Below are 285,412 nucleotides of genomic sequence, written 5' to 3'. Positions count from 1 at the left end.
GCAGGAGCGAGACCTACCCACGGTCAGGTCAGTTTCTGGGGCTGTGGGGTCAGCCTGAATCAGGGGAGGGCCTGGTTGGGCGGCGTGTCCACTAGGTAGGGCTCGGTACTGAGATGCCATGGCCCTGACCAGGTGTGAGGCAGGCGGGTGGCCAGATTGGGTGCAAGGCTGGAGCACCTGGCCAGGGACAGGCAGGCTCACCAGCTGCTTCTACCTCCTGGCCTTAACCCCAGGCCCGGGGTGAGGCTGCCGTCACCCAGAGAGAGGCCCCGAGAGAGCCTGAAAGGGACCGGGGGAACAGAGATGTGGGAGGGCATGAGAAAGCCACAGCCAAACAATGAGGCCGGGGCTGGGACAGACGGTCAGAGAAAGTCCTTCAGACAAGGGGTGTCCCTGTTCCCCTCCCCACAACGCTGCTCCCACCATGATTCTCCGATTCTCCTGACAGCCCCAGAACCAAGAATGGAGGCCTGAGCCTGCAGCCCCCCTCCCCCTCCCACCCCCACCCCCACCCCGCCTCCCCCAGCCCAGGCCCCGGGGCGAGTGGCAAGCATAAAGGTCAATTGGAATATAAAGTAGAATGTGCCTTCTTTTCATTTCCAACATGTCTGAGCCATAAAATGCTAGTTTAATAAACTGGGAGGACGCTGAAAAGCACAGGGCCCTCAGGGCTGGGCAGGGGAGGCCGGGGAGCTGAACCCTTCAGAGGGTGAGCCCACCACTGCGGCAGCACCGCGCCCGCACACTCCCTGGCTTGTCTGTCTGTCTGTCTGTCTGTTGGGCTGGGCACTGGTGGGGGGGGGATGACAAGAGAGGCCCAACCCAATCCTGCCCTCGACATGGTCACGGACTTCGGGGAGATCCGGGAGCGCCCCACATACCCCAGGATCACTTCAGCCTTCGGAGGGCAGGAAGGTCTTGGATGTTGAATCAGAGCTGAAGGAGGGATTAACTGGCCATCAGACGTCAAGAAAGGCATTCCAGCCCCACTGGTGTGGCTCAAGGGTTGAGCGTCGACCCATGAACCAGGAGGTCACGGTTTGATTCCCAGTCAGGGCACCTGCCCGGTTTGCGGGCTCAGTCCGCGGTGTGGGGCGTGCAGGAGGCAGCCGATCAATGATCCTCTCTCATCAGGGATGTTCCTATCTCCCTCCTTCTCCCTTCCTCTCTGAAATCAATAAAATATATACATATATTCTTTAAAAAGGCCCTCCAGGCGCAGGCATGGACACGGGTCTGGGACAGCAGGGAACACAGGCGTGGAGATGGCCGCTGGGAGGCCGCTGCTGGCCCCGGGAGTGAGCCGGGGCCCCTCTGCAGGCAGCACTGGCATGGACCAGAGCCGCCCTAACCCGATGCCCTCACCGACAGGGAGGACAGCGATCCAGCCGGGGCCACGAGAGTTGGCAGCGGAGCCGGGCCCAGAAAGCAGGTCCCTGGGCTCTGGGAGGCTTCTGGTAAGGGGCCCACAGTCCTCCCCGAAGTGGGGAGCCAGAGATGGCACCACACCTGACAGTGCGAGGGTCAGGAGGACGCAGGGCCATCACACAGGGAGGTGCGGGGAAATTCACCAGAGTCACCCTCTGCCAACCGCCAGCGAGCTGCCCTCCAACTGCAGAGTCCCCCCCCCCCGCCCCCCGCACGCTCTGCCTGGCAGCCCCGTGGGTGCTCCGGCAGCAGGAGACGAGGGCTAACGCTGCTGAGCCCTACTGTGCGCCCCCGCACTGCTAGCTCCCATGGTGCACTTCCGTTTCCACACCTGAAAGGCACATGTGACTCTGCCCATCTTACAAGTGAGATGAGAACTGTCCAGAGGCCGAGTGATCCGGGGCTGGGATGTGAGCAACCTACTGCGCGCTGCCTCCGAAGCCGGTGCTCTGGGCTGCCCACCACAAGCAGGCACTCGGCAGGTATCCACAGGCTCCGTGCCAGGCGGTGCCCTGAGCCCTCTCTACGTATCCCTCATCTGGTCCTCACAAGCCCCACGAGGTGAGCTACAGGCTCCCCACTTTACAGACAAGGCAGCCAGGGCACAGAGAGGCACCGCCAGGTAATAAATGGCAGAGCAGGGGTGAAGCCCGGCCCTCTGGTCCCAGGGCCCACACTCCACCCACCGCCTCGGACTCGTAGCTGGCTCCGCCTCCCTCCGGTCTCCAGCACCCAACTCTGTTCGCCTCAGCCGGGAAATAAAAGGGAGGAGTTGGAAGAGGCTCAGGGGGGCCTGGGTGGGTGGGGGTGGGGGGCAGGGGAAGAACGTGTCTCTCACACAGGCTCTTCCCCTCTGTCTCCTCCCCATCACCTCTGTGGCTTCACAGCCCATCCAGCCCACTTGCCTCTCTTACAGACGAGGAATCTAAAGCCCTGACAGGCCCAGTGACTTGTCCAGGTCAGAACCCTGGTGACCCTCCTCCCACCACTCCCTTTGCAGTAAGAAGGAGCAGGATGAGGGTTTCTGAGCCGCCTCGATCCTCCTCTCCCTGCTCCCAGAGCCTCTGGTCCCCTCTAGTAAGCTCCCGGGTCAAGTCAACAACCAAGCACAGTCCCGCCCCGGGGCCTTTGCACGTGCTCCATCTGGAACACTCTGCCTCCAGACATCCATAGGGCAACCCCTGCACTCTATTTGGTTTGATCAACAAATGCCCCCTCTTCTTCTTGTCCCCACCCCTAGCCATCCCGTCTAAAGGGCCCCCCGGCCCCCACGGCTCTCTAGCCACTTCCTGCTTTGTTCTGCAGGGACCTGCTCCCCTTGACATTGTATATGTGTGTCTTGCCTGTTCACTGCCTGCCTTCTCCTTCACACATAGAACCCCACCAGGGCAAGGCCTCCGTTTGTCTCCCGCCTTATAAAGTTGCTCAGAGTGGTGGTTCTCCGTCTGGTTTGCACATGAGCCTCACCTGGGAGCCAGGCCCCATCTCAAACCAATTACCTGGGGTGGGGCTCTCGGTGACCCCCCTGTGCAGCCACTTGGAGAACCACTGCTCTAGTGGTGAAACGCTCAGGGGTGTTCAATTCAGATTTGGTGAATGAATGAATGGATGGATGGATGGATGAATGGATGGATGGATGATTTTCACAGATGGGCAAACGGAGGTCCAGATGGGAGAGTGAGAGTCAGAAGCCAGCCATTGTGAACTTAAGCCTCCCCAGCCTCAGCCCCACGTCAGCCCCTCCACAATGTCACACACCTCACCGAGGGGCCTGCTGCAACCTGGTCTCTAGGAGCCCACCAGCCCTCCCTCCACGGCAGCTACAAGAAATGGCCCAAAGGCCGCTGCTGCCTTCTTTTAATTCCACAATAATGAGCCTATTTGCCAGTCTGTTGCCAGAGCCGCACCCCTCCTGCTCCCACGCCCACACCTCCTGTATTCAGAGAGGTTCTGCCACCCCAGGGTGCACCTCGAAGGAAGGGGGCTGGAGAGGCTTGCACAGCGAGTGGGGGCACTCCCTGGAGAAGCCGTGTGGGCAGGACAGGGACACTGGGATACGGAGGACTCGGAGCATCCAGTGGAGCAGCCACAGAGCCTCCCAGCAGGTGTCCACACACAGACCCAGCCCCAGTCTCATGGCCGCAGGTGGCTGTGGTGAGCCCCAGGCTCCAGAGCCACGGGAGTGATGCCACTTCTACCCCAGCGGCCCGTCCACAGGGAGGGTCCTGCCAAGACCACAGGAGAACCGGCAGGGAGCTGTCTGGGGGCTCCAGACCCCCAGGGCCGCTCCCCAATGCCACATTCCCTCCTCCCAGCTCCCTCTCCTCTCTGTTCAGGCCTTGCCTGACCCTGGGTCTTGAGGTCACCTTCCCAGACCCCCTACCACGCAGGAACATCTGGGCTTAGGGGAAAGAGAGTCCCCGTAAAATCAGAGGGAGAGCTGTGTGGTCCTCACCCTGAGAGCCACCTCCATCCACTCCCTCCCACTCCCTGGGTGCCCAGCACTTCACAGCACTAGGGCCGATCAAACCTGCTCAGGTAACTCCGGCATCCCCGGGCACCTACTCAAGGCTTTGCGCACATTGCTGTTCTACCAGGTGAACCATTTTACAGATGAGTAAACTGAGGCTCAGAAAGGCCACACAGTACGAGGCCAGATCTCAAACCCAAGCCAATCTGATGGCCAAGAGATGGGAGAGCAGAGTGGTGAAAGGGTATGTTTAGGGCCAAACAGTCTGGATTCAAATACAGTTCCACCACTTACCTGCTGTGCAACCTTGGGCATGTTGCTTAAGCTCTCTCTGCCTGAATTCTCCATATGTAAAATGGGGATGACAACTGTACACCTTGCCCTGTTGCGAGGACTCAACCTAAGGGCACTGGTGGGCACCGGTTTGAGCCAGTGGTAAGGTGGGACCTGCTGCACCCACCCGCACAGCCAGAGCGGGCACAGCCAGCCATGCAGCCTGCTGTGGCTGCAGTTTTGAGGGATGTGCTGGCTGCAGACGCCTTATTCCCCATGAGTCCATTCGTCCAAGATTTCCTGAGGGCCCCGCTGGGCCTGGCATGGGCTGGGGTCCTAGAGGTGCAACTGGAGTCTAGAGGGGGTCAGCTGATGGTCTGCCTCACCGGCTCAGTGCTCACACCCTGAGAGCAGCCTAGGCCATACGTACATGAAATCTGAATTTGTAAACTTTCCTATTTCGTTTTATGATGATTTTGATTTTTTTTTTCAATCATTCGTTAAAAACACAAAGACCATCCTTAGCTCACGGGCCATACAAAGACTGGAGGAAAAGCTGACAGCAAACAGAAAGACAAATACGGACATGCCCACAAACTGGGCAGGGCGGGTGGGGCTCTGAATAAAGTCCAGTTAAGCTTAAGGTTACAGAAGAAGGATCCAGCCTCAAAGAATGGGAGAGAACATTCCAGACAGAGGGACAGCAGGGACAGAGGCCCTGGGGGAATAGCATGGTGTCTCCGAGTGACAGGAAGACACAGCACCAACACGGGTGACATGCACCCAAAAGAGACAGAGCGTGTGGCCAGGGTCTCCAGGTGGCTTGGAGCTTGGGAGTTTGCATTTTAATCTAAGAGCAGCAGGAAGTCAACGAAAAGTTTAAGGGGGTGGGGGGGGGGGGCGATGTGCGGGGACTTTCAGAAAGATCCCCGGGCCTCAGGGCGCTGAGCAAAGATCTGCTGCCCCATTTGGAGGCCCAGGGAGAGGCAGGAGGAGCTCCCACACGGCCTGGGCGAGACCCAGGGTGGGAGCGGGGGAGTGCTCATCTCCAGGACACACTCTGCAAGGAGAGGCTGTGGACAGTAGGAAGAGGTGGTCAAGTGCCGCCGGGTTTGCTGGCCCGGGCGCTGGGGGTGGAGCTGCCTTCCAGGAAGATGGCCAGGCTGCGGAAGAGTGCTGGGCTCTCTCGAAAGTTTCTCTCAGTTGTGCAGTGGAAATACTTGGAAGACACAAAACCCACATCCTCAACAGAATAGCTGGCGTTAGCTGAGCCGCAAAGTACCCCCAGGAGCCCTGGGCTGGGCGCAGAGGAGCAGACAAGCCAAGCACCGGACAGGCAACTTTCTCTAGCGCAGCCGCGAACCTTTCCGGCACTTCCGGTCCCCGGTGGGACAGGAGGACTCGCATGGCCAGGGGAGGCGGGGAGGGGCGGTGCACAGAGGGCTAATGTCAGTCACCAGCATCCTGGCCAGGCCGCTCCTGGGAAGCGGGGCACCTGCCCACCCACCCGCTGGCTGGCGCTCCTCCACCCTCTCTGCTGCCTGTCCCTCATGCCCTCCCTCCCTCCACTCCACCCCACTGTTGTGACAGCAAGAACTCTCATTACCCAAAAGTTACGTTGGCCGCTCGGTCTCAACACTCTGCAGGGAGGCACAAGAGGCCCAGCAGATGGTGGGCCCTCCCCAGGATCAGCCTCAAAGGTCACCGTCTGTCACTGCCCACCCGCTCCGGCCTCTTCCGCACGGACGAGTCTCCCATGCTGACTTCAGGCCCAGCTACAAGCTGTGCAGTGACATTTCCTGTGGGCTGACTGTGTGCCAGGCACTGCACTAGCCCTTTTGTGGACATGAACTCTTAATTCCCACACCTGGTCTAAGAGACCATTATCATCCCCATTTTACAAATGAAGAAACTGAGGCACAAACAGACTAAACAATTGGCCAAGGTGGCAACGGCTGTCTGGCTCCAGCGTCCAGATTCTTAGCCAGCACCCTGTGCAATCTCCCCTTCTTCGAGCCTCTGCTTTTTTCTCCACTGTGAAATGAGTATGGGACTCAATGAAACGATTTCTGGATCCTTCAGTGCTCTTACAGGTCCAAGATTTGACAAGTGCTTCCTTCCAAGGCACTTAGTGTATGTTCTTCTCCCCACAACAATGTTTGCTCTCGGGGAAAAGATCTTACTGGCTCGTTCACACTATGGTGTAAATGACTGATATAGTGAGTGGATATGGTGAGGTAACTCTGGCAGAACAGAGATTCAAACCCAGGCCTCGCCCTAGCCAGTTTGGCTCAGTGGATAGAGTGTCAGCCTGCATACTGAGGAGTCCCAGGTTCGATTCTGGTCAAGGGCACATGCCCAGGCTGAGGGCTCGATCTCCAGTAGGGGGCATGCAGGAGGCAGCCAATCAATGATTCTCTCTCATCATTGATGTTTCTATCTCTCTCTCCCTCTCCCTCTCCCTTCCTCTCTGAAATCAATAAAATATATCTATAATAATAAAAGCATAATATGTTAATTAGACCGGATGTTCTTCCAGATGAAGCCATGGCGGTGGGGGCCGAGGCAGAGGCGGCAGCTGGGGCCGAGTCCTCTGCACGAATTTCGTGCATCGGGCTTCTAGCATATATATAAAAACCCAGGCCTCACTGGCTCCAGAACCTGGGCTGTCCCCACAACATAGCATTGTACAGGCCACATCCTCTGGGCTTAGGATCTCCTCCAAAAGGTGTTCTTCACACCCATCCATATCCCCTCTCCTAGGAGAACAGAGCCAAAATGAGGATAAGGGAGAGGGTGGGAGCAGGGAGGTAAGGGAGATAAGCTGTCAGGTTCATGACCTTCCAACATCAGGTCTTCTGATCCCCAAAGAAGGCCTGGGATTGAGTCCTACTCCAGCCCGGCTCATTTGGGGGGGCAGTCTGCAAGGAGTCAGGCCTGGGAGCTGGGGACCTGACTTCCCGCCTTGCCTGCCACCTAAGAGGGCTGTTTCCACATCTGCAGGATGGGGAGTTGGCCCCTTCCAGCTCTGCCAGTTATGAGTTTTGTTCACACCATGACTGCACCCCATTAGCTTCCTCTAGGCAGGAAACCACCCCCAATGCCCCCAAAGCCAGAGCTCCGCTTTGAGCCGTGCACAGGAAATCCACCTCTCGGAGGAAGAAGAGCCGTCATCACAGCCTTTGGAGACGTTCCCAGCAGGCCCCGTAATGGCCTTGGTGGGAGCAGGAGCCGCGCTGGGACCGCTATGGTGCTCTTCGAAATAGACACCTGACACGGCAGCTCCCCGGGGGCCCCCTCCCTCATCCTCTCCTGCCTGAGGCTCCAGCTCCTGACCTCCCTCCCCAAAGTTCAACCTTTTTCCTCGGTAAATGGCTTTTAAGTTTCTCGCCCAGCCTCTCATGTCTGTCCGTTTAATTATTGAGGAGCCTTCGTGTCGCCAGCCTGGAACATTAACACTGTTAAAAGGGACCCATTGAATGCAGACCACAGCCATCAGTCTCCCTCCGGCTCTCGCCACCGCTCCCCACCTCCTCCCTTTCCTGTCTCACCTGTCCCCTCCTCGCAGCCTATGGGACTCGCACCCAACCCACTCATCTCTCCGTAACCTGAGGAGGCACAAACTGAGGCCCCGGCCCGGCCACGCTCTCTGTGACCAGATGAGCAGAGGAGAGGGCTGGTGAGCTACCTTGGCTCCAGGCTCCCTCATTGCACCTAGACCTTCCCCATCCTGGGAACAGTTTTCACAGAAGTCACAGCCCACCGTATGGGACGCCAGGCACCTCATCCCAAAGCACCCATGTTCCCAAGAACACGCTTCAAGGTCTAATGCTGACAGTGACCTTCCTTAGAGCTCGGCCAGGTCATGTGACCCCTCTCAACTCCTCTGATCTTCCCACCTCCCTCCATTGTGGGCGCTGCCTCCCCTCTGGGAGATGGTGGGAGGGACCCTCACCCATGTCCCAGTCCCAAGGGCCCAAACAGGCTGGCTGCCATCTTCCTGCAATGGCGTGTGATAAAAAGCTCAGACATGGAAGCTGCCATAGCCCCACCCAAGCCCTGGCCTTCTGGGAGGCTGGGGGCCGGTGCCCCACCCAGACAGGCTGACAAGGAGTCCGGGCACTGCCCCCTCTGCTACATGACCCAGTTCTCACCTCCTCAGCAGGCAGGCTGATGTGACCACTCAGGTAGCCCTGGCCCCACCCACTCTGGGTCTCCCAGCCCTGCAGCTAAGGTGGGCAGGTGGAAGGGCTGGACCGAACTACCACTCCCAACCATCCCACCAAGGAACGGGCCAAGCAGCACCCCTCCCAGTGTCGCTCAGACTGTCCTGGGCAAGGGCAGCGTTTCCTTCAAGTCTCCTACTTCCTTCCTCTTCGTTCTGCATTCTTCATAATGCACCCACTTGTTCTCAGAGTAGAATAATGTTTTCATCTGGATCATCGAGTAAAACCAAGAAGGTGCAAAGGCAAGAACCACATGGCACAGGGGCTCACACCAGCCATGCAAAGTTCCGACCCTACCCATGTGGTGACAGGGCTGCTCCAGCCTCCTTTCTTTCCCACCAGCCCCCAGCCCCAGCACAGGGATCTTCAGCACTATTCACCCCCACTTCGACCCAGCCCCCACAACACAAAGGACTGATGCATGCTGGGATTGGGCAAATGGGTTCCAGAAAGGGTACAGGAAAGAGGGCTCTAGGCTCAGCACTCCCCACCCTGCTTGGAGCCAACAGCCTCTCTCCATCCGATCCCGAACTCTGGAGACTGAGGAGAGAAGGGGCCACATCCTTCCAGAGGCTGAGAATCTGACACCAGAGTGAAGGAGGGACCCAGTGGCTTCCTCTCTGCATCCCTTCCTCCTCACCCTCCCCTCTCTCTCTCTCTCTCACACACACACACACGCGCACACACATGCACATGTACACACACACACAAACACAGAGCAAACAAGGAGGCTCGGAGAGAGGAGCAGGCACATAATTATGGGTAAAATGCTTGTAATGTTTTTCTCTCTACCCGGTAGCTTTCAGTTGCTTTACCAGCTTAGCGAAGCACTTGGCTCCAATTGAATTGCAAATCAGCAGCTCCTGCCCCAGGAAGAGAGGAAGGGAGTTGGCAGGGAGGGGGCAGGGAGGGATTCCAGAAGGAAAGGAAGAAAGGTGTGCAAGGAGGAAGGGCAAAGGGAGGAAATGAGTGAGGGAAGCTTGGTTCAGGGCCAAGGGCACCAGAAACAGGGACCGCCTGCTCGCCCCAGGCCTTTTTCCATCTTCATCTCCATTCTCTGCGGCTCAGTGGCCCCACGCCAGATCGGCACACATTTCCTAACCGTGATCTCGGGGTGGAGCGGGAGGGCCACGCGGGGCTTCCGCAGTGACCCAGAAGAAAAGCACCTCTTTCTTGGGAATTGCAATTATTTGAAAACAATGTCAAAACAACAGCCTTCCTTTCCTCCCTGGAAGCATCCCTATTTCCATCTGTCTACCTTTCTATCTGTCTGTCTCCTTCTATATCGGTCTGCACATCTCCTCCTCCCTTCCGTGGCTCACAGGCACTTCCTTTTCCCTTCTTAGTTCAGAATTCCCCGCTGAGGGGAATTGATCAAGGAGCTGCCCGCGGCCGGTGCTGTTTCAGCACCACGGTCAGCACCACCGCGCTGGGTCCCGCCCCCGACACCTTCACTCTGCGGGGTCTGTTCTCTGCATGGGACAGGCCCCAAGTGTTCCGCTACTGCCCCAAGGAAAGAACTCTTCCCTCTGGGAGTCAGGCAGGAAGAGGAGAAAGGAGCCGGCCAGGCCTGGCACCGTGTTTACGGAAGAAACCTCTGGACGAAGCGGCAGCCACTAACCTTGAACAGACGAAGGATGTTGGCCACCATGATGGAGACTGAGCTCCCGGAAGCACCAATGACACCCACCACCCGTTCGGGTTTGGTGATGATGGGCGGGCCGCCGCTGCCACAGCGGACCTCCGTACCGTCCTTCTCGATGAGCGCCTGCACGAAGGTCAGCGACTGCTCCAGGGCGTGGGTGTCCCTCGAGCAGGTGTCCAGGATGCGGGCGCCCAGCGTGATGTTGGGCAGCAGGTCCGGGTCATTGTTGATGCGGTCCAGGGCAAAGAGCATGGCCTCCAGCCGGTGGATGCCCTTCTCCTTCTTCAGTTCCCCACAGGCCCTGCCCTCCAAGCCCCGGCCGTGCACGGGAAACAGGCCCCCCAGTGTGATGTCCCCATCGATGCGGATGGAATTCATGTGAGGGTGGCCCTTGGGCTTCCCCAGGGAGGAAGGCACCCAGGGGCCATACAGGCTGAGGAGCAGGCAAAAGGGCAGCCGGGCCCACCACCAGCCCCAGCCTCTCTTCCCAGGCATCTTGGAAATCTCTAGAGATCCATGGGCGGCAGCCCCACTCCTAGCCCTGGCAGGCCCCGGGCCCCCCAGTCTGGGTGAGCATGGGCAGAGCAGCCCCCACACGTCTCTCCGGGGTGGCTTCAGCAGCGGGGTGGCCGAGGGCTGCCAACGGGGTAAGCCATGCCGGTGCTCCTTGCCGTCCAGCAGTGCTCAGTTGCCCCCACAGGCCCTGCCCACAGACGGGGCCACGGGGCAGCAGAGCCCGGGTCTCGGTCCCCGTCCTGCAGGCCTGTTCTTGCTGGATGACTGAACAGAGGCGCGTGCTCCTAGCTTGGCATGTCTTGGCATCAAAGAGAAAACAGCTCCAATGCTCTCCTCCTACCAACCTTAGAAGGGAGAGAGAAAGAGAGAATCAAACAGAAGCCCAGAGAAGACATCAGCTGTTCTGATCTCTCGTCAGGAGCCTGTGAGGAGACGCGGGAGGTTATCGCCAAAGACTCCACAAATCTCATCCGGTTTCCTCCTGGCTGCTGCTCAACTTGAGTCAAATGGGAGAGCTTAAGGCAGAAACTGGGTCATGTTTGAACATTTCTCGAGGCCTGTACCCACTGCCATCAGGAGCCTGGGCATCAGTGAGCATGCGCCCCAGGGACAGCCTGGGCTGGCCTGGGAGGAACAAGGGCCTCCCTCAATGCTCTCCTACACGACAGAGAAGCAAGAAACCAGTCCCACTGGGCACAACCCCGTTTTAGGGATGAGGAGACTGAGGCCCAGGGCAGGAGAGCATTTTGCCCAAGTCACACAGGCCGTGACCCACAGAACATCGCCTAGCACCCGGCTTCCCAGCCCCCAGCTCTGGGACCAGACACTCAGGCTCCTGGGACTCAGAGACAAGGAAGGCCGACAGGGCTTCCTGGAGAAGGAATCAGCTGGGAGCTGCTCCTCTGAGGGCTGCAGAGAAGCTGGGGGGCTGCTGGGGGTCAGGATTCTCCTCCGGATTCAGGGGTGGACCCTCCTGTTTCCTGTTTCCACCCCAGCTGCCCAGCAACGCCAGGCAGAGAGCAAACCCTGGGCCTCCTGAGTGAGCAGCCAGCCTCCCTCTCCTGGTGGCCTCCCTCCCCCTCCCTCTCTCTGCCCATCTTATCTCTCAATTCTCCATTGCTCGTCTCTCTCCCCCACTTCCTTCCTCTGAGAGTGGGGCTCCAGTTACGGCCTGCGCTACTGCACACTATTAGGATCGTCGTCATTATTATTGTTGTTGTGATTAAATATTTATCTGCAAGGGGAGAGGAGAGAACACCAGCTCTTCCTCATCTCTCTGCTAATTTGGGCTAATTTCCCCTGGGGTTCCTTCCCTCCCCCAACCTCCCTGCTGAGAGCCAGCAACCTCCCTCCCCTCAATTTAGGAGGCCATGGGGAGAATGCTGGGAGCTGAGTCAGGGCTGGGCTGGAGCGCCAAGCCCAGGCCCCCTTCCTCGTGAGGTTGTCAAATGAAGACCAGGAAGCCACATGCCCGTGTGTGCCTCAGTTTCCCTAGCCGTTTGGAAGAAGGGCTTGTGTTTGGATTAGGAGGTTTCCCAGGAGAATGTGGTCTCAGAGCCACCCACCCCCCACCTGTCAGCCCCCCACAGAGGCCCAGGCTGCTCCAGTTCTGGGACAGGGGAGGATAGGAGAGGGTACAGAACCTAGGAGTCCAGCCTCACCTCCCGGGCCTCTCTGGCAAGCGCCTCCGGACCCTCCCATCTCACCCCCTCATCAAAATGCTCCCTCCCATTAGCTCCTCAGAGGCCAAGGACACACTGTGGATCATCCTTAGCCCCACTCTGCAGGTGAACCCGGAGCCAGTGGCATCCCAAAGGCACACAACGAGTCAGGGTGGGTCCGGGATTCAAAGCCAGCACCAGTCACACAGAGCCCCGGGGGCACCCGCAGGAACGCTCCCTGATACCACCCTCACCCTGAAGCCAGGACCCTGTGACCTAGGGCTGGCGTCTGTGCTTTGGTCTGTGCTTTGGGGAGGCGTAAGGGCTGCTAAAATACAGGAGAGGGGGTGGCTACGGCTGAATGGAGCTGTCATCATCACTCACACCTCCGTGTGAGCTCATCAGAGCTCTCTCCCAGGTGGCTGTGGGGACCAAAAGGATGTGGGGACCTAGTTGCTGACGCCAATACTAGGCAATTCAGATAGAGAAACTGGAGAAGGCTTAGACAGATACCACAGTCCTGCCACTGCCTGCTGGGGGCCAGGCATGTCCCCTGGAGAGTCCTCAGTTTCAATATCTGTAAAATGGGTGGGTTGGAGGAAAATCCAGTTGGGGGACACCCTGTCCCTGCAGGGGCATTTCCAACTGTCACCATGATGGGTGGGAGTCACCTACTAGCCTGCATCCAGACAGCGGTCAGAGATGCCCTGGGCACAGCCGCACAATGAAACACGGTCTTGTTCAAATGCCAATAGTGCCCCGAGGAGAAATAACAGCAAATGACAACTTACTGCTCTGTGCCAGGCACTGTCCTAAGTGCTCTGCTTACACTTCCTCAGGCGATGCTCGCCTCCCTGTGAGCCAGGGGATACTTTTGTCCCCATCACCCAGCGGAGGAGGCTGAGGCACCCAACCTCAGCTGGTGACAAGAGCCGGGGACACAGAGCCTGTGCAGGCTGCCCAGGCCCCTGCCACGCCACCACACAGGCCACTCCCAGCTCTGACAGCCTGGGAGCTCAGGCCTGGTCTTCCTGAATTTCCAGCACAGGGATTTGGAGCATCATGGCAGACCGTGTGCACTCAGGCCGGGAGGCCCTCACACAGCAGCTGGCAGGCCCTGCTGAGGCTCAGGTCCTCCCTGAGGGCGCACGTGGCTTCTCCTCGCAGCCGGAGCACCTGTGGGCGGGCAGTGTGCACACACAGGCACCCCATGCACACCATATACCACACACACACACACACACACACACACACACACACACGGAAAGGACACATCCACATGGGGAAGGAGACCTCAGTGAGGCGAAAGGCAAATACCTGCAGGAGTAGAATCAGGAGCCCAAGGACAGGGTCCTGCCCAAGCTGATGGGGCTGCCCCCAGCCTCCCTCCCCAGGGATGGGCCCCACCCTTCCCTCGGGCCCACAGGCCTGCCTTTTCTGAGCTTCTCCACAGAGCTGAGCAAACCGCTGCCTCTTTCAGCCTCCCCTCCTTCCTTTGATCATGTAACAGGAACCAGGGACAAGGGAAAAGTAAAAATACCCTGTGAGTGAAAGGAGTCGCGGAGAGCAGGGGCGGCTGCCTCCATCAGCAGGGGGAGGGGCGCCGGGTGGGGAGGCTGGAGCCCTCAGACCACCACCCTCCAAGCTGGAAACAGCCAGGAAAGCTCACACCTGGGACAGCTAGGGGACCCTCTCCCGGGGAGCCCCAGGGCGGCTGTGGCTGCAGCTCCACCCAGGCGGTCTCTTCTCCCTGGCCTTCCCTCTCCCTCCCGCGCTCTCCCAACCCCGTCTTCACTCCCTCTCTAGCCCTTGCTCCAGGGGAGGGCAGACCAGGCAGGAAGGGATGCAGAGAGGGAAGAGCACACATCATCTCCACATGGCAACAGTGCCAGGGCATTTCCCAGAACATTCTCTCCTGTGAAAGGGAATGAGGGGAGCTGGGGGGATGGGTGAGGCCCACTTGCCCTCCCCGGCCACCTCCACCACCCAGGGCCACACAGAGGGCTCCGGACCTGCCTCGGGCCCTTCCCAGTCCTGACAAGCAGGCGCCCACGCTTCCCCCAGGTCTAACCTAATCCTCCCTCGGCAACCAGGGCCTGAGCCAGGAAGAACCACAACCACAAAACAACCAGATCCAAACATCGCTGCTGTGACTTACTAAACTCCGATCCGGTTCTCACTGAGCTGCGTTTTATTCTCCCAAACCTAAGGGAACGGAATTTTCCCAAACTCCAAAACAAAGGGCAGCAGCAGAGGGACTGACCCTGCATGGGGATGGGGCGGGGGCTGGGGCTGGGGGGACCCGCAGGCCCCTGGCTCCCCAGCAGGCCAGCCCCTCAGGGCTCAGTGAGGACAGCCAGGCCCAGGGAGGGCTCCAGGGCCACCCCAGGCCCGTCCTCTGCCTTCCTTGGGCCAAGCCTCCCGACCTGCTGGGACCTCATGGTCCCGGTGTCTCCATGTTCCCTTCAGCACTTATTTCAGTCCTGTCCCCTCTGCTTCTGGGCGTCCCAGCCCAGCCCAGGTGCTCGGCAGAGCTGGGGAGTGTGAGTCTCTTCGGGTCTGTCTAGATGCCTCCACCTCCCAAGGGGAAGGTGAGGGAGAACCTGAGGTCTCTCCCTCCTTCCTATATGCCCCCCACTCACGGGAGCCACCCCTGGGCCCCGCGCTGGCGGGCAGAAGCAGGGCTGGCTGCACCGTGTGAACTCAGGGAGCAGGTCATCAGGAGCCATGCTCCACCCCAGCGGCCAGTGACTGACTGGTTTCCACCTGCATGACTCCCGTCCTCGGGGAAAGGGGTTGACCAATTAGCTCCCACAAACCCTAGCAAACCCTCTCCCCACGCGGACCACAACTTGAGGGGAATCCTGTCCTACTCCTCTTGATATTGCTACATCCCCGCCTGCGGTGCCTGCAACCCCTGCCCGGTTCACGGAATAAATGATGTGATGTGAGTGAATGGTTCCTGGGCTCTGCCCACCCTTCTCTCCCAGGGAATCTATTTTTCTATTAACAGAAAGAGCATCCCTGCTCCCAGTCCCTCACCCAGCCTGAGCCCTGTTCTAAGGGCAAGGAGGAGTGCACCCCGGCGTGGGGTCCAGGCCACAGGCCCCCTTCCTGCACTTCCTGGAGCTGCTCCAGCTCACCACCCTGGGTCCTGAACCCTCCACGTTCATAAACACCACGCCTCCCTGTTCCACCAGAACAAAAGAGGGCCTGATTCAGAAGCGACTGGTTTTGTGCTGGGCACTGAGAAATCTGTGTGAAAGGAAAGAAGGAAAGAGAGGGGAAGGGGGAGAGGGAGAAAGCAATTCTTTAGCTTAATGCCAATGGACAGGAGGGAAAACTCTAAGTCAACTGCCTGTGCTTCCCCCACCCTGGCTCCCTCCAGCTTCCTCCCTGCGACACTCAGCCCCTTGACAAGATCCTTCCTCCTCCAGGAAGCCTGCCCTGATTATTCCAGTTCCCATTGTCTCCTTCTTCCACACCTAGTGCCATACAGCAACTCTCTGTTGTTATTTGTCACTGAAAAGCCTGGGAGCACATTAGGGCCTGTCTGAATAGGACCCCCCCTTACCTCTGTCCCCAAGCCTCGCTCAAGGCTCAAAACACAGGAAATTCTCCATAAATAATAAGACAAAGCCAGGTCGCTGCCCAGAGCCAGCATGGCAGCCACCCCACCCAGGCCGAGCCACGAGCAGGGGGTCTGCAGCAGCATCGGGCCCACAGAGAGGAGTCCCACCTTCCACTGAGTTCTGACAGCCCTCCACGTGGTCGGGCATGGAAGACAGCCCTTCCTGCCACCCCATGACTCAATGAGCCACTCACATGCGCACTGAGCACCTGCTGTGTGCCAGCTCTGCTCTGGGCACTGGGCACTGCTGAGAGTGACACGGACATAAACGCCTGCCCAGGGGGCGGGGGCGGCACAGGAGAGACAATGAACACACCTACACACAGATGTGCGGCACTTCCGGGAGACAAGGGACTGTGAAGGAAAAAGGCTGGTAAGGGGGCAGGCAATGACCCAGAGGGGCATCCTCAGGGGGCAAGGGGCAAGGAAGGCTTCTCTATGGAGGGGGCTCTGAGTAAAGGTTAAAAGCAGGAAAAGGGCCCGCCGGGTGGCTCATTGGTTGGCGCATAGTTCTGTACAGCAAACAGGCTGGGGGTTTGATTCACGGTCAGGAAACATACCCAGGTTGCAGGTTCAATCCCAGTTGGGGAGCAAACGGGAGGCAACTGACAGATGTTTCTCTCTCACACCAATGTGTGTGTGTGTCTCCCCCACCCCCCCCACCCCCGCCCCTTTCTTGGGTGAGGATTTTTTTAAAAGCAAAACACTAAAAGCTTGGGGGAGAGTCAATTGGGGGGAAAGGAGACATATGTAAAACTTTAGACAATAAAATAAATACATACATACATACACACCACTAAAAGCATGAGCATGTATCTGGGAGAAAAGCATCCCAAGTAGCAGCAGCGAGATCAGCAAGTGCAAAGGCCCTGAGGCAGGGGGCAAAGCAGGAGAGGTCAGAGAGGCCACGGAGCACAAGCTCCATGGTGGACAGAGAAGCGAGGGCCCACTGGGGGGCTCAGAGCACAGCGACAGGCAGGGATTCCTGACAAGAAACGCCTGAGGCTACGGGGCAGCAGCCTGCTGAGGCCACAGCAGTTCACAGCAGTTGGCGGATAAAGCAAGCACCGCTCCTCCGCCCTTGATTCTACCAGTGCAGCCCAGAAACGCCCAGCCCTGACCGTCCCCTCACCCAGAGCAGGGGCCAGCCACCAAGCTCAAATTCGCCCAGATCTTCTCCTACCACCAGCGCCCCCTCTCGTGCAACCCCAGGCCTCTCCTTCCCCCAACTCGCCCCCCAACACGTGCTGCCACCATCCTGTTTCCCACACAAGACCCAAGTGGGCAGTGTCTTTGTTTGCAGCTGCTGCTGTTGTGGGCTTCCCTGCTAATGTTTTCTTCCTCTTCTCCTCCTTCCTGCTGCCCCCTCCTTCGTCAGAGCTCCCCCACACCAGCACTGCCTGGACAGCTGGGGCCCACAGGCTCAGCAAGTCAACACCCAACTCTACCGTCTCCCACAGCCGTGAACACAGAACCAGGGTGTGGGTGGGACTTCCATCCCAGGCCACACTGAGGCGAGGTACGGAGAAGGGACAGGGACACCTAAGAAGCCATCACTCACCAGAAACTTCAGAATCAGGCCAAGGCCCCAACGCTTACTTCAATATTCAGATCTAAAAACCACCCTGTAGCAATGACAGTATTTTCACTGGAAGTCATGGGCCCCGACCAGCAAACAGGTCCAGGGGTGGCACCTGTCCTGAGGAACGGAGGGGGGCCTGGGAGGGCAAGGGCGAGGGACAGAGCAGGACACACAGCTCCTGGGCCTGGTGCAGGTGGCCGAGCCCGGGAGGAGCAGCTGGCGGAGCTCTCCGGGGACTCGGGGTCCTCACAGCAACGGGCGGCCAGTGCTTCCTCCAGAGCCGGCTCGTCAGCGCGCTCGGCCCGGAATGGCCTGGGCTGTCATCGGGGCTACTTCCCAATGACTGCAGATAATCTCTCCTTAATTGAATGGGGTCCGGATAATGTCATTATGCCCCGCGTCCTCAATTTATTTAATATACGTGTGTGCACATATTTAAGCCTCACTGCTGCTGCGAGATTGCTAAACGGTGAGATTAATAATAAAACATTTTGACAGGCGTCATCGGCTTTAATTGAAGGGGTTGATCTTTACTATCCCCGTGGTGCTCGTTTTTCCAAGAAGCCGAGAGAGACGTGGACAAGCTGGAAGAGGCGCTCGCGGGCAGGGGGCTGGGCGCGGGGTGGGCAGGGCTGCAGGGCAGGCCTTATCTTTCCTAAGCAAGTTCTGTTATCCATCTCCCTTTTTGTTTTCATATATGTTTATTGATTTCAGAGAGGAAGGGAGAGGGAGAGAGAGACAGAAACATCAATGAGAGAGAATCATTGATTGGCTGCCTCCCACACCCCACCCCCCACTGGGGATCGAGCCCGAAACCCGGGCATGTGCCCTGACAGGGAATCCAACCGTGACCTCCTGGTTCATAGGTCGATGCTCAACCACTGAGCCAGGCCGGCCAGGCTCTACCTGCCTTTTAGGAGCAAGCTCAGGCAGTGAAACAGAAGCGGGGGGAACTGAGCCAGGAGCCCCAGAGTTTGACTGGGGGTGGAGCCTAGAAACAGAGCTACCAGCCTGGGGTGGGCTGGGAGGCCAGAGACTCAGCAGAGAGAGAACTCGGTGGAGAGAGAACCAGGGCTGCCAGGAGCGAGGGGAAAGGCAGCCTGCATTCTGTAAGGGCCAAAGGCAGTGAAAGCTCTAAATTAATTTTTGATGGTCCCCAGCTAGCGAGGGCAGAGTTAACATGAAAACAAGTCGTCCCTGCTCTTTGCAGGAGCTGGCACCAGGCTGGGTGGGAGCAACAGGAAGCTGGTGTCCGCTGCTCCAGGCCCACTGGCCACCTGGGGAGGCCCTCGGGTTGGCCTGGACAACCAGCAGCTCCTCTGCCAGCCCGTGAGCAGGGCAAAGCCCAGATGCCAGCTCCCCCACACCTTCTCCGGGCAGCAAAGGCTGCTACCATTCTGCAAAATGAGATAACCTTCCAGCCAACGGGCCCAGCTGCCCAGGCTGCCACCGGGCCTGCCCGCCGGAGAGCTGGGTTCTAGGCCGAGCAGAGGAGGACAGCAGGGTGGGCAGATGTCTTGGGGTGGGCGGTAATTAGGGGCTGCCAGCTCCACACTTGTCTAGGGGAGAGGATGTGTCTGCTGGCTGTAATTATAACCCGCATAAGCCCGTGGGTCTTGGTCCCATCTTTTCCTGCCAGCTGTCCCCATGTCGTAGGGCGGTTCTGATGTGGCCACGCATCCTGGAGTCTGAGCTGGGGACCTCCCAGGAAGGGGGTGGGGGCTGCAGAGCCCTTTGCCCTGGGTCCACCCTCTGACCCTTAGGCTAGCACAGTGCTCACTCACGCACCCTCACCTACCTCTGGCTGCCTGCCTGCCGCTGTGCGAGGCCTCCCTCCAGGAGACGTCACGCCTCCAACAGATATGAAGCCTGAAGCCGCCCAGAGGAAGGGAGTGGGGGGGGGAGGGGCCCATGCTAGGCCACTGAGGCCAAAAAAGCAGCTCGACTCCTGCCGCACTCCCACCTCCACTGCCTCCCCCACCTCCCCTTCTGCATGGCACGCTGCATGCTCCCCTACATCCCATACATCTCCCCGGAAAACCCGCCACCACCATCAGTAGAGCGTTCCTTTGGGTTAGGCATTGCCATCTTCCTCTCTGGGTCTCTCTTAAATGCAAAGGTCCGTGGCAGGGGTGGCCCTGAAGTGGCTAAGATCTCAGGAGGGGTAACTGTTTGCTGTCTTCATCTCTGAGGCGTGTGCCGGTGTTGACAGGTGGGGGAACGTTGATGGCAAAAAGGACAAAAGCTGGGGGGGGGGGGGGGATGAAGAGAATGGTCACCTAATTCACAAGTAGGCAGGCATGTCGTCCAGGGCTAAGCAGAGGCTCAGGGGCGCCATCCTCAAAGGCCCCCGCCCAGCCCAAGGGCAGAGGTCTGCCTAAGGCCCTCTAGAAGGTGGGGGGGTGGGGGGGAGGGCTCTGACCCACTCTCCACAGTCCCCAGGGCCTGCCCGGTGGGTGACCACACCCAGGAGCCTGCAGACCCTGGTGGGGACTGTCTGCCACCTCAGGGAAAGCACCTGAGGTCCTCACCGCTTCATGGAGTTCTCCCACCGCCGAGGCCCTGAGGCCGCTAAGAGCTGAGACTGCGTACACTGAGCCTGGGGCAGCCCAGCAGCCCGTGTGGATCCAGCGGGGGCGGGGCCGGCCTGGGCACAGCATGGGGAGGGGGAGATGGGAATTAGAACAGTGTTCACTTCCACAGTGAGGGCCCCGGGGCTGCGAGGCTGCGGGAACCGGATGCGCAGTGGGGAGACTCAGAGCGCTGGCCGGCTGCCTGCCTGAGCCCCACTCTCACCCTAGAAGGTAGCAGGGAGGGGCTATGATGGCGCGCACACGCCTCCCCCATCACAGAGGCCTTTTTGCCGGACTACAAGAGGGGTAGACGGACTCACCGCTCCATCAGACACGTGGCTCCGGGCACCCCACTAGGCAAACCCAGCTCAATCCTGCAAAGCAGCTTTCTCCCGCACGAGGGGCAGAGATGCTGACGAGAGAGGGGAAAGCAGAAGAGCCGCCTCCAAAAGGGACCTAAAGTCTAAAGGCGGGGGTGTCACTCGTGGCCTGGGAGCAGGGGGCGCTCGTACTTAACGTTCGGGCCTCAGGACTCCCTGCCGCCGCCACTGCCTCGCGTTTCAGCACAAACAGCCTCAGACCGCCCCGGTGCGGGGACGCCGCGCAGGCGGGTCCTCCACCTCCCGCTCCGCCCGTGCGTCCACCGAGGGGCGCTCCCAGCTCCCGAGGGCCGGGGAAGCCCGACCCCAGAGGGGACCCCAGCAACATATACACACACACACACACACACACAGCTCATCTGGGTCCCGGAGAGGTCAATCCAGACTGTCGGAGCACCTGACCCCGCATCCCGGGGTGGGGAGACCCCAGACCCTGAGCGCCATCCCAACCCGGCCGCGGCCAAGAGCGAGCGGGCGCCGGGCTCTGGCCGGGGTCGCAGGCGGTGCTGGCGGCCACGGAAGCGGGACGCGGTGCGGGAGCAGTAGCCGAAGCGCTCGAGGTTGGCGCTGCCCTCCCGCCGGGAGGCGGCAAGGAAGGGGTGCAGATAATGCCCCGCTCCCCGCCGGCCCTGCCTCCCCGCAAACGGGCGCGTTAATGCCGCCGCCCCCACCGGAGAGCTGGCACGACCCCGGCCCGGTAGAACCTGACATAACCCCGGGCACAGGGACACTCCCCCCGCCCCCGGCCCGCAGAGACGCCGCTGCCCGACCCTCCCCTGGGGGCCCCCGGAAAGCCGGGCCAGCCCCGAGGGGAGACCCTCCAGCCCCGAAAACTCCAGGCGGCCGGCCTTCCTCCGGGAGCCGGGAGCGCGGGAGCTCGTCAGAGGCCACCTCCCCCAGCCCGGGGTCCCCGCCGCAGCCCGTGCCCAGAGGCCGGCGGGTACCGTCCCCTCCGCCGGGTCCCCGCGGGCCACAACTCACCGCGCACCGGCGAGGTCTGCACCGCGCGGAGGGGTCGGGGGCGCGCCCGCCCGCCCCGGGGGCGCGGAGAGGCGGCAGCCGGAGGCCGGTTCTCGCGGTGCCCAGAACCAGGGCCGCGGCGGGCGGCGCTGACGCTGCGGACCGAGCCGGGCGCCGAGCCGCCGGGAGTCCCGGACGACGCGGGGAGGAGCTGGCGGCCGGGCTGCAGCGGCTGCTCCGGCGAGAGCGAGGGAGCGAGTTGGGGAGCGCCGGGCAGCCCTGCTCCGGCCGCCGCGGAGCGCGGGGTCCGAGCCGGAGGGAACGGGCGAGGCGGCTCCGGGAAGCGCGGTCCGACCGGGGGCTCCGGGCTGGGAAGCGATGGAGCGGGAGCCGACCACTGGCGCAGCCGACCGAGCTGCGGGCGCCGCGGCAGCGGCAGCAGGAAAATAATGAGAACGAGCGAGAGAGCGCGCCGGAGAGGGAGCGAGGCAGGGAGAGCCAGGCAGCGCGGAGGGGAGGCTGCGGGAGGGGCGGGAGCGCCCGGAGCACGAGGGGGCGAGGGGACCGCAGCCGCCCAGCCCCGCGCCCGCGGCCGCACGCGATTAGGCGCCAGCCCAGCCCGGCAAGTTCGCGCGGCGAGTGCGGGCCGAGCGCGTGGCGCTTCCGCCGGCCCTTTAAAGAGAGAGCACCTAGGCGCCCACCCGACCCGCGGCTGCTGCCCCGCCCGCCGCGCCCCACGGGCGCCCTCTCCTGGAAGCCCCTTTCTCCCCTCTTCCCGCCGTGCGGGTGTCAGCTCATCCACCCCTCCACCCAGGACGCGGCGGGGACCCCTCCTGACCCCAAAGGTCGGGGTCGTAGAACACAGAGTACAGCAAAACACAGCGATGCAAAGGGGTTGCGCTCCTCCCCCTCCTCCCACCTCCGTTTGCAGTAGAACCCCCACCCGCTGGGCCGCTCCTCACATCCGCTGAACTGTGGCTGTGCCCCCCTGTGGCATGTTCATTTGCACACCCCACTACTCCCGGTTTGAGCATATGACACGCAGGAAACTGAGGCCCAGTGAGGCGATTCTATTTGCCCCTGGTCACACAGCCTGTGGGCCCCTTTCCACTGAGACGCCACGCCACCCCCAGAGCCCCACCAGGTTAGGGAACCCCCACCCCAAGGCCCACAGCCCGCTGGCATCCCTCTGGTTTGCAACGTGTAACAGGTGGCCTGGCCAGCAGACTGGAGCAGACCTAGGAAAGAATCCCTGGGCAGGGAGAAGCCGGGGCCCTGGCTGCCTCCTTCCTGGAGGGCTGAGAAAAACCCCAGGACGGGCTGGTCTTAGAGGCAGGCGGGGAGAAGGGAGGAGGGCGCCATGGGGCCCTCTTAGGATTGCAGGAGCATCGCCTCCCAGACTGCAGAAGAGACTTCAATTAGAGCCGTGATGTGTGACTGTCCTTGTCCCAGGCAGAGTGCTCAAACACAATGCCTGGGGGGGGGGGGGAGGCGGGGGGGCTGGCACGTGGCCTCCTCCCCGTCAGCGCCCCTGGCTGACTTGCAGAGTGCCACCCTGTGCGCCACTGTGCCCAGGCCTGGGAGACTCAGCACCTTCTCACCACCCAGCCCCTGACCTCCATATTAGTCAGGGGAACCTCTGGGGTGCCTGAGGATAGCAGATGCTGACCTACTGGTCTGCCCTGTCTCCCTCCAGGCCCCTCTCCAACAACCCTGCCTCTTCCCACAGACCCACTCACATGCCCCCTCCTCCAGATTCCAGGCTATGGCAGCCAGAACCACATCTTGTTCACCATGGCCCATCTAGGGCCTGGCAGCTCGCCCAGCCCATAGTGGAGCTCAGTGAATGAAGAAATGTTGGCAAAGCACAAACTCTCTTTACTGTCACATGTAATGGCCCCAAATACATGTCTCATTTACCCAGTCAGATTGAAGTCTGACAGACGGGCCCAGGTCAGGCATCACTCACGTCTTTTTTCCATGCGACCAGCCTGACGGAGACCCTGCTCCATCCCCAGCCCTGGGAATACACAGGTAACTGAACAACTCCGTGACCTTGAGACGCGCACCCCGTGGCCAGGCACACGCAGCACCACGCACTTCAGAGAGACCTAAGCTACGACCACGGAAGTTCCTGGTCCACAGCTCTGCCCGGCCAAGTGTGCGCTGCTCTGGGCTTGCGGGGAACTCAAGTCGCTCCTGGAGGGGCCGTGTCCTTGGGAACTGCCTGCCTGGGTTCGATCCAATCCGAACCCCGCCTGAGCCTGAGTCATGCCCAGGGTCCCTGGTTCCTGCCTGTAGAACAGGACTGTAAAGCTGGCCTCCAAGCAGGGCTGCCAGGCTTGACAAGTGACATGTTCTGTCTTAAGGCTGTGCCTGCCCGAAAGATAAGGCCCTTTGTCCAATTCGTGCAAAGTTCCCGAAGGGCTAGTGAAAGGGAATGAGTAATGTGTGCGCAGAGCCCAGTCCTGTGCTTAGGTGCCCATATGTGGCAGCCACTGCAATTTTACACAGAATATAGTCCTCACTATCCTTTTGTTGGATGAATGAATGAAACTGAAAATAAATGGGCCATTGTTTATCGAGAGCCAAAACTAACCCAGGCACTGCCCCGCCCCCTGCACTCGGGCCATAATTACCCTGTCCCCCACCCCCCACCAGCTGTGTTGCAGGAGGCTGGGCAGGCTATATTTTTCAGGGGTTAAAAAAAGAAACACTGTTGGCTGGCAGATGGCTGTTCGTGGACTCGTCCAGTTTGAAGGTTCCCAGCCTGAGGCCTAGCTCTGCTGGGCAGCCTTCTGGGCCACCCAGGCCCCCAGCCCCAGAGCGGTCAGCCACCCGGCCCTCCCCATCTGAACCCAGTGGGGCACCGCTGGGACGCCCTCTTGCCGACTGTGGCTGACTCAATTTATCATGGAGACAAACACGTAGAGTCATACACACACATACATGGAGACACATTCAGATACACATACAGAGACACATTCATACACACAGACACAGACACAGAGAGACCCTCAGACAGACACAGACACAGACACATGTACCTCAAGGAATTTCGCTTGGAGGCCCTGCCCTGGGGGCTTGGGGTCATTGGGTGAACAGGGGGGCTCCAGAGCCACCTCTGTGGGAAGAATGATCAGAAGTGACCTCAAGGAGTCACGTAGCCAGGCCTGGGCTGGGCTGGGCCGGCTGGCACCAGGGCCTGAACCCCGGCTGCCCGCCTCAGCAAGCCGTCCCGTTCAGAGCCCTGCTCGGACTGTAAGCAGGAGGCAAGTCCTCCGCGCGAAGGTGCTAAGACGGGTGACCTGGGGGAGAACCTCAGCCTCTCTGAGCGTGGGTTTCCCCGCAGGAGAGATGGGCGCTGGACCCAGGTCTCTCTAAGGACCTGGGATTGGGGTTGGGTCTCATCCTGAAACCTAAAAGGAAGCTGGCCTGACCGACCCTGGTGGGTAAGCAGGAGACTCGCTCTCACACACCAGCCCGTGTGCAGACTCGCCCAGAGAAAAGGAGACCCGGCTCAGCACTGGGGAGAGAAAGAGGCAGGCAGTCCTGCGGGAAAGGATGCACCAAGTCCTGCACTTGTGCCTCATACCTCCGTGCCCTGGAAGTCCCTCCTGAGGTCTGCCCTCACTCCCTCCTGCTGCTGCAGGCTTCCTTCCCGCGCTTATTCTGCCTCCCGGGGAGGGAAAATAACTTGCCCGCCTCCCCACCCGCTGTATTGGCAACTCAAACTCACCAAGCTGCTTCTATGACTTCTCCATTTCAAAAGAATCCTCATAGGAACAGGCAATTGTCTTTGAACATCCCGAAGTTTAGAATGTGTTGAAATATATCAAGTGAGCCTGAAGGTGCAGGGCAAGAACACCTGATAAATGGTCCCATGCTGAGCCGACCCGGCAGCACCTCAGCCCTGTGTCTGATGGGTTTCGCTTCTGGCTTCCCCTGAACCAGGCCGTTAGAGGGGAATGTCTCTGATGGGGGAGTTTGTTTAAACAGTAACTGTCCCCCGGCCGGACATTTCCAGGATGAAGAGCCGGCAGGAGAGGACGTAACGGCCCAGGCTCTCCAGAGAGCCCTCTGTCCCCACAGCGTGGAGAGCTGAGGGGGGCTGGGTCAGAGCCCCCGATGAATCCTGGAGTCAGTCCTTCCGACTGGACTGTCGAGGAACGAGCATCCAGCCTAAGAAACGGTCTTAGGAGAGTTTATTTGAGCCAAACAGATGACCTTGCCAGGAAGTGAACTCTCAGCGATGGAGGAGAGGTCCGGAGAATGGGAGTCTGCCGCCTGTTATTCGTTACCGTGGAAGGAGGCGCTGCATGCGATTCACTGGTGTAGAATAAGGGGGTGTGAGAAAGCCAAGGGGGGACTCTCTGGAACCGGATAAAGTGAATCTGAGAGACACTTGCTGCTGGTACATCGGTGGGGGTGGCGTGGTTAGCACACAGAGATGGGGGGACTAGGTCACAGTGAGGGTGCTGTGCCCTGGGGGGGGGCGTGGTTAGCACACAGAGATGGGGGGACTAGGTCACAGTGAGGGTGCTGTGCCCTGGGCGGGCGTGGTTAACACACAGAGATGGGGGGACTAGGTCACAGTGAGGGTGCTGTGCCCTGGGGGGGCGTGGTTAGCACACAGAGATGGGGGGACTAGGTCACAGTGAGGGTGCTGTGCCCTGGGGGGGGGCGTGGTTAGCACACAGAGATGGGGGGACTAGGTCACAGTGAGGGTGCTGTGCCCTGGGCGGGCGTGGTTAACACACAGAGATGGGGGGACTAGGTCACAGTGAGGGTGCTGTGCCCTGGGGGGGGTGTGGTTAGCACACAGAGATGGGGGGACTAGCTCACAGTGAGAGTGCTGTGCCCTGGGGGGGCGTGGTTAGCACACAGAGATGGGGGGACTAGGTCACAGTGAGGGTGCTCTGCCTCTGCTGGGAGAGGCCGGAGGGGTCTGGAAGGGCAGGTCACTGGGCCTTTGATAGGTATGTTATCTTAGGTACAGAAAGACAGCAGACAGGCTCCCTTAGGGTAGAGACTGACCTTTGTCCAGGAAACTACAGGCTCCCCGAGCTTGTCAGGTTTAGGATGTGGCCCCGTTTGGGTCCACACTGCTCTGCCTCCCGGGGTCACCCCAGCCCCTCTCCTTTCACCCACTGAAACGAGACGTTGAGTCTTAAGGACATGGGACTCTGAACCCCCAGCCTGGGCTCCAGGCTGCCGTACCAGGTGAGTGACTCCACCGAACCCCTAGCAGACAGGGGCCTCGGAATCTGCCCCCCTTAATGCCTGTCCGGGTCTAATCTCCAGGGACCCTCCTGCACCCCTAGAGCTTTCTCAGGCCTTCGGCTTGAAGTAGTGACTTAGCTAAAGCCACATCCCCTTATCAAAGTTTCAAAAGCCAAATGCTCGGAAACACAACTTGGCTATAAATTTTCTGCAAACGCGTTTAGCAGCAAAAGCTGATGGGAAAGGGAGTCGCCGTCGCTCCCCGCTCCCGGGGTGGGAGCAGCGCCGGACGCTGCCCAGCTCCTGGGTGTGTTGCATGTTGTGTAATATTCGCCCCATATGTCCTGATAAGTTCCTAAATGGTCTGGCCCCAGGGGCCTCTGATAGGGTCCATACACCTGGAATCGTCCATTTGGACCACTGCTGCGGTCCAACCCCAGCAGGTCCAGGGGTCCCCAAAGGTGTGGACGGAGTCGGCGAAGAAGGAATGACACGGAGACAGCGTTCAGTTGATCAGCAGCCTAGCCAGGATCTCTAGCCAGGATCTCCAGCCAAGTTCTGGTCTGGATCTCCAGCGAAGTTCTGGTCAGGATCTCCAGTCAGGTTCTGTATCCATGTTCTCTTGCTAGGTTCTCCAGCCAGGTTCTGTAGCCATGTTCTAGTCAGGTTCTGTAGCCAGGTTCTGTCTCTAGGTTCTTCAGCCAGGTTCTCTCTAGGTTCTGTCTCTAGGTTCTGTTGCCAGTTTCTGTCCAGGATCTTTTGCCATGTTCTCTCCAGCGAAGTTCTTCTGTCTCTAGGTTCTGTGTGGGTTCTGTCTTCTAAGTTCTGTGTCTTGTTGTCTTGTTACATCTGTATTTATACCAGTTGATTCAATCCTATCAATCTCTATTCCAAAGGTTAGGGCGTTTCTTATCTCCATTCCAGGGAGTAAAGATTATGTAGCTTAAGCATGATTGTTCGTAGTTAAAGTGATTAATTACCTGCCTGGCACTTAGTTAAGAGGTTTTATTCCCTCCCTAACTTCAGGGGAAAATCCCTACCTGGGGAAACAACCTTTCTCAGAGAGGTGACCTTGGTTAAAACACATAGTGCCAAGAAGGTGAGCAAACATATTAAGAACAGTATGCCATATATGCCAGGTCCCTTGAAACAGCAAGGATGGACCGGCTCCCGGCAGACCACGCGCTTTCCAGGTGCCCAGCAAGCAGTCCAGATGCCCTCCCACCGCCCGGCAGAGCGGAGAGGCTGGCCAGCGTCCTGGGCAGACGCTGAACACACCTCCCTGAAGCCAGGCGCAGGAACAAGACGCAGAAGCCGGGTGAGGAACGAGGCACAGAAGGTTTAGGACAGAGGGGCGTTAACATGATGCCCCACAAGAATGGGGGTGCAGGACAGGGGGGGAGGCTAGGCTGGGGTCTCTGGCTCTTCCACCTTCCAGGGTGAGCAGGGAGGAGCTGTGGGTGGGGCAGGGGAAGGGAGCCGTCAGTAACTTTAGGTCAATGTTAGCTTCTTCCGTCTGCTCTGGAGCCTCCTGGCCTGAAAGATGATGCTGCCCCTTCCTTCCATCAGCCTCAGATTCCCCACCTGGAGGGCTGAAGAGGGAGGGGATACAGGGGAGGAAAAGAAGGGGAGACACCGGGGTTGGCCAGGAAGGGCGGGGCAATGAGGCTGGAGGTGGGCCGGAGGAGGTCTGTCACTTGGCCCTGACAGAGGAAGGATCTAGAAGAGCTGAGAGCACCCCAGGCGGAGACGGACTAGCATGCAGGAGGTGCCCCATAAACGTCCCCTAGTTAAACAAGTGAATGACGGGCCGCTGCCCGAGAGAAGGGGTGGCTTCCCCACCTCCTTCCCTTGCCTTCCCTTCCCTCCCCCCACCTGTTTTCTTAAGACTCAGGATCTCCCAGCCTCTGCACACTGCAATTTAAAGCGACTTCGCATCCCTCTCTCCACCTGTCCGCCCGCCGCCATCATTAGGATGGATGTCACACCCCAGGATGTCAAAATACAATTAACATTTGAAAGCCCCTCCTGCCCTGCCTGTGGCCTCCTGGCCGCCTGCCACTTCCCTGGGCTGAGTGGCAGGGCGCTGGGGCCAGGGGAGCACCCGGGAAGGGAGCAGTCCAGCCCCAGCTGGAGAGGCGTGCCTTCTCCACTCCCACCAGCCCTTCCCAGAGCGCCGCCCTCTGCCGTCTCACTCCCACATGCACGGCCGCCGGGCCCAGACACTGCCCACCGCAGCGCGGCCTAACGGGGGTGTCCCGGCCACTCCGCGCTGAGCCTCACGTCCTCCGCTGTCCTGTGTGGGTCCAGCGGCTGCCGCTCTCTCGGAGCTGCTTGGATGAAAGGAAAGGGTGGCAGTGAGAAAGGCTCCAAGCGTCAGGGATGCTGATGGCCAGGCCTTAGCGTGTGTCCGGTGGCTCTTGTCCTCCACACGGGTGCCAGGCCCTTGGGACAGACACAGGCCACACAGCCTGGCTGACTGGCTCATGGCCGGGCTGGGAAGCAGGGGATGAGGGGGCTCTTATAATCCCCCCACTGCACCCTGGGCCTCCGTAGGACCCTCCTGGACAGCGAGCGCTGGGAGGAAGCTCAGTGGCTGCTCACTGTAAGGGGGAATCTAGACGGCCGACAGGACAAAATGCTGGACGGGACCCTGGGCCTCCCGCTCCCAGAGCCTCAGGAGCCCGGGCCTCATGCTGCCTCCAGGCCGAGGCATCCGCAGTCCCCCCCCCCCCCCCCGCCCCCGGAGAGCCAGGGAGGCTGCCCTGACCCTGAAAGCTTCCCAGGGGAGTGTGGTGGTCAGTGCTGGGCTGGGTCGCCGCTGCCCCGCCCCCACCTCCTCAGGCACCTGGAAACCTGAGCGAACACAGGGACCCGCCCCCTCTGAGCAGCAGCACTGATGCAAACACCCCTCACCCTCCACCTGTGCCCACAAAAACCTTCCCACCACCCACACCCCCAGAAGACAAAGCAGAGCGGGGAAGGAAAGCCACACCGCCCGCTCCCCCTCGTGGGCTGCCTTTGATGGGATCGGATGCGTTTTTAATTCCCTCCTGGGACATCGGAAGGAGGTTAGGAAGAATCTTTAATTCATCAAACTGAAATATTAATAGAACTCCAGCCAGCTGGAGAGGGGTACGAGGCCCCCACAGCTGAAGAGGGGGCTGGGCAGGAGCAAGGTGGGTGAGCAGCAGGGGGGGCAGCAGAAGGGGCTTCAGAGGACAGAGCTGCCCAGCCCCTCGCCCAGGCACCTCCCCTGCAGCCCCTGGGCCTCCCTCTGGCTCCCCACCTCAGGACCTGCGCTGCCTCCAGAGCTCAGGAGGGGAGCCACGGGCCGGCCTGCACAGCGGCCTGGCCTCCGTCCCTGGCCCCACTCTGCAGCCCCAGCCTCCAGCCGACCCCTCTCCCCTGGGCGAGGACCTCTCTGGCCCAGCCCCCGGGATTGCAGGACTAGTGGGGACATGGAGGCACTGGCTTAGCCCCGAGTGCCCCCTGCCTTCTGGCAGCGCCCCAATCGCCCTCCCAGGGCACAGGCCCTTCCCACACGCGGTGGAGGGCGCAGGGCAGGAGGAACCTCGGGGCACAAAAGTAGAAGCCGGGGCAGGAAGCCCCTGTGTTCCTGGAGGCTGACCCTGGCCCTTCCCCCAGTTCATGTGCTCGTGGTGACAGGTTCCTCCTCCCCGTGAGCCTCCTGCACCGGCGGGCGGCCCCAGGGGTGGGCGGTGGGCGGTGGACACAGGCAGGTCACTTGACCTCCGCAGCCTGTTTCCTCCCTGATCAGGAGGGACAGGTGAGGGGAAGCCGCACCGGGCCCAGAGGAGTCCTGTCCTCTCTCCCTCCCCTGCACCCTCACCCCACCCCCACCCCCAGGCCCTGGCCCTCCCTCTCCCTCCCCCCCCCCCCCCCCCCGTGGGGAGTCGCCTTTTCTTCTCACTCGGAAAGCCCCTCGTGGGCCCCGCTTACCCACCACCCGGGCCCAGTTCACTGGTCACTCCCCGACGAGAGGGCTGCTCTCTCGCTACCCCGCTTCTCAGGTCCCGCTGGGGGGCAGGTGGGTGGACGCAGGTGAAGGTTAGATGGTCCTCACACACCCGGGGGTCCAGCTCCGAGGCACCTGGGAAATACGGGGCAAGAAGAAGCAGAGGAGTGGGATGGTGGCCGCTTCTCTCTCCGGGGCTCCTGCAGAAGGGTCCCAAGGTGTGTGCAAGAGTTAGGGCCCCTTGGGCCCCACCCCACCCCAAAATGCAGGGAGAAGGGGCGTGAGCAGAGCGCTCCCACCCCGCGAGCGGGCCTTGGGCGCCCATCGCGGAGCAGCAGCGCCGCCCCGTGGCCGGGTGCCCTCACTGCACGCGCTGGCCCGGCCTGGCAGGTGCGCGCGGGTCTGAGCGGACCCGGCCCGGGGCCCCGCGCTCCTCCCTGGGGACGGCTGCTTTCACCCGAGCAGATTCCGGGAGGGGCGGGAGGGGCGGGGGTTGGATGGTGGGGGGAGGGGCGGGGGTTGGATGGGGGGGAGGGCGGTGTCTATTTCAAGCCTGTTTCCCGGCTGGGCCACCGCCCCCTCGGCTTCCTGTGCTGCCAGCTCACCTGCACCGTCGGCAGGGGCAGGGGAACCTCTTCTGATGCCTCCCCCAAACCCAGAGACACCCCTGAGACCACAGCGCCAGGCACAGGCACGGTGTGCCAGGCCCTGCCATGGGGTCGCCCCTGCCAGCCTCGCCACAGCCCTGGGGGTACACAGGATGGTCCCCATCCTCAGAGGCTCAGAGCTTAACAGAGAGCTGGGATCGACCCAAACGGCCGCTCCGCGGGCGGGGAGGCTCTCGGGCGCGTTCCTCCTGTGATACCTTGGCTGATGGGACAGCCGCGTCCCCGGGCTGGGGGCTGCGGGGACAGAGCGGAGAGCAGGGGCCAGTGGGCACTCCGGAATTTTTCTAACTGTGGAAGCGCAGGTGGCAAGGGGTGTGGGGGTGGAGAGAGGGGCCTGTTCACGCACAGGGGCCTCACGTTCGCCAAGTGACAGCTACACGCCCAGGCGGAGGGCGGGCGGGCGGGCCGGGGCCTCTGCCCTATTCCAGGCCCTGGAAGAGCTCAGCGTGGGAGCCGCGCACCGACAGCTGGTAACAGCGCCCCCTTTTACAGATGAAGGATTGAGTCCCGAGAGGTGAAGGCTACCCAGGCCGCTGGATGAATCTCCAGTCCTGTCCGTTCCGGTCCAAAATACATCCCAGAGCCATGCAACAACCTGGGAGAAACTCGCAGACGTGGTATTGAACACAAGAAGCCCAACCCAAGCGTGCAACTGCGGGATTCTGTGTGAGTCCATTCAGACGAGCTATGAAAACAGGTCAGAGGGACCTGAAGTGAGAGAAGTCAGACACTGATTACTTTGAAGGGGGGCGTGGCCGAAGGGACGTGAGGGGTCCACTGGGGGCTTGTGTGCTTTGTCCTTCCACTGGATGCTAACGACACTCTGTGGGAGGGTCTTTTGCTCAGTAAAATCTCAATAAAGACAGAATCCTGGCTGCCCAGTTCCCACACCTGCCCTTGGGCCTCGGGCTGGCTTGAAACCAGGGCTGCAAAGCTCCTGCGCCTCTCCCGCAGCCCAGCTCCAGCCTGGACAGGAACCATGATGTCACGGCTAGGGTTCTTTGGTTGCAAGCAACAGGATGGCTCTGGCCAACTTACCAAAAATGAAATGAAACTACAGGACCTTCTTTGACATGTAACTTGCTGGTGGTCACTGCCGGTTCACCCCGTAGACCTGGGTTGGCTTCCAGGTCCCTTAGGATAATGGCAGCTGCCGAAGTCCAAACCCGCCACCCTCCCAAAGCCGTGCAGAATAGCAAGGAACGCAAATAGAGCGCCCCTGCCCTGCCTACAGGGCAACCAGGAAACAAGGCAGGAGAAACTTGAATGTACAGCTAAGTAGGGAAATATACATCTGAAAATGACAGCTCAAGGTCTAGACCCAGGAGTAAGAGGTCAGGGAAAGACTCCATGCAAAAGAGGGGAGGGTGCCAAAAGCCTGGATGAGACACAAATAAAATTAGAGAGGGAGGGAAGGAGGGAGGGAGGAGGGAGGAAGGGAGGGAGAGAGAGGAATTAGAGAGAGAGACCTGCCCTGGTGTGAAAATACTGAGAATTGCCCTAGCTGGTTTGGCTCGGTGGATAGAGCGTGAGCCTGCGGACTGAAGGGTCCCTGCTTGATTACAGTCGGGGGTGGATGCTGAGCTGCAGGCTTGATCCCCAGTAGGGAGCATGCAGGAGGCAGTCCATCAGTGATTCTCTCATCATTGATGTTTCTATCTCTCTCTTCCTCTCCCTTCCTCTCTAAAATCAATAAAAATATATTTTTTAAAAAAGAAAGAAAATGCTGAGAACAGGTCTGAGACCCCACGGACCAGAGCACTGGCTTCTGTGGGCACTCAGAGGATGGTGTCTGAGGATGTGCAGGGCCAGAGGGGCTGTCTTGAAAAAGCACCACTTCTGGGTAAGAGGGTGCCTGGAGGCGGAAGGTGTCCCTTGGCGAATGGAGAGAAAGGCGTAAGCTGTGCAGGTTACTGGTCTTAAGGAGACAAGAACCATCAGATCAAAAGACACACCAACCCCTCCTCACCCCCCCCCCAAAAAAAAGGCGTCATCAATGTTTTTAAAACTTCACTCCACCAACAGAAGAGGACTCTCTTGAACTAAGACACCTAGCAAGTCACTCAAACCTCACCCAGTCTGCAAATGCCTGTCATTGCTAGCCAAGGGACATCGAAGATATTTCAACACAAGTGGGGGCGGGGGGGGGGGGGTGGACAGACAACACCCATACAAACCTACTGTAAGAAATAGGATCAAAACATTTCAGCTGATGAAAATTCTCCAAATTCTCCTCCAGAGAAGCACCACCAAGCAGAGGAAAGCTCTAGCACAACCCTCTAACCTGGACTAAATATCCTTAAGCAAGCATTTGCAGATAGGAAAAGTACTTTAAGCCATAAATGTTAAAACATCAAACAAAAACAGACCAAAAAAATAGAAAGCAGAAAATGAGAGTTAACGAAAGTCAGGAAAGAAAAGGAACAAAAAGTCAAAGTCATCTCAGAAGTGAAGATTAAAATACAAGGTACTCAATGGAAATTAAATTCAGCTGAAAATATAACGAGGCATTTCTATCACTAAAGAATGAAGAGTCAAGAGAACAAAAATAAATCAATGAAGTTTAAAAGTATCACAGAGAAAGCTGGTTAAAGAAGATCTGTAAATATGATCCAACACACGCATAATCGGAGTGTTCGAAGAAGAAAAACAAAACAATGAAAAGAACCAGCCCTGACCGGTGTGGCTCAGTGGGTACAACGTCGGCCTGGGGACTGAAGGGTCCCAGGTTCCATTCCGGTCAAGGGCATGCACCTTGGCTGCGGGCACATCCCCAGTAGGGGGTGTGCGGGAGGCAGCTGATCGATGTTTCTCTCTCATCATTTCTCTCTCATCGATGTTTCTAACTCTCTATCCCTCTCCCTTCCTCTCTGTAAAAAAATCAATAAAATATATATTTTTTAAAAGAACTAATAGCAAACAATGGTAATCACAAGAGACAGAGAAGAAACTTTCTAGAAATAAACAGCATGATCTACATATTGAAGGGCCTATCAAGTGCTTAGGAATGCTGACCTGGAACGGTCAACTCTGAGACCTCAGTAAACCTGGAAAAGGGGGAAGGACCTTTACCGTGAAGAACCCGGTGGACCCCACCTTAACCAGGTGATCCGGCTCAGCATCACCAATGTGCTGCAGGGAGTATGTGACCACCTCGGTAACAAATACCCTTGTCAAAAGTGTTTTCACCTGAATCTAATCATGAGGAAACCATCAGACAAATATGGATTTTAGGATGTTCTAGAAGACACTTGGACTCTTCAAAAATGGTAATATCATAGAAGACAAAATACATGGGGAGTGTTCCAGGACACTAAAGAACCATGACAACCTAATGCAGTGCAAACCTTGATTGGATCCCAGACTTTTAAAAAAGTTGTTCCAAAGGACATTATTGGGACAAACTTAAATATAGACTGTGTTTTAGGTAATACTATTGGGTTCATATTTAATTTATGGTTTTGTGGGGTAGTTTTAAAACATAACTTCCAAATTCTTTGACACTCCTCCGGTCTGAAGATGCGGCTCTGACCTGTCCCTAAATCTGGGATCTGTAACAACTTGGCCAATAGAATATGTTAGAAGTGCTGCTGGCCAGTTTTAGACCAGGCCTAAAGAGCCTGGAAGCTCTCACTTCCTGCCTCTTGGGACCCACTTCCATGCAGTGAGGAAGCAACAGGCAGTCTCAGCCACCCGCCATGTAAATGAGGAAAACTTAGATGCCTCCAGCCCCCGCCACCATCTGTCTACAACCACAGTAGAGATCCCAAGCCACAGTCACCCAACTGGGCCGAGCCGACCCACCCACAGAACCAAGATAATAAAATAGTTGTTCTTGATTTTAGCCACTAAATTTCAAGGTGACTGTAATAAATGGTACAATGTCTTTATTCCCAGGAGAATTTGCTGAAGGACTTGCAAATGATTCAGAAAGGCAAAGAAGTTTGAATGTGTATAAAATGTGAGCAAATGTGGCAAAAGATTACCAGGTGGTGAATCGAAGTAAAGGAAATAAGAATATTCGTTGAACTATTCTTTCACTTTGCAACTTGTGAAATTTTTCATACTAAAAAGTGCATGTGATGGGGTGGAGCATTGGAGAACAGAGAGAGAGGCAGAATTTATTGGAAACTCCTGGCTTATAAGATGAGGGGGGCGGGCACAGTTGACTAAGGAAGGGCAGAACAGGAAACTGGAACTTCAGGGACCCCCATCTTTGGAGTTCTGCTGGAGGGGCTCGGGGGGCAACCCCCACTGGGTATTTCTGCGCAAGCGACAAACCTCCAGGAGAGAATCTGATTGGTCCGACTGGGTTGATGGGCCCATCCCTTTATCAGTTGGTCCTATCAGACTACAGGGAGCAGGGCACTTCCCTGGAGACTATCAGGAGGGCATCGCCTGAAGATAAGCAACCACCGTGCTCTACCTTCCTGGCCTCCGAGATCTTCTGAGTTTAAATTCTTGTTGCTTTCCACAGGAGAAAGAGAGTGGCCTCTAGTCTTTGGGTCCCAGTTTCAAAGGTCCCTCCTGACCCCCAGGTGAAGTACTCAGCCTGGGCCCAGTAGCCCTGGCCAAGGTCAAGGGGTCAAGGTAATATGATTCGGGCCACCTGCCTGGTGCCTTCTCTGGAACCTGAATGTGGCCAGGGGTCGAGGTAGCGTGAGGACGTGGCTTTCTATGTGATGGGGATTCAGAGACATTGTCGGTGCAGGGTGAGCCCAGGGTGAGTCCCAGGAACCCAGAGAAGCACCAGGCTCAGGCCCGGAGACTCTGGGGAAGCCGAGTGGGGGCTGCAGGGCCGACACCCAGGATGTGGCCCCAGACCTGGAGAAGCCCGATGTTTTCTTCCATGAATGTGAACAAGAGAAAAAGAGAGAGAGAGAAAGAGAGAGCCCTAGCTGGTTTGACTCAGTGGATAGAGCATCAGTCTGCAGACCCAAGGGTCCCAGGTTTGATTCCAGACAAGGCACATGCCCAGCTTGTGTGTTCGATCCCCAGTAGGAGGCATGCAGGAAGCAGCCAATCAATGATTCTCTCTCATCATTGATGTTTCTATCTCTCTCTCCCTCTCCCTTCCTCTCAGAAATCAAAATATATATACTAGAGGCCCAGTGCATGAAAATCCATGCACTTGTGGTGGTGGAGGGGGGTCCCTCAGCCCGGCCTGTGCCTTCTCACAGTCCAAGACCCCTTGGGGGGTGTCCACCTGCCAGCTTAGGCCCACTTCCATGGGATTGGGCTAAGCTGGCAGTCAGACATCCCTCTGGCAGCCCAGGAACCCTCAGGGGATGTCCACCTGCCAGCTTAAGCCACAGTGGGACAGCCTTAGTGCTGCGGAAGGGGCGGGAAAAGCTCCCACCATCGCCACTGCGCTGAAAGCCATCAGCCCAGCTTGTGGCTAAGTAGAGCTCCCCCTGTAGAAGTGCACTGACCACCTGGGGGCAGCTTTTGCATTGAGCGTCTGCCCCCTGGTGGTCAGTGTGCATCATAGCGACTGGTCATTCCCAGTCTTTCTGCCGTTAGTGTCAATTTGCATATTGCCCTTTTATTATATAGCATTTTATTTTTTTTATTTTTAAGAGAGAGAGAGACTGGCTCATGTGAACTTCAGTGTTTGCTATGCTGAGCCCCAGCGGGAAGGAAAATCTGCAGGCCACACAGGAGGCAATGGGAGCCCCCTCCCTGTGCCTGGGCCTGGCCCTCCTGCTCCCGAACCCTTTGCGCAGCAGCTGGAGGGGCTTCTGTTCTGCCAGCCCAAGTCCTCACAGCTGCAAAGCAAGGAGGGCGAGAGCCAGCCCAGCAGCTGAGAGGAGAGACTGGCGGGCCAAGCCCAGGCTGGGCGGGACAGACGAGGGGAGGCCCCGTGAGAGGTGAAGAACATGGGGCTCCAAGCCAGGACCCTAGCCCAACAGAACCACAGAGGTCAACCTGGGCCCAGTCACTCAACCTCTGGAAAGTAGCTGTCCGGCCGCAAAGAAAATCTCTTCCTGGGCTGCGAGGATGGAGCGGGAGGCAGAAGTTAACCGCTGAACACGGGCCACTGCAGACCCCTGGGGAGGAGGCACCTGGAGAGGGGAAGCCGCAGGACCAGTGACTTGGAGTTCCAGGGCTGTGTGGAACCTCCTCCCTCGCCTCCCATGTCTCCTCCCCCAGCCACGCCTGCAGCCAGGAGACCCTCACACGCTGGTGTCAGGTTTGGGGCTGGGGGTCCCAGCCATTGCAGTCGGACACAGGCGTCCTCTATCGGGCCGGGAGCTGCTCCTCGTCCCCACGAGGGATCTCTGTCCCCAGCGGGTCCCTGTGGGACCTGAGTTCCCGGGAGGTGGGTGCAGCCCCGCTTCTAGGCTTGGAATAGTTTCTGACTGGGCCTCTGGCACCACTGGCCAGCAGAGGGCGCTCCAACACTCCTCTTGGTCAACCCGGCATTTCTCCTTTCCACCTATTCCTTCTTTACAAAGGTGCTGGGGCTGGGGCTGGGGCAGGTGTGAGGGGAGGGGCAGAATAATGACCTGGCGTTTATTGAGCATCTCCTGTGCCCCGGGCACTATGCTGGGCCCCTTACGCTACTGCATTTATGTGCACAACCGCCCTTTCTGGTAAATATCATGACCCCATGTTCACTGAGGCTCAGAAAGGTGTAACAGCTCCTGAAACAGGTCCACCTTCAATCACTCAGCAAACGGCAGGAACCAGTGACCAGCACAGCCCCCCACCCTCCAGGCCTCACTCTGTGCCTGGGTGTCGGGCTCAGCTGGAAGCCTTACAAACCGCACCGGGGCCTCCTACCGGGGCCTCAGCCAGGCCCGGCTCGGAGCCGCCAGGGGAGCCGCCAGGGGAGCCCGTGGCCTCTCTCTGCCCTGGCCAGGCTGCCCGCCTCCGCTCCAAGTCCGGGGCTTTGCTGTCAGCTGAGCCTGGCTGATCCTGACCCCCCAGAGGGAGGGCAGAGGGAGGTGGGCACCTGACCCCACACCCAGCCGGTTCCGTCTATGGCTCACCCTCCTCAGCCCCTGGATAGGCCTTCAGTCCAGGGGAGCTCTCTCCTCAGCATTAGCGTCACCACATCCCGCCAAGCAAGGGCAGGGGCTCAGTGTCACTGCAGGGGCCACCACCCACCCCCTGTTCCTGGTGGCAGGCACCCACCGGAGGCCCCCAGCTGAGCCGGACGCCCAGGCACAGAGTGAGCGCTCGGGGAGGCTGTGCTGGTCACTGGTTCCTGAGTGGCCCCACTCAGAGGGGCTCAATCACAAAAAGCTTTGATTTCCCCCCAAATCCAGCTTCCAGCCTTGCCCTCCCACGCTTTCTCACCATCGCAGCACCCTCCAGACAAAAGCCCAGGCCCATCCAGGGCTCATCTCACTCCGCCTCCCGTGGGCCCCCCTCCTGCCACAGTCCCTGCCAGGGGCTCTCTGGCTCTGCTGTCATCGCCTCCCTGGGCCACCTCTTCCTCTGTGCAGCCAGTGCCCAGGGCTGGCCTCTGTGTGCATGACGGGCAGGCAGGGACCTGGCTGGGACCCCTGCCTACTGAGTGCCCTGTGCCAGCTGTGCCCCTCCTCCCTCAGTGCCCACCCCAGGCCCACCCCCTACTGCTGATCTGAGGGCCCCTTGCCCGTGGCCAGCCCTCCCTGGGGGAGAAACAAGCAAAATGGCCCTGAGCTTCCTGTGAAGTCCACTTGGCCACAGGAGACTCGCTTGCCCCAGGCTGCCCCGCCCCGCCACCCCTCCTCTCTTCCCTGCTCAGGTGGGCAAGCGGGAGGACCAGCCTGGCCGCTGAGAGAGCAAGTGTCCGGCCAGGGAATGAGATGCCGGCACCCCTGAGAGAGGTGCCCCTGGAGTTTCTCCCCACAGCGGGCCCTCCCCCGGGGCCCTGACTCAGGTGATTCCTCTGGGTGTCCTAGGCTCCTGCTCACACAGACCCAGGGGGGCGGGGGGGCGGTGGCTGGGGGACAAGTCGGGGTTTGGGTAGCAATAGTAATAGTAGAGCCATACATTCCCTCCCAGTCCTGGTCACTGCTCCCTTTTACCTGGATTGTCCCAGGTAACCCTCACTGCAACCCTAAGAGGGGCACCTTTTAGGGCAGGTGGGGTCCAGCTGAGGCACAGGGAAATCAGGTGGCTTCGCAGTGACGGGTTGGTGATGCACAGCCCTGCTGGGAGCCGGCAGGATGCGGGAGACGCAGAACTGGTCAGCCACCTTCCAACAGGCCCGGGACAGGAGTCGGCCGCCCAGCACGTCCACTTTCTCTAGAACAGTGATGGCGAACCCATGACACGCGTGTCAGAGGTGATACGCGAACTCATTTTTTTGGTTGATTTTTCTTTGTTAAATGGCATTTAAATATATAAAATAAATATCAAAAATATAAATCTTTGTTTTACTATGGTTGCAAATATCAAAAAATTTCTATATGTGACACGGCACCAGAGTTAAGTTAGGGTTTTTCAAAATGCTGACACGCCGAGCTCAAAAGGTTTGCCATCACTGCTCTAGAATGTGAACCCAAACACTTCTCTGTTCCAACTTTGATTCCTAAATGACAATAGGAAATGGTCCTTCCAGCAGCCTTTTTCATGGTCTGACCAATTAGTACGTCCATTTTACAGGACAGTGGGGAGTGTGCAGGAGGCAGCCAATCAATGATTCTCTCTCATCATTGATGTTTCTATCTCCCTCTCCCTCTCCCTTCCTCTCTGAAGTCAATAAAAATATACTTTTTTAACAAAGAATGTTTGCGGTTTGATTCCTGGTCAGGGCACATAACTAGGTTGCAGGTTCAGTTACAGGTTGGGCATGTACTGAAGGCAACCAATTGATGTTCTCTCTCACGTCAATGTTTCTCTGTCTTTCCATCTCTCTCCCACTCTCTCTAAAAGATCAATGGGGCCCTAACCGGTTTGGTTCAGTGGATAGAGCGTCAGCCTGCGGACTGAAGGGTCCCAGGTTCGATTCCGGTCAAGGGCATGTACCTTGGTTGCGGGCACATCCCCAGTGGGGAGTATGCAGGAGGCAGCTGAATCGATGTTTCTCTCTCAATGATGTTTCTAACTCTCTATACCTCTCCCTTTCTCTCTGTAAAAAATCAATGCAATATATATATTTTAAAAATAAAAATAAAAAATAAAAGATCAATGGGAAAATATCCTTGGGTAAGGATTAAAAGAAGAAGAAGAAGCATATCCTGGGGTCAGAATGAAAAACAAGGTCACCGATATATGAGAGAAGTTACTGAGTCTGTGAGTCAGCACAAACAATGAGCTGCAGGTGTGGGTCCCTAAGGCCTGAAGATTTGAAGATTTTCAGATACAAAACATAGATCATACATGTATGAAATACATAAACAAAAGATGCAGTTGCAAAGAAAGAACTCAAGAAAAGACAATTAGGAATGGACAGGTGGCCTTATTTTTTATATGTTTTTATTACCTTGAGAGAGAGAGAGGAAGGGAGAGAGAGGGAAAGAGAGAGAGAGAAAGAGCGAGAAAAACATTGATCAGCTGCCTCTTGTATGCACCCCGACTGGGGACCAAGCCCATAACTCGGGCATGTGCCCTGACAGGAAATTGAACCCATGGGCTTTTGGTGCACTGGATGATGCTCAACCAACTGAGCCACAGTGGCCATGGTGGAATGAACAGATGGCTTTTAAAATGGAACTTCAAGATTTGAAAATGGCGGCATAGGTAAACACCTGTACAGTATTCGCTGCCTCCCACAACCACATCAAAATTACAACTAAAATACAGAACCACCATCATCCAGAACCACCAGAAAGCTGGCTGAATGGAAGTCCTACAACCAGAGAAGTAAAGAAGAAAGCACGCTGAGACTGGCAGGAGGCGCGGAGGCGCGGAACGGGCTGGTACAGCACCCACATGGCCACTTTTTTAATTCGGAGGGAGATCCTCTCTGTGGAGGCCGCCCAGAGGAGCAAGGGGTTCCAGCCCCACACCAGACCCCCAGCCCAGAGTCCCAGAGCTGGGGAAAGAAGTCCCTACGGGCAGTAAGAACTACGGACTGTAAAAACTGCGGATTGGGGCTCAGTGATACAGAGGCTGCTAGAGACCCAGCTGTTCCTCTTAAAAGGCCAGCACCACAAACTGAACTTACAAGGTCCTGCTTCCTCTGAGCTCCAGCACCAGGGCAAGGCTGTGGGGGACACAGACACATATGAGGAGGAGGAACTGGATTGTCCGGCATTGGGGCAGAAACTCAGAGGCAGCTTTCTCCCAGACGGAGGTGCTCGCAGGGATCCTATGCTGTGACCCCCCAAGTGGCAGAGCTGGCTGGCAGCCATTTCTGTTTACTGCACCCCAGAGATTCCCTAAGACCCCACCTCATCCAATTTGCAATCCCACCCAAGCTGCTTGCAGCTGCTTTTGCATATGAATGGCCTGTCCTTGCTCAAGCTAAAATCTCTTCAGCAAGCTGCAGCTGGGTCAGGGAACCCCAAAATTATCAATAAAAGGCCCAAGACCTAGCACCAGCACCAGCCTGCCTTGCTTCACAGCTGGGCCTCATCCTCCCAGTGACACCAACAGCTATCAAGTCTCAACTACAACAAGACTGTGCTCACAGCCCACAAAGGGATGCACCTGGAGCTCCCAGCTCAGGTGACTGAAGAGGCTGAGCCACTGGGCCCTATAGACCACCTACTACACAAGGCCACTCTACCAACTCAAGGAGACATAGCAGCTCTACCCAATACATAGAAACAAACACAGGGAAGCAACCAAAATGTGGAAACAAAGAAACATGTCACAAATGAAAGAAAGGGAAGAATGCAAACTACTGGATATAAAGTTCAAAACCACAGTTATAAGGTTACTCAAGAATCTTCCAGAAACCTCCACAAAAATGGAAAAGGACCAGTTAGACATTACTGACCAAAATAAAGAATAACATACAGGGGTTCAACAGTAGAGTAGAGGATTCTGATAATCAAATCAACTATTTGAAATATGAGGAAGCAAAATACACCCAACCAGAAGAGCAAAAAGAAAAAAGAATCTACAAATATGAAGATAATGTAAGGAGCCTCTGGGACAACTTCAAGCGTACCAACATCCAAATTATGGGGGTGCCAGAAGGAGAGAGAGAGCAAGGTATTGAAAACCTATTTGAAGAAATAATGACAGAAAACTTCCCCTACCTGGTGAAAGAAATAGACTTACAAGTCCAGGAAGCACAGAGAGTCCCAAACTAGAGGAACCCAAAGAGGACCACACCAAGACACATCATAATTAAAATGCCAAGAGCAAAAGATAAAGAGAGAATCTTAAAAGCAGCAAGAGAAAGAAACTCAGTTACCTACAAGAGAGTGCACTGATTTCTTAACAGAAACTTTGCAGGCCAGAAGGGAGTGGCAAGAAATATTCAAAGTGATGAATAGCAAGGACCTACAACCAAGATTACTCTACCCAGCAAAGCTATCATTCAGAATTGAAGGTCAGATAAAGAGCTTCACAGATAAGAAAAAGCTAAAGGAGTTCATCACCACCAAACCAGGATTATATGAAATGCTGAAGGGTATTCTTTAAGAAGAGGAAGAAGAAGAAAAAGGAAAAGATCAAAAATATGAACAACAAAATGGCTACAAATACATACCTATCAACAACTGAATCTAAAAATCAAAATAAATGAATAAGAAATCTAATTAACAGAATAAACTGGTGAATAAAGTAGGAACAGAGTCATAGAAATGGAACAGACTGATGATTCTCAGAGGGAAGGGGGGTGAGCGGTGGGAAGAGATTAAACAAAGATCATATATGCATATATACATTACCTATGGACACAGATAATAAGGTGGCAAAGGCCTGGGGCAAGGCAGGAACTGGGTGGAGGGGGCCAACAATAAAGATTTTTTTAAATAAAAATAAAATGGAACTTCAAGCCCTGGCCTGCATTGCTCAGTGGTTAGAGCATTAGCCCATGCACCAAAGGGTGGTGGGTTCGATTCCTGGTCAAGGGCATGTACCTGGATTGCAGGTTCAATCCCCAGCCCTGATTGGGCATGTGGGGGAGGCAATTGATGTGTCTCTTGAATCAATGTTTCTCTTTCCTCTCTCTCTCCCCCTCCCCCTTTCCACTCTCCAAAAAAAAACAATGGAAAAAATATCCTCGGATGAGAATTAACAACAGATAATTAATTAATTAAAATGGAAATGAAAGAAATAAACAATATAATGGCTGAAATTAAAAACTTGTTGAAGGCATATTAGACACAGCTGAAGAGAGAAGCAGTGAGCTGAAGATATTACCTGGCAAACAGCACAGAGAGGCAAGGAAATGATGTTTTTAAGAGATGTGGAAGATAGAATAAGAAAATCTTACATATATTGAACAGAATCTCTGAAAAGAGAATGGACAAAAAGAAGGAAATGAAATGAGAGATGATGGCTGTGCAATCTGCAGAAGTGACAACATAAATCCACCAAGAACACACATGTTCCAAGGAGCCAAATGAAGACAAACCTCCGCCTAAATGCCTGGAGTGAAGCCGTAGGACACCAAAGCACAGGTCTTCGAGCAGCCCCAGGAAGGGACAGGCCGCCAGGCTCAGCAGATGCCGGGGCCCGCGGAATAATATCCTCAAAATGTTACGGAAAAATAAATAAATGTCAGGTTAGACTTATGTGCCCAGAACAACCATCTTCCAAGAACCAGGATGAAATGAAATCATTTACAAATAAGCAAAGACAGGGAGAGGCTGAGGCAGTGGTGGGAATGTAAATCGGTGCCTGGGTGTGAATGAGGGTAGCCTGGGGCATTAGCTAGTGACATTGAAAACATGCCTAACCCACGACCAGTAATTCCACCCCCGGCTGGATACGCTGGCCTGGAGAAGTGCAGGTGCGCCAGTGCGAGAGTGCGTGAGTGTGCTCGCACACGCTCATGCATACACACACGCAGGCACACATGTGCATGTGCGCACACAGGAGACCTGCTGAAAACACTCACAGATGTGTGCACACACACATTCACACATGCTCACGCACATAAAGGAAACCTGTTGAAAGCACTCATACACACGCTCATGCACAGGCACACATAGGCACACACATATGGACACGCATGCACATGTTCACACAGCACTTGCATGCACACATGCTGACACACGCTTACACACATACACATACACGAGACCTGCGGAAGCGCTCACGGCACCTTGGATATGATAGCCTCACGGGATACAAGTCATTCACCCATCAGCACGGGACTAGACAAATAAATGATGGCCTGTTGAGAGGATAAAACTCAATATGGCCATCAAAATGAGTGATCTGCAACTACATGAGCAACCTAGCTGAACAGGGCCAAGAACACAAGAACGCACGCAGTATGATTCCGCCGCACAGAGCTCAGAAACAGGCAGACTGACCTCTAGTACAGCAGGTGTCTGTATGGGTGGAACTACAAAGAAAAGCAAGATACGATTAGCACGAAAGGATAGGTACTGGGGCGTTATACTTTATAATTGTTTAAAATTATAAAGCAAGCCCTAGCTGGTTTGGCTCAGTGGATAGAGTGGCAGCCTGCGGACTGAAGGGTCCAGGGTTCGATTCCGCTCAAGGGCACATGCCCGAGTTGCAGGCTCAATCCCCAGTGTGGGACATGCAGGAGGCAGCCGATCAATGATTCTCTCTCATTACTGATGTTTCTATCTCTCTCTTCCTCTCCCTTCCTGCCTGAAATCAATAAAAATATATATTTTTTAAATGTTTTTAAAGCAAAACAAAAAGAGAGCCAGGTGAAGCAGGGGGAATGGCAGGGAGAGGTTATCATTTTCCGTCCCTGCCTGGAATCCCATTTTCTCTGACACCCCTCCCAATTGTGTCCCAAGGACTCAGCCGCCCCCAAAGGGCCACAGGCCTTGCTGGAGAGAGAGAGAGAGAGAGAGAGAGAGAGAGAGAGAGAGAGAGAGAGAGAGAGAGATCACCGGGGCTGGCACCTGCCCCTGGCTTCCTGCTGGGAAGCCTACGTCCTCGCTCCCTCACGTACTGGTACTGCGCGCACAGCCCAGACGCCGCCCATCGCTCCAGACACGAAGTCGGGCGAGAAGAGGGTTTAGAGCCAGGAAACCTGTTCAGAGGATGGCTCTGCCCTGTCCTGGCTGTGGGGCCTGAGCAGCTACTTCGCTTCGTGTTGAGGGTGAGAGAGCAGCAGGGAGGGAACCTGGGTCGGGGACCCCTCGCCTCTGGCCTCGTAACATCCGAGAGGAAGAAATGCCAGCTTGTGTAAGCCACGATTACTTCATAAATAATATTAATGGAGACAATATCTGCTCTTCCGGCCTGGCCGGCTCAGGGGGGAGTGTCATCCCTGCACCGAAAGGTTGAGGTTCTCTCCGCCGTAAGGGGAGCACAGGCGGTGGCAACCGATTCTCTCTCTCTTCCTCTCTCTCTAAATCATTTAAAAACAAAAAGCATGTCCTCAGGTGAGAATTAAAAACGATACATCTTCTCCTCCCAGAATGCCCTTCCCTTAAATATTGCTTCTCACAGTGAGGCCTTCACTCGGGTGGGAAGAGTCAGCCGCAGGCTCTCGGCAGCCCTCAGGGACTCAGTGCCTGGCCGGTGAGAAGCGCTGGGAGGTGAGACGCTCAGCTCCAGGCCTCGGGTATCAAGAGGGACCTTCCTGTGGCCCTGGCATTGGTAAAGCCAAGACGGGAAATCAGGGACTAGGTACCTGTTTGTTGCAACAGGCCCGCTGCCCTCCCCGGCCCGCTGCCCTCCCCAGCCCGCCGGAGCCTGTGTGCGAGGAGAGACTCACAAGCAAAGGGAAAATGCTGTGTCTTCTCCCTTCGGTGGCCCCACCCCCCACCCTGCCCCCTGCAGGTCAATCCAGGGGGCTCCACGGTGACCTGGGAGGCACCCCTGCAAGATGGGAGCCTAGCGAGGCCCATTCCCTGCATTATGGGGTGCCCCAGGGAGCATTACCTGCCCGGGGCGGTGAGCTTTCTCCAGGTGCCGCTGGGTCTCCGCTCCGCAGCGCTGACGGAGGAGCCGCCTGCCACCCCAGTTCCCGAGCCCCCAGGTCCCCGTGCCTGTGCAGGGCCCTGCGAGCTCCGTGTCCGCTGGTGCTAAACACGCGCTCCCCTTGCCCCCTGCCTGCCAGCCGGCTCCAGTTTCCCTCCTGCTCCAATGGAGGACCCTTCGGGGAGCCGCACCCAGGTGGTGGGACACGCACAGGAGAGAGCAGGCAGCGCGGGAACGGGGCAGGAATGACTCAGTCGTTATAGCCAGGAAGGGAAACAACTCGAGTGCCCACCAACTCGCATGGATAAATGTGAGTGGGAGACCCACACAGCGGAGCCGTCCTCGGCCATGAAAGGAGCGAGGCACTGGCGCAGCCTGCAGCGTGGGGGCCTTGAAGACACCGTGCGAAGCGAAAGAAGCCGACACAAGCCACATGCTATACGGACCCATCTCCAGGGATGTCCAGAGTAAGTGCATCGGTGCAAACAGAAGGTGGACTAGTGGCTGCCTAAGGCTGGTGGAGATGGAGGGGGTGGGGAGGGGTGACCGCCAAGAGGTGCAGGGTGTCTTTTTTGGAGTAATAAAAGTGTCCTAAAATTGACTGTGGTGATGGTTCCACAACTCTGTGAATATACGTAAAACCATTGAACTGTATGCTTTAAATGGGTGAGTTGTATGGTATGTGATTTATATCCCAATAAGGCTGTGTTGTTGTTTTAAAGCAAGAATCCAAGAACGTTTCTCTGAACTGAAGGACATGAGTTTCCAGGCTCACTGGCCAGTCAGGTGCCTGCTCAGTGGATAAAAATCCATCCCCGGAGCCCATCACGTGAAGTCGCAGACACAGATATTCCACCAGCTTCCGGGAGGAAAACTAGGTCATCTTCCTTAAAGGGTCAGGAGCTGGACTGGCCTCAGGCTGCTCTGCAGCGACAGCAGGAACAAGGCGACACGTCCTCACTTGGACATTCTGAAGACAAGTGCGCCCCCACCCCAAGTCCTATAGCAGCCACGCCACCAGGGCGAGGGGTCTGACGTGTGGGGACTGCCCCCAGCCCTTCCAGAAAGTTCGAGGCTGTGCTCCACCAGGAGGAAGGGGTAAACCAAGGACAACGTGGGGTACAGGGAGGGCGGGTCCCCACAGCAGAGGGGCAAGGACTCCCGGAAGGTGGACAAGGAGAGGCCGGGTCCCAGCGGGGCATCGGGCAGAGGGAACGGCCAGATCGCGGCCAGTCTCCTCTGCTTCTTAAACAAATGGAACCAGTGTGCCCTCCCCTAGATACAGTGCGCACTGGTCACAGAACATGTGACGGGCAAGGGGCAGCCTGGCCCACTCCCACCTGCCCTCCCTCTTTGCCTGCGGCCCCTCATGCCTGATCGCCTGGGTCAGCTGGGGACCTTATGCCTCCACCCACCCCTGCAAGCAGAGGTGATCCTGGGAGCTGAAATCGGAGGCCCCGCTCCCCACACTCTGCCAGCACCAGACACAGGCCTCCCATGGACCTGCAGGGAGCCCAGTTCTCAGGACTCATGCACCCGAACCACGGACTTCTCCCCGAGGGGCCTGTCCCCCTCGGGAGGCTGTGAGCCCCGAGCCCTGGTGACCAGCTCTGTTCAGGGCCCTCCAGTGGGAGCCTCCACCCCGGGGGAAAGGTCCCTCCCACTTTCTGTATTGAACGCTTTTCCAACCATTGATATGAAACCCTGCCTTTTTCAAAGGTTCTTTTGGTTGCGGAAGAAAATAGGAGTGGAGAGAAGAGTATGCCCAACAGCCTGCAGCCACGGTAGCCCGTGTGCAAAGGGGCGAGTGGGCGCTGCTAAGATGAAGGTCTGAGGCCCGCGGGCGGCCAGGCGGGCAGGAGCTGACACCTGGGACGGTGCCTCAGAGCAGTAGGTTCCCGAGCCCTCTCCTGAGTGTCACTCCCACCGCCCTCCACCTCCAGGGGACAGGACAGCCCTGGGCTGTTGGCAGTCTGAGGGCAGCCTGGGGGGTCCGGTGAGGCCCAGCGCCCCACACTGCTGCCCCGCCCTTGCTGCGGCCTGGGGGCCGGAACAGTGGCTCTGTGGACACCTGAGCTGCCTGGACCCAGAGGCCCTGGTGAGCCAGGGTGGCCCAGGGAGCTGGTCCCGGTTCCGCTGTCACACGGGGTGCGGGTCCTGGAGGATGGCAGGCCTGGCGGTGGCCCTGCCCTCCCCTCTGTCCTCAGTGATCAGGAGAGGGTGGGAGGGGCCTGCAGCCCATCGACAGAGCAGGTACCCCGCCTGGGCCAGAGGTGACCCCCTGGAAAGGCGTGGAATTCAACTCATGTACACAGAGCCACCATGTGGGTGCGGCTTCTCCTGCGCCCCGGGGAGGGTCCTCGCACCCCGTGCCTGCCTCCGGGGCTGGACTCCCTTTACTGCTTCCTTCCCCACCCTCTGCTCGCCGCAGACCCGGGGACCCTCAGAGCCTCGGCTGTCCCCTGAAAGATAGGAACTGGCTTTGGAGGTTCCTCACAGCATCACCGCCCAAGAGCCCCAAGCGGCCCGGTCGCAGCCCAGCCCCGCGCCCGGCGCCAGCATCCCCTTCAGAGCAGGCGCGGCAATGCCGGTCATGACCAGGAGGTGGCGCCAGGAAACCGCCTGAGACTCCCAACCCAGACCCCTCCGGGCCACATTTCTCTGCCTCCGAGTGGCCCGGTGCTGCAGGCCCAGGCCCCGCCGCCGCCCTCCCGCCCCCTGCGTCCCCGGCCCGGGCCCTAGTTCACAGGGAGCAGTCCGGTAAGCAGCGGGCCGGGGAGGGGGGAGGGGAGGTGGTTCAGCCGAAATCCTCGTGGAAGGCGCCTGGGGACCGCTTGGGTGCAGAGGAACCTGACCTATGGGGACGGCAGCACATTATCCCGGGATCCGGGGCGCCCGTCAGGTGTGCAGCGTGCCCGCCTGCAGGGCCCATGGGGTGAACCTTGCTCCTCCTGGATTATAAGGGGAGGGGAGGGAATAGAACATGAAAGAGAAACAGGAGAAGACAGCCATTGGCAGAGCACCTCCTGCGCCCAGCCCTGCCCGCGCCCAGCCCTGGGCCGGCCGTAGTCAGAATTTCTCGTCTCTACCAGATGCTCCCATCTCCTCCCATCCTCCACGCATAGAAGGACCCCATGCCTTGCCCAGGCTGCACAACCACCAGTGTGGGAGCTCACTGGCATTGGAGCTCATGTCTGCCACCCACCCGCACCCTCACCCCAACCCAGGCCTCCCAGCCACACTTGGGAGCCGCAACCCCACCTCCTCCGGCAGAGGTGCTCCTACTGTGCTTGGCCAGGACTCAGTCCAGGCACCTGGCACGTGCCTAACCCGAGGTCCAAGCTCCTGCCCAACCCACCCCTTCCCCACACCCCACAGTCTGGAAAGACAGGGGCTTTGGGGCCCACAGACCTGGAATAAAGCTGGTTCTGCACCTACTGGCTGTGTGACCTCGGGCCAGTGGTCGAACCATTCTAGGCTCACATCCTCGTCTGTGAGATGAGAGTGCTCCTACCCACCCTGCGAGTTGCCGTAACTATTAGGAACCACACGAAGAGAAACTTCCTTAGAAAGAAAATGCTTCCTTAGAAAGTAGGTGCTCAATAAACTCTGGCTACTGAGTGAGTAGTTAATGACTCCTGTGCTGGGCCAGGCCCTCTGTTGGGGTCCAAGAGACCCCAGAGATGAACGAGATCCAGCTGCTGCTGTCCAGGCATGACTGGCTGCCGGGGAGAGGAACTTGGCACCCCCCACCCATCCCCCGCCCGGAGAGGGAGCTGCACCAAGGCCTCACGCAGAGCAGCTGCTGCTGATGTGGAAGGCGCTGGCCGTCCAGCGTTCACAACGTGCCTGACTGTATACGTGCTGCAGGCGGCAGCGGCCCAGCCACCTGTACTAAGCGCTTACTCCGCACCAGGCTCTCCACCTACATTCACTCAACACATTTGTCCTGAGGGCCTAGTGCAGGGGTGGGCAACCCCTGGCACGTGTGCCAAGCATGGCACGCCAGTAACTTTTGCTGGCACTTGAAACCCTCTCTTATAATCTTCCATTTACAATTTTTGTGAACATTTGAATGACTTAAATGTTAAATTACAAGGAACTGGCAAGACACTTGATGTTATGTTTGGTTACATAAAGGCTTTTGAAAAGAAACTGGAAGTCTTTAAGAGGGATGTGAATGGTGAGAGATTTAGATATTTCCCAAACCTCAAGAGGTACATCAAAGACCTCCCAAAAGTGCCGGAGTCCAACCCCAGCAGGTCCAGGGGTCCCCAAAGGTGTGGATGGAGTCGGCGAAGAAGGAATGACACAGAGACAGCGTTCAGTTGATCAGCAGCCTAGCCAGGATCTCTGGCCAGGATCTCCAGCCAGGTTCTGGTCTGGATCTCCAGCGAAGTTCTGCTGTTTATTGTCTTGTTACATCCGTATTTATACCAGTTGATTTTAATCCTGTCAATTTCTATTACGAAGGTTAGGGCGTTTCTTATCTCCATTCCAGGGAGTAAAGATTATGTAGCTTAAGCATGATTGTTTGTAGTTAAAGTGATTAACTACCCGCCTGGCACTTAGTTAAGGAGTTTCATCCCCTCCCTAACTTCAGGGAAAAATTCCTACCTGGGGCAACAACCTTTCTCGGAGAGGTGACCTTGGTTAAAACACACAGCGCTAAGGGGAGCAAACATATTAAGAACAGTATGCTATATACGCCAGGTCCCTTGAAACATATGCTGTGCAGATGTTTCTTTCCTGCAGCGACTGTGTCAAGCAGCAAGGATGGACCGGCTTCCGGCAAATCAAAAGATGGCAGAACAGACTGTCAAAGCCTTCAAAAGCTGTTTTTAAACATCATCGAGTCAACTATTGAGCAGTTCTTCTCAAGATTTGCGAAATTCAGAGAACTGGAAGAGACAGCAAAATTTATGAGGTTTCCAGACAGCATGAAACTGGAGGAACTAAACTTACAAATGTTTTCATGGATAGACATGGCTGACTTTGAAATGCAGTTGACTGAATTTCAGAGTAGCTCAATTTGGAAGCAGAAATTTATTGACCTTAAGTTGACTTGGAAAACATTGAAAAAAAGCGATTAGAGACAGGAGTACCAGAGAGAAGTGTCGAAAACGAACTATTGAGGACTTGGAATGCCATTCCAGAAAATTTTTTCTGTTTAAAAAACTTTGCAACAGCGATACTCTCCATGTTTTCATCCACATACGTTTGTGAATCTTTGTTCTCAGTGATGAATTTTGTTAAGTCTCATAATAGGAGTAGCCTGACGGAAGAAAGTAGTAGCTCGTGCATATCTCTGAAGGTCAAGAAATATAAACCTGATGTAAAATCTCTGTCATCAGTGATGCAGCAGCAAAAGTCCCACTGATAATATCAAACGGAGTCATAAAGTTTTCTGTCGGACTATCAGTGCACATGTATACATTAAAAAATAAATGAATTTTTTATCATCCTATACTGTGTTTTTGTCGCTCGAATGAATTTTATTATTTCTTCAAGGTTCTTCACATAGTACACCTTAAGAGTTACCAAGTAGGCATAACATGTTCTCAAAAAATTAGGGTTGGCACGCAGAAGAATTTTGAGTCAGAGATTTTGCTGGTTTTGGCACGCACTCACAAAAAGGTTGCCCACCCCTGGCCTAGTGGCTGCCAGGTGCTCTGCTAGGAGCTCCCCGTGGACTGTGCCGGCCCTCACGGAGGGGCAGTCCCGTGGGGAGCAGACGACGAAGTCATGATGCAGACACATTGTTTGGGTGAGTGCCTCAAAGGGAAACCAATGTAGGGACTCAGAACCGAGGAGGCTGTGCCAGGGGGCGGTGGGAGCATCAGCAACAAGAGGGGGTCATCAACAACAAACTCTTAAACAATAAGAACCCGTTAGAAGTCAGCCTGGCCCGGCCCTGTGGCTCAGGGGGTGAGCCTGGACCTTTGAGCCAGGAGGTCACGGTTCCATTCCCAGTCAGAGCACATGCCCGGGGTTGTGGGCTCGATCCCCAATAGGGGGCGTGCAGGAGGCAGCTGATCAATGAGTCCTCTCATCATTGATGTGTCTATCTTTCTCTCCCTCTCCCTTCCTCTCTGAAATCAATAAAAATATTTTTTCAAACATGAAAGTCAGGCTGCTTTTTTTTTTATTATTATTGATTTTTTACAGAGAAGAGGGAGAGGGATAGAAAGTCAGAAACATCGATGAGAGAGATCGATCAGCTGCCTCCTGCATGCCCCACAGTGGGGACGTGCCTGCAACCAAGGTACATCAGGCTGCTTTTTATTACCACTATGTACCAGTGACTCTACACAATCCTCCCACCTCCCAAATTCTTCTATTGGTTTAAGACCTAAACAATTGTTTCAGTTACTGTTGACTTTTTTAAAAATATATTTTTATTGATCTCAGAGAGAAGAGAGAGATAGAAGCATCAATGATGAGAGGCAATCATTGATCGGCTGCCTCCTGCACACCCCCTACTGGGGACCGAGCCCCCAACCCAGGCATGTACCCTTGACCAGAATCAAACCTGGGACCCTTCAGTCCGCAGGCTGACACTCTATCACTGAGTCAAACTGTCTAGGGCACTGTTGACTTTTCATATTATATGTGTCAGTCTCAAATTGGCACCTTTTCATTACGGATCCTCTAATAAGCACTGTATTCTACGTGGAAGTTAATTGGGAGGATTCCCAGTCATCGAGCCACTCCTCACAGTGCTGAGCTCCCCGAGCGCGTGTGCATGCAGAACGGTGCACGCCTCGGGGGAAACCTGTGTCTCTAACCCTGTCCTACTGCCCTTCCTTTACTCCGTGGGTCTGAAGTAAACACTAGCAGCATAGTTCGATGTAACCCTGTGGAGCTTTTATTTGTTTAAAATTTTTCAACTGGAAAGATGTTTGAAAGCTGCTAGAATCAATCCCCAAGAAGCAGGCATGGACAGTTCTGTGATTTCTGGAATTGATTGTGAAATTCATTTTTTTCCTGAATTTCTGCTAAATTTATTCTTATGATTAAGGCTTACCTAACTATCTGTGCATCAATTGTTTCATGTGAGAAAAAAACATTTCCCCCCAAAATTAATAAAGAGGATTCTTTGGTCAAGTATGATCAAAGATAAATTAACAAATTTTCCTAAGCTATTTCTTAAACATAAATATTCAAAGTTAATTTTGATGAGGTCATTGACAAACCCGCAGAAGCCTGGAAAACAAATGGTGTAATGTTATTATCATTATTGCTATAGATGTGCATGTACATCTCCCTTTTTGCCAAAAGGAATGCATTAATATAGTTTTAAAGTATTATTCCCTTTCTTTTTTTGTGCTATAATATTTTACTTTGTTTTTACTAGGATGATGATACATATGACCTTTAATGAGAGAACATTTCATTGCATTTTTATTGGCTACTATTACTATTCGTGGCATGATTATTATTGAAAATAATGTATAGAGGAGGGATATTTTTTAAGAACTATCTGCTTGCCTGGCTGATGTGGCTCAGTTGTTTGAGCAGCTTCCCATGCACCCAGAGGTCAGAGTTTGATTCCCGGTCAGGGCACACACCAGGTTGCGGGCTCGATCCCCAGTAGGGAGGGTGCAGGAGGCAGCCGATGGAACACCGATGTTTCTCTCTCCCTCTCCCGCCCTCTCTGTAAAAATCAATAAAAACATTAAAAACAACAACCACAACAATCACCTGCTCTGGGTGTGAGGCCTGCGGGCGTGCCACTGCAGGCGGTGAGGCTCCCTGGGTAAGGGGCATCCAGCCGAGGCCTGAAGGCTGAGCTGGGATTGCAGGAGAAGAGGCTCCAGGAAGAGAGGAGAGCACTGCAACTGAGGTGCGCGCCCTTGACCGGAATCGAACCCGGGACCTTCAGTCCTCAGGCCGACGCTCTGTCCACTGAGCAAACCGGCCAGGGCTGGAGTCTTCCTTTAAATGGCCTTGTGCCTGCCCAGCTACAAATAGGGGGTTCTCTTTCTAAAGAAGACATAATGGATAACGGGGGAGGGGCAGGTGACTCTGCTACACGATAAAAAGCATTTTGGTCTTTATCCTAAAAGCAACGGTTTTAAGAATAAGAACAGTGTGGTCATGCCTCTATTGTAAGATGACAGGACTGGCTGGGGCAAGCCCAGGTGGCTTCCTGGGGAGGCTCCAGCAGGGATCGGGCGCAGGGGCCTGGAGGTGGAGTGCATTGGAAGGACAGAGAGAGGAAGGCCTCGGAGACACAAGAGTGTCCGCTGGAGGGTGGAACACGCACTGAGATTGGCCAGAGTGGAAGAGAAGTCAGCGTGTGCTGACGTCATGAGTTCAGCTTAGGGCTTGTGGTGTCCTAGGTACCTGAAGACACCCAAATGGGGGCTCCTGGGTATGCAAATCCAGAGCACAGAGCGTGGTCCAGAGGGCAGAGAGGAGGGTGGGGCTCAAGGGAAGGAGATGGCGTTTAATGTCATGTGCCAGGTGGCCTGATAGCTCCTGCCGCACAGGCTGGGAAGAGAAGGTGAAGGACACAGAAACCAAAGATCGGCTGAACAGGAGAGAGGCCCCTGGAGGCAAGGACGTGGAGCATTTGGAGGAGGGCTCCCTGGCCATGGCCGACCTGGCCTGATGCAGAGGCGGGAAAACGGGGACATGAGGTCAGCAGCCCGCAGACGGGGTTTCTAGACTCGGCCCTGACACTTCCTTGTCTGGAATGCAATTCTTCAACCAGGTCAAGGCACCAAGCTCCTGTGCGGGCACTGTGGCTGCCTCTCCAACACGTTCCTCCTGACTCCCTCGCAGAACCCCAATTTTATTGGCGTAACTATGGCAGAGTCTGCCAATTGCCCCAATATCCATTGTCCCTTTTCCATTGAAATGGAAATTTCAGATGGGCTAAAGACTACATTTCCCAGCATCCTTTGCAGTGAGCCGTGGCCATTGCACTGCAGTGAGTAGCTTACAGGAAGAGAAAACCTGGGCTGAGGGAACCCAACTCTTTTCAGATGGGAACCCCCCACCGGCTGCTGGTCTGGAGGAGGCTCTACCTTCTGAGGCTGTTGGCACCCAGCCTCCCTGCGAGATGTGCAGAGTGTGAGGCCCCGGGAACTCACTTCTCCCCCGTTGCACTAGTGATGGGTTTTGAGGAGCAGTGATGTGATTGTGGCCACTGGGAATGAAGAACTGTTGGCAGCTTCCGGGAAAGTTCTCTTCTGCACTGTGCGTTGTCATGTCTAGGCACGATGCTTGGCGACAGGCAGCCGTCTTGTGACCGTGAGGAAAAGCGTGGCTGCCCCTTGGCCACGGCAGGCGTGATGGCTGAGAGCAGCCTCGTCCTTGCTGGCGCTGCTGAGCCACTCAATTAGCCAGCAGCGGAGCCCCTTCGCCTCTGGCCACCTCGGCACAGGACAGCAGAAGGCCCCACCTGAGCCAGGCCTCGGGGTGAGGCACCGGACTTCCCTCCCCTACGGGCACCCCTTCCTCCTAGAAGCGCGGTGAGGCCACCTGGTGCAGACGCCCAGTGGGAAGCACTTCCTCCTGAGACAGACTGGCTTACCCAGGGGCAAGGGCGGGACAGCTCAGTGAGGGGTTTTCCGCATCCGAGACCATGGATGTGGATAAAGGAGCTTGCCCGCCTAACAGCAGAGGAGCTTGCTGGGGTCCCTGCCAGCTCTGACTCTGGCTGTGTGGCGCCACCCCCTCCACCCGCAAGCTGCTCCTCCACCCGAGGGTGCGATCCTGCTGCGGGCGTGGGGGACGGGGGTGGGGGACGGGGTTGGGGGGGTAGCCCAGCGGGGAGCTGTTACTTGGGGGCGGGTTACTAAGAGGGGAGTCCAGACCACCAGGGGGTGACTTGGGGGTTGGGTGGTGACCCCGAGGAGGAGCGAGGTCAGGTGATGACACACCCGGGGGCTTTGCAGGCGGCTGGGGCCGAGGTGGCAGATGGGGCGGCTCTGCCACCGCCCACGGGGCCACATGGGGCGCACATGCGAGCGGGGCTTTCCCGGGACACTGGCTCTCAACCCGACGTGATCCCAACGGGGGATTTCAGGCACCTGCACGAGCTGGGGAGGGACGGTATCTGAGGGAAAGGCGGGGATTTGATCACCCCAGATCCTCAGTTAATTTCAAAGGCAACTGGTGAGCTCCTCGAGTGAGCAGATGAGAGAAACACACCCACCACCCACGGCTGACATGACATCCTGGATGGGGCAAGGGACACCGTGCACCGCCCAGCCCTGGCAGCCCTTCGGCGGCACCCTCCGCCCACCCCTCTGCCCATCTCCGCCGTCGCCCCCCCCGCCTTGTAGCCCAGTTATTCCCCGCCGCCCCCACCACCACCACCAGGGACCAGAGAGGCCCAGGCCCACCAGGCAGATCCCACAGGGAGGGCTGGGGGGAGATGGAGAGCGGCTGGTGGATGGCATGTGGGCGAGGGCAGGGGTGCGGGCGGGGAGTGAGCCCGCGGTGAGACGGAGGCTGCCTGACCGCGGGGACGCCCCTGGAGAATTCCTCGCAGGAAACTCGCCATCAGAAACCTTATTTGGGCCAATTGTGAGTGCCAGGTGCTGGCTCAGGCGTTTCACCTGGATTTCCTCTTTTAAGCCTCCCAAGGGCCCAATGAGAGATATTAGCTCCCATTGGACATTGGACGGCTGAGCAGGCCCCACAGCTCGAGCGGCAAGGGGGGGGGGGGGGCGTGCTGGGGCCTCAGTCTCTGACGCTGTGTCTGCAGGTCCCAGCGCTCAGTGAGCCTCACTGTGAGCACAAGCCTCACAGACTGCATTTCTCTCCCTCTCTCTCTCTCTCATCCTCACCCAAGGAGAGAGGATATTGTTTTCATTGATTTTTTTTTTAGAGAGGGTGGAAGGGAAAGGGGAAGGGGGAGTGGGAGACAGAGAGAGGGAGGGAGAGAGAGAGAGAAAGAAATCGAAGTGACAGATACACTGTTTGGTTGCCTCCCACATGCACCCCAACCAGGGGTGGGGATCTGACCTGCAGCCCATGAGGTGCCCTTGACCGGGAATCGAACCCACAACCCTCCGGTGTGCAGGCCGACACTCTAACCACTGAGCCAGGCTGGCTAGGGCAGGATTCCTCTTCATCATCCCAAGCGCCCTTGCTGGATCTCATCAGAGGGCACCGCTACGCTACACGGCCTCCCCTCCACCCCCAGAAGTGGCCTCGATCTTTACTCAGGTAAAACCTTTGACGGTGAGGGGGGTAAGGGGGGGCCAGCACAGAAGGCCCAGCAGCCATGCGAACAAGCCACCGTGGCGATGGCTTCTCCGGCCCCACCAAGCCTCAGATGGCTGCAGCTGGCCAACATCTTCCCTGCAGTCTCATAGTGAACCCCAAGCTAGAACCCCCGGGCCCCTGCCCCCCACTCCCTGCATGTTGGAGGAAGTTCTTACTCATCAGGAGATAAATGACACACGTTCCTTTTCGGGGCCAGCGGCTTGGCTGTGCGGCTGTGGCACCCATGCCTCTCTGGGCACGTTCTCTCCAGCTCGGACCCGCTGGCCGCCACATCAGTGCGCTCAGCAGCCCTATGACGGTCCTTCGGGGATGGGGACTTGGCACGTCCTAGACCAGCGGTTCTCAACCTGTGGGTCGCGACCCCTTTGGGGGTCGAACGACCCTTTCACAGGGGTTGCCTAAGACCATCGGAAAACACATATATAATTACATATTGTTTTTGTGATTAATCACTATGCTTTAATTTTGTTCAATTTGTAACAATGAAATTGGGGGTCACCACAACATGAGGAACTGTATTAAAGGGTCGTGGCATTAGGAAGGTTGAGACCCACTGTCCTACACAAATGTCTCAAAAATCCAACCTCCCACCAGGGTTCAGGCCTAGTCGCCTCTCCCTTCACTTTCTGAAACAGCCTTGGCACTGATTCTCCGCACTGACTTTGTCTGACAACAAAATCCCAAGATCCCAGCGGGTTCCCCGGGACAGAAGCACTTTTCGCACACCAAGAAGGCCAGAGGCAGCAGGGCAGGGTCAGCACGAGCGGGGGTGCCGCTGCCCCAGCACCCGGCCTCTTCCCGTCTGGTCGCTCTGTGATGCGCGGCTTTCATTCCCAAGGCTTCCTCATGATCTAAAATAGCTGCTGTGTTCCCGCCATCATGTCCACTGTCCCGCCTTCAGAAAGGAGTAACTGGAGAAAAGAAACAAACAAACCCTCCTTCCCTTTATTTTATTTTTTTATTTTTATTAATATATTTTATTGATTTTTTACAGAGAAGAAGGGAGAGAGATAGAGAGTTAGAAACATCGATGAGAGAGAAACATCGATCAGCCGCCTCCTGCACATCTCCTACTGGGGATGTGCCCGCAACCCAGGTACATGCCCTTGACCGGAATCAAACCTGGGACCTTTCAGTCCGCAGGCCGACGCTCTATCCACTGAGCCAAACCGGTTTCGGCCCCTCCTTCCCTTTAAAAACACTTTGTTAGCACTGGCTGGCAGCTGGGTTGGTCGGAGTGTCCTTCTGATACACCAAGTTTGTAGCTTTGATCTCTTTTCAGGGCACATACAAAAATAAACCCATAATTACATAAATAAGTGGAACAGTAAATAGATGTCTCTCTCTCTCACTCTCCCCCCTTTCCTCTCTCTGAAATCAACTAATAACATTTAAAAAAATAAAAACATGTTTATTTTGCACTGACCACATCTCATAAGAGAAATAAGGAAACACAGTCTCTTCTGAGGGTCACCATGTGCTCAGCTAAAAATAGAAGGTTAGCACTCGGGGAGAAGGCGACCAGGCCGGTGGACGACACCCTCCGCTGCTGCCCGTAACAGGGTGTTACTATCTCTTCTGTTTGTTTATTCTGCAGGATAAAGTAACATAAGCAGCTGAGCCCAGAGCGGACTCAGAGAAAGTTGGTGGCTGTGCCAGAAGCAGACGCTGCCCACCTTCTCCATTTATAAATATTTACAGTTATATCTTTTAAAATAACAAAGGAGGATGACCCCATGTTTCAAGGGTGCAGTCCTTTTCCTGTTCAGTTCTTGGAATCAGGAAAAATTATTGCACCTTCTTTGCTTCAAACATAGAATAGAGGCTGTTCTCTCCCTTGTAAATATGAGATTGTCATTGTTGGGTCATGGTCATGGGAAACAAAGATGAAATACGTTTGAGCTGATACGTTTGTTAAAAGTGACATAATAATAAAGAATTAAAGATTCACTTTAAGATTTATCCTTTAAGATATGCACAGAATGTTAACAGTGTGGGGAGTATGCTGGCCTTCCCACCATATGTGGGTCACTCCATATGTCTGTACCATTTGAACTTGAGCATAAGCATGGATTGACAGGTAAGTGAAAAAAAAAAAAGACATTTAAAATAAGTAAAATATAGCCGATACTCTCCCTAAAAAAAAAAAAAAAAAAAAAAATGTGCACATTATAGAAAATACAGAAATATTTTAAAAGATCATTTAAATTACGACAATTTTCTGCTTCAGAGAGATCCCAGTATTGCTATTTTGGAGTGATATCTTCAATTTTCTTCCTACACATATATGTGTAGATAACTAGATTTCAAAACAAACAGGCTCCTTCTGAATATAGTTTTCCCCAAGATTTTATTATGAAAATTGTCAGACAGCCAAACGCAAAGAATTGTTCAGTAACCACTCATCCCCACCACTAGACTCTCCCACAAATGGGTGTGCTGTCACTCGCTTTACTGCGTGGTTATCCAACTGGATGTGCGCAGTTGGTTTTTCAAGTTATCATACAGTAACAGGGAGCTCTTCGGTGTGCACTTCTAGGGATTTACAGGTACAGGCACATGTAACCCCCACATTCAGGATTCAGAAGAGTTCCACCATCCTCAAAACGCTCCCTCTTGCCATCCCCCGACAGGCACCCCTCCCCCACGCCAAGCCCTGGGAGCCGCTGCTCTGTTCTTACAGCCATTGTTTGTCTTTTCTAGAACATCATATAAATGGAAACATGCAGCATGTAACCTTTAGGGACTGGCTTCTTTCGTCCACATCAGAAGGAGTTGGTTCCTTCTGACTGCTGCGTAGTATTCCACAGTTCACTTACTCACTCTCCCAGCCGGGGCTGCTTCCGGTGCTTGGTGATTCTGGAGCTGCTGTGAGCATTCTTGTGTGAGTGTACGCTTCGTTTCTCCAGGGTAAAGATCTAGGATGGGATTGCAACCCGGGCCGACGCTCAACCACTGAGCCACACCAGCTGGGCAGGACTGGATTTTTATAAAGTCTAATCTACCAGTTTTTCCCATGGGTCTTGCTGTGTTGTGTTCAAGAACTCTTTGACTAACCCCAGATCACGAAGACGTTTCCCCTATGCTTTCTTCTAGATGTTATAACTTTAGGTTTTACATTTAGATCTATGATTCATCTTCAGTTAATTTTAGTGTAATGTGTGAGGTTTAAGACAAGTTTAATTTTTTTGGTGTGTGTGTATAGGTGTCCAGTTGTTCCAGCTCATTTGTTGACAAAAACTATCCTTCCTCCACTGACTTGCTTTCGCACCTTTGTCCAAATCAATTCGCCGTATTTGTGTGGGTCTATTTCTTGAGCCTCTATTCTGCTCCATTGATCTGCGTTGCCCATTCCTCTGCCCACCCATCCACACAGCCATTGGTTGACTCCTGTATGCGCCCCGACTAGGAATGGAACCCACAACCTTGGTGCATCAGGACGACACTCCAACCAACAGAGCTCCGGCCAGGGCACCACACTCGATTACCGCCGCGAGTCCTGTTGTAAACCCTAAAATCAGATCACACGATTCCTCCAACCTTATTCTCCTTTTTCAAAATTGTTTTAGGTGTTCTAGTTTCTTTGCCTTTCCACATAAATTTTAGAAGCAGCTTGTCTATATCTACAAAAATTCTTGCTGGGAATTGATTGGATTGTGTTCAACAGATAGATCCGTTTTATGGGTTGAATTATGTCCCCCAAAAGACAGGTTGCAGTCCACGCTGGGCCTAATACATCACCTCGGAACATTACTATATGGAAATAGGGTCACTGTCGATGTAATTAGTTAAGACGAGGTCCTAGTGGAATAGGGCGGTCCTTAACCCACTGTGCCCGAGGCCCCCAGAGAGAAGAAACACAGACACACGGGAGAAATCACGCAACAGAGGCAGGTGTGAAGGCGCTACAGCTGCCGCCACGGAGCACCTGGAACGGCGGGCAACCCCTGGAAGCCGGACAAGGCCAGGCAGGCCCCGGAGGGGAGAGCTGGCCCTGCTGACACCTAGGCCTCAGACCTCTGGCGTCCAGAGCTGAGACCATTTCTGTGGGTTCCACCCACCCGGTTTGCGGTTCTGTGTCAGGGCAGCTCTAGGGAAGCATTTCGGTCAGGGTGGGGAGAAATCGCATCTGTACTGTGCTGAGTCTTGCAATCCGTGGACTCGGTACCCTCTTTGAGTTCTTGCATCAACATTTTACAGTTTCCCGCATAAACACGCGCGTATGTTTTGTTAAGAGTAATGCGCAAGTATTTCTCTGTTCTTTTTCTTTCCTTTTGGAGCTATTACCAAGTTTTGTCTTTTTGTTTCCAGTTGCTAGCATATAAAACATGACTGACTTTCGTGTGTGAACCTTGCACCCCGCAATCATGATGAAGTCAGTTATTACTTCTAAGACTTTGAAAAATTATGTTAATTGTTATAAAACATTCCGTGATACTTCATTTTAATTAAAAAATGCAAGGGAAATACTGTTTTTCTCCTATGGAATGGCAAAGAGCTTTCTTTTTATTTTTTTATTGAATTTAGAGAGAGAGGAAGGGAGAAGGAGAGAGAGAAACACTGCTGTGAGAGAAAAACATCAATTGGTTCGGGGATCAAACCCAAAACCTGGGCCCTAGCCGGTTTGGCTCACTGGATAGAGCGTTGACCTGGGGACTGAAGGTCCCAGGTTCGATTCTGGTCAGGGGCATGTACCTGGGTTGCAAGCACATCCCCAGTGGGGAGTGTGCAGGAGGCAGCTGATCGATGCTTCTCTCTCATCGATGTTTCTAACTCTCTATCCCTCTCCCTTCCTCTCTGTAAAAAATCAATAAAATATATATTTTAAAAAAACCCCAAAACCTGGGTATGTACCCTGACCTGGACTCAAACCCAAGACCTTTTGGTGCACGGGCCGGCGCTCAACCAACTGAGCCACACAGGCCAGGGTGGCAAAGAGCTTTAAAAAGGAACGAGTCCCACCTGCTGGGCATGTATCTTGTTTCCTTTTCCTATTACTGCTGTTATGAATGAGGAGATGGATTTCGGATTCTGGGACATCAGTCTCTGACCCCTTTTCTAATTATGTCAGAGGAAAGGTTCCTCGGAGTGGGATTAGCAAGTCAAAGGGCTGACCCCTCCGGGTGCTACACAGGCTCAGCCGCTTTCCAGAAACACCAGACCAGCCCCTGCCCGGCACTGTGAACGAGCATTTTAAAGCTCTTTGCCATTGGATAGGAGAAAAACAGTATTTCCCTTGCATTTAAAATAGTCCTTTATAAAATGCCAGCCTGTCCCCCCTGTGCTCCCTTCAAAATACAGCCCACGCCCTGGCTGACAGGTGGGCCCCCCTATCAGCTCCCGTTTACTCCCTTCATCCTCACATTCTGCTGCTTCCTCTTCCCACCCTGTACCGGGAGCCGCAGGGCTGGTCACTTCTGAAACTCACCACAAAACTCTTTCCCTGGGTGAAGGTTTTTTAATAACCTTCACCAACTTAGGCTCTTTGGGAGAATAAAGACCACACTCCACAGTGGACTATATCACTAAACATACAGCCCATTACTACTTTGTGGCCTACATTAAAAAAAAAAACCTCTTTCCCTCCAAGAATGCAGGGGTGCTCCCTCTGCTTGCCCCTCCCCAAGGTACCCAAGGGGGTACCTAGGAGAGGGTTAGAGTGGTGAATCTGAAGCCAAACTGGCTGCCCTTCAGCCCAGCTCTGCTGTGTGGCCTTAGACAAGTTACTCAACCTCTCTGTGCCTCAGTTACCACACTGTAAAAAGACGGTAAGGCTAGCAGCCACCTCATAGGGTTGTTGTAGGATTAAAGAAGTTAATAAGGATGTATCAGAACTGTCTGGGGCTTGGGAGGTATTAAGACATCTTAGCTGCTACTATCATTATTATTCACTAGAGGCCTGGTGCACAGATTCATGCACCAGTGGGGTCCCTCAGCCTGGCCTGAGCCCTTTCACAATCCAGGACCCGTCGGGGGATGTCAGAGGCCCAGTGCATGGATTTGGCCCCATCCCCACAGGCCAGGCCGAAGGACCCCCACTGGTGCACAATCAGGGCCGGGGAGGGACCGCAGGAGGGCTCCCAGAGTGTCCGGACAGTTTGGCCCAGTCCCTGACCGGCCGGACCCCAGCAGCAAGCTAACCTACCAGTCGGAGCATCTGCCTCATGGTGGTCAATGTGCATCATTGCTACCGGCTGAACCGTCAGACACTTAGCATAATACACACACACACACACACACACACACACACTAGAGGCCTGGGACATGAAATTCGTGCATGGGGGGCGGGGGGGGGGGGTCCCTCAGCCCAGCCTACACCCTCTCCAATCTGGGATCCCTTCACAATCCAGGATTGCTGGCACCCAACTGCTCACCTGCCTGCCTGCCTGATTGTCCCTAACCTCTTCTGCCTGCCAGCCTGATCACTCCCTAACCACTCCCCTGCTGGCCCAATTGCCCCTAACTGCCTTCCCCTGCAGGCCTGGTTGCCCCCAACTGCCCTCCCCTGCTGGCCATATTGTGTCCACATGGGGGTGGCCATCTTTGACCACATGGGGGCAGCCATCTTGTGTGTTGGAGTGATGGTGAATTTGCATATTACCTCTTTATTAGATAGGACTAGAGGCCTGATGCATGAAATTCGTGCAAGAGTAGGCCTCCCTTCCCCTGCTGCCAGCACCAGCTTCCCTCTGGCACCCAGGACCCGGGCTTCCCTCGAAACCTTGGCTTCATCCAGAAGGTTGTCTGGTCTAATTAGCATATTATGCTCTTATTATTATAGATTATTATAGATAGATAGCTGCGCCTCCCTAATCTGCCCCATCACTGGTAAGGAAGAGTCCACTGTCACTGCTCTTATCCAGCATGCTGCCTGTCAAATGCAGGAGCCTCATCCTTCTCATCTAAATGAAGTGAATAACCCATAGCTGCTTCAGACTCACCTTGAGGATTGAAAGAGCGAATATGTATCCAAGAGCTTATTAATGTAGTTTATCACTCTGGTCAGGGTTCTCTCTCCCCCCCACCACCACCACTACCGGAAGGAGAGTAGGATGCCAGTAAGAGATGCAATTTACTGGGTGCCCAGCCTGACCAGCTCATTCATTCATTGCTCCCTGCTATGCAGCAGCCAGGCCCTGGCAGGAAATGGAACCCACCCCAAGGCCTCCAAGAAGCTCCAATGGAGGGCTGTTTACCAGGTTCGGGCAGGATGAAGGGGATCAATGAGGGGTGGTGAGACTAGGGATGGCGGAAGTCATCGTGCCTCCGAGGGCTGAAAGGGCAAGGGGCAGATGCTGTGTGCCCGGAGCTGCCGTCATGGAGGGACACAGAGCAGCCAGACCGGGTCCAAAGCAGGGCCAGGGTAGGGGAAGGAGGGCCCGACTTCTCGCCTCCTCTAAGACATCCTGCGGGTAGGTACTGCCCCAGGAAAGCCAGCTGGCAGCGGGCCCAGGGCCGGGCAAGAGGTCGCTTTGCAGACACTGCCTGGCCAGAGCAGAATGGATGGCGAGTGAGGAGGTGCATGAAGGGTGGGTAACAAGCCCGGGAGACGCTGTTGTCCACCATCACCTCCCATCCGCAGGGGAGAGGACGGGGCCAGACGCTGAGCTACCTGCCCTCGGTCCTAGAGCTGCCAGCTGCAAGGCTGGGCTGGGGAGCGCAACGCTGGAAGGACGGTCCCTGCCCCGCCTCCCAGGGCGAGCAGGGCTCAGGGGCGGCTGCGCCCACGCGCTTCTGTCTCCCTCCCGTGCCCTCCTTCCTCCCACTCGTCCCTGTCCCGGCCTCTCACCCGCCTGCCTGGCCTCCGCGAAGGCCGCTGGCTCTCTCTCCGGTGCCGATGTCCTTCCCTTCATCTCCTCCCATTTCCCAGTCTCCCTCCTTCAGCCGCTCCTCCAGCGGCGGCGGCCGGCCATCCATCCCGCGGAGCTCAGCTCCTCGGCACCGCCCCTCTAGGTTGTGCCCCTGAGTCTCCATCTCCGCCTCCAGCCCCCTCTCCGCCCGCACCGGTCCCTGCGCCCCGCCTCCGTCGCCGCCCGTCCCCGCCCGGCGGCAGGCTCGGTGGCCCGGCGGGTGGCGGTGGGGGAGGCGCTGGCGCGGCGCCGGCCTGAGTCACACGCATGAGGCAGCGTGAGTCAGGCGCGGAGGGAAGTCCCTCCGGAAGGGGCTTTCGAAGCCGCAATCGAATCTCGGAGAAAGAGAAAGTGTTCCGAGGCTCCTTTGACACAATGACCTTGTGTGAGCCCGGGCCGGACACACCCCACACCGACCCGCGGACAAGACGCACCCCCGCCCACGGGGCCGGGGCCCTCACGCCCGCTGCCAGGTGCGCGGCGGCGGAGGTGGGTGCGCAGGGACTCGGGCGGGGCTGGAGCCATTCAAACAGCTCCCGGTCCCCGCGGCTCTGCGGTCCGTCCCGCACCTCCACCTCCACCTCCGCCTCCACCTCCACGGGCAGTCTCTTTCCCACCTTCCCAAGCCTGGCGGTGCCCCAGCCGGCATCGCTCACCTGCTCCAGACCCCAGGCCCATCCGCCCATCCAGGGTGGGGAGGGCGTCAGGAAGGGCTCCTTGGGGTCGACTATGTCACCTGTGGAGCCCTGTGCGGTGGCAGAGACGGGACATGGGTTCCCACAGATCCCTCCTGGCGCCCTCCTGGCCTCCTAGGCTCGCCTGCAATCAGATCGCTGGATTCAATGAAACAAATGCTTCCTGAACACCTTTAATAAAACCAGCGCAGGCTCTGGAAACCTGAGTGTGGCGGCGAACGAAAAGGTCCGTGACAAAATATGTCAACTGCTGCCCTCCAAGCACAGCCATGCAGTGGGGGTGGGAGTTACAATAAACAATAAATAGTAAATAAGCAAAGGATTTAAGCCAGCACCGTCCAACAGAAATAGGATGAAAGTCACATACCTAATGTTAGGTTTTCTTGGAGCCATATTTTTTATTGATTTCAGAGAGGAAGGGAAAAGGAGAGAGAAACATCGATGAGAGAGAATCACTGATCGGCTGCCTTCTGCATGCCCCCCACCAGGGATCGAGCCCGCAACCTGGGCATGTGCCCTTGATCAGAATTGAACCCGAAACCCTTTTGTCCCCAGGATGATACTCTATCCACTGAGCCAAACCAGCTAGGGCTCTTGGAACCATATTAAAATGGTAAGAAGAAACAGAAAATTAACTTTAATAATATATTTCATTTAATCCAATATACCAAATATTATCATGTCAACATGTAATCAATGTACCAAAAAATTAGTATTTTCATATTTTGTGTGTGTGTGACAAGCCTTGGAAATCCAGTGAGGATTTCATGCTTCCCGCGCATCTCAGCCCAGACTTGCCACATTCCAAGCGCTCAGGTGCCACCTGTGCCTAGTGGTCACCCCAATGGGCAGCACAGTCTAGATGTCAGATAAGGTTACGGAACAGAAACAAGTAGAGCAGGGTAAGGGTGGGAGAGCTGGGTGGGAAGAGCTGGGTAGGGAGAGCCAGGTGGGGTGGGACAGAATTCAGAGAAGTGAGACCCACAGCTATTCTAAACCCGGGCTCTGCCATGGGCCTTGGCAAGTCACCTGACTTTGCAGAGCCCCAATGCTCTCATCTATGAAATGGGGACATGATTCCTCCTGTGTGGATTGGGAAATGCACACAGTGGCCAGGGCACAGCCTCCCAGTCTGAGTCACATCCCCTCCACCCCTAACACTTAATGGCCACCAATGGCAGCCTAGCCCCCCACCCACCCCCAGACCCTCCAAAGAGGTAAATACTTAACCTCTTTGGACTTGTTTCAGTGATTGTGTAATGGACACTGAGCTCTTGGGAGAAAAGTATTGTAGACTTCTAGGGGCCCAAGCCACTGACAAGGTGGGCAGCACAGTTTCGATGTGGGGGGCACCAGGTATGAGCCTCACAGTGCTGAGAAGGTGAATTCTCTTTTTGGAAACTAGGTAAAGGATTTCTGCCATGAAAGTCATCCTGACCCCAAAGACCCCTCCCACCGAGGGCAAAACTGTCAGAAAAAGGAGTTTGTAGGTACTGGGGACAGAGCCCAAGGAGCAGGGGTGGAGGAGAGGGAGCCCCAAGCCAAGGGATGGCGTAGGAGGGGCTCTGCCTCCCCTTTATACACCCCACTCCCGGGGCGGGCAGGCCAGCAGGCCCAGAGCCCAAGGGAAGTGCAGCAACAGCAATCAGGCCCTCAGTGGGGCTCCATCGAGGCCCATCGAGGGTGGAGGGGGAAGCAGGCCCAGACAAAGGAGGCAGCAGGGTCTGGATTTGGGATGCAGACCTGCCCTCACCCCTCAACCCACCCCACCCCCAAAGCCTGGGAACTGGCAGGGCTCCCTAGATGGTGACCCAGAAACCTGACTGTCAGCAGCTCCTCCCTGGCACTGCCCACATGGAGCCGCGCGCTTCCCTGGCAGCTGCCACGGTTTCTCTCCCTGGGTTTCTCAGCTCACCCACTCGCCCCACCACCCCCAGAAACCCAGACTCTCCCGGCCTCCCAGAGCCCAGCGTTGCGGCGGGGATGGGCGGGGCGGGTTCCAGCCTGGGTTTGCCCTCCGACCCCGCTCAGTCCCTGGGCCGCTCGGGTATTCCAGACCCAGAGGCCACCGATCCCCGGCGCGTGAGCTCCTAGAAAGTAAGGAAGGAAACAAAGATGCCGCCACTCACTTCGCAGTGAGGACTGGGCCTTGGAGGACACACGACCCCCAAGGATTGATGGGGTGGGGGGCAGGCCGGGCGGCGGTGAGCAGGAGCCACGAGGTTCCGGCCGGGGTGGTGGGAGGAAGGCCGGCGGGCCCCTCCCCCCGCCATGGCCTCCTCGCCAGATTCCAGACCAGCAGGCTCGCCCAGCTCCGCCCGCCTCCTTCCTCCCGCGCTCTCCCGCCAGTGGCCACCTCCCCTCCCCCACCGCCTCCCTCCCCTCCCCCACCGCCGACTCTCTGCGCCCCTCCCCCAGCCCCTATCGCCCTCATTCATCCCTCCATTCACGAAACTTGTGCTGAGCACCGAGGCCCCCTTAGGCCCTGGTGCGGGGCTGGCGGGTGTGGCGTCTAGAGAACAAAGCCCTGGAGGGTTCCCACCGATCCCGGCGTGGCGTCGGCCCCTCCCCGCAGCGGCCCACCTCCGCCCGGCCGCCCCGGCCCTCCGACCTCCGCCGGCCTCCTTCCCACCTCCGCCTCCTGCCCGGCCCGGCCTGGGGCCTGGGGGCGCGCCCGCTGTCCCGCGTGGACTGGGAGCAGGCGGGCAGCACCCCTGCTGCCGGGTCCCAGGACGGAGCTCCCCGGCCTAAGAGAAGTGCAGGGAGGTCTAGAGGGGCCGGAGCACTGGGCGACTCAGGACACATCTCCCAGAGGGGCAGCGGCCCCCCACCGGGGCAGAGGAGCCAGCCAGGACTCTGCCACTGTTGACCTGGGGCAGGAGGGAGCCTGCACCGCTAGTGATGGAGACAGTCACGTAGAAGGCGCCAGGGGTCAGCGCCCCTTCCCCAGCCCAGGACCTTCCCACTTGAAAAGCAGGCAAGGAACAGAAGTCAGAGACCATGTGAGAATTCTGAAGCCCTGGGGCCTGTTCCCAAACCGTGCGCCATGGGTGGGAGCAGGTGGCCAAAGCCACAGGCCTTGTCCCCAAGTCCCACAGCTGGTTAGCGAGCTGACATGAGCTGACATGGACATCCTGCCCCGGGCGAGTGGCCTGGAGAGACAGGGTCACAGGCCCAGTCTGGCCCCTAACACTTCCTTCACCTGCTCACGTGGATGGGCCTCCATAGGCTACCCAGCTTTAAAGGGCACGTGTTTTCCGCCATCCCTGAGTGGGAGGAGGCCACGCGTTTGGGGGCATTTTATCTGCAGAGCCCGTTGCACTAGACATTGCTAGATGGTTCCTTAGACCAAAGGGGAACTTTCGTTCCACGCAAAGCGTAACTCTCACCCTCGCCTAGAGTGCACTCTGATGAGCTGCCACCGCTGCCCAGTCACCAACAAGCAACCCAGCCAGCCAGTCGCCTCAGCCAAAGGCCAAGATGGCTGCCAAGTGGATGCCAGCTCCTGATGCGAACCCTGAGGCCCAGAGGGAAACAGTTACCCACCATCGGTGGCCAATTATAAAATGTAGAGGTAACATCTGCCCTGGCAACAGCTCAGTTAGAGAATCGCCCCGATACTCCAAGTTTGTGGGCTTGATCCCTGGTCAGGGCACATGCAAGAACCAACCAGTGAATGCATCAGTGAGTGGGACAACAAATCTATGTGTGCCTGAGCGCGCGCGCTCTCTCTCTCTCCCCTTTCCTCTGTAAAATCAACCAATTCATATTTTTATTTTTATTTTATTTTATTTTTTTTAATATATTTTATTGACTTTTTACAGAGAGGAAAGGAGAGAGATAGAGAGTTAGAAACATTGATGAGAGAGAAACATCAACCAGCTGCCTCCTGCACACTCCCCACTGGGGATGTGCCCGCAACCCAGGTACATGCCCTTGACCGGAATCGAACCTGGGACCTTTCAGTCCGCAGGCCGACGCTCTATCCACTGAGCCAAACTGGTTTCGGCCATATTTTTAAATCTAAAGATAATATCCATTAGAAATGAGTCTGCAGGGATCACGTGACGATGATGGCCCCTCGGTTTTTAACCTAGTGATGCAAACACAGGTGTCTCTGTCAGGTGCAATTCCTGTCGCACTGAGGCTGGCCACTCTGTCACTCCTATGATGACCTGCTAGGCTCTTGGCCCTTTCTTTCTCTCCCTTGAAGTTCAGATCTCCAGCACAACTCCCTGTGGTGAGGACTTTGCTGACAACAGAAATCACTTTGGCTAATTATCATTTTTGTTTTTATTTTAGAGAAACAGAGAGAGAGAGAAGCCCGGCCTGGCCAGTGGTTGAGCGCTGACGGTACCAGGAGGTCAAGGTTCCATTCCCAGTCATGTTGGGAGCTGGATCCCCAGGAGGCAACAGATCAATGATTCTCTCTCATCATTGATGTTTCTCTCTTTCCCTCTCTATGAAATCAATGAAAACATATTTTTTTTTTTTTAAAAAAAGAGAGATCCATGTGAGAGAGAAACATCAATCAGTTGCCTCCTGTACTTGCTCCAACAAGGGATCCAACTCTGGGTATGTTCCCTGACGGAATCGAGTCCACCACCTCAGTTGGGACGATGCTCCTACCAACTGAGATACCCAGCCAGGGCCTAATCATTCTTTATTCAAAAACATTTTTTTTTAGCTCAAACACTGTGGTAGGCCCTAGGGATACCCCAGTGAACACAGCATAACCTGGCCCTGATGAAGCTGACTTTTCAGTGAGTAGAACCAGATAGCAAACACAGTATATACCACTTTATTATTATTATTATTATTGCTTAAAGTAAAACTTTTAAAATTTTATTTATTTATTGTTAATCCTCATCAGAGGATATTTTTCCATTGATTTTTAGAGAGAGTGGAAGGGAGGGGGAGAGACAGAAACTTCTATGTGAGAGAGACACATGGAATGGTTGCCTCCTACACATGCCCCAACCGGGCCAAGGATGGAGCCTGCAACCTAGGTAGGTGCCCTTGACCGGAATCGAACCCGGGACCCTTCAGTCCAAGGGCCAACACTCTATCCACTGAGCCAAATTTGCCAAGACCATATCACTTAAAAAAAAAAAAAAAAAAAAAAAGCTTATTGGCCCTGACCCGTTTGGCTCAGTGGATAGAGTGTTGGTCTGCGGACTGAAGGATCCCAGTTCGATTCTAGTCAAGGGCACATGCCTGGGGCTGCGGGCTCGATACCCAGTAGGGGGCGTGCAGGAGGTAGCCAATTAATGATTCTCTCTCATCATTGATATTTCTCTCTCTCCCTCTCCTTTCCTCTCTGAAATCAATAAAAATATATATTAAAGCCAAAGCCAGTTTGGCTCAGCGGATAGAGCGTCGGCCTGCGGACTGAAAGGTCCCAGGTTCGATTCTGGTCAGGGGCATGTACCTGGGTTGCGGGCACTTCCCCAGTGGGGGATGTGCAGGAGGCAGCTGATCGATGTTTCTCTCTCATCGATGTTTCTAACTCTCTATCTCTCTCCCTTCCTCTCTGTAAAAAATCAATAAAATATATTTAAAAATATATATATATATTAAAAATAGTTTGTTGATTTTTAGAGAGAGAGGGAGAGAAACATCGATGTGAAAGCACATCGATCAGCTGCCTCCTGCTTGTGCCCCACCAGGGATCAAGCCCACAACCCAGTCATGTGCCCTGACCAGGAAGAGAACCGGTTGCAACTTCTGGGACAATGCTCAACCAACTGAGTCACACCGGCCAGAGCAGATATTGCTTTTATTGATAATAGTTCAGTAGAAAAGTTAATTATGCAGTATATTAGAATTGATAAGTGTTATAGGGCAGAAAAAAAGCATGGTAAAGTGGTTGAGGCTTGCAGGGGGAGATGTGCAATTTCCTTTTTATCCTCATCCAAGGGCATGTTTCTATTGATTTTAGAGAGAGGAAGGGAGAGAGAGAAATATCTAAGTGAGAGAGACACATCGACTGTTTGCCTCCCACATGGGCCCCCACCGGTTCCTGGGATGGGGATCGAACTTGCAACCCAAATGAACCTGTGACCCTTCAGTGCTCTAGCCAACGCTCTAACCACTGACCCACACAGGCCAGGGCCATTCCTGCCTCTTAACCTTTACAAAGCTAGTGACCAACAAATTTTGCTCCTTTTTTAAAAAAAAAATTTTTTTTTTATTGATTTCAGAGACAGAGGGAAAGAGAGATAGAAACATCAATGGGGAGAGAGAATCATTGATCGGCTGCCTCCTGCACCCCCCACACTGGGGATTGAGACCGCAACCTGGGCATTGCATGATCAGAATCGAACTCGGGACCCTTCAGTCCGCAGGTTGACGCTCTATCCACTGAACCAAACCAGCTAGGGCAGATTTCACTCTTTAGGGGGACCTAATTCACAGCCAATCCCGCAGCTTCAAAGGAGGATGGGGAGTGGTGCTGAATGCCACCCCAACATGGTTGTTACAGCCTTAAGCCCATCAATAAGCCAGTTGCCCTGCGACCCCCCACCCCCACCCCTACATGCTCCACCCACAGCCCTCGCCCCTGCCCTATGCTCCCCAGACCCCCATCATAGCAGGTTCCACACTGGTGAAATTGCTATGCACTTGTCTCCCTGCCCCATCCAAAGTAAGTCCCTTGAGGACCTAATTCAAGTGCCTATCGCAGTGCCTGGAGGGACCCATCCGCCCGGCTGGGAGAAGGCAACAAGCTCGCCCAGCCCAGGAGAAGCAGTGGAGGGGAAAGAGGCAGAATCCCAAGCCAACCTCCCGGAGGCTCAGGGAGTAAAATGGGGGCAATAGCATGGCTGAGCTGGTCGGGGCACTGAGGGTCTGCATTTAGTGGGTGCTCATCAACTCTCCCTTTACCTCTGTTTTCTTTTCTGAGGTTGAAGAGGAGCTGGGCTTTCCTGGGTTCCAGCTCTGCAGAAGGTTGATAAAACTGATGTGTCCTGGGTCATGCAAGGTGGGTAGCTGGCTCAGGGCAGGCGGCAGGGAGGCTCCTGTCTCCCGGGCCGTCCTATTTATTGGAGAATTTTTCCCTCGAAAGTTGGAAGCAGAAGAGGCCCTCCTCCCACTCTAGGCCTGCCAGGTTTCCTGGCAGCAGAGCCTGTGGTCAGCAGGGCCTAGTGGCCTGATCCTGCCAGATGACTAGCTGTGCTAGTAGCTGGGTGACTCTCCAGGAGAGTGGTCAGCACTGTAAGCCAGGGTGACTCTATATCTGGCTTGCTTGGGTCAATCTTGGTTGATACGTTCCTGGGTCAATCCCAGTTGTAATGGGCCAGTTCAGGTTCATGCTCATTGTCTGTCATAACTGTACTAACCCCTTTTACTCTTTTTATTGCTGTTGTTTTTATTGATTTCAGAGAGGAAGGGAGAGGGAGAGGGAGAGATAGAAACATAAATGATGAGAGAGAATCATTGATCGGCTGCCTCCTGCACACCCCCTACTGGGATGTGCCCTGACCAGGAATCGAACTGGTTCATAAGTTGACGCTCAACAACTGAGCCACACCAGTTGGGCTCCCTTAAGTGTCCTGCTTGTCTGTAATAGTTGGGCATACATATCCTACTAGAGGCCCAGTGCACAAAATTGTGCAGGGGAACGGGAAGGGGTTCCCTCAGCTCGGCCTGCACCCTCTCCAGTCCGGGACCACTGGCTCCTAACTGCTCTCCCCTGCTGGCCTGATAGCCCCTAACCGCCTTTGCCTTGGCCCCCACCATTGTGGCTTTGTCCGGAAGGATGTCCAGTCTATCTGGTCTAATTAGCATATTACCCTTTTATTAGTATAGATGATCCAGGAATTCCTCTCCTAGGTGTGTACCCAACAGAAATGTGTATATCTAGTCACCAAGACATATTCCAGAACATTTGTGGCTGCACTATTTGCAACAGTCTCAAACCAGAAACTATCCAAATGTCCTTCAACAGAGTGGATATAACAATGTGGGACGCTTACACTGGGCACCAAAGAGAATGAACGTCCCGCTGCCACGTGCAATAACATGGGTGAATCACAACATAATGTTGAACAAAAGAAACGAACACAGGAGAGTATGTAACGTATGATCCCATCCACACAACGCACATAAAAGCTGCTTGATCTGGGTGCTGGGTTCACTTTATGAACATGTGTTGAGCTGAACACAGGATTTGTGCATTTTCTCTCTGTACATTTTCATCAGTAAAAGGTTTGCTTTAAAAAGTATCCTGGTTTGGACAATAGGTTAGACCATTTCTACGCCTCTTCACCCCACTTCCTTACAGGTTAGGCCGATTCAGAGTATGGTCACACCTTACTCCCATGCCTTTTGGGACCTCTATTAACCTCTATTCTTCCAAGAGCTGCCGCTGATGCAAAAGCCAGAGATAAGCTGATAAATAAATATATAACTGGAGAGATGTCAGACATGAATCCCCAGGGAATGCTAAGGGACACCCTAACCTACCACAACCTCCGCATTTCAAGCCACAACTGGGAGATTGTCAGGCTCCTGCTACTCCTTAACAGGGCAGGGAAAGAACTAACATACATCAGGAAGGATTTCAACAGCCCAGCTGTCCTGGAAAATAAAGCTGAGCTGAACTCCCCGCTTTCTGAATATGTCTGTGGGGCTCACTGAGCTCACTGGGCTGTGCTTATGAAAGCTGTGTAATTCAACTCTGACGTAAGAAAATGTTTCCTGTGCAAAGACTGGTCCTGATATGACCAATTTCCCTGGGCCCCTCAGGCCTTGACCAGCCAGGCGGATGGCCCTGGCCGAGAACAGCTTCCTCTCCCTGCCTGCTCCCCATGGCCCCCACCTAACCAAATCCCATCAGGCCTGCTCAAGCCCACCTCTTCCAGGAGGATTCCTTGACTGTCCCCGGCTCCCCCCTCTCCTCCTGTAGCACCCACTGAGTCTCTCTTTCAGCACCTGACCCCCCAGTCTAAGTTTTAAGAGCATAGAGAACTTTACCTTGCTCACCCATTGTACCCCAAGGGCATGGGCCGGTTCTTGTACACAGTAGGCCCTCAGTAAATACTGCACCCAGGCTTTCTGCCTCCTGGCCTCTAGGGGATTGTTACTCTGGGGTGTCCCTGGTTCTGATTCCTCTAGCCATGAAATTCGCTGGGGTTAAGGACTCTCTTATTTTTAAAATCCCTACCACTCATCCTTCTGCTTAGTAAATACTTATTGAAAGAGGAGAGAAAGTAATTTGGGGGCATTTGCAATCCAGAAAGCATGGCGGTGGGGGTCAGTGGTAGAGTTATTTGGATTTCAAGGGTGTGGATAATCCTGGAGCAGAATAAACTACTATATTTGCCTAGAAATTTATTTATATCTGCTTCCTTCCAGAGAGGGGTTGAGGTGGCTTACAAAAATACACATAATACAAGGTAAAAACAAGTCGGCGAGGAAATCAGGACGAGGGGAAAAAAGCGTAGGGAAAAAGAAGAGCAAGTCGGCTGGTGAAAAGTGGGCCAAAAAGTTGGCCAAGTTTGCCCACAGCCCGCTGGAGACCAAGTCCCGCTTTCCCCACCGACTGACCAGGCCACACAAGGCCGCCCTGGCCACCAGCCCCAGCCCGGCCTGGAAGCCCGGGGCCCCGGGTCGCTGGCGGGGGCCTGCACCTTAGGGTTGAGGGCTCCTTCTCCCACTCAAGGCCGCGAAGGTCCTGGAGCTCACGACTCCCGGCCATTCATTCGGCCACCCCCACCAGCGGCCTACTACGCGCGCTGGGCGCAGGGCACAAAGATGGAGCGCGCGCCTTGCACCCGCCCCACCCCCACCAGGGCTCCAGACAAAGGGGCAGCCACCCCTCCCCCGCCTCTCCCCAGCCATCCCCTCCGCCCTCTCTCCCCTCGGGCCGCACTTCCGTGACTTCCTCTCCCCTCCAGGGCAGCCTGGGGACTGCACAGGGGTGCGTCCCACCTGGGCGCGGGGCGGGGAGCGGGCGCGCGGGCCGGAGGCCTCCCCGCCCATTCCCAGCTCGGACCGGCCCCGGCCCCGGCCCCGCGCCCTCTCCTTTAAACCGGTTCGGTGGGCCCCCAGCGCCTTCCCGCCCGGCGCCCCGCCCCCACCCGGCCGAGCACGTGCTGCCCGGGTGGGGGCTGGGCCCATCCCGCCTGGGCGCCCCACCCCCACCGGAAACATTCCTGAAACATTCCTGAAACCGGGAGGCCGGCCCCCGCCTCCACTCGGCTCAGGGTGTTCCTGGAGCCCCCTCCGCCGCCCGCGGCCCCGTGAGGAGGGGGCTGGGCCGGGGCCTCGGCTGACCGGGGAGGAAGAAAAACATGAGTCACCGCCGTGTGTCATTGGGCCGCATTGCAATTCCCTGCATCACGGGAGGTGTGGACGGCCGCCTCGGGGACCGGGGCGGGGAGGTGCGCTCCCCGAGGCCCGGCCCGGCCTGCAGGGAGCGCCACGAGCTGCGCCCTTTCTCCTCCCACTGCCCTCCCCGCCATCTTCCCGCTTGGGCTTCCTTGTCGGTCGTGCAACAAGTCTTTGTTGAGCCGGCGCCAGGGCGCCCGGCGTGGCGGGGACGGTGTGCGTGGGCTCCGTCCCTGCCCTCGAAGCGCTTCCAGGCGGCGGCTGGCTCACGCGTCCCGAACTTCACGGAAAGTCACGCGGACGCGGCCGAGCCCCGCGGGAGAGCACGTCTGCGGGCGTCTCCTCGGGTTTACCTGCACCGAGCCCGCCGCTTGTTGTGCTTGAAGGATGCACCTTGATTAAGGTTCACTTGCGGCCGCTAATAAATTAGAACTCTGGGTTTCACACGTTTCACGCCTGAATTTCACAACAGCGGTATTTCACCAGGTGGCCACACGCGGGTTGGCACTGAAATGTGCACGCGGACACCTGTCCGCCCCGGGGACGTCTCCCGGCCGCGGAGCTGGGCGAAGGGGGCGGCGGGTAGGCCGCGAACTCTCCCGGCGGCGCGTTTCTCTCCACCCCCCGCCCCCGCGGACCCCGCAGGCACCACCGTCTCATGTCCTCGCGCCCCGCGGGCGCCAGGCCCCGATGCCCCGAAGAACCCTAGAGGTGATTCCGCCCGGGACAACAGCCCCCGTTCCCGGGAGTGGGACACCCTCCCCCCACCCCGGGAACAGCTCCTAGACGACCCCTCTGTGCACTCCCCCAGGTTCCCCATCCGACACGGTGGGGAGTGGGCCGGCACCTCGCCTTCTCAGCCCGCCCCCGGCGCCGGCGCGGGGAACTGCGCGCCCCTCCCCGAAGTCGGCACCCACCCGCGGGGCGGCTGGCGGGCGGCCGCCCTTTTAAATCCCCGGGCTCATTTGCATGGCCCCGCCCCCTCGGTGACACGGCTGGCGCGGGCGGGCCCGTCCCCCCTGCCCCTGGGTCGCTCTTTTTAAGCTCCCCTGAGCCGGGGCTGCGCTCCTCTAATTGGGACTCCGAGCCCGGGCTATTTCTGGCGCTGGCGCGGCTCCAAGAAGGCGTGAGTTCGCGGCCCCTCCGGTGGCTTCTGTTTTTTTTAAATATCTATCATTTAATGAAATTATTTATTGAGGCCGCGCACGGGCCGTGCCTAGCTTCCTGCCCCTCGCCATCCTTCGGGGGAGGGGGGATATTTTTGTCCCCCCGCCTGGATGTTACACCTAAATACCCCGCGGGGGCCTGGGCGGCGAGCACGCGGCGGCGGCGGTCTCTGAGAACCTCTGCTCTCTCCCGGTTTCAGATCCGCATTTGCTACTAGCGGCGGCGGCGGCGGAGCCAGGCCGGTCCTCAGCGCCCAGCACCGTCGCTCCTCGCAGCCGGAGCGCGCACCACAGGCCGGCGGCCGAGCTCGCGGTGAGTCGTCCCCGGGGCCCGTGACGGAGGGGGGCGCCCGCGCCCCCGCCGCCCCTCCTGCGAGCCGCCGGGGGCTGCAGCGCGCGCCTCCAGCTTTATTCCCAGGCCGGGACTGCGCGAGCCGCGGGCGGAGGAGGGCCGCGCGGCGCGGGGGCGGGCGGCGGGGCCCGCAGGCGTGGGGAGGGCGCCCGCACTCCTGCCCCCGCGGCGCGGGCGCCCTGCGGGGGGCGGGGACCCGGGAAAGGCGCGCGGTGGGGGAGGGGGCGCGCGGCTGCGGCGAGCGCGAGTTGTGCACCCGGCGGATCCCGATGCACCTCGCGCCCGCCGCTCCCGCCCGAGCCCGGGCCCGGGCCCCGAGTGGGCGGCTGGGGGGGCGGAGAGAGGAACAGGCTGCGGCGCAGCGGGAGAGTGGGGAGCCGGCCGGCCCCCGCAGCCTGGGGAAGTTCTAGAAGTGAGGGGGATGGGCAGGAATCCCGCAATCCGGTCCTACTCCCGCTCGGCCTTTACCTGGCGCCCCTTCTCGCCAATGAGGCCGGATCGCGGGCCTGGGCTTGGTGTTTCACCCCGACCCCACCTCTGGCCCGGCCCGCGCGCCTCTTCAGCCCCCAGGGCCGGGCCTGCCCTCCACCCCCACAAACTGGTTTCTCTGCTTTGCTGGGCTCTGTTGGAACTAGTCCCTGTGACTCCCCGCTTCCATTTATTTTCCTGGGGCTTTATTTTGCGGGGAGGGCACAGAGGAGAGTGGCTTTCTTCCTCTACCCCGCGCCAGCGCGCGCCAGGTTCCTGCCCCAAGGCGGGCTTGGGTGCCCCCTCTGGCAGGAAGTGGGGCCGGGTGCACCCGCGTGGCGGTGCATGCGGTCGGGGTGCACCGGTTTCCCGCGCCTGCTCGAGCGCCCCTCCCCCCGCGCATTCTGGCCCCTGGTCCCGCCGGTGGACCTGCAACGGCCAAGCGCAACACTTGCAGAGTCACCCCGGGACCGAGTGTGGAGCAGGGGGCCACAGGGACTTCACCAGGCCGCCCCGGCGGGTAAGGAAAGTGGCGGGCTCGGCGGTCGCCGGGAACCTACTCCATCCTGTCCGTCAACTTGCTGTGTGACTCCAGGCAACTTATCAGCCTCTCTGGACGACTCTTTCTGTAAAACAAGGCAGCCCCGAGATGATTTCCTAAGGTCATTCCTGCAAGTTCTCTAAGCATTTGTGGAGCACACATTACGGGCACAGTGTGTGAAGGGCGCAAACCTGAGGACCAAAAGGTCTTAGACATGGAAGGATTAAGATTGGGCCCTAAAAGTGGCTTTTCCACGACAGGCCTCTGATGTTCAGAAACAGGTGGAAGACGCAGCATTTGTTGGTCCCACCAGAGAGGGCCTCGGGCCTTTATTCAACTCACAGAGGCCTGGATTTGGGGTGGGTGAGTGTGGACTCAGGGCTCCCCAGCAGCAAGAGGTAGGAAGAAGCACCAGATGAAACTAGAGCTTCCAGGGACACCCACCAGGATTCCAGCAGGCGGGCCCAGGCTCTCTGGGATGAGGGTAGAACCCCCTCTCTGAGGGGCCTCGGGCAGACCTCATGTGAGGCCAGTGCTCATTTAGCTGATTAATTTTGATGTTTCGTTTGAAAGGGGGCCTGTGGTGTAATAGGAGATTTTAATCACTGCCTGTAATTACAGAGCAGGCCAAGCCACTGATGAGGGAGCTGGCTAAAGCCCCAACCACCTTGTTTAAAGGGTCTCCAAGTCTAAAATATTGTAAAATAGAAGAAATCCTGGAAAAGGCCTGCCGTCTGGAGCACCCCGAAGCTTTGAGGACGGGGCCCCCCCAAAGTCACAAATTGGCAAAATGTTTTCTCTTCTCACTGGAAATTGTCTGAAGAGGAGAAAAGTCATTTTCAAATGTTCTCATTTTGAATGAAGACTTCCCATTGTCTAGGCATTTTAAAACTTATCTGGTTTGACCTTTGCCGGGGTCTGGAGAGGTGGGTGAGGCAGATGTCTTACCTTTACCCCATTTCACAGGCCGAGGGGCTTTCAGAAGCCAGTCCTGTGGGCCCAGCCCACCCCTTACCAGGAATCGGTCCCCACGGAGGTGGGGAGCCTGGGTTTCCTAATTCAAGTCTCTTGTCTGTGACTCGGGGATAATGACTGGGAGGATTGCGTGTTTTAATTATTGATTTGAGAGAAAGATCCATTAGTTGTGCCACTTATTCTGTGCATTCATTGGTTGGTTCTTGTATGTGCCCTGACCCGGGGAGGGAACCCACCACCTTGGTGTATCAGCACAACACTAACCAGCTGAGCTACCTGGCCAGGGCCTCACTGCCCTTTTTTTGTCTCTCGAAGGGGCTCCCAGCAACAGGGTGCAGGTGTCCTTGCCGGGGGAGGTTTGGGGCAGACTCAAATAGTGAGGCTTCTGAGAGGGAACATGCTAAAAAAGGGCCAAGAAGCTTTTTAGGGTCAGTCCTGCCAGGGCTCCAGAGGGCCAGCTAGAAGAGTCCTCCCAGCTGGAGAAGCCCCTCCTGGAAGCAGGTATCAAAGGGAAAGATCTCTGATTGCAGGTTGGCAGGATGGGGGTGATTCCAGGTTGGCAGGATGGGGGTGAGGGAGAGAGGAGACCCAGCCTTGCCCACTGCAGTTCAACCTTCCCAGTTCCCAAATTGTGTCCCATCTTTGAACCCCAGGCTTTTATCCTGGGAGAGAGCAGAGAGGGACCTTGCTGGGGCCCAGGCACCAGCCCTGGCCTTGTGGGTGTGGAGTGTCAAGGTCAGCCCTGGTAGCCTTAGGTCTTGAACCTGGAGCTTGACAATATTGTCAGCGAGGTGTGCGGGGGATTGAAGCTCAGGTGCCCGGCATTTTCTCTGCGAGCAGGCTCGGTGAAAGGTCAGAAGCTGGCTAGAGAGTCCCCCCTCCAGCCCCCTGTGGCGTGAAGACCGCCCCCCACTTCATCTACACCTTTGCCCAGGACAGCCTCCCCCTCAGCCAGGTCTGGGCTGCCTGTGCCCTGGCCCTGTGGAGGTGGCAAGACAACAAAGAGCCCTTCTGAACAGGAGATAAGGAGTGATTAGGGCAGAGGGCCTAGCTCAGCCGTGGGCAAACTACGGCCCGAGGGCCAGACATTGGAAGTGAATAAAACTAAAAAAAAAAAAAAAAAAGACCGTACCCTTTTATGTAAAGATGTTTACTTTGAATTTATGTTAGTTCACACAAACACTCCATCCATGCTTCTGTTCCCGTCCAGTTTAAGAACCCATGGTGGCCCTCGAGTCAAAAAGTTTGCCCTCCCCTGGCCTAGCTCCTCCCTGTGGCGGCAGCAGGGCGGGCATCCTGGGCGCCCGGGGAGCGGGGAGCGGGGAGCGGGCAGCTTTGCTGCAGTCCACTTGGGGGGTGGGCGGGCTGAGGGCGTAGGAGGCGGCTGAAACTTTTGTTTAAAACCACTTTCCCTGCCTTCAGCACCTCAGCCATCGCTCCTCCCCTGCCCCGTAGAGGAGGGAAGATGAGCGAGTCGAGTTCGAAGTCCAGCCAGCCCTTGGCCTCCAAGCAGGAGAAGGACGGCACTGAGAAGCGAGGGCGGGGCAGGCCGAGAAAGCAGCCTCCGGTGAGTCCTGGGACCGCACTGGTAGGGAGTCAAGTGGGTGTCCAAATCTTGGCCTCGGTTAACCCTTTGGGCGCGGGAGGTCCCAGGCATCTTGGCAGGCGAAAGCAGGAACGGGCGGTGCAGAATCACTCCCGTCTGCTGTCCGACCCTCCTGAGACCCCAGCAGACGTGGGGACCAAGCCTCAGTGTCCCTCTGCTCACGCAGGTGCGTCTGCACTGTGGGGGCCACCTGCTCTAGACCCCTGCGTTTATAGAACAGTAACGGTGAACTCCGCCAACATGAAGGAAGAGGAGCCTAGGGTTTTTAAGCATGAGATCCACCTCACGTCTTGCTGTTGATTTGCTGCTGAGAGAGTTTTGGGTCCTTCCTGACAGTTTCTGCACTTCCTCATCTCAGCCAGTAACCGGGGCAGGGCCGCACTGCCAGCGACCTGGCGAGGCTTCAGCCTGGCTCTGTACAAGGAGATGGAAGCCCAAGAAGTTGGAAATGGTGGGGGTTGGTTGGTAGAGTGAACCCGGGCCTGTCCTCCTCCTGGGTTAGAAGGCCAGCCTTGCCCTGTGGGGCACCCCGGGAGGCATGGCCAGCGGGTGAGGTCCAGGTCCAGGCTTCCCCTTCCTGGGGAAGAGGAGAGGAGACCGGGGTCAGTCCTTCACACACAGGCCCCAGCTTCCTGGCAGTGAGGTGGAGAGAGTGGTATATCTTGACTGGGAGCCATGTGCCATGTGCCATGAGCCATGAGCCAGGAGGAGTCTGGGTGGTGGCATTCAGCTGCCTCTTCAGAGCCTAGTGTGCAGGGGACTCACCCTTGTAGTCTGCTTCCCTGGGCCTCCCCACCGCCTGTTATTGGGGTGGGGTCGGGGGTCAGAAAGGGGTGTTGGGTTACTGGACCATGGTTAGAAGCCACCCACGGGGAACCGTAGCTGCTTGCCTCTGCTGCCTGGCTTCTATGCATTATGCAGCAGCTTTTTATTCCATCTCGGGCTTATTAAAATTTTAGCGGCAACAATGGCAGGGATCTCTGGGGTTTCTTCTCCCTGGGAGGCACCCTGGAGGGGGCCAGTTTACAGTAGAGCCTGGGGGCTCCCTCCAAGGGAGACATCCTTTCTGCTCTTCTGCCTCCCAGAAGCGCCGGCATGCAGTACCTGAGAGGGCGGGCAGTGCCTGGCTCAGGGCGAGACATCCTTCATTTAATTTTGATGGTAACCCTTTACAAAGGAGGAAAGCGGGGCTCGGGCATTAAGGGTCTTCCCCGAGATCTTGGGGATTAGTCGGTGGCAGAGCTGGGACAGGGGCAGAGCTGCCTGTCTGTCGGCCCCCAGGACACCTTTCCCAGGGTCTTGTCACAGGGAAGCAAGGGCCTTTGCAAAAGGTGGTCAAACAGCTGAATCCCAACCACTTGTCCCGCCATTATGGGTTCTTGGCCGAGGTGATGGCTCGCAGACTTAAATCCGGTTGGGGTGGGGCAGAGCCCTCCGTCATCTGAAAGGGGTGGGACAGGTGGCATCTGTGTCTAACTGCCTCTGTCTTTGCAGAAGGAGCCCAGCGAAGTGCCAACACCTAAGAGACCTCGGGGCAGACCAAAGGGGAGCAAAAACAAGGGCGCTGCCAAGACCCGGGTGAGGCTTGGGGGGCGGTGTGGCCTCCTAGTGCACGAAGAGGGAGGCGTGGGGGAGGGCTGGCTCATCCCGAGTCTGCCCCTCTGCCTGGGCTATGGTGGTGGGCAGTGGGTCTGTGCTAATGGGGAAAGCAGGGTGATGACTGAGGTCTCACTCTGCCTTGGGCCTGCCCGGGACAATGGGGAAATCAAGTCAGAAGTCCGACAGCATTCCTGGCCTGGAGAAAGGAGAGTTGGGCACAGTGAAGGGGCAGCGCCACCAGCCCCTGGGCTGAAATGTCACTTCTACCCTGGGGTCCCCTGGATCTGGGGGTGAGGGGCAGGGAAGGCCAGCTTCCCAGTGGCATCAAGCTTTCAGAGAAGTTGTTTTGTTTTTTATTTTATTTTTTCTAAGACACGACTCATATCCTCTGAGTCATGGGAGGAGGAGGGAGTGGGGGGCGTGTGTGTATATTGAGGGGGGCAATGTGGCGGCCAGTCATCACCAGCTGGACCAGCTGGGGTGGCCTGTGGTTGGGGTGAGATTCCTGGGCTTCCCTGAGCAGAGGAGGGCAGCTCTGTCCTCTGCTTCCCACCGTTACTGGGTGAGCACTGTCGGGGACGTTTTTGACTTAGTGGGTTTTTTCTCTGCCATCTAGAAAACCACCACGACTCCAGGGAGGAAACCAAGGGGCAGACCCAAAAAACTGGTAGGTGAAGGGGGTACGGGCTTTGCCCCCTGGGTGGGGTGCTGAGAAGTGGGTGAGGCCTACCTGATCTTGTGCACCCACCATGGAAAAACGGCTCTCCCCGACCTGCTGGGCCAGGGGTGGTGGCTGCCACACTTGGCCCAGGCCCAGCTCCTGGCACCTCGTTTAAAGGGCTATGTGTCCATGAGAAGTGCAGGGTCCCAGGTACAGAACAGACCCTTGCCCTGCACTAGTGGAGGCTGTCTCTGCTTCTAGGGGGGGATCTTGGAGGTCCTCTAAACTGCCCCCCATTATAGAAATGAGGAAAGGCCTTCACAGGGGGAAGGAGTGAGGTGTGCCTTTGCCCTGATCCTGGGGAGGGAGGAAGCAGCAGCAAAGAGCTCAGCGCTGGGAGGGGTCAGTGCTGGGAGGGAGCTGAGGTGTGATCCCACCTGGAGGCACCTTTCATTTCTGGGCCCCCAGATAGCTGGTGGTGGAAGTAGGTTTGCCTAATCAGGAGACTGCCTCTAGGGGGCTCCCCTGAGTTAGCCTCCCAGCCTTCCTGTTCCCAGCCCTTCCCTATCCCCAGTCTGCTCCCTGAACTCCCTGAGGCATTCATTCCTCGAGCTGAGCCACTACCACCAGGGCTGGGGGGCCGGGGGGCGGGGGGGTGCTGGCTGGGCCCCAGGAGTGAGTAACAGGAAACAAGTTGTTTTGGAGTTTGTGCCTGGCACGGGGGCCGCAGCCCGTGGTGTCCCGACATTCCCGCCCCGTGAGTGAGCCCCTGCGCCACACACTTCCCCTTCCTCCCCACCCTGGCCTGGGGTCAGCCTGCGGCTGCGGCCACTGCCCCGTGCGCCAAGACCACCTGGTTCCCCTGCACCCTCCACCACCCCTACCCGTTTCCTCTCCCTGGCTGCTGCCTCCCTCCCCGAGCCAGTCACTCCTCACTTCCTTCAGCTTCAGTGCTGCTCTTCTGGGTTCTGCCCAGTCCCCCACCGTGGGCCCCCGGGCAAGGGAGGATGGCTCTGAGAGAGCAGCATGTGTGGTTTTTTTCCCTCCTTTTAAATTCTTCCTTTTTTATGAATGAAACTGGGCTGTGGAGGTTGCTGAGTCACCCACACACTCAACCCTGACTCATTCCCCTTCTGGAGAGCCAGGGAGGGGGTGGGGGCAGCAGGCCTGAGTTCCCTCCCCCACAACTGGGGGTGGAGAAGGAGAAGGGCCAGGCCTGGCACCCGTGCTGATGGCCCTGCCTGTCCACCTCACAGGAGAAGGAGGAAGAAGAGGGCATCTCGCAGGAGTCCTCCGAGGAGGAGCAGTGACCCGGCCACCTGCTTCCTCACTGAGGAGCCGTTTCCTTCTGGGACTGGACAGCTCCGCTCCCACTGCCCCTGCCCCCTCCCCCGGCCACCACCACCCACCCGCGCCCACCTGCACCGCCACACTACACAGCACACCAGCCGGGCCCTGGTGGCCCGAGTGGGGAGCAGTTTTCCTTTGGTCTCGGTCCCCAGCACCCCTCACCCCCATGTGCATCCCCCCGGCCTCCTGACAAAGCTGATGTCCCACTTAGCCGCACCCCATGCCTGCTGTGTCCCTGCTCCCTGGGTGGTGGGGGCATTGCTGACTGGGCTCCTGGTTTAGGGGGTCCCTTCCCCACTCTTACCTCTGGCTTCCCATTAGGGGGCCTGGGAGGGTTCCCCTGGCCTTAAAGGGGCCTGAGCCCCATCTCACTCTGACATGCCCGCTCCACTGTCCTGGCAGCAGCACCTGTGGCCATGGATAGGGTTGTTCGGCCCCAAGATGACCCAACAAACCTGTGTCTCACCAGGTGCGGCTCACGCCCACTTTCCTTCCTTCCACGAGTTGCCTAGCCCTGCACTAGGTTGAACAGCGCCCCCCTGGGGCACAGGAGGGAAGGCAGGAGGGTGTGAGCCCCTGGCCCCATCTGCTTCCACTCTAGGCCTCCAGTTTCCTCCCCCTCACATGGGGCACTAACAAGGAGCTAGCCTTGCCCGCTCCCACCCCCCGCTCCTCCCCACCCCCCAAGGTTCTGGTTCCATCTTTCCTCTGTTCACAAACTACCTCTGGACAGTTGTGTTGTTTTTTTGTTCCATGTTTCATTCTTAGACATCTGTCATTGCTGCTGCTACCAGCGCCAAATGTTCATCCTCACTGCCTCCTGTGCTGCCCACACTCCCCTCCAAGATGCTCTTGGGAAGGAGCCAGGGGCAAAGCAGGCTGGGAATCACCTGCCCCAGTCCCAGGGAAGTGGGGGCTCTGCCCCTAGGATGCTGCAGCTGAGTGAGCGGGGGCCTGTGTTGACAGCGGAGAGTGTAGGGCCACCTTCTCCCCGTTCTGCCGGGAGGAGGTAGCCATTATTTGTCCCAGCCTGGGCCCCTCCCTCTGGTTTCCTACTTGCAGTTACTTGAATAAAAATATATCCTTTTCTGGACTGGAGTCTCTGTAGGTGGGTGCCTGGAGCAGGTGAAGGTGGAGACCAAGAACCTGTTGGGGGTGGCTTCGGAGCTGTCCTGCCCAGCTCTTGAGGGTGGGGGCAGGAGGAGGAAAAGCAGGCACCTCGGGGGAGGTAATTTCAGGCCCTTGGAGAAATCACACCTCTAACCACAAAACATTTTATTTACAAAATATGTATACTGAAGACTATACATCAGCCCTGTCACCATGGGAAGCTCCCAAGCCAAGTCAGGGGCCCACAGGGCACAGCGGCCCACCCCAAGAGGAAAAGCCCCCAGTGCCTGGGAGCAGGCTCAGCCCGCAAAGGCCTACAGGCGGAGGGGGATGGGCTGGAGGGGTGGAGACCCAGTGCCCAGCCGGGGGCCGGGTGGGCAGGTGGGAGGGGAACCAGCAGGCGGCAGGACCCATGGTTCTGAAGGTGAGGGTGTCAGGTCTTGACGTCCAGTAAGGGCATCCGCTTGTGCTGGTAGCCACTCTGCCAGCCGTGCACCACCTGGGGGGGAGACCACCTTGGGCTCAGGCCCCTGGGAGAGGCCTTGCTACTCATCAATCCAAATGGGGAGGGGTGAGGGCAGAACCAGGCTGTGGTTTCTGGGGTGAGTGCGTGTGTGCGCAGAGCAGACCCCCCCCTCTGCGGGCTCCGTCTTACCTTCGGGTCTCCCACCTCAGAGAGTAGCTCCTGCTCAGCCTCATGGAGCTCCTCAGCGGGGTCGTAGCTGTACATGGGGAGCAGGTGATGGCGAAGCCTGTCCACCCTGGGGAGCAGGCGAGGGGGCTCAGCCCAGGGGCCACCCCCTTTACACATCTGACCGCCCTGTCTCCACTCCCCCAGGCTCTGGGACAAGGGCCTCTCCCCAGCAGGTGAGCTGAGCCAGGGCAGGAAAACCTAACAATGGGGGGCAGGGATTGCAGGCTGTGTCAGGATGGCCGAGGGCCATCTTACATGGACGCAGAGAACTCTGGTCCTATGAGAAGAAATTTAAGCCAAATGTGGGGAGGTAGTACTGGGGCGGGGACACTCACCGCTTTTTCTTCTGGACATACATTACCTGTAACAGAGACAGCGCTGTGGAGGCTGGGAGACCTGGACAGCCCACCCACCTCCACACCCGACTGCAGGACAGCTTGGGATGCTGTGTGCAGACGACCTGGCCCACCCAGCCCTTCTTCGCAAAGGTGTGGGTGTATGTGTGAATGAGGGGGCTCCTTACCACAGCCACCACCACCCCGATCAGGGTGATGAGGAAAAAAGGGCCCAACACATAGCCCACCATCGAGTCGCTGTTGGCCTGGGGGGCACTGGGCACTGTGGTGTTACTCATGACATCAGCAGCTGGAGGACTGTGTAGTCAGCATGGGCAGTGCCTCGGGAGGGCGCCTCCACTGGGCTCCCTGGGGAGGAGGAAGGGAGGTTATCAATTGCAGCGCGAGTGACACTGGCCCCTGGAGTCCTCCCCAGGAGCTGGTGCTATATGAAAACTTGGGCCAGGCACGGGGACGGAATCCTCCAGGTACCCTAACCTCCCAATAACTCTCAGCAAGTCCTGGGTGTAAAGGGGCACCTAGGGGAGGCCCAGACCCAGGGACTTAGTTCTGCTCAGCTCCAACCCTCCCGCCCCCCATCAGGGTGGGGCCCAGCTCAGGTGCAGGCCAAACATTTGCAATTCTAAACTGGGGAAAGATTAGACATAGGTCCCCAGCTCCTGCCCCGACCTCCTGGGGTGCTGGGCTGCCAGCACCTATCCAGTGAAGCAAAATAGGGGAATCAGGTAAAAACATGAGGGTCCTGCACGGTGGCCCAGGGGGTGAGGTAGGCGCACTGGAAGGAGCCTGTCTCAGTCCTGATCCAGTCCCCACTCCCCAGGCTACGGTATAGGCTGTACGCGTCCTCCTCGTCCCTGGTGTCGCTCCAGACAAACAGCCTGGACATCGTCTTCCCTGTGTCTCCTGCCCGGGTGGACACAAGTTGTCAGGGCTGGACTGCATCCCCCCCCTTCTGGTCCCCACCCAGGGCTCCGCCCCGGTCCCTACTCTCCTGGCCTGAGCTGACAAGCAGGAGAGGGTCAGCTCCCATGGACAGATGCAAGGAGACTGTCCTGGGGCGGCTGCACACAGGTGCCCCACGGTCCCTGACCCGGGTTCGCCTGGGTCTCCACCCGGGGGCACGGTGTGAACTACCCGCCCCGGTGTTCGTGGGGTCAGGTTGCTTAGTCGCACGCACATCGTCGAGAACACAAGTCGAGGTGGGGAGAGTGTCAGGCCGTTCCCAGGGCTCTGGGAGGCGCAGGCCGGGGGAGGGAGGCTTGGAAAGAGCGCAGAGGGGCCCCGGCTTCCTGGAACCCCGGGACCCCGAGGCGTGGACCCGTGCCAGCGCTCTGCAGCCCATCCGACCGGCCATGCCTTACCTCCCGCCGCTGCAGCCCGGACAGGAACGCCCTCGCTTGGCTCCCGGGCCCCGGAAGAGGCGGAGGCGCGTGATCAAAGGACCCGGGGAAAGGGGCGGAGCCTCAGGTTCGGAGCGCAGCCAATCCGGCGGCGTGGAGGCGGGGACGGAGCGGGTTGCAGGGCCCACCCCGCGGCGGCAGGGGGCGGCCGAGAGCTGCGCAGCGGGGGGAGGAGAGTGCGCGGGAGGGGGCGGGGCGCGCGGTTTCCCGGCGTGCCCCGGGGCGGACCTCGTGGAGCGCCCCCGCTCGGGACTCCCCTTCCCGGCGAGGCCTGGCGTCCTCGCTCGGGACCCAGGTCTGGAGCCGAGCCGCTTCTAACGCTGAGCTCGGGCGTTGGCGACCGGGGCACGTCCCTCCCGCCGGGGCCCTGCCCGGGGCGATCGGCCTCCGTTAGCAGGTGGCGTCCGCCACGCCCGGCACGGACCTACCGCACTGCCCGCGCCGCAGTCCCAAGGTCTGTAACCGGCTGCAGCGATGTGTCAGGAGGCAGCACACCACGCCCTGCACCTTCCTTAATTTCTCAGGCCACCTCTCGGGGGGCGGGGCACATGTGGGGCGGGGGCGGGGTGCCACCCTGGTTACAGCTGCCTGCTGAGTGGGTAAGCTTGGCTGATCATGGAAATGTCACACATCTGCCGGATAAATCTCGGAAGATTGGTGGATTTTTACCAATGTCAGTATTCTGGCTTGTTACACTATAGTTTTGCCAAAGTTGTTATTGGGAGCATCGTCCCCAAAAGGGTTGCGGGTTCGACCCCGCTCCGGGCGTGTAGGGGAGGCAGTCGATCCGTGTTTCTCTCCTTCCCCCTCCTCCCTCTAAAATCAATAAAAACATGTCCTCCGGTGAGGGTTTTATTTTTTTTATCATTGGGAGAAGTAGGCAAAGTGTACAAGGGGATCTCTATTATTTCTTACAACATGCAGGTGAATCCGCAGTTACCTCACGTGTGTGTGGTTTTGCACCAGCGGCCCCCCCCCCCGCCCCCCCAGGATCACACACAACTGGGGGAACTCCAGACTGGCAGGTGATGGAAACCTCCTAAGAACATAAGGTTGTTGCAGTTGAACCAGGCCGAGATCCTCCTCCTGGGTCCTCAGGTGCCACTGGAGATACAGGGTCCCCCAATTTTTTTAAAAAATATTTGTATTGATCTCAGAGAGGAAGGGAGAGATAGAAACATCAATGAGAGGATCACTGATTGGCTGTCCCCCCGCTTGCCCCCCACTGGGGATCAAGCCCGCAACCTGGGCATATGCCCCTGACCGGAAGAAACCCAGGACCCTTCAGTCCACAGGCCAACGCTCTACCCACTGAGCCACACCGGGTAGGGCATGGGTCACCCTGTTTTTGCCAGAGGCAGCCAATGGCATGGACATAATGAAGCCATTGGGTCTGATCTGACCTGTCTCCGAAGGTCCTTCCTGGGAAGGTTGGATGCTCCCACTGAGAACCAGATTGTAGGTTCTTTGGCCTCTTGCTTCCAGATGCAACCACCTGACTGGTGGGGACTCGGATAAAGGGAAAGGAATCAAACGCCTGCGTTCGGAGGCTCCTGGTAGATTTCCTGGCGTTCTCAGCCTTTTGAGTCTGAAGAGTAGGGAGCCCATGCAGAGGGGGAGGCCACCTCCTCAGGCAAGGCCTGCCTCACACTGGAAGGCAGTGGGGACCGATGGATAGGTTTCATTTTTTAAAATTTATTTTTCCACAGTATCTGTTAATCATTTATTTATCAAGAGAACTATTCCTTAGCTCAGATATCCCTGTTTCATATTCAGGAGCACAGCTCAGTGACAAACTTCCATGGAATTCAACCCAAAGAAATTCCTTACATTCCAAGGTCACGTTGCACTCTGAGAGATGCCAGCCTTCTTCATCTCCTCAGACTCTTCCCTGGAATTACAGTTTCTGTGGGAATCTGCCAATGCCTCCTTTCTTGGTTCCCCCACAGCAAACTCACAGAAAGCTGCAGCCCCAGGGACACAATGGTGGTTCCAACAACATGAAATCGCAGACTCGTGGCTGAAGGCCACACATCGGAGGTCTTGTCAAAGCCCTGGAAGTGTCACTGGACAGGGACCTGGCCCTGAGCTCGTCTCTCTAGGACCAGCGGTTCTGGACTTCAGGAAAAATGTCGCACCACCAGTCCAGGTGACTGTGAGGGTATGCTAATTAAAACCGGGACAGAGGCAGCCACAGGTGAGCGAGGCTGGGAAGTCAGAGAAGGGCCTTGGGGACAGGCTTAGGGGATTAGCCTGGGATGAGCTGCTGCTGGGATGAGCTGCTGCTGGGATGAGCTGCTGCTGGGATGAGCTGCTCCTAAACTCTGAATCCTAGAGTTTAGGAGATTTGTGCCTGTGGGGGAAGAAGAGGGAGAGGGGAAGCTAGGGCCTGCTCCCAGGAGGGGAGTGCACACTGCATCCTTTGGAGCCTTTTCTCTCTCTCTTGCAGGCAGGAATCGTAGGGGAGGGTTACGGCAGAATATTCATCCATTTTCTAGGTGTGTGTGGGGTTTTTGTTGTTAATCCTCACCCAAGGAAACTGATTTTAGAGAGAATGGAAGCGAGGGAGAGAGACAGAGAAACATTGATGTCTCATGTCGATTGGTTGCATGCCCACGAGTTGAGCCTGCAACCTAGATACATGCCTTTGACCGGGATCAAACCTGGGATCGATCCAGGATAGAGCTTTAGTCCATGGGCTGACGCTCTAGCCACTGAGCCAAACCAGCTAGGGCTCCAGCTGTGGTTTCTTTTGTTTTGTTTTGTTTTGTTCACATTCACAGTATTTATTTAAAAGTAAAGTCCCCCTATAAGTGGACCACACAGTTCTAACCTGTGCTATTCAAAAGCCAACTGTACTTCAAAATAGCAATTTGTGCTATTACTCAGAATTATTTCTTTTTAAAAAATCTTAATTGTTGGAAGTATTACATGTCTCCCTATTTCCCCCACCGACCCTCTCCCCTTTCCAACCCACTGTCTGCATTCATGGGTCCTGCATTTATGCATACAAGGTCTTTGGTTGATTACCTCCCACCCACCCACCTTCCACCGCATTCCCTCCGAGATTCCGCACTCTGTTCCATGCTTCCATGTCTCTGCATCCACTCTGCTCATCAGTTTATCTTGTTGATTAGATTCCATATATGAGTGAGATCATGGGATACTTGTCTTTCTCTGACTGACTTATTTCACTTAGCATGAGACTCTCCAGGTCCCTCCATGCTGTCTCATAGGGTAAGAGATTTTTCTTTTTTTACTGCTGCATAGTACTCCATGGTATAAATGTACCACAGCTTTTTTATACACTCATCTATTGAAGGGCACTTGGGCTGTTTCCAGATCTCAGCTATTGTAAATTGTGCTGCTATGAACATAGGGGTGTATACATTCTTTCTGATTGGTGTTTGGGGTTTCTTAGGATATATTCCTAGAAGTGGGATCACTGGGTCAAATGGCAGTTCTATTTTTAATTTTTTGAGGAAACTCCATACTGTCTTCCACATTGGCTGCACCAGTCTGCATTCCCACCAGCAGTGCACGAGGGTTCCCTTTTCTGCACATCCTCACCAGCACTTGTCATTTGTTGATTTGTTGATGGTAGCCATTCTGACAGGTGTGAGGTGATACCTCATTGCCATTTTAATTTGCATCTCTCTGATGATCAGTGACTTTCATCATTTTTTCATATGTCTGTTGGCCATCTGTATGTCCACTTTGGAGAAGTGTGTCTTTGCCCATTTTTTAATTGGATTTTTTTGTTTGTTTGTAAATATATTTTATTGATTTTTTACAGAGAGGAAGGGAGAGGGATAGAGAGTTAGAAACATCGATCAGCTGCCTCTGCACATCTCCTACTGGGGATGTGCCCACAACCAAGGTGCATGCCCTTAACTGGAATCGAACCTGGGACCCTTCAGTCCGCAGGCCGATGCTCTATCCATTAAGCCAAACCGGTTTCGGCTAATTGGATTGTTTATCTTCCTTTTGTTAAGATGTATGAGCTCCTTATATATTTTGGAGATTAACCCTTTATCAGATGTATCATTGCCAAATACGTTCTCCCATATAGTGGGGTCCCTTTTTGTTTTGTTGATGGTTTCTTTTGCTGTGAAGAAGCTTTTTATTTTGATGTCCCATTTGTTTATTTTCTCTGTAGTTTCCTTTGCCCCAGGAGATGTATCCATAAACATATTGCTACGAGAGTTGTCTGAGATTTTGCTGCCTATGATTTCTTCTAGGATTTGTATGGTTTCCCAACTTACATTTAGGACTTTTATCCATTTTGAGTTTATTCGTGTGTATGGTGTGAGTTGGTGGTCTAGTTTCATTTTTTTGCATGTATCTGTCCAATTTTCTCAGCACCATTTACTGAAGGGACTGTCTTGACTCTATTGTGTGCTCTTGGCTCCTTTGTAACTATTAATAAGCGTAATGTCTTGGGTTGATTTCTGGGTTCTCTATTCTGTTCCGTTGATCTATATGCCTGTTCTTGTGCCAGTACCAGCCTATTTTCAGTACAGTGGCTTTGTAGTATAACTTGATATCTGGTATTGTGATCCCTCCAACTTTGTTCTTCTTTCTCAAGATTGCTGCAGCTATATTGAGTGCTTACCTGTTTACTCAACAAGAGGGTTATATCCTCTTGTTGGATTGATCCCTTGAGTATTATGTGGTGACCTTTGTTGTTTCTTGTGATGGCCTTCATTTTGAAGTCTATTTTGTCAGGTATGAATATTGCTACTCCAGCTTTTTTTTCTTTTCCATTTATATGGAAAATTTTTTCCATCCCTTCACTCTCATCCTCTGTGAGTCTTTTGTTCTGAAGTGGGTCTCTTGTAGACAACATATAGTAGGGTCATATTTTTGTATCCATTCAGCTATCCTATGTCTTTTGATTGGGGCATTTGATAGATTTACATTTAAGGTTATTATCGATAGGTACTTATTGCCATTTTAATTCTGTATCCCTAGGTTTCTCTCTCTATTTCTTCTCCTCATTATAGCAGTCCCTTTAGCCTTTTTTGTAATGCTGGCTTGGTGGTGATGTCCTCCTTTAGCCTTTTATTTACTTATTTATTTATTTAGTCTTGGAAGCTCTTTATTTCACCATCTATTTTGAATGATAGACTTGCTGGATATAGTAATCTTGGCTTCAGGTTCTTGCTTTCCATTACCTTGAGTACTTCATGCCATTCCCTTCTGGCCTGTAGAGTTTCTGATGAGAAATCAGGTGTCAGCCTTATGGGGGTTCCTCTGTAGGTAATAATTTGCTTTTCTCTTGCTGCCTTTAAGATTCTCTCTTTGTCTTTAATTTTTGGTATTTTAATTATGATGTGTCTGGGCATGGGCCAATTTGAGTTCTTCTTGCTTGGGACTCTCTGTGCCTCCTGAACTTGTGTGACTTTTTCCTTCACCAGGTTAGAGAAGTTTTCTGCCATTATTATTATTATTATTTTAATTTTTATTTTTTAATCTTTATTGTTCAGATTATTACAGTTCTTCCTCTTTTTTCCCCCCATAGCTCCCCTCCACCCGGTTCCCACCCCACCTTCTGCCCTTACCCACCCACTGTCCTCATCCATAGGTGTACGATTTTTGTCTGGTCTTTTCCCGCACCCCCCACATGCCTTTCCCTCCGAGAATTGTTAGTTCACTCCCTTTCTATGCCCCGAATCTATTATAATCACCAGTTTATTCTGTTCATCAGGTTTTTATTCACTTGATTTTTAGATTCACTTGTTGATAGATATGTATTTATTGTTCATAATTTTTATCTTTACCTTTTTCTTCTTCTTCCTCTTCTTAAAGGATACCTTTCAGCATTTCATATAATGCTGGTTTGGTGGTGATGAACTCCTTTAGCTTTTTCTAGTCTGTGAAGCTCTTTATCTGACCTTCAATTCTGAATGATAGCTTTTCTGGGTAAAGTAATCTTGGTTGTAGGTTCTTGCTATTCATCACTTTGAATATTTCTTGTCATTCCCTTCTGGCCTGCATAGTTTCTGTTGAGAAATCAGCTGACAGTCATATGGCCATTATTTCTTCAAACATGGTCTCTATTCCTTCCTCCCTTTCTGTCTCTTCTGGCACACCTACTATTTGAGTATTGTTACTTTTCTTGTTGTCCCATTGGCTCTTTAAGCTGTCCTCCTGTTTTTTAATTTTTTTCTTTATGGTTCTCTGATTGAGTTTTTCAACCCTGTCTTCTAATCCACTGATTCTATCCTCAGCTTCCCTTAATCTGCTGTGTATTTCTTCTAATGTGTATTTTATTTGTGCCATGTCATTCTCTTTTTCTGTTTTCATAGTTACTATATTTTTTTCTCATGATTTTGAGCATCTTCACCATCATTATTTTAAACTCTGTATCAGATATATTTGTTATCTCCATTTCATTTAGCTCTTCTGGAGAATTCTCTTGTTCTTTTACTTGGGGATTGTTTCTTTGTCTCCTCATTTTGGCTGCTTATTTGGGTTTGTGAATATGTATTAGGTAGATCTGCTGTTCCTCTCAATCTCTAGTGCAGGACAGTGTCAAATGCTGTTTCTGACTAATTGGATCAGGCAATGACTCAAAGCTTCCAGAGACCACCTCTGCCTACAGACAGATAGGATTCTGCCTTGAACAGCCCTCAGGTAATCATCCACAGGTGTGGCGAGAGTTATTACAATAGGGTGGGGCAATTGCTTCTGCTAGGAGGCTGTCATTCTTAGTCTCTTAATGGGCCTTAGAAATTTCGCACCATAGGGCAAGTTGTTTTCTAATAGGGTGGGTCAGTTGTCTTCCTCCCAGGAAAAGCCACCTATATAGCAAATGTCTAAGTGAGAAAGATGACCTCCACAGTGTGAGGGAATGACTCAGCACGAACTGGAGCGTCTGCCTTCTGAGCTCTAACCCAAGAGCTCCAGGCCACCCTGCCCTCCCTCTGCTGGAGCACAAGGTGCATGGCTCCACAGAGAATATTGTGCGTTGGCCCTTTAAGAGAGTGCCTGCATTTCCAGCGTCTCTCCCTGGCAGACAGCAACCCCACTGCTTTTCACAGCCAGATTTATGTGGGTACCCTTCTCAGTTCTGGTGCTCTCTGCTGGGGGTTCCAGCTTTGGATTAGGCCCCAGAGTTTTCAGTGGCAACTCCCCACAGTCAAGATATCTCTCCGGAACTTCAGTTGCTGTCTGTGGGAGCCCAGCTTTTGCGCCTCTGTCCCTCCTACCAGTCTCTATGTGGTCTCCACTTTCCATCCTCAGTTATCAGGGTTCTCTCCAGTGAGTCTTCTGTTGATTGTTCAGGAAGTTTTTCTATATTTTAGTTGTAATTCCAGTTTGGTCCTGGGAGCTTGCTGTGCAGCATCCACTTACTCTGCCATTACATCCATTTTTAATCCCAGGTGTGGTTTTTGAGGGTCATGGTCGCTATTGATCAGTCAGTGCCAGGGCAGGAGGTCGTTAGTCATTGCAGCTGGTCCTGGTGTCACCCACATGATTTTGCTGCTTTTCTGGGCCTGGAACTGAAATACAACTGGGGCCTAGAGGTTATCTCTAAGGAGATGATTTTCTCTATTTGTTATAAATTGCTCTGCCAGTTTGTTCAGTTATTTGCCTCAGTTTCTCCATTCCACGTGTCCTGGCTTACTGGTCTGTCTCAGAAGCCCTGGTATTTATTCTCCTCAACTTCATGTCCTTCCTCACTCAGGTGATAGGTTTTAGAACCCAGGCCTCCTTGGCTGCCCACACACCCAACCTTTGTCCTCACCCCTAGGGCTTCTAACCATGTATCTTGAGACTTAGTGGTCCTAGGAGCAGGCCTAGTGGTCACATTGGCTAGGCCAGTGTGTGGAAAGGGTTGGGGTCTTAATATTAGAGACTTAGCATGTTTTCTTCCCTTACTCCTAGAACAGAACACTATTTTGAGCTATGCAGGGCAGGTGGGACCACCCCAGTTTACAAATGAGTAAGCTGAGGCCCTGAGCAGTGTGATGACTTCCCAAGGGTAAGGCAGACTGGGATGACAGATGGGCCCTTCCTCCTGGAGAGCTGTGTTGGCAGTTGCCCCAGGGCCACATTTGAGGCCTGGTTAGTTCCTGTGTTGAAGTGGACTGTGGTAAGTTAAAGATGTATACTATAAATCCTAAACCAATTAGTGAAATAACAATTATAGCTACTAAGCCAACAAAAGAGATAAAATGAAATAAAAAATACTCAAGTGCCCTGACTCAGGTGGCTCAGTTGGCTGGAGTGTCATCCTGTGCACCAAAAGGTTGCAGGTTTAATCTCCAGTCAGGGCACATACCTAGGTTGCAGGTTTGATCCCTGGCCATGGTGCCTACAGGAGGCAACTGATTGATGTTTTTCTTTTACACTGATGATTCTCTCTCTCTAAAAATCAAAAACATCCTTGCATGAGGACTAAAATAAAAATACTCAACCCCAAAGAAGGTAGAAAAAGAGGAAAAGGGGAACAAAGAGCAGATGATAGAACTAAAAACCCCAATAGGATGATAAACTGAAACCTAACTATATCAAAATCACATTAAAGGTAAATGATCTAAACAACCAATTAGAAGGCAGAGAGATGTCAGAATGGAGAATAAAGCAAGACCCAATTATATGCTGCCTGTAAGAAATGTACTTTAGCCCAGCAGGCGTGGCTCAGTGGTTGAGTGTTGACCTATGAACCAGGAGATCACAGTTCAATTCCTGGTCAGAACACATGCTCAGGTTGTAGGCTCGATGTGGGATGTGCAGGAGGTAGCCAATCAATGACTCTCTCATCACTGATGTTTCTCTCTCTTTCTCCCTCTCTCTTCCTCTCTGAAATCAATAAAAAAAATTTTTTTTAAAGAAATGTACTTATTTATTTTTAAATTTTTATTTACTGATGTTTTTAGAGAAAGAGGAGGAGAAAGAGAGAGAAACATCATTCTGTTGTTTCATTTATTTATGCATTCATTGGTTGATTTCCGTATGTGCCCTGACTGGAGATTGAGCCTGCAACCTTGGTATATTGGGATGACACTCTAACCAATAGAGCTACCCTGCCAGGGCAAGAAATTACTTTAATTAATTAATTAATTAATTTTTAATCCTTACCCGAGGATATTTTATATATGTATATGTTTTTATTGATTTTTTCTTTTTAGAGAGAGAGAGAGGAAGGGAGAGGAATAGAGAGAAAGAAACATCGATAAGAAAAGAACATCATCAATTGGCTGCCTCTTGCACAGTCCCCACTAGGGATTGAGCTGGCAACCTGGGCATAGGCATGTGTCCTGACCATGAATCAAACCAGCTATCTCTTGGTTCCTGGATCGCCACTCAACTACTGAGCCACACCGGTCAGGCCTGAGGATATTATTTCCATTGATTTTTAGAAAGAGTAAAAGGGAGAAAGAGAGAGACACATTAATGTGAGGGAGACACATTGATTGGTTGCCTGCTGCATATGCCATGACTGGAGCTCGAGATCAAACCTGCAACCTAGGTATGGGTCCTTGACCAGGAATCGAACCTGTGATTCTCCAGTGCACAGGCCAACACTCTCATCACTGAGCCATGCCAGCCAGGACAAAAATGTACTTTAATATAAAAATTCAAATAGAATAAAAGTAAAGATACCCAATGCTTATGCTAATCAAAAGAAAGCTAGGAAGGCTACAATAATATCAGACAAGGTTGATTTCAGAGCAAAGAATATTACCAGGGATAAAGAAGATCAGTTCATAATGAAGGGGTTAATTAATCAAGGACATAATAATCCTAAATGTCCATGGGCCTAATAAGAGTGCTTCAAAATATATAAAACAAAAACTGATAGAACTGCAAGAAAAGACAACCACAATTATAGTCAGAGATTCCAATACTACTCTTTCAGTGACTGAAAGATGAGTAGACAAATAATCAGCCAGGAAATAATAGACTTGAATAACACAGTCTATCAACCAACTTGTCCTGATTGACATTGAGAGAATACTCCACCGAATAAGTTACATATTTTCAAGTGCACATAAAACATTTATCAAGACAAATCATATTCTGGGCCTTAAAACAAGCATCAATAAATCAAAAAGGATTCAAGTCATACAAAGTATGCTCTGATCACAATGGAATTATATTAAAAATCAATTAACAACTCTAGCCAGTTTGGCTCAGTGGATAGAGCATCGGCCTGTGACCAAAGGGTCCCGGTTTCGATTCTGGTCAAGGCCACGTACCTTGGTTGCAGGCTCCTCCCTGGAGGCAACCAATCGATGTGTTTCTCTCACATCGATGTTTCTCTCTGTCTTTCGCTCTCTCTTCCACTCTTCCTAAAAATCAATGGAAAAATAAATTAAATAAATAAATAAATAAAAAATAAAACTTATTTTTTAAAAAATCAATTAACAGCCCTGACCAGTATGGCTCAGTTGGTTGAGCTTTCTCCTGAGCACTGAAAGGTCACCAGTTCAATTAAGGTCAGGGCTTGGTCCCCAATGTGGTGCATGCCAGAGGCAGCTGCACTCACATCAATGTTTCTCTCACTCTCTCGCCCCCTTATAAAAAAATTTAATAGACTCGGAAAACCAAGATGGTGGCATAGGTAAATACCTGTACTCGCTACCTCCCACAGCCACATCCAAGTTACAACTAAAATACAGGACAACCATCATCCAGAACCACCAGAAAGCTGGCTGAATGGAAATACTACAATTAGAGAAGTAAAGAAGAAAGCACGCTGAGACTGGTGGAGGTGCGGAGGCGCAGAACGGGCTGGCCCAGCACTCCGCATGCCGCTGTTTTAATCAGGAGGGAGATCACCTCTGCGGAGGCCACCCAGAGGAGCAAGGGGTCCCAGCCCCAGGTTCCAGAGCTGGGGAAAGAAGTCCCTATGAGCAGTAAGAACTACAGGCTGTAAAAACAGGTGTGGATTGGGGCTGAGTGACACCCAGGCTACTGGAGACCCAGCTGCTTCTCTTAAAAGGCTGGCACCACGAACTGAATTTACAAGCTCCCTCACCCACTGAGGCCCAGTGCCGGGCAAGGCTCTGGAGACTCAGACACATATGGGGAGAAACTGGACTATCTGGTTTTGGGACAAGAACACAGGAGCGGCTTTCTTCCAGATAGAGGTGCTCGCAGTGGTCATTGTTCCCATGCTGGGACCTAACGAGTGCAGAGCTGACTGTCAGCCATTTCTGTTTGCTTCACCCTGGTGATTTCCTAAGACCCTGCCTCATCCAGTTTACAACCTCACCCAAGCTGTGTGCAGCGGCTTTTGCATACAAATGGCCTGTCCTTTCTCAGGCTAAAAATCTGTCAAACAAGCTGCAGCTGGGTCAGGGAACCCCAAACCTATCAATAAAAGGCCCAAGACTGGCACCAGCACCAGCCTGCCTTGCTTCACAGCTGGACCTCATGTGGGCACTTCCAAACCTGATACAAAGAGAAGGATCTGCAGATCTTTCTGTAGCTCCTGCTGGATGGCCCCAGGCAGTGGCTGACTTTGCACCTCCCTGGAGGCCCAAGAGCCAGTATACCCAGTGGTCAGTGTGAGACCATCCAGATTACAACTCTTCACATCCATAAGCGACACACTCAAGGGGCAGACTCAGCACCAAAGCCCCACCGAATCAAGTCCTGCTCCATAAGGGTGTCTCCTGCACAGCAGCTCTCTCACTGTAGTCGCAGCTGGTCCCCACAGACAATTGGCCTGGAGGTCAATTCCTCCCAGTGACACCAACAGCAATTAAGGCTCCACTAAAACAAGGCTGTGCACACAGCTCACAAAGGGGTGTACCAAGAGTGTCCACCTCAGGTGACTGGGGAGGCTGAGCCACTGGGCCCTTTAGGACACCTACTACACAAGGCCACTCTATCAACTCAAGGAGATTTAGCAGCTACCCAATACATAGAAACAAACACAGGGAAGCAGCCAAAATGCAGAGACAACGAAACATGTCATAAATGAAAGGAATGGAATAAAGAAAACTACTAGATATAGAGTTCAAAACCACAGCTATAAGGTTACTCAGGAATCTTCTAGAAACTTCCAAGGAACTTAGACTTTTAAGGATCTTAGTGTGAATGCCAAAAAAATGGAAAAGGACTAGTCAGAAACTAAGCATACACTGACTGAAATAAAGAATAATATACAGAGAGTCAAAGTAGACTAGAGGATCCCAAGAACCAAATCAATGATTTGAAATATAAGGAAGCAAAAAACACCCAACCAAAAGAGCAAAAAGAAAAAAGAATCCAAAAATATGAAGATAGTAAGGAGTCTCTGGGACAACTTCAAGTGTACCAACATATGAATTATGGGGGTGCCAGAAGAAGAGAGAGAGCAAGATATTAAAAACCTATTTGAAGAAATAATGACATTCCCTTACCTGGTGAAAGAAATAGACTTACAAGTCCAGGATGCACAGAGAACCCAAAACAAAAGGAATCCAAAGAGGACCACACCAAGACACATCATAATTAAAATGCCAGGAGCAAAAGACAAAGAGAGAATCTTAAAAGCAGCAAGAGAAAGACAGTTAGTTACCTACAAGGGAATACCCATATGACTGTCAGCTGATTTCTCAACAGAAACTATGCAGGCCAGAAGGGAATGGCAATAAATATTCAAAGTGATGAATAGCAAGAACCTACAACTGAGATTACTCTACCCAGCAACGCTATTATTTAGAATTGAAGGTCAAAGCTTCACAGACTAGAAAAAGCTAAAGGAGTTCATCACCACCAAACCAGTATTATATGAAATGCTGAAGGGTATTCTTTAAGAAGAGGAAGAAGAAGAAAAAGGTAAAAAAAAAAAGAGAAAAAAAAAAAGAACAACAAAGACAACAAATATTTATCTATCAACAACTGAATCTAAAAATCAAATCAAAAATCTTGATTAACAGAATAAACTGGTGAATATAATAGAATCAGAGGCATGGAAATGGAACAGACTGACGATTCTCAGAGGGAAGAAGGTGTGTGGGGGGGTGTGGGAAGAGATTAGACAAAGATCTTATATGCATTACCTGTGGACACAGACAATAGGGTGGTGAGTGCCTGGGGTAAGGTGGGAACCGGGTGTTGGGGAGCTATGGGGAGGGGGGAGAAGAGGGACATCTGTAATAATCTCAACAATAAAGATTAATTTTTAAAAATTCAATAAAAAGGAAAACCAAGATGGCGGTATAGGTAAACACCAGAGATTTCTGCCTCGCACAACCACTTCAAGAATACAACTAAAAGACGGAATGGACATCATCCAAAACCACAGGAAGATCGGCTAAGTGGAAATTCTACAAATAGAAGGAAAGAGAAAAGCATACCAAGACTCAGAGAAGGTGCAGTGCGGAAGTACAGAGGTACGGAGGCGCATGCAGAGAGGGCTGGTGGCTGAGGACATGGTTGTCTTTTTCAATCAGGAGGGAGTCTCAAGCTCTGAGCTCCAGTTCTGGGTGAGTCTCTGGGGACCCAGACTCATATGGGAGAAACTGGACTGTCTGGCATCGGTGGGAACTCGGGGGCGGCTTTTTCTCAGAGGTGCTTACAGGGATTGCCAGGACACTGAGAAGCGGGGCCTCTGAGGGCAGCCATAGCTGCTTGCTCTACCCTGTTGATCCCCTGGGACCCCGCCCCGCCCAAGCCGCAAGCTGCAGGGAGACTTTTGCATATGAAAGGCCTGGCCCTTTGCAATCTGAAAATTACCTAACAAATAGCAGCTGGCCCAAGGCCCCAGGCAACTTGCATTGCTTCACACCTGGCTCCTGCTGTATAGCCTCAGGCAGAGGCTAGATTAGCACCTCCTTAGAGATCCAGGAGCCAGTGTGCCCAGTGGTCAGAGTGGGACCATCCAGATTACAACTCCTCAGATCCATAAGGGACACACTCAGGGGGCAGACTCAGTGAGCACCAAAGCCCCATTGAAGCAAGTCTTGCCCCAGAGGGGTGTCTCCAGCACAGAAGTTCTCCCACTGCAGACACAGCTGATTCTCACAACCAATTGGCCTGGAGGTCAATTCCTCCCAGTGATACCTATAACAATCAAGGCTTAACTACAACAAGACTGTGCACAAAGCCCACAGGGGGTGCACCAAGAGTGTCCACCTCAGGTAATTGGGGAGGCTGAGCCACTGGGCTCTATAGGACATCTAGCACAGAAAGCCACTCTATCAACACAGGGAAGCATAAAAAATGCGGAGACAAAGAAATAGGACACAAATGACAGAAATGGAGGAAAGCAAACTATTGGATATAGAGTTCAAAACCACACTTTTAAGGTTTTTCAAGAACTTTCTAGAAACCGCTGACAAATTTAGTAAGACCCTCAAAAAGACGGGTGAGACCGCCGATAAATGTAGTGAGATCCTCAAGAAATCTAGTGAGACCATCGAGGGTATGAAAAAGGACCAACTAGAAATTAAGCATACACTGACTGAAATAAAGGATATTATGCAGAGTTCCAACAGCAGACTAGAGGATTGCAAGAATCAAGCCAAAGATTTGAAATATGAAGAAGCAAAAAATATCCAACCGGAAAAGCAAAATGAAAAAAGAATCCAAAAATACGAAGATAGTGTAAGGAGCCTCTGGGACAGCTTCAAGCGTACCAACATCTGAATTATAAGGGTGCCAGAAGAAGAGAGAGAGCAAGACATTGAAAACCTATTTGAAGAAATAATGACAGAAAACTTCCCCTACCTGGTGAAAGAAATAGACTTACAAGTCCAGGAAGCGCAGAGAACCCCAAACAAAAGGAATCCAAAGAGGACCACACCAAGACACATCATAATTAAAATGCCAAGAGCAAAAGACAAAGAGAGAATCTTAAAAGCAGCAAGAGAAAGAAACTCAGTTACCTACAAGGGAATACCCATATGACTGTCAGCTGATTTCTCAACAGAAACTTTGCAGGCCAGAAGGGAGTGGCAAGAAATATTCAAAGTGATGAATGCCAAGAACCTACAACCAAGATTACTTTATGCAGCACAGCTATCATTCAAAATTGAAGGTCAGATAAAGAGCTTCACAGATAAGGAAAAGCTAAAGGAGTTCATCACCACCAAACCAGGATTATATGAAATGCTGAAAGGTATCCTTTAAGAAGAGGAAGAAGAAGAAAAAGGTAAAGATACAAATGATGAACAACAAATACACATCTATCAAGTGAATGTAAACATCAAGTGAATAAATAATCTGATAAACAGAATAAACTGGTGATTATAATAGAATCAGGGGCATAGAAAGGGAGTGGACTAACTATTCTTGGGGGGGAAGGGGTGGGGGGGTTGTGGGAAGAGACTGGACAAAAATCGTGCACCTATGGATGAGGACAGTGGGAGGGGGGGTGAGGGCAGAGGGTGGGTGGGAATCGGGTGGAGGGGAGCTATGGGGGGGGAAAAAGAGGAACAACTGTAATAATCTGAACAATAAAGATTTAATTATTTAAAAAAACAACACCTATAATGACCATAAAAAAAATTCAATAAAAAATATTTTAAGAAATCAGTAACAGTAAAATCCTTAGAAAATCCTGCTATACTGTATTTGGAAAATGAATTACACACATCTAGATAAAGAATAATTGGGAAATATTTTGAGCTGAATGAAAATGAAAAGAACATATCAATCTGTGGACACCTCCATTAGAGAAGTTTATAGTACTAAATGTCTATCTTTTGTTTTGTTAATCCTCACCTGAGGATTTTTTCCATTGATTTTTAGAGAGAGTGGGAGGGGGAGAGACAGAGAAAGGGAAACATCAATGTGACAGAGACACATCGACTGGTTGCACCCCCCCCCCCCCCCACACACACACATGCCCCAACCAGAGCTAGGAATTGAGCCTGCAATGGAGGCACATGCCCCCAACTGGAATCAAACCTGGGACTCTCTAGTTCACAGGCCAATGCTCTATCCACTGAGCAAACTGGCTAGGGCTATTTTTTAAAACTATATATTTTAATTTCTTTTATAATGTTTATTGATTCCTTTGTGTGTGTGTGTATATATATATATTATATAGGATATATTATATAGGATGTAATTTATTATATATATATATATATCCTATATAATATACTTTATTATATTATATAGGATATATATAATAATAAGAGGCAATATGCAAATTGACCATCACTCCAACACACAAGATGGCCACCTCATGTGGTCAAAGTTGGCCGCCCCCATGTGGACACAAGATAGCCACCACAAGATGGCTAGCAGTGGAAGGCAGTTGGAAGGGATCAGGCCTGCAAGGTAGGGCAGTTAGGGGCGATCAGGCCAGCAGAGAAGGGCAGTTGGGGGGGACCAGGCCTGCAGTTGGAGGAGACCAGGCCTGCAGGGGAGGGCAGTTGGGGGGAACCAGGCCTGCAGGGGAGGGCAGTTGAGGGCAACCAGGCCAGCAGGGAGGGCAGTTGGAAGGGACAAGGCCTGCAGGGAAGGGCAGTTGGGGGGGACCGGGCCTGCAGGAGAGGGCAGTTGGGGGAGACCAGGCTGGCTGGGCCACCCAGCAGGAGCTACAGAGACATCTGTAGATTCCTCCTCTTTGTTTGGGGTTTGGAGGTGCCCAGATGAGGCCCAGCTGTGTAGCAATGCAGGCTGCTGTCAAGCCTTAGGCCTTCTTTTGGAAGCTCTGAAGCTCTCTGACCCAGCTGCAGTTTGTTAGGTTTTAGGTGGCGAGAGCACAGGCCATTCATATGCAAAAGCTGCTGCACACAGCTTGGGTGGGGTTGTAAATTGGGTGGGGTGGGGTCTCAGGGAATCACCAGGGCAGTCAGCCCTGCATTGGATAGGTCCCCAAGGTCCCCGAGTCTCCATGTTCCGCGCCCTGTGCAGGAGCAGTGATGGCTGCAAGCACCTCTGAGAGAAAGCCACCCTCGTGTTCCTGCCAGATGCCAGATAGTCCAGTTTCTCCCCGTATGAGTCTGAGTCCCCAGAGTCTCGCCCGGAACTGGAGTTCAGAGCAATCGGGAGCTTGTATCTCCCTCCAGATTGAAAAAGAACAGCGCACCCAGTTGCCAGCCCGTTTCGTGTGCGTCTCTGTACCTCTGCACCTCTGCACCTCCTACCAGTCTCAAATGTGCTTTTCTTTTTCCTTCTTGTTGCAGAATTTCCACTCGGCCAGCCTTCCTACGGTTCTGGATGACATCCATTTTGTCTTTTAGTTGTGGTTTTGATGTGGTTGTGTGAGGCAGCAAGTACAGGTGTATATCCATGCCACCATCTTGGTTCCTCCAGGGCTATACCATCTTAGTTTTAATAGCATACATTAACTTCTCCTATCCAATTCTGTACACACACACACACACACACATTTTATGTTGTTGCTACAAATTCACCTCTACACGTTGTTAACATAGATTTATAATTATTGTTTTATATATCTTTTAAATCATATCCTATATAATAAAGAGCTAATATGAAAATTGTTGTCATGCCCTCACGCCATCAAGCTCAGACAATTAACACGGGGGAGAGAGGAGTGGGGACCAGCCAGGCACAAATGAGCTCATGAGAGAGGAATGGGGGCCATCCAGGCACAAATAAGCTTGTGAGAGAGGAATGGGAACCAGCCAGGCTGCAGCCAAGGAGAGGAACAAGCCACCTACCCCGTGGTCCCGGGCACCTGTGGCTGCAGCCCGGGTGAAGCCGCCTGCCCATGGTCCCCTACGGCTGCGGCCAGCCCGGGTGAAGCCACCCCTGTCCAGGTCCTGGGTGCCTGTGGCTGGCCAGAGGAAGGGAAGCACAGGTTCTGGGTGCCTGTGACCAGCTGTAGGAGGGAATCCTGGGTCCTGAGTGCGGGGTGAGGAAGAGGCAGTTAGGGGCAATCAGGCCAGCAGGGGAGCAGTTAGGGGCGATCAGGCAGGCAGGCAGAGGTGGTTAGGGGTGATCAGGCAGGCAGAGGTGGTTGGGGCAATCAGACAGGCAGGCAAGTGGTTAGGAGCCAGCAGTCCTGGATTGCGAGAGGCAGTGGGACATCCCCCGAAGGGTCTCAGCTTGGAGAGGGTTCAGGCCAGGCTGAGGGACCACCCCACCCCCGTGTATGAATTTCGTGCACCGGGCCTCTAGTAAGAAACATAAAAGAGGAGTTACATAAAATACAATAATACTAGTCTTTATATTTACCTTGGAGTTACCTTTACCAATTATTTTATTTCTTACTAGTTTTCATCTAGTGCTCTTTTGTTTTAGTCTGAGGACTCCCTTTAGCATCTCTTGTAGGGCAGTAGTTCTGGTAGCAATGAATTTCATTAGTTTTTGTTTATCTGGGAATGTCTTAACTTCTCCTTAATTTTGAATAATAGTATTTCTGGGTATGCAATTATTGACTGCCAGGCTTTTTGTTTTCTGTTTTCCTGTTGGTATTTTAAATATGTCATCCTGGTTTCTGGTCTCCATGGTTTCAGATGATAAATCAGCTGTTAACCTTAGGATGTTCATTGTAATCCCCATGGTAACCACTAAAAAAACAACTAGGAAATGAAGAGGAAATAAAAATGGTATCCTAGGAAAAAAGCAGATACAAAGGAAGACAGTATTGTAAGGATTGAGAAACAAAACAGATATGACATGGAAAACAATACTATGGCAGAGTAAGTCCTTCGCTATCAGTAATCACTTCAAATGTAAATGGATTAAGTTCAGTAATTAAAATACAAGGATTGGTAATGATTGCACAACATTATTAATTTATTTAATGCCACTGAGTTATTTTTAAATGGCTAAAATGGTAAATTTTATGTATATTTTACTACACACACAAACAACGAGATTGGCAGAATGGATGTAACAATGATCCACTAGGACTTGAATAGACATTTATCCAAAGAAGATATGTAAATGGTCAATAGGCACATGAAAAGATGCTCAAGATGGCTAATCACTGGGGAAATGCAAATCAAAACCACAATGAGATTCCATTTCACACCCATTAGGAGGATGGCTATTATTTAAAATGAAACAAAGCAGAAAATAATAACCGTTGGTGAGAATGTAGTGAAACAAATTCTTTGTTTTATAAGAATATTTTCTACATTATTTATTAATTAACATATATTTTTTATTTCAGAGAGGAAGGCAGAGGTAGAGAGAGAGAAACATCAGTGATGAGAGAGAATTATTGATTGGCTGACTCCTACATACTCCACACTGGGGACTGAGCCCATAACCCAGCCATGTATCCTGACCGGGAATCAAACTCTGACCTCCTGGTTCATAGGTCAAAACTCAATCACTGAGCCACACTGGCTGGGTGCAACTGGTATTCTTGTGCATTGCTGGTGGAAATGTAAAATGGTGTAGCCATTATAGAAAACAGTATGATGGTTCCTCAAAGAATTAAGAACTACCATATGATCCGGCAATTTCACTTCTGGGTATATACTCAAAAGAATTGAAAGCAGATACATATTTGGATCTATATTTTTGTGCACTCATTTTCATAGTAGCATTATGCACAATAGTCAAATGGTGGAAGCAATTAAGTGCCCATCAACAGATAAATGGATAAACAAAATGTATGTACAATGGCATATTATTCCACCTTAAAAAGGATAGAGTTTTTGTTGTTGTTAATCTCACCTGAGGATATTTCTTCCATTGGTTTTTAGTAGAGTGGAAGTAAGAGGGAAGAGACACAGAGAGAGAAACATCAGTGTGTGAGAGACACATTGATTGGTTGCCTCCCACATGCACCCTGACCAGAGCTGGGCATTGAGCCTGCAACTGAGGTACATGACCTTGGCCAGAATTGAACCTGTGACCCTTCAGTCCTTGGGCCAACGCTCTAACCACTGAGTCAAAACAGCTAGGACAGGAATGAAGTTTTGACACATCTACAACATGGATGCATCTTGAAGACATTAAGCTAAGTGAAATAAATCAGGCACAAAAGGGCACTTCATAAAACTAAAGGGATCGATACAACAAGAGGATACAACTCTGGTAAACAGATATGCTCCCAATACAGGAACATCCAAATATATATAAAAAAAAAACCTCTAGAGGATTTTAAGTGAGATATTGACAGCAATACAATCATAGTAGGGGACTTTAACACCCCACTGACATCACTGGTTTTCTTTTTGATATATTTTTATTGATTTCAGAGAGGAAGGGAGAGGGAGAGAGAAAGAGAAACGTCAATGGTGAGAGAGAATCATCGATTGGCTGCCTCCTGGACACCCTCCACTGGGGATCCAGCCCGCAACCCCGGCATGTGCCTGGATTGGGAACCGAACCATGACCTCCTGGTTTGCAGGTCGACATTCAATCACTGAGCCACAGAAGTTGGACATCACTGGTTTTCTAGATAAAAAATCAACAAGGAAACAGTGATCCTAAACAACACACTAGATCAGATGGAATTAATTGACATTTTCAGAACATTTCACCCCAAAGCTGCAGAATATACATTACTTTCAAGTGCACATGGGACATTTTCAAAGATAGACCACATGTTAGGACACAAACTAAGTCTCTACAAGTTCAAGAAGATTGAAATCATATCAAGCATCTTCTCAGACCACAATGGAATGAAATTAGAAATCAACTATAGCCCTAACCGGTTTGGCTCAGTGGATAGAGCGTCGGCCTGTGGACTGAAAGGTCCCAGGTTCGATTCTGGTCAAGGGCATGTACCTTGGTTGTGGGCACATCCCCAATAGGATGTGTGCAGGAGGCAGCTGATCGATGTTTCTCTCTCATCGATGTTTCTAACTCTCTATCCCTCTCCCTTCCTCTCTGTAAAAAATCAATAAAATATATATTTAAAAAAGAAAAAAAGAAATCAACTATAATGAAAACACCCCAAAACATTCAAACACATTGAGGCTAAATAGCATGTTATTAAACAACAAATGGGTTATCAATGAAATAAAGAAATCAAAAACTTCCTGGAAACAAATGACAATGAACATACAACAATCCAAAATCTATGGTACACAAGTGAAAGCAGTTCTGAGAGGGAAGTTCATAGCATTACAGGCCTACCTCAAAAAAACAAGACAAACGCACAGCTGGCATGGCTCAGTGGTTGAGCATTGACCTGTGAACCAGGAGTTCACAGCTTGATTTCCAGTCAGGCCACATTCCTGGGTTGCAGGCTCAATCCCCAGCGTGGGACGTGCAGGAAGTAGCCATTCAATGATTCTCTCTCATCACTGACGTTTCTCTTTCTCTCTCTCCCTTCCTCTCTGAAATCAATAAAAATATATCTTAAAAAAATGAAAAATACTTATTAAAAAAAAGATAAGAGCAGAAATAAATGACATAGAGACTAGAAAAACAATACCAAAGATCTATAAAACCAAGAGCTGGTTCTTTGAAAAGATAAACAAGATTGTTGAACCTCTAGCCAGACTCATGAAGAAACAGAGAGAGGACTCAAATAAACAAAATCAGAAACGGAAGAGGTGAAGTAATAAGGGACCCCACAGAAATACAAAGGACCATAAAAAAATACTACAAATGACTATATTCCAACAAACTGGACAAAATGGACATATTCTTAGAAAAATACAATCCTCCAAAACTCAATCAGGAAGAATCAGAAAACCTGAATAGGCCGATAACTACTGATAAAATTGAAGCAGTAATAAAAAACAAACTGCCGAAGCCGGTTTGGCTCAGTGGATAGAGCGTCGGCTTGCGGACTGAGGGGTCCCAGGTTCGATTCCGGTCAAGGGCATGTACTTGGGTTGCGGGCATATCCCCAGTGGGAGATGTGCAGGAGGCAGCTGATCGATGTTTCTCTCTCATCGATGTTTCTAACTCTCTATCTCTCTCTCCCTTCCTCTCTGTAAAAAATCAATAAAATATATTTAAAAAAAAAAATAAAAAACAAACAAACAAACAAACAAAACTCACAGCAAACAAAAGCCCTGGTCCAGGGGAGTTTTACCAAACATGGCTTTACAGGGGAGTTTTACCAAACATTCAAAGAACTAACACCTATCCTCCTCAAACTATTCTAAAAAATTCAAGAGGAAAGAACACTTCCAAGCTATTTTTATGAGGCCAACATTACCCTAATTCCAAAACCAGATAAAGACACTACAAAGAAAGAGGATTACAGGCCAATTTCCCTGATGAACACAGATGCTAAAATCCTCAACAAAATTTTAGCAAATTGGATTCAGCAATATATTAATAAGGTCATACACCATGACCAACTGGGATTTATTCCAGGTATGCAAGGCTGGTATAATATTTGCAAATCAATAAATGTGATACATCACATAAACAAATTGAAAGACAAAAATCACAGGATCATATCAAGAGATGCAGAAAAAGCATTTGACAAAATCCATCACCCATTTTTGATAGAAACTCTCAGCAAAGTGGGAATAGAGGGAGCAAATCTCAACATATTAAAGGCCATGTATGACAAACCTACATCCAAAATCATACTCAATGGGCAAAAACTAAAAATATTTCCCCTAAGAACAGAAATAAGATAGGGATGTTCACTTTCACCACTCTTATTCAACACTAGAGGCCCGGTGCACAAAATTCGTGTACGGGTAGGGTCCCTAGGGCTGTCCTGCGATCAGGGCCAATCTGCAGGGCGACAGGGGCGCCCCCCGCTGGCACCCACCTTGGCTGGCCTGGGGCCTGCGGGCTGGGGGCAGCTACTGTGTTGAGCATCTGCCCGCTAGTGGTTAGTGCATGTCATAGAGACTGGTCGTTCTGCCATTTGGTCAATTTGCATATTAGGCTTTTAATATATAGGATAGTACTGGAAGTCCTAGCCTCAGCAATCAGACAAGAAGAAATAAAAGACATCCAAATTGGAAAGGAGGAAGTAAAACTCTCATTGTTTGCAGGTGACATGATATTATGCATAGAAAACCCTAAAGACTCCACCAAAAACTACTAGATTTAATCAATGAATTTGGCAATGTAGCAGAATACATAATCAACACCCAAAAACTGATGGCAGTTTTATACACCAACTAGAGGCCCAATGTGTGGGAAACAGTTTATTGTCTTCACTATCTGATAAGTATAGACAGAGAACCCCCCGAAGGCTGGGTGCCTTTGAAGCCCTAGCAAAGGTTGGAGTTAGGCGCCACCTCTGTTTGTCCAGACAGTGGTAGCTGAAACAACTCCCCCATTTATTATTATGTAAATCCTTGCTGATGGGCTAGTCTGCCTGTTGCAGGGGGTCACCTGCCTAAGGGCTATGCTATGGGTGCATCCCAGATCAATAAAAACTTGGTGAGGCCTGAGCACGGGAGGAAGTCCTTCCCCTTGAGTTGGACTTGCCCGCCTGGTCCCCCAATATTTCCAAATTATCTCTTGTCTTTTCATATTCATTTGTGTTGGGCTCTGCTTCCAGTTCCTGAACCCTGACCCACGTAGGACGTGGGAAGGAAACACACAACACCAATGCACGAAATTCGTGCAAGGGATTTGGCCCTCGCAGCCCTAGCTTCAACCGTAAGGTTCTCTGGATGGTCATCCTGCTATTTGGCCTAATTAGCATATTAGCTCTTTATTATATAGGATAATGAACTCTCAGAAAGAGAAACTAAACAAGCAATCCCATTTACCATTGCAACAAAAAAATTAAGATACTTAGGAATAAACTTACCCAAGGAGGTAAAAGACCTGTACTAGGAAAACTACAGGACATTGAAAAAAGAGAAAGAGGAAGATATAAACAAGTGGAAGAATATAACGCATTCACAGATTGGTAGAATCAACCTCATTAAAATGTTCATACTACCCAAAGCAATCTATAAATTCAATGTAATTCATATTAAAATACCAATGACATATTTCACAGATCTAGAACAAACACTACAAAAATTTATATGGAACCAAAAAAGACCCCTAATAACCACAGTAATCTTGAGAAAGAAGAACAAAGTTGGAGGAATCAGAATACCAGACATCAAGTTATACTACAAAGCCACTGTACTCAAAATAGCCTGGTACTGGCATAAGAACAGGCACATAGATCAATGGAATAGAACAGAGAACCCAGAAATTGACCTAAGCCATTATGCTTAATATTTGACAAAGTAGGCAAGAGCATACAATAGACTTAAGACAGCCTCTTCAGCCCTAGCTGGTTTGGCTTAGTGAATAGAGCATTGGCCTGCAGACTGAGGGGTACCGGGTTCAATTCCAGTAAAGGATGCATGCCCTGGTTGTTGGCTCTATCCTGCCCTGGTTGTGGGCTCTATTCCCAGTTGGAGGTGTTGCAGCCAATCAGTGGTTCTCTTTCATCATTGATGTTTACATCTCCATTTCCCTCTCCATTCCTCTCTGACAGCAATAAAAATATGCTTTAAAAAAAGACAGTCTCTTCAATAAAGGGTGTTGGGAAAATTAGACAGGTACATGAAAAACAAACAAACAAACAAGCAACAACAAAACCCACAAAACTAGATCACCAATTTACACCATACACAAGAATAAACTCAAAATGGATAAAAGATTTAAACGTAGGTTGTGAAACCATAAAATTCTTAGAAGAAAAATAGCAAAATCTCAGACATCTCTTGTAGCAATATGTTTATGGATACATCTCCTAGAATGAAGGAAACTAAGGAGAAAATAAACAAATGGACTACATCAAAATAAAAAGTTTCTGCAGCAAAAGAACCATCAACAAAACGAAAAGGGAGCCCACTGTATGGGAGAACATATTTGGCAATGATATATCCAATAAGGGGTTAATTTCCAAAATATATAAGGAACTCATACAACTTAACACAAGGAAGATAATCTATTTTAAAAATGGGCAAAGGATCTAAATAGATACTTCTCCAAAGTGGACATACAGATGGCCAAGAGACATGAAAAAATGCTCAAAGTTACTAATCATCTGAGAGATGCATGTTAATATGACAATGAGGTACCATCTCACACCTGTCAGAATGGTTACCATCAACAAATCAACAAATGACAAGTGTTGGAGAGCATGTGGAGAAAAGGGAACCCTAGTTCAGTGCTTGTGGGAATGCAGACTGGTGCAGCCACTGTGGAAAACAGTATGGAGTTTCCTCAAAAAATTAAAAATGGAACTGCCATTTGACCCAATGATCCCACTTCTAGGAATATATCCTAAGAAACCTGAAACACTAATCCAGTGGTTCTCAACCTGTGGGTCGCGATCCCTTTGGCGGTTGAATGACCCTTTCATAGGGGTCGCCTAAGACCATCCTGCATATCAGATATTTACATTACGATTCATAACAGTAGCAACATTACAGTTATGAAGTAGCAATGAAAATAATTTTATGGTTGGGTCACAACATGAGGAACTGTATTTAAAGGGCCAAAAGGTTGAGAACCACTGCACTAATCAGAAAGGATATATGCACCCCTATGTTCACAGCAGCACAATTTACAATAGCTAAGATTTGGAAACAGCCCAAGTGCCCATCAACAGGTGGTGGATAAAAAAAACTGTGGTACATCTACACAATGGAGTACTATGCTGCTGTAAAAAAGAAAGAACTCTTACCGTTTGCAACAGCATGGATGGACCTGAAGAGTATGATGCTAAGCGAAATAAGCCAGTTGGAGAAAGGTAAGTGTCACATGATCTCATATGTGGAATCTAATGAACAAAATAGATACAGAGACACAGAAGCATGGAACAGCCTGATGAATTTCAGAGGGAAGGGGTTGGGGGGGATGCATAGTGATTAACTGGGGAACTTATATGCATATATGCATAGTCCATGGACACAGACAATAGAGTGGTGAAGACCTGGGAAGGGTGGGTGTGGGGTGGAGGGCGTTAATAGGAAAAACAAACGGGACATCTGTAATACTTTAAACAATAAAGATAAATAAATAAAAATAGAAGATGCAAATAACTAAAATCACAAATGAAGGTTGGCACACTACTGTTGACTTCACAGAAATTTAAGGGAGTATAAGAGAACACTATGAATAACTGTATGGCAATGCGAGAATTTGGATGAAATAAACAAATTCCTAAAAACACTCAAATTTTGAAAATAGACTCAAGAAGAAATAGAAACTCTTAACAAAACTATGGTAAGAAAACTGGACCAATAATCAAAAAGCCTCCGACATCCCAGCCAGGTTGTTAGTTAGTTGAAGTGTCATCCCATACACCAGAAGGTTACAGGTTTGATTCTCCATCAGGGCACCTACCGGAGGCAACTGATCAATGTTTCTCCCTCCCTCCTCCCCTCCCTCTCAAAATCAATAAAAGCATATCATTTAGTGAGGATTTAAAAAAAAAACACAAAACACCACCTCCCAACAAAGAAGAGTCCAGGACTAGATGGTTTTACTAGCCAATTCTACCAAACATTTAAAGAGGCATTAACATCAATCCTATTCCAACTCTTCCAAAAGAAGAGGAAGAAGCAGAAGCAGAGGATTTTTAAAACTAGTTCTCTTAGCCCTGGCAGGTGTGTGCAGTGGCTGAGCTTCAGCCTGTGCACCAAGAGGTTGCCTGTTGGATTCCCGGTCACATACCCGGGTTGCGGGCTCAATCCCTGGTAGATGAGGTGGCTGATGTTTCTCTCTCTCTCCCTCTCTCTAAAAATTAATAAAATTTCTTTTAAAAATATTAGTTCTCCTAATACCTTTACAAAGTGTGGAGAGTGGCTACAGTGTTTGGACAGGTTCAAGCCTGGGACTAATGAGAGGGCATGATCCTCTCGTGGCAAAGCCACGTGCAAGTCCCAGAACAATTATAGCCAAAGGCTCTAGTTGTAAGCTTGACCTTATGGTCTGAACCTGTGGTCCCACGTGGCTGAGTGATACGGGCTGTGGGAGGTGCAGCAAGTAAACAAAGCTTGATCAGGTGCATGTAATTGAGTAGATTCAAAACCTGTGAGAATGTTGTAACCACGCCCTTTGCCTCGTGGAATCTGGCTATAAAATAAAGACTCGGCTTGCAGGCTGGAGCACTGTCTCTCTATCAGAGAGGGCAGCATCCCACCTAGCGCACAGCTTTATTCTCTTGTCTGTCTTCTCCATCCTTCACGGCCCCCTCTCAGGTCCACCCATGGCCATGCGGCTCAGCACATATGGCGCCCAACGTGGGGCCAGTGAACAGGGGAACTGGGGCTGGCTTGACACAACAAGTAGTTGCTTTCCTCAGCCTCCATGTCTTTCCCACGCAATGGTGCTGACCACAGGCCCTGTGTGTCACAGGACTGCGGAGACTGAATGTGAAGCCGTCACACATCGCCTGGCACGAAGGCCTGGGACTCGGTGGACAGCAGTGTTGTCTTCCCCAGATGCCCAGATACAGTCATGCTCTGTTTAAAACCTTTGTCAGCTTCCCAGTCACATGGAGTAAAGTTCACACAGCCTGCCAAGCCACCTGACCCCGGCTGACCTTTCCCGCAGCCTCCCCCCCACCCCCCGCCCACTATTGCCATCCTGTTCCAGCCCCAGGAAACTGGCTGCTGCCCAGCAGTGCCTTGCCCTTGCACATGCTGGCCCTTTTGCCTCAAATGCCTTAATCCTGCATGAAACCGCACAGGGGCCCTCAGCCTTCTCTCGTTGCACTTGTCACATTGCATTGTGACTATGTGTGCCTGTTGTGACTATTTTTTTAACCATTTGTACGCCATAAGCGTCTATAGACGCAAGCGGTGGACCTTTTTAAATTAAATTCAAAATACCGTGGCAGGTACCTGGTTAATTTAGTGATTTAGCACAGCCCTGGGCGTTTCCCCACGGGTGTCACTCACAGCCACCAGGCGATCACACACTTCTTTGCTTCACACTCACAATTCAGTGCTGCAGAGTAGGATTCCCCACTGAGCAGCCGGGAACAGGGATGGTCACTTGTCCTAGATCACAGAGCTCGACAGCTAAGCTGAGACCTGGTCTAATTCCAACGTTCACACCTTCTATTATAGCAAGTGAGCAGCCTCTTTGAAAATGTTTTTATTTTATCAAGCGGCTTTTGTTGAATGACTGTCCTTCCTGCCTTTTCTGAATCCCTTACTCCATCCCACCTTTCCATGGTCCCCCTGCCTGAGCTCTCTCCAGCATTCACTGTCGCCCCACCTTCAATGGCTACCTCCTCAGCTGTCACCTCTCCCATTTCATGCCATCTGTCGCCCAAGGCGGTGCCTGTGAGGCTGTGTTCTGGGTTTAGCACATTTGCTGCTATGCAGGACATAGAACCTGGAGTCTCCCGGCTGCATCCTCAGATGCTGAGATGTTAGCTGGGTGTCACAAGACCAAGGAGATAAATCTTTCACACCCCAAACGTGTCTGAAACCAGAAAGCAAACAAGTCCATGGTTTAAACACCAGGCTCCCTTGGGCATGGTGCCAGGCCTTGGGAGAGGAGGGAGCCAGCCTGATCTGGGTAGGAGCGCAATTCTGCCAATTCCATATGGTGTGGAGGGTCAGAGCTGCCACCCAGCATGAGGGGGGCCTAGCCAGTGCAATGCACGCTGTGGCCCCATTTCCAGTGCAAGTTCCAGCAACATCACAGCTGCACCTAGTTCTCTGGGATAAGTTTCTCTTGTCACCCATGCTCAAAGTTTGGGGGCCTCTGTAGCTGTCTCTCTAGCCACAAGTCTTGCCGGCTCCTGGGAGACTGGGCTGCAGCAAGGTGACCCCAGCTTGCATGTAACCTCTGTGAGTGTAGTAAACATGAGGGCCGCCTGTAGAATAGCCCATTGTGATCTGACATGAGCAAATGGAGTTTCTGGAACCCCAGCTCCCAAGCAGAGGTGGCCTGTGGTGGTTTCCTGAGGATCACTTGCATCGGCAGCATGCCTAAGCTCACAGCCTCATGACGCACCTAAATTTGGCAAAAGAAAGAAGCCCGTGATGGCGGAAGGGGGTGAGCATCACAGGAGGCCTGCAGACAAAGGAGGCCTGGGAGTCAGAACGTTATGGGGAAAGTACCTGGCCCCTGATAGGGGTGTGTCCGTGGTGGCATCATGTCCCCAGGCTGTTATTGTTCAGTAACCAGCTTTCTGCCTACTGTTGGTGCCTACACAGACAGCCGGTGCACTCACCAGGTAACTTGGTTGACATTTATCATCAAACAAGCCGACTGTCCTCCCTCCGGAGTCAGGCTCCTGGGAGCATCGTCCATCCGGAGAGCGACACTCGGCACACTGACCACCGTGGCCTGTGGGTGCACAGCCTGGCTGTGCCGTGGAGCCAGTGGCCAGCCTGCCTCGGTGAGAGTGTCTACCTGATTGACATGCTGCTTTTTCTTGCGTCTACTGCCCCCCACGTCCACTCACTGAACCTGCATCGCCTCCTCAATCGTGGCTGATTCTACATGGCTGTCTTGTTCAAGGCTTCACCTGGCCCTGTGGGTAGCTCAGCTGGTTAGTGTCATCCTGATATGGGGGTTCGATCCCCAGTCAGGGCACACTAAGATCAACCAGTGAGCACATAAATAAGTGGAACAAAAATTGATGTTTCTTTCTAAAATCAATCAATCTATAAAATTTAGCCCTAGCCGTTTGGCTCAGTGGGTAGAGCGTCAGCTTGCGGATCAAAAGGCCCGGGTTTGGTTCTGGTCAAGGCACATACCTTGGTTGCAGGCTCCTCGCTGGCCTGGGCTCTGGTCAGGAGTCAACCAATCGAAGTGTTTCTCTCACATCAATGTTTCTCTTTTATTCTCTATTCTACTCTCTAAAATAAATTGAAAAATATCGAGGATTAAAAAAATATATATTTTAAAAAAGTCGTCACCTGTGTGGAGCCAGACTCCCTGGCCTGGCGCTCGTGGTCTCTGTAACTTGGCCTCCTTGCGCTTCACTCCTCATTACAGCTCAAATGCTCACTTGTCCTCAGGCCTTGGGGACCCAGCGCACTTACTGCTGCTATCCCACCAACGGCCCCTGGTTGTCCTCTGCCTGGAGGTCCTACTACCGCATGTCTGCAAACACCACCAGAGCCCTCCATAGACCCCCACGCCCACCTCCTGATTCCACAGGGGGCCACTTCTCGCATGCTCCCCAGTTATCTGGGATGTGGCTCATCCCTGCTTGCAGCACAGGCACTGCCAGTCTGCCCCAGGGTCTCTGATCCAGCCCTCACCTGGACTCCCTGGACAGCAAACCTTCCACGGGGACAGAGGTGAGCTCTGGGGCAACGCCCCCAAATCCAGCAGAGACGGATGCGAAGGACTCAAGGGAAACCTCTAGAAAGAAGACACGACACCCAGCATGGATGTGCATGAAATACTGGTTTTTATTGGTTGGCACAAGATTACAACCTACGATTCCAATGCCCTTCCCTCTCCCACAGCTCAAATGGAGAAGAAAACTGATTAACAGAGAGAGGAATAGCGCGCTCACAGGTTTAAGCATTTGTACAGAAAGAAGTGGGATGTGGGGTGGAGTTTCGGGGGCACTACCAAAGCTCTGGGCCGCGGGGAGGGGTTTGTGTGCCCTCTTGCTGGCACCACATAAGCCGACGCTTGAGGCGAGAAGGGGAATGGTTACATGTGGCTGGCCTGCTGTTACAGGGGGGCGTGGGACTCACCTCTCAGACCCAAACCTGGGGCTGGTCCCTGTTCCCCTTTCCCCTCCTCCACAGCTAACCGCACCGTAAGGAGAGGTGTGAAGGCGCCCCAGCAACCCTGCTTGAGAAAGGGAAACAGGAAAGCTCCGCTCCCTTCCTGTCTGTGGACCGCAGCCCCCTCCCCGCGGCTGCTGGGGGCACTGTCTTCCTCAGGGTGCTGTGAAGACACAGGGAAGAGGCCGGGCCTGGGCAGGCGGCCTAGGTGGGCAGGGAGGAAAACCTGTTTCCATGCAACACCAAGCAAGGTTGTTTGGAAACAAAAGGAACAGAAAACGAGGCCATATAGCCACGGGTGGAACGTAAGTCCTGGAGTGAGTGCATTAGGACTGGGGTGCAGACTGACTCACGATGCTGCACCAGGTCCCAAGAGGTTAGAGGACCTCCTCCTGTCCAAGCGCCGGCCCCTGGGTTCCCATTCTGCTGAGCTCACCTGGGGGTATTTCTGCCGATCTCTCCACTTTCTCCCCTTTGTACAAACCTGAGCACACTGCCTAAACGGGTACACACGCCCACTGGGTAGAGCGGCCCCTGGTTCTCAGTTCTGGAGACTTGGCTGGACTTGGCCATTTGAGCCTCCGTTACATGGATGAACACCACAGGGGAAGCGACTAAGACTTCTGTCCTTTGGAAAAAATCAAACTCAACACATCCTGGGTACTTGGCCTCAATCCAAAGGGTTCCCTGGAAATACCTTTATGAACTCGCCGCAGGGTTTGGAAGCATGCGAACCTCGTGTTTTAGAGCTGGAATGGTCCAGGGCAGATGGAGTGGAGGTGACCCTAGTGAGGAATCACCTGAAATAAACCTTATGCTGTTTGGAGACCAAACCCTGCAGCTGAGCAAACAGGGCGAGGGCTGGCCTACTCCTCAGAGCCCGCCCCTACCACGTTCACTGGACGGGACGGAAGACAAAGTCCTTGAAATAAAGGCTGGGCCGGCAAGAGCGAGTATGAAGATGCGCCTCAGCTCTCTGGGAGTAACACACTTGGGTAGGCCCTAGACTTGCTTTACTCTTATAACAGCTCCCAACACCCTCCAATGCTCTGAACGTCCTCACACACGGGGCACACTGGTAGCTACCTTTCTTTACTTGGATGTACTGACATTTTACTTATTTTAACCACCAACCTTTTGATCATAAACCAGTTTGAAAGTTTTCAGACCACAAAACAATAAATACAGACCTGACATTTACAACACTGCACCACATACTGTATTTCTTTTACAAGAGAGTTAACTACTCTAATTGGCTAACTGCTAAACTCAACACTAGGCCCGGGCCCTCGCCTCACTTATGCAGCTGTGCCCTGAGCAGCGTCCACACATGTCCACCCACGGGCGGGAGCGAAAGGGTGACATTCTCAGGCTAAACAAGACACCGAAGCAAATTTGAATTTGGAGGGAGCCCCTCGGGTTCTGAGCGTGGGAAGGTGACGGGCAGGTTGCGCTGTGGCCTAGCCCCTGCCATGTCCTTGGGGATGCTTCCCGCTCTCCCGAGGAGCAGGGCTGCCTGCTTGCTGAGCAGAAGCCCTCGGAGTCCTCCTCTCATCCCAGGGCTGGAAGCCGCCACGGTCTCACTTCCCCTCTGCCCGGGAGGCTCTCTGTAGAGCAGACCCTTCCTGGCTCCCAGTGTCTCTACAATGAGCCTCGACCTTCCCCAGCGTAAGTCACGTCTGTTATGCTGCTGGAATCAAGTACCCAGAACTAGATGTCTTCTCGGGTCATGTGCTAGTGAGCCTGAAAGGCCTTTTTCAACAGGACACAAAAGAGGCTGCCTGGGCCTGCAGCCGCATCAGGGAACGTTTCAGTTCAGCACAAAGTGCTCAGCAGGCGGGCTCGCATCAGCCTTAGTTAAGTGGGGTTTCCAGGAAAGCATGGGACACCGCTTCCTGCAGGTGAGTTGCTGCGCCCACCTGCCGGACAGTGGAGGGGAGGCGGCCTCAGGTCGGCGTCGGGATCACATCAAAGCATCTTGAGTTTTCCTAAGGAATTACAAAGACTTAAGATTCTGATCTAAATGGGACCTCAAGCCCAGAGGAGTGGTTTTACTGGACTGTGAAGATGTTCGCTCACAGGTACACCCACAGATAATGACCACAGATGGCAAGCAATTTAGTATGTAATTGTTCCAGAACCAGTATTAAAGCTCTTCAACTCAATGATTAACAAAACCTTCCCTCTGGACTGGCTGCCGCGAGGCTGGTGAACCCGGGGCGCGACAACACTGCTTTCCTGTATCTTTTAAAGGCCACCTCCAGGGTTTTAAATGCCTCCTTTGGTGTTCTGATGGCCCCTTTGGGGTTAAGAATGGAATGTAAACCGAAGGAAACCTAGAGCAATCAAATAAACAGCTGACTGCTGGAGGAACAGACGGCCATCTCATTTCCTCTCCAGCACAGCCTCCTGGCACGCTGGGTTCTGAGCGTACCGCGAGCTCCCTGCCCAGCAGTCTCACTCTGAGACAAGCTCAAGCTCGCTGGTCGACAATGTGAATGATCGATCGCGAAGCCTCAGAGAGGCAGACATGCCTTTTTACTTAGAAAACCTCACACTGCAGATGCACCACACCGGTGACCACTCGCCTCAGCGCAAGGAGCCCGTCCGAACCAACCCCAATGGGATTTTTGCTTCTCTCTTTATTAATTTTTAAGGGGACTTGGAGGACAGATTATGTGATTAATCTGAAGGTGAGAGGTGTCATTTTCTCAGGTGTCCTGCTTAGTTAGGCCCCTCCCATCCTTGAAAGGGCATCAGCTCAGGCGAGAACGTGGTGGGAAAGCACCGCTGCCGCGGGGCAGGAGTGAAGGAGTCTGCCCAGTCCCCGGGTCCCAAGGCTCAGTGCCCGCAGCCGACCCAACGCGGACAGCGGCCTCTTCACAGGCTGCAGTCAGTGCTTCCGTTTACAATCTACCTGACAATCTCCATGTCCCATTGTTTCAGTGACATCTCAAGTGCCACTGAGCACAGCTCTCTGACCGTGAGAGGCTGGCTCTGGGCCGCTGTCCCCTCTGCTCCGAGCGAGGCGGTGCCCGATGGAGCGGCCTCAGCCGCCAACACGGAGCGGCACAGCCCGAAGCCTCTGCAGCCGGGAAGGAGGTGCCACCCAGCAGGACGCACAGGAAGTGGCGCACAGGAAGTGGCCAGGCAGTGTGAACTCACCGCCTCAGTTCCGGCCTCCTCAGCTTCAAGAGTAAGAACTAGAGAAGTGTTTGCACGGCTCACTGCTATTACAGGGTGCCCTCGCTCTGGAGCTGCCGACTTAACTGCCCTGATGTCTCCACTGCTTCTGGTCAATGTGGGTTATTTTCTGCAACGCAGTCGGGGCCAGGCTGAGGCTATCTCGCCAATGGTCACTAACCCTCATTTCTCTTAAGGCAGAACTGCATCCCACTGGAGGTTCTGCAGGCATCTCTTCTAATTCTAAACCTACTCTCAATGCGACAGGCTTACAGAGCACTTCAGGACATTACAAATCACAGTTGTGGCAAAATCACATTGTTATGAAATCCTTCCTGTAAACTAAAAAAATGTGGCTCAGGCTAAGCTGTTTAAAAACAGAGATCAGGTGGGGAGGCCGACCGCGGTGCTAGTGACTCTAGACCAGATGGAAACGGGAGCGAGGCCAGCACGGCCCGTGCCACGCACACAAGCCCCACAGGAGACGGCCAGTCCTCCGGCAGGCCAGGCCTCCACGACCACTGTCCGTGGAGAAGAGAGAGGGGAGGAGAGGGAGGAGGACGGTCCTTCCTGGAGCCTTTCTTCTAAACAAGTCTGAGAACGCACGGGGCTGACTCCAACAGCAAAACAGAAAGTATTTTTTTTGCCATGAAGGAACTTGACTCTGTAGCAACATGTTTACAAAACCGCTGCAAACACTCTTAGAGGGCAGTGACCCCGCTCCCCAGAGGCTGGGGAGTCAGGCCCAGTGCCCTACGCCCACAACACACCCCACGGCCGGAGCCGCGGCCCAGGCACTGCACGCCATGCGAGGGGGCAGCAACCCACCGCTTTGATCCCTCCCCAGGGCTCAGCTCAGACTCTGTGACGGAGCCCTCTCTATGCAGGGCACCGGGCAGCAGACACTTGTAAAAACAAGTCAATTCATTAATGTGTCCGTCCTGTGCGTTTGCTTGAGAAAGCTTGACTCCTGTCTCATTTGCTGCCCTGCTCGGGAAGGCCACCAACAATCCAACACATGCTTCTCACACCCAGGCTTCTCTCTCTCTCTAAAAAATGAACAAAAACATTAAAAAAAATCTCAACACATCTGACTCCTGAGAGTAGTGCGCTCTCTCTCTCTCTCTCTCTCTCTCTCTCTCACACACACACACACACACACACACGTCCTGGTCCATGAGGATGGCATGACCTCACTTGTGTCTCCCCAATGGCTGCAATCTACAAACTAAACACAAATGTGAATTTAAAGACCCACTACTGCCCTTCTCCATCCTGAGGGTGTGGCCTCGGTTGGACGCTCAGGTGATGCCAGAATCCGGAACATGCAGACTCCCTGTGAGAGAGGTGGTCTCTGCCCTGGACACACACACCTGTTTCTATCGGCAGAACTAATGGCAAACTGGTGTCCATAAAGAATTTTGCAAGTAGGGCACTTTCTGTGGTTTCTTGTTTCTCCCTTACTTTCTCTGGGGAGATAACACAAAAGGACTGTGAGTGCAGTCACGGCAGCCACAGTGTTCGCAGTGTCGGGGGACACGCTAGTCCCTACTCATCAGAACCCCGGTGCCACACGGACAACACCGCTGGACAAAGCCTCCTGCTGTCAGTCATGCAAACAGCGCACGCTCTCTCGTTGACTGAGTTCACAGCACCCACTCATGTCGCTGAACAATATTCCTTGGCACAGCCCACCTTCCTGACCCGAAGACACCGCCACCAATCCGAGCTGGGCTTCGCAGGGCAGTGCTGTTCTCGCCCAGAAGACTCCTCAGACCACGGACCCCAGCTACTATATGCTGCGGTTCCCTTCCCAGGCACCGACTGCTCTGGAAAAGCACCTCCATCCACCTCCCAAAGGAAGGAGCATTTGGAGAAGGTGCTTCTGGGATTCCACGCAGTGCTTGGCTGAACTTATTTCCTGTCCCCGCAGGTACCTCAACAGAACCTCCAATGCCCTAAGTCAGGCCGTGAGCAGCAGTGCCTGTGTCTGTCTCCGAGGAGGACGTGAACCGTGAGCGGCGTCAGACAAGCCACCTGCTGTCCCTATCGGCTGGACCCTTCCTTGGGGATAGAGCTCCTTTCCCAGAGGGGACGGTACGAAGGGCACTGCCGGCGGTTCTGTGTTTAAGACTCGGAGAGAAGATGCGAACGGAGGGGAAAACAAAATTTAAATTCACCGACACCCCCAAATGCTGAAAACTACACGACACAGGCCAAACAGATACATTAGATTCTTCTAGTGGGCAGGAAGAGCAAAAGCTTTTCAAAGTTTGAGTATTTATTAGAATTTTTAAATAAAGAGAACTACGATTCTAATTTCACATCTTGGCTGTGTTTTGACAAAGGAGATGCCACTGAGGGTATAGCAACAAGCTCCTTTCCCAAGCCAGGGGCTGAGCAGTGCCTCCCCACCCGACTCCAGATTTCAGACCCTGACTTCCCAACTAGACAACACAACTGCAAATGAACAGCAGGAGACCTGTATCAAACCCAACAGGACAGTTTGCAGGGAGCCAACGCACTGTGTACCTGTCCTAGCAAGCGTTACGCACTCCGCCACATCGCGGCTCTTACACCGCAGGGGAGACACATGCAGTGTCTGAGCATGCTCATGGTGCACTCGCAAGTGCTATGACCTTACAAAGACAAGCAAAACCGGGATTGCCTTCCTGCGTACGTTTCGGGACTTAGCATGGTTACCTGGGCGGGGGAGGGCTGCACAGCTGCACTTACTGAGGATGGCTGGCTGCTCAGCACATAGGCCAGACCCAGCCGCATGCTATGGCATGGACGCACAGGAGAGGCTGTGTCGGTGAGCAGCAGCATTATGGAAAAAACTCCAAACCAGCAGGACAGGAACAGGGCCCGACGCTCCAGTTTTGGGAAAGTAATCCCAAGAACCCAGTTCAAACCCCTATTGTCAACACGCAGGGAGGAATTCCATTTCTATCACTGCTTCCTGGATCTGAGCGGAGGCCATTTGCTCCTGGCTTGGTACTAAAAAGGAACGAGGTTTCTTCCCGGTTCCTCCTGGGCCCGGAACAGCTTCGAGGAGAAAGGCCATGCATCCGGGCGCTGTGACGTGGCTGTGCTCCCCCGGCCCCGCTCACTGCAGTTGTGACTGGGGAAGAGGAGGGGAAGGGAACTGGTCTAGTCACTAACATTAAAAGAAAACATAAATTGCGAGGCTCTGTTTCAGAACGCCCCAGATTAAAAAACAAAACAAAACCTTGAAACATTTAAACAGTTAAATTCCTCTTCTAAAAGTCACTTATTTACATATTATATGCCCAGTATATAATGTGTAGATAAATGTACCCTGTAGTGAAAGGGACCAACCACTGGGCAGAAGAGCACATTACGAGCACATTCTTGAAAAATTTCATCTCGTATTGGTATCTTTTAATTTAAAAAAATTTAAAAATCGAAGAAGAGAGCCTGGTCAGGGCCAGGAAGCGACAGACGGAACCCTTCAGAAGCCGAGGCAGAGGACGGCCGTTTGCCTCTGAGAGTGTAGGATGTGAACAGGGAGGGCAGCTCATGCACGAAAGGACTTACAAATTACACCCCCCCAATGAGAAGAAAAGCCCATGACATAACACCAAACAGCAACATTATCACTGAGCCCTTTCTCTGCTGCCATGCCTTATGTGAGAGAGGAGGCCTGTGAGGAGAGGGAGGAGAGCAAGGGTGAGAGGGAAGGTCTGCACTCAGTCTGGTTTCCAATTCCACCCTCTTCCAGGTCTTCAGTCATCTGATGGCCATGACCGGGGTGCCGTTGTTGGCGGAGTAGCCTTGCCTCAACGCCTCAAAATATGACGCCTGCACAGGCTTGTGGTACTGCAGCACTTTGATGGCCTCTTCTACCTTAAACCACTCTCGCTTCCTTCCTGCGGAGGCACACAGAAAAAGATCAGGACACCAGGGAAGCAACAAAAGGTTTCTAATCTTCTAACTTTTGAGAAAATGCAGAAGGAAACAAAAGTAATGTTTGTCAACATTTTCAAAACATGTATTATAAATACATTTTCTTATAAGAGTAATGCAAACACACTTTATATGCTTAAAATACTGTACAGCCATAGCTGGTTTGGCTCAGTGAATAGAGCCTCAGCCTGTGGACTGACGGGTTCCAGGTTCGATTCCAGGCTTGGCACATACCTCGGTTGCAGGCTAGATCCCTGGCTCTAGTCGGGGCACATGCGGAAGGCAACCGGTCAGTGTGTCTTTCTCACACATGTTTTTCTCTGTCTCTCCCCGTCCCTTCCACTCTCTCTAAAAATATCAATGGAAAAATATCCTCGGCTGAGGATTAGCAACAAAAGAACAAAAAGAAGATACTGTACAAATGCTCATGCAGAAGATAGGGAAGAAATCTGAAAACTGAGGAGCTGACAGTAACCATAGGCTCTGCCCTCCAGAGAACCAAGGCCAGTGGTTTCCCCCTGTGCTCCTGGGCCATGGGGCCTCCTCGGCTTGCTGGTAAGAGCCTGAAGCCCAGCCAGCATCCTCCTCTCCTGCAAAAATCAACCTGAGCATCAAGCTTCCAGAATTACCAGGATGGCTAGCTTGAAATCAGGCATTTATTTTTAAAAATTTATATGAGTAACATCTATATATATATATGAGCCTAAGCGACCGAATGACAGATCAACCAGTTGCTATGACATGCACTGACCACCAGAGGGCAGATGCTCAATGCAGGAGCTGCCCCCTGGCGGTCAATGTACTCCCACAGCCAACCTCCTGGGGCTGGCCAACCTCCTGTGGTCCCTGCCCCTGGCTGACCGGTCCCAATCACCCTGATTGGGACTGGGTGAGACAGCCCTGATCACCAGCCAGGCCGAGGGACCCCACCATGCACGAATTTGTGCACTGGGCCTCTTGTATCTATTTAATAGAAAATACCACTTTTACAAAAAGAAAAAATTATCTTATCACAATCACTATGAACTTTTCAGTCTATTTTCTTTTTTTATTATTATTCTTTTGTTAATCCTCTCTGGAGGATATTTTTTCCATTGATTTCTTTTGAGAGAGAGAGAGGGAGGGAGGGGGAAGAGAGAGAGAGAGACATCAATGTGAGAAACATTGACTGTTTTCACTGATGCTCTAACCACTGAAAACACTGGCCAGGGCTATTTTCTTTTTTAAAATATGTGTTACATGCCATTGACTTGGCTCTGTCCATCCATACTGTCCTGTCTAGGCACACTCAGGCCTATGGCTTCTTTCATGGAGTCAATCGATCTCCTATTTGTTCTTCCTCTTAACACATGTTTTAAAATCCTTTATTATTTTTTTTCTCTATTAAAAGATTATTGCTTATAATCGGGAAAATGGATAAAAATATAATATAATTTCCCATAATCTTCTAAACCAGAAATGACCCTTCTCAATACCTTAATGTATTTTCTCTTCCTTTCCTCCTATTTAAAAAAGATACTGTATACGAACAACTGTAACTGGATCATGTGTTAAGGTGCTCTAAATCTTGAAACTGATAGAATCAATGTTGGCATTGGGAACATGGATGCTGCCACTAATATGGCTGGACTTCAATCACATCACTGCCCTCTAATGAGCTGTGAGGCTTTGGGCAAGTTACTGAACCTCTCTGTGCCCCACTCTCCTCATCTGCAACACAGAGATAATAAATAGTTCCTATCTCATAAGTCTGTTGTGAGGATTAATATGTAAAGTATTTGAATAATACCTGGCACATAATACATGCTATTAAGAGTTCCTTTTTATTATTACTATCACTGTTATAGTTTTTGTTTTGTTTTTTACTTTATACTGCCTCTTAAGCATTTTTCCACATTATAAAAAAAAAGACGGGGAGAAACAAAGATGGCGGCATAGGTAAACACCGGGAAATTGCTGCTTCCCACAACAACTTCAAAAATACAACAAAAAGACAAAACGGACATCATCCAGAACTACAGGAAGGCTGGCTGAGTGGAAACTCTACAACTAGAAGGAAAGAAAAGCACACTGAGAGCCAGAGGAGCTGCGGAGGTGAAGTGCAGAGGTACGGAGGTCCGCGCACGCGGAAAGGGGCTGACAACTGAGGACGCGGCTCTCTTTTTGAATCGGGAGGGAGTCACAAGCTCCCAACTGCTCTGAACTCCGGTCCGGGAAGTCTCTTGGGACCCAGGACTCATACGGGGAGAATCTGGACTGTTTGGAAGCAGGCAGAACTCGGAACTTGAGGGTGGCTTTCCCTCAGAGGTGCTTGCAGCAATTAAATTACCGGGACACGAGAAGCGCGGACCCTTAGGGCAGGGCCGAGGATCCACCATAGCTGCTTGCTCCCCCCTGCTGATTCCCTGAGACCCCGCCCCACCCAGGCTGCGGCAGAGGCTTTTGCATATGAATGCCCCGGCCCTTTGCAACCTGAAAATAACCTAACAAATTGCAGCTGGGCCACAGACCCAGAACTTCCAAGAGAAGGCCCAAGGCCCCACAGCAGCTTGCATTGCTTCACAGCTGGGCCTCATCAGGGCACCTCCAAACTCCAAAAAAGGAAGAGGAATCTGCAGTTCTCTTCGTAGCTTCTGCCGGGTAACCTCAGGAAGAGACTAAATTAGCACCTCCTTAGATCCAAGAGCCAGTGTACCCAGTTGTCAGAGGGTGACCATCCGGATTACAACTCCTCAGATCCATAAGGGACACACTCAGGGGGCAGACTCAGTGAGCACCAAAGCCCCACTGAAGCAAGTCTTGCCCTAGAAGGGTGTCTTCAGCACAGAAGTTCTCCCACAGTAGACACAGCTGATTCTCACTGCCAGTTGGCCTAGAGGTCAATTCCTCCCAGTGATCCTACAACAATCAAGGCATAACTACAACAAGACTGTGCACAAAGCCCACAAGGGGGTGCACCAAGAGTGTCCACCTCAGGTGACTGGGGAGGCTGAGCCACTGGGCCCTATAGGACACCTAGCACACAAAACCACTCTACCAACACAGAAGCATAAAAAATGCGGAGACAAAGAAACAGGTCACAAATGACAGAAATGGAGGAAAGCAAACGACTGGATATAGAGTTCAAAACCACGTTTATAAGGTTTTTCAAGAATTTTATGGAAACCGCCAATAAATTTAGTGAGACCCTGGAGGATATGAAAAAAGACCAACTAGAAATTAAGCATACACTGACTGAAATAAAGAATAATATACAGAGATCCAACAGCAGACAAGAGGATCCCAAGAATCAAGTCAAAGATTTGAAATACAAAGAAAAAAAAAATACCCAACCGAAAAAGAAAAAAGATTCCAAAAATATGAAGATAGTGTAAGGAGCCTCTGGGACAACTTCAAGCGTACCAACATCAGAATTATAGGGGTGCCAGAAGAAGAAAGAGGGCAAGATATTGAAAACCTATTTGAAGAAATAATGACAGAAAACTTCCCCTACCTGGTGAAAGAAATAGACTTACAAGTCCAGGAAGCGCAGAGAACCCCAAACAAAAGGAATCCAAAGAGGACCACACCAAGACACATCATAATTAAAATGCCAAGAGCAAAAGACAAAGAGAGAATCTTAAAAGCAGCAAGAGAAAGACAGTCAGTTACCTACAAAGGAGTACCCATACGACTGTCAGCTGATTTCTGTCAACAGAATCCATGCAGGCCAGAAGAGAGTGGCAAGAAATATTCAAAGTGATGAATAGCAAGAACCTACAACCAAGATTACTTTATCCAGCAAAGCTATCATTCAGAATAGAAGGTCAGATAAAGAGCTTCACGGATAAGAAAAAGCTAAAGGAGTTCATCACCACCAAACCAGGATTATATGAAATGCTGAAAGGTATCCTTTAAGAAGAGGAAGAAGAAAAAGGAACTCTTACCATTTGCCACAGCATGCATGGAACTGGAGATAAATACTACATGATCTCACTCATTTGTGGAATATAATGAACAACATAAACTGATAAACAAGGACTGATCCAGAGACGGAGAGGCATTGATTGGACTGTCAGGCCTTGGAGGGAAAGTAGGGGAGGGTGGGGGTAAGGGGGAAAGATCAACCAAAGGACTTATATGCAAACATATAGGCCTAACCAATGGACACGGACAACGGGGGGGGGGGGGGTAAGGGCACGAGCGGGGGTGGGGTGGGGTAACGTGGGGATAAGGACACATATGTAATATCTTAATCAATAAAAAATAAAAAAATTAAAAAAAGACATTTGCCCTGGCTGGTGTGTTCACTGGTTAGAGCACTGGACCAAACACCAGAGTGTCACGGGGTCAATTTCAGGTCAAGAACACCTGTCTGAGTTGCAGGTTCAATCCCTGGCCCTAGGTTGGGTGCATGCCGGAGGCAATCTATCAATATGTCTCTCTCACATCGATTTCTCTCTCTCTCCTTCCCTCCTTCCTTTCCATTCTCTCTAAAAATCAATGGAAAGCCCTGACCGGGTTGGCTTAGTGGACAGAGCATCGGCCTGCGGACTGAAGGGTCCCGGGTTTGATTCCAGTCAAGGGCATGTACCTTGGTTGCAGGCACAACCTCGGTAGGGAGTGTGCAGGAGGCAGCTGATCGATGTATCTCTCTCATCGATGTTTCTAACTCTCTATCCCTATCCCTTCCCTCTCTGTAAAAAATGAATAAAATATGTATTTTTAAAAAATAAAAATCAATGGAAAAAATATCCTCAGCTGAGGATTAACACCAATAAATAAATAAATAAATAAATAAATAAATAAATAAATAAACACATTTAATGGCAGTCCATTATAACCATTTCCTTATCATTGAACATCAATATACTGTAACTTTAATTATAAATAACACTATAATTAGAAAAAAATCTTTATCTCTGTTTTTCTCTTTCTATTTATTTATTTATTTTTTAATACTTTTATTTTTTTTAAAATATATTTTATTGATTTTTTACAGAGAGGAAGGGAGAGGGATAGAGAGTTAGAAACATCGATGAGAGAGAAACATCCATCAGCTGCCTCCTACACATCCCCCACTGGGGATGTGCCCGCAACCAAGGCACACGCCCCCGACCGGAATCGAACCCGGGACCCTTCAGTCCCCAGGCGGACGCTCTATCCACTGAGCCAAACCGGTCAGGGCTGTTTTTCTCTTTTTAACTTCTCAGGGAAAGATCCTTAAAACTGAGATTATGAGAATAAAACATTTCACTCTAAAGGGCTCATGATACATAGTGCCAAAATGCTTACCAAGATGGCTACCCCAGCCCCCAATCCCGCTGTGGGTGGTGCGCTGGTCTCACATACCCTAGCCAGCACTGTTTCCTTTTGTTGGTCACTGCCAATTCTTTTGGTGAAAACCAGTATCTCATTTTTGTTTTCATTTCAAATTACTATTTCAATGTAGCTCTAACTAGTGTATATATAATTCTATACCCTGCTTTTTTCATTCACCAACACTATTTTGTAAGCACTTTCCCATGATAATAGCTCTTGTAAGTATGTGTTTAACATTCCTGCAGATGAATGTACCTTAAATCACTTCTCATTCACTGAGTTGTACAGTTAGGACCTAATTTTTCATCTGACAAAGGCTCATCTGAAGAAAGGCTCACAGATATAAGATCTTGGGTTAGGAACCAAGATAGTGGCACAGGTAAATGCCTGTACTGGCCACCTCCCACACCACATAAAAATTACAACTGAAATACAGAACAACCATCATTCAGAACCACCTGAAATCTGGCTGAATGGAAGTCCGACAACTAGAGAAAGTAAAGAAGAAAGCACATGCCCTAGTTGGTTTGGCTCAGTGAATAGAACATCAGCCTGTGGACTGAAGAGTCCCAGGTTCAATTCCAGTCAAGGGCACATGCCTGGGTTGAGGGCTTGATCTCCAGTAGAGGGTGTGCAGGAGGCAGCTGATCAATGATTCTCTCTCATCATTAATGTTTCTATTTCTCTCCCTCTTCCTTCCTCTCTGAAATCAATAAAAATATATTTAAAAAAATAGCCCAGAAATCGGCCCAAACCAATATGCTCAATTAATATTTGACAAAGGAGGCAAGAACATACAATGGAGCCAAGATAGTCTCTTCAATAAATGGTGTTGGGAAAATTGGACAGATATATGCAAGAAAATGAAACTTGACCACCAACTTACACCATACACAAAAATAAACTCAAAATGGATAAAGGACTTAAATGTACGACAGGAAACCATAAAAATTCTAGAAGAATCCAAAGGCAACAAAATCTCAGACATATGCCGAAGCAATTTCTTCACTGATACAGCTCCTAGGGCACTTGAAACGAAAGAGAAAATGAACAAATGGGACTACATCAAAATAAAAAGCTTCTGCACAGCAAAAGAAACCATCAACAAAACGAGAAAACCCACTGTGTGGGAAAACATATTTGCCAATGTCATATCTGATAAGGGCCTAATCTCCAAAATTTATAGGGAACTCATACAACTTAACAAAAGGAAGATAAACAATCCAATCAAAAAATGGGCAAAGGACCTAAATAGACACCTTTCAAAAGAGGACATTCAGAAAGCCAAGAGACATATGAAAACATGCTCAAAGTCACTAATCATCCGAGAGATGCAAATCAAAACAACAATGAGGTACCATCTCACACCTGTCAGACTGGCTATCATCAACAAATCAACAAACGACAAGTGCTGGAGAGGATGTGGAGAAAAAGGAACACTTGTGCACTGCTGGTGGGAATGCAGACTGGTGCAGCCACTATGGAAGACAGTATGGAGTTTCCTCAAAAAACTGAAAATGGAACTCCCATTTGACCCTGTGATCCCACTTCTAGGAATATATCCCAAGAAACCAGAAACACCAATCAGAAAGGATATATGCACCCCTATGTTCATAGCAGCACAATTCACCATAGCTAAGATCTGGAAACAGCCTAAGTGCCCATCAGTAGATGAATGGATTAGAAAACTGTGGTACATCTACACGATGGAATACTATGCTGCTCTAAAAAGGAAGGAACTCTTACCATTTGCAACGTCATGGATGGAACTGGAGAGCATTATGCTAAGTGAAATAAGCCAGTCAATGAAGGAAAAATACCACATGATCTCACTCATTCATGGATAATAGAGACCATTATAAACTTTTGAACAATAATAGATACAGAGGTAGAGCTGCCTCAAACAGATTGTCAAACTGCAGCGGGAAGGCCAGGGAGGGTTGCGGGGCAGGAGGTAGGGGGGTAAGAGATCAACTAAAGGACTTGTATGCATGCATATAAGCATAACCAGTGGACATAAGACATTGGGGGATAGGGGAGGCTAGGGGACTGTCTAGGGCGGGGGGATAAAATGGACACATATGTAATACACTTTGTAATACTTTAAGCAATAAAAAAAAATTGAAATAAAAAAAATAAAAAAAAAATAAAATAAAAATATATTTAAAAAAATAAAAGGAAGAAAGCACATCGAGACTGGTAGGAGGGGTGGAGGCACAAAACGGGCTGGTCCAGTACCCATGTGTGGCATTTTATTAATCTGAAGGGATATCTTCAAGGCCTCCCGTGAGAAGCAAGGGGTCCCAGCCCCACACCAGAACACTAGGCCAGGGTTCCAGAGCTTGGAAGAGAAGTCCCCGTAACTTTGGACTGTAAAAACCAGCGGGGATTGTGGCTGAGTGACATGCAAACTGCTGGAGTCCCAGGTGTTCCCCTTAAAGGGCCCTTGCACAAACTTACTAGTACACCATCCCACTTCCTCTGAGCTCCAGTGCCGGGCGGCTGCTTTTGGGGAATCCAGGGACATATGGAGAGGAACTGGACTATCTGGCACCAGGGCAGGAACTTGGTGACTTTCTCCCAGATAGGGGTACTCGCAGGGGTCATTGTTCCTGTGCTGGGACCTCCCCCTGCAGCAGAGCTGACTGGCAGCCATATCTGAGTTTCCATCAGCTTGGCCCACACTATTCACTCAGCCCTGGTGAATCCCTGAGACCCCGCCCCATCCAATTTGCAGCCCCACCCAAACTGTATGCAGCTGCTTTACCATATGAATGGCCTGTCCTGGCTCAGGCTTCAGACTTTGCTAAAACCTCTCAATCAAGCAGCAGCTGGTGTCAAAACTATCAATAAAAGGCCCAAGACCTGGCAACAGCACTAGTCTGCCTTGCTTCATAGCTGGGCCTCACCTGGCACTTCCTAGCCCAAAACAAGTAGCAGCTATCTGCAGATCTCTCTGTAGCTCTTGCCAGGTGGCTCCAGGCAGTGGCTGACTTTGCACCTCCTGGGAGGCCCCAAAGCCAGTGCTCTCGGTGAACAACTTCAGACCATACCAGATTACAACTCTAAACATCCACAAGTGACACACTCAAGGGCAGACTCAGTGAGCACAAAAACCCACTGAAGCAAGTCCTGCTCCATAGGGTGTCTCCTGCACAGCAGCTCTTCCACTGTAGACACTGCTGGTCCTCACAGCTAAGTGGCTTGGAGGTAAATTCCTCCCAGTGAAGCCAACAGTAATCAAGGTTCAACTACAACAAGACTGTGCACACAGCCCACACAGGGGCCCACCTAGAGTGCCCAGCTCAGGTGACTGGGGAGAATGAGCCACGGGGCCCTACAGGACACCTAATACACAAGGCACTCTACCAATTCCAGGAGACTTAATAGCTCTACTTAATACATAGGAACAAACACAGGGAAGCAGCCAAAATGTGGAGACAAATAAATATATTACAAATGAAAGAAATGGAAGCAAACTACTGGATACAGAGTTCAAAATAATACTTATAAGGTTACTCAAGGATCTTAATGAGAGCTGTAAAGGAATTAATGAGAGTGTCAAGGGACTTAGTGAGACTTTCAAGGATCTTAGTGAGAATGCCAAAGACATGAAAAAGGACCATTCAGAAAATAAGCATACACTAACTGAAATAATGAAGAATTTATAGGGATACAACAGTAGAGTACAGGATTCCAAAAATCAAATCAATGATTTGGAATATGAGGAAGCAAAAAACACCCAATCAGAAGAGCAAAAAGAAAAAAGAATCAAAAAATAAGAAGAGGAGGAGAACCAAGATGGCGGCATAGGTTAACACCGGAGTTTGCTGCCTTGAACAACTACTTCAAAAGTGAAACTAAAAGACGGAAGGGACATCACCCAGAACCACAGGAACGCTGGCTGAGTGGAAGTCCTACAACTAGGAGGAAAGAGAAACGCATACGGACACTCAGAGGAGGTGCAGTGCTGAAGTCAAATTCTGAGGTGCGGAGTGCGCGGAGCGGGCTGGTGGCGGAGGGCGCGGTTGGCGTTTTCAATCGGGAGGGAGTCGCAGACTCTGAGCTCCAGATACGGGCGAGTCTTTAGGGACCCAGACTCAAACGGGAGAAGCGGGACTGTCTGGCTTTGGTCAGAGCGAGTGCAGCTTTCTCTCCGAGCTTTGCAGCGGGTGCTGGGACTCAGAGAGGCAGAGCCCCTGGGGACAGGACTGAGAGCCGCCATAACTGCTCTCTCTGGCCCACCCTGTTGATCCTGTGCGACCCGCCCCGCCCAAGCCCTGCACAGAGGCATTTGCCGGATAGCCTCAGGCAAAGGCTAGATTAGCTCCTCCCTAGAGGACAGAAGTTCTCTCACTGCAGACACAGCTGATTCTCACAGCCACTTGGCCTGGAGGTCAAACCCTCCCTGGTAATAGCTACAACAATCAAGGCTTAACTACAAGACTGCGCACAAAGACCACTAGGGGGTGCACCAAGAAAGCATAACAAAATGCGGAGACAAAGAAACAGGACAAAATTGTCAATGGAAGATATAGAGTTCAGAACCACACTTTTAAGGTCTCTCAAGAACTGTTTAGAAGCCGCCGATAAACTTAATGAGATCTACAAGAAAACTAATGAGACCCTCGATGTTATGTTGGGGAACCAACTAGAAATTAAGCATACATGGACTGAAATAACGAATATTATACAGACTCCTGACAGCAGACCAGAGGAGCACAAGAATCAAGTCAATGATTTGAAATGCGAGGAAGCAAAAAACACCCAACCGGAGGGGCGGAATGAAAAAAGAATCCAAAAATGCGAGGATAGTGTAAGGAGCCTCTGGGACAGCTTCAAGCGTACCAACATCAGAATTATAGGGGTGCCAGAAGATGAGAGAGAGCAAGATATTGAAAACCTATTTGAAGAAATAATGACAGAAAACTTCCCCCACCTGGTGAAAGAAATAGACTTACAGGTCCAAGAAGCACGGAGAACCCCAAACAAAAGGAATCCAAAGAGGACCACACCAAGACACATCATAATTAAAATGCCAAGAGCAAAAGACAAAGAGAGAATCTTAAAAGCAGCAAGAGAAATAAACTCAGTTACCTACAAGGGAATACCCATACGACTGTCAGCTGATTTCTCAACAGAAACTTTGCAGGCCAGAAGGGAGTGGCAAGAAATATTCAAAGTGATGAATACCAAGAACCTACATCCAAGATTACTTTATCCAGCAAAGCTATCATTCAGAACTGAAGGTCAGATAAAGAGCTTCACAGATAAGGAAAAGCTAAAGGAGTTCATCACCACCAAACCAGGATTATATGAAATGCTAAAAGGTATCCTTTAAGAAGAGGAAGAGGAAGAAAAAGGTAAAGATACAAATTAGGAACAACAAATATGCATCTATCAACAAGTGAATCTAAGAATCAAGTGAATAAATAATCTGGTGATCATAATAGAATCAGGGACATAGAAAGGGAATGGACTGACTATTCTTGGGGGGGAAAGGGGTGTGGGAGATGTGGGAAGAGACTGGACAAAAATCGTGCACCTATGGATGAGGACAGTGGGTGGGGAGTGAGGGCAGAGGGTGGGGCGGGAACTGGGAGGAGGGGAGTTATGGGGGGGAAAAAAGAGGAACCAATGTAATAATCTGAACAATAAAGATTTAATTAAAAAAAAAATAAGATAGTTTAAGGAGCCTCTGGGACAACTTCAAGAGTACCAACATTCGAATTATGGGGGTGAAACCAAGATATTAAAAACCTATTTGAAGAAATAATGACAGAAAACTTCCCCTACCTGGTGAAAGAAATAGAGGAACCCAAAGAGGCCCATACCAAGACACATCATAATTAATATGCCAAGGGTGTAAGACAAAGAGAGAATCTTAAAAGCAGCAAGAGAAAAGGAGTTAGTTACCTACAAGGGAGTGCCCATATAATTGTCAGCTGATTTCTCAACAGAAACTTTGCAGGCCAGAAGGGAGTGGCAAGAAATAGTCAAAGTGATGAATAAACAGCAAGGACCTTCATCCAAGATTACTCTACCCAGAAAAAGCTATCATTTAGAATTGAAAATCAGATAAAGAGTTTCAAAGAAGAAGAAGAAGACGAAGAATAAGGAGGAGGAGGAGGGAAGAAAATAAAGAAAGAGGAAGAAGGGAGGAGGAGGAGGAAGAGAAAGATTAAAAAATAAACAATAAAATGGCAATAAATATATATACTAGTATATCAACAATTCAATATAAAAATCAAATGAATAAGAAATGTAATGAACAAAATAAACTGATGAATAAAATAGAATCAGAGGCATGGAAACATGGAACAACTGATGAATCTCAGAGGGAAGGGGTGAGGGGGTGTGTGGGAAGAGATTAACCAAAAGATCTTTATATATATCAGAGAGGAAGGAAGAGGGAGAGACAGATAGAAACCAATGATGAGAGAGAATCACTGATCGGCTGCCTCCTGTACACCCCCTACTGGGGATCGAGCCTGTAACCCAGGCATGTGCCCTGATGGAATCGAACTGTGACCTCGGGTTCATAGGTTGACACAACCACTGAGCCACACTGGCCAGGCTAACCAAAGATCTTATAGCATAATTATATTACCTATGGACACAGATAATAGGGTGGTGAAGGCCTGGGGTAGGGTAGGGACTGGGTGGAGGGTGCCAATGGGAGGAAAAAAAGGTGACATCTGTAATACTCTCAACAATAAACATTTTTTAAAAAATGAAGGCTCATAACTGTATTCCCCATATTTTATTTTATTAAAAAAATATTTTTTTTTTATTTCAGAGAGGAAGGGGGAGGGGTAGAGAGAGAGAGAAACATCAATGATGAGAGAGAATCACTGACCAGCTGCCTCCTGCATGCTCCACACTGGGGATCAAGCCCGAAACCTGGGCATATGCCCTGACCAAGAATTGAACCCTGACCTCCTGGTTCATAGGGTGATGCTCAACCACTGAACCGTACTGGCTGGGCTTATTCACCATAGTTTAGATCAGTGGTCGGCAAACTCATTAGTCAACAGAGCCAAATATCAACAGTACTTCTTCAAAATAGACTCGCCCAGGCCGAAAACCGACTTCTGCGCATGGGCCACGAAGTTTCAATCGCACTGTACGTGCGCGCCTGCACGTGGTATTTTGTGGAAGAGCCACACTCAAGGGGCCAAAGAGCCGCATGTGGCTTGCAAGCCGCAGTTTGCCGACCACGGGTAGATGACTTCATCAGGGTCAATTCTCAGGAGTGGGAGCACAGGTGAAAGGCTTTTTGGGTATTAATAGTGCAGTGGTACCTTAAAAATTCCTATCACAGTGTAACTCCTGCCAGACAGAGGGCTCTGCGGACAGGACCACGCCACACTACCTCTACCTCCCTCAGCCCCCAACCTCAGCTGTCCAGGAGTCTATTTTCAATTACTCCCCACTGAATTCCTTTACTTAAGCATATCACACCCTTACCAGACACAAAGCCATGGAAAGCTAAAGGGCTATGACATGCCCACAGTAGCAGTGTGAGGGGCCTGGTAGCAAAGCACACACTAACAATAAAGGGAGAGGTATCGGCAAGTGTTTTGTCTGTTTGCCAACTTAAAACAGAAATTAAATCAATATCACTTTTCTAGAATATACATGTGTTCAGAGGGAAAAGATTAAACCATGAACCAAGCAATAAATCACCTAAGTTTTTAGTTCAAAGACATAAACACAATAGTGATCTCAGAGATCAAAGCAAACAGCTCTTTAGGAGAAAGCCAGGTGACTGAAGGGTAATCTAATAAAAGCATAATATGCTTCTATAATAATAAAAGTGTAATATGCTAATTAGAACATACGTCTGATCCGGAGCTGCGAGGGAAGCCTGGGTCCCAGGGGCCAGAGGGAATCTGGTGCTGGCAGCTGGGGAAGGAAGGCCTACTCTTGCAGAATTTCATGCATGGGGCCTCTAGAATATATATAATTGGAAACTACTTCCACTGCTCTCATCTACTAAATGGCTCTGGAGAGGAACTCACACCACCAGGCCAAGAGTTTTCTCTGACAACCAGAGTAAGTAGCACAAGGTCCTGCTCTACCCTGGGGGTTCTGTGGCCAGCAGTGGGCCTGGCATTGTGGAGGAGAATCCAATTTAGTTTTAAAAACATTTCCTATTTTTATGGTCCATGTTTCTATTTGCTGACCATGTACCCAACTTCAGCTTCCTTTTATACATTTCAAAATACAGCAAACGCTCAATTTTGCGGAATTTGATTTAACAGACTTCGGATTTAATGGACAGAATTTCTGGTCTGTATGTCATATGTGAAAATTAACACCCTGTTAATTTAAAAATACTTTTAACTAAGATTTGCTTATAATTAAATTGACAGATTATTTTTCGTATTATTATTTTTTTTAAATATATATATATATATTTTATTGATTTATTACAGAGAGGAAGGGAGAGAGATAGAGAGTTAGAAACATCAATGAGAGAGAAACATTGATCAGCCGCCTCCTGCACACCTCCCACTGGGGATGTGCCCGCAACCAAGGTACATGCCCTTGACCGGAATCGAACCTGGGACCTTTCAGTCCGAAGGCCGACACTCTATCCACTGAGCCAAACCGGTTACGGCTCATATTATTTTTAACAAATGTTAGCGAATAGGCCATATGTAGAAAAAAAAACACTGAAGTAATTTTGCCAACATAAATATTACATACCTACAACTATAGCCAACTACATATTACATCCAAGAGTCACTGCTGATAAACAGTGTTTGGTGAATGATTAGCAGATGATCATACTGATCTGATCATACTGCCTCTCGAGGTAACTGGTTCTGTTGTGTGGCGTGACTTTCTGTAGCAGTTTTTTGTTGTTGTTAATCCTCACCTGAGGATTTCTTTTATCCTCACCTGAAGATATTTTTCCCATTTATTTCTAGAGAGAGAGATGGAAGGAAGGGAGGAGGGGGAAAGAGAAAGAAACATCGACATGAGAGGGATACATTGATTGGCTGCCTCTTGCATGCAGCCTGACCAGAGCTGGGAAACCTGCAACTGAGGCACATGCCCTTGACCGGGTGTCAAACCCTAGACCCTTTGGTGCACAGGTCGATGCTCTAACCACTGAACCACCAGCCAGGGCCCGAGGATATTTTTCCCATTGATTTTTAGAGAGAGTGGGAGGGAGGGAGGGAAAGTGGGAGAGGGGGAGGTAGAGAGGGGAAAGTGAGGCGGGAAGAGAGGGGGAGAGAGAAAAACATCAAGGTGAAAGAAATTCATCAATTGGCTGCTTCCTATAAGAACCCAGACTGGGACTTGGGATTGAGTCTGCAACCCAGGTACCTGCTCTTGTCCAGGAATCAAACCTGAGACCCTTTGGAACACAGGATGATGCTCTAATCGCTGAGACACACCTTCCAGGGTTTTGCAACAGTTTCAAGCCCTGCTGCCCGATGTTTGACTTGCACTAAGCCATGCCCCAGCCATGTGAATTTGTTTACTCAAGGTGACTGGTGAATGGACACATTTACTGGGCCTATTCAGTATAAATGTAAAATTACTGTAATACACATAGAAAACTTTTCTGTGAAATTAAACTTTTCATACATACTTAATTTTAATTACACCAATGTGTTTACTAGTATATAAGTAAAAACAGGTTAACTTATTTGCCAATTTTTTAACATATGCCTTTGGAACATCTACTTTATTATATATATAACAGACTTACAGCTTTAACAGACACCACTTTGCCCCAATTAGTCTGTTATATTGAGGTTTTACTATGCTTTCACAAGTTCAAAAATAGACATGCTTGTTTTATTAAATATGCCCTCCTATTGCCCAGCTGGCATGGCTCAGTGGTTGAGTGTCGATCTATGAACCAGGAGGTTATGGTTCGATTCCCAGTCAGGGCAAATACCTGGGCTGCCAGGCTTGATCCCCAGCAGGTACAGGAGGCAGCCAATCAATGATTCTCTCTCATTACTGATGTTTCTATCTTTCTCTCCCTCTCCATTCCTCTCTGAAGTCAGTCAATCTATCTATTGTGGGAAGCCGCCCACTGTCTTCACTAGCGGAGAGGTGTGGATAAGGAACCTGGAAGGCTGGTGACCCTTGAACCCTGGCAAAGGTCAGAGCTATGCACCCACTGTTTAGTCAAGACAATGGTAGCTGGAGCAACTTCCCCCCCAAGATAGTCATGTAAATCCCTACTGATAAGATAGTCTGTCTGTTACTGGAAATTGCCTGCCTAAGGGCTATGGGTAGATCCCAAAGTGAATAAAAGGATGGCAAGGCCTGAGCACAAGTGGAGTCCTTCCTCTTGGGATGGGCTCCCGCCTGGCCCCCCAATTTCCAAATTATTGTTTTTGTCTCGTCTCTGTCATTTGCACGCGGCCCCTTCTCCAGAGCCCAAACCCTGAACCACGCGGGACATGGGACATTATCTATCTATCTATCTATCTATCTATCTATCTATCTATTTATCTAAGGCTAAGTGTCTGTCTGTCCGACCCGGTAGCTATGACGCCCACTGACTACCAGGGGGCAGAAGCTCAATGCAGGAGCTGCCATGATGCGTACTGGCCATTTAAAAATAAACGGCACCATGGACCTGGCACCGACAAACCAACACTCAGCTTCCCCCAAATGGGACACAGGCCCCGCCACCACTTCAGAGCGACACCCCACCAAATCGCAGCCAACACTGCCAAGACCCCAGTGTGCAAAATGCAGCCCAGCCCAGCCCAGAAACGGTGACTGTGGGCGCTGGGTAATGACGTCACATAGCAATGCCCGACTTCCTCTCCCTAGTGACTAGTCTCTTTGGAGTTTCCTCAGCCCAGGAACTCGACTTGCTTTATAGCCAGGTGCAAACATTGTACAGTTTAACCAAATGTCTGTGAAGCATTTTCCCATGCCACATCTCATTTGATCCTCACAGAAGTCCTAGAGTAGGTAGATAGGAGACTTGGTGGAATCCTATTTTCTTTTCACTAGCCAGAAAACAGAAATTTGGAAAGCTTAGAAACTTGACCCGACTGAAAAAAGAAATGGTGGACCTTGAAAATGACTTCAGGTTTTCTCACTGTGTAGAATATACTCAAACACTACTATAGTTAAATATTTTACCCTTTGTTCTCCCTGCATGATCTACAATAATAATCTGCTTCGTGTTGATATTTACTGCTGTGTTGCTGACAATTACCTGAAAGAGAAGTTGGGATGCTTCACTGGGCTGGAAAAAGTTTAGCTAAATCAGAAAGCAGGTCTAATTAAGCAAGTTTATTCTATATCTATAAAAGGCTAAGTTGACTCATGCATGTGTGATACATATAAAGCTCTTGCTGGCGCCAATCGCATGCATCTGTTTTGATCTGTCATTGTCGATCATGAATTTGGTTGACACTTCTATTATCGAGAAAGGGCGTATAGTGATATTAAAATATTTCTTCTAATTAATTTCATTTCGACGTGCATGAATCTGTGCACTGGGACATATATATGGCCAAGTGACCACCGTCTGTCCGTCCAACTGGCCAGTACATATGAGCACACACTGGCAATTTAAAAATAAACATTGACTTATGCATGCGTGATGCATATAAGGTTCTTGCTGGCGCCAATTGCACATGTGTGTTTCGATCTGTCGTTGTCGATCCCTGTCTGACACTGGCCTCCCATTTAAATTAATTAGAAGACAGTTTCCGTGATGCCAGCATTTGCAAATGACTATTAATAAATCACAAGGACAAACTCTAGACAGAGTAGGAATATTCCTACCTGAACCCGTTTTCGGACATGGTCAGTTATATGTTGTTTTCTCTCAAGTTCGAAGAGTGTGTGCCGTTAATGTTAAAGTTGCAAATACTTTATCATGGGAAATTAGTCAAGCACTCTGAAAGTGTTTTTACTCTTAATGTGGAATACAGGGAGATATTAGAATAAGTTTAATAAATTTATCAGTCATTGTTTTTATCAATGTTTTTATATCATGTCTTTGCTGTTGTTATATCATGTTATTATTTATTAATCAATTTATATATTATTTTCATATACATTTTACTAATTTTCTTTCATCTCTGACACTTCTATTATAGAGAAAGGGTGAATAGCGGTATTAAAATATTTCTTCCAATTAATTTCCTTTCAATGTGCACGAATCTGTGCACCAGGCCACTAGTGTGTGTGTGTGTGTGTGTGTGTGTGTGTGTGTGTGTATGTGTTTTTAAAGAAGATACATAATAGGAGGATATATTTTTTAATTGATTTCAGAGAGGAAGGGAGAGGGAGAGAGAGAAACATCAATGATGAGAGAAAATCATTGATCGTCTGCCTCCTGCATGCCCCACACTAGGAGATCGAGCCCACCACCCAGGCATGTGCCCTGACCAGGAATCGAACCATGACCTCCTGGTTCATAGGTTGATGCTCAACCACTCAGCCATGCTGGCCAGGCAATTATTTCTCTCCTTATCAGGCGCTTGTTTCTGGTTCTGAGTAACACCTGTGCTGCGGCAAGGGCAGCTGTGGGGAGCTCTTTGGAGGCATCTGGGATGACTTACCAATGTTAACTGAGTCCTCCCAGTCTTCCAGCACCTCCGTGACAATGAGCACATAGACATACGTTCTGTGCTTCCTCTCCTGGTTCTGAGGGCAAAGGGAGGAGGACAGAGGAAGAGTTACTCCTTACAGAGCTGAGATGACTTATGCGAAGTGCACTCTCACACTATGTCCAGAGAGGTTAGACACAGGATTCCTTTTACTTTTCATTGTCCTACAGTCAAACATGAACGAGTGCCAGATGGCCTATTTGAAAGGGGCCACTTGCATTTGAAGGTAAGCTCCTTGGCTGGGTTTCTAAAGCCAAGGCTTTATTCTCTGTTTTCCTTCCCTTCCCTTAAGTGAAACTTCATGGAAATGCTGTGAACAGGAAGTCATGACCTCTCAAGAAAAAGGCACCAAGTAAATTTAGGTAGCTGGGCACCAGAAAGAAAAGAGACTGTGGATGGGCAGGGCCTCATCAGGGCAAGCCAGTGATCATCTCTTTTCCTACTAACCTCTTTATTCCCTGACTTCTCACTTCCCTTCACCTCCTCCCAATCTCTACCCCAGTAGATTTCCTTGTTTCTCTCTCTTTTGCTATAGCTGCTTAATCTTCCATTTTCCCTCTGTCTTCTCTGCACTTATCTACCCCCTCACATCTTAGGAGGAAAGGTAGAGAGATAGAGATGGGGATAAATAATACTTACAAATAATATTCTAGCTCTTTGGAGGAGACAAAGACTACAATGGACTGAATATTTATGCCCCCACCCCTCAATTTATATGGTGAAATTACATTCCCCAATGTGATGGTTTCGAGGTGGGGCCTTTACGGCTGACCCTCAGGAATGGAATTAGTGCCCTTATAACAGAGACCTAGAGAGCAACCTTTCATTTTCCACCACATGAGGACAGAAACAGCCGTCAATGAAGCAGGAAGCAGGTGCTCAACCACGCTGAATCTGCTAGTGCCTTGATTTTCCACTTCCAGACTCCAGAATTATGAAAAATCAATTTCTATTATTAATAAGCCACTCAATTTATGATAATTTTGTTCAGCATCTTGAATGGACTAAGACAAAGATATATTTGGTTATTAATACGATACCAAATGTACCAAAGATTTTAACAGACTTACCTCAAAAATTCCAACTAATCTTCCCAATGTCCCTTTTACTCCAGCCTGAAAAGTGGGAAAAAAATTGACATTGATGTTGTTTATATTGTTGTCTCATTCTGATTCTTCTGAGCAGATTTGTAAAATAGAAATGAAAAACAAAAGGACACATTTTGGTGGGAGTCACACCAGTGTTTTATGTGTCACTGACAGGAGCATGTCGTCTCCTCCCAGGCTCTCCCCACACTGCAAAGCTGGCCAAACAGAGCAGATAATCAAGGCCACGGATTACTTCACTCATTTATTCATTTGTTCAACAAATGCACACTGAATGCCTAATATGAGCCAGATAACACCATGTACCAGGGATATAGTGATGAATAGGCTAGAACAAAAGGGCAAGGCCCTTGTCCACAGGGAAAGGCCCTTATCTGACTTGTTCTTGGATGTCTATGTACAGTGTGCCCAGGACAGAGCTCAGCACCTGGCAGGAGTTCAGCAAAACTAAGTCAACAAAAACATACACCCGGTCATTGTGCCAGTGACAGGAACTGACAGAGATGCACAGAGCAATGTGAAGGTCAGAAAGGGATGAGGAGAGCGACAACTTCATCCAGTGGTTAGGCATTTGAGTATATACTCTCTATCTCTGATTATTTTATTTATTTATACATTTTTAAGATCTGTGTGTTTCTAATGTATTATTCAATCTATTCCAATTTACTAATTTTCTTTTAAGCTGTATCCGGGCTAGAGTTATCCTACCTCTAGTCTGCATTTTATTTGATATTTTAAATTTCTACATGTTCTTACATATCTATCTGTCTCCATTACATACGACCTGTGAATGCTGCAGACAGAGCCATGGAGTCAGAGGCGGGCTGGCTCCCTCCTTCATGTGCACTGCCTCTGTGTCCTCTCCCTACCTAGTCCACATCTTTCTAAGTCTCAGCTCCTGGTGTCCTTCCCATCAGGCACCTGGGCCCCACTCCAAGGGTCCAGGCTGCATTCTGCCGTGCCACTCTGTTTCTGATCTATGGAGGATTACTTCATTCATTCATTCATTCATTCATTCATTCATTCATTCATTCAACAAATACACACTGAATGCCTAATCTGAGCCAGATAACACTTTGCTCGTGAGCCAGACTATGACTTTTTTAGCTTTTGCTTTTTATATCTGTCTCACAGGTCACCTTGGAGCAGAAGCCCTAAAGGTCAAGACCTGGTGAAAGCCCCCTCACAAGTACGCCTTCATCAACTGGAACATGAATGCACTTCCGATTCAATGAATTTTGTAGCATGGCCTGACAAAGAACTGAAACATATTCAGATGATCAAGAAATAAATAAAGGAATAGCTTCTATTTTAAAAGAACAAAACATGGAAACAAAATCGTATGTAATGGAGAGAGATAGATATGTAAAGGGTCAAAGGTGAGGGAAAGATGAACCCCTGGAAATGCCACGGAATGTTCTAACCTGTTTTCTATTACTACTACCTTATTTGTATAATGACCTAAAAATTAAGACAAAAATATTTTCTAAACACAATACAGGTGCTCAGTAACTTTGTACAGAATGAACAAAAATTTAAACTAAGTACTCTAAAAGTTTTTTTGTTTTATTAATCTTCACCCAAGGATACTTTTCCATTGATCTTTAGAGAGACTGGAAGGGAGGGGGAGAGACAGAGAGAGAGAAACATTGATGTGAGAGAGACACGTGCGTTCCGACCAGGGCCAGGGATCAATCCTGCAACCAAGGTGTGTGCCCTTGATCAGAATCGGATCCAAGACCTTCAATTGTCGGGCTGACACCCTATCCACTGTCCACTGAGCCAAATCTGCTAGGGCTACTCTAAAAGTTTTAAGAGATATTGAACAGAAGCAAAAGAAGCCAATTTAAAGGCCTACATGCCTAAATGAACTATATTTTAAAATTAATTTTTGCTAATTATCTGTCAAGGAATTCCATTCCTTTCTCTTGCCAACATGCCTGTTTCTTTTCCTAGTCTTTTCCACATCCAATCTTGTCCCCATACGGCTTCCAGTCTACTTGAATGGAAATGTCTACCTTTTCTTCTTTAAATTGCTTCTCTACAGTTTTAGAAATAACTGCACTTTCACAGCCAGCTAAGGCCAGCTAGATTGTACTTTATGAATTAAGCAGTGAAGCAGCCTGAACAACTGGGACAAGCTGGCACAGCAGCATGAGCTGGGAAGCCAATTCTGTCCTCTGATCCAGGCAGCCCAAGCCCACTCACATGTGTCCCCCTCACCCTGGTCACAGGAATGCACTGACAGGGCCAGGGAGTAGAGCTGTCAGGGTTGGGATGAGGGGGAGGTAAAGAAAAATCCATAGAGGTTCAAAGAGGCCATCATTTTTTTCTTCTAGAAAGTGGAGAAAGAGTTCTCTTTAGCAGTTATTGTGCAATTAATTTTTTTTGTTAATTCTCACCCGAGGATATTTTTTCCATTGATTTTTAGAGAGAGTGGGAGGAGGGAGAGGGAGAGGGAGAGGGAGAGGGAGAGGGAGAGGGAGAGGGAGAGGGAGAGGGAGAGAGGTAGAGAGGTGGAGAGGGGGAGAGGGGGAGAGGGGGAGAGGGGGAGAGGGGGAGAGGAGAGGGGAGAAGGAGAGGGGGAGGGAGAGGGAGAGGGAGAGGGAGAGGGAGAGATAGAGAGGGAGAGGGAGAGGTAGAGAGGGGGAGAGGTAGAGAGGGGGAGAGGGGGAGAGGGGGAGAGGGGGAGAGGGGAAGAGGGGGAGAGGGGGAGAGGGGAAGAGGGGGAGAGGGAGAGGGAGAGGGAGAGGGAGAGATGAGAGAAACACAGCTACTGGTTGCATCTTGCATGTGCCCCAATTGAGGCTGACCAGGGCAGAATCAAACTTGCAACCCAGGTACATATCCTTGACCGGGAATCAACCCTCCACCCTCGGTGCATGGGCTGACGCTTGGAACCACTGAGCATGATCCCATTCACCCTGACCAGGGCACATGTCCGGGTTGCAGGCTCCACCGCCAGTATCGGGCGTGAAGGAGGCAGCTAATTGAGGTCCTCTCTCATCAATGTTTCTCTCTCTTCCTCCCCTCTCTCTAAAAATCAATAAAACGTATTAAAAATGTTTTTTATCTTAAAAATCCCAAAAGTTTAGAAAATGGTCTTCAAATTTTAAGGGCACAAATCAACTTCATATTATGACAATTCAATATAATTTAAAAATTTTGTTTAATAGTAATTTCTGCATTCAGCATCAACATATAACCTGGATTTACTCTGTCAGGCGCAATTGAGAAAAATATAAAAGCATTTTCCTTTATAAAGTTTATGCACTCATAAAATCTAGAGTAAGTCAAACCACACCGCCATCTGGACACTGACATTTCAGTGGCATTTACTTTCATTTCTCATTAATGTTCAAGTTGTAGAAACTAACGGTAGTTTTATTTGTTTCTTAGTGTTTCTTTCGAGTTTTATATTAACACTTAGGGGATCTACTTGTATAAATTCTACCTAAGGTGATCCTACCAATGATTCTATAGTAAAAAGCCAAGAAATATTCCTCTATTTACCAGTTGTTATTTATTTTTATTTAAATAAAAAAATATTTTTATTGATTTCACAAAGCAAGGGAGAGAGAGAGAGAGAGAAAGAGAGAGAGAAACATCAATGATGAGAAAGAATCATTGATCAGCTGCCTCCTACAGGCCTCACACTGGGGATGGAACCCGCAATCTGGGCATGTGCTCTGACTGGGAATTGAACCCTGACCTCCTGGTTCAAAGGTCGACACTCAACCACAAAGCCACACTAGGCTGAGCTATTTACCAGTTTTTAAAATTGAGCCTCAGACCGGGCCATGGTGTCTCCATGGTTGAGCATCGACCTCTGAACCACAAGGTCACGGTTCAATTCCCAATCAGGGCCAGGAGGCAGATAATCAATGATTCTCATTACTGATGTTTCTCTCTCTCTCCCTCTCCTTCCCTCTCTGAAATCAGTAAAAATGTATTTAAAAATGTAAATAAAATTGGGATTTAGCAGTTTTCTTAGGAGAAGGCTCTTCTTTACTACGAAAGAGAATTTCAGTTCTTAAAAGTCATAATGCTGAAAAAGACAGATTCCTCATGGGCAAAGGCCCTCCATGGCAAGGTTCACTATAACCATTTTACTTTTTCATCTTTTCCCACAGTCCAACTTCCATCTCCCAGCTCTCTCTCATGCTGCCGCCAGCAATTGGGCTGTTATTTTTATCTCCCATGTGACTCTTGCATGTAGGTTGGGGTAGGTGTCAGGGTCACATCTGACAGATTTCTGGCCCAGACATTGGGGATAAGATTTGGTTCAGGGTACATGTAAGGTGGTCCAGCCAAGGTGCTGGTATGAACCTGTCTTTCTCAAATTCATTTGAAGCAGTTATAATGTCAATCTGTATGTCACAAGTTCCTACTCCAGAGGAGACTATTTAAAAGTCCTTATTGCCCTAACCGGTTTGGCTCAGTGGATAGAGCGTCAGCCTGCAGACTCAAAGGTCATCCCAGGTTCGATTCGGTCAAGGGCATGTACCTTGGATGCGCGCACATACCCAGTAGGGAGCGTGCAAGGAGGCAGCTGATCGATGTTTCTAACTCTCTATCCCTCTCCCTTCCTCTCTGTAAAAATCAATAAATATATTTTAAAAAAAAGAAAGTAAAAGTTCTTCTTAGCAGGAAGACATCTAAATAGCCCTGGCCAGTATAGCTCAGTGAATAGAGCGCCAACCCATGCACGGAAGGGTCCCAGGTTCAATCCTGGCCCAGGTCAGGGCACATGCAGGAGGCAATCAATCAATGTGTCTCTCTCACATTGATGTCCCTGTCTGTTTCTCTCCCCCTCCCTTCCACTCTCTTTAAAAAATCAATCAATGGAAAAAATATCCTCAGGTGAGGATTAGCAACAACAATAAAAAAGAAATCCAAATAAGTTATCTATTGGCCTTTATTATTCAACCATACGCAGGTGAACTTTAAAATACTAATTCTAGCACTTTAGGTCTAGTCAACAAACATAATCTGAGCAAGTGCCTAGTTTTTAAAAAGAAAAAAATCTCAGCCCTGGCCAGCTGGCTCAGCTGGTTGGAGCATCCTGTACCCAGAAGGTTGTCGGCTCAATCCCCGTTGGGGTACGTATGGGAGGCAACCTATCAATGGTTCTCTCTCTCACATCAATGTTTCTCTCCCTTAAAAAAAATTCAAATGTCTTTTTTCTTTTTATGATGTTTTACTGAAATTGGAAGTATTTATTTGCAAAGGGCTGGACCAATCAGGGAAACGTCCCCATCTTTCCCTCTAGTTCCCCCTTCTCCCCCAGTGTGTACATGAGGATTGGGCAGAGGCACGTCTGTGGACAGGCACTTTGAGCCTGCCATTGAGATGACCTCCCACCACAAAGAGCCTGGCTTTGTTGTGTAGTAAGGATGGGTACAAAGTGGACCGTCACCTGTTGAAACCAACTTTTCACTCTAAGGGAGACATTGGGGCTGACACTGATGACTGTCTAGCCCAAAGGCACTCTCCCGCCCTTGCCTTGCTATTGGGAAGTCCAGATTCTGTCAGGTGAGAGCTAAGGCACATGTGGTGTGGCACAGGGAATTCTACTTTCCTCTGCAGTGACCCACTTCTGGATAAATGGCTCCTGAGACGATGTCTCTCAGGGGTTTCTGGGAAAGATTTCCCACCACGATAAAAAAGCATTGCACAAAAAGAAACCCTATACCTCCTTGCTGTCAAGTGGGAACCTGAAACTTGGAGCTGCAACAGTCATCTTGTGATCATAAGGGGAAGGCCAAGAGAATCAACGAGAAGCTGAACCAAATTCTGACACCGCTGAGCTGCTGAAGCAACGCGATATGGCCAACCTCTGTCTTCTTACGTGAGAAAATTAACTGGTGCTGTTGAAGCCACATTTAGTCAGGTATTCTGGTACTTGTATCAGAAAGCTTCCTGCTACTTCGCTTGATTTAAAAGGTAGCTCTGTGAGACACTGGGTATCCAAAAACAAAAATTCTGCAAGTTCACAGGAGCTGTAGTATCAACGTTTCCTTTATTAAAGCAATTAAGCCCAGACCCAAAAGGAACTCAGAGGAGCAACTCCAATGCAAGTGTCTATAGAGGAAGCCCACAAACAAAAACATATGGCCTTCAATGCACGCAACTTTCTGGTACCTGCCAAACTTTCCATCCCACAAGGAAAGAATCACAGTGAAGACAGATGGAAGCACCAGTAGATGGGAAGCCAGTGTTATGTGAAATCCCTTCCCAGGGTTTTGTTGTTGTTTTTTTAAAATGAAATATTTCAAACATGAAAAGGTAAAGAAAATAATAAACACTGAGCCACATGGGGTTCCTTCAAGATGCGTCAGAATCAGAGTTCTTAAATTTATGTTCTATGTAGCAAACAAATTCTGTGCTGGGCAGTTTGCATTTGTAAATTCAGTGAATTAAGAGGAAGCTGTTAAGTGGCACCTCAGTCAGGTAACTTAGACCCGCACAGGCCCAATGGCTGTTGGTTGAAGGTGGGGGGGTCTCTAGAGGCAAGAGTTGCATTTAGTATTTGCTGAAACCACTGTGAATTATACTGGAGTCAGTGAAAAAGTAATCTGTGGCTATACTTCCTAATGACTAAAACTCTTTCCTGGAATGTGGAGCTGGGTCAGAAAGCAAATACAACTGTTTTGGAAGAGTCATCTGGACTCAATTCATTTAGCAGAATGCACTTGGCTCCTAGCCCAGTAATTCAGTCTCTCTTCAGAGTTCCAACACAAACCAGCTCAAGCACAGTACTATATTCTCTATGGGGGCAGATTCTAATCTCTACACTAAGCCACTGAATTAACTATTCATTAATGGGTACCATTCAATGATGTGTGATAATGTAGACAGTTTATAAACTTAGTAAAAATATATCTTTTTTAAATTCCAGACTTTAAAAAATTCGTTGAAAGGTAATTTAGGAGTAGTTATTTGTAGTAAAAGAGAGCTAATCTTTAAATTAGGTTCTCTGAATTTAAAGTTCCTAATAAGTTTAAAATAAGTAAAAAGCAAGAAATAATATATATCAATTCTTTGACTAAAGAGTGATTTGTTTTTTTAATCCTCACCCGTGGATATTTTTCCATTGATTTTTTTAGAGAGAGTGGAAGAGAGAGGGAAAGAGAGAGAGAAATACTGATGTGAGAGAAACAAAGCAATTGGTTGCCTCCTGCGCACCCCCAAACCAGGGCCCAGGCTGGGGAGGAGTCTGTAATGAATGACACGCCCTTGACTAGAATCGAACCTGGGACCCTTTGGTCTGCAGGCCAATGCTCTATCCACTGAGCCATACTTGGGCTAAAGAGTGATTCTTTTAAAAAGCTGCTTGATATAAAGCTGCTTAAAAAGATGACTGAATTTACAAAAATGTGACCTACTTAGAATTTTTTATCTATTGAAAGCAAGATATCCCTATTCATGTCTTAAATGATTAGCTTAGAGCAGCAATTTTCAACCGGTGTGCCACAAAAATTTTAAAACATGCAATACCTGACTATTTAGTCAGGGGCACTGGCTTCTTTTCCCTTAGACTGTCAAATTAAAAAATGTTAACAGCCCTGGCTGGTTTGGCTCAGCGGATGGAGCGTTGGCCTGCGGACTGAAGAGTCCTAGGTTCGGTTCCGGTCAAGGGCATGTGCCTGGGTTGCAGGCACATCCCCAGTGGGGGGCGTGCAGGGGGCAGCTGAATCGATGTTTCTCTCTCATCGATGTTTCTAACTCTCTGTCCCTCTCCCTTCCTCTCTGCGGAAAAATCAATAAAATATATTTTTTAAAAAATGTTAACAACCAATGCAACAATAGCCGTCAAGTGTGTCTAAATCAAAATTATACCTATTTTTTTGTCAGATCGGCAAAAAATATCTTTTGATATTTTTGATAAAAATGCTGCAGAATTTTAGTAATTAGTTTATGTGTGCCATGAGATGAAAATAACTGCCTTAGAAAAACAAAAATATTTAAAGTATTACCTCAGAGTCAAAGGAAAGAGAAGAAACATAATTCTAAAAATAAAAAATTTTAACTAACAAATGTACTAACTAGTAGATTGACTAAGCATATCAATCCTTCTTCTTCCTGAGATTCCATCAAAATGGAAGTAGAGGAATAAGACTGGAAGGAGGCTGTTGGAAGAAAAGCAATTTCAAAAATTCCAAGAAGCTCACAGTGATGAATGAGGACTGAAAGGTGAAGAAAGGCAGGAGCAGCAGCTCAGCTTCCAGACCCTGGAGAGGTTCCAGGGGAGGACAGGGCAGGAGCACACAGCGTGGAAGTGAGAAGGGTCCCGAAAGCCAAAGGTCTAAATACCAAACAGCTATCCCCACACATGGAGAATGGCCAGGAGCCAGGCCCTGTCCCCCAGCCAGCTCTGAGGGCTCTCACGGAAGCAGAGAAAGAGGGCGGTACTGCAGCTTACTAATGTAGCTATAAACACCCCCTGAATAAAGTCCTATTTTCGCATTCTTTTAAAAGACCCCGGACACACCAGCTTCACTTCCCTGCAGATCACTCTGCTGCTACTGCCTCAACCATGACTGTCACGGGACAGCCACGGATCACCTGACCCAAGGAAAGAAAGATCAAAATAAGCAAACGAAACCTGGCTCTGGTCAAAAGAAAAAAAAAATCAAGAAAACTTGGGAAAATTAGTTCTTATCTTTAAAGAAACTTGAGAAGGTATGGCATCCTAAACAAGAACAAAATGTATATAAAAGCAACCAAGAATAAAAATGATAACATAGAACTTAAAAACGGTAACTTACAACTTAAAAATGACTAGTAAAACAAAACATTCATTAGAAGAGTTAGAAGGTAAGTAAATAAAACTTCCTAAAACATAACAAAACAAAGGGATGGAAATATGACTGGACAAGAGTAAGAGTAACGGCTCAAGCCCTGGCCGGGTAGCTCATTGGTTGGAGCATCATCCTGATAGGCCAAGGTTGTAGGTTCCATCCCCAATCAGGGCACATAAAAGAGTCAACCAATGAATACACAAATAAGTGGGACAAAAAATCCATGTTTCTCTTTTCCCCTTCCCCTTTATCTCTCTTAAAAAGAAGAGTAAAGGCTCAATCTAGAGCAGCGGTTCTCAACCTGTGGGTCGCAACCCCTTTGGGGGAGGTCAAACGACCCTTTCACAGGGGTCGCCTAAGACCATCGGAAAACACATATATAATTACATATGTTCAATTTGTAACAATGAAAATACATCCTGCATATCAGATACTTACATTCCGATTCATAACAGTAGCAAAATTACAGTTATGGAGTAGCAACGAAAATAATTTTATGGTTGGGGTCACCACATGAGGAACTGTATTACAGGGTCGCGGCATTAGGAAGGCTGAGAACCACTGTTCTAGAGGATCTAATATCTAATTAATACAAATTACAGACAAATCACTGAGAAATTTCAAGACCTCAGGGATAAAGAGAAGGACAAAACTGAGATCTCCAGAGGAATAAAAACCACACTAGTACTAGGCTTATTATCCACAACACTGAAAATAGTATTTTTAATTTTAAGGGAAAGTGATTTTCAATAAAAAACTCTCTTTAGCAAAACCTTCAGTGAGACATTGCCAGTTGACTCCCGTACACACCCCAGCTGGGAATTAAACTTGCAACCTGCGTATGTGCCCTGATCGGGAATCAAACTGGCAACCTTTTGGTGTACAGGATGATGTCCCTACAAACTGAGCCACCTGGCCAGGACACAATAATCTAGCTTTTAATTTAAAGGCAGAATTGGCAATTTGGTTTGAAATGACAAAAAAAAATTCAATTTTGCCAACTATCACTGTAAAGGTGAGCTTGCCCTTTCTAAAACATTTAATACTGCATATGTCAGTTCACTCAGAGAGAGAACCGTTTATTAAAAGCAGTGAGACTACAACTGCACTTCTCACTCTCAATTGGCTGCGGAATTTCATCATGCATTTTTTATTTCAGTCATTCTAACAGGCATTCAATTATCTCATTGGTGAATGACATTAAAGATAATTTTTTAAAAAGTAAACATTTAAAAATTATTAATTTAGATAACAAAAATGAGTATCTTTTATACATATTCAAAATAAAAAGAAATGAAGGCTTAAATGGTACGTTTAGCTCTGCTTGACCAAAAGGGCAACTTTAAACAGATAACCTCTTGAAGTCCCTTCAACAATGTGATTCTATGACCCTATAAAAATAAATTCCAATTAAAACCATAGTACCTATATGCACAGGCATGCTCCCTCAGGTTTCTCAAGTCTAAAGATCTCTGTGATGTTCTCATGCAGTTTTGCACCCAGAACTGTGCTGGTCACACACCTATAACTAGCTGATGGTCTTTCTGTCAGCTCTCATAAACCTCAGTGAAAGCATGTCATGGAAGAGCTCTTGGTTGGAAATAATACTCTCAAAAAGTCGCGGTTCATTTACACAATGATATACTAACTCTGCTGTAAAAGGGAAGAAAAACTTACCCTTTGCGACAGCATGGAGGGACCTGGAGAGCATTATGCTAAGTGAAATAAGCCAGTCAGAGAAAGACAAGTACATGATTTCACTCATATGAGGAATTTAATGAACAAACGGACTACCAAGCAAAATAGAGACAGATTCATAGACAGAGCAGGCAGACAGCTCTGGTGGGAGAGGAACAGTGTTGGGGGTGGAAGGATTGAGCAAGCAAGAAAAAAAAAAGAGAACTCATGGACAACAGTTTGGTGAGTGGGGGGGATGAGGTGGAAGAGAGCATAGAGGGGATAAATGGTGGTGGACAATTCTATATATACTAGAGGCCCAGGGCACGAAATTCGTGCACAGGGGCGGGGGGGGGGGGGCCTTAGCCTGGCCTGTGCCCTCTCCAATCCAGGATTCCTCTCACAATCCGGGACCGCTGGCTCCTAACCACTCACCTGCCTGCCTGCCTGATTGCCCCTAACCACCTCTGCTTGCTGGCCTGATGCTCCTAACTGCCTCTGCCTTGGCCCCAGCCACCGTGGCTTTGTCTGGAAGGACGTCTGGAAGATGTCCAGTTTAATTAGCATATTACCCTTTTATTAGTATAGATAAAAGCCTAAGTGATTGTCCGACCAGTAGCTATGACGCACAATGACCACCAGGGGGCAGATGCTCAACGCAGGAGCTGCCAAGCTGCGGTGACTTCGCAGCTGTGGTTCTTGGATGATGTACCTGGAACCAGAGAGGAGGGAGCCCGATTCCGGGGTGCGTCACCTGAGAACCACCATCTCGCAATCCAGGATCCCCTGGGGGATGTGGAAAGCCAGTTTCGGCCTCATCCCCGCAGGCCAGGCCAAGAGACCCCACCAGTGCACAAATCCGTGCACCAGGCCTCTACTCTATAGTAATAAAGGTATAATATGCTAATTAGACCAGAAGTCTGGCCCCGATTGCTTGGTGCTATCAGCGGGTGCGAGTGGTGGCTGCCAGCCTCAGATGCCCCTCAGGGCTTTTCCACCTCCCCCTGCTCCTGAGGGGTGATCAATGCTGGTAGCTGCCTCTTCCACCCATTGCCAGCGACAGCCCCGCTTGCACCCGCTGCCAGCGCCATAGCTGCTGTTCACACCCACTGCCGGCACCGGCACCAGCCCCGCCCGCAGCCAAGGCTGGAGCTGCCGCATGCACCCGCTGCTGGCACCTAGCGCCAGTCCTGATTGCTCAGCGCCGTCAGCGGGTGTGAGCTGTGGCTGCCGGCCCGATTGTCCTTGAGGGCTTCTCCACCTCCTCCTGCTCCTAAGGGGTGGTTGGGGCAGCAGCCGATGCTTGCACCTGCTGATGGTGCCGGCCCAATCACTCTGCGCCATCAGCAGGCGAGAGCAGAGCCAGCGCCCTCAGCACGTGGGAGCGGTGGTGGCGGGAGCAGGGCTGCCGGCAGACAGGGGACCTGGGGCCACAGCCAGAGGGGCCAGGCAGGGGCGCAGAGGATAGGCTGAGACCTGCCCCTGTGCCCACCCATGGCAGCCTTGCGGCCCACAGTTCCTTTCAAGGTGCACGAATTCATGCACTGGGCCCTAGTTACTATATAAGCCATTAGGAAAAACCAGCAGGCCCTGTCAGGTTACTCACTGGTTGAGCGTCTTCCTGATATACCAAGACTGTGGGTTTGATCCCTGATCAGGGCACATACAAAAATCAACAAATGAAATAAATAAAATAAAATAAAATAAAATAAAATAAAAACCAGCAGGATGGAGCCTCTCCTCCGGATTCACTATCTAAGACTGTGTCAATACCACGGTGATTTAAGTAGAAGGAACAGCAAGTAGAAAGGCCCTGAAGGGGAAGAGGGGGAGAGCGGGCTACCAGTGTGGGTGGGGCACAGTGAACTAAAGAGAGGAGGGTGAGATGAGGTCCCAGAGGGAGGCAGATTGTAGGCCATTCTAAGAGTTTCAGCTTAGAAAGCCTTCAAGTGATGCGACCTAACCTGATTTCTTTAACAGAATCACTTTTCCTGGTGTTGGAAATAGATGGAAGGGGTTAAGAGTGCAGAAGTGAAGGTGGGCAGAGCAATCAGGAAAGAGGTGATTGTGACTTGGACTAAGGTGATAGTCACAGAGGTGGTGAGAAGTGGTTGGATTCTGGGTATACTAGTATGTATTCTAAAGGGAAAGCCAACAATATTGGCTAATAAACTAGATATTGGGTATGAGAAAAAAGAAATTAAGGGTAACTCCTAGTTTTGGGGGTTAAGCAAATGAAAGAATAGAGTTGCCATTCATTGAGATGGGGCAGAGTGCTGGAGGAGCAGCTTTCGGAGAAGACAGTGGAATCTCAGGTTTATTTCATATATATTAAGTTGGAGGTGCCCACTGGACATCTAAATGGAAATACCAAGTAGGCAGGTTAAGGAGAGCTGTGGTTGGGGATGAATGGTCATCCAGTCATCCACCCATCTTCCTACCCATTCACTAACCCGCACCCCCACCCCCACCTACTCTGTTTAAAACCTTGAGACTGGATGGATCACCAAGGAGTAGATGAGACACCAATAAGGAAAGAAAAGACTGAACTCCAGGACATTCAACCATAAGGGAGGAATAAGCAAAGACACCTCAGATGCATGAGAAAAGTCAGGAACGTATGGAGTCCTGGAAGCCTACTAGAAAAAGTTATTAAAACATTTTTTTCCAACAGTATTCTGCTTCCAGCCTGATTCTTCCAGCTGAATCCCCAGACATCATATCATGGATAACACATCCCTACTGTACCTTGCCTGAATTTATTTCTCAGAGAAACTATGACACCACATGATTATTCCTGTTTTAGGTTTTGTTAGGCAGCAATAAATAATGGACTCAGTTCATAAATCCGTAACTGTCAGCGTCACCAACAAAAGAATTCATATAAATAAATTCAACAGCAATATCCTTTAGTTTTCAGGCTGATTAGCACATCTGATGATTCTTCATGGATTACTTCTTCTCATACTCCTTTAAACATTAACCTGGTCATCTGGAAACAGAGTAAACTGTCTCAATGATCTCCATGTGGGCCATTTCTTTCCCAACTACCTTACTGTCACCAATCATTTTATAAAAAAAAAAAAAAAAATTATAGCCCTGGCCGGTTTTCTCAGTGGTTAGAGTGTTAGCCTGTGGACTGAGGGGTTGTGGGTTTGATTCTCAGTCAAGGGCACAAACCTTGGTTGCAGGTTCCTCAGTCCCTGTAGGGAAGTGTGTGGGAGGCAACCAATTGATGTGTTTCTCTCACATCGATGTTTCTCCCTCTCTCTCTCCCCCATCCTCCCTTCTACTCTCTCTAGAAATCAATGTGAAAAAATATCCTCGGATGAGTATTAAAAATAATGATAATAAAAATAAATAAATAAATGAAAATTATAATAATAGCAAGATCAGATTTCAAAGCTAAAAATAAACTTGCACCAAAAGCAAAAACCTAACTGAAGCACTGCCATTGGCCCCAAAGATGGCTTCTCTTTCATTTCCTTGCACCCAAGGAAAAGACAATACAGCACAGATTTCAGCAATTCTAATTTTAACCTTTCTGAGCACAAATAAGTCCCTTTAGAATTCCTTGGGGGATTGAGGCTATACCATTAAAAACTTTAAATAGTGACTTTTACAACTGCCTGATGCTGCATATTCCTGCCCAGACTCTGAAAAAAAGATGTGGTTGTAAAAAACATTTAAAGAACAATTTCTCATGGGGGCCCTGGCCGGGTGGCTTAGTTGTTTGGAGCATCAACCCATGCACCAAAAGGTTGTGCTTAGATCCCTGGCTGGGGAACACATGGGGGAGGCAGCTGGCTGATGTTTCTCTCTCTCTCAAATCAATAAGAACATATCCTCAGGTGAGGATTAAAAAACCCTTTTTCCCGCCATGAGGCTTCCTTGTAGTCCCACATCCTTCCCCAAGAAGTAATCACGCCCTGACCGGTTTGGCTCAGTGGATGGAGCGTCGGCCTGTGGACTAAAAGGTCCCAGGTTCGATTCCAGTCAAGGGCATGTACCTTGGTTGCAGGCACATCCCCAGTAGGAGGTGTGCTGGAGGCAGCTGATCGATGTTTCTAGTTCTCTATCCCTCTCCCTTCTTCTCTGTAAAAAATCAATAAAACACATTAAAAAAAAAAAAAAGAAGAAGAAGTAATCACTCTAACCAGCTTAGTGTTTTCTTTCCAGACTCCATTTGAAACATTTAAATATATATAAATATATACAAATATGCTTTAGGACATTTTATTTTACACCAATCGAGCATAGTTTCCATTTCATTTCACTAAATGTCTCAGAGGACTCTCCATGTTGGGATATATAGATTTTCCTTTATTATTTTTACACTGCTGGATGGTAATAGATAATGTGAATGTGCCATAATTGAAGTAATCATTATCTTATTGATTGACACTTAGACTGTTTCCAATTTTTGCTATTACATTTAAAGTGATAAACCTCTTGTACATGCTTTTTTTAAAAAGACATCCCATATCTTTTATTTTTTTAAACATATTTTTATTCATTTCAGAGAGGAAGGAAGAGGGAGAGAGAGATAGAAACATCAATGAAAAGAGAGAATCATTGATTGGCTGCCTTCTGCACACCCCCTATTGGGGATTGAGCCCACAACCCAGGCATGTGCCCTTGACCGGAATTGAACCTGGGACCCTTCAGTCCGCAGGCCGACGCTCTATCCACTGAGTCAAATCAGCCAGAGCTGTACATGTTTCTTTGTGCTCATGAATAAGCATTTGTCTATAGACACTTAGAAATGAAAATGCCAGTCTAAGATGTAAACTACAAAGCACAGAGAGTTACAAGATTTGATCAAGGCCGCTAAGCCTGTGGTGAGAGAAGAGGGCACAGGGCTGGGATCATAAAAAATGACAGCAAAGACGAAAGTTAGAAAACCCCTGCCGCCTCCTCTTTTCTAGTTTACTTTTTTACGAACCTCCCAGCTCACTTTCATGTCCGACATTTGAGGGTAGTGTTGAGAAAAGTGTACAGACAAGCAGGAAGGCTGATAGTAAAAAACCCAGAAGGAAATACACCGAAACGTTCCTAGTAGGGAGTATAAAATTTTTAAGTTTGTTCTTTTTACTTTTCTGTTTTTCAAAATGTCCACAGTGAATAAGAATATACGGAAAAACATACTTAAAATTTACGTTAAGTCATCAACAAAAGAACTCACATTTTTTAAAAAAGCACTTGCGCATCAGCCTGGAAAGTCATGAAAGCTTCCATAAAATGTAGCGACTGAGCTGAAAACTCACAGCGGCGCGCCCAAAAACCAGGGGGCAGGGCAGGTGTCCAGCTGGAGGCAACCACAGACATGATGTCCATGTGGGGCAGGTCCTGAAGTGGGAAACAGTTGCAACGACTGGTGGACAGTGTGCAAGAGAATACTGACATGTCTAAGGCTCTAATACATGCTGCCCCTTTCTTCATCATTGACAGAATTAGGTTTTTAAATTTAGCAAATTTGGTAAGGGCAATTCAGCAGCTTATTTTAACTGGCATTTATCTGATGACTAGTGAGATGGAATATGTATGTTTTTAAATTTCCTCTCCGCTTAGAAGTGGGAAAGCCCAGGGAGGAACAAGCATCACTATCTTTCCTCTCCTGCCACGAGTTTGCAAGTCACAGAGCAGTAGCGCTCCTCTCACCAACGTGCCAGGCCTAGAACCTCCTCATCTGTGGCCTCGTCTGCCAGGCCATCAGGACCTGCTCTTTTCCTCTTACCATCTGCCATGTTCAGGACACTGGCCCCAACCCTACCTGAGCCTGCAGCAGAAACTTGGCAAATAAATGACCAATTAAGCATGAGTAACTAAGCAAGTAGGATCTGGGGGACAAAAGAAACTCCAAGATCATTCCAAATAGGTTTTCCACAAGTGCGACCCCCCCACGAGCACTAAGGAATTGCGTGCGAGTGTGTTTGGTCCTGGGATGAGGGAAGGAAGCACTGGCAAGTAGGAAGGAACCAGGAGTGCTAGATATTCTGCATAAGGAAGACGGCCTCACCCAAGACTTCTTTTCAAAATCCTGCCACACATTTATGTGTAAAATCTGGTTTAACTATCTGAGCCTAGAACTCAATTTTTTTCTAATCTATGAACATTAATACAGGAGACTGCTTCTATAAGGATAAAATAAGTGCCTATAAAAATTATATATAAATTAATCAATTAGCTAATTGATTAATTAATTTACTATAGAAAGGAGGTATCAAGTTTGACAAGGTTGAGAACCACTCTGATCTAAGCAATCATTCGCAATTGTAGGAGAGGTAGAGAATGGCTAGCTGTGCATAACACGGTTTTTGCCATGTAATGCTCACATCCTCATCAACCCATGCAATAAAGGGTACCTACAGGTCAAAGGTCTACACAGAAGCAATACAAAACCCCTCTACCCAGTTCTCAGGTTGTATTTCCTAATCTGTTTACTATTTTTATGCCTGAATCAAACTGTAATCCAGATACACACATACATGTGCGTGCGCGGCGTGCTAGTCTCTTGTTGATGCCAATTACTTGCTTTTTAATATTGACTTTCCATTTACCACCAATTCACACCAACCTAGTCCAATTCCTAAATAATCCAAATTAGCACCAAGGGCTAATCATTCTATTCTACCCCTACCAGTATTCCTCCCTAAAATCAACAGGTTCACATTAAATAGCTTAGAATACACTCACAGGCTCTATAATGCTTCTCCTCATAATATCCATAATGCAAATATATTCATATTATTTATAACACAAAGCAAATAATGTTACTGAAATCAATAATGTTACTGAAAAAAGATACAAATATAAAAAAGTTAAGATAAAACCTTTTTTAAAAGGTAACTTTTAAATATATATATATTTTTATTGATTTCAGAGAGGAAGGGAGAAGGAGAGAGAGATAGAAACCTCAATGATGAGAGAATCATTGATTAGCTGCCTCCTGCATGCCCCCGACTGGGGATCGAGCCAGCAACCCGGGCATGTGTCCTTGACCGGAATCAAACCCGGGACCCTTCAGTCCACAGGCCGACGCTCTATACACTGAGCAAAACCGGCAACGGCTTAAACTAAAACCTAAAATGTCAAATTTGAAATAGAAATAGTAACATGAAATTATGATTTTTCTTTTAAAATGCTTTCTATTGCTGTCCACTCAAAGGATCTAGGAGCAATCACATCCCAGTAACAGTTAATATACCTAGTACCCTAACCTTGGTTTCTAAGTAACATTCTCCAGCCCACCTGGTGTGGCTCAGTGGTTGAGCATCGACCTATGAACTAGGAGGTCATGGTTCAATTCCTGGTCAGGGTACATGGCCACATTGTGGGCTCGATCCCCCGTGTGGGGCGTGCAGGAGGCAGCCGATCAATGATTCTCTCTCATCATTGATATTTCTCTCTCTCTCTCCCTCTCTGAAATCAAAATATATTTTTTAAAAAATATATTTGAAATTTTTCATAATCATTAAAAATGAGCAAAATCAGCCATGGAATTATGGTAATAAACCATCATTTTTGTGTTTCATTCTGCCAGGAACATGTTGCTTTTGTAAACATAAAAATGGCAAGCTATAGTAATCACCAGCTAATCAAGTAATCAAACTGGCTACACTAGCAACAGCACTAAGTGCTAGTAAAAGCCCTCAGAATAAGAGCCCTGTTCAGATTATATAGTTTCTATTTTTAAGGTGAAAAATTTTACAAACAACTCTAATGGAAATTCCTAGTCAAAAGCACCTATATACTTAAACTAAAATGGTAATGAACACAAATATGTAATAACCTTTTGAATACAACTTTCCATAAAGCCAAGAGTACCCACTTAAAAATTCTCACTTTATGATCGACTCTAGAAGTAACCATGGAAGTGACCCAGGAGTAGCAGAGGCGCCTCTCCTGAAAGAAGAGGCCTCCTTGCTCTGGGGCCAGAGTTGAATTACACTCTCGGCCATGAGAGCACAGAGCAAAAGCTGAGCACAGGACCTCACAGCACCTCGCCAGTCCCTTCACAGGGGGTAGTGTCTTTGCCAAGGTCTCCTTTCATCCTGAATTGTAACTGAGCGGAAAGGCCCTTTCTAATTCTCAGCTGCCAGAAACAAGAGATTCAATATGACTTATTTAAGGGCCTTTGCCAGAGATCTGGGGGATTCATCCTGTCCTCTAACATAAAACAGCCTCACACCAGCGTCCACACTCAGACCTGGTACAATTTCACTGTTCATTTTATAGAGTCAAAATTATTTTTCTTAAGGAAAAGCTCTTAATTTCTTTTGTTATATTTTTGTGCATATGCTTTTCCTAGGAGGGCAGAATAAAGATGCTTCTACACACAAATATATATGTATGTTTATGTTAGGTGAACAAAGGCTTTACTGAAGTTTTAAATCATATCTCCCACTAAATTATTAAAATAATAAATCATCAGAATAAGATCCTATATAATAAAAGCCTAATATAAAAATCGACCGAAGGGCGGAATGACTGGCACAACTGATCGCTATGATGCACACTGACTACCAGGGGTCAGACGCTCAACGCAGGAGTTGCCCCCAGCCCGCAGGCCCCAGGCTGGCCAAGGCAGGTGCCAGCAGGGGGCCTCCCAATCGCCCCGTCGATTGCCCCACAGATTAGCCCTGATTGCCAGCCAGGTCTAGGGAGCCTACCCGTGCACAAATTTCATGCACCAGGCCTCTAGTCATTATATATAATATATTAAAAGACATAATTGTCTTTTAATGTGGTCACTAAAGGAGTTAAAAATACATCTTCTTACCCAGTAAAAATAAAGACATGGTAGTACTTACAAAAACACAATTTATCTTAGGGAAAGTAGTGTTCACCATATTGTTGTACTTCATAGTTTCCTCCTCAAGATCTTGAATATGTTTGACACGATACATATTTATGGCTACTTTCTGCCAAACTTTTTATTTTCAACAATTTCAAACATATAGGAAATTTTTTCCTATTTTTGTATTTATTTTTAATATAAATCTATAGGTACAAATAGCCATACATGTACATTATTATTAATATTCATATTTATGTGATTTAAAATTCGTTACAAATTAAATAATGGAAATTCAGAGAATGTTTTCTAAATAAAGCCTGCTTTTCAACAAACCAATGGGGTTGATTTGTGATCTCTTTTGATTTGTAGTAATTTACATCTGGATATATTTTCTCATATTAACAATTCATTAAACAGTGAAATATTCCCAAGGTTAAAAATGTTTATTTGCCTGAACTTATTTAGGAGACTAAAAGCAAACTCTGTTCTTCTAAGAAGTTGGAGTTTAGTTTACAGATAAAAATAAAGTAAAAATCTGGAGCACAGCTCATCTACCAAATTAAGAACCCATCTTTGCCCTGACCGGTTTGGCTCAGTGGATAGAGCATCGGCCTGCAGACTAAAGGGTCCCAGGTTCGATTCTGGTCAAGGGCATGTACCTTGGTTGCGGGCATATCCCCAGTAGGGGGTGTGCAGGAGGCAGCTGATCGATGTTTCTAACTCTGTCCCTCCCCCTTCCTCTTCCATAAAAAAATCAATAAAATATATTGAAAAACAAAACAAAACACATCTTTTGGTTGTTTTCATTATGGGTCTTTTAGTACTACTGTTGCTGTTTCTTTTTATCTATATGCAAACTTTGTTATGTTAATTAACAATCTTTGTAAAATTAGTCACCTACATTGAAAGATCAGGAGCTCTTGCATGAGAACCCAGCTTCCAAGTTTCTCTTGAAACATCCGAGCCGAACTGGGCCTTAACTGCCACATGACAACGACTGGCTGAGCCTGAGCAGGTTCCACCTCCATCTGACCAGGGCAGGCTCTCCTCACTTTGTCAGAGATACACCACTGTCAACGGCCCGCCCTTCCCTACAAGCTTATGAGCTGGAGGCCCCTGGTCTACAACATTACTTCCCCCTATTTTATCATGTTGAAATGGTTGAAAATACTCTTAATATATTATGACATATATTTTGCGATTAAAGTTCTGGATTTTTAAAAAAATAATGTTATTTTCCTAATAAATTCTGTGAAACCTTAGCCCCACTTTCCATTCACAACTATTCAGACTGTAAAGTTGAAAATATAACACAGTCATACAGAGCCTTCACTTTTTTCTCCATTTCAAATAAAGTCAAACACTTATGAGCTAAAAAAGGTTAACAAAATTGTATCTTAAACTATTCCCAAGTAGTCACCGGCTTTTTAAATATTCTACTTGTGTATAACAAGAGACAGGAAAAACTGCTTCCCTAATTAGAGACATTTTGAGATACCCTTTGGAGATTTCTGGTTGCTATGATACATATAAAAGAGTATAACCATTTATTTTCAGGAACAGGGAACACACAGTACAGGAACTGGGGTAAAAAGCACAGATTTTAAGAATAAAGTTCACTATGGAGTTTTCCATGTTCTTAGATGAAAATACAAAGGAGATCAAAAAGGGTTACAAGCCCTGGCTGGTTCTCAGTGGTTAGAGCATCAGCCCTTGGACTGAGGGATCACAAGTCTGATTCTGGTCCAGGGCATGTACCTCAGTTGCAGGCTCGATCCCCGGGCCCCAGTCAGGGTGCATGCAGGAGGTAACCAATCACTGTGTCTCTCACATCAATGTTTCTCTCTCTCTCTCTCTCTCCCTCCCTCCCTCCCTCTCCCTTCCACTCTCTCTAAAAATCAATGGAAAAAAATATCCTTAGTGAGGATTAACAAACAAAAAATAAATTACAATAAATAAGTTACAATAAATTCTTGGTAGGCTGACATAGGATTAGTAAAGGTAGAGAAAATTATAAAGCAGCGCTGAACTCCTAAGGCATCCAGACATTCAAAAAACTTTCTTAAATGAAAGTGAATTACATAAAAAATGCTGTAATATTTTTACTTTATGTACAACTTGAGGGAGGGCACCAAAGTACAGAGAAATGTAAGGACACATCACTAAACTGAAGAAATTTCTAAGATGGTGAGTTTATATGGCAGAGGAACAAGTGGTAAGAGCCAGAGCAGCGGCAGGGAAGTGTGGTATTAGGACACAAGTGAGGAAGTCAGAGAACAAGCTACCTTTTATTTGTTTAAGCGAGGCCTATGTCACAGGTAAATTATCAGGCTACCTACAAATACCTCATAGTTTATATTCTAGAAATGATCCTACAGATATGGCCTTGCCCAGACATGAAGCAGCAGATAAAAGGAAATGTCATCCTTGAAGAGAATGCAGTTGGAGGTACGTACATAATTTTCTCCTTCTGTTTCAGTTTTCAGATGTTCTATATTTTTGTAATAATGCTCTTGGTTTGGCTGAGGTGAGACTGGTAAAAGAAATGGAAATGTAACATGAACAGAAGACAGCAGACCCAGCTTCTCTCTTTTTACCCTGCCAGCCAACAGTTTTACCTTTCCCACTGAATCAGCAAGAAAGAATAGCTCTGAAAACCACACAAAGAGGTGCTTTTCTTTTTTATGACAGAGAGAGTGCCACGTGGCTGGCTCCTGCAGCCTTTGCTGCCCTGGGCTACAGATGCACGCTGCCAAGGCCCCGGCCTGGCCCGGGAGAAAGCCTTCCACTCTGACCCTTTGAGGGTCACTATGGTAGGATTTTGACTATAAGCAATTGACTACGTGGACGCCAGTTTATAAAAGGGAGTATTTTAGGTCTTTGATGTGATTGCTAATGTTTCAAGTTCTACAGATTTACCTGTTTTGGAAGTTCAGCCACTATGCTGAAACTTCAGCTGGGTGAACAAAGCTTAGAAAAGCTTGGGTTTAATGGTACTGAGGCCTGACAATGCGAAGATAAACTGTTCATACAGATAATTTTTCTGGTAACAGAGTAAATATATGTTCAATGCAGAAGAAGTTGATAATCTATGAACTAACCCAAAGGTAACCACTGTGAACATGTGGGGAACATTCTTTCGAGGAGCACAGCGGAGGAGTGTGGGTACGAGACCAGATACCCCAGATGCAGATCTTACGTGAAGCACTCGAGCACACACAGCTGGGCACAATTTGTGTGGACAACCATTTAATTGCATGGAACCTCAGTTTTTTCTCATCTGTAAAATGTAAGTAAAAACAGTTCCGAGGTTGAAACCAAGATGGCGGCATAGGTTAACGCCGGAGATTGCTGCCGCAAACAACCAATGCAAGGGTACACCTAAGACGGAACAGACATCATCCAGAATCACAGGAAGGCTGGCTGAGTGGAAATTCTATAACTAGGAGGAAAGAGAATATCATACCCAGACTCAGAGGACGCGCAGTGCTGAAGTGAAATACTCAGGTGCAGAGTGCGCGCTGAACGGGCTGGCGGCGGAGGGCGCGGTTGTTGTTTATAATCGGGAGGGAGGTTCAGACTCTGAGCTCCAGATCCAGGCGAGTCTCTAGGGACCCAGACTCAAACGGGAGAAGCGGGACTGTCTGGCTTCGGTCGAAACTAGAAGGCAGCTTTCTCTCCGAGGTTTGCAGCGGTTGCTGGGACTCTGTGAGGCAGAGCCCCTAGGGACGGAACTGAGAGCAGCCATAACTGCTCGCTCCACCTGCCCTGTAGATCCCCGGAGACCTGCCCTGCCCAAGCCATGCGCAGAGCCATTTGCTGGATAGCCTCAGGCAAACGCTAGATTAACACCGCCCTAGAGATCCAGCACAGAAGCTCTCCCACTGCAGACACAGCTGACTCTCATAACCAGTTAGCCTGGAGGTCAAATCACCCCCAGTATTGCCGACAATAATCAAGGCTTAACTACAACAAGACTGCGCACAAAGACCACTAGGTGGTGCACCAAGAAAAGATAAAAAAATGTGGAGATAAAGAAACAGGATGCAAATGTCAGAAATGGAAGATATAGAGCTCAAAACCACACTTTTAAGGTCTCTCAAGAACTGTCTAGAAGCTGCCGATAAACTTAGTAAGGCCCTCGAAAAGACTGGTGAGACCGCCGATAAACGTAGTGAGATCCTCAAGAAATCTAATGAGACCCTCGATATTGTGATAAAGAACCAACTAGAAATTAAGCATACACTGACTGAAATAAAGAATATTGTACAGACACCCAACAGCAGACCAGAGGAGCGCAAGAATCAAGTCAAAGATTCGAAACGCGAAGAAGCAAAAAACACCCAACTGGAAAAGCAAAATGAAAAAAGAATCCAAAAATGCGAAGATAGTGTAAGGAGTCTCTGGGACAGCTTCAAGCGTACCAACATCAGAATTATAGGGGTGCCAGAAGATGAGAGACAGCAAGATATTGAAAACCTATTTGAAGAAATAATGACAGAAAACTTCCCCCACCTGGTGAAAGAAATAGACTTACAGGTCCAGGAAGCGCAGAGAACCCCAAACAAAAGGAATCCAAAGAGGACCACACCAAGACACATCATAATTAAAATGCCAAGAGCAAAAGACAAAGAGAAAATCCTAAAAGCAGCAAGAGAAAGAAACTCAGTTACCTACAAGGGAATACCCATACGATTGTCAGCTGATTTCTCAACAGAAACTTTGCAGGCCAGAAAGGAATGGCAAGAAATATTCAAAGTGCCGAAGCCGGTTTGGCTCAGTGGATAGAGCGTCAGCTTGCGGACTGAATGGTCCCAGGTTCGATTCCGGTCAAGGGCATGTACCTGGGTTGCGGGCACATCCCCAGTGGGAGATGTGCAGGAGGCAGCTGATCGATGTTTCTCTCTCATCCATGTTTCTAACTCTCTCTATCTCTCTCCCTTCCTCTCTATGGAAAATCAATAAAATATATTTAAAAAAAAAAAAAAAGAAAAGAAAACGGCAGGAAATGTAGTAAGAATCTATTAAAAAAAAAAAGGAGAACCAAGATGGCGGCATAGGTTAACGCCGGAGTTTGCTGCCTTGAACAACTACTTCAAAAGTGAAACTAAAAAACGGAACCGACATCACCCAGAACCACAGGAACGCTGGCTGAGTGGAAGTCCTACAACTAGGAGGAAAGAGAAACGCATACAGACACTCAGAGGAGGCGCAGTGCTGAAGTCAAATTCTGAGGTGCGGAGTCCGCGGAGCGGGCTGGCGGGGGAGGGCGCGGTTGGCGTTTTCAATCGGGAGGGAGTCGCAGACTCTGAGCTCCAGATACGGGCGAGTCTTTAGGGACCCAGACTCAAACGGGAGAAGCGGGACTGTCTGGCTTCGGTCAGAGCGAGTGCAGCTTTCTCTCCGAGCTTTGCAGCGGGTGCTGGGACTCAGAGAGGCAGAGCCCCTGGGGACAGGACTGAGAGCCGCCATAACTGCTCTCTCCGGCCCACCCTGTTGATCCTGTGCGACCCGCCCCGCTCAAGCCCTGCACACAGGCATTTGCCGGATAGCCTCAGGCAAAGGCTAGATTAGCACCTCCCTAGAGGACAGAAGTTCTCTCACTGCACACACAGCTGATTCTCATAGCCACTTGGCCTGGAGGTCAAACCCTCCCTGGTATTAGCTACAACAATCAAGGTTTAACTATAAGACTGGGCACAAAGACCACTAGGGGGTGCACCAAGGAAGCATAACAAAATGCGGAGACAAAGAAACAGGACAAAATTGTCAATGGAAGATATAGAGTTCAGAACCACACTTTTAAGGTCTCTCAAGAACTGTTTAGAAGCCGCCGATAAACTTAATGAGATCTACAAGAAAACTAATGAGACCCTCGATGTTATATTGGGGAACCGACTAGAAATTAAGCATACACGGACTGAAATAACGAATATTATACAGACTCCCGACAGCAGACCAGAGGAGCGCAAGAATCAAGTCAATGATTTGAAATGCGAGGAAGCAAAAAACACCCAGCCGGAAAAGCAAAATGAAAAAAGAATCCAAAAATGCGAGGATAGTGTAAGGAGCCTCTGGGACAGCTTCAAGCGTACCAACATCAGAATTATAGGGGTGCCAGAAGATGAGAGAGAGCAAGATATTGAAAACCTATTTGAAGAAATAATGACAGAAAACTTCCCCCACCTGGTGAAAGAAATGGACTTACAGGTCCAAGAAGCGCGGAGAACCCCAAACAAAAGGAATCCAAAGAGGACCACACCAAGACACATCATAATTAAAATGCCAAGAGCAAAAGACAAAGAGAGAATCTTAAAAGCAGCAAGAGAAATAAAGTCAGTTACCTACAAGGGAATACCCATACGACTGTCAGCTGATTTCTCAACAGAAACTTTGCAGGCCAGAAGGGAGTGGCAAGAAATATTCAAAGTGATGAATAGCAAGAACCTACAACCAAGATTACTTTATCCAGCAAAGCTATCATTCAGAATTGAAGGTCATATAAAGAGCTTCACAGATAAGGAAAAGCTAAAGGAGTTCATCACCACCAAACCAGTATTAGATGAAATGCTGAAAGGTATCCTTTAAGAAGAGGAAGAGGAAGAAAAAGGTAAAGATACAAATTATGAACAACAAATATGCATCTATCAACAAGTGAATCTAAGAATCAAGTGAATAATCTAATGAACAGAATGAACTGGTGATTATAATAGAATCAGGGACATAGAAAGGGAATGGACTGACTATTCTTGGGGGGGAAAGGGGTGTGGGAGATGCGGGAAGAGACTGGACAAAAATCGTGCACCTATGGATGAGGACAGTGGGTGGGGAGTGAAGGCGGAGGGTGGGGTGGGAACTGGGAGGAGGGGAGTTACGGGGGGGGGGGGAAGAGGAACAAATGTAATAATCTGAACAATAAAGATTTAATTAAAAAAAAAAACCCAACAAAACAGTTCCTATCTCATAGAGTCTGGTAAGCATTAAGTGAGGCAATATTTGCAAAATACTGAGAACAGAGCTTAGCATATAGTAAGTGTATAAGAAGGGTTTCTATTCTTTCTACACAAAAGGTTACATACACATTTCTTCCCCATTATATGGTTTCATGTCATAAATGCTGTTTTTGTAGTCTGCTTTGGTCACTTAGGAATGGGTCACAAACATTTTCCTGTGATAGCAAATATTTTTTCACTACATATACAGGACCCCTGGGAAAGCTGCTGTAGATAGTACCTAAGCACAGATTGCTCTGCTTACATAGCACATGAACTTGCCACTCTCAGCACAGCTAGAGGAATCCTATACAATAAAAGGCTAATGTGCAAACTGTCCCTTCGACCGGGAGTTTGACCAGGGGGCGGGGCTGGCCAGCAATGTCCGAGGCCCCTCCCCCTGGCCGGCCCGGACCCCATCCGTGCACAAATTTGTGCACCAGGTCTCTAGTAAGAAATAAGCAACTGGGCAAAGGTACGGCAGACATCTTCAAAATGGGCAGAAGCTGATGAGGTGGCCTGGCAGCTTTGCCCAACAGTCGTAACTAGGCAACACCAATCAGATCCTCTCTCCGGAAGACTGAAAGTGAGATACACAGAATCAACTGACAGATGAGTGGTGTACAGAGAGGAAAAGTACAGAACGAAAAGTGGCAAGCAGGAGCCAGGAGACTGAGATGCGGTTAAGAAGTCAGCTCCTTCACAGTGGAAGGGAGGGATTGGGCCATGGGTGCAGTGGTCAGGCTGCTTGAGCTACAGACATCCCCACTGTCATCCGCCCACCGTGAGCAAGCCCCGCCTGTGCACGGTGGCCCGTGCTTTCATCTCTGCACAGCCTGGCTGGGCAGGTGCTGGACACTGTTATTTTCTTCCTCATTTAACTGAAGGACTGGTAGATACACTTCCTCCTAACAACCTGAAAGTGCATTTATGTGGCTGCTCCAGTTGTCACTTCAATAACAGTAAAACTGTAAAATACAAAAATTATATTTTCTTTTCTTTTTTTAATCCTCACCCAAGGAGTGAGGATATTTTTTCCATTCATTTTTAGAGAGAGTGGAAGGGGGGAGGAGTGGAGAGAGAGAGAAGAGAGAGAGAGAGAGAAACATCAGTGTGAAAGGGACATATCAATTGCTTGCTTCCCACACACACCCCGACCTGAGGTAGGGATCAGACCTGCAACTCAGATATGTGCCCTTGACCAAGAATCAAACCCAAAACCCTCTGGTGAGTAGGTCAACGCTCTAACCACTGAGTCACCAGTCAGGGCAAAAAAATTATATTTTCTTAAGCACTTGCTTTGTGTTAAGCCCTGGGGATTCAACAGTGAGCAAGAGAGAATGGTACCCGACTACACAGAGCATCAAGTCTAGCACAGAAGACAGCAAGCAGTACCAATAAAGGATGACAGACACCATGATGCTGGAAGTACAGACTACAATGGACAAGCAAGAAGAACAAATCTACTGGGGGGGATCACAAAGACTTGATGAGAGAAGTAACTTTCAGAGTAAGGCAAAAGAAGTGTAGAATTTAGACCTGTTCTAAGTGCTATTTTATATGTTCTTAGAATCAGTATTACATCCCCTGTGGAACAAGGAAATGGATCTAAAACACTGTGGTGAGGGGAAGTAAATGGGGGTGATGAAACTTATACCACCAATTAGGAATCTAACTGAGATAACAGAAGCAGAGCAGAGGATGGTGTTGCCACAAGAAACTGTGGAGTAACATTAGTTCCTTCCTCCTGGTTTTGAATTGCAATCTCTCAGTTTCTACAACCTAACTGTAAGCTCTTGAAGTAGGGGAGTAAGGGTCTAAGGCAGCCGTGGGCAAACTACGGCCCACGGGCCGGATCCGGCCTGTTTGAAATGAATAAAACTAAAAAAAAAAAAAAAAAAAAAAAAAAGACCGTACCCTTTTATGTAATGATGTTTACTTTGAATTTATATTAGTTCACACAAACACTCCATCCATGCTTTTGTTCCGGCCCTCCGGTCCAGTTTAAGAACCCATTGTGGCCCTCGAGTCAAAAAGTTTGCCCACCCCTGGTCTAAGGCTTTACTTCTTCTGACTACTTATTCTAGAGTATCTAGTTAGATATACAGGGCATGGCTCAGAAACTTGAAGCATGTACGTTGAATATCATCTGACTAAAATAAAATAAAAAAGATACTGTTATCTCTCGAGCTGTACCATTAACAGCTTCTGGCTAACAGAAGTGTTGCTTTAGCCACTGCTCAACAGCCAGGACCCAGGGAGCACAGGAGAACAAGGGCTGCCACCTCCTCATCCAAAGGCTAATGAGAATGAGCCATGTATACCAAGGCTGCCTGCTCTTCTCAGTTCTTAGGGCTGATGAACTATTTGATTCCTGATCTTCTGCCACAGGTAAGAGATGCCACACTGGAAGAGATGCCACACTGGAAGAGACCCCCGGGAAATCACAGGGCTGTCTAGTATAATTAGATACAGTGATTCTGTGAGAACCCTTCCTGCGTAGAGGGGTGCCTGATAAACACTACCATGTCACAACCTGATCTCCTCTTTAATCAAGGAGGCACATGGTAACTGTCAAATGCCTTCTTTCTACGATCATCAGTATGTTATCAGACACACAGGCTCGCGATTACGGGGTACGCCGTGCTCTTTTTTCTCAGTGCGTACCTCCTCGCAGACTTCCCGGACTGCTGCCACGCTCGGCTCCTCCTCAGGCTCCATGCCTCCTCCAGGGACAATCCACCGGTCTGGATGGCGACTACTGCTCACCAGTAGCACCTGGAAATCACACAGGTCACATGGGTGGTTAAAAACTCAAAAGATACATTCATACAAATTCAGAGTTTAAACACCATAAAAGTAAAAATACCTAAGACCCCTTTGTTTATACCTCTCCAAATCACTTCTTGCAAGGCAGCTTTCATTTCTCTTTGAAAAAGTAGGCCATCTGCCTAGCAAAAGCAGGAGGGCATCTAAACCAATGGCCATTACCCCTGCTTTCCCTTCGGATTCTGTCCATTATTCCATCCATCCCATCCTTCATTCCTTTTTCTAAACCCACTGGACACAGAGCTGACAAAAAATAGAGATTGTCTATGATGAGCTTGTGAGTGCTGTGAAGGGCTGGCCAGAAGGAAAGACGCCTTAGCCAAGGTTGCTACCACAGTCCCAACACCTTCCCTTCTGTGTCCAGCTCCTGCTCCATCAGATGGCCACAGGCCCATACAACGTGCCACCCTAGGCCCTACGTGTGCACTGAAAACCTAATTCTCTCATCTGCATGAAATGTAGAATATTTCTTTTCATCATGCTTTCAGCTGAGATAAAACTGAAATTTTTTACTAGGAAATTTTAGTAAGAAGTGAAAAGCAAAGCACACAAAGACACAGACATATTGATATAGAATTCAGTTTACTAATTCAAACTTAACCAGCATTTTATTTATTATTTACTTAAAATTCTTTATTGTTTAAAGTATTACATATAGTATTACATATGTCTCCTTTTTCCCCCATTGACCTCTCCCCGGCCACCCCCCCCCCCCCAAACCAGCATTTTAGTCAAAGCTAAAATAAAATCTGGAATTTCCCTAGTCCCTCTTCCTTACCCCGCTCTGGGACACATGCTCAACAAAGTTAGCTGCACTCATTTGGGAGCAGAGTTGGGTTGGCATTATTTCTAAAACTAAAGGAATCCTCAACTGCTCCCTAAATCATCACTTTCTGATGATGTCTTTTGAGCCTCCATCCTTATCGCAAACCATATACAGGACATGGCTCAGAAACTTGGAGCATGTACGTTGAATATCATCTGACTAAAATATCGCAAACCATATTCCTTACCTACCCCTTCACTCTAGCCCACCCTCAGCACTTAACTTCTACTCTGCTGTCATCTTTGTTGCCTAAAAGAAATACTACTTCCTCTGTAGCCTTTACAGATTCCACCACTGACTTCCAGTTACCTACCTTCCAGTCATTTCCTCTCTCCCCTTTGGGGTCTCTGCATCTATGAGGCCTTGGAAATTTTACCCTTTTCGTCATCCTTAATCCCCTTACTACCTGTCATCATAGATATTCTGATGCTCCTCTACAAAATCTGTGATCTGCACGCCTAAGGGGACCAAAGAGTTACAAGAAGTAAATTCATGAATCCATATATAGTCACCAATATATAGCCTATGAACTGAGAAAATGTGCTATACTTACAAGTACTTTTTTTTAAATATATGTAACTTCTGCTCTGATTAATACAATGCAAAAGAAAATAAAATCCACAGTGGCTTTTGGTTGGTATGTATATATGTTTAAACCAGGAGATATTAAAAGTACAATGTGGAGGTTTCATGAAATTTTTATTTTATTATTATCACTTTTTTTAGGGTTGGCAGACCCAGCTGAGACTTTATTTTGGGAAAAAACACTTGATTTGGCTTTTAGTTGGGGGCATGGGTAAGAGGTGGTCCCCCAAGCAGTAAACTACCCTACCCCAAGGGGCTGTCCCCTGCACAGCTTTTTCCACAAGCATGGAGGACAGGAGGGCCACAGTAGTCAGTCACTTGGGCAGGACATCCAATGACTTAGACACCAGCTTCCCATCAGGGTCTCAATCTTCTTCACAACCACCATTCTGAAGGAGCTGGTGCTGGTGCGGCTGAAGGAGCCAGGACTCCTGCCAGAGACTAAGTTGGGCTGGAAGCCCAGGCCATAGCTGAGGTTCCGATAAGCCAGGCTCAACACAACTGATAGCGAGTGGTGGTGTTGGTATGGACACTCAGGTTCTGAATCCGACTCTCCAGCTGGTTCTTTTCACCATCCAGCAGCTTGGTATAGGTGGCAATCTCCATGCCCAGGGCCAGCCTGACGTCCATGTGTTCCTCCTGGTACTCACACAGCTGCCAGTTCTCAGAGTGGCTTCCAGCTCAGCCACCTTGGCTTGAGCATCCTGGACAGCCAGCTCCCCATGCTTATCAGCATCAGCTATAGCAGCCTCCAGGGAAGTCTTCTGGCTTTTGAGGCCCTCGATCTCAGCCTGGAGTTGGCTGATGTTCTGGTTCATCTCAGAAATCTTAGTCTTGCCCTAGCCATTCTGGCTCAGTGGATAGAGCGTCGGCCTGCAGACTGAAGGGTGCCAGGTTCAATTCCAGTCAAGGGCACATGCCCGGATTGTGGGCTCAATCCCCAGTAGGAGGAATGCAGGAGGCAGCTAATCAATGATTCTCTCTCATCATTGATGTTTCTATATCTCTCTCCCTTCCTCTATGAAATCAATAAAAATATATTAAAGAGGAAGGAAGGGAGGGAGGGAGGGAGGGAGGGAGGGAGGGAGGGAAGGAAAGAAGGGGGGAGAGAGAGAGAGAGAGAGAGAGGGAGGGAGGGAGGGAGGGAGGGAGGGAGGAAGGAGGAAGGAAGGAAGGAAGGAAGGAAGGAAGGAAGGAAGGAAGGAAGGAAGGAAGAAAGAAAGAAAGAAAGAAAGAAAGAAAGAAGAAAGAAAGAAGAAAGAAAGAAAGAAAGAAAGAAAGGGAAATCCCAGTCTTTGTCATGCCTGTGCTTCCCAGCTCCTCACACTTGATCCGGTACATGGTCTCAGCCTCGGCATGGCTGCAATTAGCCATCTCCTCCTACTGAGCTTTGACCTCTGCAATGATGCCATATAGGTCCAGGGAGTGGTTGTTGCCCATGGACAGTACCAGACATGTCGGAGATCGGGGCCTCCAACTAACCAGTCTCCTCTTCATACAGCTGCCTGAAGTTGATCTCATCAGTCAGTCCTTCCAGGCAGGACTCCAGCTCTACCTTGTTTGTGTAAGCTACATCCACATTCTTCTCGATGAAGACAAATTCATTCTCCATCTCTGTGTGCTTGCTAATCTCATCCTCCTACTTATTCTTCAAGTCCTCCACCAGCCCCTGCATGTCACCAAACTCCACCTCTAGACTCAGTTTCTCCTGAGCCAACGCCGCTGAAGGTTGTTGATACAGTTCTCAAACATGTTGTTCATGTTACTGCGAGTCGTCTTCTGCTGCTGCAGGAGGTTCCACTTGGTCTCAGAATCTTATTCTACTGCTCCAGGCTCCGCACCTTATCACTGAAGGAAGCAAACTTGTTGAGGCTGTTGATCTGCTCCTTCTCTTGGTTGCACACGGGCCTGGATGTTGGAGTCCACCTCCAGCTTCAGAGGGCTCAGCAGACTCTGGGTCACTTGGAGAGCTGTGATGCTCTCCATACTCCCAGCTCCGCCATAATCCCCAGCAAGATTCATGTTGAACCCAGGCCAACCCGGTAGCTGCCACCCACCTTGGAAAAGGTCAAGGAGCTTATGTGGGTGCCAGGCCCACTTGAATTGAGTGGCTGCTGAAGGCCCGAGGCCAGAGGTGGACACCTTGTAGGTCTTCTGGGTCACCCTTGTGGACATGGTAGAGGCTAGAATGGAGGCGAGAAGGCTGGACCAGACAGAGATTCGAGAAGTAGTCAAAAAGTTGCCTGAAATTTTGTTTTTAAATAAGAGCCCTCACTGGATTCCTGCTTCATAATATACAAAAAGGGCCAACAACTTAAATGTAAGAGCTAAAACTATAAAATGGTGATAAACCTTCATGATTTTTAATTCATTTCAGACATGACACCAAAAGCATGAGCAACAAAGGATTTCTCCTTTTTTTTTTTTTTTTTTTTAAATGTATTTTATTGATTTTTTACAGAGAGGAAAGGGAGAGAGATAGAGAGTTAGAAACATCGATGAGAGAGAAACATCGATCAGCTGCCTCCTGCACATCTCCCACCGGAGATGCGCCCGCAACCCAGGTACATGCCCTTGACCGGAATCGAACCTGGGACCTCTCAGTCTGCAGGCCGACGCTCTATCCACTGAGCCAAACCGGTTTCGGCAAGGATTTCTCCTTTGTTAGATAAACAGAACTTCATCAAAATTAAAAACTTCTGTGCATCAAGGGACATTATTAAGAATGTGAAAAGACTACCTACAGAGTGGGAGAAAATATTTGCAAGTCATCTACCTGATAAGGGTTAAAATATCCAAAATATGTACAGAACCCATACAGCTCAACAACAAACATAATTTATCCAAAGGAAACATATAGACAGCAAACAGGCACATGAAAAGATGCAACATCATTAGGCACTAGGGAAGTGCAAAGTAAAACCACCATGAGATTCCACTTCACACCCACTAGAATGGCTATAATTTTAAAAATAACAAGCACTGAGAAGATATAGAGAAATTAGAACCCAAATACATTGCTGGTAGGAATGTAAAATAGTTCAGGCGCTATGGAAAACAGTTTGGTGGCTCTCTAAAACATTAAAAATAAAATTACCGTATGATCGCCGAAACCGGTTTGGCTCAGTGGATAGAGCGTCGGCCTGTGGACTGAAAGGTCCCAGGTTCAATTCCGGTCAAGGGCATGTACCTGGGTTGCGGGCACATCCCCAGTAGGAGATGTGCAGGAGGCAGCTGATCGATGTTTCTAACTCCCTATCTCTCTCCCTTCCTCTCTGTAAAAAATCAATAAAAAATATATTAAAAAAAAAAAAAAGAAAGTTTAAAAAAAAAAAAATTACCGTATGATCTAGCAATTCCTCTCATAACAGAAAACCCCAAAGAATTGAAAACAGGTACTCAAACACTTACACACACAAATGTTCATGGAAACATTCACAATTAGAGACCCAGTGCACTAAATTCATGCAGAGGTAGGGTCCCTAGGCCTGGCTGCTGATCAGAGTCAATCAGGGCTTTCAAGCTGCCGGCTGGGGCCTTCCTTCGTTCCGTGCCACCCTCCTGGTGGTCAGCACAGGTCATAGCAAATGATCAAACTCCAGTCTCTTGGTCAAACTCCTGAGGGACACTTTGCTTATTAGCCATATATATATATATATGTATATATATGTATATATATGTATATATATATATTTTTTAAATATATTTTATTGATTTTTTTACAGAGAGAGGAAGGGAGAGGCATAGAGAGTTAGAAACATCGATCAGCTGCCTCCTGCACACCCCCTACTGGGGATGTGCCCGCAACCAAGGTACATGCCCTTGACCGGAATCGAACCTGGGACCTTTCAGTCCACAGGCTGACGCTCTATCCACTGAGCCAAACTGGTTAGGGCCATATATATATATATACACACACTCTCTCTCTCTCTCCCTCTCTCTCTCTCTCTCTCTCTCTCTCTCTAGAAGCCCGGTGCACAAAATTTGTGCATGGGGGTGTGAGGGGGTCCCCTCAGCCCAGCCTGCACCATCTCCAATCCGGGGCCCCTCGGGCCTAAACTGGCAGTTGGACATCCCTCTCACAATCCTGGACTGCTGGCTCCTAATCACTCACCTGCCTGCCTGCCTGGTCACCCCTAACTGTCCCCCCCCAGCCAGCCTGATCACCCCTAACTGCCCCCCTACTGGCCAGGTCACCCCCAACTGCCCCTCTCTGCCAGCCTGGTCGCCCCTAACTGCCCCCCCGCCGGCCTACTCACCCCTCACTGCCCCCCTGCCAGCCTAATCACCCCCAACTGCCCCCCCTGCTGGCCTGGTCGCCCCACACGGCCTGCTTGTTCAGTCGTTTGGTTGTCCCTCACTAACCCCCCTGCCAATCTGGTCATAGGCAGCCATCTTGTGAGGGTGTGATGGTCAATTTGCATATTGCCTCTTTATTATATTGGATAGGATTAGTAGCTAGCCAAAAAGTAGAAATAACTCAAATAAATGAATCAATGAATAAAACATGGTACACACACACACACACACACACACACACACACACACACACACAGATAGGCAAATCCATAGAGACAGAAAGCAGATTGGTGGTTGCCAGGGACTGGGGGAAGGAAAGAATGGGGAGTAATGGATACAGGGTTTTATTTTGGAATAAGTGTTTTGAAACTAGACAGACGTGGTGGTTGCTAAATGTCACTGACTTGTTCACTTTAAAATGTTTAATGTTATACTATGTGAACTTCACCTCAATAAAATAAAACTAGTTTCAAGATCACAAATTCTTTAAAAGCTAATGGAGTCAATTTCTTCTTCAGAGTCTATAGTTCAGAAGAGCAGCCTTCCAAAGGGTTATCCTTAGTTTTATAATATTAAGTCATAAAGCTAAAATAATACACTATTTCCATAAACGAAAAAGGGGATCATTGTCACACCCATTTTCCCCAATAACTGTGGCCAATCTTACATTTAAAAAAATTCCTTGTCAAAAGAAAAATAAGCCCAAATGTAATTGTTTGTTAATTCAAGTTAAAAAGTTTTTATGCCGAAACCGGTTTGGCTCAGTGGATAGAGCGTCGGCCTGCGGACTGGGGGGTCCCGGGTTCGATTCCGGTCGAGGGCATGTACCTGGGTTGCGGGCACATCCCCAGTGGGAGATGTGCGGGGGACAGCTGATCGATGTTTCTCTCTCATCGATGTTTCTAACTTTCTATCTCTCTCCCTTCCTCTCTGTGAAAAATCAATAAAATATATATATTTTTTTTTTAAAAAGTTTTTATTTTAAAAGTCCTCCAAAGACAACTCTAGACCATGGCAGTTAAAGCCATATCTATCTAATCTGCAAGGAAGATTCCAGAAGAGACCTGGCAGGGTGGCTCAGTTGGTTGGAGCGTTATCCTGTACACCAAAAGATTACCGGTTTGATCCCTGGTCAGAGCGTGTACAGGAGGCAACCAGTTGATATCTCTCTCTCATACCAATGTTTTTTTTTCTCTCTCCCTAAAAAAAATCAAAAAATCAGTAATCAATCAATAAAATAATACCCTTAAAAAAAAGATTCCAGAAGAAAAAGTAGAAAAGGGGGTTAATCCTTCATTGATTTTCTATAATAATATGTAGTCTTTCTTCCTATAGTTCCCCCATGTTCTGGCTGTTCTCTGAACACGGGAATTTGATAGTTCAATGAGATGTCTAATGAATACTTCTAGTTACAACCATAAGTGTGGACTGGAGCTAAGACTAGGGAAGGAGACTGAGATTTGGAAAACAACAGTCTTAGACTCTTCCAGCCAGGATAAGATGAACCAGGGGGAATACACGCATTTGCAGAGCTCTAACTAAAAGAGCTATCTCCGTTCCCTCTACCTACCCCTGGTGTCATGCAAGTTTCCATTCCCACCACCAAGAGTATAGTAGTGGTAGATCTATTCCAGGTATCCCAGGTTATTGAAGTTCTGGAAATATTTTCCTTAAAAATTAGATTATCTATGGTAATACATCTTAGATTACTAATTCCCAGAAAACTGCATGCAGTAATGCACCTAACATGATCTCATTTCCAGCAATGTAATGTCCCAGTTGACAGCCCCTCAGGCCTGCCATTACTGCCAGAGAGCCCTTCTGGTATGTATCCCAGATGGCACAGGGCTGTACCCTATCAAATCTGTGATATGCGCTGCAGACTGCTTCTACAGACAAGCTCTTTCTAGTAATCTGTGTGTCCCTTCTTAAAAATAAGACCAACATAATATGAATAATTACCTGTACTTGCTTGGATTCCAGATAAATAAGAGTTTCCTTTTTTTTTACAGACAACTGCCACAGTTCTTATGCATAATGACCCTATGTTTAAAAGAAGAGTAAAGCTGAGTAGGAGGTGAAATAACCTTTCAAATTAAACCAGTGAATTATCACAGGGCCAACCATTAGTAGTTTCAGTTCCTAGAGTTTTAAAGCCATTTTATCCTTTAGCTACTTTTTTTCCTACACAGGAGCTCAAATACTGCTACAAGGAGGAACAAGCAGACATAAACAGTTTACAAAACTCCTCATAAACAGCCCTTCAATTTAATCAGGTTGTTTATTTAACAAAAAAGGAAATTCCCTGCCTAGTCCAAAGAAACACTGTATCTGTGCTGTGAATAGATATTCTAATAATTTTTACTTTGGAAGCAACAAGTATTTTAAGAGCAATATGAAAAGGTATAACACACACAAACTATTATACACAGATATCGTTCTTCAGTATGAGTCCAAGGGTATGGAGTACAGTCCTAGACACTTCCTAATGAGAGTGTCCTGCTCTTTTTTTTTTTTTCTTTTTCTTAAAATTATTATAATTAAATCTTTATTGTTCAGATTATTACATTTGTTCCTCTTTTTTCCCCCCCATAACTCCCCTCCTTCCAGTTCCCACCCCACCTTCCGCCCTCACTCCCCACCCACTGTCCTCATCCATAGGTGCACGATTTTTGTCCAGTCTCTTCCCACATCTCCCACACCCCTTTCCCCCCCAAGAATAGCCAGTCCATTCCCTTTCTATGTCCCTGATTCTATTATAATCACCAGTTCATTCTGTTCATCAGATTATTTATTCACTTGATTCTTAAATTCACTTGTTGATAGATGCATATTTTTTGTTCATAATTTGTATCTTTACCTTTTTCTTCTTCTTCCTCTTCTTAAAGGATACCTTTCAGCATTTCATCTAATACTGGTTTGGTGGTGATGAACTCCTTTAGCTTTTCCTTATCTGTGAAGCTCTTTATCTGACCTTCAATTCTGAATGATAGCTTTGCTGGATAAAGTAATCTTGATTGTAGGTTCTTGGCATTCATCACTTTGAATATTTCTTGCCACTCCCTTCTGGCCTGCAAAGTTTCTGTTGAGAAATCCGCTGACAGTCATATGGATATTCCCTTGTAGGTAACTGAGTTTCTTTCTCTTGCTGCTTTTAAGATTCTCTCTTTGTCTTTTGCTCTTGGCATTTTAATTATGATGTGTCTTGGTGCAGGAGGCAGTCAATTGATGTTTCTCTCTCTCTAAAATTCAGTTAAAAATCTTTTTAGCCCTCGCCAGTTTGGATCAGTGGAAAGAGCATCAGCCTGTAGACTGAAGGGTCCCAGGTTCAATTCCGGTCAAGGGCCCAGGTTGTGGGTTCGATCCCCAGTAGGGGGTGTGCAGGAGGCAAGCGATGAATGATTCTCTGTCATTATTAATGTTTCTTTCTCCCTCTCCCTCTCTGAAATCAATAAAATATATTTTTAAAAATCTTTTTAAAAAATCCATAAAATGTACAACAGCAAGAGTGAACCTGATGTAAACTTTGGACTTTAGGTGGTAATGATGTGTCAGTGTGGGGTCAGGGACGCTGACACATGTCCCACCCTGGTAGAGGATGTTGACAGTATGGAGGCAGAGGATATATGAGCACTCTCTGTACTTTCCACCCAATTTTGCTGTGAACCTAAAATGACTCTACAAAATAAAGTCTATTTTTTAAAGTATTAAAATATTTGTATATATTTTTATTGACTTCAGAGAGGAAGGGAGAGGGAGAAAGAGAGATAGAAACATCAATGATGAGAGAATCATTGATCGGCTGCCTCCTGCATGCCCCGCACTGGGGACCAAGCCCGCAACCCAGACATGTGCCCTGACCGAGAGGGAATCGAAAAGTGACCTCCTGATTCATAGGTCGACACTCAACCACTGAGCAACACCAGCTGGGCAAAATATATTTTTAAAGTACCATATATATATATATGCATGCTATGCATGTAAATATAATCTAATTTAATTCTCACAATAACCCTAGAAATTAATTAGATGATGCTAGTGGATGTATTTCTATTTTATAAGTGAAGAAACTGTGATTTAAAGAGGGTAACTCAGACCTGACTACCGACCTGACTCTAGCACAGCCGTGGGCAAACTACGGCCCGCGGGCCAGATCCGGCCCGTTTGAAATGAATAAAACTAAAAAAAAAAAAAGACCGTACCCTTTTATGTGATGTTTACTTTGAATTTATATTAGTTCACACAAACGCTCCATCCATGCTTTTGCTCCAGCCCTCCGGTCCAGTTTAAGAACCCATTGTGGCCCTCGAGTCAAAAAGTTTGCCCACCCCTGCTCTAGCACCATGTTCTTTCCACACCCTTGACTTCATTTGACTGCTCAAGCACTATCCAGCATTATTAGCCAACACTCACAATGAGTCCTGGGAGTCTGCATCTGAATAAAGAGCAAATTACACTTGTAGCTTCAGTTCTATAGCACATGGTTTAAATTTGCAAAACATGCTCAGTATATACAGTAACAATTAATCACAACACTCAAACTAACAAGAATATTATCTCCCTCTCTACTTTCCCGGGTAGCCCAAAGCTGACAGATGTTTATAGCTGCTTTATGAACTATGAGGCTGCATTACATGTTAGCAGCCATACTGAGGTTCACTCAGTTCTAAGCCAGCAGAGCCTGGAAGTCCTCCAGATCCACATACTCAGCCTTAGAAGGATACAGGGTTATCTGGGTCCCTTTGCAAATCAATAAGCACTTCCACTAGAGGAAGGCAGCTATACAAAATTTGCAAAAGTAGCAAATAATCAAAGGGAAATAAAAACACCAAGGGCAGACTTAACTCCTCATCCACCCACAGTGGTGAAAAATAACTGAATTTTTATCCTAGCCCATTAAAAGGAGTGAGAAAAGCAGGCTTGTCATTTAAGGATCAGAAGCAAACTCAGCAGTTGTGGGAGATGAGTCTTGGCAGTGAAAAGAGGGCCCAAAATAGACGTATTAAACACGGCTAGGTGAGAGTTCTGATCAGCATGTATTTTTAGTAATTGCACATTTGTAACTTTCACATGTCCAGTTCAAAACTAGTCCAGCTATCAATCTTTTAAAAAATATATATGTTTTTTATTGATTTCAGAGAGGAAGGGAGAGGGAGAGAGATAGAAACATCAATGAGAATCATTGATTGGCTGCCTCCAGCACACCCCCCCACTGAGGATCGGGCCTGCAACCTGGGCAGGTGCCCTGACCAGAAATCGAACCATGACCTCTGGTTCATAGGTCAACACTCAACCGCTGAGCCACACTGGCTGGGTTAGCTATCAATCTATTAAAATGCCAGAAAAGTTATCCCTACCCCACAATCGTCCTCACAATGGAAATAATCATGTGTTCAAGGAGAAACATGTTTTAGATGACTGTAAAACATCACAAAACAAGACTGGTATAGGAAACAATAATAATTCTTACACTGTCCTTGTCAATCACTGCAACTACAACTGAATTTAAATGAACTTACTGTTTTGCTCTCATCTAGAGCTCAACCCCTTTATTCTCTAGCACTGAAAAAACTCCTGCATCATTTTGAATATTTCCAACAGCAGTTCAATCCGTTGTTTCCCTTCTGTAGAAACTTTTTGAAAACTAAATATTTGCATTTTTAAATACTTGAATATTTACTAATAACAATTTCTAAAAAAAACTGCTAATGACAGTTTCTAGAGCTAAATAACAGGGAATCAATATGTAAATTCTACCCATCCTTTAAGGTTCAAGCCAAGTGATTGATTATTGTGTCACAACCTATAATGGAACATTAGTTGAATACAGGATACAGAAGGGACACATAGTATAGAAACATAAATTTATAAGGAACACAACTATAATCCTACAAATTTCTTTCAAAATGATTTCTACCACACCTACAAGTTGCATTTCAACTGATCAAAATCACTGTTATAAGTATGTCCCACACTTCGAAAGCTAATAGCAAAAAAAATATGATGACTATCTCCACCTTGGCTTTTTATTAGTGAGAATTAAAGGTTACTCATAACTTAAATATTTACTGAAAGATAATTGCAAAAAAGCATCCTGAAATCTCATCTTTCATCATTCTGAAACAAAACTACCCTAAAAATATGAAATAAACCAGCAGTTTTTTAAAATTAAAAGGTAAAAATTCCAAACATCATATCACATAAGCAAATTTTGTCTATTTTAAAAAATATATTTTTATTGATTTCAGAGAGGATGGGAGAGGGCGAGAGAGGTAGAAACATCAATCAGAGAGAATTATTGACCGGCTGTCTCCTGCAAACCCCCTACTGTGGATCGAACCCAAAACCCGGGGATGTGCCCTGACCGGGAATTGAACCGTGATCTCCTGGTTCATAGGTTGACACTCAACCATTGAGTCAAACCAGCCAGGCAAGTTTTGTCTATTTTGTAAATCATAATGTATGTATTTCAATGTGCACTTTAATATGAATTAGGTAAAAAACAATGTATTTATTTGTTGACAAAGAAATCACAATTTCTTATGTCATTATTTTAAACTAAATTATACAATGTGAATTATTTGGTAAATGAAGGAAAGGTAGAAATATATTTACATATTAACATTCATTTATTCATTCAAACACTATTTCTTGGTAATGTATATATGCCTGACTCTTGTCTAGAAACTAGGGCTACACTGAAAAGCAAGACAGAGGAAACCATTGCTCTCATGGAGTGTGTTTAAGGAGGGGAGTCATATAACAGGTAAATGAGGTAATAACAGACAATAATAGGTGCTAGAAAGATGATGTGACAGTGTATGACTTGGAGAGCTATATCAGAGAGCCAAGAAAAGCCTCTTTGAGAAAAACCAACAGATTAATCTAAAATGATTCATCTTTTACTTAAATCATTTGTTACATGCTCCCTCAGAATAGTGAAAAGAGTTTTTAAAGTCCTACAGAAGATTAACGCTAGCCATGAGCTGGGCAGGTGCACAGAGGGTCTTCTCAGGAACCTTATGAAGTATCAAGCAGCTAGCTGGTCCTGACCTCTTCCTGGAATGACTCATGTATGTGCCTGTGCTAAAATAACTAATACTAATAATCTTGGGGACAAATCCCAGGTTACCTACAGGCAGTTTAGTAAGTATTACCTGAAAGATTAAAAAGAAAAGAAACGGTTAAGTAAAGTCCTAAAACATAATATTTAGAAAGTATACTTTTTTTCCTGGTTTCTTTTAAAGAATTGGTGACTTCTCAAAGAATATGTTAAGTATTACTCAAGGTCCAAACAGATTATTCACAGAATATTTCTGACAACTTGCACCTGCCCTAATGGATATATTTGGTTTTGCTGCCTTCTTGGCACCATTCTACATAGAGGTCTCCAGGATGTTCTTTAAACTCAAACATAACTGTATCCTCTGCTCCGAAGAAGGGTTAGGAGAGCACAGTTCAAATTCAGCTAAGTTCTGGGGCCTCAGTGTGAGGAGCATGTTGTCCTGTAATTTGGAAAAAGGTACAGAATTGGAAATTTGAGGGGGAGATAAGACGGCTAAACTGGTTGCCTTCTTTCTTCCTGTGCTTGGCCTTCACATTGCATCAATACCAATCATCCTAGGTTCAAGTCAGAAACCTAGGAGCTACCAGAGCCACCTTCTTTCTCCCTCTCCTTCCCCTCTCCATAACCAATCTGTTACCAAGCCCAGGGGATCTCTACATCTCTGAAATCCGTCTCCTTCTCTCTGCCACTAACCTGATGAAAGGTATTTACTTGACAGTACTACGGCAGTAAACTAACAGTTTCTCAATATAGGTGCTCTCCCCCCTCCAATTTATTTCTATTCTGTAGCCCAAATTATCTTTCAAAACTAAAATCTGGTCACATTTCCCACTCAACCCTGCTGTTTTTTAAATCCTTACCTGAGAATATGTTTATTGACTTTTTTTTCAGAGAGAGAAAAACAACAATGTGAGAGAAACATTGATCTGTTGCCTCCCATATATGCCCTGACCCGGAGATCAAACTGTAACCTAGGTTAAGTGCCCTGATCAGGAATCAAACGTGCAACCTTTTGGTGTATGGGATGACACTCCTCCAACTAACTGAGCCACCCGGCCAGGGCTCACCCCTACTTTTATTAAAACCCTTCAAATGGCCCTGGCCAGTGTGGCTCAGGGGATAGATCAGCCGTGGGCAAACTACGGCCCGCGGGCCGGATCCGGCCCGTTTGGAATGAATAAAACTAAAAAAAAAAAAAAAAAGACCGTACCCTTTTATGTAATGATGTTTACTTTGAATTTATATTAGTTCACACAAACACTCCATCCATGCTTTTGTTCTGGTCCTCCGGTCCAGTTTAAGAACCCATTGTGGCCCTCGAGTCAAAAAGTTTGCCCACCCCTGGGACAGATCATCAGCCTGAACACTGAAGGGTTTTGGGTTCGATTCCCAGTCAAGGGCACATACCTGGGCTGCAGGTTTAATCCCCAGCCCTGGTTGGGGCATGTGTGGAAGGCAACCAATCGATGTGTCTCTCTCACATTAATGTTTCTCTCTCCTCTGTCTCTCTCCCCCTCCCTTCCTCCTTTCCAATCTGAAAAGCAGTGGAAAAAATATCCACAGGTGAGGATTAACCAAAATACACACACACACACAAACACCCTCAAATGGCTCCCATTACTTTTAAATCACAACTATAATCATACTAGAGGCCTGATGCATGAAATGCGTTCAGGGGCTCGGCCCTCACGGCAGTCCCGGCTTCGTCTGGAAGGTCGTCCGGAAGGCCATCCGGTCTAATTAGCATATTAGCTCTTTATTATATAGGATGGGTGAAAATACAGATGAAATAAGATTGGCCAACTATTGATTAAGGCTGGAAGATGAGTACATTGAGTTTATTACACTATCTTTCTTCTGTGTATGTCTGAAATTTTCCACAATAAAGTGTTAAAAAATGAATAACAACCAAGAAACAAAGACCCAATGCCAAAGACCATGGCTGACAGCACCTCCACGGTCTGGCTCTCTGACCTCACTTCATGTTTGTTCTCTGCTTCACTAATCTAACTGGCCTAATTTCAGTTCTTCACATACACTACACTCTCTCTTGCTACAGTGCTTGCACATGCTGATCCCTCAATGTGGAATGCCCTTCCCAATGCCTAGTTAACTCCTCCTCATTCTTCAGAGATCAGGGCATCCTTCCCTAAGAAACTCCTGTCCACCCTGTCCATATAAAGGTCTTTTGTCAAGTGCACTCACTGACGGATGTTCTTTTTCTAGATAATGGTACCTCAGTTTATAATCAAACATTTCTGATTGTGATTATCTGTAACCTTCATAAGAGCAGAATCCATACTTTTGCTTATCAGTGAATACCAAGCATCTGCAATAGGACCAGCTTTTTAAAAGTAGTTGTTGAATAATCTATTACTATTTAAGACTATCAAGGCAACCGCTTTCAAATTTTTATAAGAAAACATTCTAAATTTAAAAAGAAAAATGTTATTTTGGCCCCAGTTTCGCTCAATTTGCTACAGAGAAATTGTTCATATTTATTCCCTTTGAAGATCCTTTCATTTGAGATACTGGAGTCCTCAACATTCCTGTGATAAAAGTATCATGATCACCAACCAAAAATAACCACACAAATCCACCCCCTGGCCTCTCTTCACTCTTTGTGGCTGCTTCTCTTCTCCCCTCCCCCACGTCAACATCAAAGAACTGGAGACACTTGGGGATAAATTCCCTGCCAGACCCCAGGGGCTTCCTCCAGTTCCTGCTCCAGGGGGCTGGCACACAGACTTCCATTAGAAGTGCTTCAGCACAGCCCCAGGAGCTCACTTGGACCTGCTTCCCATGCGATCACACTAACATGCCTTCGCCAGTGTATCCCAGGCATCACCACACTGCCATTTAAATGGGCTTAGCTTTTTACTTTAGCAAAACTCCTGGGTGATAGGCAAAAAGCAGAAGGGATTAGAAATTAAATCTGATTTAAATAAATTTGGCTATTTTATCATGTTAACATTCAGTGTAGCAATTCATGTAACTATAGAGTGACATCTTGAATATTAATTTCAATACTTCTTAGAAATACAATGCTGGCACTAAGGACCATTAAGTGCTTAGGACCCTAAGAAAGAAATGGCCAGCCAGGAGACTCAATTTATCAAATAACATCTAAACACAAAACTACATGAGGCATTTGGCACAGGCTTCACTAAGTAATTCAGACATCATCAATCCAAATTTATAATGGAAAAGAAGCCAAGTAAAAATTTAACTTTTATTCTATGACCTAAGTAAATCAAGAGTAGAGTCCAAAAAAAAATTTAGACACCCTCATTTGAAAATAATCCATGTTAACTACAAATCACTCTTGTCAGTTAAAGCTAGATGGTGAGGACTTCACTAGGAAATAGTCTAATGCCATGAATATACGTATCTATAAATCAAGAAAGTTCTGTAATATGTAGTTCAGCCTATTAATGGGCATTGCTATTGGTAAATAAGTCTGAATTAAGAAGGTCCTTGAAATACAAACATAAGAGGAAGAAGGATCTACTATAGTTTTAAGTAATATTTTTAAACACAAAAGTGGTCTTTAACACCAGAGCAAGAGAGTAAGTAAACCTTAAAATTCCTTTTTAATTATTTGGGGCAACATTCTTCTATCTACTCAAAGCTGAATAATGGCATTGAAAGACCTTCATGCATTTTTAGAAACTTTTTTACCAAGTTCAGTAAAAAAGTTTAACAGAAATTATCTTTCAATCCAGGAAGTAAAGTTCTCAAGACTGATTTATCACTTGCTCAGTATAAAACCAGGACTAAAGAGTAGACCCGTCTGAAAACTAGACCATTCCTACCTGCAGGAAAGACTGCATTTCAATTTCAGACAGATGAAACCTGTCTTTAAGGAAAGATTTCATATACTATTACAGTATTTATTTGCTGACTGTGACAAGTCTCAGATGTCTGCCCTTGTACTTAACTAATTCCTCCTGCCATCATTAGTCTCATTCTGGTGTTTATTGGGAGCAATATGGTTATATATAACAGGACAATTATTAAGTAATTCCTCTGCTGGTTTTCTCTTTAAGAAGTGTCCAGCCGGCATGACTAGTGGTTGAGCTTTAACCTCTGAACCAGGAGGTCATGGTTCAATTCCCAGTTAGGGCATACAACTGGGTTGCAAGCTCGATTTCCAGTGTGGGACATGCAAGGAAGCAGCTGATAATGATTCTCTCTCATCATTGATGTTCCTTCTCTCTAAAATCAATAAAAATAAGTTTTGTTTTGTTTTTAAAAGAAGTGTGGCTCTTTATCTGGCAGCTACTAGGAGAAGTTTTAAGTGGTGGCCTGTATTGCCAATTAATAGTATATATGCGTAAGGCTCCTACACAGCACTGACCAAATGTTTAATTTAATAAGCCAGTCAGTGTGTGTATGCCTCCTCAAGTACCAGGGCCCTTAAGAAGACTGTTCATGTCTATCATTCCACAGACCTTGATGTGTCTTGTTCATTGTACAATTTGCCAGCTAATCTCTTAAAATGTGTAGAGAATTTTTAAAATAAGCCTTCTAATTCTTTATCTGTCAGCATATTGCCTACAGGTGGAATTAGGTGACAGTTTCCAGTTCTATTTTCCCAGGAAAAAGCTTTGACTGGAGAGAACCAAGATGGTGGTGCACATAAACGCCTGTACTCTCCCCCTCCCACAATCACATCAAAATTACAATTAAAACACAGAAACGCCTGAAATCTGGCTGAATGGATGTCTTACAACTAGAGAAGTAAAGAAAGCACATCGAGACTGGCAGTCAGGGCGGAGACACAACACGCTGGTCCGGCACCCACATACAGCGTGTTTTTAAGCAGAAGGGATATCTCCAAGGCCTCCAGTGAGAAGCAGGGGTCCCAGACCCATACCAGCCTCCAAGCCCAAGGTTCCAGAGCTGGGAAGAGAAGTCCCAATAACTTCAAGCTATAAAGAATATCAGGGATTGTGGCTGAGTGACACATAAGCTGCTGGAGTCCCAGGTGTTCCTCTTACCAGGGCCCTTGCACGAACTTACACAGTCTCACTTCCTCTGAGCTCCTGCACCAGGGAGCAGCTTTGGGAGAAATCCAGGGACATAGGGGGTGAAACTGGACTGTTTGGCATCAGGGCAGGAACTCGGGGTGGCTTTCTCCCACACAGGGGTGCTTGCAGGGGTCATAGTTCCTGTGCTGGCACCTCCCCATCACAGAGCTGACTGGCAGACATATCTGAGTTTCCATCAGCTTGGCCCACACTGTTCACTCAGAATTCCTGAGACCCTGCCCCATCCAATTTGAAGCCCCATCCAAGCTGTATGAAGCTGCTTTTCCATATGAATGGCCTGTCCTGGCTCAGGCTTCAGACTTTGCTAAAAACTCTCAACCAAGCAGCAGCTGGAGTCAAACCTATCAATAAAAGGCCCAAGACCTGGCAATAGCACCAGCCTACATTGCTTCTTAGCTGGGTCTCGCCTAGCACTTCCTAGCCCAATACAAGTAGCAAACATCTGCAGATCTCTCTGTAGCTCCTGCCGGGTGACCCCAGGCAGTGGCTGACTTTGCATCGTCCAGGAGGCCCAGAGCTAGTGCACCCACTTCAGACCATATCAGTGTATAACTTCAAACCATACCAGGTTACAACTCTACACATCACACGCAACACTCTCCAAGGGGCAGACTCAGTGAGCACCAAAGAGCCACTGAAGCAAGTCCTGCTCCATAGGGGTGCCTCCTGTGCAGCAGCACTTCCATTGTAGACACAACTGGTCCTCACAGCCAATTGGCCTGGAGGTAAATTCCTCCCAGTGAAGCCAATGGCAATCAAGACTCAACTACAACAAGACTGTGCACACAGCCCACACAGGGGTGCACCTAGTGTGCCCAGCTCAAGTGACTAGGGAGGCTAAGCCACGGGGCCCTACAGGACACCTAATACACAAAGCACTCTAACAATTCCAGGAGACATAACAGCTCTACCTACTACGTAGGAACAAACACAGAGAGGCAGCCAAAATGCGGAGACAAAGAAATATGTCACAACTGAAAGAAATGGAAGCAAGCAAACTATTGGATACAGAGTACAAAACAATGCTTATAAGGTTACTCAAGGATCTTTTTTTTTTTAATTTCTTTTTTTTATTTATTTATTGCTTAAAGTATTACAAAGGGTATTACATATGTGTCCATCCCCCCCCCCCCCCACCCTAGACAGTCCCCTAGCCTCCCCTACCCCCCAGTGTACTCAAGGATCTTAATGAGAGCTTTAAGGGACTTAATGTGAGCTTCAAGAAAATTAATGAGAGCATCAAGGGACTTAGTGAGACTTTCAAGGATCTTAGTGAGAATGTCAAAGACATGAAAAAGGACCAGTCAGAAATTAAGCATACACTAACTGAAATAAAGAATAATTTATAGGGATTCAACAGTAGAGTAGAGGATTCTGAGAATCAAATCAACAATTTCGAATATGAGGAGGCAAAAAACACCCAACCAGAAGAGCAAAAAGAAAAAAGAATCCAAAATTATGAAGATAGTGTAAGGAGCCTCTGGGACAACTTCAAGAGTACCAACATTTGCATTATGGGGGTGCCAAAAGGAGAAGAGAGAGGCCAAGGTATTGAAAACCTATTTGAAGAAATGACAGAAAACTTCCCCTAGCTGGTGAAAGAAATAGACTTACAAGTCCAGGAAGCCCAGAGAGTCCCAAACAAGGTCCACACCAAGACACATCATAATTAAAATGCCAAGAGTTAAAAACAGAGAGAATCTTAAAAGCAGCAAGAGAAACACAGTTAAAAAACCTTCAAGGGAGCACCCATATGACTTCCAGCTGATTTCTCAACAGAAACTTTGCAGGCTATTCAAAGTGATAAATAGCAAGGACCTACATTCCAAGATCACTCTACCCAGCAAAGCTATCATTTAGAATTGAAGGTCAGATAAAAAGCCTCACAGACAAAAAAAAGCTAAAGAAGTTCATTGCCACCATACCAGTATTACATGAAATGTTGAAGAGTATCCTTTAAGAAGGGGGGGGGGGGGGGAGAAGGAGGAGGAGGAGAAGGAGAAGGCGATAGGACGTAGGAGAAGGAGAAAAAATAAGAACAATAAAATGGCAATAAATACATATCTATCAACAACTGAATCTAAAAATCAAAATAAATGAACAAGAAATCTAATGAACAAAATAAACTGATGAATAAAATAGAATCAGAGACATAGAAACATGGAACAGATTGATGAATTTCAGAGGGAAGGGTGGTGGGGGAGCTTAACCAAAGGTCTTATATGCATACTAGAGACCCGGTGCATGAATATGTGCCCCGAGTGGAGTTCCTCATCCTGGCCGGTGATCAGGGCCGGCTGGCTGGGGAAAGGGACCACAGGAGGTTGGCTGGCCACGGGAGGTTGGTTGTGGGACCACACTGACAACCAGGGGGCAGCTCCTGCATTGAGCATCTGCCCCTTGGTGGTCAGTGTGCATCATAGCTACCGGCCGGTCGTCCAGTCGTAATGGTCACTTAGGCTTTTATATATTATATATAGATTTGCATTATCTATGGACACAGACAATAGGGTGGTGAAAGCCTGGGTCGGGGTGGGAACCAGGTGGAGAGGGGCAATGGGAGGGAAAAGAAGGGACATCTGTAATACTCTCAATAATTAAGATTTTTTTAAAAAAACTTTGACTATAGCCCTGACCAGTTTGGCTCAGTGGCTAGAGCGTCGGCATGTGGACTAAGGAGTCCCTAGTTTGACTCTGGTCAAGGGCATGTACCTTGGTTGCGGGCACATCCCCAGGAGGGGTGTGCAGGAGGCAGGTGATTGATGTTTCTCTTGGATGTTTCTAACTCTCTATCCCTTCTCCCTTCCTCTCTGTAAAAAATCAATAAAATATATTTTAAAAAACAAAAACAAAAAAACTTTGACTGTATATATGAGTTTTCTGATAAAGTCTGAGCTATACCCCTAGCCATCTTAAGGATTATTGTCAGTCCACACTACAGCACTAATTCTGCAGAATGGGTTGTGATCTTCCCATGCACAACCTAGGGCAGTGATGGCGAACCTTTTGAGCTCGGCGTGTCAGCGTTTTGAAAAACCCTAACTCTGGTGCCGTGTCACATATAGAAATTTTTTGATATTTGCAACCATAGTAAAACAAAGACTTATATTTTTGATATTTATTTTGTATATTTAAATGCCATTTAACAAAGAAAAATCAACAAAAAAATGAGTGTCATAGGTTTGCCATCACTGACCTAGGGGATTATCATTATCAAGAAGCTCCTGGATCCTCAATCCAGAATACAAAAGAAACAAGTTAGGGTACTAAAACTCAGCCTACATAGTGTAAGAGGTTAACATGCAGGAAAACAAATGAAACATTCAGCTAATCAGCCAGATCACTTTAGCAGGCAGTGCTTTTGAAGCACAGCCACTGCTACCAATAAGAAGTGACCCACCAAAACAAGTGCCATAAATCCTGGACTTCACTACACAGCAACAAATTCTCTCCATAGAAGAGTGAGAAAAGGATTTATTGTCTGTGTTCTTTTCAAACTTATACATAAAATAATGCCAGTCTACAGGAGTATTTATAAATTCCAAAAAAATGACAATATATGGATGACACACTAAGGATCAGGATCTAAGAATTGCAAAAGCATATATGATGCAGGCTGGGTTTTTATTAGTTTTGTTTTGTTGGTTCTCCTAAAGTTAACTATTTAAAGGCTTTGATTATATACTTGAATAATGAAGGTGAAATTAAGTTTCACACAAAAGAGCAAATACTAAGCAAAATATTTTGAAATGTGTAAGTCACTCTGATTAGGTAAAACCCTTAATAGTTCTAGGAATGAATGACTTGACAAAAATATGGTTTATTAATCTGTTTGCTTTTCTTCCTTTACTAGAAACCAGCTGGCCATTGGTTTTACAGATCTGCATCTTATATCAAAGTTCATTAACACTTTACATAACTGATGGTTATTGTTTTCATTAGTGTTACTAGCATATAAAACAAAGAGAGCTGATATAATCAACTGTTTCTACCCTTTTGCTTTTCAGTTAATAAATTTTCTAATACCTTTGTATATTATTTGCAAAGAATTATAATCATTAAAACAAGGAAAAGTCTAAGATAAAACTGGACTATGAAAGCTAATCATTTGAGCATATATAAGACATCACATCCTAATTAGGCAATACACTTAAAAATATTCCTTAATATAAAAAGTAAAATGTAAGAAATTTAAATATAAGTATGCATCATTTAGTGAGAATATGGAACAAATGGAAGCTCTGTAGCGGTTAATCTTAGAATTCATTTGAGATAACCAATGTGAAACTAACAAGTAGCCTAACTTGTTATATTACATTACCCCAGACTGTCCTTTTGTGGCTTCTTTGCCATTTTACAGCTATGCTTAATGCTGCATATTACTATCCTTAATTACCCCACTTTCTCTCTCTCTTGGTTTTTGTTTTAATGAGACTACAGAATAATCTAAAAAGAACATCCATCTACATCCATCTACCTACCTGCATCCATGCCTGCATACCCTGCTGTGGGAAACCGCCTATTGTCTTTACTAGCAGAGAGGTGTGGACAAGGAGCCCAGAATGCTGGTGACCCTTGAGCTCTGGCAAAGGTCAGGGCTATGCACCCACTGTTTAGTCCAGACAATGGTAGCTGGAGCAACTCCCCCCCCCCCCCCCCCGAGATAGTCATGTAAATCCCTACTGATAAGATAGTCTGTCTGTTACTGGAAATTGCCTGCCTAAGGGCTATGGGTAGATCCCAAAGTGAATAAAAGGATGGCAAGGCCTGAGCACAAGTGGAGTCCTTCCTCTTGGGATGGGCTCTCGCCTGGCCCCCCAATTTCCAAATTATTGTTTCTTGTCTTGTCTCTTTCATTTGCGTGCGGCCCCTTCTCCAGAGCCCAAACCCTGAACCACACAGGACGTGGGTCATTCACATCTGGCACCTCGACGGACCTCTGGAGAAGTTATCGCCCTTCCTTCCACTCTCTCTAAAAATCAATGGAAAATATCCGTGGGTGAGTATTTTTTTAAAAAAAAGATGAAATTGACCATGTCAGCAAGCTGTCTAATTCCTAAAATAGGCATCTACTCCTAGGAAACCTGGTGAAACTGTAAATATGAAACAAAAATATTGGAACTCTTACACTTACCTTTATAAATGTTAATAATTTACCTTATTGTGTCTTATGCAACAAGACATTATCTAATATTATTATTGAGGCATCATTATGTGACTAATCATTCACAGTTTTGTTTTGTTTTAATTGAGAGTGTTTTATACAACATAACCAAGTAGGATCTATTCCAGGCCAGCAAGGATAGTTCAATATCTGCAAATCAATTAATATGACACACAATATTAACAAAATGAAGAATAAAAATCATATGATCTTCTCAATAAATGCAGAAAAAGCATCTGACAAAATTCAATATCATTCATGATTTAAAACTCTCAAAATGTGGCTCTAGAGAGAATGTACCTCAACATAATAAAAGCCATATATGACAAGACCAAAGCTAACACCATACTCAAAAGTTAAAAAACTGAAAGCTTTTCCTCTAAGATCAGGAATAAAACAAGGATGTTCACTATCACTCCTGTTATTCAAAATAATACTGAAAGTTAATTAGGCAAGAAAAATAAATAAAAAGAACCCAAATCAGAAAGGAAAAGTAAAACTATCAGTATTTGCAGATGATATTGTGGTGTGTGTTTTTCTTCCTTAGGAAATAAATTTAATAGTAACAAAACACTATTAGCACAAAACATAACAATTTGATTTGGGCAACCAAATACTGGAAACAACCTAATTGTGCATTAGGAAAATAATTTACTATCAACCACAAAAATGTTCATTATGAAGAATGTGGCAATATGGAAAACAGTTCAGATGCTAAAATTTTATTTAATTTCTTTTCCAATGACATGGTCTCATATATATAAAAAAAAAAACAACCCTGATGACTCCACCAAAGAAAGAATAAACCAATTCAGTCAAGTTTCAGGATACAAAGTCAATATACATAAATAAATTGCATTTCTATACACTAACAATGAACTATTAGAAAGAAAAATTAGGAAAATAATCCCATTTACAATTGCATCAAAAAGAATAAAATACATAGGAATGAATTCAACTAAGGAGGGGAAAGATCTGTACACTAAAAACTATATGACATTGGTGAAAAAAACTAAAGAAACAAATAAATGGAAAGGTATTCCATGCTCATGGACTGGAAGAATATTGTTAAAATGTTCATGCTATCAAAAACAATCTACACATTCACAACAAATCTCTATCAAAATTCCAATGATATTTTTCACAGAAATAGAAAAAATAATCCTAAAATTTGTTTGGAACCACAAAAGACCCTGAATAGCCAAAGCAATCTTGAGAAAAAGGAACAAGGATGGAGGCATCATGCTTCCAGATTTCAAACTATATTACAAAGTTACAGTAATCAAAACAGAACAGTACTAGAATCAAAACATACACATACATGAATGGGACAGAATACAACCCAAAAATAAACCCATGCACTTACGGTCAATTAATTTACAACAAAAAAGCCAAAAATATACAATGGGGAAAGGATAGTCTCTTCAAATATAGTGTTGGGAAAAGTGGGCAGCTGCATTCAAAAGAATGAAAATGGAACCTATCTTACACCATACAAAAATATCAACTCTATTAAAATAAAGACTTGAGCCCATGCTGGTTTCGCTCAGTGGATAGAGCACTGATCTGTGGATTGAAGGGTCCCAGGTTTGATTCCGGTCAAGGACACATGCCCGGGTTGTAGGCTCTATCCCCAGTAGGGAGGCATGCAGGAGGCACCTGAACAATGATTTTCATCATTGATGTTTCTCTCTCTTTCTCCCTCTCCCTTCCTCTCTGAAATCAATCAAATATATATATTGAAAATATATATATGTGTGTGTATATATATATATATATATATATATATTTTTTTTTTTTTTTTTAAATAAAGACTTGAAGATAAGACCTGAAACCATAAAACTTCTCAACAAAACATTGGGGGTAAGTTCCCTGACAACAGTCTTGGCAATGAGTTTTTTTGGATTTGACACCAAAAGCAAAAGCAACAAAAGCAAAAATAAACAAGTGAAACTAGATCAAACTAAAAAGCTTCTGCACACTATGGGAAATCATTAACAAAATAAAAAGACATCTTTTTTAATTTTTTAAACATATTTTTATTGATTTAAGAGAAGGAAGAGGGAGAGATAAAAACATCAGTGATGAGAAAGAATCATTGATTGGCTGCCTCATGCATGTCTCACACTGGGAATCGAGAGCACAACCTGGGCATGTGCCCTGACTGGGAATCAAACCATGACCTCCTGGTTCATAGGTCGATGCTCAACCACTGAGCCATGCTGGCCAGGAGAAAAGGCATCTTACCATAAGGGAGAAAATATCTACAAATCATTCATCAGATTGGAGTAATATCCAAAATACATCAATAACTCACACAACTTAATAGCAAACATTCTGATTAAAAAGTGGAGAGAGGATCTATATAAACATTTTTTTCAAAGATGACATACAAATGGCCAGCAGGTACATGAAAAGGTACTCAATATCACTGATCATCAGGGAAATGCAAATTAAAACTGCAATGAGCTGCTTTTCTGAGGAAACACACAAATGCTGCAGTTGGGCCCAGAGGCCCAAGGGGCCCTGGAATGGGAGGCCACTGCAGCACCTAGCATCCGGAGCCAAGGTCTTAGCTAGGGTCAGGGCGGGGGCCATAGAGTTCACGGAGGCAAGGCTGAGGACAGGAGTGGATCCCCGTCACCAAGCTGGGCTGCCTGTTCAAAGACAAGGAGATCGAGTCCCTGGAGATCTATCTCTTCTCCCTGCCCATCAAGGAATCTGAGATCACTGACTTTTTCTTGGGGGCATCCCTCAAGGACTAGGTTTTAAAGATCATGCTAGCACAAAGCAGACACGTTGCTGGCCAAAGGACCCAGTTCTAGGCATTTGTCGCCATTAGGGACTACAACAAACATGTTCTGGATGCTAAGTGCCCAAAGGAAGTAGCCCCAGTCATCTGTGGGACCATCATCCTGGTCAAGCTCTCTGCTGCCCCTGTGCGGCAAGGGTACTGGGGAAGAAGCCAGCAGGCCCCACACCATGGCTGCTGGGCTCTGTGCTGGTGTGCCTCAGCCCTACCCCCCAGATGATGGACACTGGCATCATCTCAGCCCGTGTCCAAGCATCTGCTGCTGATGGCTGGTATCACCAGCAGCTACCTTCGGCCAGGGGCTGCACTAGCACCCTGGGCAACTTCGCCAAGGCCACCTTTGATGCCATCTCTAAGACCTACAGCTATCTCACCCCCGAGCTCTGGGAAGAGATTGTGTTCACCAGGTCTCCCCATCAGGAATCACTGACATTTGTAAAGGCCCACACCAGCTTCTGTGCATGGACCCAGGTTCCATGTGGCCACCACATAATTTCATACAAGAAAAGTACAGTGAATTGCCCTGACCGGTTTGGCTCAGTGGATAGAGAGTCAGCCTGTGGACTCAAGGGTCCCAGGTTCGATTCCAGTCAAGGGCATGTACGTTGGTTGTGGGCACATCCCCAGCAGGGAGTGTGCAGGAGGCAGCTGATTGATGTTTCTCTCTCATTGATGTTTCTGACTCTCTCTATCCCTTTCCCTTCCTCTCTGTAAAAAAATCAATAAAATATATTTTTTAAAAAAGTACAGTGAATTAAGTCTGTTTAAAAAAACAAAAACGCAAAAAGAGATCAGCTCAGGCCTATTAGAAAGGCTGTCCTTAAAAAAGACAAGAGATAACTGTTGGATGGGAGAAAAGGGAACACCTGTGCACTACGTGTGGGAATGTAAATTGGTGCAGCCACTTTGGAAAACAGTATGGGAACAACTAAAATAAAAAATTATAAACAGAACTACCATATGATCCAGCAATTCCATTTATGGGTATATATCCAAAAGAAACAAAATTACTATCTCAAAGTGATATCTACACACTCATGTTCACTGCAGCATTATTTACAATGGCCAAGCCACGAAAACAACCTAAATGGCTGTTTACTGATGAATGGATAAAGATGATGTGGTGTACACACACACACACACACACTGGAATATTACCTATAGACTAGAGGCCTGGTGCACGAAAATTCGTGGACTTGGTGGGGGGGGGGGTGTCTCTCAGCCCAACCTGCACAATCCGGGACCCCTCCGGTAGGGTCCAGTCCCATCTCAGCATGGCTCTAGTTCCCTGGGCCTGTGGGCCAGAGGGGAGGTACCAAGAGGCCAGTCCAATCGCAGCATGGCTCCAGTTCCCGGAGCCTGCAGGCCAGGGGGAGGGACCCAGAGGCCAGTCCAATGGCAGCATGGCTCCATTCCCACAGCTCCCTCCCACCACCACGCCACGAGCAGCCGGGTCCCACAGCTCCCTTCTGCTGCTGTGCCGTGGGTGGCCAGGACCCAGGACTGGCTCCTGCCACACAGGCCTGGACCCTAGCCTGATGTTCGGTCGTCCATCCAGACGTTTAGGTCATGACGGATCCTGGCTCTTTATATATTAGGATATAAAAGGCTAAGTAACCAACCAGCATCTGGCCGGCTGACCTGCCGGTACATATGAAGCACACTGGCAATTTAAAAATAAACGTTGACTTACGCATGCATGATACATATAAAGCTCTTACTGGTGCCAATCGCATGCGTGTGTTTTGGTCTGTCATTGTCGATAGTGAATTTGTTGACACTTCTATTATAGAGAAAGAACGAATAGCGATATTAAAATATTTCTTCTAATTAATTTTCTTTCAATGTGCACGCATCCATGCACCGGGCCACTAGTTCAGAATATAAAAAAGAAGAAAACCCTACCATTTGCAACAACATGAATGGACCATGAGGTCCATATATGTGAAATATGCTTTGTGAAATAAGTCAGACAAAGACCTCACTTACATGTGGAATCTAAAAAAACCAAACTCATTGAAACACAGAACAGATTGGCGGTTGCCAAAAGAGGTAGGGATGGGGTGGGAGGTGAACATGGTCAAAAGGTACAAACTTCCAGTTATAAAATAAGTTAAGATCTGGGGATGTGATGTACAGTATGACTACAGTTTAACAATACTATATTATATATTAGAAAGTTGTTAAGAAAATAAATCTTAAAAGTTCTAATCACAAGAAAAAATTTTTTTGTAACTATGTTAGAGAAGAGAAATCAGACAGGCACTAACTTAACCAAGCAATCAAGGTAAAACATCACTAGTAATAAGCCATGTTGACATAACGTGCCCTCTGATATGATGCATTGACAAGGGTACCTCACTTCTATGATATTACTGCCAAAAAATGGATGACCTCAATCTAATCAAGAAAAACATGAGATCCAAATTAAGGAACATTCTACAAAATAATTCACTATGAATCTGTGTACAGCTCAATTTTCTTGATACTTCAAACAACATATCACAAGACACTGAATGCAGAAGCAGATATGAAAACCCATCTATCTTCAATTAATCCAAAAAGATTTGTAAAAAATGTAAAATACCACCACTCTTTACACTAAATCTCATGCCTGCTTCTTATTAATAAGCACTGGGGGGGGGGGGGGGGGGAAGGTTGGCAAATGGAGAGTAGTAATTCTTTAAAATAGTTGGTTGTCATATTTTTTAAGATGTGTACTTTGTGAGGCTGGAGAAAGAAAACCATTAATTACTGTGGTCACCAGTACTATTTTCTTTTGTGATTTAACAATGTCATTTACAACAACAAATAAAGGGGCACATAGCCATTAAAAATATGTTTTGCCAAATTCAGATTAGGAAAAAATGTTTTATACATGAAAAAACATAAAACTGTGTATAAATTTATCACAATGTTATAAAAACTAAAAACCACAATGACTAAGAAAAAAATTGCTTCCAAATGTTTTGAAGGAAATTCTTTGAGGGATAGGTGATACTTATTCTCCCAAGTGTGGCCTACTATGTGTAGAGCACCACAGAGGATAAACTATGAGCTGGAGAGACTAGAACTCTGGTAACTTATAATCTGTTGGGCTCAAAAGAGGTGTGTTGCTCTAGCTGGTTGGGCTCAGTGGAGGCTCGATTCCCAGCCCCAGTCAGGGCTCATGTGGGAGGCAACCAATCGATGTGCGTCTCTCAAATCAGTGCAGAAAATGTCCTCGGGTGAGGAATAACAACAACTAAACCTCAAATGCCACCCTCTGGGGCCGGGACAGGGGAGCTTAAGTTTGTGAAGTCAAACTATGCGGCCATAAACACATCATGATTCCAAAGTAAAGAGGAATATTTTCATCTCCAGAAAGAAATAAATGCTCTTCCATTTTTCTTAAAACATGTTGCCCTTTATGTCTTCCATCTTCTTACACTTGAGAGAAATTCACCCTGGACAATAAGTTTTGGCCTTCTCTTAACTCTACCTTAGAAAGGCAGTAGCACCTCAGCCGCCACAAGAAATGGCAGCTGACACAAGCCTCAGTATCTCCACAGGGAGTGTAAGAACTGCGGCCAACTGAGGAGGCGTGAACAGTGCAAAGGGCAGCCACCACTTAGCTGCAGCCACCTGGAATATTCTTCTTCAGCTACCCAAATCCAACCGGACAACCAGGTGCAGCCCCGCGCTCCAAGAAACTGTCCCTGACACTCCAGCTCACCTTCAGACTCCTCCCAAACCCCTCACATCGCTCTCCCTCAGTTCTCTAATTTCACCCTCTGAACTGCATCTTGGCAACAGCGTAGAGCGCCTCAAGAGCTGATTCCATATCCTGTGCGTCTTAAGCGCCTCAGCTCCAGCACTCTTTACAGACACGACAATTACTTTCCTAATAAAAAATTCACTCCTTTTTGAAAGAAAAGTCACCCATAAATGCTTGGCCAAAGGATGATCCCAAGCTAGCTCCTTATTAAATAGTTGCTGAACTTATAAAAATATCATAGGAATGCAATTATTATACACAGAAACTCTCTGGATTTTTTTTCTAACTCATTCTACCAATAAAATCTGTAAGTTTTGTCTTATTATTACTATTAAAGGCAGTCTATCAAAACTGCAAAACCTCCTGGGAAGAAATCAGCACCACAGCAATAGGAGAAAAAGCCAAGTCAGGGTTCAGCACATTTAGTAAATGACTGAATCTAAGTAGCAACCAAGTAGTTTCTGCAAAGAGAAGCAAATTAAAACATTAAATAATCAAAGTTCCAATTATTCAAAATATATTAGCTCAAGTTACTCACATATAAAAAGTGTTCTTAGCCCTAGGCAGTTTGGCTCAGTGGATAGAGCACTGGCCTGCGGACTGAAGGGCCCCAGGCTCGATTCTGGTCAAGGGCATGTACCTCAGTTGCAGGCTCAATCCCCAGCCCTGGTTGGGGCACGTGCAGGAGGCAACCAATCGACATGTCTCTCTCACATTGATGTTTCTCTCTCTATGTCCCTCCCCTCTTCCTTGCACTCCCTCTAGAAATCAATGGAAAAATATCCTCAAGTGAGGATTAAAAAACAAAATAGTAAGATTTAAAAAAAGTAAAGAAACAACTCTTACCATTTACAACAGCATGGATGGACCTGGAGAGCATTATGTTAAGTGAAATAAGCCAGTCAGAGAAGGATAAGTATCACATGATCTTACTCATTTGTGGAATAAAATGAACATAAACTGATGAACAAAAATAGATCCAGAGACAGAGAAGCATGGAACAAACCTCAGAGGGAAAGCAGGGAGGGGGGAGGGGAGTTGGGGGGAAGAGATCAACCAAAGAACTTGTATGCCTATAGGCATAGCCAATGGGCACAGACACGGGGTGGGAGTGGGGCACTTGGGAGAGGGCAATGGGGCGGGGGAATGGGCATATGTAATACTTTCAACAATAAAGAATTAAAAAAACAACCAAAAAGTATTTTTAGTGCTCACTTCGGCAGCACATATACTGAAGTTGGAATGATGCCCAACCAGCATAATTCAGTGGTTGAGCATCCACCCATGCACCAGGAGGTCACAGGTTAGATTCCCAGGAGGGAGTCATGCGTGCAGGAGGTAGCCAATAGATGATGTTTCTCTCTCATCGATGTTTCTATCCTTCTCTCTAAAATCAATAAAAACATATTAAATAAAGTTGGGCCTGGCCAGGTGTGGCTCAGTGGTTGAACATCAACCTATGAACCAGAAGGTCATGGTTCGATTTCCAGTCAGGGCACATTCCAGGTTTGCAGGCTCGATCTCCAGTAGGGGGCGTGCAGGAGGCAGCCCATTAATGATTCTCATCACTGATGTTTCTTTCTCTCCCTCTCCCAAATCAATAAAAATATATTAAAAAAATAAAGTTGGGACAATACAGAGATTAGCGTGACTCCTGTGCAAGGATGACATGCAAATTGGTGAAGCATTCCATTAAAAAAAAAAGTTTTATAAAAGCACATAACTGCCCTAGATGGTTTGGCTCAGTGGATGGGTCACTGGCCTGCGGAATGAAGGGTCCCGGGTTCAATTCCAGTCAAGGGGGCATGCCAGGTTGCAGGCTCTATCCCCAGTGGGGGTGTGCCAGAGGCAGCCGATCGGTGATTCTCTCTCACCATTGGTGTTTCTATCTCTCTCCTCCTCCTTTTCTCTCTGAGATCAATAAAAAATATGTATATATATATATATATTTTTTTTTTAAAAGCACATAACTTCTTAGAGCATATTTTATTAGGATTCCTAAATATTCAATGAAAAAAATCATTATTCTTCCACCTTTTACTACAAGTAGAAGCAATGTGTGTCTGAGTTCTTATTCATTTATGTTCTTCATGGCTAAGCTGCTCTTATAAAGCCCATCATAAGTGTTAAAAAACTGACTCATAGAAAAGATTTTCCAACCAGTTCTTTTAACGGACTTGACCGTTTTATGAATAAAGAGATCAACTAGCTATATAGAAAGAAAGTCTATTTAAGGGATTATTTCTTTTTAATCTTTATAATACTGTTGTTTTCCCTTTATAACAGTTTGTTTCTACTTGCTTTAAATTTTCATTTTGTAATAATTTTTGATATGTAGAAGAAACTAATTTTCTTTATATCCTTTCAGATTTGCTCACAAAATACATCAAAATAAGATCTTCTTTTATGAGACTCAAGTTTTTTTCAGTTTCCAATTTTGAAAACAAGTTTAAACTATCTAAGAATTTTTTAAAAGTATATTTGGATAAAACACACAAAAGGCACGATCTTACTCTGCCTCAGATACAAAACCAGATTTGCAGCAACAGTCCATTTTTTATTAAATGCACTAAGAAAGCAGCGGCAGCACACACTTTTTAATATATATTTTTATTGATTTCAGTGAGGAAGGGAGAGGGAGACAGAAACATCAATGATGAGAGATAATCATTGAGTGACTGCCTCCTGCATCCCACCCTCCCAAACCCCCTCCAAACCAATCAAGCCCGCAGTTGTCCTGACCAGCAATCAAAATGTGACCTCTTGGCTCATAGGTCAACACTCAACCACTGAGACATGCCAGCCTGCCGAGCACATACTTTCTAAATGATAAAAATGTCAAAAAAAGAAAATGGGGGGAAGTGCTCATTTGAATATAGGTGTATCATTCTAGGATTTTTTTTCTATTTCAAAGTAAATAAGGAGGTTGCACTGTGATGATCTTTTTCAATCACGTTTTCCCATACCCAGCTCAGGCATTTTGGGGGGACTGTTAGAAAGAGAGAGAAGCCATAACCGGTTTGGCTCAGTGGATAGAGCGTTGGCCTGCGGACTGAAAGGTCCCAGGTTCGATTCCGGTCAAGGGCATGTACCCTGGTTGCGGGCACCTCCCTAGTAGGAGGTGTGCAGGAGGCAGCTGATCGATGTTTCTCTCTCATCGATGTTTCTAACTCTCTATCTCTCTCCCTTCCTCTCTGTAAAAAATCAATAAAATATATTTTTTTTAAAAAAAGAAAGAGACAGAAGTTTATTTTAAAGCATGGTCTGCCTCGGGAGGTGATGAAAAGCCACAATCCCATTCAGAATTCTTCCTGCCACCATTCAAGGCTGGGAGCAAAGGCATATGGATAAAGTAAACAGCTTCCTACCAGGTTTAAGCACATATGTTACCTTGAAAAGCAAGGTACTTTAGCTTAAAAGATGGACTGAGTAGCCTAAACAATGAAACCTGTTAGAAATCAGCAAACCCAGTCTGACCTAGACAACTGCTGACGCTTTCCAGGGGCTTGAAGGCCAGTTAGGCAAATAGCCTCTCCTGACACACACAGCCCACCACCAACAAATTTCAGCCTCACGATAACTGATCGATCATACATACACACACACACACACATCTCTGTATTCCCAGCAATTCCCCACTCTAGAAGGTTTCCTGGCATTTTAACCAAACACCAGTAAAACTAGGTAAGTACTGAAAAACCATAGGTAGTCCAGCCAGTGTTGTTCAGTGGTTGAGTGTCGAACTATGAACCAGGAGGTCACAGTTCAATTCCCGTAGGTCAGCGTTCGATTCCTGGTCAGGGCACATGCCCAAGTTGCAGGCTTGATCCCCAGTAGGAGGGCTGTGCAGGAGATATGTTTCTATCTTTCTCTCCCTCTCCCTTCCTCTCTGAAATCAATAAAAATATATTTTAAACAAAACCAAAAAGAAAGACCATAGGTACTTAAGTGGTCCAGTTCAAATACATTTCTAGGAAAAATTGGCATATCTTTGTCCTATTAAAGAAAAAATTTTCCCAATCTTTTACCTCTGATGCACAGCAGTACTGACTTTTATAAGCTAAGTACCTGTTCCTCCCTCTCTCTTCCTCCTTCCATCCCTCCCTCCCTGAAAGAGGAGTCTAGGGCAAATCTACGAAATGGGTGGCTAGGGAAGCTGCGTGGGGAGATATACCTTGCACTCTGCAGCCTTTGTACTCTCTGAATTTTATGACGTATGCATATATCACCTACTCAAAGTAGTCTTTCTGACTAAACTACCTTAAGAATGTAAATAAACTTTAGGATCTTTTCTTTGGGTCCTTTTAGACTTATTTCTTTAAAAGATCACAGTACTTCTTTTATCTCCAAGTGGCATAAACATTAAACAGGTTTTTTCTAATAAATTCTCACCATCCTATTCACTCCTACCCCTTACATTCAAAAGAAAGAAGGTGGTTTCATGAAATAGAACTGGTCTGTTAGCTGGCTTGCTTTAAATGAGAGAGGCGGGACAGACAAAGGAGAATCAGGAAAACTATTAGGGTAACAAAGCCCCATAGGATCTGTCTGGTTCACTCCCACTCCTCTAATGTCTCCCACCACTCTCCCTGACTCTGCCCTCCAGCTATACTGGCCTGCTTCCTGTTTTTCCTTCTTGCCAAGCTCATTCCCCACTTGGGGCCTCTGTAATTGCTCTTCCTCTGCCTTGCCCTTCAGGGATCTCCCAATCACAATTTGCCAAGGCTCCCCCCACCACCACCCACAGTCATATCGCACACTTACTTCCTGCCGAGCACCCACTACTGCCTAAAATCACCAAGTTCACTGATATTTTTGCTCATTTACTGTCTCCCTGCATTCCTATCAAATGCTCCAAGAGTGAGGGCTTCCATTTTGCCTTGTTCACCATTGTGAACCCAGAACAGTGTATGGCCTGAAAATAGTCACTCAATATAAGTTTGCAGGAGTGAGTAAATGAATGAATATAAAAATGAACATTTTGCCCTATTCAAAGGGTTTCAGAGAGCAAAGGCTTCAGGAAGGCTGGGAAAAAGATGTGAATATTCTTTTTTTGTTTTAGTATAATTTTATTGATTTCAGAGAAGAAGGAAGAGGGAGAGATAGAAACATTAATGATGAGAATCATTGATCAGCTACCTGCACATCTACACTGGGGATAGAGCCCGCAACCCGGTCATGTGCCCTACCTGGAATCGGGAATCGAACCGGGACCTCCTGGTTCATTGGTCGATGCTCAACCACTGAGCCACACCGGCCGGGCTGATGTGGACATTCTTGAGCAGCTTCCATGTTACTTTAGAAATTCTGAAATTGCATTCAAGGAAGTTCCACTGTGTGCTGAGAGAATTTTACTCAGAAAGTTGACGTTAGATGTGTATGCTTTATTACTAAATTTTAAGTATGAGGACTTTATTTCCAAATTCAATTTCTTACTTTTCTTTTATTCACATATTATCTTTTTTGCCTATAGTAGTTCCTTTGTTCTGTTTCAGATATTAACTACCATAAATCAAATGCTTCAAGACTCAGCACCCACAAACTTTCCATCATGTTTCTTTCCTTTGACCTAGATAAAGGGCAAAATGATGATGACAGGAAATTTTTATGACCGTCTCTATCAACCTTCATCTTCAAATTAACTAGTCTAATATTAACTAGAATCCAGACTTAACATATAGTAGCTATGAACCACCATGAACAATTCATTAAAACAGTAACCACTACATACTTGATTGTAGTTTGTTGATGTATTTATTTATTAAGAAAAGGTTCCAGGCTATCAGCAAAATGAAAATCCTTTTCCCTAAGGTACTGGACCTCTAGGGTTGGAGATCAGTACATTATATTAACTACCCAACACGATTCCTGCGAGATAGCACAGGCTTTCATGTTCAACACCTGAAAGAAATTCAAAGTGTCCTATCATAGGATGAGCCAATTAGATTCAGAAAAGATTTACAATCAAATACACATATACTCCTGTTGAGCTGATACTCGCACTAAGACACTGAAAGTACAGAAAGAACTGGGAGACTTCTCTGAAACATACTTATCAGCATACGGTGTATTCTGGCTACTTTCAGCTCCTCCACTAGGCTGTAAATTTCTTAAAAGCAGAGACTATGTGGCCCAGCCACTGTGGCTCAGTGGTTGAGTATCTACCCATTAACCAGGAGGTCACGGTTCAATTCTGGTCAGGGCACATGCATGGGTTGGAGGCTCGATTCCCAGTAGGGAGCATGCAAGAGGCAGCTAATCAATAATTCATTCTCTCTCTCTCTCTCTCTCTCTCTCTCTCTCTCTCGCCCTCCCTCCCTCCCTCCCTCCCTCTCCCTCTCCCTCTCCCATCCTCTCTCCGAAATCAATAAAAACTTTTTTTTTAAATAAAGCAGGGAGCCCTAGCCAGATTGGCTCAGTGGATAGAGCGTCGGCCTGTGAATCCGAAGGTCCCAGGTTCGATTCCAGACAAGGGCACATACCTTGGCTGCAGGTTCCTCCCCAGCCTGGGCCCTGGTCAGGCCATGTGCATGAGGCAACCAATCGATGTGTTTCTCTCGCACTGATATTCCTCTCTGTCTTCCCCTCTCTCTTCCACTCTCCTAAAAATCAATAGAAAAATATCTTCTGGTGAGGATTACCAACAACAACAACAAAAAAGCAGAGACTATGTATTCATTCAGTCATTCACACAGTCAACAAATAATACTGACCATCTACTAAGGTCTAAGCACTGATGATACAGGAGTGAATAAAACAGACAAAACTTCCTATCCTCATGGATTAGCCTGCATTCTAGTGAGAGGAAACAGACAACAAGCAAACGAATACATAATACAGTGATGGCAAACCTATGACACGCGTGTCAGAGGTGACATGCGAACTCATTTTTTTTGGTTGATTTTTCTTTGTTAGGTGGCAATTAAATATATAAAATAAATATCAAAAATATAAGTCTTTGTTTTACTATGGTTGCAAATATCAAAAAATTTCTATATGTGACACAGCACCAGAGTTAAGTTAGGGTTTTTCAAAATGCTGGCACGCTGAGCTCAAAAGGTTCGCCATCACTAACATAATATGTCTGGTGTTGATACAAGCTGCCAAGGAAAAAAGCAGGAGACACGCAATGACAAAGGACTGCTATTATTTTACATAGGCTGGTCATTAAAGACCTGTCTGATAAGGTGAAAAGTAAGCAAAGACCTAAAGTGAAGGAATGATCTATGCAGGTAATGGGGGTAGAGGGGGAGAGACTGCACAGAGTCAGTGTGACTGGAAGAGAGAGACAAGAGGGAGAGGGAGAAGAGATGAGGTCAGAGCCATGGCAGGGTATCAGACCATCCAGAGCATGAGATCACGGTTAAGACTTTGGATTTATTGAGACAGAACATCACTGGAGCAGAGTGACATGATCTGACTTCCATGACTGAAGAATCACTCTAGCAGCTGTGATAGAGACGACTAGAGGAGTACAGGCAGAAGCAGGGAGACCCGTTAGGAAGAGACAGCAACAGTCCAGGAGAGAGGGAGCAATGGGTTAAGCTAGAATAACACAGTGGAGGTTCAGAGATAAGGTTATTCAGGACTTGCTGTCAGATAAGATGTGGGCATGAGAAAGGAAGAAGTGAAGGATGACTCCAAGGTTTCTAACCTTAGCAACTGATAGCATAGAGATTTCATTTACTGAAAGAGGGATAATTGTGGGAGAAGTGGGCCTCTGTTGCTTGTTTTTTGGAAAATGGAAATAAGAATTCAGTTTGGACATTAAGTTTGAGATGCCTCTCAGATATCCAGATGGAAATATTAAGTAGAGATTGCAGGATATTCAAGTCTTTGATTTCAGGAGAGAAGTCAGGGCTAAAAATCTACACTAATAAAAGACAAAGATGCTAAATGACCATACCTTCGCTATGCCCACCACCCAATCAGAGCGGCTATATGCAAATTAAACCAACCAAGATGGCGGCCGGCAGCCACGGAGCTGAAGCAAGCAGGAGGCTTGGTTGCCCGAGTGATGGAGGAAGCCAAGTTTCCCACCTGCCCTGAGCTGGCTGTTGCCTCCGCTCATGGCAACAAAGTTTCAATTATAGAAGACAAATAAATCCCAGATACCTGCTTCCAGCCAGCCTCCACTGGGAGCTTGGGTGGCTGGTGGCCGTGGCCAGCCTGCAAACAGCCATCAGCCCCTCACCCAGGATGGCCACACCCTCATGCTGGGGGGGCTTGGCCAGCCTGCAAACAGCCATCAGCCCCTCACCCAGGCTGGCCACACCCTCATGGGGTGAGGGTCCCCGCTGGGGGGGCTTGGCCAGCCTGCAAACAGCCATCAGCCCCTCACCCAGGCTGGCCACACCCTCATGGGATGAGAGTCCCCGCTGGGGGGCTTAGCCAGCCTGAAAATGGCCCTCAGCCCCTCACCCAGACTGGCCAGGCACCCCAGCAGGACCCCCCCACCTGAAGGGGCTGTGGCCAGCCTGCAAACGGCCCTCAGCCCCTCACCCAGGATGGCCAGGCACCCCAGGGGGGACCCCCACCCTTAAGGGGCTGTGGCCAGCCTGCAAACAGCCATCAGCCCCTCACCCAGGCTGGCCAGGCACTCCTATCCTATATAATAAAAGGGTAATGTGCAAATTGACCCTAACAGCAGAACGACTGGGAATGACTAGTCACTATGACACACACTGACCACCAGGGGGCAGATGCTCAATGCAGGAGCTGCCCCCTGGTGGGCAGTGCACTCCCACAAGGGGAGCTCTGCTCAGCCACAAGCCAGGCTGACGGCTGCCAGTACAGCGGTGTGGTGGGAGCCTCTCCTGCCTCCTCAGCAGCGCTAAGGATGTCCGACTGCAGCTTAGGCCTGCTCCCCACTGACAAGTGGACATCCCCCAAGGGCTCCTGGGCTGCCAGAGGGATGTCTGACTGCCAGCTTAGGCCTAATCCCCCAGGGAGCAGGCCTAAGCCAGCAGGTGGTCATCCCCCGAGGGGTCCCAGACTGGGAGAGGGCATAGGCCGGGCTGAGGGACCCCTCCAAGTGCACAAATTTTTGTGCACCGAGCCTCTAGTCTATACTAATAAAAGCCTATGTGGTTGTCACACCCTCACATCGTGATGCCCTCATGCCGTCACAATCCATCACCAGGAGGCTGCGTGCACAGCGGGCACACACGGGTGGGCAGAGCTGCATGAGCGTCGAGATGCGCGCAGGTGGGTGGAGACTTGATGCCATGGGTCCCGGCGACCGCTCTGCCAGGTCCCAGCATCTCCACGGGATGTGGAGGAGGCGGGTCTCAGCGGCTCTGTGTGGCACGGAGGAGGTGGGTCCCAGCGGTTCCGCGTGGCGTGAAGGCAGGTCCTGCGGCTCCGGCCTACCTCTTTGGGGCAATCCATCGAGGAGCCCAGGATGGGTGGGCGGGGCCTACCTCTTTGGGAAGATCGATCCAATCACAGGGCTCCTACATTGTGAGAAGGCACAGGCCAGGCTGGGGAACCCCCCCACCACCACCACCAAATGTAAGAATTTTGTGCACTGGGCTTCTAATAGATACATAAAAGTAATCAGTATAGCCCTAACCAGTTTGGCTCAGTGGGTAGAGCATCGGCCTGCGGACTGAAGAGTCCCAGGTTCGATTCCAGTCAAGGGCATGTACCTTGGTTGTGGGCACATCCCCAATAGGGGGTGTGCAGGAGGCAGCTGATCGATATTTCTCTCTCATCGATGTTTCTAACTCTCTATCCCTCCCCCTTCCTCCCTGTAAAAAATTAATAAAAATATATTTTTTTAAAAAGTAATCAGTATTGCCCTAACCGGTTTGGTTCAGTGGATAGAGCATCAGCCTGCGGGCTCAAGGGTCCCGGGTTCGATTCTGGTCAAGGGCATGTACCTTGGTTGCGGGTGTGCAGGAGGCAGCTGATTGATGTTTATTTCTCAACAATGTTTCTAACTCTCTGTCCCTCTCCCTTCCTCTCTGTAAAAAATCAATAAAATATATCTTAAAAAATAAATAAATAAATAAAAAGTAATCAGTATAAACAGGGCATTTAAAGATGGAATTGGAAGAGATTACCTACTGTATGGGTGTGTGTAGCGGGGAAAGATTATACCCTTGTGCACTGCAATGAAAAGAAATCAGGAAAATGAGGAATACAGCAATAATAAGGAGGAGCAACCAGAAAGAGAGGGAAGAACTCGAGAGATGCTCTAGAACCAAGATGAACAAAGTGTTTCAAGAAGAAAAGAATTACGAGGTAACATAAGGATTGAGAATAGGCCCCTGGGTTTAGTAACTGGTAGATTACCCTGAATAATGGCTTCAGCAGAATCAGAGAAAAAGTGCCTAACTGAATGAGTTCAAGAGAAAATGAGAAAAGGAGCAGGAGACAACCAAGAACAGAAAAGTTCTGCTATGAAAGGAAAGAGAAAAAAGGGATGGTAGCTAGAGGGAATCTGGGACCAAGGGAGCATTTTTTAAAAGATGTTAAATATTAAAGCCTGTTTGCCTGGGAATGATGGTACACAGGACAGGCGATGAAGCAGGAGAGATGGGCCAACTGTAGCACTGAGGTCACTAGGCAGGCAGGAAGGGAAGGCACAGTGCAGAGCAGGCAGAGGGGTTGACTTTATGAGGAACCACAGACTTATTTATCTGTGTATTACCAGGATCCCACACAGAGACTAGTCAATACTAGGGCTCTCCAAAAAACTGTGCTGAAGGAACGAATAAACAAAGGCATTTTTTTAAATATATATATTATTGATTTTTTTTTACAGAGAGGAAGGGAGAGGGATAAAGAGTTAGAAACATTGAGAGAGAAACATCGATCAGCTGTCTCCTGCACACTCCCTACTGGGTATGTGCCCGCAACCAAGGTGCATGCCCTTGGCCGGAATCGAACCCGGGACCCTTGAGTCCGCAGGCCATTGAGCCAAACCGGTTAAGGTAAGGCATTCTTGAATAGGGCTCTTCCTTTTTGTATTAGGCTATGAAGAAAAATATAGACTGCTTCACACATGTAGATGCACAACACTATGTTTATTAAGAAATGAGAATCACCCAAAAGCAAGTAAGATTAGGGTGTAGAAAAGAAGAATGGACCCTGCAGTATGATTTCGAACCAGGATTCACATCTCAGGAAGAAGGTAGAATGGAAGGTAATGGAAGAAATGTTTAAGTGACTAACCAGTATTATTAGATGGAACAAGGGAAGGCACAGACACATTAAAGAAAAAAAAAGCCTCCAGGAAAGATTAAAATGAGCAGCAAAGAAAAAAGTTAAATAAATAAAAAATTTCAAAAAAATAAAGAAATGAAGAGCCTGGCCAGTGTCACTCAGTGGTTGTGTGTAAGCCTATGAACCAGGAGGTCAAGGTTCAATTCTCGGTCAGGGCACACGTCCAGGTTGGGGGCTCCATCCCCAGTAAGGGGTACACAGGAGGCAGCCAAACAATGATCCTCTCTCATCACTGATGTTTATATCTCTCTCTCCCTCTCCCTTCCTCTCTGAAATTAAAAAAAGAAAAAGAAGAAAAGAATATGTGTTTTTAAAAAAAAGAAATGAGGAGCAGAAATGTCCAGTCAGATGACTGGTTCAATGCACCCAGATCCCAGGTATACTACAGAAAGACTGGGATCTTCTAGAAGCCCTTCGTCATGGTTACTGCCTCTGAGATTGCCATCTGTGTCTGACTACTCCCTTCTCCAGAGCCCGGGGGGAGGTGTGGCCCGCAGTGAGTGCCTCCACCTGCTTCTCTGTAGCATTTTTACTGATACTCAGGCCACTAGAGGCTCTGCCCACTAAGGAGCTTCAATGTCAGTCATCTTCCCATCCACCTTAGTGAGCTCAAGGATCTGAGAAAATGAAATGCAGAGCCCCTTGCCAAGAGATGCAGGGTTCCTGATGAAATAGCTCAACAAACCAAACACCCTTAAGGATACTTTTGTCCTTTCTTTTTATTTTAATGCACAGGAAAATCTGAGATGATCCTATCAGTACTCGTTCCCCCCAACCCGTTAAAGTAGAAACAGATCCTTCAGGACCAGTTTTAACTTTTTCAGGCACTGTGATGTCATCTGGCATATAGTCTATATCATTGACCTGTCTAAGTGAGTATTTCACTTGCTAGACATTTCAACTGACTAAAATGCCTATGTTATACTCTCCCACTCCATTCTGGGAAGGGTACAGAGTATAGGCAAGCCCACCCCCAATGTCTCTCACTTCCTGCCATCACAAAAGCTCCAAAAATGGAAAGAAGTGCTTTAGGGAGGCCGAAGTTGAATAATTTGACAAAAATGAACTGTCATATTACCTAATCAAGTGCAAAAAATTCTTACTTAAGAAGTCTGCCTTCTATATTGTTTGTGATAAAATATTAATTAGAAGATATGGCAGGTTAAAAATATAAATGTAGCCCTGGCCTGTGTGGCTCAGTTGGCGGGCATCGTCCTGTGCACCGAAAGGTTGCAGGTTTAATTCCCAGTCAGAGCACATGTCAGGGTTGCCAGTTCGATCCCTGGTTGGGGCGTGTACAGGAAGCAACTATCTCTCTCACACTGATGTTTCTCTCTCTCCTTTCCTCTCTCTCTAAAAATCAATTTAAAAAACATATCCTTGGTGAGGATTAAAACATATATTATATAAATGCATATTTATTTGCCAACCTTTGTTTGTAGGTCCAAGATTTTATCTTGAGTGTGGGTGTACTGTTGAATTACAAGTTGTCTGTCTTTCATATTCCACATCCATTGTGCATGACCTATGTTTTCAATATATATACAAAAACCTGAAAACAGTCATGAAGTGATGCACAGAGTCCTTTTAGACGACTCCCTCCCCATCTTTTTCAGTTTGTTTATCCATATAATTGAGCAGTAATTTCTCTTAGTGACTTGAAATTATCTAATCATTCCAAAGCATTTGAAAAGCTCACAAAACCATCCTTTAATTCAAATTTCACTGGCTTATGTCAAATTTAATTACACTAGATAATTACAATAACAAGTACCATGAACATGAACAGATACGGAAATATACTATACAACTGTCTCCTGCCCTGGCTGGTGTGGCTTAGTGGTTGGAGTGTCAGCCCATGGACCTAAGGATCACGGGTTAATTCCAGGTTAAGGGCACATACCTGGGTCGCAGGTTCAATCCCAGGCCCTGATTGGATGCATGTGAGAGGCAACCCATCGATGTGTCTCTCTTACATCAATGTGTTTCGCTCTCTCTCGCTCTCTCTCTCTCTCTCTCTCTCTCTCTCCCTCCCTTCCACACTCTCTAAAAATCACTGGAAAAAAATATCCTCTGGTGAGGATTAATAACAACAACAAAAAAGCAACACACAGGGAGGCGGGGACAGGCTGGAGGAGGTCAATGGGGGGAAAAGGGGGACATATGTAATACTTTCAACAATAAAGATTAAGAACAAACCCATAGCTGATTCTTTGTAAACACAGATTAGTTGGGAGGCCACAAGGTCAAGATATATCAGACCCATAATTCACACAGTAACAGTGAGTGTTCAGTGCACCAAGCTGGTTAAAGCATAGACTGGGTAAGAAAATGTTCACTGTACATCAGATTCAAAGTATTGTAATAAAAGTTACTTATCATGAACACCCCAAACTTAAAGATTTTAATTTATCAAAATGTCAATCACAATTAGTAAAATTTGTAAGAGGGGACATTTTCCTGCTTTGGATTTCTTGTTTAGGTTTGAAGGAAAGGAAATTCGTTTTCATCATGTTGTTGGGCCTATCTGCTCTTCCATCTCTCCCACTAGACTCTAAGCTCCCTGCACGTCTGTGGCCTTCATAACTGTATCACAGAACCTGACACTTAACAAACTTGCTGAATATGTTCACACATCCTGAAATACTGAATCAGTATTTCAGTAGGCCTATAAATAAATTTTCTAGGGCGGATAAAACAGAATGTTAGAAAGTTTGATTCATGGTCTATTATTTGCTAATATTTTTCATCTCTTTTTCGTTACACTGTATGTATATTTCCTGATACTGGTTAATTAAATTAAATCAGGGCCCTATTTATCCTTTTTTCCCCCCCTATTTATACTTATACTACTACTGTATTAATGCTAATAATATTCTGTAAACTAATCTTTTTATTTTTTTATTGATTGATTTGAAAGAGAGAGGAAGAGACATCGATTCATTGTTCCACCCATTTATGCTGCATTCATTGGTTAACCCTTCTATATGCCCTGACCAGAGATGAATCCTGAAAAACCTTGGTCTATTGGAACTACACTCTAATGAATTGAGCTACCTGGCCAGGGCTAAACTATTCTATCTTGATTAAAATCATTAGTGTCCATTAAAAAATAAAAATGGCCCTAGCCGGTTTGGCTCAGTGGTTGAGCCTCAGCCTGGGGACTTGAAGGGTCCCAGGTTCAATTCCTGGTCAGGGCACATACTGGGTTGCAGGCTCAATTCCCAGCAGGGGATGTGCAGGAGGCAGCTGATCAATGATTCTCTCTCATCACTGATGTTTCCATCTCTCTCCCTCTCCCTTCCTCTCAGAAATCAATAAAAATATATATTTAAAATATAATAAGATAAAAATGGGTTGAATGTCCTATTGAATTGGAATTTCAAATTCCCACAATGTGGCAGCTAACACTTCCAGTTTCTAGTACTTCTATTGAGAATATAAAAGTTCTCCTGGAACTAACAAATTCTTCCCATCCAACACAATTGTATAACCTGAAAGTTGAGCAGAACCCTAGAGATCATTTCTTGTCTAAAATCTCTCCCAATTAAGGGATCCTATCAAAAACTACTCATATTTTGGGGCAGGAAGGGATGTTGATCCCACATTACAGAGTGTCGCACCCATAGTAGGCTCTTAATACATGCTTGTTTAAGTGAACTGCACCAGTCTAAAATGGGCTCATTTCATTCATCTTCTTGCTCTTCCTGGGTGTTAGGTGCAACATCCACTGAATCTGTAAAGATCTGCATTAATCTTCTGCTCACTAACCAATATTCAAAAAGAAAGTCAGTAGAACAACAACAAAAGATTTTAAAAAAGAAAAAGAAATTCAGTAGAGGAAACTCCATGATCGGTCAAATCTATTAACATTAATGCTACTGTCAGTAAATAACAAAACTTTAACAGAAAATCAAATCTTTGTTTGCTTATGATCTATAAAGGATTTCCAATGTATCCAAAATGGTCACATTTTCAATTTCTAGTATGACATTTTAAAACAAAGTCTTGCATCATTCATACAACTAAATTATATACCCTTCCACTTATAATTGGGGTGCCCACAGACTTAACCATAGTAGTGTCGTGAGATATGTTGTTATGCTAATTAGTTTTCCATCCAGTTAACAGCTTGTGATCCCATATGATTTCCCATAATCCTCCTATATAATAAAACCCTAATATGCAAATTGACCAAACAGCAGCAGAACAGCCAGTTGCTATGATGCTCACTGACGGCCAGGGGGCAGACACTCAATGCAGGAGCTGCTCCCTGGTGGTCAGTGCGCTCCCACAGGGGAAGTGCTCCTCCGCCTGAAGCCGGGCTCATGGCTGCTGGCTGGTGAACACAGCAGCAGTGGCGGTCATCCCCCAAAGGGTCAGGACTGTGCGAGGCACAGGCGGGGCTGAGGGACACCGCCCCCCCCACCCCCGCACAAAATTCGTGCACGGGGCCTCCAGTATGATATAATAATGAAGACAATAAAGCCTTTGGAACAGTAAACACCACCAATAATTTTACTTTACTCAAGTCTGTATTCCAAAACAGTACATAATTTACAGCATGGCCCTGCTTAGGACTCTTATTGTAATACATCTGTTTGGGGGATTTTTACAACACACGCTAGGACACAAACTATACATTTCCAAATCCACTTCCTTCTGTTTTGCTAAAAGGGAACACACACCATTCCTCAACAGCACAGTTAGTGTCCCTCCCCACCCCCAGGCAGTAATTTAAATTCCCACTTCCCCCTAAATATCTCTGGACAGGCACTTCTGCCAATCCATCGGTCTCTTTCATCACAGCTTCTTTTCACAACTAACGGGTCAAGTTCCTTTCCCCCCATTTCAACACGATGCACTGTTTTCCCCACTGCCCACTGCTGCATGCGGGACTGTAACATACTGAATGTCACTGTCCTGCATTGTTTCCAGTTTAACTGCCATTTTACCACCACGCGCATGAGAGAAACGCATCCCCACCGGCACCGCATGAATTTCCAAAGCGCTTTTCTCTGTGGATTTCCGAGACACGCTCCTCTTCCCAATTCTCTTTATCACCCCAGAAACGGCTCCGAGAGGCTGAGATTTCTTTTTTAAGTACCTTATGCAAAAAGAAACTGATTCCAGGCATTTCTGTTTTGCTAGCAACTGTACTCCCAAGGGCCTTGAGACAGAGCAGCGGAGGAGTGTCAGGGCACAGATCTTAAATACCGCTTGTGGCCTCCCAATCAAAATGAACATTTTTCAACTCTCCAAGATCATCTCAGCAAACACCCTTTCCTCTCGGGTTACACCAAAAGGGCTGCCCGGAGCATTATAAAATAAACAACTGGCTTTGGCATGCGCCCTGAATCTTACTAAGACACCCCCCTGCCCCCCGCCCCCCATAATCCCTTCCGAACCCCCAACCTGCCAAGGAAGCGATTTCTCGGCCACAAAGGGGCGGCCCGCGCCCGTGCCCCGCGGCCTCCGCACACATGTGCCGGGCTGACAAGTGCGGAGCTGCCCCTCCCGGATCGCAAGCCAGCGGCTGACCGGCCACCACACTCTCTCCCCGGCCACTGCCCGCTCCCCGCGCCCCGCTCTCCACTGACAGGGCCGGGCACCGCCTTCCGCCCGGCGCGCGCCGAAGGGCCGGGCTCCGACCCCCTTCCCCCCCGCCCACCATCCTCTTTCCTTCCCCTTCTTCGCCTCAGGAAATCCCGTCGGAACTTCATTTGGGTCGAGCCCACCGTCCCGCCCGGAGTCCGGACACACCGTCCCCCGACGGCCGCGCCTCCCTCGCCCCCCCCCCGCCCCCCGGGAGGCGGCCGCCGACCCCCGCGACCCCCAGCCGGCGCCTCACCTCCTCCTCGCTCTCGCTGCGGAAACACAGGCACGCGGCCCGCTTCTTGTAGCCGTCGCCGTCATAGGTGCGGGTCTGGTTCGACTTGAGCTTCATCATCCTCCGGCCCGGGTGGGGGTGCGGTGCGGGTCGCGGGAGTAGAGGGTGGGAAGCCCGCTGCGGACGGCCGCGCGCGCGCGCCCCCGGCTCGGCCAAGGGACGCGGAGAGGGGGGGCGGCTCCTCCGCTACACGGCTCCGCCGCTGGCCCGCCGCGGCCTCCTCATTCCCCCCGGCCCAGGCCCCGCGCCGCCGCCGCCGTCACGGCTGTCGTCCCAGCTGCCGCCACGGCCGCCGCCCCCACTGCTGCCGCCACCCCCGACGACGACCGCGCCGCCATCTTGGGCGCGCTGCGTCAGCGGCGTAAGGCGGCGCCGGCCTGCGGGGCGGCCACGCGCTCGCGGCGGAGGCTGCGTTCGGGAATCGCGCCCGCCCAGTGCGCGCGGCGTAAACGAGCGTCGGGAAGGAGCGCCCGCGGCGGAGGGGCGGGGCGGGTGGGGCGCGCGGAGAGCTCCGCGGAGGAGAGGATGCTGGCGCCGGGCTTCGCGGCGCGGCCGAGCAACGGCCCGGGTGCGGACGCTGCTGTCCAGCCCCGCGGCTTTGCGGGAGGGAGGCGGGAGCCGGACCAAGGTCACCCGCGAGTCCGCGGCCCGAGATGGCCCAAGGTCAGGCCGCCCGGGCCTGGACCCTGCCGGTCCCTCTGGGGGAACCACTGGGATGCGGTTAGACACGGGAGTGGAGCCCGCGCTGCCTGGGAGTAGATCCTGCGCCCGAACGGCGGCGGGCGGAGGGTATGCTTGCGGGGCGGGGCACGTTTCGCTGACATGCAGAAGCTCTGGAAGTCGTGTGAGCTGAGGCTTGTCGTCCATTAGAACAAATGTTTATCCTGAGATCCTTTATTTGTGCAATAAAGCAAATGCGCCCTCTGAAGGTAAACATGAGGGCCAGAAGGGAACGTGTGTGTGTGTGTGTGTGTGTGTGTGTGTGTGTGTGTGTGTGCGCGCGCGCGCGCAAACCGTAAGGCAATCATCGTTTCTGGCGATGAAAGGAGTGTATATTGTGGATGTCAGATTCTCCAGGAAAAGAGACACAGCCAGACGCTCTTGAACTGGAGATCTGTGAATGTTATCAGCAGTCCAGACCTCCAATGCCCTAAACATGTTGAAAATCCTGTGTAGGGTTTGTCTGTGAATCGCTTATTAACCTTTTTGAATTTGCTTGTATTTAGCATGGTACAAAAGGTTAGGATTTGAAACCAAACATTCCTCCGTACAATAAAGATAATTACCCTTCTGGGCACCTGGCACACAGTAGGCACTCACTATATTGCAACTCATATTGACATTTCATGCAACTTTTACCATATAAGATGTAGAATTTCAGTTAATTTTGGTCAGTCTTCATAACAGAATAACCCAAATCTTGGTCATTTTGGTTGTCTTTCTAGCTTTAACTCTGCTATTGTCTCTAATTTGAAAAAAAAAAAAAAAAGAAGAAGAAGAAATCCAAAAGTTCTGATTGTAGAAATACTATAACATTCACATTGTCAAAAATTTGAAAAATACAGAGAACCTAAAAATACTAAATTATGGATACTTTGAGCACCTTCAGAAGAGATGTGTGTCCTACTTTTTTTTCTGGTCTTTCCCGCATGTCGTTAAGTTATTTTTAAATACTACTTCTAATTATCACCTAATAGTCCATCATAGGGATGCACCATCAGTTATTTTCCCAATTCCCATTGTTAGGTTGTTGTAGCCTCTATATCTTTAGAACAGCAATGACATCTCTGTACATAAATCCTCGTCTACAGCCCAAATAGTTCCTCAAGATAAATTCCCAGAGGCAGATCCAGGGTTAGGAACGTCTCTGTGGCTCTTTGGCCCCAGTTGCCAAAGCCATCGCAGGAAAGTTGTAGGAGTACAGTCACACCAGCGGTTAGACAGCTACACTGTGCTATGCCACTTGGGGAAGGCTGCGCGCGGAACTGCAAAAGGCACTGCAGTGTCAGTCAGTACACAAGAGCAAAGGTAAGTTAGATTGTAAACTCCTTGAGAGCAGTCTTGTGTCATTTCCCTTCATATCCCCATCTCCTAGCACACGGCCTTATCCAAAAAAAAAAAAAAATCTCAGTAAATGTTGATTAAATATATGGAAGGAGGTTTTTTGTTGGTTTCTAATTCTTTCTCCAGCTTTTATGGGCCTGTGTAGTTGCAAGAGCCCAAAAGACCACTCCCAGGTCCCTTGTTTTAGTATTAATTACATTTTCTTGTTCAGGAAACATTAACAAAGCGATCCCAGCCTTTCCGGGAAGACAACGAATAAATATTAATTTAAGTTGATTAAAACAGTATTCAGTAGTTGTCCCCCACCTTGTCCATGGTTTGCTTTCCAGTTTCCATTACCTACAGTCAACTGCGTTCCAAAAATGTTAAATGGAAATTCCAGAAACAAATTGGTAAGTTTTAAATCGTGTGTCTTCAGAGCATGACCACCCCTCGCCCAGCCTCTCCACATTGTGCACACTGTCCTCCGGTCCCCGCTGGGTAGCTGTCTGGTTATCACATCACCCCCGGGAGCGCAGTGCCTGTGCTCAAGTAACCCTCCGTTTGCTTAACAATGGCCCCAAAGCGCAGGAGGACAGCAGGTCCTCAAGTAACATCCTTTCATTGTAACAGTGCTCAGGTGCCAGAGGAAGTTAACTCGTGCTTATGTCAACTAGCCTGTGGTAAAATTGGTTTTGGTATATGCCATTTCGCTTAAAGTCACAGAACCTATCTACAACTTTAAGGAAGGACTACTGTAGTGATGCCGGCCATTCAGATATGTCAAAGAGAAGCCATAAAGTCTTCCTTTAACTAAAAAGGTGTATATGTACCGTATAGAAAAAAAAGCGGTATATGGAGTTTGGTACCCACAGTTTTGGTCATCCACTGGGAGTCTTTTTTTAAAAATATATTTTATTGCTGTAACCGGTTTGGCTCAGTGGATAGAGCGTCGGCCTATGGACTGAAAGGTCCCAGGTTTGATTCCGGTCAAGGGTATGTACCTTGGTTGTGGGCACATCCCTAATGGGGATAAAAATATATTTTAAAATATATTTTATTGATTTTTTACAGAGAGGAAAGGAGAGGGATAGAGAGTCAGAAACATCGGTGAGAGAGAAACATCGATCAGCTGCCTCCTGCACACCTCCCATTAGGGATGTGCCCACAACCAAGGTACATGCCCTTGACCGGAATCGAACCTGGGACCCTTCAGTTCGCAGGCCGACGCTCTATCCACAGAGCCAAACCGATCAGGGCATCCACTGGGAGCCTTGAAGTTTATTCCCCATGGATAAGAGGGGACTCCTGTATTTATTACCTGTTATTCCAGTTAAATACTTCACAAGTCCTATAAGAAAAAACTATTATGTAAAATGTTGCCTGTTTCCTTATGACAGTAAATAGTAAGGTACTCTTCAGTTGCCTAAGGCAGAAATGTGGGAGGCATTGCTATATCTCTTACCTTCTATCTGTTAACAATAAACTCCATTGCTTCTGCCTCCTTGACATCAACCCAGCCCCTTCCCTCCTTGCCCTCTGCTATTACTTCAGTAGGATTCTTCCTCTTGCCTCTTCTTAGCTACCATGCAGACATCCACTTAGCCCCTTTCACCCACAGCAGCCAGAGGAATCCTTCCCAAATGCAGATCTGAGTAAGTCATGGCCTTGATTAAAACCCTTCAGAGGCTCCTCAGTGCTTTGAAGTTAAAGTCCAAATTCTAGCAGGTTGGCCCCTGCCAACCTTACCCCATAGTCTAGTGATTCTGAATTACCTACAGTTTCTTGAACCTCTAGCAAACCTTCCAAGTCTTGAACATGTTTTCCTGTTGTCTGAAGAGCTCTTCTTCCAAGACCCTCATACACTCAAATGTCCCCTCAACCCAGAGAGAGGCCGAATTATATTTATCCTTCAAGAACTCAGATTAAAAGTCACCTCCTGGAAGCCCTTCCTAACTGCCCCTGCGCCTCCTGTTGGCCTGGGCCTGCTTTTATCACGACATTTGTCACATTGTGTTATCGTTGTTGTCTTGCCAGTCTCACATTTCAGAGTATGTTTTTAAATAAATATATTTTTATTGACTTCAGAGAGGAAGGGAGAGAGAGAAACATCAATGATGAGAGACAATCATTGATCGGCTACCTCTTGCATGCCCCACACTGGGGATTGAGCCAACAACCCAGGCATGTGCCCTGACGGGGAATTGAACTATAACCTTCTGGTTCATAGGTCAACGCTCAACCACTGAGCCATGCCTGCTGGGCACATTTCAGAGTTCTTGAAGACACGGTCTGTGTCTCAATCCTGCTTGTTTCACTCAGTGGTTATCCCAGGGCCTGACATAGAACACATCTCAAAAAAAAAGTTGTTAGTGTAAGAATAGCTATTGCCCTTCTGATTGTTAGTCTAGAGCTCAATCACTTGCCCCACATGGAATGGGACTGCTTGTCTATAGGAGCACCCCTATATGACATACCTATAGCTCTCATACATGGCTGGCAGAAATAGAAAATGATAAAACCACTTTTGAAAACTGCTTGACAATTTCTCAAAAAAATTAAAAATATACTTATCCTCTGACCCAACAATTCCACTTCTAAGGGATTGAAAATATAGGTCCACAAAAAGCTTGCACAAGAATGTTCAGAAAGCCAAAAGTTGGCACCATCCCAGGTGACCACCAATACAAGGATGGGTAAATAAACTGTGATATCTGTGCAATTGAATATTATTCATCAGCCCAAAGGAACACACTACTGATACACATATATCAACATGAATGAATCTCAAAAACATTACACTGAGTGAAAAAGCCTTTCACAAGAGTCATGCTGTATAATCTATCTATCTATCTATCTATCTATCTATCTAAAAGCCTAAGCAACTGTTATGACCGAACTACCAGAATGACCAGTCGACCAGTCGCTATGATGTGCACTGACCACCAGGGGGCAGACACTCAACACAGGACTTGCCCCGTGGTCGTCAGTGCGTTCCCACAGCCAACCTCCCGGGCTGGCCAACCTCCCGCGGTCCCTCCCCTCAACTGGTCCCTCCCCCCAGCTAAGGCTCCAGGCACCGGAAAATCTGGGTCTGGGAAACCTGTAGGAGGAGAGCAACCCCAACACTGATCAAAACAGAGTAGCAGCTCGGAGCGGGCAGAAGGGGCAAGGCAGCAGCCTAACGGCAAAGATGTAAAGTAAGCACCACCACCATCTTACCTCTGCCACCGCGCCACATGCGCCTCTCACCCTTCTACCACTTCTAGCTTGGCCCCATGCCTTTGCTTTCCTAGGCTCCCAACCGCTGATTGGCTAGCGCTCCTACGGCAGTGTGCCACCATTGGCTGAGGTCAGCTACCTATCATGCTTAAGGGCGGAGCCCCAAGAAAATGTGCAGATGCGGTGGGAGAGACAACCTGTCTGTCAGCAACTCCGCCCCAGGGAGAGTGAGGCCCCCCCCCCCCCCCCCCCCCCCCCCCCCCCCGAGTGCGGGCAGCGAGGTAGAGCTGTGTTTCTTCCTCGGAGCGTAGCTGGTGCTCAGGCCGCTGTGGGGCGCTCTGTCTGCGGTCTTTGCTTGCTGCTACCTCAGCACATCTACACAACTAGATCGGGGCCTGCCAGCCAACCTCCTGGGTCCCTCCCCCTGGCCAGCAGGCCCTGATCGCCCCCCCTCCCCTGCATGAATTCGTGCACCGGGCCTCTGGTTCCATTAGATGAAGTCCTAGAACATGCAGAACTAATCTATTTAGGGGGTGGGAGGACCAGAAAAATGGTGGCTTCATGAATACAGAGCAGTGGTTCTCAACCTTCCTAACGCCGCGACCCTTTAATACAGTTCCTCGTGTTGTGACCCCCAACCATAAAATTATTTTCGTTGCTACTTCATAACTGTAATTTTGCTACTGTTATGAATCATAATGTAAATATCTGATATGCTATATGTGTTTTCCTATGGTTTTAGGCAACCCCTATGAAAGGGTCGTTCAACCCCCAAAGGGGTCGCGACCCACAGGTTGAGAACCGCTGGTATAGAGGATGGTGATTCACTGGGAAGAGGAATGAAGGAACTTTATGGGATGATGGTAAAATTCTGTATTTTAATCGAGGTTTGGGTTACAAGTCACATTGTCACAACACAGTGAAAGTACACTTAAGATTTGTGTATTTCATGTATGCCAACAATATTGACCTATGAACTGATAATATCCATGCTGAAGTACTTAGGGGGTTGAGTATACTATAGTCTACAACTTTTAAAAATATGTTTTTATTGATTTTTTAGAGAGAGAGAGAAACGTCGATGTGAGATCAGCTGCCTCCTGCCTGGGTTATGTTGTGCACACTCTAACCCAGGTATGTGCCCTGACCAGGAATTGAACCTGTGACCTCTGGTTCATGGGACAATACTCAACCAACTGAGCCACGTGGGCCAGGTCTATTGTCTGCAATTTATCTGGACATATATTTTAAAAATAAAATGTATTGGTGGATGGATATATGGATGAAGAGATGGATGGATAATAAATGGGTAAGTGATAATATAAGTAGTGGTGAAATGTTAATATTAGAATTTATTTTTTATTTTTATTTTTTTTTGTTAATCCTCACCTGAAGATATTTTTCCATTGATTTTTAGAGAGACTGGAGGGGGAGAGACAGAGGAAACATCAATGTGAAAGAGACACACCAATTGGTTGCCTCCCACATGGAGATTAAGTCTGTAACTGAAGTACATGCCCTTGACCGGAATCAAACCCAGAACCCTTCAGTCTGCAGGCAATGCTCTATCCACTGAGCCAAACCGGCTAGGTCCTAATTTTAGAATGTAGGTGGTGAGAATATGTGATTACTGTAAAATTCTTTATTGAATTTTACAATAAGTGGCTATATTCTTTACTAAATGTTGGTTAAAAATGACCATGGCCTCTATATCACTCCATACACAAAAATTAATCTGAAAGGATCATAGACCAAAATGTAAAGCCAAGATTCAGAAAGAGTCTATAAGAAAGTATAAGGAGGCCTGACCGGCATGGCTCAGTGATTGAGCATCAACCTAGGAACCAGGAGGTCACGGTTTGATTCCTGGTCAGGGCAGATGCCCGAGTTGCAGGCTCACTCCCTGGTGGGGACTGTGCAGGAGGCAGCTGATCAATGATTCTCATCTTTGTTGTTGTTAATTGTCACCCAAGGATACTTTTCCATTGATTTTTAAGGAGAGTAGAAGAGAGAGAGAAAGACAAAGAGAAACATCAATGTGAGAGAAACACATCGATTGGTTGCCTCCTGCACGAGCCTCACCAGGGCCCGGGCCAGGGAGGAACCTGAAACCAAGGTACATGCCCTTGACCAGAATCGAACATGGCACCCTTTGATCCACAAGCCTATGCTCTATCCACTGAGCCAAACTGGCTAGGGCAGTTATTTTCTCAGCATTGATGTTTCTCTCTCCCTCTCCCTTCCTCTCTGAAATATACATATATAGATATATCTCCCAAAGTTTAAAAAAAGAAAGTATAAGGAGGCCCTGGCTGATTTTACTTAGTGGTTAGAGCATCAGCCCTCGGATTGAAGGGTCACGGGTTTGATTCCCGGTCAAGGGCACATACCTCAGTTGCAGACTTGATCTCTGGCTCCAGCCGGGGTGCATGTGGGAGGCAACCATTCGATGTATCTCTTCCCCTCCCTTCCACTCTCTCTAAAACTCAATGGAAAAAAATATTCTTGGGTTAGGATTAACAACAACAAAAAGAAATTGACAACCTGATTCTAAAATGTACATAGAAATGTAAAAGATCAAGAATAGCCAAAACAATCTTAAAAAGGAAGAAAGTGGGTGCCCGACCCCACCCCCAGCCTGGGACCCCTTCCTCCCTGGGAACCTCCCGGGGATTGCCCACCCCTTCCACCCGGCTGGGGGTCCGGCAGGCCTGGCGCAAGTCCCTGCCAGGGGCCCTGGCTCGGCCCCAGGTTGGAGGAGCCCGGAGCCTGCCCTCGGAACCACGGCCCAGAAGCTACAGCCACAGTGACTGCAGCCAGGAGATCTCTGACGTCCTGCTGCTCCTTGCACTGTCCAGAGTCCATGCTTGTGATTCTCAATAGAGAGTAAAAACACAGATTTCTAATGAAAACCAGCCTCATCAGCCACCGACTCTCAAAAGACAGAGGCTGCCCCTACCTGTTCAAGAGGCTCCTGCCCACCAAGAGCCTGGTTAGGCACAGGCCTCCAAGAAGTGGCAGAGTCCACCTCTTGCAAGTTCCTGGCAGGGATCAAGATTATTAACCACCCACTATGCCCAGCACCCAAGTCGTGGCCATCCAACAATGCCATTATCCAGATCATCATCACAGCATTGACCGCCAAAGGAAGAGAGTGGCAGCAATGGGGCCAACAAATTCATCCTCATTAGCTGGGAGGGGCAAGGGGGGAGCCCCCACTCACCCTCCAGAGCCCCAACCTCAAGCCCAAACCAGCAGTGATTCCAAGTGGACAGAAGGGATCACCAAGACCCTGGGACCAGAACCTGCAGCTACAGATGTGAGTCTTTCTAGACCACCTGGCGCCCGTCTCGGGCAGAGATGGGAGAACTGTGCAGGCGGTGAGGCAGCAGGCTGTGCTCTTTTTTTTTTTAATATATTTTTTATTGATTAAGATATTACATATGTGTCCTTGTCCCCACGTTACCCTCTACCCCGCCCCGCCCCCCCCCCCGCTCATGCCCTCACCCCCCCGTTGTCCATGTCCATTGGTTAGGCCTATATGCTTGCATATAAGTCCTTTGGTTGATCTTTCCCCCTTACCCCCACCCTCCCCTACCTTCCCTCCAAGTCCCGACAGTCCAATCAATGCCTCTCCGTCTCTGGATCAGTCCTTGTTCATCAGTTTATGTTGTTCATTATATTCCACAAATGAGTGAGATCCTGTGGTATTTATCCGCTCTCCAATTCCATCCATGCTGTGGCAAATGGTAAGAGTTCCTTTTTCTTCTTCCTCTTCTTAAAGAATACCTTTCAGCATTTCATATAATGCTGGTTTGGTGGTGATGAACTCCTTTAACTTTTTCTTATCTGTGAAGCTCTTTATCTGACCTTCTATTCTGAATGATAGCTTTGCTGGATAAAGTAATCTTGGTTGCAGGTTCTTGCTATTCATCACTTTGAATATTTCTTGCCACTCTCTTCTGGCCTGCATGGTTTCTGTTGAGAAATCAGCTGACAGTCGTATGGGTACGCCCTTGTAGGTAACTGACTGTCTTTCTCTTGCTGCTTTTAAGATTCTCTCTTTATCTTTTGCTCTTGGCATTTTAATTATGATGTGTCTTGGTGTGGTCTTCTTTGGATTCCTTTTGTTTGGGGTTCTCTGCGCTTCCTGGACTTGTAAGTCCATTTCTTTCACCAGGTAGGGGAAGTTTTCTGTCATTATTTCTTCAAAAAGGTTTTCAATATCTTGCCCTCTCTCTCCTTCTGGTACCCCTATAATTCTGATGTTGGTACGCTTGAAGTTGTCCCAGAGGTTCCTTACACTATCTTCATATTTTTGGAATCTCTTTTCTTTTTTCTTTTTCGGTTGGGTGTTTTTTGTTTCTTTGTATTTCAAATCTTTGACTTGATTCTTGGGATCCTCTTGTCTGCTGTTGGATCTCTGTAAATTATTCTTTATTTCAGTCAGTGTATGCTTAATTTCTAGTTGGTCCTTTTTCATGTCCTCTATGGTCTCACTATACTTATTGAGGGATTCATTAAATTTATCGGTGGTTTCCATAAAATTCTTGAAAAACCTTATAAACGTGGCCTTGAACTCTATATCCAGTCGTTTGCTTTCCTCCATTTCTGCCATTTGTGACCTGTTTCTTTGTCTCCGCATTTTGGCTGCTTCCCTGTGTTGATAGAGTGGCCCTGCGCGCCAGGTGTCCTGTAGGGCCCAGTGGCTCAGCCTCCCCAGTTACCTGAGGTGGACACTCTTGGTGCACTCTTGGTGCCTTGGTTGTTGTAGGATCACTGGGAGGAATTGACCTCCAGGCCAATTGGCTGTGAGAATCAGCTGTGTCTGAAGTGGGAGAACTTCTGTGCTGAAGACACCCTTCTGGGGCAAGACTTGCTTCAGTGGGGCTTTGGTGCTCACTGAGTCTGCCCCCTGAGTGTGTCCCTTATGGATCTGAGGAGTTGCAATCTGGATGGTCCCCCTCTGACCACTGGGTACAGTGGCTCCTGGATCTAAGGAGGTGCTAATTCAGCCTTTGCCTGAGGCCACACAGCAGGAGCCATGAAGACGCTCAGCTGTGAAGCAATGCAAGCCGCTGCGGGGCCTTGGGCCTTCTCTTGGAAGTTCCGGGTCTGCCTGGCTCGGCTGCAGTTAGGTACATTCACATGCAAAAGCCTCTGCTGCAGCCTGGGTGGGTCGGGGTCTCAGGGAATCAAAGGGCGGAGCAAGCAGCTATGGCTGATTCTCCTAAGGAGTCGCGTGTCTCAGTGACCCGATAATTGCTGCAAGCACCTCTGAGGGAAAGCCGCACTCAAGTTCGCCCGCTGCCCGATAGTCCAGCTTCTCCCCGTATGAGTCCTGGGTCCCCAGAGACTTCCCCGAACCGGAGTTCAGAGCAGTCGGGAGCTTGTGATTCAAAAAAACAGCCGCGTCCTCAGGTGCCACCCCCTTTCCGCGCGCACGAGAGCCGCCGTACCTCTGCACTTCACCTCTGCAGCTCCTCTGGCTCTCAGTGTGCTTTTCTTTCCTTCTAGTTGTAGAATTTACACTCAGCCAGCCTTCCTGTTGTTCTGGATGATGTCCGCTCTGTCCTTTGTGGTATTTTTCAATTGTTGTGGGAGGTGGCAATTTCCCAGTATTTATCTATGCCGCCATCTTAGTTTCTCAGGCTGCGCTCTTAACGCCAGCTTGACCAGCATGCAGTGGCTGGGAACGATGAGTTCTGGCCTGGGCTCCTGCAGCATCCAGCAAGAGATGGAGGGAAAGGAAAACCAGCACCTGGAGCCGAATCAGGTTAAGGTTGAGAAACCCCCAGGAGGATCAGCATCCTGGGAGGACTCCAGGTCTGAGCGGCCGTCGTACTCTTACGTGGCCATGATACAATTCGCCATCAACAGGACTGAGGAAACGTATGACCTTGAAAGACATCTACACGTGGACCGAGGACGACTTCCCTTATTTTAAGCATATGGCAAAGCCAGGCTGGAGGAATTCCATTTGCCATAAACTTTCTCTTCTTGACATGTTTGTTCGAGAGACATCTGCCAGTGGCAAGGTCTCCTTTTAGACCATTCACCCCAGTGCCAATCGCTACTTGACCTTGGGCCAGGTGTTTAAGCAGCAGAAACAGCCCAATCCTGAGCTCCGCCGGAATGAGACCATCGAAAGTGCACTCCCGCTGGGCACGCAGCGGAAGATGAAGCCATTGCTACTCCGGGTCAGCTCAGACCTGGTACCCATTCAGTTCCCAGCGAACCAGCCACTGGTGTTACAGCCCTCAGTAAAGGTGCCATTGCCCCGGCAGCTTCACTCATGAGCTCAGAGCTGGCCCGCCACAGCAAGCGAGTCCGTATTGCCCCCAAGCTTCCAGGTTTCCAGTCTTGGTTTAGAAGGTCACCCCCAGCCCTAGCCGGCTTGGCTCAGTGGATAGAGCGTCAGCCTGTGAACTGAAGGGTCCCGGGTTCGATTCCGGCCAAGGGCACATGCCTGGGTTGCGGGCTCGATCCCCAGTAGGGGGTGTGCAGGAGGCAGCCGATCAATGATTCTCATCGTTGATGTTTCTATCTCTCTCTCCTTCTCCTCCTCTGTGAAATCAATAAAGAAATATATTAAAAAAAAAAAAAAAGGTAACCCCCAGATTATCCATGTAGTCTCCTAGATTCTCTTTCAGGATTTGTGCCACTAGCTGGTGAGGGGGTAGCCCCTCTGCCCACTGCAGGGCCCGTGAAAGAGGAGAAACTCCTGCTTGGAGAAGGGCTATCGCCTCTGCTTCCAGTTCAGTCCATCAGGAGGAAGAAGCACAGCCCGGGGAGGAAAGGCCACACTGAGGGAGGCCCATCAAGGCGGAGAGCCCGCCCCTGAGAGAGTGGCCCTCGCAGTGCCCACCTGTTAAAGAGGAGCTGCCTCAGTCCTGGGAGGAGGGCCCCCCACTCTCCCACTCAAAGGTCCGGGAAGTCCTGCAGCGGGCTCAGGCCCCCAACCCGGTGTGTGTCTGAAATGCTGGTGATGAAACCAGTGGAGGCGAGGGAGATGAGCCGGTCTCGAAGGAAACAGCACCTGCTGCCTCCCTGTGTGGACGAGCCCAAGCTGCTCTTCTCAGAGCCCCTGGGACTTCAAGACCAGCCACAGAGCTCACTCTCCCTTCAGAGCCCTCTGTGCCTGGCTACTCCCAGGAGGAAGGAGGACCTTTTAAGACACCCATTAAGGAGACGCTGCCCATCTCCTCCACCTCGAGCAAATCTGTCCTCCCCTTGAGCCCCAAATCCTGGAGGCGTACACCCCCAGCCAAAGTTGAAGGGTTAGGTTTCAGCCCAGTATGAACCCCTGAGGGTACCTTTGGCCCTCTACCTGACTCCCTGGGGCTGACACATCTCAGTACCACACCACTGAAAAGTTGCCCCTCTTTGACTCACCCCAAGAACTCCTCCATTCTGAGCCCTTTAACCTCAACTCTGACCCCTTTAGCAGCTGTTCCCCCTCAGAAATAAAAGTCCCCAAACCAAGCTACCCTACGGTAGGGGAACCACAGGTTGCCAGCCTTCCAGCCAACCGTTCCCTGACAGAAGGCCTGGTTCTGGACACAATGAATGACAGCCTGAGCCAGATCCTGCAGGACATCAGCTTCCCTGGCCTGGAGGAGGACCTGCTGGGCCCTGACAACATCACTAGTGGCGCTCAGCTCACGCCTGAGCTGCGGTAGAGACCTGCCCTTACCCTTGCTGCCCAACCTGTCTACCCTTTGCAGTCATGTGGCTGGGCCATCCCAGGCCTGAGGAAGGACAGCAAGCAGGGCCATCCGCCCCTCTAGCCCCACCTTGCCTGGTTATGCCACGGCAGACATCATGCCACAGCCACCACTGGGCCCTCTACAAGCCTCCAGGCCCTGGTATCTGGACTCTGTGCCACCCTATGCTCCCCTAGAGAATCTGATTCCTCACTCCCCCTGCGAGAGCCGCAGGGTGGGCAGAGCAGAAACGAGGATGAAAAGATTAGGAACTCCCCAAACTGTTTGCATTCTGTGCCCAGCAGTTTCACCTTCCCTGTTCCATGCAGGGTGTCCTATAAATAGTGTATATGCTCCAAATTAACCTCTATTTTTAAATGTAAGCTTATTTCCTTAGGTCCTTATCTAAGACTATCAGAAGGGGGGTAGCGTGACAGGGGTTTCAGTTTGCTTCTGTTCCTTGCTTTTAGACCCTAGAGAAGGGGGGCCTGCAGGGCACGCTTTCCTCCGGGCCCAACTTGCCTGCCTCAAGGGTGCTTCACTCAGATCTGCTTGCCAGAGCCCCTCTTACTGCTCTTCCCTCCCACCTCCCCATGTTTCCAAGAAGCAATCCTGGTAAAAATGTCTCTTCTAATGTGTTGAGTTGAATTGGGGGTGGGGAATGGATGTATTTGAAACCGAGTGTGGGTGCCCAGATGTGTGCCCATGGGATGTGTCTCTGCAGTGCCCCTAATAATGCCAGAGAAACTAGCACTGATGAGAACTTGGCCTGAGGCTTGAGAAGGCTAAAAGGCTCCGACCTGCTGGGCTTCCTTAGCTTGCACTGCAGCTTTGCAAAGAGCCACCTAGGCCCCAGCTGGCCATATGCATGTGAGCCAGTGCAAGAACACTACTGTAACTACTCAATAAAATCCAGGGTGTAAAAAGAAAAGGAAAAAATCGCCCTGACCAGTTTGGCTCAGTGGCTAGAGCATCGGTCTGCGGACTGAAGAGCCCTAGGTCTGATTCTGGTCAAGTGCATGTACCTTGGTTGTGGGCACATCCCCAGTAGGGGGTGTGCAGGAGGCAGCTGATGGATGTTTCTCTCTCATGGATGTTTCTAACTCTCTATCCCTCTCCCTTCCTCTCTGTAAAAAAATCAATAAAATATATATATTTTTTTTTTTAAAAGGAAAAAATCTGGAGTACTTACCTAACTTTAACTTTCTAAAGTCACAATAGTCAAGACTGTGATTTTGATCTTAGGATGATCTGATAGAGGATAGAGTCCAGGAATCAACCCACACTGTATAATCCACTGATTTTTCAACAACAGTGCCAAAGCATATTAATAGGGAAAGAAAATATTTCAACAAATAGTGATGGAACAACTGGATATTCTTTATTTTTTTAATATACTTTTATTTATTTCAGAGAGGAAGGAAGAGGGAGAGAGAGATAAAATCATCAATGATGAGAGAGAATCACTGATTGGCTGCCTCTTGCATGCTTCCCACTGGGGATCAAGCCCACAACCTGGGCATGTGCCCTTGACCGGAATCAAACCTGGGACCCTTCCGTCTGCAGGCCGATGCACTATCCACTGAGCCAAACCAGTAGGGCTGGCTATTATTTTTTAAAATATATTTTTATTGATTTCAGAGAGGAAGGAAGAGGGAAAGAGAGATAGACACACCAATGATGAAAGAGAACTATTGATCAACTGCCTCTTGCACGCCCCCTACTGGGGATGGAGCTGCAACCTAGGCATGTGCCCTGACTGGGAATCCAACCATGACTTCCTGATTCCTAGGCCAGTGCTCAACCACTGAGCCACACTGGCTGGCCTGGATATTCTTATTCATATGAAAAATAATGGCCCGGCCAGCGTGGCTCAGTTGTTGAGCACTGACCTGGGGCACTCAGGGTTATGGGCTCCATCCCCGTGTGGGTTGTGTAGGAGGCAGCCATTCAATAATTCTCTCTCATCATTGATGTTTCTCTCTCTCTCTCCCTCTCCCTTCCTCTGAAATCAATTAAAAAAGAAAAATAATGAACCTTGACCCCTACCTTACACTACACACAAAAATTAATTTTTTTTATTCATTTCAGAGAGGAAGGGAAAGGGAGAGAGAAATAGAAACATCAATGATGAGAGAGAATCATCGATTGGCTGCCTCCTGCAGGCCCCCCACTGGGGATGGAGCCCGCAACCCGGGCATGTGTCCTGACCCTGAATCCAACCCGTGACCTCCTGGTTCATAGGTTGATGCTCAATCACTGAGCCACGCCGGCCAGGCTACACAAAATTAATTTGAGATGAATCATAAACATAAATGTAAAAGTTAAAACCATAAAACATTTAGAATAAGTCATAGAAGAACATTTTTTTGACCTAGGGGTAGGCAAGGATTTCTTAGCAGGACCCAGAAAGCAGTAACAAAAGAAAAATTATAAGTTAGACTTCACCAAAGTTGTAAAACTCTGCTCATCAAGGTACCTTTAAGAAAATGGACAATCAATCCCTATGTTCATAACAGCACTATTTACAATAGCTAAGATCTGGAAATAGCCCAAGTGCCCATCAGTAGATGAGTGGATAAAAAAGCTGTGGTAGCCCTGGCCAGAGCATCAGCCCAAGCACTGAAGGGTTACGGATTCCATTCCTGGTCAAAGGCATTCGTGAGTTGCTGGTTCTTTCCCCGGCCCATTTTGGGTGGGGTGCAGGAGGCAACCAATTGATGTGTCTGTCTCATGTTAATGTTTCTCTCTCATACTCTCTCTCCCCCTCCTTCCCTTCTACTCTCTCTAAAAAAATCAATGGAAAAATATCCTCAGGTGAGGATTAACACACACACACACACACACACACACACACACACACAGCGATGGTACATTTATACAATGGAATACTATGCAGCTATAAAAAAGGATTTCTTACCCTTTGTGACAGCATGGATGGACCTGGAGAATATTATGCTGAGTGAAATAAGTTGGTCAGAGAGATAAATATTACTTGATCTCACTTATAAGTGAAACCTAATGAACTTAGTAGACTGACAAACAAAATAGGTCCAAAGGCGTGGAGGTATGGAAGAGACTGACATATCTCAGAGGTGGCAGGGGGGGAGAGGGAGGAGGATGGGAAAAGATTAACCAAAAAACTTATATACATACTAGAGGCCTGATGCACGAAATGTGTGCAAGGGGCTCAGCCCTCGCAGCCTCGGCTTCGTCCAGACAGTTGTCCAGAATATCATCCGGACGTTTGGCTGCTTGGTCTAATTAGCATAATTGCTCTTTATTATATAGGATTATGTAGGATATGCATAACCAATGCACACACATAATAGTGTGGTGGAGGCCTGGGGTGGGGCAGGGACGGAGAGGAGATGGGGAAATGGGGGGGAAATGGGTGGACATCTATAGTACTGCCAACAATAAAAAAACAAATTACATGTGTAAAAATAAAAATAAAATGGATAGTCAAGCCACAGACTGAAAAAATATTCATAAAATATAGGTCTTGATGAAGGACTTGTAAAGACTTCGGCAAAGTAATTGAATAGATACTTCCCAAAGAATAATATACAAATGGCCAATAAGCACAAAAACCACCATTGGTAATCAATGTAATGCAAATTAAAAACAAACTACGAGATACCACTACATCTGTATCAGAATGGCTAAGCTTAAGAATGACAGCATCAAATGTATGTGAGGAAGTCAAGTAATGAACTGTCACATTGCTGTTCAGAATATAAAATAGTACCAACACTTAGGAGAACTGCTTGGCAACGTCTAGTAAAGTTAAACATATCTCCTCCTAAAAACCAAGCAATTCCATTCAGTGTGATGGGCAAAATAATAGCCACCCCCCCCCCAAATATATCCACATCATAATCCCCAGAACCTGGGAGTACAATACTTACATGGGCAAGGGACTTTGCAGATGTGACTATGTTAAGGATTTTGAGATAGGGAACGTTACCCTCGGTGGGCCTATTGAAATCATACGGGTCTTATAAGGGAAAGAGGAGACAGGAGAATCGGAGACAGAGGAGATGTGATGAGAGCAGAGGTCAGAGAGAGAGAGAGAGAGAGAGAGAGAGAGAGAGAGAGAGAGAGGTTAAAGATGCTATCCTGCTGGCTTTAAGATGGAGAAATAGGCCATGGAATGCAGGTGGCTTCTAGAGAAGGCAAGAACAGATTCTTCCCAAAGCTGCCAGAGGAACGCAGCCCTTCTGACCCATTTTGGATTTCTGACCATTAAAACTGTGAGCTCACACGTTTGTGTTGCTTTATGCCACTAAGTCTGTACTAATTTGTTATAGCAGCAATAGGAAACTAGTACACCTAGGAAAATGAACCCATGCCACAAAAGACTTCTATGAAACATTCACAGCAGCTTTAGTCACAACAGCCACACAACACGGACGTCCATCTGTGACAGTGGGTGGATTAACTGGGAAGGGATAGGAGGAAATTTTATGGGAAAGTGAAATGTGCTGCATCTTAATAGGGTATCAATGCCCTCCAGCCCCAAACCAAGAATATTCCTGTAGTTTAACGAGGTTGAGTTTCTTGCTCCTTGCAATGAGGGAGAACACGTACCACAGGGAAGCATGGGTCTCAGGAAGAAGGTGTTAAGAATGACTTGTCTTAGGATTTGGTTTGTGTTAGGTGATCTGGGGGAGGTGTTAAGGAAGCAGGGCTTTGCTCTGGATTGGATGTTATCAGGAAGCAGGTGATTATCTTTAAACATCTTCCTTAGAAGGAGGGAGGAATGGACGTGGCCAAGCTACACCTGGTAGAGAAGCAGCACTCGTTAGCTGGGGAAGGGGATGTTGGATATTTCAGTGGTTTACACAGTGAACTTGTTTTTGTCTGTGATTCGGTAAGATTATAAAGTGATCTTTATTTTTGTCTACTTTATCCGAGTCACAAAATGACTGTGTTCTGCTGCTGATGTTTGATGACACTGCTTCTAACAGGAGAATGACAGGCCTCACTGTGAGCACCGGGCCAACTTCAAACACGCCACAGCCAGCTGTAAGGGTCAGGCGTCTCCTGGGTGTCAGGGCTGCTTTTCTCTTTCTTTCTCAGGGGTGTGAGTTACATGGTTGTATCCATTCTCAAAAGGGCGGGGTTAAGATCTGTATATTTCAGTGTCAATTTTATCCCAAATTCCTGTATTAAAAAAATCAACACGAATAAACTGTAGTACAGCCACACAATGGACCACTACACCACAAAAAAATAGGAATAAACTAGTGATACATGCAACATCATGGAAGAATCTCAAAACAGCATGCTGAGCAGAAGAAACCAGACGCAAGCCCTGCCGGTGTGGCTCAGTTGGTTGGAGCATCGTCACACACACTGAAAGGTTGTGGGTTCGATTCCCGTTCCGAGCACATGCCTAAGTTGCAGGTTTGTTCCTGGTTGGGGTGCATGCGGGGGCAACCAATTGGTTTCTCTCTCACATGAATGTTTCTCTCTTTCCCTCCCTCCCTTTTTAGAATTAACCAATAAATAAAAAAAGAAAAAGAAATCAGCCACAAAAGAGATCATAATGGTTCCCTTCATCTGATATTCTAGAAAAGGCAAGGTTATAGAGACCAAGAACAGTGGTTGGCAGGGAGGGTATTGTTGAACACAAAGGGGCAGCATGGGAACTTTTTAGGGTGATGGAAAGGTTCTCTAGCTTCACTGTGGTTACACAACTGTATGTTTATCAAAACTCAGAACTGAAAGAGCGGGACGTCCGGCTTGTGAGTGGGGATCTCTGTGTTGTGCGCGACTAAAAATGGGTGATGTTGAAAAGGGCAAGAAGATTTTTGTTCAGAAGTGTGCCCAGTGCCATACTGTGGAAATGGGAGGCAAGCACAAGACTGGGCCAAATCTCCATGGTCTCTTTGGGTGAAAGACAGGTCAGGCCCCTGGATTTTCTTAGACGGATGCAACAAGAACTAAGGTATCACCTGGAGAGAGGCTACACTGATGGAGTATTTGGATAATCCCAAGAAGTACATCCCTGGAACAAAAATGCTCTTTGCTGGCATTGAGAAGAGTGCAGAAAGGACAGACTTGATAGCTTATCTCAAAAAACTACTCATGAGTAATAGTTGGCCACTGCCTTATTTATTACAAATGTCTCATGACCTTTTTTATGTGTACCATATTGAAATCGATCTCATACACCAGAATTCAGATCATGAATGGCTAATAGAGCATTTCTTTCGGGCAGTCCTGATTTAAATGAGATTGGCTTGTGGTTCAGTGAATACAGCCAGCTTTTGAGCTTTGATGATAATTTTGGTTCAGCAAGCACTGTCACTGTCCTCCCTTCTAACAATATGGTTGGACTTGATTCCTAGCATTAAGCTTTTCACAGAGGTGGCGAGTGCCATCTCCAAACCTGTAGGAGATTGGGTTACATTTAGAATTATATGACTGGTCATGTTAATATGTTTAAATTCGGAGGAAAACCCTTCATTGTCTTAGACCTGCAAGACTAGCTTGTGTTTCAAGTTGTGTTCATTAGCCTGTTAAAAGGAAGGGCAGCAGATAAGCTGGCAGTGACCATTTTATCTCTTTGGTCCCAACTATGCCAATTTAATAAAATTCCCTGTATCTAAACTGTTGCCTTTTACTGAATGAAAGGCATTTTAGTGTGGTTTCTGTATAATATCAAATAAAGAGTATTTAACCCTTCTACATTTTATAGATGATCTTTAAGGTCAGGTGCTTTTAAAATTCAGCGTGACAAGATACAAGAGCAAACTCTGTGAATTCTTTAGGTCAGACTAAGTTATAATTCAGGATTGTCTTGAATAGCTATTCATTGACGATATGTGTATGATTGGTAATGGTGCTTTTGCCAGCTCACTAGGATTAAAGTAGAGAATAGATCAACACAAAATTGTAAATTATGTCATCACAAGGCTTAAGATAATTAAAAACAAAGTCACAGTTCAAAACTAAACAAACAAAAAAACCCTCAGAACTGTATTCTGAAAGAGGATGACTTTTGCTGCATGTAAATTATATCTCCATAAACCGGACTAAAGAAATGATTGCGTTAGGGGTTAGAGGGGAGGTATCGATGTAACAAGGATAACAGAACATTGATGGCCGTTAAAGCTCAGTGGGGAATATATGCTGGTTTATCATACTCTTATGTTTATCTTACATTTGTTTGAAATTTTCCATAATAAAGTTTTTCAAAAAAATTTAATGGAAAGGAAAATCTCTGTGATGGAGGCAAAGATGTCAGTCAGTCACTGTCATCTGTCGGTCTCCCCAATGCACTTTTTGTACATTAATGAACTGATGCCCCTTGAGTCTCAAACTGACCTGCTTTCCATGCACGTAAATAAACTAGAACGATTTATTTGACATTTCTCGCTAGTACTTTTTAGATTTTTTTTAATATCACTTGATTCGTAGCTTTTGCAAATTTTGCTGTTTTGAGGTCTCCTTATTCCTTCAGCTTGGGTATCCGCTCCCATTTAACATTTACTTACTTTACGGGCGTCCTTTTCCTCACAATGGCCTCTTTGATGTCAGTAAACCACGCAGGGCTTATTTTTCAAGTGGCTGTTCTTTTGGATTTGTGCCATGCATTTATCACGGGCTCCCAATAAAGCACTTTCAAAGAGAAACAGGCTCCAGGCTTTCTATGGGCTGTAACTTTTTAAACAATTCCTTTCATTTCCCCCGCTTCACGCCCCCATTCTGTCCTAGTTTCCCTTTCTAAAACTGAGCAATCAAGTGATGGATTCCCCCTCCCCTTCCCGTTAGCAGGCTGAATGTGTATTGTGGTCTCTATTGACTGAGTGGTTTACCCATGACCACTGTGCCCAGTGTGGTCACTGCCCAGACCCAAATTCAGGTTACTATTTCCTGCAGTGGGGGCTCGAGTATTTGTCAAGCAGCCAGCACTCCTGGCCATACCAATCTCATCTTTATTTTGTTCATTGTTTTTGTTTATTTGTTTGTTGTTGTTGTTGAAAATATACTTTTCTTGATTTGAGAGAGAAACGGAGAGGGAGACACAGAAACATCAATGATGAGAGAGAAACATAGATCAGCTGCCCCCCGCCCCCGTATGTCCCACACTGGGGATCAAGCCCACAACCCGGGCACCTACCCTGACCGGGAATCTAACCTGGTTCATGGGTCAACGCTCAACCACAGAGCCACACCAGCCGGGCGCATGCCTGGGGTTGTGGGCTTGACCCCCGGTGGGGGGTAGCTGATCGATGTTAATTGGCTCAGTATCATCCAAGGATAAAATCCAAACTCTTCACAACTACTAGATTGGCTAAAATAAAGAGACTAAGGAGACCATCAATATAGATGAGAATAAACTGAGACTCACACACTGCTGGTGAGAATGTAAAACGGTAGAACTACCTGAGAAAACAGTTCGGCAGTTCCTCAAAATGTTAACCATACAGTTAGCATGCGACCCAGCAACTCCATTCCTAGGTATATAACCAAGAGAAAGGAAAATACACTCCCACACAAAAACCTGTACGGGAATGTGTATAGCACCATTAGTCACAATAGCCAAAAACTTGGCATAACCCAAATGCCCACCAACACATAAACGGATAAAGAACTGTGGTATATCCATACAATGGAATACTACTCAGCAACAGAAAGGAACTGCTGATGCATGCAACAACACTAATGCAAGTAAAGGAAGCCAGACTATAAAGAGTGCATACTGTGTAAATCCATTTTTATGAAACTCGAGAAAAGGCAAACTAATCTATACTGACAGAAAGCAGGTGCCTGGTGGTTAGGGTGGGTGAGGGATTAGGGATTAGAAACTAAGAAGGAAACTTTTGCACTGATGGTTCTGTTTATTATCTTGATTTCATGGATGCACACATGTGACAAAATTTATCATATTGTACACTCTACATATATGAATTTTATGTCAATTATACCTCAATGAAACTGAAAAAAAATAAAGAATAAAATAACACAAATTCCTGGCCCAGCCATCATTATTGCTTCATGCTGTTTTAGTCCCAACTGTTAAGCCCTAGCTGGTTTGGCTCAGTGGATAGAGCACTGGCCTGTGGACTGAAGAGTCCCAGGTTCGATTACAGTTAAGGGCACATGCCCCATGTGGGCTCAAACCCCAGTAGGGGATGTGCAGGAGGCAGCCAATGATTCTCTCTCATCATTGATGTTTCTATCTCTCCCCCTCTCCCTTCCTCTTTGAAATCAATAAAAATGTATTTTTAAAAAAAGATTAAGCTCAGATGGTGCCAGTGACCCACTGTGGGAGGCCTTCCCCTGGATATGCGTTGCTCCCCTCTGCCCCACAAGTCACCAATAAAACTCCAGCTACAGCCACTAGACCGCCTACCACTTAGCGTACATTTCTAGGTCTGCCTTCCCTAATTCTAGCAGAACCTCCGTAGCAATCTTGCATCTCAGTCACTTTTGCATTCCCAATTGAGACCTGCCGAAACTTTTTTTTTCTTTTTGCATAGAAGGGAACAGCATTTCAGAGACAACTTCTTACAGGACATCATTCATGCAGCTAACAATTACAAAGGAGCTACTGCATGTGAGGCACTGAGTCGGCCCCCAGAGCAAGGCTGTGTCTGAGAGGAAATGGACAGTGTCCATCGGTTCCAATACAGTCTGCTAAAGCTCGGCTGCTGCAGGCACTAACAGGTGGGGCATCTGACTGGACTTTGAAGTAGGGGCAGTTCTGTCAGCAAAGGCTTCTTAGAGGTGATATTTAACCTGAATAATGAAGAATGAATAAGAGCTCCATGTGGGTGGGGGGTGGGAGAGGTTCCCCTGTAAAAGGAACACTGTGTGCAAAGAAGTCTCAAGCCAGGAAAGAGCGTGAGCCAGTTTAGCTGGACTCTGGATTTGGAGCATTGCTTTGGTAGGCAGATGGGAAGTTGTGATGAACCTGTTAGGCCATGAAAGGAGTTTTGCATTTGTCTAGGTTCTAAAACATTCTAGAAGGCCCTAAACTGGCCCCTAGCCAGTTTTGCTCAGGGGATAGAACATCGGCCTATGGACTGAAGGGTCTCAGGTTTGATTCTGGTCAAGGGCACATGCCCAGGTTTCGGGCTCGATCCCCAATAGGGGGCGTGCAGGAGGCAGCTGATCAATGTTTCTCTCTCTCCCTCTCCCTTCCTCTCTGAAACCAATAGGAAAAAATAATAATAAAAGACTCTAGAAGGCAATACAGAGCTTTTGAAGAACTTTAAGCTGGGAAATACCTTGTTCAGATTTTTGTTTCCAAAAAATAACTGTGGCTGCCTCATGGAGAGCAGTTGTAAGTGAGGCAAAGCTGGAGGCCAGGAACCTCTCAGGGGAAGTTTACGGCAGTCTGGGGCAAGGCCGAGGGAGGGCTGCGCAGGAGGATGGTACACTTCTGCCTCCCCCCCACCCCTACCCCCGAAGCCGTCACCTTTTTTTTTTTAAATTAAATCTTTATTGTTCAGATTATTACATTTGTTCCTCTTTTTTTCCCCCCATAACTCCCCTCCTCCCAGTTCCCGCCCCACCCTCCGCCCTCACTCCCCACCCACTGTCCTCATCCATAGGTGCACGATTTTTGTCCAGTCTCTTCCCCCATCTCCCACACCCCTTTCCCCCCCAAGAATAGTCAGTCCATTCCCTTTCTATGTCCCTGATTCTATTATGATCACCAGATTATTTGTTCACTTGATTCTTAGATTCACTTGTTGATAGATGCATGTTTGTTGTTCATAATTTGTATCTTTACCTTTTTCTTCTTCTTCCTCTTCTTAAAGGATACCTTTCAGCATTTCATATAATACTGGTTTGGTGGTGATGAACTCCTTTAGCTTTTCCTTATCTGTGAAGCTCTTTATCTGACCTTCAGTTCTGAATGATAGCTTTGCTGGATAAAGTAATCTTGGTTGTAGGTTCTTGGCATTCATCACTTTGAATATTTCTTGCCACTCTCTTCTGGCCTGCATGGTTTCTGTTGAGAAATCAGCTGACAGTCGTATGGGTATTCCCTTGTAGGTAACTGAGTTTCTTTCTCTTGCTGCTTTTAAGATTCTCTCTTTGTCTTTTGCTCTTGGCATTTTAATTATGATGTGTCTTGGTGTGGTCCTCTTTGGATTCCTTTTGTTTGGGGTTCTCTGCGCTTCCTGGACCTGTAAGTCTATTTCTTTCACCAGGTGGGGGAAGTTTTCTGTCATTATTTCTTCAAATAGGTTTTCAATATCTTGCTCTCTCTCATCTTCTGGCACCCCTATGATTCTGGTACGCTTGAAGCTGTCCCAGAGGCTCCTTACACTATTTTCGTATTCTTTTTTCATTTTGCTTTTCCAGTTGGGTGTTTTTTGCTTCTTCGCATTTCGAATCTTTGACTTGATTCTTGCGCTCCTCTGGTCTGCTGTTGGGTGTCTGTATAATAATTTCAGTCAATGTATGCTTAATTTCTAGTTGGTTCTTTATCACAACATCGAGGGTCTCATTAGATTTCTTGAGGACCTCACTACATTTATCGGCAGTTTCTAGAAAATTATTGAAAGATCTTAAAATTGCGGTTTTTAGCTCTATATCCTCCATTTCTGTCATGTTTGTCTCCGCATTTTTTATGCTTTCTTGGTGCACCCCCTTGTGGTCTTTGTGCGCAGTCTTGTTGTAGTTAAGCCTTGATTATTGTCGGCAATACTGGGGGTGATTTGACCTCCAGGCCAACTGGCTATGAGAGTCAGCTGTTGTCTGCAGTGGGAGAACTTCTGTGCTGGATCTCTAGGGAGGTGCTAATCTAGCATTTGCCTGAGGCTATCCGGCAAATGGCTCTGCGCAGGGCTTGGGCAGCGTGGGTCCCTGGGGATCTACAGGGCGGGCGGAGCGAGCAGTTATGGCTGCTCTCAGTCCTGTCCCCAGGGGCTCTGCCTCTCAGAGTCCGAGCAACCACTGCAAACCTCGGAGAGAAAGCTGCCTTCGAGTTCCGACCGAAGCCAGACAGTCCCCCTTCTCCCGTTTGAGTCTGGGTCCCTAGAGACTCGCCCGGATCTGGAGCTCAGAGTCTGAACCTCCCTCCCGATTGAAAACAACAACCGCACCCTCCGCCGCCAGCCTGCTCCGCGCGCACTCCACACCTTAGTATTTCACTTCAGCACTGCGCCTCCTCTGAGTCTGGGTATGATATTCTCTTTCCTCCTAGTTGTAGAATTTCCACTCAGCCAGCCTTCCTGTGGTTCTGAATGATGTCCGTTCCGTCTTTTAGTTGTATTTTTGATTGGTTGTTCAAGGCAGCAATCTCCGGCGTTAACCTATGCAGCCATCTTGGTTTCTCCCGTCACCTTTCCCACAGACTGCCAGCTTCCCTCAGCATCCTAAGATCAAGTCCTCATCCTGAAAACCTAACCAAAAAGGCCATCCACCTCTCGCCTAGATGGCTGACCCTGCCGCTGAGCCAATAGAGCTTTACCCTCACTGGAAATAGCCAAACCTTGTCCCAGAACAAAGGGATTAAACCAGGGTCTCCCTCTTCTGTGGGCTTAGAAACAACTGTCCTAATGAGTGCTGTCAGCAAGGCTCCTTTCTCCCATCTCACTTCTTCCAGGTAAGACGTAAAAGGACTGACAAATCCATCCTAAGGGTTCAGCTTAAAGCAGAAGTGGTAGAAGCCCCCGCCCCCCATTGCTGTGGGGCCACTACCAACTGCATTCCCAAATCTTGGAGAAGTTTGGGCTGCTCTTTTAGCTTCGTTAACAGACCTGGCTTCTGGAGGCCAGTGCCTGGTGTAGGGAGTGTTCTAGTGGGCCCGTCTTTAGGGTTAGATACACCCTTTTCAAAAACACTGTCTCTCAGCATCTGACATAGGCACATGGTAGCTGTTGTTTAAAGGTCTACCAAGTTCATCAAAACAGAAGTAGGGCTGCCCTAGCTGGGTAGTTCAGTTGGTTAGTGTTGTCCCAATATGTTAAGGTTGCAGTTCGATCACCGGACAGGGCACATAAAGAATCAACCAATGAATGAATAAATAAGTGGAACAATAAATCCATGTTCCTCCTCTCCAAAATCAAACAACAGAACAAAACGGAAGTAGGACTTCAAGAGTCACAGACTCAAAGCTGCTATTGGCACTGCCCGTAAGAGGAATCTGTTGTTCAGGGAAAGGGGATTTGTGTCCATATTGGGAAGTTGTTACATTGTGAAAATGCATCTTCAGCTGTCAGTTTCCAAAATTCCTTTAAAAATCCTGATGCCGCCAAAACCGGTTTGGCTCAGTGGATAGAGCGTCGGCCTGCGGACTGAAGGGTCCCAGGTTCGATTCCGGTCAAGGGCATGTACCTGGGTTGCGGGCACATCCCCAGTAGGGAGTGTGCAGGAGGCAGCTGGTCTATGTTTCTCTCTCATCGATGTTTCTAACTCTCTATCTCTCTCCCTTCCTCTCTGTAAAAAATCAATAAAATATATTAAAAAAAAAAAAAAAATCCTGATGCCTTTCTTGCTGGTAGTAGTGGGGGTACGGATTAGCTAGTGAGCTACCAGCCTGGAGATCAACCCTGGGAGATGGGCCAAAACTCCCCCAAAAGCTTTTGTCCAACGATGTGCCCATGCAGGTGCCCAAGTGGTCCTTTCTGTGCCCCTCATAACCCTCGTACCCCACATGACCTTCTCAGGCACTTTTAATAGCAAACATTTGTTTTTCCTAGCTTTACTAAACACACACACACACACACACACACACAAACAGCCCAGCTGGTGTGGCTGTGGTTGAGCGTTAATCTATGAACCAGGTCACTGTTTGATTCGTCACAGCACATGGCCGGGTTGTGGGCTCGATCCCCAGTAGGGGGTGTGCTGGAGGCAGCAGATCAGATTCTCTCTCATCATTAATGTTTCTAGCTCTCTCTCCCTTCCTCTCTGAAATCAATAAAAATATATATTTTTAAAATAACAAAAACACACAACAAAAAACAAAACCAACTTTCATGTCTGGCATCAGTGTCACAACCCAATACCACTTGAAAGGAAACCTCTTTAAGATGCCGACTTGTCTCCCGCTCCCGCTCCTCACTTCAGCCTTCACTCATGGTCCCTGCCCTACCCTTCCTCAGAATTCAGCCTGGACATGATACTTATGTAGCATTTGGCATGGGCTCAAGGTATAGCTTTGGCTTTGTTTTCCTAACTAGACGGTGAGGTTCTTGAAGGCCACTTTCAAGGCTTGTTTCCAGGGCACTTACTGGCACTGATCCCTGAACAGCTAATTAATGATTATTGATTGGCAGGGGCCAATCTACCAAAATGTGAGGAAGGGCTGGCAGGCAGCAAGAGCCACCACCATGTGCATGTTTTTACCCACAGGCTCTGCCTCTACTTTGTAGATTCTCTGGGTTTTCCCAGCGTCCGTGGGAGATCTTGAAGAACACATTCTGGAACTAACTGAAATCACGAGGGAAGGGGTTGGCAAAGAGCCCTAGTTGAAAAAGTGATGTTTAGCACCAGAAAGTCACCAAGGCTGAGAAAACCCATCCACTTGCTCGCTGGCCTCAGCATGAAACAGAAAGGCCAGGAGCTACTAATGTTTCACATGGAATCCAGGTTAAACAATCACGGCGTGTGAACACCGGCAAACCACCTGACATCACTCGAGCCAGCAGAAAAATTGGATAAAAAGCAATCTTTGGCAAGGCAGCAGTGAAACAGCTTCCCCAAACACCACCTTTCTGCCAAAGCAAGCTTCTGCCTATTGGTGGATCTGATTCAAAGCACACCTCCCAGGACCAAGTTTAAGTGCACAATTGGTGTTGCCTTTGGCTGCCACCTTGTGGTCCAAATTACAAACGCCTACGAAGACTGAAATAGGTGGCTACCAAGACAAAATCACCTGTGTAGGATTTTTGACACCTCACCTGTGTAATATTGTACTCCACAAATATAACCCCCACGTCCCTGTACCCCCGAAGACCCACTTCAGCTGCCAGTTTTGCTGGCTGCCTTGAGAGCTTTGACCCCCACTTAGGAAGCACATTATACCGCACTCATCTAGTCAGGGTCTGATCTGCAAGTCAAGCCAAAGGCAGGTCACACAGCAAATCTGTGCTTCTGTCCAAGCTCATGGGACTGCAGCTTTACCACCCCCTCCCGACACTGTGCTGTGTTTGCAGCGCAAGACCACAGAAATGGTCCCATCATTTTCTTTTTAATTCGAGAGAAACATCCATTTCTTGTTCCACTTATATATTCATTGGTTGCTTCTTTTATGGGCCGACTTTTACGGGATTGACATCACAACCTCGGTCTTTCAGGGTGAGGCTGTAACTGAGCCACTTGGCCAGGACTCCCTGTACCTAAATCCCGCTTGCTTCACCCCGAGGGAAAATGCTCGACACCCTTCTCTTGTCATCTCACTAAGGCTCCAGGAAAACTGGACAATGCACCCCCTTTCCAAGGCACCTCAGGACAAGATCCAACTGTCTGATTATGGAATGACAAAGAACCCAGGTCTTCAACCGGCTGGACAGTCCCCTTCAGATGCTTTTGTACACTCTCAAGTCATTGTTTCCTCCTTTGACATGTAAATCCTGAAGGCTTTAAGGTTGAGATTAGTAAACTGTAGGCCTGAACACCATGGAACAGTATTCCCCTGGTTTTCCTTACATCCTACCTCCCCAGCACTTCTGTTATTCCCAAATAGGCACAGAATCTCAGTTCCAAGACCAACAAAATAGCAACTTTCCCACCACACGGAGCTGAGCCAGCATGGCTGGTCTGGTGAAGACGCCCGGCGTTCCAACAGCCTCCCAAAATGGTAACCACACTGGCCATGACTCTGCAGGGAGGTGTCTGCTGGAACAAAGAGAGCCGAAGTCAAAGCCAAGTCCTACAGCAACAAGTGATGTCACCCTGGGTAAGACAACTCCCAAAACCAATCCAGTCTTGCCCCATTTACATTCCATAATGCAAACAAAACAGGGGCACACAACATTGTTTTCTGACCACAAGTTTATTCAACACAAAATAAGCCGTCCAACTTTACTGAGGTGGCTGACCACGTCCACGACCAAATCCGCCTCTCTGTAAGAGAAAGCACAGGACATCGCGTTAGCAGTAAGCGGAACAGCAGGCCTCCTCATCACTGGTGAGGCTCCCCTCAGAGAGTGCAAGTCCTAAGCCCTAGCCTTGCCCTATTGACTATAGGGCCACAATCACTTTTCAGACTGTTTCCTCATTTGTAAAACGGGAATATGGACACCCATTCAAGAGTGTGCTCACATATACACACATAGAAGCCACAGCACCGGACAAGATCTTGTGTCTGCCACCCCCCACCCCCTTTCACTGTGCTACAGGGCAGCTGCTGTTCCAGTGAGAGCCCAGCCCCCACACAAGCACTTGACCTGGATTACCTAATCTCACAATCACCCTGAGATAGCTACAATCACCTCTATTTTATAGGTGAGAAACTGGGACACAGATCACACCATCTGAAGGAAAACAGAGGATTTGGTTCCAGTCCACTTGGGTTCTAGAGCCCACTCACCAGTGATAGAATCTCAACCGTAAGTTTTGGTTCATGAAACTAAAGGGATATGATCATTACAAAAGAAATAGAAAAGACCACTATGCTACATGTAGTATTGATCTGTGAGACTCAATGCAGTATCTATGTATTAAAAAAAGTTTCCATCTGTCTTAATGTAAAAACCTTATTTGGAATTTGTGGGTTTTTGGGGGGAGAGCGGGGAATGAGGGGTGGGACCCACAGGGCTGAGGCCATAACTGACTGCTCATGGATAGCAAACAGGGAAGGAATACTCACAAACTGGAATTCGGTTGCTGACCCAGCCCCGGCCTCAGCTTTCTTGTCAGCACCAGCTGGAACGAGAAACACCAGTTCAGATTCATCACATGGTCCCATCCACTGCAGGTTAAGTCACCCAACCCAATCTTGCAGGAAAAGCCATGTCAGCAAACAGACCCCATGAAGTACAAGTGAATTACACCTTCTGAGCCACTTTGCTCCCTCCCTCTCCCAGGGCAGCCTCCTTAAGTCATCCTTCAAAACTCACAGTTCAAACTACTGCCTCCTCCAGGAAGGCTGCCCTGACCGCCACTTCCCACCACTACATGCTTCAGATTAGCAACTAGCTTATAAGGGAGCTCAATGAAGAACTAAAAGGTAAAGAACACAATGGCCCACAGAAGCAAAAAACAACTTCATTATGACCACGGGAAAGCAAGATGAAAGATCTGTGCTGCCCTGTCCAGCAGCCACTAGTCCAAATTGAGGTTTGTATACACTACTTATGAGATTTCAAGACTTAAGAGAATGCAAAATCTCATTAATGTTTATATAGGTTAAGAAATTAACATTCAGTGGGGTGGAGATCAATGGGAGGAAAAGAGGGGACATTGTAATACTTTTTTTTTAAAATTGATTTCAGAGAGGAAGGGAGGAGACAGAAACATCAATCATGAGAATCATTGATTGGCTGCCTCATGCATGCCCTTTACTAATGATCGAGCCTGCAACCCGGACATGTGTCCTTACTAGAATCGAACCTGGGACCCCTCAGCCCGAAGGCCAACGCCCCAACCACTGAGCCAAACCAGCTAGGGCCATTATAATACTTTAACAATAAAGATAAATTTTTAAAAATTAACATTCATGTGAACTATTTCCATTTGCTTTAAGTGTGGCCACTAGGAAATTTTATAGTTCACACTGCAGGGGTGGGGCAGCAGGGTCAACAGTGAGTATGGTTTCAGGAAATCTTGTTCAAATTGGGGTCCCTTTGGCCCATTTCAGACCACATCCACCACAGGCTCCTCTCTGCTCACTCCCCTGCCTCCTTGACCAGTCAGTCAGTGTCTTCTCCACCTCCATACCTTTCTTCATGTTCACCTCTTGACTGAAATGCTCACTCCCCTAAACTTGAGAACCCACCCTGAGGCTTGGTCCCAACTGTCACATCCCCTGTAGCACCATTCCCTGGCTGGTTTCCCATGTGGTGTGACTTCTAATAAGAGCAACTGCTAACTTTCTCTAAATGGAGAGCAGGTTTGCCAGAGGAATTCATTACTACTATCCTGTAGTGTAAGGTATTCAGGTCAAGTGCTCATTTAATCAGGAACCACGACTAGAGGGAGGCAAGAGTGATGTCAGTAAAAATTCCTTTATACCTTGTTTTTGTAACACAATTTTGTTTCTGCAACGAAGACAGACTGACTCTTCCTACCACTCCTCTGCAAACACCAATGGCTCCCCATCCTACCCAAGAGTAAAACCCCAAGTTCTCTCACGGCCCATAGACCGTAAGACCCACATCCTTATCAGATTCTCCAACTGTCTTCTGTCGCTTAGACAAGCCAGATGCCTTCCCCAGGTAGCCACTGGCTGGCTCCCCTCCTGCTCCATCAGGTGTTTGCTTAAATCTCACTTCTGCAATATTACTGAAAATTACACACACACTTTAATTTTCCTGTAGCATCCACATCTTTGGGACATATTATGTTACTTATTTTTGCTTATCCATCTCCTATCACTAAAATGCAAGTTCAATGAGAGAGGGGCCTTTTAATGTTATGTACACTACTGTCTCCTCAGCTCCTAGGACAGTGCCCAGCACACCACAGGCACTCAGTATATATTTGCTGAATGAACAAACGTCTGTTGTTCCAAGTCAGTGCTAATATTTGCTATTTAAAACAAGATTTTACAGAAGGGAGTCCTACTATAAGGTGACAGAGATGTGACTTTGGGTGTAGGGTACACGGTGCAATATACATTTCTTGTAACATAAAAACCCACACCTGAAACATTTATGTTCATTTTGACCACTGTCACCCCAATTAATTTAATAAATGAATATTTAAAATATAATAAAACAAGATTTTACACTATTTTTGCAATAAGAAAACAAATTTGAGTGGACCCTAACTTCAAAGAGCTTACAACACAGGAACACAACCACAAAATAAAACCATGTTGCTTTCCTGAAAGTTTTCAGTTTGCTCTAGTTAAAGGACTTCAACCTAAGTCTGTCCCTAGGTCAAAGGGTGTTTCCAACAATCCCCACCCATCAAACCCCTGCAAAAGGCAAGAAGCACAAAGGACCCCAGCCAGAGCTGACGGAGAATCCAGATTCCACCCTCACTGCCCCACACAGACGACCGCTACTCACGGGGCACAGCACTCCGTCTGTAGGTGTCTCTGTCGGCTTCCCCTCGTGTGAGCCTCGCAGGTCGCTCGCCCTCCAGACCTACACAAGTAAGCCACACGGTGAACACGGGCGATGGGTTCCCTTCAGGCCCAGAAATCTGGAATTGCTCTCCACGTCTCACCGGAGAACATCTGAGTCATTGTAAGGAGTTCATGGGAACAGGAACTCCTACACCCAGACTGCCAGCTAGAAAAACTTGTCATTGATATTGGGGCTCCTCGAAGGCCTGGGAAAACTCACATCTTCATTAAAATGCCACACATCTGCAAAAGGATTGCTTTCTTCTATTGTATTTTTCAATATAACGCACACTTTCCAATTACTTGGCAAACTCAGAAATTCAGCTATTTCTACAAACATTCCAATAGCTAAAATTTTGAACTTGATCCAGCTCTTAAGTGGAAAACTCCCTGTACAAAGGAGGCATCACAGATGAAAGCCCCACCTCCACTAGGAAGTATATAGAGGCCAGCAAGAATCCTTCAGTCCCCGCCTGCCCCTTGCCCCTTCTCCACCCATCCTTCACGCTGTGAATACATTAAGACAGATTTAGAAGGTACCTTAAATACACTGAAGTTTAATTTAGTATTCTCTCTACCCAGTTACCTTAGAGTCCATATAGTTAAAACACCTTTTTGGGGTGGGGGGTGGGGGTGGTGGTGGTAATCCTTACCTGAAGATATTTTTTCTATTTTTTTTTTTAAGAGAGTAGGAGGGAGGAAGAGAAAAACATCGATGTGAGAGACACATCTATTGGTTGCTTCCTACATGCACCCTGACTGGGGCTGGGAATCGAACCCAGAACCCAGGCGTGTGCCCTTAACCAGTAATTGAACCCATGACCCTTCGGTGCTCAGGCCAACGCTCTAACCATTGAGTCACATCAGCCCAGGCAAACCATTCTTTAATGTACAAGAGATAAAACTGAACCTGAAGCGAGTGGCTAAAATAAATGCCAGGTCGCGCACAGGCCCACCAAATCAAGTCTGTGGGGCAGACAACGGGCTCTGCTCTAGGTGCAGTGTAGACTTCTGCTCTAGATGCACAACCCACTCGACCACCAGAAGCCCCTTGGGAGCATTTGGGAAACAAAGTTTCCTGAGCTCCATGGAGCCTCCCCAGTGGAACCTGGAAGCCACAGCCATCGCTGTATAGATCTCCGTCCCGCCTCAGCACCCAAGCTTACAAAGCTCTTGTGACAAGTTCTTCAGAACCCAAGGAAAGACACGACTGTGAGCCAGGAGATAATCCGCCCCCACCCCACATCCACACATGAAGCAGAAACTCTCACACCGTGATTTTCCCAAAGTTACTCAATGCTCTACCACACAGGTCTGGTCACAGACTCATATTCTGTGTGAGTGCCGTCTCCTGGGGTAACCTGAGGGCCTGAGTCCAGATCCATTACCAGTCTCCTCCGAGGGGACAGAGGTCTCAGGACTTGACCTGCAAGCCAGAGCCCTCTACAGCTGGCACCCATGGCCGATTGTAAGACCCCTCCCGTCTGCCCACAACGCCCCCCTCCCATGTGCCGCTCCCGGGAAGAGCTGGTGCAGAGCAGGCCGTCGGAGGCACTTATGTGGGCACCGTACCTTTGGGCCTTGGGCGGCCAGTCTCAGGCCGGCTGCGGCGCAAGGTGGCGGGCACGATCTCCGGGGGCAGGTGCAGGTAATCGCGGAGATACTGGATGCCCTCGTTGGTGAGGTACCAGTAGAAGTGTCTCCAGGCAAACTGTTCCTTCACGTAGCCCCGGGACTTGAGAGACTGCAAGACAGAAAACTGCGGCTGAGACCTAACCGGAGGCTTGACGCTAGGAACGCGGTGCAGAGGGAGCTGGCTGCGCAGTAGGCAGGTGTTCAGGTGCATCTACCTCACGGCCCCTCAAGGCAGCAAGCAGCGCGGGCTGTCCTGACCTCCTTGGCACTGGCCTTGGGCAGCCGCCGAAAACCCCTCCATCGGCACCCACTCCAGCAGCGCCCGGCCGGCTACCTGCATGGCCTTCATGACGTGGAGATTGGGCACGTTCTTGTCCGCCAGCTCGGGGTGCTTGGGCATGTGCACGTCCTTCTTGGCCACCATCACCCCCTCCTTGAAGAGGAGCTCGTAAATGGCGATCCGGTTCTTCTTGGGCATCAACATCTACGGGGAGAAAGCGAGAGCATCTCTAAGCAATGCGGCCAGGGGGTCAGGAACCGAGTTCAAGACCCACGAAACCCCCGTCCCCTGGGCTGAAATCTCAAACAAAACGCGCAGGCAGCGCGCCGAGGCCCCGGTGCTGAGGGCTGACAGCGAGGCGGCCCCGAGTCAGGAGCCCTGCCCCTTGGGCTGGGGGCCAGGTGGGCAGCCTGTAGGCGGCACCGTGGCCTGGTTGGGCCCAGGCAGAGGTCTGTGGGCAGGGACCTTGCCAAGGGGACTGGAGGCCGGGCCCACTGGTGCCCGTGGAGGAAAAATAAAGGTTTTCAGTTTAAAAAAAAACCAAAAACAAAACACGTGCGGGCAGGAGGGATTCAAACTCTGCAGACTGACACCCGCCAGTTAGCAGCTCCCACCTCCAGCCCCGGAAACACTGCAGGTGAGAAGGAAGTTACCAAGGCATTAAAACAAAACGGGGGTGCACACCCGCTTCAAACTTCCACCCACAACCGTACAGGATTAACGGGGGCGCAGACCCGCGTTCTCTGAGTATCCGGGGCCATCGACACCGGTGCCACGGGGCGCGCGGCGAGGCTGCACTTTCAGGCGGGCAACGGGAGGCCAGGGAAGTCTCTTCTCACGACGGGCCGTCGACGCGCAGCCCAAGGGCCAAGGCCTTCGCACCCTCATTTCCTACCCCTCTCCCCGCAAACGAGAGCCCCAGGGCCAAGCAAAGAGGCAACCGGGGTGAAGAGTGGGCAAGCGGGGTACAGTCCTCCTAGCCTCGCCCAGACACCGCCACGCAAGGGCTTCATCCTTCCCTCCTCCGCCCTCCGGACGCCGATCTTCGCCAACAGCGCCCCACTATCCCCCGGCGTGCGCCCCCGGCCTCTCTCTACTCAGAAACGAGCGAGCGCGCAGTGGGAGAGGGGTCCCCTCGCCCCAACCACGGGGAAGCGCAGCGACTGCGGCGGCGAGAGGGCCAGGATGGAGGCCGATGGAGCCCGCGCTCCACGGGAACTCACCGCGACAGCTGCTGTGTCCCGGGCCCGAGCTAGAAAGGAAGGGGCATGCGCGGCGCGGCGTCTCTTCCGGGCCGGCGTGCCCCGCCCCCCGTCAGGACCCGCGCACAAGCCTGGGGTGGCCTCGGCGGCGCCTGAGAGACTGGCGGCTCGGCAGCTGCAAACCCTGACCTACACCGGCCCGTGGAAACCCCGCCGCCCCGCCGCGTTTGTCAGGAAATGGTCACTTTTCTGCTTGGGCAGGCTCCTTAGAAACACGCTGCTTCTTTATTCCCAGCAATCATTTAACTTAATATTATGCAAGGAATACATGCGCTTTGAGCGGGGGAAAAAGAGAGTACATACAAAGTAATAACAATAACAATAATAAAAGACTTTTAAAAAACAATCCTATTGCCCTAGCCTAGCCATTTGGCTCACTGGATGGAGCGTCGGCCTGCAGACTGAAGGGTCCCAGGTTCCATTCCGGTCAAGGGCATGTACCTTGGTTGCAGGCACATCCCTAGTAGGGGGTGTGCGGGAGGCAGCTGATCGATGCTTCTCTTTCATGGATGTTTCTAACTCTCGATCCCTCTCCCTTCCTCTCTGTAAAAAAGCAATAAAATATATTTAAAAAAAAATAAAAATAAAAACAATCCTATCAACCAAAGATAATCACTCATATACACCCAAGCAAAGTCTGTGTTCTTTTCCACTCTATGACTGGACATATATTAAACCCTTCACTACTCTCTGTAACAATGCCACACACACCTGCACCCTTGCCCAACATTTTACTTAGAATAAATTCCTGGAGGTGTAGCTGTTGAGTGAAAAAGGACACACTAATCTCATTGCTCTTGTAATTTGCTCTTCTTGGTTACTTCGGTAATAAAACATTTTTTTCTTTAAATTTTTCATTTCCATTGCCTGTTTTCTTACTGAGAGTTTTTTCCTATTAAAGTTAATAGCTCTCTGTCACACATTTTTTAAGAATTTCCCCCAGACGCCGGCTGGTGTGGCTCAGTGGGTTGAGCACCATCCATGCACCGGAGGGTCACGGGTGGGTTCCCACTCAGGGCGCGTGCCCAGGTTGCAGGTGGGCACTTCGGGAGGCAGTCGATCATTGTCTCTCTTGATAGGAAATTTTTGGACTGGAGCACCCGGTGTTCCCCTGTGCAGGATGGTTACCCAAATTCTTTGTCCATCGGAGTCGAAGAATGAATCCACGGACTGAAGATGGTCTAGCAAAGGTGGAGGTTTATTGAAGAGCAAGTACAGACTCCCATGTGGGGAGGGGGGAAAAGTCTCCCCGACTTCCTGTGGCCATGGTTTATAAAGGCTGCAAATCCCTGTGTCCTGATATCCCTTCTGATTGGTCACTATTCCCTTTTGAATTGGTTACTATAGTAACTCCTGAGATTGAAGGTCAAACATCACATGGGACATGTGATGCCCTCCTCCCTCATTATTCTCCTTTTCCTTCTAGGCTTTCTTCCTTCTTTATTTTGTAAATACAGATCTTTTGGCTACTCTGAGTTCCCTTGTCTTATGGAAATGTAACTGAGCCTGGCTCCCTTGTGTTATGGAAATGTAACTTCTCCCAGTCTGTAGCCCTGGTTTCTTTTCCCATGGACCCCCAATTCTAAAAATTCCCTAAACCTGCCTATATTCCCCTAAAATTCCTATTTCACTCCCTCACATCAATGTTTCTGTCTCTCTCCCTCTCCTTTCCTCTATCTCTAAAATCAATAAAAAATATTTATTTATTTATTTTTAAAATATATTTTATTGATTTTTTACAGAGAAGAAGGGAGAGGGACAGAGAGTTAGAAACATCGATGAGAGAGATCGATCAGCTGCCTCCTGCATACCCCCCACTGGGGATGTGCCCACAATCAAGGTACATGCCCTTGACCGGAATCGAACCTGGGACCCTTGAGTCCGCAGGCCGAAGCTCTATCCACTGAGCCAAATCGGTCTGGCAAAAAATATTTTTTTAAAAACGAATTCCCCCCAGTTTTCCATTTGTCTTGATTTTCATGGTAATTTGAAGAAGTTTTGCATTTCTTTATATACAAACTAGAGGCCCAGTGCATGAAATTCATGCATGGTAGGGTCCCTAAGCCTGGCCTGCAATCAGGGCCCATTGGGGCCTTCCTTCCCCCGGCTACTGGCCAAGGCCTTCCTTCATTCCACGCCGCCCCCTGGTGGTCAATGCATGTCATAGCGAGCGGTTGAACTCCCAGTTGGTTGAACTCCCTAGGAGACAATTTGCATATTAGACTTCTATTACATAGGATCTTTATGATTTCAGACTAGTACAAATGCTTAAAAAGTCACTACATACCTTGTGATTATATAAATATCCACCTGTAGGTTTTTATTTTTTAAATCCTCACTCGAGGATATGTTTCTTATTGTTTTGTTGTTTTGTCTTGTTTTATTTTAGAGAGAGAGGAACATGTGTGAGAGAAACATCAATCAGTTCCCTCCCATATGTGCCAAATTGGGATCGAATCTGCAAGTTTTTGGTGTACAGGATGATACTCCAAACAACCGAGTGAAATGTTTTTTTCAAGCATTGTTGTGGCTTTATTGTTTAAAAATAAGTATTCATCAGTTTTGCAAGATGGAATGAGTTCTGGAGATCGTTGCACAGCAATGTGAATGACTTAGCACGACTGACCTGTACACTTAAAAATGGTAAATTTTATGTCATGTATATTTTACACAATTTTTAAAAATAAGTATTCAAAACATGTTTACAGAAATTTAAAAAAGAAGAAGCTTGAACATATGGACAAGAAACAACATAATCTAAGGACTTGGTCAAGCAGATTTGAAAAAATACAGTAAAACTTCTAGAAGTGAAAATTAAAATGATTGAAACTTAAAAAAAACGAAACAAAACAAAAAAACCCCAACAAACTAGAGTGCTCTTCCTCCTGGCGCATGGCCGACGTTCCTTTTCCCTTCCTCTACCCCTATCCCTCTGGCCCCAGGCACATCACCATTAGCTTCCTCACTCCCAAGCTCCAAGGGCCCTTCCTTTACCTCTGTAACTCAATTCCTAAGCCCATTTCTGCTAGGAATTACTTTTCCTACCTCTGTAATTTACCTAATAAATGTTCTCTGACAAAAAAAAATAATAAAAAGAATAAACTATAGATTTGACACACTTAAAGAGAAAAATCAGTGAAATGGAAAGATATAAATTTAAAAATACATATTCACAATGCAGTCTAGAGATTTAAAAGAGAGAAAGAGAGAGAGAATGTTTGAAAGAAAGGATAAGAAGTATAAAGAAGCCGAAACCAGTTTGGCTCAGTGGATAGAGCGTCGGCCTGCGGACTGAAAGGTCCCAGGTTCGATTCCGGTCAAGGGCATGTACCTGGGTTGCGGGCACGGCCCCAGTGGGGGATGTGCAGGAGGCAGCTGATCGATGTTTCTCTCTCATCGATGTTTCTAACTCTCTATCTCTTTCCCTTCCTCTCTGTGGAAAATCAATAAAATATATTTAAAAAAAAAAAAAGAAGTATAAAGAACAGAATGAGGAAGTCTAATATATGTCTAAGTGAAGTCTCTAAGGAAATAATAGAGAATGTAGGAAAGACACACTGTCAGAATATTTTTCTGAATTATTGGAAGACAACACACTTCAGATTCATTGCTCTCATCAAATCCCAAGTTGCAGAACATCCAAGACAAAGAGATCTTAAAAGCAGCCAGCGGGAAAGGACGGGTGTGACTGCTCACTTCCCAGTAGCAACACTGGAATGCGGTCTACTGAATCTCCTCTTTCAGTGGCCAGAGTGACCTTCTACAACATCAGACCATGCAACTCTGGGCTTGAAATCCTCCAACGATGTCCCAGTTCACTTACAAAAATATTCAAAGTCTTTATATGACTTAGTTTTTTATGTTTAAATCTTTAATTCTCCTGGAATGTTTCCTGATGTAAAAATTTTCCCTCTAAAGGGTTAGCTGGTGTCTCAACATCATTTCCTCAATAAGCTATGCTTCCATTTATCTGAAATACCACTAAATTGTTTCTGAGAGATGAATTCAGTTTCAGATTTTATTGCATTTGTGTCTATGATACACCATGGTGAGAATACTCAGGATAATCCTATCTAATAAAAGAGAAACATGGTAATTAGCATATGACTGCTACCCTTCCCATTGGCTAATCAGCAAGATATGCAAATTAACTGCCAGCCAAGATGGCAGCCGGCAGCCAGGCAGCTTAAACTGAATATGAGGCTTGCTTGCTTCAGTGACGGAGGACTCCAATATTCCCCACCTGCCTTGCTGGCCTCTAAGCCTGCAGTTTAAGAAACAATGTAACAAATATAGAAGCTAAACAAAACCCCAGAAACCTGCTTTCAGTGAGCCAGGATCTCAGAGCTGGAGTTATACATTGTTTCGATTATAGAACCGAAACAAACCAGATACCTGCTTTCAGCAGCGGAAGCCTCAGAGCTGGAGCCTCACAGCTAAAGCTGGCCCAGAATAAAAAGAAAAAAAAAAGAAAAAAAGGAGCAGTTGGGAGCTTCCGTCACCCGCCAGCCTGAAAACAGCCATCATCCCTTCACCCAGGCTGGCCAGGCACCCCAATAGGGACCCCCACCCTGGTCCAGGACACCCTTCAGGGCAAACCAGCCAGTCCCACCCATGCACCAGGCCTCTATCCTATATAGTAAAAGGGTAATATGCCTCCCAGCACTGGGATCAGTGGAGCCGCGAGGCCTCCCGGCACCGGGATCAGCGTGACAGGAGGCAGCACCCAAACCCCCTGGTCGCCCTGTGGCTCTGTGTGTGACAGGGGGCAGGGCCACAACCTCCTTATCCACCCCGCTCTCTTCGTGACAGGGGAAGGTGCCCCAACCTCCTGATAAGCCCTGCTCTGTGCCTGATAGGGGGGAACTCCCCAACCCCCTGATCGCCCTGCGGCTCTGTGTGTGACAGGGTGTGGCGCCCCAACCCCCTGATCAGCCCTGCTCTGTGTGTGACAGGGTGCAGCGCCCCAACCCCCCCCCCCCAACGGGCCCTGCTCTGTGTGTGACAGGGTAGAGCCATAACCTCCCCATCGACCCTGCCTTGAGTGTGACAGGGGACGGTGCCCCAACCCCCCATTCGGCCCTACCCTGAGCATGACTGTGGGTGGCATTGTAACCTCCCAATCTGCCCTGCTCTGTGAATGACAGGGGGCAGCGCCCCAACTCCCCAATCGGCCCTGCTCTGAGCCTGACCAGGGGCTGCACCTAGGGATTGGGCCTGCCCTCTGCCACCTGGGAGCAGGCCTAAGCCATCAGGGTGTTATCTCCCGAGGGGTCCCAGACTGCGAGAGGGCACAGGACAGGCTGAGGGACCCCCCCTTTCCCACAGAGTGCACAAAAATTTGTGCACTGGGCCTCTAGTCCTATATAATAAAAGCCTAATATGCTAAGTGTCCTGTCGTTGTCTGGTCATCTGCTCAACCAATCAAATCGTAATATGCTAATGGCATGCTAAGGCCACTCAACTGCTCACTATGACGTGCACTGACCACTAGGGGGCAGACGCTCCAACCACTGGGTTAGCTTGCTGCTGGGGTCCGGCCAATTGGGACTGAGCAAGAAGGACTGGACACATCCTGGAGCCCTCCCACAGCCCCTCTCCCTGGCCGGCCATGGCCCCTCTAGTGCACAAATTCGTGCACCAGGCCTCTAGTTTTAGATAAAGAACTCAGAATTTGTTCTTGGGAGACAGTTGGGTGCAATTAGGTAAGAGAATCATCTAAGATCCTGTGAGGATCTGAGATTACCTACAGTGGTTGTGGAGTGAGAATAGGATGAGGAGGGACCCCACAATACCTCCCAGCTCACCTTAGGATGGTACTCCTGTGGGTATCTTCCTACCTGGATGGAGCTGTCTTATGGGCAAGGACCATGCCTTTCTCCTCCCTCAGGGTCCTCTCCAGCAGTTAGTACAATGTCTCACACATGTTAAATATACTTAATAAATGTTTCAGGCATAAACAGCAATGTCATGGATAGAGGAGATTATATTGTTGAGTAAGGAAAGAGGACTGATGAGTAATAATACCCTCTGACACTACAAAGGACTTCTCAGATGACAGTGCACCCTTGAGTTCACTGAATTGCATGCTGCTGTTAGGCACTGAGCCTCTGGCAGTGGGCCAGGTGGTGGGGCAAGGGTGGGGGCAGGTACACACGTGGATCGGACACCAAGCAACAAATACCTCTACTATGTGCTGGGAGCCATGAAGAAAATGATCAGGTGTGGTGACAGAGAGTAACGGAGAACGAGGAGGTGACTTGTTAGCTGAAAGCTACGGAGGAGTCAAGCTTGGGCTGTGAACTGGCTGGTGGAACAGTTCCTGGGAAAGGCCCTGCGGAGGAGGAGGGCTCCAACTGAAAGGCAACCAGCGTGGCTAGGGCAAGGCCCACGAGGCGACTGAGATGGCACATTGGTCTCAGGAAGGAGTTAGGATTTTATTCAAAGTGCAATGAAACCCAGCTGGCTGGCTCAGTGGTTGAGTGTCGACCTATGAACCAGGAGGTCTCGGTTCAATTCCTTGTCAGGGCACATGCCCGGTTCCGAGCTCGATGCCCAGTGTGGGGCCTGCAGGAGGCAGCCGATCTATTCTCTCATCATTGATGTCTCTCTCTCTTCCTCTCTCTCTCCCTCTCCCTTCCTCTCTGAAATCAATATGCGTATATATTAAAAGTGCAATGAGCCCTAACCGGTTTGGCTCAGTGGATAGAGTGTCGGCCTGCGGACTCAAGGGTCCTGGGTTCGATTCCGGTCAAGGGCATGTGCCTTGGTTGCGGCACATTCCCAGTGAGGAGTGCGCAGGAGGCAGCTGATCGATGTTTCTCTCTCATCGATGTTTCTAACTCTCTATCCCTCTCTCTTCCTCTCTGTAAAAAATCAATAAAATATATATTAAAAAAAAAAAAAGTGCAATGAAAAGCCACAAAAAGATTTCAGCAGTAGTGACAGGATCAGATGTATGTATTAAAGAGATTACCTTTATAAAGACCAACCTCGTTTTTATCACTTCCACCCTATATTGTGCATGAAATATCGGTTTATCGCCTGCCATGTGTTAAAGACACGCATATGCACACACACACACAAAAACAAACACTGAGGTTTAGAGAAACAGATGTGCCTTGCCCAAGGTCGCCGACCGGGACTGTGGCTGCAGAGCCTGCGCTCCCACTGCCGCCGCTGCCCCGCAGTGGTCTTCCTGCTCGGCCAGAACCCCGAATTCCGAGCGGTGGGAGGAGGGGCTTCGGCTCTCCGGGGTTTGGTCTCGTCTCTGCGGCTGGTTAGAATCCCTTGGGAGGCTTTTAAAAATCCATTTGTCCAGGCCTCACCCAAGATCCATTAAGGCAGGCATTCTGGCCTTACTTTTTCTTTCTTTCATTTTATGTTGATTTCAGAGAGGAAGGGAGAGAAAGAGAGAGATAGAAACATCAATAATGAGAGCGAATCATTGATCATCTGCTCCTGCCTGCCCCCTACTGGGGATGGAGCCCACAACCCAGGCATGTGGCCTTGACCAGAATCGAACCCGGGACCCTTCAGTCTGCAGGCTGACGCTCTACCCACTGAGCCAAACCGGCTAGGGCCCAGGCAGTCTACTTTTTAATTTTTCTTGATATACATATAATACTGCATATAATGTACATGCACTAAAGTGCACATATCTTAAAGTTATAACTCTATATGTTTTCACGTGTTAACTACCATCCAGATCTCCAGATCAAGAGAGAGGATATAGCCCTCACTGGTATGTTTGTGTCTGGCTATTCTCTCCTCACCCCTTTATCCCCCCTTCCCCGTTCTCCACCATTAGGTCTGTGAGAGTCCATGTCATAGGCATCAATTCTTTGCTACTTTAAAAAAAAAGTTTTTATTGATTTTTCGGGAGAGAGGAAGGTAGAGAGATAGACAGAAACATTGATGAAAGAGAAACACCATCGATTGGCTGCCTCCTGCATGTCCCCTACTACAACCCAGGCACGTATCCTGACCGGGAATCAAACCAGTGACCTCTTGATTCATGGGTCAATGCTCGACCACTGAGCTACACCAGCCAGGCTCTTTGCTACTTTTTATTGCTGAGTGGAACTCCATTGTATAGATATACCACAATCTATTTATCAGTTGATGGACATCTAAGTTACTTCTAGGGTTTGGCCATTATAAATAAAGCTGCAAAGAACGTTTTTACATATGTCTTCTGGTGGACATGGATATTGGGCAGCCATTGTTGAGAACCTGTTAAAGAGAGAACCACTGCCTGGCTGGTGTAGCTCAGTGTTGGAGCATCAGCCCGAGCACCAAAGGGTCACAGATTCGAATCCTGGTCAAGGGCACGTACCTAGGTTGCAGGTTCAATTCCCGGCCCCGGTTGGAGCATATGTGGGAGGCAACCAGCCCATGTGTCCTAAAAGCAGCAAGAGAAAGAAACTCAGTTACCTACAAGGGAATACCCATACGACTGTCAGCTGATTTCTCAACAGAAACTTTGCAGGCCAGAAGGGAGTGGCAAGAAATATTCAAAGTGATGAATGCCAAGAACCTACAACCAAGATTACTTTATCCAGCAAAGCTATCATTCAGAATTGAAGGTCAGATAAAGAGCTTCACAGATAAGGAAAAGCTAAAGGAGTTCATCACCACCAAACCAGTATTATATGAAATGCTGAAAGGTATCCTTTAAGAAGAGGAAGAAGAAGAAAAAGGTAAAGATACAAATTATGAACAACAAATACACATCTATCAACAAGTGAATCTAAAAATCAAGTGAATGAATAATCTGATGAACAGTATGAACTGGTGATTGTATGAACAGTATGAACTGGTGATTGTAATAGAATCAGGGACATAGAAAGGGAATGGACTCACTATTCTTGGGGGGGGGGAAGGGGTGTGGGAGATGCGGGAAGGGGAAGAGACTGGACAAAAATCCTGCACCTATGGATGAGGACGGTGGGTGGGGAGTGAGGGCGGAGGGTGGGGTAGGAACTGGGTGGAGGGGAGTTATGGGAGGAAAAAAGAGTAACTAATGTAATAATCTGAACAATAAAGATTTAATTTAAAAAAATCAGTGGAGCCCTGACCGGTTTAGCTCGGTGGATAGAGCATCGGCCTGCGGACTGAAAGGTCCCAGGTTCGATTCCGGCCAAGGGCATGTACCTTGCTTGCGGGCACATCCCCATCGATGTTTCTAACTCTCTATCCCTCTCTCTTCCTCTCTGTAAAAAATCAATAAAATATATTTTAAAAAAATCAGTGGAAAAAATATGCATTGAAAAAGAGGGTTAAGAAAAAGAATAAAAAAACCCTGAAACAACAACAAAAAATAAACAAACAAACAAATAAATAAACAATAGAGAACCACAGGCCAAAAATGGCTTCACATGTGGTAAAAGCCCATGATACCAAACCTAGATTTTAAAAAATATTTTCATTTCAGAGAGGATGGGAGATGGAGAGAGAGAGAGAAACATCAATGGTGAGCAAGAATCATTGATTGGCTGCCTCCTCCATGCCCCATGCTGGGGACTGAGCCCTGACTGAGAATCAAACTGACCTCCTGGTTCATAGGTCAGTGCTCAACCACTGAGTCGTGCTGGCCGGGCCAAACTTAGATTTAAAAAAACACATTATCTTTCCTGTTGAAAGTATAATAGATGTCCCCTTATTTTCCCGCATTGACCCCCTCCGCCTGCCCCTAAACCTAGATTTAATACCTGTTTGTAGTTTCCGCCTCTCTAGGAGTGGAATTTTAAACCAGTTTAGAATTTCCTGATCCGAATTAGGGAGGTAATCTTCCTGATAAAACCCCTGCCCTCCCCTAAGGGAAGGAAGGTGTCCTTGTCTGAAATAATCCACTTTTAACTCCTTAGCCCCGCCCTCTTTCTGTCTATAAAAACCTTCCACTGTGAGCAACCCTTCAGAGTGTCCTTCTGTTTAGTCGGTGGGATGCTGCTCCATCCGGAGTCGCTTAGGAAAGCCCATTAGAGCCCCACCTTCAGTCGGTTGGATTTTAACACCACTGACTGGGAACCTGTCATCTCCCCAGGCCCTGGGAGGAGGAAGTCAGGGCCTCGGCCCCCAGGCTGGAACTGAGGAATCTGAGGCTGGTGAAGATTTCCTGGTCGCGGTTCCTTTCCCTTTGAGGTTCCAGAACCTTTATCAAAACCTGTGTCACAGCAGGAAGGAGGGAGCCCTGGGAGCAGCGCGGCCTATGGCCAGCACCATGGCTCTGTCTCTGAGGCCCCGGGAGCAGGGGGGTGGAGGGCACCTTCCCTGGCCGGGGAGGGTGGTGCACCGGCTGTAAAACAGGAAACCAGACATTCCTCAACAGCACGGGGCTCCCCCCCCCACCTCCCCCACTTCTCCCTCGCCGCGTCCGGAATAGCTTCCCAGGCCTGCAGCACGTTACCTCCTCCAAGGAGCCATCTGTGCTGTGAGTTTTCATTTCAGTTCCCACAGCACATGAGTCTGGTGAGTAGGTAGGTGGCTGCCGATTTATTCCTGGACACACACGCGGCCCCCACATCTGGCGCCATGGGGCTGAGCGTGTGATTTCTCCTCCAAACGGGGCCAGGCCACCCCCTCCGCAGGGCAGTCCACGCCATGGGCAGCCTCTCTCTCAGCGACTGCCACCCGTGTGCCTGCCACCAGGGGAAACTCCTCCGACCTCATCTACCTGGAGCTGCTGTGACGATCTTCCTGAATTAGTATTTGATAATGAGCAGTGTTGGGGCAAAGACAGCAGACAGACTGCAGGGACCGCCACACGTTTACAGCTGCTGGGTCTGCCTGTCTCTGTCCTTGAGGATGCCGCAGAGACGAGCCACACTCTGCCAAGGCTGGCGATAGTACCCACTGTCGCTGGGAAAGCTGTGAGCGTTTCTCATACGCCCTTGTTTCCTTTTAACTGCCTGACACACTGCAAGTACTCGGTTTGTTTTAAATATGTATTTTATTGATTTTTTACAGAGGAAGGGAGAGGGGTAGAGAGTTAGAAACATCCATGAGAGAGAGAAACATCGATCAGCTGCCTCCTGCACACCCCCCACTGGGGATGTGCTCACAACCAAGGTACATGCCCCTGACCGGAATCGAACCTGGGACCCTTCAGTCCGCAGGCCGACGCTCTAGCCACTGAGCCAAACCGGTTTGGCAAAGATTTCTTGAGGAAATGAGTGAAGCTAATGGTGGGTGCAGTTTGGTTTTGAAACTCCTACTCGAATCTTCCTTGAGCCCTTTTCCTCAGCAGTCCTCCCGGACAAGCAAGGGAGCCACGCTCTGCCCCGCAGAGTTCCCGGCCACGCCCATCCGAGCCTCTCTCTGCCCCGCAGTTGAGAGCACGGACTAGCGCTGCTCTGCCTGCTGCAAAGCTCAGCTCTCCCACTTCATAGCTGTGGGGCCTGGGGCCAATCTCTAGGCCGTTCTGTGCCCTGGTTTCCTCATCTCCTCACTGGAAATAACAATAGCACCACATTCATGGAGTTGTGGGGAGGATTCAAAAAGCTTATGCAAAAAGCTTAAAAGCGGGGAGCTCAGTTGGTTAGAGCGTCACCCCCGTACACCAAGGTTGTGGGCTCAATCCCCAGTCAGAACACATACAAGAATCAACCAACGAGTACATCAATAGATGTAACAACAGACGTCTCTCTCTCTCAAATCCTGGGATCCTTCAGTCTGCAGGCCGACGCTCTATCCACTGAGCCAAACCAGCTAGGGCTAAATAAACATTTTTAAAAAGTTTATGCAAGTGATGTGTTTGGAGCAGTGCCTTGCACATGGCAAGTGCTCAAGAAATGTTAATTAGTATTACTTTAATTTAAAAAATATATTTTTTATTTCAAAGAGGAAGGGACAGGGAGAGAAACATCAATTACGAGAGAGAATCACTGATGAGCCGCCCCGCCCCCCACATGACCCCCACTGGGGATCAAGCCTGCAACCCAGTCATGTGCCCAAACCAGGAATCGAACCACGACCTCCTAGTTCCCTGGTTAGTGCTCAACCACTGAGCCACACCGGCCGGGCTCCTTTTTTTCCTTACAATTAATTTTTTGAAGTATCTGGGCTACCGACCTGGAGAGTTTCCCACCACCTGGATTTTGCTGACTGCACGCACAGGCATTTCAGCATGCTCCTCTGTCCTGTATTTCCAGAAAACTGGCAGCTGGACCCAGAGCACTGATGTGACTCAGGTCAAATCCCTTTGGGAAAACTTCAGGAGGTAGCATGGTCCTCCCTCAGGAGGCACATGTGTCTGGCCATACCTCTTTTTCTGCCATTCGCAGGCACTGAGGCTCAATGCCCACAGCAGTTAATTCACAAAATGGTGATGTTCTAATTCGCCTACTTCATTTATCAGTTGCAATACATTTATAAAGAAACTAGAGGCCCAGTAAGACATTTATGCACTGGGGGGGCCAGGAGAGTCCCTCAGCCCAGCCTGCGCCCTATAGCAGTCCAGGGGCCCTTGGGGAATGTCCGACTGATGGCTCAGGGAGCAGGCCTAAGCCACAGTCGGACATCCTTAGCATGCCATGGAGGTGGGAGAGGCTCCTGCCACTGCAGCTGTGCTCACCAGCTGTCAGCCCAGCTTGTGGCTGATCGGCACTCCCCCTGTGGGAGCACACTGACCACCAGGGGGCAGCTCCTGGGTTGAGTGTCTGCCCTCTGGTGGTCAGTATGCATCATAGCAACCAGTCGTTCAGCCAGTCGATATTTTTTAAAAATATATTTTATTTATTTTTTACAGAGAGGAAAGGAGAGAGATAGAGAGTTAGAAACATTGATCAGCTGCCTCCTACACACCCCCTACTGGGGATGTGCCCGCAACCAAGGTACATGCCCTTGATTGGAATCGAACCTGGGACCCTTCAGTCCACAGGCCTACGCTCTATTCACTGAGCCAAACCAGTTAAGGCTCTATTTGCATATTTATTATATAGGATGCTTCCCTCACCTTGGTTACTCTGTAGAATAGTTCATAAAGAGAAGGCAGGATAAATGCTTGATTCATTTCTTTCATTTACCAGTTTCCAAGATAATAATAAATTGGTTCCCTATCAAGGTGATCAATTATTTTTTAACTAGAAGCCCGTTGCACAAAGATTTGTGCAATAGGCCTTCCTTCCCTTGGCTGCTGACACTGGTTTTCCTCCAGCACCCAGGACCTAGGCCTTTGGTCCGGCCGCAGCGGAGAAGCCAAGCCTCTTCAGTTTTTAGTCTTCAGTCTTCAGTCTTTAATCTTCAGTCTTCACTCCAGCCAGAGCCTTCAGTCTTCACTCCATGCCTGCGTATGCAAATTAACCGCCATCTTTGTTGGGTTAATTTGCATAGTTGCTCTGATTGGCTGATGGGCATAGTGGAGTGACACCAATTTGCATGTTTCTCTTTTATTAGTGTAGATAGTATTATGAAGCCATGGATTTAAACATGTTTGATTGATTTTAATCCATTGCAATTCTTATCCTTGTTAATGCTCACATGGTCCGGTGGGAGCCTCTTCAAACTGGCTCCTGAGTCCTTTTGACATGATCCTGTTAGTCTCCGAGCGCCGCCTGCTCGCTGTTGCACCACGGCTGTCCAGGCTCATCTTGTACCTCATGTCTTCCTGCTCTCCACTTGAAACCAGGCGGTTCTCCAAGCCCTGATTTCTTTTCATAAGGAATTATCTTTTAAGACCACAATCTGGGCTCTTAAGGATGTTCATTGCTGTTGGGTTGATCGCTACTTATCACCTTTTTTTGTGGACAGAACTAAGAAGTATGTGTATAATATCTTGTACACATAGGATGTAAGAAAGAAAGGTGTTGGTGATGAGAGGCAATAAATTCACATTGGCCCATCCACTGTTTTCTGGCCCTTCTCTTTCTTCATTCCTGTTGTCCCTATTCTGCGGCTCAATTTTATTCTTCTACCAGCAGTTTCTCCCCAGGGTGGGTCCTGTCCCCACAGGGCAGGGAGCCCCGGCAGGTCTTCCAAGAGTTGACAGGCGCTAGGCTGCTCCAGCCCCTCCCAGCCCCTCGCTCATAGCCACACTCCGGTGCTGGCCGGTGTGATTTCCCATGACTATCTGTGGCTCATTTGCGGGTTTTCCTGTTTTCAGATCACCAGATGCTGTCCCTGCTGCTTTCCTCAGCTCCCTCCCCCACACACGTGAGTCTTGTAGCTGTCTGCAGTTGGTCCCCACCTACTTGTGTTTGGGGCTTCGTGGAAATAACTTGTCGCCAGTTGCGTTGTAAACCTTGTCTGTGGTTTTTGGTGACCGCTAGGGTCACTCCGTCAGCTGGTGGCTGGGTGAGGCTGGAAGGTCCAGAGGCCTCACCCGGCATTCCTCCCGTGGCCTCTTTGTCCCCAGGGTGGCTCCAGGAGTCACCTCAACTTCTTTAAAATTTGGTTATGGCGTCCCACAAAAGAAACTGCTAGGTCTCCAAAGGTCACTCCTGCTGCATTCCGCTGGTCAAAGCAAGTCACAGGCCTGCCCTCATTCAAGGGGAGGGGAAGACTCCGCCCCCTGGTGGGAGGAGCTCTGCAGGAGGGGGTTGAACTGGGCCATCTTGGAGATCCCAACTCAGGCTAGTGGGACCCAGAGCCTAAGAGTCCCCATCCCCACGGAAGCCTGCCCAGTCTCTGTCACAGAGGGTGGGTGATGGGGGAGGGAGGGGTGGCTCCTGGTCCCCAGGGTAGGCAGGTGTGGAGTGTGCACCTGGGGCCCTGGGAGCATGGGGTGGCTGGGGCCCTTCTCCTGTGGGGCTGGACCAGTGCTGTGGAAAGGAATTAGCTCTCATCTCTCCTCCCCACCCAGTCGCTTGCAGGGCTGGCAGGACATATGGCCCTGCCGGTGGTAAGTCAAGCTGGGAGCCCTGCCAGGGAGGGCCAGATGGAGCAGCAGGAAGGCAGCACCCGCCTCGGTGGCCCCTCCGGCCTCGGCCTGGATCTAATGGCGCTGCAGGCCTGCTGCAGGCCCCCAGGCTGTGCCCCTCGGCCTTCCTGGCACAATAGCTCTTGCAGCCTCCTGGGCAAGGACGGCTGAAGGGGAAGACTGGTTATCCGACGTGCCAGGGCCACTTCCAAAACTCAGGATTAGTTCCTCCCTTGTGGTTTCTGCGCGTGTGGGCTGAGCCTTGGCTGAGTGTGGGGACAAGACCCGGCCTGGGGCCCTGGCATTCAGACGGACAGAAGGACAGGCATTTTCCTTTCTGATGCCTCAGCGTTTTCCTGGGCCTGGCTGGGAGCCCCGGCCAGAGTGAGGCCATATGGCAGTTCCACTTCCTCAGCACACAGGCGAATTCTGGAGAGCCGACCCTCAGCTCTGCCAGCTGTCTCCTGTGCCTGACTCTCTCTCTTCAACGTGAGGATTTGACTTTGTCTCAGGTCACATTCCACATGCCGGACCTTCGATCCTGAACTAGCAGAAACGGAGTTGCACGTGCCAGACCTCCCCGAATATCGGCTGTGAGGCTCAGAGTGAGCCCGGTGCCAGGAGGAGCGGGTGCTGGAGCTGAGCGCCCCCTGCTGCTGTCCTCTCCCAGCTCCTTCCCCCCACGCTCTGTGTTATGGGAAACACCTTAGAGCAGCCGTGGGCAAACTATGGCCCGTTTGAAATGAATAAAACTAAAAAACAAAAAGACCGTACCCTTTTATGTAATGATGTTTACTTTGAATTTATATTAGTTCACACAAACACTCCATCCATGCTTTTGTCCCGGCCCTCCGGTCCAGTTTAAGAACCCATTGTGGCCCTCGAGTCAAAAAGTTTGCCCACCCCTGTCTTAGAGTCTGTTACAGTGCTGCCCAGGCCCCCCCGGGAGTCACCCAGGGAGCTTTAAAAAAGGTCAAGTTTGCCCAGCCGGTGTTGCTCAGCCGGTTGAGTGTCGACCTATGAACCAGGAGGTCACAGTTCGATTGCCGGTCAGGGCACATGCCTGGGTACTCGATCCCCAGTAGGAGTGTGTGCAGGAGGCAGCAGATCAATGATGTTTCTCTCATTGATGTTTCTATCTGTCTATCCCTCTCCCTTCTTCTCTCCCTAAAAATCAATAATATTTAAAATAAAATAAGAAATGTCACGTTCCAAATCAAAACCTCACACCCATTAGGATGGCTACTATAAAAGACAAGACAGCCCGGCCGGTGTGGTTCAGTGGTTGAGCATCAACCTATGAACCAGGAGGTCACAGTTTGATTCCCAGTCAGGGCACATGCCCAGGTTTCGGGCTCAATCCCCAGTAGGGGGTGTGCAGGAGGTAGCCAATCAATGATTCTCATCATTGATGTTTCTCTCTCTCCATTCCTCTCTCTCTAAAATCAATAAAAACATATTTTAAAAAAATTGAAAGCAGAGTTTCCAAGAGATATTTGCACACTCATGCTCATTGTAGCATTATAGTCATGTGTCATATAACAAGGGAGATACATTCTGAGAAATTTGTCTTTAGGTGATTTCATCATTGTGCGAACATCATAGAGGGCACTTACACAAACCCAGATGGCACAGCCTTCTAGGTATCACTATAGCCTATGGCTCCTACGCTACAAGCCTCTACAGTGGCGATTAATATATATATATATATATATGTATATACATATATATATATGTATATATATATATATATTTTTTTTATTGATTTTTTTACAGAAAAGAAGGGAGAGGGATAGAGAGTTAGAAACATTGATGAGAGAGAAACATCGATCAGCTGCCTCCTGCACACCCCCAGCTGGGGATGTGCCCGCAACCAAGGTACAAGCCCTTGACAGGAATCGAACCCAGGACCCTTCAGTCTGCAGGCCGATGCTCTATCCACTGAGCCAAAACGGTTAGGGTGTACGTGCTGTACTTTCACACGACTGGCAGTGCGGTAGCTTTGTTACACCGGCACCACCACAAACGCATGAGTAATGCGTTGCACTACGATGTTATGATAGCTATGACGTCCCCAGGCAGTAAGAATTTTCCAGCTCCATTATAATCTTTTTAGTTTTAAATCTTCCTTTTTCATCTTTAACTTTTTTTTAAGAGAGAGAGAGAAACACCGATCTGTTGTTCCATCCATTTATGCATTAATTGGTTGCTTCTTGTATGTGTCCTGACCAGGGATCCCGAAACCTGGGCATATCCGGACAATGCTCTAACCAGCTGAGCTACCCAGCCAGGACCAGCTCCATTATAATCTTAGGGGACTGCCATCGTTACGTTGTTATGTGGTGTGTGACTGACTATAGCAGTGATGGCAAACCTTTTGAGCTCGGCGTGTCAGCATTTTGAAAAACCCTAACTTAACTCTGGTGCCGTGTCACATATAGAAATTTTTTGATATTTGCAACCATAGTAAAACAAAGATTTATATTTTTGATATTTATTTTGTATATTTAAATGCCATTTAACAAAGAAAAATCAACCAAAAAAATGAGTTCTTGTGCCACCTCTGACATGCGTGTCATAGGTTCGCCATCACTGGCCTAGATTCACAATAGCAAGAGGCAGAAGCAACCCAAGTGCCTATCCTCTACTGATGCATAGAGACAATGCGGCATATCCATACAAGGGAATACTGTGCAGCCTTAAAACAGGAGGAAACTCCATCTCATGCTACAACATGGATGAACCTTGAGGACATATGCTAAGTGAAAGAAGCCAGTCACAAAAAGATAAATATTGTATGATTCCACTGATACGAAGTCAGAATTAGAGAAACAGAAAATAGAAAGGTGGTTGCTAAGGGCGGGGGAAGAGAAATTAGTGTTTAATGGGTATAGTTTCAACTTTGCAAGATGAAAAAAGTTCTAGAGATCTATTGCACACTATTGTAAATACACTCAACACTACTATACACTTAAAAATAGTTAAGATGGTGGAGCTAATGATATGTGTGGCCTGGGTCCTCAGCTGCTGCCTTGGCTCAGTCAGATGCAGGTGGGCGAAGGGGACAGAGTGGGGTGCGGGGGCAGATGGGGCCCAGCTGCCCTCCCCGTGGGCCCACTGCAGATTTGGCTGGAGAGGGAGAAGGGTGAGGGACACTCCTCCCTGCAGAAAGTGCCAAACTCCTTTCCAGTGAATTTTCAGGAGGAAAACCTATCCCTTCAGGAGGTGAATGGCCTGCACGCATAGCAGAGAGCGCCAGCTAGGTCCTCACATTATAGACAGTCCTTCTGTCAACACAGGAAAGTGGCCACTGTTCACTCCACTTAGCAGATGAGAATTCTGAACCCAAGGGGTCAGCCTGGCCTAGGTTCACTCTCTCACAGCTGGCAAGTGGCAGAGCCAGGGCTGCCTGGACCCAAGACTGTGCCGGCGTCCCCTGGCCAGGCCAGGTGGCCTCAGAGAGGTTAGAAAAGGGGTTCCTGGCAAACAGGCTCAGTGCAATCCCTATTAAAAGCCCAACAGCCTTTTATACAGAAATAGAAAAGCTCAGCATAAAATTCATATGGAATCTCCAGTGACCCCAAATAGACAAAACAATCTTGAAAATGAAGAACAAAGTCGAAGAACCCACACTTCTGATTTCAAAACATACTACAAAGCAGCAGTCATTAAGAAGGCATGGTTCAGGCACGGAGACATGTAGAGACCAATGGAACAGAATACAAAGTCCAGAAATTAACCCTGTGTATACAGACAAATGATTTCCAACAAGAGTATCAAGACTACACAACGGGGGAAGGACAATTTCGTAACAAATTGTGTCAGGAAAACTGGATATTCACACGCCAAAGAATGAAGTTGGACTCCTACCTAACACCTGGACAAAAGTGAACTAAAAATGGTGTCCTGGCCCGGTAGCTCAGTCGGTTAGAGCATCAGCCTGATATGCCAAGGTTGCAGGTTCAATCCCTGGTCAGGGCACATATAAGAATCAACCAATGAATGCATAACTAAGTGGAACAACAAATCAATGTTTTTCTCTCTCACTCTTCCTTACTCTCTCTAAAACCAACAAAAAACAAAAATTTTAAAAATGAGCTCAAAATGGATTAAAGAAAGACCTAAACATAAGAGCTAACACTAGAACACTAGTAGAAGAAAACAGGGGGAAATCTTCATAACATTGGATTTGACAATGATTTCTTGGATAGGACACCAAAAGCATAGAAAACAAAAGAAAAAATAGATAAATGGAATTGGAGTTCATCAAAATTTAAGACTTTCATGCATCAAAGAACACTCTCAAGAGAACAGGGGAAAAAATTTAGCCCCCTTTTTCCCCCCAAAACTTTAAACTGATAAACCACCATAAATTATATGAGATAATTCACATAACAAAATTCTCCATCTCAAAGCATACCATTCCCAATTCAGTAGCATCTAGTACATTCGGAATGTTGTGCAACCATTGCTACTACCTAATTCCAGAACATTTCCATCTCCCCCAAAAGCAATCCCACATCCTCAGCCTCCCTGCCCCAGCCCCTGGCAACCACTAGTCTCTTCCGTTCTCTATGGGTTTGCCTATTGACCCCATTGTTAATATAACATTTTAGTCCGATTCATTTCCATTATCAATTTTCATTGAGAAAATATTTTCTGGAGTGAATGATATTAAGAAAGATAATTCTTTGAGCAATTTTCTAATAGCATGCAGTAAATTATTTTCCAGTTTGATTTTTACCTTGCTGAGATTATTGTGATTGGGATCAATTCTTCTCTAATAATGTTTAAAAATCCCATATGGTTCATTGATTTTGGGAGGGAGAACATGTCAAGTTTCACTGTTTAGAGAGCCTACAATGGTGAGTTTTCCTTGTAGCCGTATTTCTACCAAATATAATTTCCCTCATCAAATTCTGTGGATGTGGATTTTGTCAAGTTTTGATTCTTTCTTTGAGTCATTTTTATGTTGTTTTGATGATTTCTCAGGAATACTCACTGACCACCCATATGAAGAATATACCACCCTAGCCGGTTTGGCTCAGTGGGTAGAGCATTGGCCTGTGGACTGAAGGGTCCTGGGTTCGATTCCAGTCAAGGGCACATACCTTGGTAAAAAAAAAAAATCCTGTCATTCTAACTCTTGAATCCTATTATTCTTCATAACACTGACATTGTTTCTTGTTTATTCATTTATCTGTTTATCATCTGTCTTCCCACTAGGCTGTGAGTTCCTGGTGAGCAGAGATTTTCGGGTCTTGCTCATGGCTGTATTCCTAATAACCATAACAGTGCTGGGACACCGTTGCCCTCAGTAAGGGAATGAAGGAAGGGACGAAGCATGGCTTGGACAGAACACTGATGGTCTGTGTTTGTCTCTTCATCCACAAGTAAAATCAGGAGAGCCACCCCACTCCACGCTAAGGACGCACCAAGTTCCAAGGAGCTCCTATTTTGCCAGGGAGATAGTTGGATTTACTGGTGCTACAAACTGGCGACTTTCTTGTTGTTTTTTAATTCTCACCTGAGGATATGTTTTTATTGATTTTAGAGAGATGGAGGGAGATAGAGAGAGATGAGAGACAGGAATGTCTATTGGTCACCTCCCATATGGGCCCTGACTGGTTATTGAACCCACACCCTAGGTATGTGCCCTGACTGGGAATTGAACAATATTTTGGTGCATGGGACAATGCTCCAACCAACTGGGCCGCCTGGCCAGGGTCAAAGTGGCAAACTTTGTCTTTAGGTTCAACAGGGCCCATGGTTAACACGACCAGAAATGGTGCTGATGGCCCTAGCCGGTTTGGCTCAGTGAATAGAGCAGGGGTGGGCAAATTTTTTGTGAGTGCGTGCCAAAACCAGCAAAATCTCTGACTCAAAATTCTTTTGCTTGCCAACCCTAATTTTTTGAGAACATGTTACATCTACTTGATATCTCTTAAGGTGTACGTATGTGAAGAACCTTGAAGAAATAATAAAATTCATTCGAGGGACAAAAACACAGTATAGGATGATGAAAAATACATTTATTTTTTAATGTATACATGTACACTGATAGTCCGACAGAAAACTTTATGACTCCGTTTGATATTATCAGTGGGGCTTTTGCTGCTGCATCACTGATGACAGAGATTTTACATCAGGTTTATATTCCGTGACCTTCAGAGATATGCACGAACTACTACTTTCATCCGTCAGGCTACTCCTATTATGAGACTTAACAAAATTCATCACTGAGAACAAAGATTCATGAGCGTATGTGGATGAAAACATGGAGAGTAACGCTGTTGCAAAGTTTTTTAAAGAGAAAAAATTTTCTGGAATGGCATTCCAAGTCCTCAATAGTTCGTTTTAGACACTATTGAAATTGCTCTTCCCCTCTCTCGTCAATCCATGTCTATGGTCTTTAAGATAACTTGTTATTTATTTATCTAAGATGCACCTACACTGAATTTATCTGAAAAATAAAAAAGTAGATATTAAGAAAAAAGTTGTAAATGGAAGATTATAAGAGAGGGTTTCGCGTCCCAGCAAAGTTACTGGCGTGCCATGTTTGGCACGCGTGCCAGGGTTGCCCACCCCTGGAATAGAGCATCAGCCTGTGGACCAAAGGTTCAATTCCAGTCAAGGGCATATGCCTTGGTTGCAGGCTCCTCCCTGGCCTGGGCCCTGGTCCTGGTCGGGGCTCCTGCAGGAGGCAACCAATTGATGTGTTTCTGCCACATCGATGTTTCTCTGTCTTTCCCTTTCTCTTCCATTCTCTCTAAAAATCAATGGAAAAATATCTTTGGGTGAGGATTAACAAAAACAAATAAACAAATAACCCTATCTAATAATAGACAAACATGGTAATTGACCGTACCTTCGCTACACCTCCCATTGGCTAATCAGCATGATATGCAAATTAACCACTAACAAAGATGGCAGCTAACTTGCATACTGCAGGCAGGACAGGACAGTACCATCCCGCCTGCCCTGCGCCATCTGGGCCTGCTATTTGCGACCCGGGGAGCAGGCCTAAGCCAGCAGGTGGTTATCTCCCGAGGGGTCCCAGACTGTGAGAGGGCACAAATGGGGCTGAGGGACACCCTTCCCATCCCCCTCCCCCACCAGTGCACAAATTTTTGTGCACCGGGGCCTCTAGTAAATAAATAAAGGTGCCCGCACCTCATGATGCTGTAGTTGCTGGAGGCTGCATCCAGGAGCCCGGGCTCTGCCTCCCGCTCCATCCCGTCCCATGGGACACTTACTGAGCAGCAGGGCCCACGGGAATAACCTCACTTCGAGCCCTCCATCCCGTTACCCACTGCTGCATAACCAGCCACCCCAAGCTTGGTGGCCTCACACAACAACGTATTACCTGTCCGGACCCTGTGGGTCGACTCAGCCCTGCTGGGCGGTTTTCTCCCTCAAGATCTCGTGTGTGTGGCCCTGGTCGGGTGGCTCAGTCGCTTAGAGTGTCATCCTGAGAGGCCAAGCTCGTGGGTTTGATCCCAGGTCAGGGCACATACAAGAAGCAGCCAACGAGTGCATAAATAAGTGGAATAACAAATTGATGTTTCTCTCTGGCTTTCTCTCTCTCATAAGAAAAGAAATCTCTTGTGTGTGGGCATTTGCAGCCAATTGCTGCTGGGGCTTGCCGTCTCGGAGGCTTTCCCTGCTGCTGGTTGGCGCCGGCTGCCAGCTAGGGCTGTTGACCAGAGCACGCGCAGGAAAGCGGCCAGGTCGCCCCGGGGCTACATTGGGAACTAGCACAGCATTACTTCGGCCACATTCTACTGGTCAAAGTAGTCAGTGGGCACAGATGAAAGGGAGGTGGAGAAGTAGGCCCACGCGGCAGACAGCCTGGGGACGAAGCTATCGCTGGGGCCATCTTTGGAAAACATACTGGCACAGCCTCAAAATGCATCGAGGTGGGGCTCTGCCAAGATAGGAAAGACTTCCTGCTTTTGCACAGTACTGTTAACTCTTCAAAGAGCTTTCGTGCCCACGCTCATCACCAAAGCTGGGAGGGATGTGGGCTGTGTGAGGCAGCACTCCGCGTGGGGCCGGAGCACCACTGCCTCCTTCCTGTGCGACTGGGGGAGCCACTCACCTTTCTGTGCCTCGGTGTCCTCATCTGTCAAGCGGGGGAATGATAATGCCTGCCTCCTAGCTTCGCTGTGAGAACCAGGCCAGGTGTTGGCCGTGGGGCGCTTGGAATAGTGTCAGGACAGAACAAGTTCATGTGATCTGTGGTTTATTTTTATCTTTGACATCTGTAATTTAGCCGGTTGGCGTGGCTCCGTGGTTGAGCATCCACCCATGAACCAAGAGGCCACAGTTCAATTCCCGGTCAGGGCACATGCCCGAGTTGTGGGCTCCACCCCCAGTGGGGGATGTGCAGGAGGCAGCTGATAGATATTTCTCTCTCATTGATATTTCTCTCTCTCTCTCTCCCTTTCTCTCTCTCAAATCAATAAAAACATTAAAGATTTTGTAATTTATTTTTTAAATTGTTTATACATTGACACGATTCAGACATCAAAAAGGAATGCGAGTCTCTTTCTCCGCCACCGCGGTGCGGGCATTGTCCTCCCCTTCGCCATGTCTTCCCTCAGACCTTCAGGAGCAAGGGGCTCCTCGCCAAGAAACAAAAGCAGAATTGGCCCGTCCCCAAGGGATTCGGATGAAAATTGGTAATAAAATCCGGTACAACTCGAAGGGAGACGTTGGAGGAGAACCAAACTGGGTCTATGAGGAGTCACACATGAGAGGTGGCTCACATGCTTATGCTGTGTCCAGGTCGCCTGCACCTTTAAATGATTGAAAAGATCTCTACTGTCTGGACAGTTGGGGCATTTAAATTAGAAAATGATTGGACCCATGATTTTTCTCTGTTGATGTTTTTCTGCAGTAGCAGGTTGGTTCAGTAATAAATGTGTGAGCCCTAAAAAATAAAAAAAATAAAAAAGGAATATGAGAGTCTGCAGAGTGGAATGTCCTCGCCCAGTGTCCGGCCTCCTGCTCCTCTTCCCTGAGGAAACCACTCTTCCCATGTCCCGCAGAAAAAACTCCCGCATTTACTGCAAACGTGGATATTTATTCTCCTGTCACCTCTTTTTATTATTACACACACACACACACACACACACACACACAAATGGTAGTGACCAGGCTCACAGTTTTGCACCTGGCTTTTCCTCTTAAAAAATAGGTATTTGGTGATTGTTTCATATCAAAATGTTAAGAGCTGCCCCATCCTTTTAATCAGTTGTATAATATTCCACTGCGGCTGTGCCATGATGTGCTAATAACCTCCCGTGGAGGAGGTGTGCAGTCTTCAGTCCCAACACATTGTGCTGTGATCCATCCCCTTCGCGTAGGTGAGCAGAATCTGACAGGCAGTGTCCCACACGGTCAGCTGGCGGCAGAACTAGGATCCGATTGCGGTCCCCGGGCCCGACACCCATGATGATTCCCGTCTCATCTTGGTTTGGGCCTCCAGCTGGCACGAGAGGGGACAGGCGAGGCGCTGAGCAGGCAAATCTCAAATGCTGTTGTCTCGCCCTGACCTTGCACTTGGCTGCACGATGGAGAAGCAGCTGGGAGGGAGAACCCAGCGGCCAGACTGATAACAGCGATGAGGAGGCCACAGCTGGAGGGTGTTGTGCAGCAGTGAGCCTCCTGGCAGTGCTTTGCATAAACCTTACTTTCTCCTTCGGGTGGGCTGGCTTTGGAGGAAGTAGAGGCTGAAACACAGGCCAGGAAGGGAGAGGAACTCGGCCCTATAACTGAAAAGACCGGCCAGGACTCCCGGGCCCGAAGGCAAGTCACCCAAGCTCTCTGGGCCTGGAAGGCGGAGCCCTGGCCCAAGGGGGCCTCTCCGGTTCCAGTGCTCACTCGATCCATGCTTCCTCGACCAGTCTCACTTCCTCATGTAAAAACGTAGGCCTGAGATTAACCCCGGCTGAGGCGGGATTCCAATGAGACCGCACGGGGGACGCCGGTGCAGACGAGAAATCCGCACACACGCAGCCCCTCCCCGGAGATTCCTTTTGAGGATGACGTTCCAGCCGGTGAGCTCTGCCCATGACCACAGCTTCCGTATGAAAGATTGTTAGCGAGCCACACTCCTCTGTTGTTCAGGACACGGAAATTAAAATCAACACCGAAACGCGAGGTCCAGCGTCTGCTTAGGTATTCCGCCTGCATTTCAGGTATTATGCCACTAGGTGGTGGCGGTGGCTAGGCCACCGAGGCCTGTTCCAGAGCAGATCCCCTAAGAACCACCTCAATACCCTTCCGTTTCATACACTAAGAAGCCTCACCAAAGGACCCACTGAGCCTGTTTCTTTATCTGTGAAACGGGGACACGAGTACAAGTTGAGCTGATGTAAAACCCTCCTGCGCCCAGCGAGACCCTCAGTAAACGTGTGCTTCTCTCCGGAGTGAGTAAGAGCGAGGCTTTGGAATCAGGCTGAGGGGCTTGAATCCCAGCTGCGCTGCTCACCAGCATGCGGCCTCGGGCAAACTGGGCCTTGGTTTCCCTGTCTGCAAGTGGGGCTAGTAATCAGACTACCATCTACATGTGTAAAGTGCTTAGAAAGTGCCTACTCTGAGAAAAGTGCTCTGCTTTTGCCGTCGGCTGTGTATGCCCTGGGGCGAACCCTAACTCTGGGCACCTCCCAAGTTGAGGGCCTTGTCAAGATGATATGTCTTCAGGATGTTTCCATCTCCTTTGGAATGAATCGTGGACAGAGAAAGCCACAGTTCCAAGGCTCCTGCCACCCCGGTTTAGGTCCCGGGATTCAGGCCACAGCTGACAATAGCCCCTGTCCACCAAGCAGCGGAGGGAAACCAATTTTCGAGTGTGCAGCCAGCTGGTGGGAAAGATTAGGAGAGGACAGAGGGGCCGTGAGGCTTTCAAAAGTACTTCTGTCCCTTGGGGCTGTCCAGCTCACCTCCCGGCCTGCTGCGGGGAGGCAGCTCAGAAAAGAAACCCCACGGGGTGGGCCGCTGGGCCAATGGCATCTGGCTCCGTCCGGCCCCACCTCCACGCAGGCTGTGGGGGGAGGTAGAGGAATCTGGTGATGACAGCACCTGACCAGAAGTCAGGTCTGTTTTTAGCTCAGCTCGGTCACTGATGCGCCGTGTGACCTTCAACGAGTCACTTTCCCTCTCTGGGCTTCAGAGTCCTGCTCTGCCCAAACTGGGACGCGCTTCTTGCCTTCCTTTCCAACCAGAGAGGTGGTGAGAACGGAGAAACGCCTCAAAACCTCACCTCCTCCTTGAAGCCTTCCACCTTGGATGGAACAGAAGGAAATCCAGAGTCTCCCCTCTCCTTCCTCCTCTCCCAAGCCCAACATGCGGCATGAAGCACCAATCCATTCTTCGTCACTGATCGATTGATTCCCCCCACGCGGGCAGTGCTGGTTTGCCCTCCGGACAGCCTGTCCCTTCTGCCGTGTCTGAATGGGAACTCGTCCGGGGAGGGCTGTGCCTGCCTCCGTGCTCTGCGTGGCACGGAGAGTCCAGCAGCAGCTGCTGGTGGAAGGGGGCTCTCGGTGGGAAGGAAGGTCCCATGGGAGCCCAGACGGGCCAGAACTTAGTAGGATGGAGAAAAGTGAGTTGCTGGGAGATAAGAGATGTGAAAAGCGCTCCGAAAAGTGAAAAGTGGCCTGGCCAGTGTGGCTCAGTGGTTGAGCGTCAGCCTATGAACCAGGAGGTCACGTTCGATTCCCAGTCAGGGCGCATGCTCGGGCTGCAGGCTCGATCCTCAGTGTGGAGCGCGCAGGCGGCAGCCAATTGATGTTCTCTTTCACCGGTGTTTCTGTCTATCCTTCTCCCTTCCTCTGTCTCTACAATCAATAAAATACAGCATTAAAAAGGAAAAGAGAAGTGAAAAGTGCTGTGCAAATGAGAGAAGGTCTTATTCCCTGGACAGGAGCATAACACGATAAGAGAGGGAGGGGGTGGGCCAGCTTCGTTGAACAGTTTTGCAATCAGAAAATCTAGAAGGAAGCTAGTTTAATCATAGGAAGCATGGGAGTTGTGTGTCAATTTCCAAAATAACTTTCAATTTGGGATGGGGAGGGGTGTGTGTGTGTGAGTGTGTGTGTGAGAGAGAGAGAGAGAGGGTGTGTTTTCCATTGTGATTTTTTTCTGGGCTTGGGGCTGCTAAGGTCTTAATTCAATGCCAGGTCTCAACTCCAGACGCAGTAAGTCCAGCTTGTCCACTCCCTTACCCACTCTCCCTACCACCTGACCCTCTATCACCTGCCTCTTCTTGGGTTGTTAAATAGAATGCCACAGACCTCACCCCCCCCGCCCCCATTGTAAATGTGTGACCAGCCCATGTCTGCCTCTCATCACCCTCCACTGCCCCAGGGTCCCAGTCTCTGCCAACCTCTAGGCTCCAGCCTCTCGTGGCTCTCCGTGTCGTGCCCCATCCCCTGTGAATGTTGTGCCCGTCTCACTCTTGCCATCCTCCAATGCCTGGCTGCCAAGGGACACCGAGTGTCCCCTCTGTCAGTATCCTGTGTCTGGACTTCACTGCCTCCTGAGAAGTTACCATCGCGTGCTCCAGTCCACTGAAACCCTGATGACCCACTGAGCTGGGCTAATGTGAGTGGGAGAGGGACAGGGAGCTATACGTATCCTATCTAATAAAAGAGTAATATGCAAATTACCCATCACTCCCTCACTCCATCACAAAGATGGCGGTGGCCATGGAGCTGGAGCAAGCAAGAGGCTTGGGTTGCCCCAGCGATGGAGGAAGCCAAGCTTCCCGTCTGCCCTGGCCGGCCCTGAGCTCCGCTCAAGGCTTACAAAGTTTCAATTATAGAAGTTAAATAAATCCCAGATACCTGCTTCTAGCCCGTGGGCATGACCAGCCTGAAAACAGCCCTCAGCCCCTCACCCAGGCTAGCCAGGCACCTCAGCAGAGACCCCCACCCTGAAGGGGGTGTGACCAGCCTGCAAACAGCCATCTGCCCCTCAAACAGGCTGGCCTGGCACACCAGTGGGGACCCCCACCCTGAAGGGGGGTGGCCAGCCTGAAAACGGCCCTCAGCCCCTCACCCAGGCTGGCCAGGCACCCCAGCAGGACACCCCCCACACTGAAGGGGCTATGGCCAGCCTGCAAACAGCCCTCAGCCCCTCACCCAGGTTGGCCACACCCCCATGGGGTGAGGGTCCCCACTGGGGGGGCTTGACCAGCCTGAAAACGGCCCTCAGCCCCTCACCCAGGCTGGCCAGGCACCCCAGCGGGACCCCCACCCTGATCCGGGACACCCTTCAGGGCAAACCAGCCAGCCATCACCCATGCACCAGGCCTCTATCCTCTATAATAAAAGGGTAATATGCAATTTGACCCTAACAGCAGAATGACTGGGAATGAATGGTCACTATGACACACATTGACCACCAGGGGGCAGACGCTCAATGCAGGAGCCGTCCCCATGGTGGTCAGTGTGCTCCCAAAGGGGGAGCTCTGCTCAGCCACAAGCCAGGCTGACGGCTGCCAGCACAGCGGTGGTGGCGGGAGCCTCTCCCGCCTCCTCAGCAGCGCTAAGGATGTCCAACTGCAGCTTAGGCCTGCTCCCTGCTGGCGAGTAGACATCCCCTGAGGGCTCCTGGGCTGCCAGAGGGATGTCTGACTGCCAGCTTAGGCCCGATCCCCTGGGGAGCGGGCCTAAGCCAGCAGGTGGACATCTCCTGAGCAGTTGAGACCAGAAACTTCTGAGGTGGGTAGGACTTCATCAGTTCAAGACACTGGCATACCTCTTACTTGTAGGGTGTCCAGAAATGCTCCAGGACTGCCAAATGTTCCCAGGCTTCTGCCAAATGTTCCCTGGCTTTGCTGGCCTCTTCAGGTAATCCTTCCCTGTCTCCTGCTTCATGTGGCTCATCAGAATCCCAGCTATCATTCAGCACTCCATTGGAATGCTGCCTCCTCCAGGAAGCCTTCCTGGATAGCCTGAACCCGGAGCCCTCTCACTTTCTCCGGAATGTTGTCCACTCACTTGGCTGTCCTGTTCATCCTTGGGATAGGCACTGCCACCTGGTCTCCCTAAGTAGGTGTTGAGTTTCTCTAGGTTCTAACACAGCAGTTCTCAACCTGTGGGTCGAGACCCCTTTGGGGGTCGAACGACCCTTTCACAAGGGTCGCCTAAGACCATTGGAAAACACATATATAATTACAT

The 285,412-nt window shown here is 48.8% G+C and overlaps 5 protein-coding genes, 2 long non-coding RNA genes, 1 other non-coding gene and 5 pseudogenes across 20 annotated transcripts in view; 8 read left to right on the top strand and 5 right to left on the bottom strand.

The window, feature by feature from the left end:
• The window catches only part of GRM4 (glutamate metabotropic receptor 4), a 105,564-nt gene extending 83,813 nt beyond the window's left edge, over positions 1 to 21,751 (bottom strand). For both annotated transcript variants that reach the window (XM_036318280.1, XM_036318281.1), the window contains exons 1-2: positions 21,367 to 21,751; positions 10,019 to 10,902 (exon numbers count right to left, since the gene is read on the bottom strand). In XM_036318280.1, the coding sequence (XP_036174173.1) occupies positions 10,019 to 10,537 (519 nt within the window). In that variant the 5' untranslated portion in view covers positions 10,538 to 10,902; positions 21,367 to 21,751. The remainder of the gene's footprint in view (positions 1 to 10,018; positions 10,903 to 21,366) is intronic.
• A 33,527-nt stretch (positions 21,752 to 55,278) lies between these two features.
• LOC118660625 lies at positions 55,279 to 59,141 on the top strand. Its single transcript, XR_004968997.1, has 3 exons — positions 55,279 to 55,620; positions 57,160 to 57,378; positions 59,036 to 59,141. It is a non-coding gene; the product is annotated as an uncharacterized LOC118660625 (long non-coding RNA).
• Positions 59,142 to 62,862: 3,721 nt separating this feature from the next.
• LOC118660870 lies at positions 62,863 to 63,001 on the top strand. The gene has a single exon (XR_004969063.1). It is a non-coding gene; the product is annotated as a small nucleolar RNA SNORA4 (small nucleolar RNA).
• A 14,280-nt stretch (positions 63,002 to 77,281) lies between these two features.
• On the top strand, positions 77,282 to 86,126 carry HMGA1 (high mobility group AT-hook 1). The gene is made up of 6 exons (XM_036316320.1): positions 77,282 to 77,441; positions 77,682 to 77,794; positions 81,240 to 81,384; positions 82,918 to 83,001; positions 83,639 to 83,689; positions 84,940 to 86,126. Exons 3-6 carry the CDS (start codon positions 81,283 to 81,285, stop codon positions 84,991 to 84,993), a joined length of 291 nt encoding a protein of 96 aa, XP_036172213.1. The 5' UTR covers positions 77,282 to 77,441; positions 77,682 to 77,794; positions 81,240 to 81,282; the 3' UTR covers positions 84,994 to 86,126.
• A 165-nt stretch (positions 86,127 to 86,291) lies between these two features.
• Positions 86,292 to 144,146, bottom strand: SMIM29 (small integral membrane protein 29). Of its 9 annotated transcripts, none has more exons than XM_036316318.1 (6): positions 88,555 to 89,010; positions 87,970 to 88,096; positions 87,421 to 87,541; positions 87,173 to 87,198; positions 86,799 to 86,904; positions 86,292 to 86,642 (listed from the first exon to the last, which is right to left on the bottom strand). In XM_036316318.1, exons 3-6 carry the CDS (start codon positions 87,469 to 87,471, stop codon positions 86,577 to 86,579), a joined length of 249 nt encoding a protein of 82 aa, XP_036172211.1. In that variant the 5' UTR covers positions 87,472 to 87,541; positions 87,970 to 88,096; positions 88,555 to 89,010; the 3' UTR covers positions 86,292 to 86,576. The 9 variants fall into 9 exon arrangements, with proteins under 9 accessions (XP_036172211.1, XP_036172212.1, XP_036172205.1 ...); XM_036316319.1 differs by having other exon boundaries at positions 88,019 to 88,096; XM_036316312.1 differs by having other exon boundaries at positions 87,361 to 87,541; positions 88,555 to 89,004.
• LOC118659833 lies at positions 89,172 to 106,382 on the top strand. Of its 3 annotated transcripts, XR_004968720.1 has the most exons (3): positions 89,172 to 90,742; positions 96,487 to 96,694; positions 105,681 to 106,382. It is a non-coding gene; the product is annotated as an uncharacterized LOC118659833 (long non-coding RNA). The 3 variants fall into 3 exon arrangements; XR_004968721.1 differs by lacking the exon at positions 105,681 to 106,382 and having other exon boundaries at positions 96,492 to 96,849; XR_004968719.1 differs by lacking the exon at positions 105,681 to 106,382 and having other exon boundaries at positions 96,487 to 96,849.
• Positions 124,528 to 221,308, bottom strand: NUDT3 (nudix hydrolase 3). Its single transcript, XM_036316309.1, has 5 exons — positions 220,964 to 221,308; positions 174,156 to 174,266; positions 145,180 to 145,224; positions 144,062 to 144,146; positions 124,528 to 126,157 (listed from the first exon to the last, which is right to left on the bottom strand). Exons 1-5 carry the CDS (start codon positions 221,060 to 221,062, stop codon positions 126,018 to 126,020), a joined length of 480 nt encoding a protein of 159 aa, XP_036172202.1. The 5' UTR covers positions 221,063 to 221,308; the 3' UTR covers positions 124,528 to 126,017.
• LOC118659832 lies at positions 175,073 to 178,153 on the bottom strand (annotated as a pseudogene).
• LOC118660851 lies at positions 205,479 to 205,579 on the top strand (annotated as a pseudogene).
• A 10,495-nt stretch (positions 221,309 to 231,803) lies between the features above and the next one.
• LOC118659826 lies at positions 231,804 to 232,760 on the top strand (annotated as a pseudogene).
• Positions 232,761 to 232,916: 156 nt separating this feature from the next.
• On the top strand, positions 232,917 to 233,949 carry LOC118660788 (annotated as a pseudogene).
• A 5,812-nt stretch (positions 233,950 to 239,761) lies between these two features.
• Positions 239,762 to 246,564, top strand: LOC118660787 (annotated as a pseudogene).
• Positions 246,565 to 249,927: 3,363 nt separating this feature from the next.
• On the bottom strand, positions 249,928 to 256,469 carry RPS10 (ribosomal protein S10). 2 transcript variants are annotated; one of them, XM_036316308.1, is made up of 6 exons: positions 256,325 to 256,469; positions 255,156 to 255,305; positions 254,759 to 254,930; positions 253,128 to 253,205; positions 250,763 to 250,818; positions 249,928 to 250,017 (listed from the first exon to the last, which is right to left on the bottom strand). In XM_036316308.1, the coding sequence occupies exons 2-6, from the start codon at positions 255,303 to 255,305 to the stop codon at positions 249,976 to 249,978; spliced, it is 498 nt and encodes a 165-aa protein (XP_036172201.1). In that variant the 5' UTR covers positions 256,325 to 256,469; the 3' UTR covers positions 249,928 to 249,975. The 2 variants fall into 2 exon arrangements, with proteins under 2 accessions (XP_036172201.1, XP_036172200.1); XM_036316307.1 differs by lacking the exon at positions 256,325 to 256,469 and adding an exon at positions 255,836 to 256,004 and having other exon boundaries at positions 255,037 to 255,305.
• Between the last annotated feature and the right edge of the window lie 28,943 nt (positions 256,470 to 285,412).

Source organism: Myotis myotis, unplaced genomic scaffold (assembly GCF_014108235.1).
Source record: "Myotis myotis isolate mMyoMyo1 unplaced genomic scaffold, mMyoMyo1.p scaffold_m19_p_7, whole genome shotgun sequence".
Lineage (NCBI taxonomy): Eukaryota > Metazoa > Chordata > Mammalia > Chiroptera > Vespertilionidae > Myotis > Myotis myotis.
This window is presented reverse-complemented; position numbering and strand designations above follow the sequence as displayed.

Excerpts from the sequence above, each read along its gene's own strand:
- RPS10 (XM_036316307.1), bottom strand. The coding sequence starts at position 255,989 with ATGAGGGTGCGAAGGCCTTGGCCCTTGGGCTGCGCGTCGACGGCCCGT. Across the intron at positions 255,306-255,835 it reads CGGATACTCAGAGAACGCGG|ATGTTGATGCCCAAGAAGAA; the intron begins GTCTGCGCCCCC and ends TTCTCCCCGTAG. Across the intron at positions 253,206-254,758 it reads TGGCCGCCCAAGGCCCAAAG|GTCTGGAGGGCGAGCGACCT; the intron begins GTACGGTGCCCA and ends TTACTTGTGTAG.
- NUDT3 (XM_036316309.1), bottom strand. The coding sequence starts at position 221,062 with ATGATGAAGCTCAAGTCGAACCAGACCCGCACCTATGACGGCGACGGC. Across the intron at positions 145,225-174,155 it reads TCCGGGAAGTCTGCGAGGAG|GCTGGAGTAAAAGGGACATT; the intron begins GTACGCACTGAG and ends CCCACTTTTCAG. Across the intron at positions 144,147-145,179 it reads GATTAGTTGGAATTTTTGAG|AACCAGGAGAGGAAGCACAG; the intron begins GTAAGTCTGTTA and ends CTTTGCCCTCAG.
- HMGA1 (XM_036316320.1), top strand. The coding sequence starts at position 81,283 with ATGAGCGAGTCGAGTTCGAAGTCCAGCCAGCCCTTGGCCTCCAAGCAG. Across the intron at positions 81,385-82,917 it reads GGCCGAGAAAGCAGCCTCCG|AAGGAGCCCAGCGAAGTGCC; the intron begins GTGAGTCCTGGG and ends CTGTCTTTGCAG. Across the intron at positions 83,690-84,939 it reads GGGGCAGACCCAAAAAACTG|GAGAAGGAGGAAGAAGAGGG; the intron begins GTAGGTGAAGGG and ends TCCACCTCACAG.
- SMIM29 (XM_036316313.1), bottom strand. The coding sequence starts at position 87,471 with ATGAGTAACACCACAGTGCCCAGTGCCCCCCAGGCCAACAGCGACTCG. Across the intron at positions 86,905-87,172 it reads TATGTCCAGAAGAAAAAGCG|GGTGGACAGGCTTCGCCATC; the intron begins GTGAGTGTCCCC and ends CCTGCTCCCCAG. Across the intron at positions 86,643-86,798 it reads CTGAGGTGGGAGACCCGAAG|GTGGTGCACGGCTGGCAGAG; the intron begins GTAAGACGGAGC and ends TCTCCCCCCCAG.